This window comes from Patella vulgata, chromosome 3 (genome assembly GCF_932274485.2).
Source record: "Patella vulgata chromosome 3, xgPatVulg1.2, whole genome shotgun sequence".
NCBI lineage: Eukaryota > Metazoa > Mollusca > Gastropoda > Patellidae > Patella > Patella vulgata.
The window spans coordinates 68,122,369-68,404,748 of record NC_065881.2 but is presented as its reverse complement, the minus strand read 5'-3'; the positions used below and the strand labels follow the sequence as shown (position 1 = coordinate 68,404,748).

General features: G+C 34.3%; 13 protein-coding genes across 20 annotated transcripts; 9 read left to right on the top strand and 4 right to left on the bottom strand.

Moving 5' to 3' along the window:
• The first annotated feature begins 12,475 nt into the window (after nt 1–12,475).
• Nucleotides 12,476–24,281, top strand: LOC126816374 (peptidase inhibitor 16). Its single transcript, XM_050542833.2, has 5 exons — nt 12,476–12,830; nt 20,455–20,694; nt 21,391–21,512; nt 22,181–22,275; nt 22,780–24,281. The coding sequence occupies exons 1-5, from the start codon at nt 12,612–12,614 to the stop codon at nt 23,247–23,249; spliced, it is 1,146 nt and encodes a 381-aa protein (XP_050398790.1). The 5' UTR covers nt 12,476–12,611; the 3' UTR covers nt 23,250–24,281.
• Nucleotides 24,186–26,845, bottom strand: LOC126815136 (transcriptional regulator ERG homolog). Its single transcript, XM_050540676.2, has 3 exons — nt 26,797–26,845; nt 25,186–25,233; nt 24,186–24,827 (listed from the first exon to the last, which is right to left on the bottom strand). The coding sequence occupies exons 1-3, from the start codon at nt 26,843–26,845 to the stop codon at nt 24,304–24,306; spliced, it is 621 nt and encodes a 206-aa protein (XP_050396633.2). The 3' UTR covers nt 24,186–24,303.
• Nucleotides 26,846–88,957: 62,112 nt separating this feature from the next.
• On the top strand, nt 88,958–107,793 carry LOC126815696 (copine-3). 2 transcript variants are annotated; one of them, XM_056099559.1, is made up of 14 exons: nt 88,958–89,063; nt 91,105–91,288; nt 93,061–93,240; nt 95,301–95,375; nt 95,966–96,043; nt 96,221–96,308; nt 96,847–96,932; nt 97,308–97,400; nt 98,379–98,465; nt 98,912–99,105; nt 101,837–101,946; nt 103,305–103,447; nt 103,973–104,209; nt 104,586–107,793. In XM_056099559.1, the coding sequence occupies exons 2-14, from the start codon at nt 91,118–91,120 to the stop codon at nt 104,715–104,717; spliced, it is 1,674 nt and encodes a 557-aa protein (XP_055955534.1). In that variant the 5' UTR covers nt 88,958–89,063; nt 91,105–91,117; the 3' UTR covers nt 104,718–107,793. The 2 variants fall into 2 exon arrangements, with proteins under 2 accessions (XP_055955534.1, XP_055955535.1); XM_056099560.1 differs by lacking the exon at nt 88,958–89,063 and adding an exon at nt 89,266–89,413.
• Nucleotides 107,794–109,548: 1,755 nt separating this feature from the next.
• LOC126815698 (copine-3) lies at nt 109,549–123,255 on the top strand. The gene is made up of 14 exons (XM_050541577.2): nt 109,549–109,752; nt 110,390–110,603; nt 110,899–111,078; nt 112,898–112,972; nt 114,299–114,373; nt 115,230–115,313; nt 116,660–116,749; nt 117,440–117,532; nt 118,137–118,223; nt 118,334–118,527; nt 119,084–119,190; nt 119,886–120,028; nt 120,699–120,935; nt 121,692–123,255. The coding sequence occupies exons 2-14, from the start codon at nt 110,433–110,435 to the stop codon at nt 121,815–121,817; spliced, it is 1,662 nt and encodes a 553-aa protein (XP_050397534.1). The 5' UTR covers nt 109,549–109,752; nt 110,390–110,432; the 3' UTR covers nt 121,818–123,255.
• Nucleotides 123,256–124,725: 1,470 nt separating this feature from the next.
• Nucleotides 124,726–137,102, top strand: LOC126815697 (copine-3). 2 transcript variants are annotated; one of them, XM_050541576.2, is made up of 14 exons: nt 124,726–124,758; nt 126,447–126,653; nt 126,860–127,039; nt 127,423–127,497; nt 128,604–128,678; nt 129,329–129,412; nt 130,061–130,150; nt 130,730–130,822; nt 131,947–132,033; nt 132,143–132,336; nt 132,835–132,941; nt 133,406–133,548; nt 133,986–134,222; nt 134,562–137,102. In XM_050541576.2, exons 2-14 carry the CDS (start codon nt 126,483–126,485, stop codon nt 134,691–134,693), a joined length of 1,668 nt encoding a protein of 555 aa, XP_050397533.1. In that variant the 5' UTR covers nt 124,726–124,758; nt 126,447–126,482; the 3' UTR covers nt 134,694–137,102. The 2 variants fall into 2 exon arrangements, with proteins under 2 accessions (XP_050397533.1, XP_050397532.1); XM_050541575.2 differs by having other exon boundaries at nt 124,747–125,010.
• A 1,291-nt stretch (nt 137,103–138,393) lies between these two features.
• LOC126815689 (GPI ethanolamine phosphate transferase 1) lies at nt 138,394–160,892 on the bottom strand. Of its 2 annotated transcripts, none has more exons than XM_050541558.1 (30): nt 160,797–160,892; nt 158,202–158,437; nt 157,718–157,839; nt 157,367–157,465; nt 156,616–156,722; nt 155,647–155,771; nt 155,317–155,447; nt 154,337–154,456; nt 154,037–154,077; nt 153,365–153,424; nt 153,123–153,215; nt 151,377–151,432; nt 151,228–151,249; nt 151,023–151,079; nt 150,439–150,518; nt 149,907–150,061; nt 149,319–149,391; nt 148,354–148,456; nt 148,018–148,110; nt 147,658–147,749; nt 146,327–146,377; nt 146,091–146,142; nt 144,638–144,746; nt 142,727–142,829; nt 141,990–142,080; nt 141,653–141,757; nt 140,335–140,390; nt 139,706–139,781; nt 139,271–139,387; nt 138,394–138,923 (listed from the first exon to the last, which is right to left on the bottom strand). In XM_050541558.1, the coding sequence occupies exons 2-30, from the start codon at nt 158,426–158,428 to the stop codon at nt 138,735–138,737; spliced, it is 2,805 nt and encodes a 934-aa protein (XP_050397515.1). In that variant the 5' UTR covers nt 158,429–158,437; nt 160,797–160,892; the 3' UTR covers nt 138,394–138,734. The 2 variants fall into 2 exon arrangements, with proteins under 2 accessions (XP_050397515.1, XP_050397516.1); XM_050541559.2 differs by having other exon boundaries at nt 160,847–160,884.
• Nucleotides 160,893–160,998: 106 nt separating this feature from the next.
• Nucleotides 160,999–167,175, top strand: LOC126815709 (cytochrome b-245 light chain). 2 transcript variants are annotated; one of them, XM_050541591.2, is made up of 6 exons: nt 160,999–161,182; nt 161,337–161,406; nt 162,538–162,612; nt 163,326–163,409; nt 164,485–164,566; nt 165,225–167,175. In XM_050541591.2, exons 1-6 carry the CDS (start codon nt 161,125–161,127, stop codon nt 165,363–165,365), a joined length of 510 nt encoding a protein of 169 aa, XP_050397548.1. In that variant the 5' UTR covers nt 160,999–161,124; the 3' UTR covers nt 165,366–167,175. The 2 variants fall into 2 exon arrangements, with proteins under 2 accessions (XP_050397548.1, XP_050397549.1); XM_050541592.2 differs by lacking the exon at nt 163,326–163,409.
• A 16-nt stretch (nt 167,176–167,191) lies between these two features.
• LOC126815701 (carboxypeptidase B) lies at nt 167,192–190,330 on the bottom strand. The gene is made up of 10 exons (XM_050541583.2): nt 190,312–190,330; nt 175,026–175,104; nt 173,543–173,767; nt 173,241–173,342; nt 173,000–173,104; nt 169,730–169,840; nt 169,495–169,585; nt 169,151–169,356; nt 168,683–168,767; nt 167,192–167,400 (listed from the first exon to the last, which is right to left on the bottom strand). The coding sequence occupies exons 3-10, from the start codon at nt 173,663–173,665 to the stop codon at nt 167,213–167,215; spliced, it is 1,011 nt and encodes a 336-aa protein (XP_050397540.1). The 5' UTR covers nt 173,666–173,767; nt 175,026–175,104; nt 190,312–190,330; the 3' UTR covers nt 167,192–167,212.
• LOC126815694 (ubiquinone biosynthesis protein COQ9, mitochondrial) lies at nt 178,364–197,768 on the top strand. Of its 2 annotated transcripts, XM_050541570.1 has the most exons (9): nt 178,364–178,471; nt 190,834–190,936; nt 192,806–192,933; nt 193,204–193,354; nt 193,802–193,883; nt 194,403–194,507; nt 195,497–195,652; nt 195,806–195,859; nt 196,551–197,768. In XM_050541570.1, the coding sequence occupies exons 1-9, from the start codon at nt 178,414–178,416 to the stop codon at nt 196,593–196,595; spliced, it is 882 nt and encodes a 293-aa protein (XP_050397527.1). In that variant the 5' UTR covers nt 178,364–178,413; the 3' UTR covers nt 196,596–197,768. The 2 variants fall into 2 exon arrangements, with proteins under 2 accessions (XP_050397527.1, XP_050397526.1); XM_050541569.2 differs by lacking the exons at nt 190,834–190,936; nt 192,806–192,933; nt 193,204–193,354; ... (3 more) ...; nt 195,806–195,859; nt 196,551–197,768 and adding an exon at nt 185,764–188,672 and having other exon boundaries at nt 178,383–178,471.
• Nucleotides 197,769–198,533: 765 nt separating this feature from the next.
• On the bottom strand, nt 198,534–204,994 carry LOC126815702 (suppressor of cytokine signaling 4). Its single transcript, XM_050541585.2, has one exon. The coding sequence runs from the start codon at nt 204,885–204,887 to the stop codon at nt 203,637–203,639; it is 1,251 nt and encodes a 416-aa protein (XP_050397542.1). The 5' UTR covers nt 204,888–204,994; the 3' UTR covers nt 198,534–203,636.
• Nucleotides 204,995–205,211: 217 nt separating this feature from the next.
• On the top strand, nt 205,212–221,467 carry LOC126815688 (G patch domain-containing protein 1). Its single transcript, XM_050541557.2, has 19 exons — nt 205,212–205,318; nt 206,753–206,884; nt 207,411–207,496; nt 207,737–207,897; nt 208,059–208,165; nt 208,311–208,369; nt 209,658–209,858; nt 210,264–210,402; nt 210,753–211,013; nt 211,338–211,787; nt 213,564–213,739; nt 214,520–214,647; nt 215,115–215,248; nt 215,990–216,204; nt 218,094–218,223; nt 218,649–218,945; nt 219,634–219,797; nt 220,067–220,221; nt 221,312–221,467. The coding sequence occupies exons 1-19, from the start codon at nt 205,237–205,239 to the stop codon at nt 221,358–221,360; spliced, it is 3,126 nt and encodes a 1,041-aa protein (XP_050397514.1). The 5' UTR covers nt 205,212–205,236; the 3' UTR covers nt 221,361–221,467.
• Nucleotides 221,468–235,497: 14,030 nt separating this feature from the next.
• Nucleotides 235,498–249,178, top strand: LOC126815705 (eukaryotic translation initiation factor 2 subunit 2). Its single transcript, XM_050541587.2, has 9 exons — nt 235,498–235,656; nt 239,388–239,562; nt 240,364–240,452; nt 242,570–242,699; nt 243,491–243,576; nt 244,488–244,636; nt 246,510–246,566; nt 247,441–247,526; nt 248,105–249,178. The coding sequence occupies exons 1-9, from the start codon at nt 235,639–235,641 to the stop codon at nt 248,278–248,280; spliced, it is 966 nt and encodes a 321-aa protein (XP_050397544.1). The 5' UTR covers nt 235,498–235,638; the 3' UTR covers nt 248,281–249,178.
• Nucleotides 249,179–251,798: 2,620 nt separating this feature from the next.
• On the top strand, nt 251,799–281,100 carry LOC126815700 (oxidative stress-induced growth inhibitor 1). Of its 3 annotated transcripts, none has more exons than XM_050541580.2 (6): nt 251,799–251,910; nt 263,281–263,395; nt 268,727–268,863; nt 269,659–269,850; nt 274,192–274,283; nt 274,665–281,100. In XM_050541580.2, the coding sequence occupies exons 2-6, from the start codon at nt 263,335–263,337 to the stop codon at nt 275,665–275,667; spliced, it is 1,485 nt and encodes a 494-aa protein (XP_050397537.1). In that variant the 5' UTR covers nt 251,799–251,910; nt 263,281–263,334; the 3' UTR covers nt 275,668–281,100. The 3 variants fall into 3 exon arrangements, with proteins under 3 accessions (XP_050397537.1, XP_050397538.1, XP_050397539.1); XM_050541581.2 differs by lacking the exon at nt 251,799–251,910 and adding an exon at nt 257,111–257,258; XM_050541582.2 differs by lacking the exon at nt 251,799–251,910 and adding an exon at nt 261,125–261,504.
• The last annotated feature ends 1,280 nt before the right edge of the window (nt 281,101–282,380 follow it).

Below are 282,380 nucleotides of genomic sequence, written 5' to 3'. Positions count from 1 at the left end.
AAAGAATGTCACTTAGTGCAGATGTCTGATCATCTGTCAGGTGGTATTCATCAGCTAGTAGAGTTAGCAGATCTGAGGAACAAGTTTCGCGGATTTTCTTTTCAAGTTTACGTCTGTTTGTCATGTGGTGCTTCTGGGATTTGCTGGCACGACGGAGTGACACTTCTTCAACAATTTTTTTACTAGCTTTCCTACTTTTAACATTATCTTTCCTGGCATGACAAATAGCAAAGTTTATCATGTACTCTTGCTCACAAGTAGGTAACGTATCAAGGTAGGTGTTGGTTCTATTTTTTTCAGCACGTAACTTGGATGAAATGTATGTCATAGTAGCATTAGGTGCTCTTTTCTGTGCTGCGCTAAACATTCCCATAACCTCCTCCGCGTCTATATTGTGGGATCTAGCGGATTCGGTTTGGAGTATGAGGTCAGTGGTGACTTTTAGGCCAAAGTACCTGGCATACTGTCTATTTAATACAATTAAAATCTCTTCCAAGCACTTATCCATTAACGAAGTATACAAAGCTGGATTTGTGGACTGCTTCTGGAGAGCTGAGAGAATGACATTTTTTCTTGACAAATCCTCTTGTTGGCGGTTTTTAGTTTCAGCTTCACTAAGATGAATTAAGTTTCCTCGAAAGAAATCAGTAGAGCGTGTACATATGGAGTTTATATCCTCTCTCTGGTTTTCAATTTCTTTTATAACTTCTTTGACAACCGATATTCCCTCAAGATGATTTATTTCCTTATCAAATGAGGTGTAAAATTTCTCCATCCAAGGCCCAGTAAACAACTTTCCAAGGAGGCCAGCAACATGCATCTGCACAACAGTAACAGGATCGACGAAGTCAGTTTTTAATGATGTCCGAAGTCCTCCACATTCAGTTCCTGACTCAAGATAAGTAGAAAACATATCATGGTAGGTAAAGTATTTGCCACATAAGTTGAAATAAATATGGAGACGATTCCCTCGATATCGTGGGATGAATGTCAATGGTATTGGTAGATTATTCTCCAACAGCGTTGTTTTAAAACCGGATGGATCACCTTTGGCATCAACATATCTTATTTTGTTTTTGTTCATTTGTAGTACTACATTCCCAGATAAACAATCTGTACCGTACAACTTTCCTTTCACTATTTCTTCTTTTTTCAGGACAGTCCTCACTGAAGAGGCAACAGTGTCTAACGGATGGAGATGACAATTCAGTTCAAGTAAAGATTTCTGCCAAGTCTGATTCACCAGAACTATCGTAGCATGATTCAGGTTTACTCTATCAGTCATGCTGTTTTTTATTCTACTTAATAAATCTTTTCTGCACATTTGATGGTCAATGTTTTTGTATGTGGAGTAGAGTTTTGCCAGTTTATCAAAAGTGGAAACAACATGATGATGGTAATCAGTGGCTAATCCACCAGGCAGTCTATCAATTGCCAGTACCTTACATGGCTCGTTGACAAATGTGACATGGACACTGTTGATGTGAACACCTTCCTGGGTGATGGCATCAAACCCAAGAGTTAAATTGTCATTTTTTAAAATGGTGTCCATGCATTGCAAATCTGATATTATACCGAGCTCTCTGGTCATTTGTTCCACTGTTGTACAATGCGGAATGTCTTGGTCTTTAATAGTGATGTCAAATCACTGAGAAGTAAGTTTGAACAGAGACGGGATATTATTAGTTCGTAACTGATTAACAAGACAATCGTACACAAACAAACGTGTTTGATCACCAATTTTTTTATTTTTATTTTCACGGTTAAAACTATTATCGGCTGGTTCATTACTAGAACACAGATCCAACTCCTGTTCCAAATTTTCAATATGGTCATTTTTAGCACTCACTTCCAGCATTAATTTTTTAACATCTTGCCTCTCTGAAAGTTTAGTTTCTAGTTGATCAAATTTTCTTTTTAGCACATTAAATTCCTTGGTTTGTTCTTTCAATTTAATAACCATTTCAGTTTCTGAATATTTTACTTTGTTTTTAGCGATTGTTTTGTCTCTTCGTGAAACCTTTTGTTTTAAAACACGTAAATTGTCTATCTTTTTTTTTTCTCTAATTTGTTTCATACGTTGAATGTATTTTTCACGCAATTCAGATTTGCATACAATTGCTTTAGCTAAACGTTCTCTCAAAGATGGTTTAATCGAGCTGGTTGATGGCAGTGGTCCTTGTATGGTTGGTGTTGCGGATTCGAAAGTTTTTTTCCTTTTCGAGATCTTGAATACTAAATTCTGCAAGATTCATTTCATTTGATAATCATTTTGTTTAACATTCAGGTTTTCTTTTAAGTAGTTTATAACTTTTGAAATTTTACTCTCACATTTATCAAAATAAATATGCAAAATGTGTCCATTTTTCAGCTGTTCATCAATTTTATGAAATTTTGACTTCAAAAATTCACGGGCAATTCCCATTTTCTTTGGTTTTACATCAGGGGGTTGGGTGGCCGAATGGTTAGCACGCATGTGCTGTATCACATGGTCTGTCATTGAGTCAACTGGCGTGGTTTCGATTCCCCGGTTGACAAGGAGTAGGGTTGCCTGTTCATCCTTATGAAATAAAATTGAACCATGTGTTAGTCGCGAAATTACTTAGTTTGTGTCGACGTTAGCCACATTTCTCTCTCTCTCTCTCTCTCTGTTTTACATCAGCCATAATAAACACCTGAAAAATATAAGAAAAATATGTTTTAATTCATAAAAAAAACCAAATAAATAACAACTGCACGTGGGTTTGTTTATAAAATACTCCATTTCAACCAATCACCGCACGGTAAGGTGGTCACGCGACCAAGATCACGAAAATGTGGACAAGCTTATCTGAAGCTTCAAAACAACTTATAGCATCAATATTTTGATGATGACAAATTTGGAAAAAATCGTAAAAATTTTCAAAATGCGGATGTCGTCTCACGTACAGACACTTCGCATTTCGGAATAGAAATGAAACTGTTCTGAAACTCGCATGTTAATTACATTTAGATATTTGAAAAGAGAACATTTGAAATTATATATGCTTTAGCACTTAAAAATATTATTCTACTGTACTTACCGATTATGATGAAATCTCATCTTGAAATTCACTATTAAATAAAAAAGCTAGTAAAAATGAATACCGGTACAGTATGCAAAATGTTTTGATCAAATTCCCAATTCCTATGTTTTACATCAGCCGTAATAAACCCCTGAAAAATATAAGAAAAATATATTTTAATTCATAAAAAAAACAAATAAATAACAACTACACGTGTGTTTGTTTATATAATATTTCATTTCAACCAATTACCGCACGTAAACGTGGACAACCTTCTGACGCTTCAAAATGCATGTTATATTGACAAATTTGATCAAAGAAGCTATTAATCATTGAGTATTGGACTTATTTATATTAAATATACCGATTATGAACATTAAAACATCGTTTAACATCGATATTTTGTTGATGACAAATCTGGAAAAATCGACAAAATTCTCAAAATGGCGTCGTCTCATGTACCGACACTTCACATTTCGGGACAGAATTGAAACTGTTCTGAAACTCGCATGTTAATTACATTTAGATATTTGAAAAGAGGACATTTGAAATTATATATGTCTTAGCAATTAAATATTATGGCTATGCTACTTACCGATTATGATGAAATCCAATCTTGAAATTCACTATTATAACATAAAAAGCGATTAAAAATGAAAAAATTGACCGACATTAAAAATGTAAACACGACGAGAAAGCCCCGGATGTGAATGACATCATTAAACAAGGGAAACGCCTCGAAATCCCCAAATTAACCAATCAGATCAGTTACAAGAAGGAACCCCTTCTGGGGAAGCCGTTTTTAACGTCACAGTTTTAACGTCACAGACGGCGTTAAACTGCCACATACCTTTATAATGAGGTCAAACTCATAAAGTTCTTTCCTTGTAGTACACTTCTTTTTTTGTGTTGTTTGTCAGTCATTTTTTTTCTACCTTTTCTGTCTCCTGTACTGTGTCCTGTCCTCTTCTCCCTTCTTTCTTCCCCCCCCCACCCTTCTTTCTCTTTTCTTTTTTTTCTTTTTTCTTTTTTCTTTATAGGCTTAGACTCACTTTTTTAATGAGCTTAGGTTAGGCCCAGCGATGATGTCTCTTCCAAGACAGTTACCAGTGCGTTAGTGTTAACCTATGCCATTCAAACTAAATCATTATTCAAATATTCGGCAAATATCAACCACATTGTCGAACGAACAGTATTAAAATAATTTAAAAGAGTGGCCATAAAAATACGAAAACATGAAATTTCAATGAATATTTATATTTTTTCAATCATCTAGATCTATAGATTATAACTTACTATAGTTAGATCTAAGCTTATTATTATTAATTATTACCGTCACCCCATAGCCTACAATTTCAAATATTCATTAGAGACTGGTTCACTGTGTTCACCGATGATAATATGGTTTTGCAAAAGGTGACCGACAGTAAGTTTGAATTATAAATAAGCATTTACAGATACACGGATTTTGATGTCCTACACTACATGAAGATCTGAGCAGTTGTACTGGAAGGTCGTGTCAAGGGTCGTACGATCGGCTTTTGAACCTATGACGTCAGGCACATAACAAGGAGTAGGGTCGCCTGTCCAACCTCGTAGGTTTTCCCTGGATCCTCCGGTTTCCTCCCACTGCAACTATATTTTAGTCCCGAAAGGACCTAGGTTGTATCGAGTGGACGTTAAACCCCAACTCTCTCTAGTTGGGTAAGCAAAATTGTCCAAATCGGATTAATATGTTTAGAGTTATGCCCCTTTCTGCTGAAATCTGTCAAGAATTCTATTAATATTAATGCTTGTCGGACGACCTGGATCCTTAAATCAATTTGATTAACTATTTTAGAGCTATGCTCCCTATTGCTGAAACCTGTCCACATTCCACATGGACTGTACTGGGCAACACAAATGCCACAATCATAGAATTTTAATCAGAAAATTTTCGGAAACATGTATTGTGATAAGACGATCCATATTTCTTTTTGTCGAAATCGGATTAAGTATTCCCCTTTTTTCCGAAGCCTGTCCCCATTTCTTGTAATGCTCGTCAACAGAAATGAAATGAAATGGTGATTAACGTCCTACTATTCTGCTCCGGACTGGGCTACCGTAATGAAGATGGACATACGCCATGCAGTGTGTTGTGAGGGAAATGTTACCCGGACAGCGGCGCTACGGCTTATACCGAATTCCAACTGCCAATGTGTATACGGGACCTCCGAACGACTAGACCTGCGTCTTACTCACTTAGCCACCGTGGCTCCTGCTTTTCAACATTATAGGGGGCTAGAGTTTTTATATAACTTTCAGTAAAGTGCCGTGGTATACAGTATAGTCGAGGATCCCTATTTATTTTCGTCATAATCGAGTTATGCTCCTTTTTGCAGAAACATGTCCAGACAGAATTTTGATATTTCTCGGTTTCTTAAGTTATCAAACTCCCCCGGACAAGGTCATGGTATACCCGGAAGTCTATACGTCTGTGTATCTATAAAATCTAGTAAGTGGGGTCCATGACAAGACTGGGTGTACCTGGAATGGAAGGGTTTTTTTTGGCACTAACGAGTATAAACGCAATCCAAGGTTGCGATATAACAAAAGAGTCTTTTGGGATTGTTCTCATAACGTAAATCAGTTTTGATATTTAATCGTATGTTGACTAAGGTTGCTTCTGAATTAATTTCTTACACGTTTTTTTATATTATTATTAATATCCCGATCAAAAGGATCGCGATAACATTTAAAATGTTTATCTTTAAATTTACAGGTCATTGCAAGATGTTGATGAAGATGTAAAGATCTACATCAATAAGATGGAATCAACAATTGCTGATCTCAACAGAGCAGTAGATAAACTAAACAGGTACTATATTGTTTTATTATGGGTATACTAGCTACGAGAACGTAGCTAAAAACGTTGAGATATACTGATGTGTTTGTTTTTAGCTACGATTGGATGCCTTTAGTTCCAAGTGGCAAACTCAATTTCTTTATTAATGCATGTTACATCTTTAAAATAAGATGAGTTTATGCTATTATGATTAATTAAACTTACAGAGGCCAATGTGGTGGCACAAATGTCGCCTAACTCCAAATATTCGCGTTTAAATTAATGCAGCGTTGTTTTTGTCTGACATTCACCGCCATCGAAATGCATTCATAGTTAAAATGCTTTAGATTGCCCTTTTGATTGGCTGTTATAAAAGCCTTATATTTAGCCCGCCTTCATGATGACAGCGTATCGTTTAAAAAGATGGCGGTCTTAGTAACGGCTTAACGCCTCGATTTTAAAAACGACGATTTGTACCCGTTTCAGGTAGGAATATATGCTAAATTGTAGTTGGATGTGGCAGAAATATTATAAATAACAATAATCAATCGTTGTTTTGATTAAAAATATTGTCAATTTTGTTTACAAATGCCGGGTGCGAATCGCTCCCGCATGTGCTACATTGTGGTTAATGGCATCATCTCTTATCTCGAAACACGGAGGGTTGAGAGGTAAGATTTGTTATCTATGGGTATACTTGCTATATTTTATTTTAATAATGAATAATATAGTCAAATTTCGTAATATTTAGTTTATCATTCTTTGCATAATTGGGGTATTTTTTATTTCAGAAATATCGACAAGTTACATCATAAAAAAGATGATTGCATAAACCGCTTATTAATTCTACAAGGTAGGGCCGAGAAGGCCAGTGAAAGGGCTGCTTTCTACAAGAAACTGTACGAATGTACTAGAAATAAAGACAAGAAATGTAGTCAGGGAGTACAGCCTATTGATGACGTGAAGGATGTTAGATATCGGTTCGGTAACAGCGGGAAGGATCTAAGTCCAACTGTTGTGGACCCGATTGTTACAGCTGTGGTAGATAAAAGAAATCTGCCAATTCTACATGCCAGTCCTGAAGATCAGGTACTTGAGAATAAAAATCTCAAGAAGGAAGAAAGAGTTGCGAGAAATAACAATGAGAAACCATTGCCTGATTCCAACGAAACGGTGAGCACCTGCATAACCAAGAACAAAATGGATGGTCGTATGGACATCTAACATGGACTCATATTTACCATGTATCAATATGGATGGATATAGTAATCGTAAAATCACAAAGAAATTAGTCTTACTGGATACAAATCACAAGCGAAATCGATAAAAAAAAAAGAAGACTTATATTGTACTGGACACATGCTCTAATTTCAGCGGAATGTATGAATATATACTACTGGTAAACCAAATAACATCATCCCCTATACAGCTCGGGGTTTATCATAATATTTTCATAATAATATAATTATCAATACCTCCGCCGTGTTGCTCCAGTCCTTGTAGCACTAGTCTCATCTTTTATCGTGAAATACATCTAAATATGTCCCCACTGTGTAAAAAGCTTTTTGCTATGAAGATGATTTTGGGAAATATGCTAAGGAAAATCATATGCCAACAAAATAAAAACAAAAAGCTAAAACGAACGATGTCTTGCTCGGAAGGTACTATCCACCAGCTAGGTCAACAAACACAACCAATGCCAAGGTCTTCCAAAAATGGGAAGGTGCCTATTGACCGTACTGTGAATGCTAAAGATACTTCCATAAAAATATCGAAGAATCAGACTGCTACCAACGCACCTTTCACCAACAGATCACCTAGTCTTTAACGTAGATAAACCCACCCCCACCCCTCGCTTCTAAACATTAAATCAGTAACAACAGATAAAAACGTCTCTAAACTCTAAAAGAAAATCTCAAAAGTCAAAGCTGTCCCGCTTCTTAATTTATTAAACTCTGTTCAAACATAATATTCAAATATTTTTAAACTCAGGTCACCTACAATTACACAAACAAAACGTCCGTACACTGGAAATATAGAAAATTACCACCTGTATTTGTAAATCTAAAGAAATCAGGGACAATTTGGATGGAATGTTTTATATTGATTGAATTACGTGAGTTCAGTATATTTTCAAACAGTAATTGAAGATCTATTTTTAAACTCTCCATAATCAACATTTCGTTTCGAAAGCGGAAGTTGGTTGTTTGCTAATTTAAATGGACAATAACACTCTTGCTGGCTTGAAAGCTCCAGACAATAAAAACTAGCCTTATTCTAAGTACTAGATGTGTTAGTGCCCTACCTGTTGTGTAAATTATCCATTAAATCCTATTTTACTTGTCCAGAGGGTTCAAAAATATTTTTAAATCCAAGTCACATTTGAAAAGCTTTACGTCAGGCTTTTCAAATCATTTAGTTGAATTTTACGAATTTTTTAAATTAGGTGTGTTAAGATGAAATTTGTATCATCAATTAATTGGAATATTGAGACATATTATTCAGTTACAACAAGAGTGGTATTGAGCCTTTAAGATTTGTTGTCAGTCAGATATGAGACAAATTCAATTGAAATTTCGTTTTGAAAAATTAAGCAAAAGATTTTTGTTTACTCATTTTAGTTTCTTTTTAGTTTCGATTGTTGAACACAAAATCAGTTAAATAATTATTGTTCAATCAGCTATTTATTTTTTTAAGTTATTTGACAATTTGCCCTACAGAAATTTAAAAAAAAAAATGAAATTATAGATTAGTTTTAAACCATGCACTTAAAGGTGGGTTCCCAGAAAAGTATTTATCGGGTGGTTATTTCCAATAAAAGTATGGCAATTTTGGTATATATGGATTCCCCGAAAAACACTCATGGAGCCCGACGATTAGGAATTACTGCACGCGTGATGTCAAAGGTCACACGCGAACATCGAGCGCTTGATGTACACGTTGATAAACTTTATGAAGAGTTAGACGTACAACACTTTTTGAGATAAAAATGACGGAAAAAGACGCGGGTAGTGGATAATCCGAGGATTTAATCAGAATTCGATATTTGTAATAAATAGTAAGCGATTAAAGACAACAATTCTCCTCTGACTTCCACGAGAGGTAAGTCACGTGACGTAAACATGACATGGTTTGATCGAATTTTTATAGCAGGGATTACAATGTTTGAGAAGGATTTGAAGCAAAATTATGACAAATTAATTAGTTCGAATATGTTTTTAGTCCATATATACCATTAAATCACCAAGTTTGTACGCAGGAATGTATCTTTAAATACCCGGTGGGAACGTGGAAAGTAAGTTCTGTGTGGATATAAAGGATTAATTTAAAAATGAAAGACACTCTGATTTTAAACAGGAGCTCTCCAATTGACACGGAAATTCGACCATATTGGCCCCATTCCACTCTAATTATGCATGTACGTATTGTCTCAGCGCTTCCGATTTGATCAAATTCTCTAGTAATCCCCATGGCCTCACACCAAACACGACATTGTCTCCATCCCGGACCCTCTCGTGCTAAAATTCCTGGGTACAGCCCTGTTATTCAAATTTTATTTCGTTTAGGTCAATACATCTATACGTTATCGCTTGTGTTGAAATATTTTATGAAGAAAGACTTGTATGTCTATAATTTTAATTAAAATATTCGACATGTTGATCCAGTCCAGATATCATCAGTAATATTTGTTTGCACAAAATATGATATTTTTATGCGCTACTTATACGCTATCACATACAAATTTTCATCTCCAACTGCGTCAAGTTGTCGTGACGATGATTGTCGCGGCCCCAGAGAACTGTTATTGTTGTATAACAATGGAAATTCTAGCTACGGTCTAAGTTATAATATCCCACTAAAGTTAAGTCTCCGGGTCCTTCACAATAACTTAATACCATAAGATAATCAGATACGTATTCAACAAACAATAAGATAAGCAATAATATACCTTCTACACATAAGCCTTTTTGGTAAATAGCAAATCACGATTTAAAATGAAATTTGTATGTACATAATAAACTGATATTAAACAAATATGAAATTCTTATAATTAAATAGTCAAATTATATTCAAATTAGTAATACGATAAGATAGAATAAACGATCCGATTTTATATACTACCATGTGCAGTTATAAGGCACACCCAGTTTTAAAAAAAAATGTCCATCTTTGCCTTACACATGTTGTAATAATATATCGTGGTTTTCTGGCTAAATCTATTTGTTAAGGCCAGCTCAATTTTGTCAAGGTCGCTGTGATGTGAATAAGGTTAGGGCACGTGATTCTTGGCGAGATTGTAGGTTAGGGTTAGGGTAAACATTGGGGCTAGGTCTAGGGTTAGGTTTAGAATTTGGGGGAGAGGTTACGTCTCCACATAAGCACTGACCTAGGATGATGAAAAATTAGTTCGTGATATTTCCTAGTTTAATTAATTAAAAATACATTTATAGCTAGATTTAAACACGGTCGGCTTTGCGGTGATATATAATTGGAGCTTTCAGAAACAATGGAAATTGGTATAGCAGAGCGTCCAAGGCTATTCTTTTATGCCGATTAGACTTGTTTTTTTGTACATACGATCTGTTATACATTTATAACATAATATTGATACAGTGACGAGAGCCTAAATACATATAACTACTGACTAGAAAATATATTCCAACCACAGAGCTATAAAACTGTCGTCTTCATTAGCCCAGTCGGAGCAGAACAGTAGGATGTTAAACCCCCATTTCATTTCATTTCGCTATAAAACTGAATTTAATTTCACATTTAAAAAGTTGCGATACGTTGCGATACGCTGACATGTAAGACTTTCGTTCTTATTGTATTAATTGTGATGCAGGACGGAAGGCCTGACAAGGACAGCTGTCTAGTCGTTCGTATTGGACTAAAAACCGAGGTCCCTTATACACCATGGCGTGCACGTAAAAGATCCCTTGACAGTAAAGTTGGAATTCGATATAAGAGTAGGCCGTAGCGCCACTGACCGGGCAACATTTTCCTCATAGCACACTGTATGGCGTATGCCCAGTTCGGAGCATAACAGTAGGACGTTAAACTCCATTTCATTTCATTTCATTTATTTCTCTAGGCCATAAGAAATAAACATTTTCAGGTTGCATTCGATGATAAATATTCTGAAGAGAACATATCTTTTATTGATATCTTCAAATCTATTTCTTCCCCAACTTATTCACAAAATCGTTGACCATCTAATAATCATTACATGGAAATGTTCGGCAGATGATAATGATTTTCATGACCTGACTGTCAATGTGAGGAATTATACCTCAAAGAGAAGTTCATTTTGTTTACTGACCGTATATGGTGGGGTGAGGTATTTGTAAATCTAAAACTGCTGGAATTTTCAGACTGGTTATAAGATAAACTCAAAGTAATTACTCCCGTTACTGGAACCGTATACACCAAATGAGTGTGCGACCATTCTATTCACAGAATATCCGGATGGGTTATGTTTGGTTCCAATAGCTGCAAATTCTGAACATCTTCACCTGATGGGGTTACGCATGTACACATAATACACACCATTTAATATTGAAAAGTTTGATTTAATTTAATTATAAAGAGAAACACAACCGACAAAAGGACAGTCCTGTGACCAATTGTAATATTTTTTTTTTTTTAAGTCGCATGTTATGATTTTTCTGAAAAAGATTAAATATTTAAAAGAAAAATTTGCCTAAACGAAATAATTTCCAAGATGAAACGAATGAGCGTGTTTGAATTTTGAACTATTTAATAAGAAATCAAAAGTCTGAGAGAATTCAAACTTGAATAAGACGTTGGCTCGCCAACTGGCGGGCCCGCGTTCGATTCCGGCGTTGGCCGAGAAAGTTCATTGTGATTTCCAGATGCAGTTCTCCCTTGTCAGTGATTTAGGACGGAGGGCCTGGCAAGGGACAGCGTGTAGTCTTTCGGATGGGACGAAAAACCGAGGCCCCGTGTACACATTGCCTTGCACGTTAAAGAACCCTTGGCAGTTGGAATTCGAAATATTAAGAGTGGGCCGTGATTGGAAGCTGTGGCGGCTCAGTATGAGTATGACACAGACCCATTAACCAGGTTCGGTGTTGGCCGAGAAAGTTCCTTAATTGGGTTTTTCCAGCGTTGTTTCCTCTTGTCAGGTGTAGGACGGAGAGCCCGACAAGAATTAGTGTCTACTCGCTCGGATAGTTCGAAAAAACGAGGTGTCGTGTTCACGACTGGTGTGCACGTAAAAGGAAAGAACCACTGACACTAAGGGTTCGTACAACACGGTTCTTAAAACTTTTGTCGCGCTGGCCATGTTCTGAATTAGGAATTTTCACCACTCTCGTCAAACACATGTGTTTACCTATGACATATCCTATTTGATATTCAAATATTTTAATAAAGGTAGCCAATATCAATGAGGGGCCTGTTCTTTTTTCAACTTTAAACTTTTATTCTCATTTCATGGACGGCCTGTGACTATTATATATCGGGATGTTATTAAGTAAGAATTTTTCATAAACAACCTTTACGCATGACTGATGTGGACGTAGAGGATTTACTGTATAATACTTATAAAGAGTGACAAATTATGGGACTGATTTACCTGTATAGAGAAAAGGCTTGACATAACAGACTCACTTTCATTCCGATTATAACTGTTGTGGATAAGAATTTGGTTCCCATTATCAATTAACGTTTTATACCATTAGTCGCTTTTTTAAAAGGGATTATATACACAGTTCAAAATGAAGAAATTATTTATGATGGATTTGATAGTGATTCTAACGGCTATTTTGTTAACGGTAAATGGTATCGATATTTCCATGGATCATGCGGAAAGGTATAAACGTGCTATTAAACAAGACACAAGCAAATCAGTATTTACAACACAGGAGAAAACCAATCTAGAGAATAAACATAATACATTAAGACGAATTCCTTCATCAACCAACATGAAATATATGGTAGGTATATAATTCTAAGCTTTATATAAGTCAGAGTATGGTAAAAAAAAAAAATAGTGATTGTTTATTACAAAGGGAAATTTTCATAAAACACTAATAACGACACCTACCATGATTGCTAGACTTATTTCCCAGATCGGTTAGACTTTTCATTGTGAATTCTGTTCTGTGACAAAATAGTGATCTTTATGTATAGTTTGGTGCTGATACTCTATTTGATTTATTTGTAAATGTTTAAAAATTAATTAATAAATTTTATCCGTTACAAGTGACTTCCACTGCTAAAAAAATATTATAACAAAATGTGGGGTTTAACTTTCTACTTGTCTGCACCAATATAGACATGTTCGGGTTTTACAATATCTAGACGTTGCTAGATTGCTTTGCAATCTCCTCGAACTTATAGCTATTATCTTCCTTTGCCGCAGACACTTGGCCACAGATCACTAAAGATTTTCCCATTGACTTTAATGTTAATTCTCGTCTCTTAAACCGGTTCTAACTTTTTCCCAAATTTTCGTTGGCTAGAACGCTTTCTGCCACAGACGGAGCAACATGTGTTTAACTCTTGCCCAAAAGTATGTATGAGGTTCACCATGTAAAACTTGACATACACAAGCTGGAAGTAGAGACAAGTAAACATGCAATTTTCAGTCCAAAATTTCATCCTAACCAACCTCTCAACTCTTGTATCATTCGGCCTCAAAATCATGAATATTCACCAAAACCTGACAGAAAATGTATTTTCAAACCCTTTTCTTCCATTCTACACCAAAAAGCCAACAAAAATTGCCATTCAAAAGGTGGAAAAAGGGAAAGGGGGATAAAGACTAAAAATAACTTTGGCCCTTGTTTCGTGGGTGACGGCGTAGAGATATTTGGTGATCTATGTCCACTTGAACAGTATAGCGTCTAATCAGAGGTTGTGACACATACACGCTCAAATCAAACTTGGCGACTTCAATGGAAACCTTGGCATTGAACGAACTTTGAACTTTGCAACTCGATTATCACAGGCAGACATTTTAGCTGGAAAGCGCGAGACTTGGTATTCGCGATGATCGAATAATCCGATAGGCTCTCAAGTTGTGTCGGTATACCCAATCGAAATTAGTGCCCAAATATGCGGGGTATTACGTGAAAGGCTTGATTTATGTGTACGAAATTAAAGCAAGGTCACGACTTCTAATGAAGATGTAATGAAGACAGACATACGCCATGTAATATTGTGCTATCTAGGCTCAAAGTGGAGTAATTTGAATGAAATTTTCAGCATATTCTTTTTTCGTTATATATTTATAAACCATTTTAGCGAGAACTGCCAGCTCTTGATCTGATATAGATCTTATGGCCACAATTTGTTTTAATTAAATACATTTTCGTCCAAACATTCAAATCGATCAATTCTACCTTGAGATACTGTGATTTGAAGTTTACATTTGCATTGGTTTCTATCAATTTCACAAATCCAACTATATATGTGAGACAATAAATACTAATAATTCTGCAATCTTTTTTGTACAAACGAATCTTTTTTAATGCCCGGAGATGCATTACTTTCGAGATCTATGTGATCGATCTGCATCGGCTTTTTAAATTATGACATTGATGAAGTTCAAGATCTTTGATTGGTACAATCCCTTATAACTGATCAGTCTTCAATGATTATGTATACATTTAGATTAAAACCAACACCCAGTCCAAACTCGTCATAACTGGGTGGGGCAGCATGCAAACTTTCAGAATCTTTAGTCTAGAGCATGATTTCTATTTTCAAATTTACTCCCAGTACTCATTTCACATCATCAATAGAAAAGGAAAGTATGACATAGGGTACCTGTAAATAAAATACGATGAATGGCATTATTGATCTAGAAATATCCACATTCACGCTCGTGTATGTCACTAAAATAAGTTCACGTTACAAGTTTAAAATTTAGAAATTGTGAAGATATGCATTTAAAACTATTCAACTGTGCGATTTACTTCTTCTGTCGAAACCTTTTCATGTTTAATATAAAAATTTCATTCCAATATTCAAAAAAAAAAAAAAAAAAAAGGAACGTAATTCATGCGATAATTCAAATTCTTACTCTAGAGTGCATTTGGATTTTGAAAATGAATGTATATAAAAGCCATATTTTTAACATTGAAAGACTTTATTAAAAATCACTGATACGAGAATTTACAATTTGAGGTGATAGAAAATTATTTAACTCTGCCTTTGGGATGGGGTGGTGTGGTTTATAAGTTGTACACATGTATTTTTCAACTCTCTTTCTGGTTGATCTTTAAAGTAGCTAAATCTCTAACTCAATATCGTCCAAAATCTTCGACATTGAAAACACGAATTATTTGTCAATTTAAATCAGCATTGATGTTGTGATCTTTCCGGGAAAAGATTGGCTTTTGGTATCCAATATTTAAAGATGGGTTCCCAGAAAAGTATTTTTCGGGTGGTTATTTCAAATAAAAGTATGGTAATTTTGGTATATATGGAAAGTAGAGATATCCAATCTTACTAGAAAAATACTGGATTCCCCGAAAAACACCCATGGAGCGTATACAGGACAAACATGTAAGTGTTCTCCTAATCAACAGCCCGACGATTAGGAATTTCTGCACGCGTGATGTCAAAGGTCACACGCGAACATTGATTGCTCGATGTACAAGTTGATAAACTTTATGAAGAGTTAGACGTACAACACTTTCTGAGATAAAAATGACGGAAAAAGACGCGGGTAGTGGATAATCCGAGAATTTAATTAGGATTCGATATTTGTATTAAATAGTAAGCGATTAAAGACAACATCGTCTTATGTATAAAATGAATTCTCCTCTGACTTCCAAGAGAGGTAAGTCACGTGACGTAAACATGACCTGGTTTGATCTAGTTTTTATAGCAGGACATTCCTTCGCAATTACAATGTTTGAGAAGGATTTGAAGCAAAGTTATGATAAATTAATTAGTTTGAATATGTTTTTAGTCCATATATACCATTAAATCACCCAGTTTGTACGCGGGAACCCATCTTTAAGACAAAATAAACATATTACCATTGGTACACGAATAGTGTACCATAATCCGTTTCAGCGCCATTTGTAACAAGGGACTCGAAGAACGAGGCTAGACATATTCCACAAGTCATGTCAAACGGTAACGCCATATTTTATCTGGAAAGCATTCGCAATCAATACTATCAGACGCTAGAGATTGCCGACGTATTTCGCGGAACATAACTAATTAAAAATTACAGTAAAACAGAAACGATTGAATGTAAATCAGTTTAAATACATTTATATTACATTATTATATACGTTGCGTCAATTTCTAGGTCCTAAATATTAGCGATTTAGCTCCTTTAACGTCTAGTTCCACAATAGTGATATCACAGGCAATATTTTTTTTAACCACAAAAGGAAATTTTTTATACTTGTTTTTGTTTTATGCTCCCGTTGCAAAGTAGTCAAAGGAATACATAACATAGTTGTCAGTTTGTCCGTCCTTCCATATGCATGAATGGGTTACCATTTGAGACAGTTCATGGAACACTATACAATCTCATTTTATACTTAATGATTTCGTGTGAAAAACTTAAGACTATTGAAGACAATTTTATTTGATTCCAAACTGTATATCATTTACCAGTGGATAACCGAGGTCCCGAGATCACATTGGCGTGCACGTAAAAGATCCCTTGACAGTTGGAATTCGATATAAGAGTAGACCGTAGTGCCGCTGTCAGGGCAAAATTTCCCTCACAGGACACTGTATGGCGTATGTCCGTTTTCATTAGCCCAGTTCGGAGCAGAACAGTAGGACATTAAATCCCATTTCATTTCATTTATATCGGGTGATCGTGTTTCTCAATCGGAACCGGGTGTATAAAGAGTCAAGTTCGGTCCAATTATTTTCATAATTGATGTCTATGCATACATCGTTCGATGGAAATTAATCCCACCTGTTTTCTGTATAGTGATATGTATTTTAGATAAACAGTATTATAATAATCCTCAACTCTTCGGTTTATGGTTTTGTAAGATACTTACTCGGACAATCATGAGACGGCTGAGTTCATTTAATACTAATTCTACTATGCTTGTTCTGAAGGCTTGACTTATCTTTAAAAGCTTAGCAATAGCGAAAATAGTTGTAGGAATTGTCGTTAAATACATACTTATGAAGTTATGTTTTCAATAAATAGCTTTATGATAATATTATTGAAAGCCTGATAACGATAGGTACCGTAGTATAATTATAATCTTATCCACTTGCCTAGTTTAATCGTCACCACACCCCACAGATGGCCTAGTGGTCTAGAGTGTCACGCTTCGACCTCTAGTTGGCCGGTCACCTCTGGCTTGCGGCTGTGGTTTCGATCCCAGGTGTGAGCGTATGTGGCTTGGAGATAGGGGCGCCTTCTCAACCTCGTGGGTTTACTCCGGGTACTCCGGTTTCCTCCCACAGCAAAGACCCCTGCGCGTGCGCTAAATCATTAAAAAAAAAAAAATGAACTTGTCTGCGATATCACCTTCGGTGGAAGCGGACGTTAAACGCTAAGAACAACAACTTACATTCTTCTATTGGTGTTTTACGTCCGCTTCTAACGAGGGTGATATCGCAGACAAGTTATTTTTTTATTATCTTAGCGCACGTTCAGGGTTTGTTTTTCTGTGGGAGAAACCCGGTAATCTGAGACTGCGATGCTCTCTAACGTCATAAAAACAATTCTGGTATGCAAATTACGCCATAAATTGGTCGGCTTCATCTATCTATCTATACTAATATTTGTGACTGTCGTTTGTCTGTCTGTTCAGGGATGGCGGCTACACTAGGTCTGCCCCGAGTCTGAAATTTGGGGTATAGGGGTAGCTCGGACCGGGGAGTAACAAAGGCCAGGTGGCGTTAGTCTACCACTTCCGGTTTCGGGGTTATGACCCCCGAGCGAAGCCGGGCATTCTTCTAGTGGAGTTATAAATAGATCAATGACATTAACTTCCCGGCAAATAGTCGATTTAAATGCATTTGACATGTCCCACTTATACATATAAAATGTGCCACAAGCTGAAAAAAACGCAAGTACATGCAAACATGTAAATAAATAAAATGGTTTCAGTGTAGAAGCGAAAGTTCTATAGCATTCTTCTCGATAATATGTTTCTAAAGGATTTTCTCTCTTGCAATTGTCTCATTGGTATCAAAAGATGTAGGAAATAACTCTACGGAACAGGCTTAAGGTTGGTAAGCAAGCCGTATACCTTGCTTGGAACTTGTGCTTAGATAGAAATGGTTCCACTACTGATGTCTTCCGCAGTAGTGGCTCCACGTAACTAACGTACGAAAATTAATTGGTGGCTAGCTTTTTTTTTCGTACGTATACAGTGAATGGCCATTTTGTTCAGTAATCCCAGCCAGAATTTGGCTATTTTCTAAATTTGCGTTAAAGTTTAAAATATTTGTTTTAGAACTGAAATAAATTAACTATTAGTCAATCACAACGCAAAAAACATCAACAGAATTGATTGTGTATATCTGAAATAGACACGACCGACGCACAAAATAGTGCCAACCATTCGCAGACGCTGTCATTGAAGACAAAGTCAATTCTATGAGTTGCAGATGTTATTTTTGTGAAAAATCATTGGAAGAAGAGAGAACACGTTGGGAATGTACGAATTATATAGTTTTTATGGGTGCAAAGGACACAATGCTGAAGATAAACCTATTGTTTACAATTTAAAGTGTTGTTGACCTCATGACCTGTGATGTGTAGATCACGTGATATGGATATCATGGCTATTGACTGTGTCTGAGATACTTCTCCGCAGGTAGCGTGTCTCAAATGTTCAGAATGTAGTGGCTCGTCCTACAGAGTTCCTTTGTGCAAGTTTTTTAGTCAAATGACTACAAAAAGGTTACTGGCCTATAGCTCCCTTAATTTACACATAAACTGCCCCAAAACAGTACTGCACATAGCTTAACATATAATAAATCAATTCCCATTGAAATAAAGGTGAAGCCTTACCGCATAATTATATGATTTGATGAAACCCAACTGCTACGCGAAATTTGAACTGGCAAGGTGTCATGGCGGCTTGCGTAATACGTCATTACAAGAAACATCGCTATGCAAATGTAGAACGCATAACCACAAAGAAAAACTGTTCGGTAACTATTTTAGTGGTCCAGTCTTCACTATTTGTCATAGAATTACTTATTCCAATACAAACTGTAATGATACGTGTTGACAATTGTGCGTTTGAACCTATTCCCTTTATGGTGATTTTTGTCGTCCAAATTTAAGCTCCCATACCACTAAAGGTAGTGATGAGTGAAACGTGATAATATTCAGGCTGCATGCAGATGCTGCTCCCTTGAATTTACTATACAATCTACTTGAACTTGTACAATATAACTGTTTATCTGGACAAATTTCGTCAAATCTAAAATTGTATTTGTTTAACAACCGACAAACACCATTTACTAACATTTAACATTTGGAGGATGAAATGAATACCAATCAAAATGCTTATATATAAATTTTCCAGTTAAAGGGGCGAACTTGATAATATTTTGGAGAATAAAACTGCTTAATTTTGTGTTAAAAGCCCTTAAAATCCCCAACCGTAGGACCGAGCAACTAACTCAATATACGTGATACGTTTTCAAACAACTTAAACCCGTCAGTCTTCATCTGGAAATGGAGAAAGGTGTCCCAAGCTGTATTATAAGTTGACTGGATAAAACCAGACTTTATAAAAAAAATAACTTGTAGGTGAAATTTACCTTTCGTTATCAAGTACAGCTCGTGAGACATGTACTCTACAGACCTCTAAAAGAATGGCAATCGATTATCCGGTCACCCAACGGAAAAATTGATCCGAAACCTAAACGGGTTACGTGTCCGGATATGTGGTTTACACGTTCACGTCCAAACGACTCGATATTTTGAGCTGAAAGTTTGAGACAAGGTAAATACACCATTCCTCTATATTTTGGCGCTTAACTTTCATACGTACACAGACTTTTATTTTTGAAACTCTGTTCATATCGGAATTATCCCTTTAAATTGATGACGTGATTTGATAGTTTGTGACGGATAGTATATAGGTTATTGATTCAGACTTTTTGCCAAACCGATCCCTTACGTTTTCAGGTTACATGTTTTCAAGTTGGTATGGGCTTACATCCCATAGAATAAAATACCTAATATAATGAGTAAAAGAGAAAAAGATATAAAGAAAAGTGTATCCTAAAAATGCACTGCGGAGTTTTTGTATAGCAATCAATTCAAGCAAATTGCTACATCGTTTCCAACTTGTCAGGTGTTCTGCCAAATAATGTATCGCCTGGTCGTTAAAGGTACGAAAGGAAAACACGAGGTCTAAAATTTTATGTTATGTCGGATAATTCGAGACTGTTGAATACGTGGCTGCTAAATATCCCTATTTCATGTTGCATGGTTATTTCATAAAATCGTTCACAATCTCATACCTGTCTCGATAGTATACTCTATAAGTGGTATAGTCCAATGTAACCCATACTCCTCCTCATTTAATTAGACCTTGGGGCCTTTGTTTCGGGAATATGAATGTATCCGGGTGTTTTTTTCTTTTTCTCCAGAAATGGGATACAACTTTGGAACAGATAGCTACTGACCATGCTGCTCTCTGTGATTTTTCACATAACTCTGACCGTACTACACAGGCACAGATATTTAGCAGTGTTGGTGAAAATATATTTATGCAGACGGGTGGATATGATGAAGAGTCTGCGGTACAGATATGGTATGATGAGGAACCTGATTATACTTATAGTACCAATGAGTGTACCCCTGGTAAAGCATCTGGACATTACACACAGGTGTGTATTGTTAATGATGTAACCTTCCTCTGAACGTAACAACAATCACAATCTGATTTTAAAGCAAAGGCCCTATTTCGTTTCGTTTTTTATAGTTCAAAATTTCGTTATTTGTCTGTACCACACTAGGATCTGGAAGACTGTCTTGTTATATAACCTGCGTATTTTAATCAGATTGCAGCAATCAGTCCTAAATGTGTACAGAAGGCTAGTTTGGTCTTAAAAGTCCTATCTACCGCTTGAGTATTACATGTATTCAAAGGGAAGTGGGGTGCCAAATCGTAATTACTTTAAGAAGACATGAATTATCGCCCTTGGTGTGGGAAATAAATTTATTTTATGTTACAGTTTCGTTTTGGATCACCACGACTCTTTACTCAGTTTCGTTGAATTTTTCCTTTTTCATCAAAGGCACTTGATCAAAGCGCAATATTATATTCTTTATATATATATATATATATATATATATATATATATATATATATATATATATATATATATTATTATTATTATTATTATTATATTAGCTCAGCTTACAAGATTGTTGTTGCTTTCGTTTTTCTCGCCTAAAGCTAACCGAGTATAAAATTACTGTATACGGTATTGCGAAAACCTTGAAAAACGTTGAACAATTTTCTCAAATCATTCCATGGTATTTCAAAAATAATACTATGTAAATTATATTAATAATTGTAGGTTGTATGGGCGGATACCGATAATGTTGGGTGTGGTATAAAGTTTTGTACAACACTGATTATGCCTAGTCCATCCCCACCAGCCTCAGATGCCTACTTTATTGTTTGTAATTATGCAACAAGGTAACTATTCTACTTTCAACACACATATTATTCTTTTATATTGTTTCCTATAATTCTAAGATTAAATCTCTAACGCAGGAGGTGTGGCCAACTTGTTAAATACCATGAGTCAATTTGTTCACACAAATTCAGATGCCCCATGGAACTCTTGTACACTCGTCCACAAATTTGCAAATTTTAAAAAAAACAAACAGCAAAGAACAACGTCGTGCGTCGTAGCACGGCACATGGGACAATATCATTTATGTTATCTGAAAACAAATTAATAGAATATAACGTTCGCTAAAAAGGATGTGCACGTAATAATAAAATCGTTAAACATAAGGAGCTGGCTAACTTTATTATTAACACAGGGGCGCCATGCGGACTTTTAATCATCCAATGCGCCCAAGTTTGGTACATGCGCCGGAGGTTTGACCATCCCAACCCTAATTCGCCAGGAATCTAATAACGGATGTTCTTATTTAAATTTAACATCTGACTAACGTCATGAAATCAACAGAAAGTAATGGGACCTTTATGCGTTATCATTTAATAAGCAATATGCTTTATCACAAGATTATTTTTTGAATGTGTAAGGACTGGAAGTCTATATTTGGCTTTCAATAAGGAATATGTGGCTTTAAATAAGGTTTGTATTATACATACAATGTCTATAATATTTACAGTGGTAACTTTAACGGACAGAAACCATATTTATTAGGAACACCAACATGTTCGGGATGTTCGCAAACTTTTACCTGTTTAAATGGATTGTGTGCAGGTGAGTAAAAGTACTCTCTTAGTTTTTTTTAAAGTAATTGATATTATGAGTTCGGAATAGTAATTATTATATGGAATTATTATGTGTTCAGACTTTTTAGATTGTTTTGGTTTAAACGTATTTCATCTAGCTGCAAAACAGAATATTACAGCTTGCAGTGAAGTGTGTGAGAGAGAAATGGACTTTAACGTCCTTTCGTAACAAACTAAGATATTTTTGGACTAACAAATTGTTTCAATTGTTTCCAATAATTTGCTTGTGCGTAATGGTCGTTCGCTGTGTGAGGTTGGACATATGCGATCCGTCTCCTTGTCACGTACAAGCGAGGAATCGAAACCACGCCACTCGACCCATCTTAAGATATAAAGCGGACACGTTAACCCATTCGGCCACCCAACGCCATTTATAGTGAAGTAAATTTGAAAGTAATTATTATAACACAGTTCTAATGACAAAAGTCACAGTATGACGTTTCAGACAAAAGTTTTCTTATTATCTTTAAAGTTCCAGAAACCACAGCAATTCCGACTACAACAACACCAACCACAACTCCTGCCACGACCACGCCTACAACAACGGCGACAACAACAGCTACTTCAACCACGCCAACAACAACACCCACAACAACGCCTACATCAACACCCACCACGACTACACCTACAACAACACCTACTACGACCACACCTACAACAACACCCACTACCACGCCGACTACAACAACACCGACCACTACTACATCGACCACTACAACACCCACTATAACCCCTACAACAATAACACCCACTACCACGTCCATTACCACCCCAACAACTTCTACTACCACAACCTCGCCGACGAAAATAATCACAACTATTTCCACGACAACAACTCAAAAACTATACATTATAAGAGGTAGTGCGAGTGGTTTTGATCATCTAAGATCCCCTAGTTTGTGGATTTTTGTAGTGCTGATACTTATTCATATCCCCCTTTAAATGTAGTCAAGAAACATAATGTAAGTGGTAACAAGTCTATATATACAAGCCAGAATAATTTTTAGTCATAAATCAGCTTTTAATCATACTAAATGTTCAATGTGCACATTTAGAAATTCTAACAGTTTAAAATCTGGTACTTCTTCTTTTATAATGTCCATTGTTTATCACTCTATAATTTTGCTTACTGTCAACTATGGAAACCTGTTACGGTCTTTTTGAAATCTTAACGACTAACTCCTTTCTCCATGATATCTCAATTCTCGCTTTCTTGCATTTTAAAATCCTTGGCTCCTCGACTTCTCGCTGTGAGAAACTGGGATTATAAAAGAGTCGTAACAAGCTTCCATCGTACCACAGTAAACAAACTTTATTTTTGTTAGCCTACCAAATGCTTGAAATATGAAGGTTTGTAAAATTCCATAAGTTTGAAGATGACCATAATATATCATGTTTAACTCCCTGCAAAGTTTGGATATGGTTTGTTTTAATAACAATGATTAACAATAGTGTTTCTTTGATGCCGCTATATGTTACAGGGGGCAATAACTCTTAATAAGATCTTAGGTTGGGACATAAATAATTTAATCGATGTAGACTACTCCATTTGTGACATAAAACCACAGTTGTAGATTAATTTCCTATCGCAGGTGGGGCGGGAATTTTTATTACAAAAATACAGCTCTTATAAACTTTAATCGATTAAATGCCACTATTAGAACGCCGGACAGCGCTGAGACATTATCCCTGCACCTAATCATCGGTTGCCCATTTCTTTCTCCGAGGATCACTTCCACCAACGCCGCCACCCCAGTTGTTGACAAGGCTAGATCCGCGCCTTGAACTGTATAGCAGCTAATTAGGGTTTCGTGTTCCATTATACTAATCACGAGATTCATATCGATTTAATAATTACATACTTTAATTTACCCTGAATATGATTTAGATCTAAACAGATTCTATTTTCAATTTATAATAACTATTTACACACATATATTTACACGATTTTTGTATACAAATGTTTATAATAAAACAACCATTTTAAATAATGTCTTTATGCATAGCAGGAACCGATATGTGGTGTCACGTGACTGGAAGTATTCTGTAATACGGGGTTTTGTAGATTGGGGTACATGTTGGTATTATGTCCGGACCAGTAATTTCCCGGTGAACCTAGGAATCCTGTCGTGACTTGAGGGACGGGTGAATACGGGTTTGTAAAATTTATTTTCGAGCCTGTGTATCCGGGGAAAAAGAGATCTTGGTGTCTGTATGGTGTGGGATCTGGCGTCGACGGTTGAATAGCCTGTGCCAAACCAGCAAAGTCAAACTTGTACGCATATCGCTTCCCGTGAACTTTGGTCATAATGTTTTTGTCATAGTAGTATCTTAGAGCTCGGCTAAGTTTATCGTAGTTCATATTTGGTTTGCTCTTCCGTTCTCCCCATCTTCTTGCCGTTTCATCGGGATCAACAAGTTTAAACTCGCCATTTGTTCCTTCCCACGTTATACACGTGGCGTTACGACTGTCTGATAATAGCTCCAATAAGAACTGCCAAAGTTGAATTTGTCCGCTTCCTGAAAATTAAAAACAATTCTTCAAAATATATATTTGAAATAAAATAACAAGAAACATCATTAAGCATAAGCGTAGTGTTGTAATGTGTGAAGAAAAGGACCTGAGCCGTTGATTATGGCAAGGGAGGCAACCACGATTTCCAATCACCCCAAGTGATAACCCTTACTTGAAGCCATTGTCGAAGATAAACTGGGTTGTCTTCCTTGTATTGATTTACTTTAAAATTAACCCTAAAAGATCTCTGTTTAAATGGAATTAATCAAATGTGCTATAAAATGTGACACTGAAACCGGATATACGTCGTATCAAAAAACATGATAATCCCTATATAAATAGATTATTAAACAACATTATTACCTGTATTGCATAACCTGCTTGATAAATGGCCAAATAATTTATAAGGATCTGAAACACAAAAAAGTAAATGAGAAATTTCCAACATACAATAGGTAAAAACGGTATCTATAGCTGAATTCCATCACAATTTAAATAAACCATGCACCGTATAGCGATGTGTTATCCCAAGCCTTGCGACTTCGTGGCTTTCCCGTCAGAGACTGAAGATGCCCTTTTTGATTTCCAGAGAGTATTGTTCATATTACCTTAGTGGCATTTACTAATCTCGTTGATTTGATTGAGATAAAAATATATCGAATATCTGCACAGATATTTTACTCTACATCCCCGGTGTTGGCTGGTGCCACACTGATCCGCAGTGAATATTTGCTAGGCCGCGACAATCACTGATAAGGATGACATCGATGCGGCTTAATGAGCCAGTAATATTAACTTTTTTCCTGAGACAAATTAAATTCTAAAACATTTTTTGTATGTATTGGAAAAATAAATAAAGGCGTTTGACGTATTTGTAGGTAAAAATTATTTCCTATTTAGTGTAAATGGGTATTAAAATGACTAAAATGCAGCATTCTTTCCGAAGCAGTAACGTGTTATGTAAACAATGCACGCGCCATTCAGCCAATGATTGACGCCGCGTGCTGTGACGGCACGTGTTAAGGCAGTCATCTTTGACAGAGATATATTACTAGACTCGTAATTCTCTGTGAAACAGATTGGGCTGGTGCATGTTCCACCAGCGCAACCATTAACAGACGAGCAGTAATGGTAGGCAAGGTTTTGGTAATGCAGGCGCTAAGATTGGGATGGTCTAGTGTTCTAGAGTGCCGCGCTTCGACCTCTAGCTGGCTGGTCACCTCTGTCTTGCGGTTGTGGTTTCGATTCCTGGTGTGAGAGTTTGCGGCTTGGAGATAGGGGCGCTTTCTCAACCTCGTGGGTTTACTCCGGGTACTCCGGTTTCTTCCCACAGGAAAGACCCCTTCGCGTGCGCTAAGATAATGAAAATGAAAAATAAGACTTGTCTGCGATATCACCTTCGGTGGAAGCGGAAGTTAAACATTGAGAACAACAGGGTGTCACGGTGATATATTCAAATGGTTTTAGAAATCAGATAAAAATTGTTACCCTTTAGAGGGACCACAAGCTAAAATCACGATTTTTCGTACATTCAAGGGCCATAATTCAGGAAGTTACGATCCGATATGCGCAAATATCGACAGGAACAAAGATCTTTGGGTTATAAACATACATTTCAGGTTTTGTCAAAATCAGATAGAAATTGTGACCTCTAGAGTGCCCACAAGCCAAAAACGTGATTTTTCGTACACTCAGGGGCCATAATCCATGACGTTTTGATCCGATACATGTCAATATCGAAAGGAAGCGAGATCTTTTGAAGATAAACCTATATTTCACGTTTCGTCAAAATCGGATAAGAATTGTGATCTGTAGAGTGTCCACAAACAAATTGTGGACGGACGTCCGGACGTCCGGACGGACAGGGGCGACGACAATATATCTCCACATGAAAATGTGGGCATATAAAAAATGGGTTTAGAAGTAAGATGATCTAACTGTCCTCCAGGGAACATATCTTTAATACAACCATACCTTGAGTTCGCCAGGCTGGAGGAGTTGTGTCTATAATAGACTTGGTCATACCAGTGTAGGTTGTAGCGCCGTAACCTGAAATGGGACATTAAAGTAACAAATATTTATTAACATCCTGATACCTTAATTCTGGTCGCCATTTGTATTTTCGGACAATATCTATTCTAGCTAAATTCTTTACCTAACATTTAATTTAAAGAAAAAAAAATCAATATCAGTGGTTGATAATCTCCCACCTTGAATTCAATTGGATTAAAAATCGGTTCAACAAAAGTTTATTCGTGGCGCTGGCTTCATTTTGTCATATCCTGTTTATATTGATAAACGTTTAATTCATCATATTATCTTTGTACTGACTGGAAATGAATGATTTTTGAATGATATTTCTTTTAGACACCCAACTTTCACAATATTGTAGTTTGTAAGGGATTCAAAATCACTCAAACAACGATCATAAACTTTAAACCAATCAATACAATATTACGAGTGCAAATGTGTTATGCAGTGAAACAATTTATATAGAAATATCATTTTCTAGCTCTGGGGGCCACGGTGGCTCAGTGATTAAGACGTTGGCTCGCTAACCTGGAGGTCCCGTGCCCGATATCTGCGTTGGCCGAGAAAGTTCATCGGGATTTTCCGACCTCATTTCGCCCGGTGGTGCATGATCAAAGGGCCTGGCAAGGGACAACATGTAATCGTTCGGATGGGACGAGCACGTAAAAGATCCCTTAGCAGTTGGAATTTGATATAAGAATAGGTCGTTGCGCCGCTGTCCGGGGAAAATTTCCCTCATAGAACATAGTATGGCGTATGTCGGCCTTCATTAGCCCAGTCGAAGCAGAATAGTAGGGCGTGAAACCCCATTTCATTTTTTTTCATTTGCTAGCTGACAACTGGGCTTGTCGTTTTCGCAAGAGGCTGACAACAATGCATGCGTAAAATACAAATAAACTACCTCTTGAACAAGTATTAGGTGATTGTGACATCCATCCACTTTTACTAAAATCACTTTCTGGAACAAATAAATATATAAAACATTCAGAAAATAATCATTTCGGTAAGAAAAATATAAAATATTCTTATAGCTATGTGATCTTTCCAGATGAAAAGTATATTGCTATGTTAATCATGAAATTTCTCCCCTATTTCAGTCATACTGATAAGAACACATTCCAATTTAAAATGCATTAAATATACATTATGCAAGAGCTAAATCTGCCTATTGCAGGTCTTTCTTATCTAAATTACTAATTAGACATTTAATTTAATTAACTTATCAAGACCATAATCAACGCTCGATGTCTTGGCTAGCCCGTGATATTTACTGGATTTGAATCCGATCTGCTGCTCAACGCTCATTGATGATTAAAACCAAAATGGATAATCGAGACTGTGTTTTTTATCGTAACGACTTTAGTAATGATGATCGAGGCTAAGCCTAAAATTCAATCGCTATATCTCAGTTAAGAGTGTAGCAATTTGACTGAAATTTTCAGCATATTCCCTTTATAGTTCTAGTTTTTAACTATTATTGTGAGAACTACCAGCTTTTTATCTAATCTCCCATAATGCCTCCTTTATTATATACTCTTCAAAAAAAGTAGGGGATACAATACAAAACTGCGGAAATGCACTGCTGTTTTTATTAGAGGTAACCAGTATATGCTAATAACAGGCCAATTGCCTACACATGAACACAAACAGTTCATATGGGCGGCTTATCTGGCGGCCCTATTTCACTCGCAAAGAGATACACTGTCAAAAGTGAAAATGGACGTTTTTGTTTTGTGTCTTAATGAGTAATTGCTCCACCAATCCTCAGACATTCAGCAATTCGACGCGGCATGCTTCTAATCAACCGTCCAATCACGATTTGGGACAATCTGACCCACTCCTCTTGCAGTGCCACGGCCAATTCTTGCAGTGCTGTCGGTTGACGTTGACGTCGACGAACACGTCTCCCGATCAAATTAAACGTAACACACTAAAGTAAAGGTACGCTAAACAGTAAATATTATGCAAGAACCGATAGGTAAGCAAAGATAGATAGGATAAACCAGCAAGCGGCAGTTTTCATCAACCCTTCCTTGAAGTGTCAAATTTGACAATGAACCCCTTCCACGTGTATGGCGCTATTGCGTGTCGCATGTGCAGCTCAGTGGTTCTGTTGGGGCGATATGTTCTTCATCTGTGAACATACTCTCAAAGTATGTCAAGTGTCCATGACTATTTATCATATGACAACCTGCATAGGTATTTGCATTTCAATATCCTCTACTTTTTTGAAGAGTATATATTTACAGAAAAGGTAGGACGTTACACCCCATTTAATTCATTCATTCACTCGTTATGTTTATTCGGTTAAAAGCTTATTTTAAGCGTGGGATATAGCCATGGCAGTATACGTTGGTCCTTGATTAGAGAAATAATCAAATGTCTGGATAATCAATGCCTTACAAAAGATTTCGCGGAATTTGCTGTTTCGCGAACGTCCTGCGTTTGGAAATGAACTGGGGTTTAAGTAGCTCCTTTAGGAACGAACGGTCTTTGATCGGACGATGTCCGCTGATCGTTCCTATCCGTCCCTATATAGCTGCAATATGAAAATACCGCTCTTCCCGACCTCTGTTCTAAGGCTATTTTGGAATCCTTACCTTCTGTTTTTCACCGTGATTTTTAATTTTCGCCAAAAGGAATCATTTCTCGCCATATCTGACACAAATTTATAATAATTTAACACTATATCAAGTAGAATTTTGGGACCAATCGGACTTATGACGACGAGTATATGGCATGCAGTTTGTCAGGACAACGGCGTTTCCACCTTCATTAAATTCCAACTGTCGAATTTTTTAGATTCACGCCAACGAGTGTCAAAGAGGCACTCGTGCTTTCATTAAATCATTGGCAAGCTATCCGTCCTGCCCCACTGAAAATGGGGAAATCAGGCTGGAAAATCCCGACAACTTTCTGGGCCAACAACTGAATCGAACCCGGAACCTTCTGGTTAGTAAGCTAGTACGATAATCACTGAGCCATCACAGCACCTGGTTAATATGGGGTCGGACAATCACAATCTCCCCATGTCTGTTCGCGACTTATAAAGCTATATCACTAGACGAAGATCAGTTTGAACAAACAACCGAAGATTAAACGGATAATTTTAATTAGACTGGTGAGTTACCTGTTCTTGTCATGGTGGTCATTCCATCTGCCATATTAAAGGTTGGATAACTCCAATGATTATGTGTTGTATTTGGTGTCATGCTACTACACCCCCTCTCTATATTATCACTGGTCATTGCTGGCAGTGGCAACTGAGCTAAAAAAAAAAAAAAAAAATAGAAAGAAATTTTAATATAGAAGACAATTTTAAAAGCGATGACGTAAATTTTGTAGTGCTGGTGATAAAAATAGATTCACGACACTGAAAATTAAAGCAGGACTTTCGATAGAAAAATTAATTTTTGACAAACATGTTTCCTATTATTTTGTTGTATTTTTTGCAATTTTCATTTATTTAATTTAATTTTTTTGTTTAGGGAATATACTTATAATGTCTAAATTTTACCTTAAAATTTTGTAATTTTGAAATTTCCTTATTTGTATAAATGTGTCTAATTAGTTTTATCTAAATCATCAAATTCAATTAAGAGATATTAAAATAATGAATTATATTTTTAACCACAGAATAAACATACTAACTCGTGAACGCGTTCCCTTTAAACATAACTAGTTATAATTTGACCATGGCAGTGCTGTTTTGATCTCTATTGTATATTGATAACGACATATTATATGTCATTATCAATATAAACTGGAAATTTATATCATGCCTGTCTCCCAACGATGGCATAAGATACCTTCCTTGTCCACAGCGTGCCACAAACATTATAGACCATAATACTAAAAATGTCTATCGCACAAGTTATTTATCACAATTTGGAGGATTTCATTCTTGTGATAAGCAACATATTAATATCTAGAATAGAACTTTAGCTAGGATTACTCCTGCTTTAAATGATGTATTTACTCACGTTACATAAAGAGTAAATGTCTGTCTATTTCAATCTTTATCGATCAATCATGTCTTTAATAAATAAATTAGTCTGAGAAAAAACAGAAGTAAACTAAAATACTCACACAACAAGATTCTAAATCAATACACATATATAAATAATTTAAACTTGTTAAACCGTCAACACAAAATGCAGTGAATCACGAAATCCTACAATGATTGCATGATAATGCTGCGATTCCCGACTCATCTATAGTTAAATGATGAGTTTTTAATTAAGATTAATTACATTAAACGTTTCCTTTATACCCAATTATTCATTCATGATCTCAAGCGAGTTGAATATTTTTTTTTCTATCCTATCTATACTCATTATAGAGAATCAGTCGCCCCTTCCTTCCGACTTTAGTACAGTTGAAATATCATTGAAGTTCATTGTCTGCAGGTTTCGAAAGAAAAGGGGTATTTTAAATAGCTAACATAAGTATTTTAAATTTTTATAAGAACTTTATAAAAGTTTGCAATTTTTTATGGTTTTAATCGTTAATTTGACATTTTTATATTGTGAAAAGTATACTGAGTCATAAGTTCTCAGGAATAAATCCGCATTAAAGTAGCTAATTTCAAAATAACATTTCTTCCCAGACTTTTTAAAATATCGAATTAATGTCAACTGACTAGACAAGTATCCGATATTACATCAGCAACTTTGAAAATGAATTCGATTTTTTTATGGGGTACGTCATATTCATTTTGTAAAATATTGTAATTTTATCCTTAAATTTCATTTTAACGGAATATTTGAAACAGCCTAAAAATAGTAATCAGTTCTAATTTACATTTAAAACAATGTGGAACTATACACTGTTGTCCAGGATTCCTGCAGATAATATCTTATTAAATATTCTCCTTAAACTCCTGCCTTTACTTTAGGACGAATCAAACCCATAGTTGAATAGGGTTACACAATCAAAGAATGAAATTCCGCATAATACAATTTTTTAGATAAAAATAAAATGCATTTACCTTGCCTCAAATAATTTAAATGTGTATATAGTACGTCTGCTTCGTACGGTGCTACCAAACGACAAAGTTCCTCACGTGACATTCGACACAACTGTCGTCCTTCTAAATGCAGGAATCTGGCGGGATCGACACCGCGAAGTCCATACTCTAATACAGCCCATTCTATCCACTGCTGCACATGCCATGAGTTCCACAGCTGGGGGTCTACAACACGAAAATGATTGGAAGTTAATATTTAATTAGTATTAAATACAGTCTTTTACAGAAAGCTGTGTTACTTCCCAGGAACAACAATTACAAAAACAAATTGATTCCAAATCTTAACCAGCTATTCTTAGATTTGTGAAAGATAATATTTTAATTATATTCCATCCCAGTAAAGCTTGAGCAAAAATGACAAGTTAAAAAAAGAAAGGAATCTGTTAATTAAGGAAATTAAAGGAATATGATTCTGTTACTTTCGCCATGTATAATATAGAAATGGGGTTTAATGTACTACTGTTCTGCTCCGACTGGGCTAATGAAGACGGGTGTATTATATTTTTAAAGGCATAACAAGCTAAATTGTTCACGTATTTCTCAAAATTTAAATTTGTATATACGAAAAAGACACGAAACCTGGTGAAATAAATAGAAAGCAATGACCACATCGTAATATGTGCAGGAGAAATGATCGATTTGAATATTTTTTGAGCTAAAATGTTTATTAATAAAAGTACTGTTGATTATGTATGGTCTTGCACTCAATATTTAACCTTTAATCTGACATTTTAAACTGGAAATAATATAGTTTATTTTGCAATAAAATTTGACATTTGAAGATAAGCGACTATATGTTTTATTAAAGCTGTTTTGTTTTTCGTTTTTGTAATTTTATTAGAATATCGCAATTTGCATAGCTCGGAATCATTTTCTTTAGTTTAACATGGAGATTTCTTGTCAACACACATACTGATCTTACATTTTTACACGAATTAAAGAAAACAGAGATCTCTCCATATTAAGGTATAGTTCTCAAAAACATAGTCAAAATCTACTATGAGTTTCAATACGCACAGTCGTAAAAACCCTGAAGTCGCGTGATGACGATGTTTATTAAATGATTTTAGAAAGGTTTATTAACGACCGCCATTTGTCCAACTGTTTTTATACATCAATAATTCACAATAACTAAATACCCTCCTGATGCTTTTTACTAAAAGAAAACATTAATTGTCATTTGTCATTATTATTTATTCATTTTTAATTAGCTATTATAGAGACTGTCTCATCTTTAACTGTTTTTTAATTGATTTGGTGGATAAAGTGTCATGCACAACGTTTCCCATAGCTGATCGTGTTCAGCAAGTCACGTAGGCGTCGTTTTATTTGGCTGTTTAGATATTGTTTGTTAGTTAATTTTGGGGTTTCGAAAAATCTTTATAGAGATTTCGGAATTTGTCCGCAAAATTTAAAAAAGGTAACCCTTGTAATCAGTAAGTAACGAATAGATTCTTGATTCCAACCCAAATATAGTTTTTGAAAAATATAATTTAAAAAAATATGAAATGACCAATATCTCTACATAACAAACGTCGAGATATCTCTCTTTTTAAATATTTTAATAATTATGTATTCGGTGGGTTTCATGGTGTAAAATAAGATTAAATAAGTTCCGATTTTACTATAGAATATTGAATATAATAATAACACAGAATACTTGTATACATTTACAATCTGTTTCACAGAGGATTATGAAAGTATTCTAATATCTCTGTAACAGATGACTGTTTCGACATGTGACGTCACATCACGCGGCGTCAATCATTGGCTCAATGGCGCATAAAATGTTTACATAAGACGTTACTGATTCGGGCTAAATGGTGAATTTTTCTAATACACGAAAAAAATGTTTTAGAATTTAAGTCGCATCGATGTCATCCTTATCAGTGATTGTAGCGGCCTAGCGAATATTTACTTCAGATCAGTGTGATACATTTATAGTTAAAATCAGCAAATGATGCAACCGATAAATGACATTTTATAAATGACAATAACTGCAATTATAAATCAAGACTTAACCATGTTCGTATTCACAGTTAATACCAATAATATTACAGTTCAGTAACACTATTGAGCACTCAGCAGGTGACATTTTATTTCTACAGGTTATCTAATATCATGTTAGGTCGGTAAACAGGCTTGACCCCTTAGTCGTCAAGATCACCACGAGACAATGCAATAAATTTTGTAGGCACGTGCGGTCGTGAGTCTGAACGTAATAAGCATCTGTCTATTTTGTTTACGCCATATTATAAATTAGTCGACAACATGGACAATACGTTTCCTTTAAGTCATTAGTTAGCAACTTCAAACGTCTAATCACGCCTTTCCTCGCGACAGCGTAATTACCCCGCCTCGTTTTAATTGACCAATTAGAAACTCCGTATTAAGTTCTTGAATCCTTATCGGCTTCTCTAATCGCGCGAATCTTTTATCAATAATTACCACCATTTACACGTTTTGTGTCCAAAATATTATACCTTAAGTAGATCATTTCTGCCCTCTGTAGAATTATGAATTATATAACTCCCATGTTAATAAACCAGGATTGAATTAAGCCAAAGAAGATGTTTTGTAGACTTACACACACCCCTTCCCCGCACCCCACCTCCTAAAATAAAATATTAATAACTAAATAAGAAAATACGTATTATCCGTCCAATTGGTATCGAAATTGATCAATTCAACGGCTATTTTATAAACTTTATATGTATAACAGCTGTAATTGTTGTAGAATGGGCCATGTCGAGAAATTATGTTATAATATTTCCGACAAATATTACACAGTTTTAGATGTAGATTACACCCTCTGGACGGGATAATGGTACTTTCGAACGTATACTGTCTTCAATGGATTAAAAATCATAATTAATATTGTAATATGTTTCTGAGAGATTAGAAATTTAATCGTGTTTGTCAAACTTCTTGTGGACCTTTAGATGTTATATGAAATCGTCTCAAAACTATGTACCATGAGATACTGTATTGGCATGCATATTTAAATATTGTTAAAACTGTGTATTAAATATTATATCATATCTTTTCAAAATCATGTGTCAAATACTGTATAAAAGTCTTGCTAAAACTATGTATAAACTTTTGTATAAAAGCCTTGTTTAAAACTATATGCATTAAATAGTATATCAAGTCTTAATGAAAATTATGCATTAAATAATATATCAAATCTTGCTAAAATTATGCATGAAATAATACCGCAAGTTTTGTTAAAACTATGTATTAAATAGGGCAGGCGATACGTTTCAAGTCAGTAGCTTGAAGCGTATATATGGTATTAGTGTCAGTGGCCTGTGGCACGAAGTAACAGTATATTGTCGCATACATAATATATTATGTCAACGCTTGGGCGATATAATATATTATGTCAACGCTTGGAACTAGGATGGAGGTGACTAGGCATGAACTTGCAACGATAGATTTAATTGGCGCTTTGATAACCAATGAATGCTTGTTTTTTTCTTTTCTGTTTTTTCTCTCTTTTCTGTGTCCTAACCCTAACCCTAACCCTAACCCTAATCCGAAAGAAAAGTGCCCTTTTTTGAAATTCTGACATCACAGGTGCCCTTTTTCTGATAAGGATGCCCTCTTTTATTTACAGGGACACTTTCTATGGCTCTGATGACGCGTACATTCCACTGAGTCTACAGGTCTAATATGCTAACACGCTTGGAGCGTCAACACAATATATTATGTCGCCCAAGCGTTGACATAATATATTATGTATGCGACAATATACTGTTACTTCGTGCCACAAGCCACTGACACTAATACCATATATACGCTTCAAGCTACTGACTTGAAACGTGCAGGGTGAATAGGGTTGTTAAAACTATGTTGTATTAAGTCTTGTTGGAACTACGTATTAAACAGTGTATTAAACTATTGATTTATTTAAACTATTATGCATATTGTTTAAATTATTCTAATGTTTATCATCATTATATCAGAACTATTTAGAATATTACACAACTCCTTGCTGAAACATATATACAAACATTTGCATAAAACTATATTATTTTAAACTATTTTATTAAAGGTTTGAATTGGCAATATGGTTTATTTATATATATATTTAAACTGTAGAACAATGCATGAAGTCACGTTTCAGCAATGTATAATATATTGTGCACGTATGAATAAAATATTGTATAAAATTTTGCAATATGAGTAAAAACAGCCGTCTATGTTATAAATGTATTTGCATATCAGTTTCAAAGAGAAGAAAACAAAACCAACGCTCCGAGCATAATGATGGTCTTTATTTCACGACTGTGTGTAATCTGAATATTGCTGTTAAGATCGAAGATAATGTAGTAGACTAATAGCAAGGTCTATTCTTTATTTGATGCGTGAATTATATAACTTTTAACCTATAGCATCTCTAACCCAGACCATATGATAATCATATAAATATAGTCGTTTACAAGTCTCTACCACACGATTAAATAAAGTCGGCAATATTCTGCACCCTGTGATATGAAATTTGATAGAAATTATCCGAAATCTTCATCTGAAATTCATCATTGCCACATCATTATATATATGCTTAAAATCTAACAAAAAATACAAGTGAATATTTTCTGTGTTCGTCCTATTATCAGAAACCCTTTGCCTCAAATTCTGCAAATCTTTCAAAGAATTATGAACTGCAATGACCCTATTTCCGACTTCTTTACGCATGTGCATCGAATTGAATCCTGAACCGGGTATTTACAAAATCTGGAAACGATTTGGCGGCTGGCGGAAAGTTTCATTCCACGCAAACATATTCATATTTTCGCAAGGAAATAAATCAAAACTATCCACGTTATTTACGTTCTACTGTTGGCTATTTCAAACATATTGTGAAAAATGACTGCATGCTGGTTTAACTAGAACGAGGTGTTAAGAGCTAAATTTTGTCACATTCTGTGTTTCGTTTCGTGGTTGTTAAATTAGAGGCTTCTTTTATCTGCTGAAAAATAAACATTCGGTGAAAACTGTTAAAATTGCGTTGATTATAGACACCAGATAATTTCAGTCTTTCAATAATAACTATAGAATGATAAGAGACAGCTTTACAATAGTATAAGGGCGTTTATAAATTTTTGGGCAGTTAATCAGTATAAAACATGCGCGCAGGTATGTTGGCCTTTTGAAGGTTTTGTTTTTATTACGATGATGTAACCGAACGTATAATACTAAAAACCCCACCCTTCAAATGTCCTCCTCTAATTACTGATAGAATAGTTTAATAAAAACTTTTGGACAGAAATATTGAACAATCTATATTTAAAGACGCATCATGCAAGAGCTAAATCTGCCCATTGCAGGTCTTTGTTATGGATTCAAATATTACATAAATTATTATTTAGACATTTATTCACATGACAAGCCTATGATCAACTCTCTAGGTTATCGGATGACTGGGCTATCGAATGGTTTAAACCAAACACGCCACATAATCAGTTAACGTTAAAGGAGCTAAATTGCTAATATTTTGGATCTAGAAATTGACACAAACGGGTCGCAACGTATATAATAATGTAATGTGAATGTATATAAACTGATTTACATTCAATCGTTTCTGTTTTTACTGCAATTTCTAATCAGTTATATTCGGCGAAATACGCCAGAAGTCTCAATCCAATGGCAATCTTTAGCGCCTGCTTATTCCAATCTATACCGATAGTATTTATTGCGCATGCTCTCCAGATAAGAATACGACGTCACCGTTTGACATGACTTGTGGAATATATCTAGCCTCTTTCTACGAGTCCCTTGGTAAAAATGGCGGTGGAATGCACCATGGTACACGATTCGTGTACCAACGGTAAAATGTTTATTTTGTCTTAATTATGTGTCTGTGTTAAAATTATATTTGGAATGTGTTTAACCAGCTCTATCACATATGTGATAATGACTGGCACCAATATTGTCCTTTAAAAGAACTGGTATTTGACAATCGGCTATTTCTTTTCAAACACTTATAACTTCGCTCAGAATAAAATAACTTGACTGAAATTTTAATTAAATTCATTTTTTCATTATCCATAGAAATTACGGTCATCGTTTATCTAAATCTTAGATAATGCATCTTTAAGCCATTAGGAAACATTTGAATAGATATTATTTTTCTTTAGTTCTTAAAAAAAAGAAAATTCAAACATATGCAATTTTATTTTATTTATTTTTAAGTTTCGTATGCACGTGTAAAACAGATTTTTCAATTTAAACTTATATTATCTAGAATACTTCCTCGCGGAACACCCCCTTTACTATTGAAACAAACATTCACAGTCAAAATATACACATCTTACTTTTAAACCCGCCTTGATAGCCATTCAACCTGTTTCATTCTTTTAGAAGCGAGCTGCTGAATGAAGTCAGTATGTCGAAAAGGGATGTTTTTATTGAGCTGATATCCTGAGAAAAAAGATCGTATGGAATCCATCATAAACATTAAAATTATATCTTAACACCAAGGTATATTAAACAGGTTTTGAGTTTACGGCGTAGGCTTAGTGTCATAGTAAAATAATAAAATCGTCTTCCTGGTACTTGATAGAATTCCGTTTTAAAACTTATCAGACTGCAATGATTTGTTCGATTTCGCAAAAAAAAATTCCTAATTTTTTTTTAACGAACATATGACAAGTCTTCAATTAATGTTTGAGGATTATGTTCCCTTGAGCATAATCTGATTATCTGTTCGACCCTACAAACTTATTTTGCGAATTCCGTTTTAAAACCAATCCGACTACAATGATTCGTTCGATTCGCAAAACACATTTAACACATTTCGATTACCACGAGCATAAAATGTATTTTCATCTGAAGGTATGATATTTGTAATGATCATGAAAATTAAAATTATTGACTCAAATTACCTGGTGTCTTGGATATATTTTCCAGGTGACGGTTATATAACTAGGATTGCAATTATCAAAGAATATATATTTAAACGAGGCACGGTAATTTGTATGGTTTATCATTTGTATGGTTTATCATTTGTATGGTTTATCATTTAAAGGGACAACAGACTCCGTAAGCAATAAAAAGTGTTTAGCCCAACATAGAGTCAAACTCTCTGAAGTGGGATCCAAATTTTACTTCTAAATACGAATCAACTGAATAAGCCATCAATTTTTATACTCTAGGATCATGTTTGTAATGCTAGGTAGGAGCATTTTAATTCCGGACAGCAGTGTCTCTGCTTATTCTTTTTATGTACGACGAGGAGTGGACCTGGATTTGCCATACCATCCGAACGATTAGGCAAAGCATGGCAAAGTGGTTTTTCTTAGCCCACGCCCTTGTCGAGAGGAAAGAGAGGTGGGAACCACGGTGGCTCAGTGAGTAAGACGTTCACTCGTTAACATGGAGGTCTTGTGTTCGATCCCTGTGTTGACCGAGAAAGTCCATCTGGATTTCCTGGCTTCGTTCCCTCTTGTCAGTGGCAAGGGACAATATATAGTCGTTCGGTTTTGACGAAAATCCGAGGTCCCGCCGTATACACATTGACAGTTGGAATTCGACATATGAGTCCCGACAAAATTTCCCTAGTCGGAGCAGAACAAAGGGACGTTAAACCCCATTTCATTTTATTTCATTTTTTACGTTAAACCCATTTCATTTCATTTCCTAGTCGTGAGTCAAGTTGCCTTATCGCTCGAGACTACAGCGACCCCTCAGTTTAATGGAGAACAGATAGAGAGAGAGAGAGAGAGAGAAATGGGGTTTAACGTCCACTCGACACAAACAAGGTCATTTCGGGACTAACATATGGTTTAATTTTATTTACATAATTCGCTTGCGCGTAGGGTTCTTTAGCAGTGGGAGGAAACCGGAGGATCCGGAGAAAACCCACGAGGTTGGACAGGCGACCCTACTCCTTGCCACGTACAACCGGGGATTCGAAACCACTTAATGGAGAACAACAACAACAAAAAAGAAAACACCTTTTATTTTTATCTTACTTATTATCACCGACAAGATCGTTTTTCTATCAGTAGCACTCAAAGTAATTAAAACAGTGACCGACAATCACAGTTAACAGAATTGGACAAGAATAAACGTGTGATAAATAGATATTACATTGTGTAATTCATAAAATTCATAAATTATACTAGTTTAATCGAATGGAAATTAAGGAAGATATATGCGGGTTATAACATGTCTCAACAAATCGTTTTTATTCCTCTCCAGTGGCCATGATACAATTACAAACAAGAACCAAGATACGAAACAAATTTATCAACACGAAGCAATGTTAGATAGATCTATATAGTATAGTCATATTCAAACACATAGCTGCGTTTGGATAAATGTTAATGGAGACATTTTAAAATAAAAACTACTCTCAATTTGAAAAGCATGCAGATCAGTCTAAATTCCAATTATTTATAACTTTTTAGATTTTTTATGAAATCATTTAAATTTTGGATAGTATGTTTAGAGTATGCATATCTTTCCTTGTCGGTCACTTTTTGTAATACACTGTGCGCTATTGACAGAAGCTGGCTCTTTTGGGGGATCAGTTGGAGCGTTTTTGTCAAAATTTTAAAAGTCCACATTTTTCAATTATTCATGAAATCAGTTAAATGGGCATTAGGTAAGATTAGATTAAAAGCTAACAGTTCTCGCTATAATAGTTTAAAAATAGATAATGAAAACAGAAAATGCTGAAAATTTCCCCCAAATTGCATCACTCTGAACCGAGATATTAGCGATTCGATTTTCGGCTAGCCTTGATCATCATTACTAACGATGGTTCTATAATAAATAAAGTCTCGATTATCCGTTTTTACGTTAAATTATCCATCACAAAATGAATTCAAATCCACAAAAGATCGCAGGCTAACGATGGCACAGAGAGTTGATTATAGCCTGGATCAGTTAATTAATGTCTAATCAATAATTTAGGTAACATTTCAGGCCTAAAGAAAGACCTGCAATAGGCAGATTTAGCTCTTGCATAATGCATGTTTAAATTTTGAGTATGAATATATATATAACATTTCTTTCCTTGTCAGTCACCTTTTGAAATACCTTGGGAGCTATTGACAAAAAAATCACGCACTTGTCGGTTCTTGTTGGCGATTAGTATGGCCGCTTTTTTTGGAGTGTCATTTTTTGTATCTTATATTATTTAGTTTTAAGATAGGGTATATTTTGTTTTAGAATGTCTTGGTATTAATCTAATATAGTAAGATTGGCGACACTATTATTTATTCAGTTTCTTTTAAAAGCATTCCCCCAATTTATAGAGTGTATGAGACATATGATTCTCACATGAGAACGGTGGTCAACATGTTTTATATATTAAATGAATATACATAATTATAGGTCTGTCCACATTAAACTTCTATATCTCCATATGGCTGACCTTAATAATGACCCCCCAAAATCAGCCAGAAGAGGGGTGAATCATGGGAAAAATTGGAATCTACTCTAGGTGACCTTGGTATTCAAGAACATGTTCGTCCCGTTGTTTGCATATCACCATCTAGGGCCCCGGATAATCGGGGAACAAGTGGCTAAACAGTGCCTCGATATCTGGAAGTTATTAAAGCGACAACCACTGCTTTCTATGATAAAATAAAAATGGACGATACACCCTTCTCAGATTATGGTGGACAAGTTTCACTGATTAGTTGCTATAGGTTATGGTGGCATATAGAGAACTTTAAAATGTCGTTTAAAACGTTTGGAGATTTTAGAATGTTTCGTCTGACCATCTTTGATGTCGACAGTAATCATGGAGAAACGTGCGTGCTCAAGTGTTGCCTGCGGGTACCACCTCTACTGCCATTTTATTTTACGAGATTTTACGAAACTTAACGACTTGCTTCTCTACGTCACTTCTTCTTGTATCAGTCGATTACCACCACGTGCGTGTAACATCAGAAAGATCTCGATTATGTCAACTTTCTTAGATCAGAAACCAAATACCAAATAAATTTTAGCTTTTAAATTTTAACTTGGAAAGATAAAAGACTGCAACATGGTTGTAAAAGTCGATGCCATTCTAAAAGTTCAAATTTAACTTCGAACTTGCCCTTTATTTAAGGATTGTCCACGTTTATAGTCTTGTTCAAATATAACAAATCTTGTTTCACGAAAGTTAAAAAAGCTTTGAATAAAAGATGACTGAATTTTGAAATAAAACCCAAAGAAAGTTAAAACACTTTGTAACACAATATCGTATTATGTAGAAGATATAAATAAACTTATACGCACATGTGATTAATCAAACCTTGCTATTTGGATGGTGACTGGGTTTTTTTGGCAACATTTCGAATTATAAAATATTTTTCTATAGATTGGACTGAAAACAAGTCAGGATTAAAAATGACAATATCAAGAATATTTTTCTTAAAAATCAAATTTAGTCAGAATGTATTATTGGAAGAAAACTCGAAATTACTTAAAAATTCTCAAACACCGGAATGGGCAATACCCTGTGGGTGGGGCCGCTGTGTAAAAAGTAGGCCGTTGCTCTAGCATTTTGTTTATTTTCTCAGATAAAAAGCATATTATTGAATACTGGGCCGACCTAGTAGGTTAGTGATATTTGGGCCAGTTTTAAGACCAAATCCACTACTGCTCAAACACAAGAGGATCCTGTTTAAAGTAGCTAAGTCTCTAACTCAATATCAACCAAAGTCTTCGACATTGAAAACACGAATTATTTGTCAATTTAAATCAACATTGATGTTGTGATCTTACCTGGAAAAGATGGGCTTCTGATATCCAATATTTAAGACGAAATAAACATTTTACCACTGGTACACGAATCGTGTACCATATTGCGTTTCAGCGCCATTTGTAACAAGAGATTCGCAGAACGGGGCTAGACATATTCCACAATTCATGTCAAACGTTGACACCATATTCTTATCTAGAGAGTATGCGCAATAAATACTATCGGTGTAGACTGGAATAACCAGACGCCAGAGACTGCCATTCGATTGAGATTTCTGACGTATTTTGCCGAACATAACTGATTTGAAATTAGAGTAAAAACGGAAACGATTAAATTTAAATCAGTTTATATACATTCATATTACATTATTATATGCGTTGCGACCCATTTGTGTCAATTTCTAGGTCCCAAATATTAGCGATTTAGCTCCTTTAAACATGCATTATGCAAGAGCAAAATCTGCTTATTACAAGTCTTTCTTTAGGCCTGAAATGTTATCTAAATTATCAATTAGACATTAATTAACTTATTCAGACCATAATCAACTCTCGATGTCAAGGCTAGCCTTCGATGTTGGCTGGATTAGATTCATATATGCCGCTAACGGCTATTGATAATTAAATCAATAAAAGCGGATAATCGAGACTATGCTGTTTATATTAATGATTTTAGTAATGATGACCGAGACTATGCAAAATTTTCACCCGCTTCTTTCTCGGCTCATAGTGGATCAATTTGACTGAAATTTTCAGCAAATTACCTTTACACTATCTAGTTTTTAACTATTATAGCGAGAACTGCCATCTCTTTATCTTATCTCCCATAATGTATCTTTAAACCAACAGAATTATTTTGAATGATAATAAAATGATGTTCGGCTTTCGTGTATTTTGTAAAACCAAAATAGCAAAAGATGTACACTCGCTACATTTCTCGAATCTCTTCGTAATCGGAATTATTTTCCATGAAAAAAAAATGTAATTTTAATTTTTTTTCTATGTGCCTCTATTTCAAAATCTGTTATGTTTTATGGGTGATGTAATTAGATCGGTTCTGAATAAAAAAAATCTATATTTCATGTAGGCCTAAGTGATAATGTAGTAGTTTATACAAATGTTGGGCATGTTCACGTAATATGGGACTCAGTCAAACAGTCTAACTGTTTATAGTAGATATAGTATTTCATTTGAGACGCGAATAAAAATTTCCCCACTCCATCCTGCCTTATAAAAGGAAAATATTGTGATATTTATACAAGAATTAAAATGTTAAAATCACAAACAAACTTGTGGCCTCACATGAATAGTCAAAAGATCTCACGACATTTCTGGCTTTATACCTTCTCGTCAAAACCTACTCAATAAATAAATAAACGGGCAATATGGTTCTCGTTTTCAATCTTAACGTTTTAACACCCGCCCCACCATATTTATATTGTCGCGAGATTTCTGAACTTTTACATTTGTTCGTGTTGCTGTTGTATATCACCAGGACTTTTTTAGCCAGTCAAAACCATTGAAACAATGGCGCGTGCATCTGGTGCGCATGCGGACATGTGCCCTCCACCTGGAAATTGGTAGAGTCGCGAGCAACTTTGGCCCCCGTCTTGGTAAAAGAATCGCAGTATGTGTGAATTACGCTTGCGATATTAACCCAAGTCAATGATTACGGTTCCGATTTCAATTACGGCTATTGTTCTTTGTACTAATCAAACAAATATGAAATAACACGTAAAGCTGATATCGTTCTTGGACTTTGTTTTGACTTGTTCGTTAGATGATCGAGTTCCCATGGGTTTTGTAACCACGTAAAAGGACCCGGGATGATCTTACGTTGGGGGGAATGGAGAGTAGCGAACACAAGACACGCACTTAACAAGTAGACACCTGACACTAGACACTGACAATCCATTTAAAATATTATTACAGATTGGAAAAATTTGCCGAGAGTAATAAGCTCCTACACACAGACGACAATGTTTTAATTGTGATAAAGATCACTACCAAGTGGGTTTTTTGTGAGGTCGGGAAAGGTCAGAGAAATAATGGAAAGTCTTGTTTCTTTTTCGCCATCTAGAGTGTGGAATGCAAGCTTTTTTAACTGAGTAAATTTGAAACAGTTACAAATGTTTTTATAAACTTTTCCCGGTGCTCATAGTTTTATTAAGATATGTGTTCCTTGTTTTTCTCTGAATTTCCTGTGATAAATATCCTGTTTTAATTAGACATTTAATCCACGTTTAGTACTGAGTCATAATATTTCCACACAAAAAATGTAATATACCGTGTATGTATATCCCTCATACACTATACATATACCAAAATCTATTTTTCAGGGCTATGGCTGTCGTGTACACATTGGCAGTTGGAACTCGATATAAGAGTAGGCCATAGCGCCGGTGTCCGTGCAAAATTTCCCTCAAAAAGTACACTGTATGTATGGTGCATGCCTGTCTTCATTAGCCCAATCGGAGCAGAACAATAGGATGTTAAACCCTTTCATTCCATTTCAGGGCCCTGGTGCGCAACGCAGAGAGGAAAGGAATCGAATTAGTAATTAGTATATTAGTAAGTACAGGGGGGGGGGCGCACTGAAAGAAATCCGAAAAGACACACCTGCGAACAAGACAAACAACACAGACATTGAAAGCGATAAACAACAAATATCAAATCAAGTGAATATGTCACGGGGCCAGTCGTAAGCGTTCACTGCTTTGCACAGCCCCGAGCCATTAAAGATACAGGCGTCCATCAAAATGAAAAATAAAGAATTATTTACAAGAAAGACGCAACGATGCCATAGTCTGAGAGTTGACGTCATGAAAATGAAATGAAATGAAATGGGGTTTAACGTCTTACTGTTCTGCTCCTATGCTGGGCATACGCCATACAGTGTGCTATGAGGGAAATTTTGCCCGGGCAGCGGCACTATCGCCTACTCTTATATCGAATTCCAACTGCCAAGGGATCTTTTACGTGCATTCCAATGTATACACGGGACCTCGGTATTTCGTATCATCCGAAGGACTAGACAGCTGTACTTGTCAGGCCCTCCGTCCTGCATCATTGACAAGGGGGAACCACGCCGGAAAATCTGGATGAACTTTCTCGGCCAATGCAGGGATCGAACACCTGACCTCCAGGCTAGCGAGCCAGCGTCTTACCCACTTAGCCACGTGATCCCCCGTTGACGTCATGAGTTACACCGTCAGAACCTTAGACTCAGGTTTAAGTACTGAAAAACCAAGCACCGACAAACTAAAGAATGAGATGTTTTTCGAAGGCGTGGGTTAAACGCTCTAAAAACCACTAAATAATATGCATGACGCGTAAATTGATAAAATAAGAAAAAAAGTGTATTTCTCAAAGATGGCCTGGGAGCCTTTTCTCAATTCTTGTATACATTCAAATTTTAAAATACCAGATATTATTGTATATGGTTAAATCGAAAAATACTTTTTTTTACCAATCTGCGAAGACCATGAAAGTCATAATGTCTTTTTTGTCTTTTTGGGACTACGTGTTAACTGTTCTATTACGCGCCCATCAACGTGAACAGGGATGGACCGTGGTTTTCCGTCATATCAACTTGTTCCGTCCCCTACTTCGTTGATAAAGATGCATAAAGTTACAAACACGTAAAAGATTACAATAAAACGGTATATTGTGCAACGCGACAGTAGTTGAGGGAAATGAAGAATATATTGTTGAATTCCAATGTTCATATTCTATTAGCTTTAATAAATCTCCAGTGAAAACTGCGCCTATCCCCACTATAAATGTCTATTTCTTAGTTATATCATGCATTGTCCATCAGTTTATGTATATCGCTTATTTGGCGGTTCAGTGTAAAGGAAAGATCAGGATTCAATAATTTTGATCCGTAATCTTTTAAAATTTAGAAACAAAATTTAAAATGAAAATGGTATTCAAAATCAAAACATTAAATGCGAAATTTACAGAACTGAACTAAATTTAGTCTAAATGAAATTACCATAAATTGGGACATTTGCTTGAAGTGACAAGGGAAGCTTTTTCACAAACTAATTTTTGCAGATTTTGCTTGCAGTTTATGTAAAGGCGAAAGCATCCTCGGTGACCAAGCTCCACGATGGTGATTCTGGAAATCTGATTCAAAATGTTAATTTGTTTATAATTTAACAATTCTACAATCTATCTTAGGGTTTTGTTTGATTAAATAACTGTTACTCGGTCTCTATTTGGGGATAAAAAGCAATAATCACTGTATAACTGTGATAATGATTGATAATGAGTTTGTGAGCATGGTGCAAAAATGGTAACAAGAACGGCGGGCTGAGTTGGATATAAAACCTTAAATTTCTACTCACTTTAAGACTCATATATACTCACTGTTTTATATCATTAAAATGGTAATTATCGACTACTGTATGCCACCCCTTTTCCACCGCTAGTTACTAATGACAACAAATGTCTGACCCTGATTCTCTAGTCGAATTCTAGTAACATAGTCGTGAAAAATGAAATGGGTTTAACGTGCTACTCTGCATCGACTGGGCTAATGAAGACGCGGCGGGCATACATCGTACAGTGTGTTACATGTATAAGGGACATTTTGGCCGGACCACGCTATGGCCTACTTTTATATCGAATTCTAACTGTCAAGGGTTCTTTTACGTGCTCGCCAATTTGTACACGGATCTCGGTTTTTCGTTCCATCCGAACGAAACGTTGTGCCCTGCCAGGACCTCCACCCTGCGCCACTGACAAGGGGAAAATCCCGGTTAAAATTCCAACGCCTTACACACTGAGCCACCGTGGCTCCTAACACAGTCATAGGCCCATAGGTAAACCCGACACTCCTGTTAAATTATAGCACTAAATAACTTCTTCAATTTCTTTGAAAAATTGAAAAATGAGAGTTTGTTATAACAATCCATTTGTGTGCCATCACTACTACCAATATCCTGACTGAAGTTTTGGAATCTCATGCATAGTGATGAAACAAAAATTGTCTGTTTGATATTTGATTTTGTTTCTCGAAAAATTGTATTTAATGAAAAGTATTTAATTAAATTCTCTCGAAATTTATTCTCACACTTTATTATATTTCATCTTGTTTACAGTGACATGTGGATTATTTTAGAGAAAAAAATCCTAGTTGAAGTATAGCAAATTTTTAATATTTACTATACATACAATATATTTTTCGGGGTAATAACTATCTTATGCGTTTGAAAACATTTAGTATTTAAAGAACTACATAGTTCGAAAAAGAAATAATTGAATTAGAAATATTTCAGATAAAAAAATCAACAATAAAATTGAACTAATACCGCCTATACATACAGATAATAATTCCTATTTCCTAAAAGAAGTTAAAGCTGCTGGTCGTCATTTGAGAGAATCCCCTAAATAATAGCGTAGAGACTTCAATTTTTAACAGAATATTTAGAAAGGATTGAAGTACAGTATATATCTGGATCTGTTTAACAATTAATACAGTATACATTACAACTTGTAAACAAACAACGTCCGCTAATACTAATGAATATATTGAAAACATGACGACATAGTACATCTATGACCAAACATTAAATTGCTGAGACAGATTTTTTTTTTTTTTTTTTTAAAGCAATATTAACTCAAGATTAAGCAGATCAGTGTAATCTCTTTTTTTTTGGCACTTCGGTTTTCGACACAATATATAATAGGTATACATTTACCATAACCTATATTATCATTGCAGTTCTTCAGTCTTGTAGGATATTAAGAACCAAAATGGTATTGGGATATATCTTTATTATTTCCAGTATAACATACCAAAATGATGCCTAAAAAATCCACTAACATACGCGGTTTTTCCCAATCAGTTCGTTGACTTCACTACTCGGGTTAAATGTATTACCGTTTCTATATACTGCGATTTATGCAGCCTAATAAATTATGCCGATAACATGCAAATTAGAATTTAGATCCTTCTATTCTATTAAATACACACGGCATATATATCTACAAGTACAACCCTTCGTCAGAAAAAATAAAACTATTTTATTGTAGTGATTATTTCCTTGATTAAAAACTAAAATGTTCATTACATTGAAGCAAGTTTCAGATAATTACCTAATTATCTTTTTATTGATTGTCATCAACAAATTAACCATAGTTTGTAAATCTCATTAAATTGTATAAACTGCACACTAGACACAAAAAAATGAAATCGGGCACAATTTACCTGCACCACAGAATTTTAAATATTAATAAAATTGCATGTTAAATTACTATGTGGTCTATGAAAAAAGATTCGATTCGTGTATATAAAGACGTATTGATCAGCGTCCCTTTTCGATATCTTTTTTATTTTATTTTTTATGTGAAATAATTATTTATATATTTAATTACTATGAACTGATAGATGAACAGAAATTTTAAAACAATAGGTCTAATTTAACGGTATTTTCAAAATAATATAAACAATTTTTTGTAAATTTCTTTTTACGGTTTTCTCTGACTAAATTTGAAATTATTAATTACTATAGAAATACAGCAATGGTTTTGATGATTCTGTAGACTGTGTGCTCTATTTATCATACAGGGCAAATCTCTGTTTCTTATCCTAGTTTTCAAAGTTTCAATTTGAATATCTAACTGAATTCAAATTGGGAAAAATAGTGTAGCAATTGGTATCATTTCTTAAAATAAAAAGCAAAATATAACAAGAAAGACACGGAAAACCAACATTTGAACATAATTTTTGTAAAGGAAATATTAACTTACCTGCAGGTACAAAAACTTTATGTTGTAATTTGTTAGTTGTATCTAAAGTAGGGATCGTATAAGGTGTATTTCTAACTGTCGTCTGTTTTCTAACCGGACCATAAGATGGCTGTGTATTATGTAGACTGGATATACATTCTCCTGTTACGCTTCTAGATAATAATTCTGATGTGCCTTTCCTTTCCTCGTTTCCCATCATTTCCGACACGGAACTGTTGGTCTCCGTTAAAGGAAATCCGTGCCTCGAGCTCTGGGGAACGGAGACGTCTGTTATCGCTCTAGCAACCACCTGCCCGCTACCATTAAGCTTTCCGTTCCCATCAGTTCCCTGATAGTTACACTTGGCTAGGTAATCTGGCCACACCCTATTATTTCTCCGACCCTCCGATTCCATTTTCACTCTAGCGTAGTTAGGAAAAGACATGAAGCAACTTTGTGAAACTGTAGCAATCTCTGGTGTCGGGTTCTCGCTACCTGCTAGTGGTACCACTTGACAGGATTTGAAGTCATTCACGAGCCTTCCTGCCAGTGGCACGCGCCGGGCTTCTGACGTTACGTGCAATTTCCGCAATGTGAACGCCTGGACGTATATATTGGCCAATTCTTAACCAGGGAACTAAAGAGGGGGAAATATCGACATCTTATAAACAAGAACGTTTGATAGAAGTGTTAAAATATTAATGTTTCCAATATGACCAATAATACAAGTCTTTAACAGAAAATATAGCATGTGAAGAACCCATTAGAAATGTATTTAATCGACAACCTCAATAGTTTTCCTGTAAAGATTTTTTTTAGTCTCTCTCTCTTGAATTAACGGTGCTTTTATTTACATTAAATAGTACAACTTAAAAATAAACATTTCATTATTCGTATATACTGTCTATGATTATTATTATTGTGAAATGAAAACCATCTGAATCGAAATAATTCTAGTCTCAGATGACCACCGAGAAATTTTGAAGCCCTGGGCAAAAATCTGAATCATTTCAAAAACAAAATAATCATAAAATCTGAAAATATTCCGAGAACATGAACATAAAGACGGTTTACTTTTTTATTTACATTTCTGGTACAAAAAAAAACATATTTCAGGGAAAAAACACCAAGGAATATTATTATAATCGAAGAAAGCAATCTTGTTAGCATTAATCTATTCTCTTTTTTTTTTTTTTTTTTAAATTGGTTAATTTTGATTCATTAATTTTTGAAAAATTCAGCAATATTAGAAGCCTAATCTTTAGATATGTTTCAGAATTTTGACAGATTCTGTGACAAGTATACATTTCAAAAAGCATGGGCTACTGGTATTTGTATTCTTGTAAGTATACTGTCTCTTATCTAATTGGGTTGTGTTCTTATAGAAATTGTTCGTCTGATTTCTTTAAACACAAATTCAGAGTTTTCGAATAATAAAAGAATCACTTTGACAATAAATCATGATTATATAAATATATACTAATATGATATTGTATCATCCATTATGTATGTTATCTAAGTTAAATTTTATTTTTATATATTATGAATCATGCTTGTATATGAATGATGCTGTGTTTTCTAGTTTTGACCTATAGCCATAGCCTACTAGATACCATATGTCTAAAACCCACCAAATTTCGTCACATCACTTACCGTATACCCGCAAATACAATTTTACGCACCTAGAAAAGCAATTTCTGAACAGGACATTGAGTTACAATTTAGAAACAGTTGTAGTTCTCCCACAAATTGGTTTCCAAACAGTTAAAAACTGAAAGCAGGGGTCAATATAAAAATATAATTATAAGACGTGTGAAAATCTAAAACAAATCTGTAAATTGGACTGATAATATTTAGTAATGTTTTCATGGACTTGTGCGTGGTGCTTAGTAGGTTAGGGCTTTGTAATTTTCAATTTTACGGTTATTTTGGACATGGTATAAACAATAAATTTAGTTCTTTTCTTAGTAAAAAAGGACAATGACTTGTTAAATACGGTACTTGTAATAAAAAGGGTATATTAACCACGAATTATTTTTTGTTTTGTGTTGTTTTAGTTGTTATTTTAATATTCGTCACTTGACGAAAAGTAAGCTTATAACGTCATTAGTATCTATATATTGTACCTGCTCTGAAACACTTATATACAATAGGTATAGGTTTAACTTTCACTGTGTCTGGTTCAACGCATTCTCCTTTCAATATTTTAAACGCAATTGCCTAATAGTAATTGCCGCAATATTAGTTAAATCACACCCATTAATAATCTCCCAGCTATGGCTGTCGAGCGAATTCTCTTGCTTAATCTCGATATTAACTTTCTCTATATAAAGCAATGGAAGAAAAACTTTGGTCACTAAATATATATACGTTAATTGAGATATTTACGGTAAGGTTTTGGTCCTTTACTTATAGTGGCTTTAGAAAACAATTACTTGCTGTATTTCCTGTAGAACGTCATCTATAACATAAGGTTTCTATAAAACACTCTAATATTACAATACATTACCCCTATATAGATGTTCCGACACCATTTTTATATACTACATAAAAAAGAAAATAATCTGATATTTTTCAGCCTAGAAATTATTTTACTACCCGAATTTATGTTTTTAACGGACAGTTGTTCGGATGCTTGAAGCAATGGAGCGAAACCTAATCATCAAACCAATAGCTACATTATATTTGTTTTAAGTCAAAAAGTCATTAATGTTTTATTAAATTTAAAATTTACATTCTGTGTTATGCATGAAGCGTGATATGATTAACACCTAGTTTAGAGGTGTAAATTCTCTCTTCGGATATAAAAGACTTCGAATGACTTCTAATATACCGGAACATAAATATACATATATCGTCTTACAGTACTGACAGGCCAGTTACTGCATTTAGTAAGGTTTCCTTTCTAGTGACTGCCCTCAAGGTACAAATTTGCTATATTTAAACATACATCATGCAAGAGCTAAATCTGCCTATTGCGGGTCTTTCTTTGGGCCTGAAATGTTATCTAAATGATTAATTAGACATTAATTAACTCATCCAGACCATAATCAACTCCCGATGTCATCGCTAGCCTGTGATATTTACTGGATTAGGATCTGATTTGCTGCTCAACTTTCATTCATTCATTCATGATTTAATCATGAAATGGATAATCGAGACTATGTTTTTATCGTACCGACTTTAGTAATAATGGTCGAGGCTAGGCCGAAAATTTAATCGCTAAATTCTCGGTTCAGAGTGGATCAATTTGACTGAAATTTTCAGCAAATTCCCTTTACATTATCTAGTTTTTAACTACATGAATTACAGTGAGAACTGACAGCTCTTTATCTAATCTCCCATAATGTATCTTTAAGGAAAATCAGATATAAGGATAAAGGTAAATGTGATTAAAACTGACATGTCGATAGATGAACAATACATAAAGGGGTTAAACAATATAATAAATCAACAAAAACAAAAGATGGGATTAACGTCGTTGCCCAAATGGCGGTTTGAAAAGGTTAACGACTTACTAGCCAGTTGATCTTAAAGTGGTTGATTTAAGAAACATTTTACAGTGTTAAAATTATCTTAGCGATTGACAGATTATCACATCATTATACTAGTACCAGTTTTTATGTGTATTCGGAATTGTCTTTGCCTTTTCTATGTTTCAAATGATTTCAATATAAATAACACATAATACTAATTTTTATGTTTATTCTGAATTTTCGTTGCCTTTTCTATATTTCAAATTATTTCAATACAAATTTTGGGGTTATTCGACCTTATTCTTTTGATAATCTGAGCTAAGTTTGCGGTTCGTCATTACGTAAATTCACCATGCTCATGTTCTGTGGGCTAGCTTTAAAATTTAAAATATACATGTATATATATAACAAGATTAGCCGATATCATAGATATCAATTTATGGTAGGAATAAATTGATTTGTATGCTGAAATCCCATTTATAAACATAACTAAATTTTTGTTGGGTGAGATAGCGAACCAACAGTAAAGTACAATCGAGTTATATTTCAACATAATGCATTGATAAGAAATAATACTGTGACTATTTTTAGATATCTACCACGGAGTTTTCTAAACTATTTGATTCACAAAAACAAAAACAAACAAAAAAAATTAATTTCATTTAATCTGATTTGTTCATTTATTCTACACCTTTTAGAAACTAAATGAATAGAGCCCGTTTCATTAAAGGAGTTTTGTCTTTGTCACCAGGTAAATCAATTCACGTGTAATTAATTTTTAAAAATAAAATATCATATTCATGGTAACTTTAAAAGCACCAAGTTATTGAGTATTCCAGCATCGACTTCACTGTAGTATTTTGCACGTTGATACGTAAAACACTTTGAAAACTATACGTCAACATTAATGCAGAAATCTAATGAGTCGTTAACAATGAATTTTTAGTTGAAAAAGGTAAGAATTGTAATGGTGGTGGTGGGGGCTGTACTTGCAGAAGGATAATGATTTCAATCCGGCATAGGCGTTTCCTTTTATTGTTAATCGTATTTCAACTGACTCGGATTCAGTTACATGCATGTATAGCGTGGGGAACCTTTTTTCGTGTTCACTCCCCACCACACTTTCCTATTCAGTCTCAGATGCATGCCCCTTAATCCCAAACTTTGTGACTAGCCGCTCAACTATAGCGACCCATAGTATGACTTAAAGGCAATAATTGTCGTCATTTATGTTATATTATAAGATTGACTGTATTCGACGTGTATTAAGATATATCACATTTCTAATCTGTCTTATTGTAACAAGAAAGTTAATAAGAGATTTCCGAACGAAGGAACAGGAAAGTAAAATTCTTCCTTCCTGTGTCTGAATCAGTCACCCATTATCCACCGCCATCTTAACTACTAGCCCTCTAGCGGTGATTAATATTTAACTAGTCTATAATGGAAAACTGATTACCGTTATTCTGGTCGTATAGACATCAGGCGATTGTCGACTGTTTCAGAATTGTTTTTGTGTGTCCTTTCTTGTTTAGAAACATTGAAATTAGAATTTTGAAAAAATAAAAAAAAAATGTCATCTTTTTTCCACAAAAATTGCATTTATTGATATCAATAGAATGTTTGGCTTTTATCTGATCTATCGCTTAGACCATGATATGACCATAATTTATAAGCTCTTTTACGGACTGTATGTATCGTTATTATAGTTATAAACAAAAGGTCCAAATGAATCATGTTTCCACTGTTTCGATATTTGGCAATTTTTCATCTTCTTTCATTTTAAACCAGTTCCGTTGGTCACATGACTTCATCACAAAAAACAATCGTTTTCGAGAGGCCAGGTGCCCAACTTAAATTGTCTCTGATTGGTCGGTTGGTTAAAATGGCTACTATTATTTGTAATTACATTTTAGTCACCCTGCAATTAACGCTCGGTTGATCTGGAGTGCCTCTCAGATTATTAATTATCCTTAATTATTGATATCTTAATTTCCTTCTCGTGTTATAATCTTTGTTTCTTTATTGAAAGTCGTCAGCTTTTTAAATATGGTGAAAATGGCTACAACGCCCTTTGTTATTTACAAAAGTAATTTCTTTTATTGCATTTGAACATTTTTTTACTTGATTAATAGGGATTAAAGTTGAAGCCTTAACACGCAAGGATATATACTCAAGCCAAGGTACTTTTATTTATCGGTAATAAATTATAAAAACAAAACACGCCCAGATTTACGCGTTAATATATGCGTTTAATGGGCATTATCTTAGACTATTGCAATTATGGTGCTTAAACTATTAAATTAGCTGTGTTTGCGATTACCCTATTTTTTCGCGAACCTAAACGTTTTTCTCTGATTTTACAGGTCATCCGACAACAAGAAAAAAAAACCCGTGACTGGCGATTACCGTACATTGCAAAAATGGCGGAAGGTTCAATTTCGAAGAAATGTAGACTGGTGTTGTTGACAGATTCTGCCAATTTAAAGAAGCGAGAAGAGAGACAAATAGAAAAAGTAAAGCGCACCATTTACGTATAGGGAACAAAATAAATGGATGGAATTTCAGTCAATCATGTAAATACTGAACCCTTTATGGACTGACATTAGTATAAGAGATTCGACTTTTGAGATGTTGCTAAAATCACGTTAAGAGACCTTATTATGATTAATTGTGTTAAAGCTATAGTAAATGGAAGATTTTATCGATTTTTCAGCATATTTTGGATAGTACGTAATATTTTCGATGTCCGAATTCGCTGGCTTCGAAACACTTCGAATGTTTTGTTCGATACAAGAGGTTACATGTGAATTAAGCATGAATCTACGGAGACCGATGAAGATGTTAAATATACGTTTCATGAAATGGGAGCATCCAGTGCCGGATTAAATTACCCTCACTTCAATAATAGCCCAGTTATTTAGCTATTATACCCCGAGGAGGATATACAGTGTTTGATAAAATAATAAAGTGAGTATGTGAGATGGTTATCTAATAAGACTAGGGGGAATACGGCGGATTTTCAACCTGTGATCTATATAACGGTCTTATCGCTGTAACAACTGTACATGCCTGGTATTAAAACTCTTCTGTTTACCTGTAGATGGTGGAACAACCAAAAACTCTAAATAGCTGTTGAACAAGCGAGTAAATAGAAATGACTTTAGTTGCTGATTTGATATTTAGGTGCTGGTTTTATTTTCCCTATTGATATCGGTTTTTGGTCACACATCTACACATATGCCCATCGATGTTCATTTCCTGAAGATTCTAGAGAACCAGTACATGCACTCTACTAAACAAGATTTTTGATATTTATAAAAATAATCAATAGACTATCTGTTGATATAAAACAGTTTCAGTGTGTATATCAAAACGCCAAAATGTAAATGGTTCATGTGTTACTGGCGGTCATGGTGGCTAAGTGGGTAAGACGCTGGCTCGCTATCTTGGAGGTCGGATGTTCGATCCCTGCATTGGCCGAAAAAGTTCATCCAGATTTTCCGGCGTGGTTCCCCCTTGTCAGTGATGCAGGACGGAGGGTCTGACAAGTACAGCTGTCTAGTCGTTCGGATGGTACGAAAAACCGAGGTCCCGTGTACACATTGGCGTGCACGTAAAATATTGGAATTCGATATAAGAGTAGGCCGTAGTGCCGCTGTCCGGGCAAAATTTCCCTCATAGCACACTGTATGGCGTATGCCCGTCTTCATTAGTCCAGTTCGGAGCAGAATAGTAGGACGTTAAACCCCATTTCATTTCATTTCATTTCATATATTACTATGAAAGGTTCAGCTCAAAATAGTGGTACGGTGGGGAAATAATTACATTATGTAAGATTTACATAAAAGAGTCGGTCGTTCTTGCTATGATAGTTCAAATTAGATAAAAGGAAATGAAAATATGGATAAATTCAGCCAGACTACTTTATTCTGAGCTAAGTTACGAGTGTTTGAAGTTTTGACAAGATAGTCTCGACTGCCAAGTAGGCCACCTTTGCAACGATAATAAACAAAGTTTCAATATACATTATGGGAGATTAAAGAGCTGATAGTTCTCACTATAATAGTTAATTCTAGGAATTTGCTGAAAATTTCAGTCAAATTGATCAACTCTGAACCGATTGAATGTTAGACCTAGCCTCGACCACTATAATAGTTAAAAACTAGATGATGTAAAGGGTGCTGAAAATTCAGTCAAATTGATCCACTCTGAACCGAGAATTTAGCGATTGAATTTTAGGCCTAGCCTCGATCATTATTACTAAATCCGGTACGATAAAAAGTATAGTCTCGATTATCCATTTTTTAAAACTTAATCATCAATGAGTGTTGAGCAGTAGATCGGATTCCGATCCAGTAAATATCACAGGCTAGCGATGACATCGTGAGTTGATTATGGTCTGGATAAGTTAATTAATGTCTAGTTAATAATTTAGATAACATTTCAGGCCTAAGAATGCCCTGCAATAGGCAGATTTAGCTCTTGCATAATGTATGTTTAAATGACAAAGGTGTTTTAATCGATTAAATATGTAAGCCAACCGAAAATAAAACTGCCCGTTTGTATTTTGTTCTTGTTTTATTTATTTTGTAAATTCACAGTTGTTAAAATAGTTGCGCGAGACTATAATATACGTTTTCCATGTAAATTAAGATGTTTTATTGGATAAAATACGTCCAGAGTGTTTCATTTAATAGACAATGCTAACCATCTAACAATACACAGAACAAACAATATTAAATGCAGCACAGTCAATTCAAGGATACATTATGTAAGATTTAGATAAAGAGCTAGCCATTCTTGCTATAATATACTATTCAAAAAAAGTAGGGGATATTTGATTTTTAAGTGTTATTAAAGTCACCTAATGAAACTGACGAAGAAACAAATGACAAAATGAAATGAGAGAATACTCTTCGAAACGTCGCCCAAATAAATCAGTAATTGTTCTTCCATAAGTATGTGTTATAGTTTATTGCTCTATCCAGTTACTAAATGCCTCTAAAAGATCATTCATCGATTTATTCCAAATGATCGTTAGACTAAGTAAGGCACAGACTGACCATTATAAGGGTAAAATGATACCCGGGGTCAAACAGCAAAGTTCCCACAGCATCACAACCAAGTCAGTAAAGGGTAAATCCTCCTCTGTTTGCCAAACAAGCATTGATCCGACGTGGCATACTCCTAATGAGACGTCTAAGGTCATTTTGGTCCAGATTGTCCCATTCCTGTTGCAACGCAACAGCAAGTTCTTGGACATTGGCAGGACGTTGTTGACGTTGACGTAACCTCTGTCCAAGCATGTCCCAGACATGCTCGATGGGGGAGAGGTCGGGACTCAGTGCTGGCCAAGGTAATGTGGTGATGTTCTGTTGTTGGAGGTAACCTGTAACGATCCTGGCCCTGTGACATCTTGCGTTGTCATCCTGGAAGATGAAACGGCGGCCATGACGTCGTGCGAACGGCACAACATGGACTGCCAAGATGTTGTCCCGGTAGTACTGGCCTGTAACACGCCCTGCAACAACATGTAAAGCCGTTCTTCCAGCAACAGTGATGCCTCCCCACACCATAACAGAACCACCCCCAAATCGATCATGTCTGATGACGTTAACGTCTTGGAAGCGCTCGTTTCGACGACGCCACACCCTCCTACGTCTGTCCAAAAAATCAACAGTGAACCTTGACTCATCTGAAAACATCACATTGCTCCAGCGTCGATTATCCCAGTGTTGACGATCCCTACACCAACGACGTCTTGCCTGAATGTGATGATCTCTCAAACAAGGGATCACGCGAGGACGTCGGGCGCGAAGGTGACCCCTATGCAGTCGATTCCGAATCGTCTGGCCACTCACTCTCACACCAGTGTGATGACACGATTTCTCAAGGCCAAGGTACGGATAAATCGAACCTGGGCTTGAGTTGTCGCCCTTGGTCGACCTGAGCGTGGTCTGTCCTGTACAGATTGTGTATCACGGTATCTGGACCATAGCTTGCTTATGACAGACTGAGAAACATTCATCGTCCGCGCCACAACCGCCTGTGTTGTGCCGATCTGTAGCATGCCAAGGGCACGTAACCTTTCATTTTGGGTAAGCCGACGCATATCAAAATTTGTTTTCTGGTCACTAAAACAATTAAACTGATGTTTCCACCCTGGAATTCAATGCCACAATGACTGTAACATTCAAAGTCAGAGTCGTGCAAATCTTGGGTTGGACCCCCATGATGATCCCAAGCATCACCTGCATTCCATGCGGTAGCTATTGGTGCGTTTGGGCGTCACATGTAACTGGAAATGTTTCTTCTGTTAGGTTCTATAGTGACTTTTTTCGTAGTCATTTGCATATTTTAGTATTATGCCCCCAAAATCAAATATCCCCTACTTTTTTTGAATAGTATAGTTCGAAAATAGATAATATAAAATGAATAATTTGAATATTTTATTCAAATTACTCTATTGTGAGCGAAGATATTAGCCTTTGAAGATTTGACAAGACGTGTGCAAAAATTCCAACCACCGTAATGGTTGTTCGAAGCTAAGTCTCGCTCTTCCATTTTCAAATTAAATCAAAATATGGCTGAACCTTTGTAATCTTTTTAATATCGAAGAAATCTGATGTCATCGAGAGCTGATTATGGGCTCGATCAGTTACCTGCAATAGGCAGATTTAGCTCTTGCATAATGTAGGTTTAAGTTACCGGTACACTCACTACCAATTGATTCGCACCAAAACGGAAGAAGTCTGATTTAAATCAAATGCCATTTCAATTTCGTTTCGTTTCTTTTAAATCAGAAACAACAAAAACAAAATTGCAAACGAGTTGAAACAGATCGTAGGTGGGTGATTCCGGTTTCCAGGCATTTCAATGTTGATTCTCTTAACAATTTATCAAATCAGTTTAGGATCCCTTTCGACTAGGTCTATTTATATGATATATAAGCCTATATGATGTTATGCTGTGGAAGTAATGTGCCTACAAAAACATAAAAGTGAATATTGTCATAAACCAAGCAATATAATAACATTTATCATGGAACATTTATACGACTCTGTTATTGCCAGAAACAAAGGCAGCTATTACGGTCACGTGCACGTTTTCCGGTAAGCGGATGTTGAGATCACGTGATATGTAGTGTTTTCCGGAGGTAGAAGAAAGAGGTTGAAATGTCTGTATTTTTTCGTCTTTCATCTGTAAGATTGGGAGACTCTAACAAAATATTGATTAAACGTCACATGTTGAACATACTGGTCCAATATGTAAAATATACATAGTTAATTATATCTTCTAAAGTTTAAAGGTAATACTGTTTCCAGTATGCATATCAACACCCAAAATTCTACGGTTTCATAATAGAGCTCTGTGAACCAATAAAATTCCAGGGCTGTGGTTATCCTATATCCCACCCGGATCATGGGTTAACAGCTTTGGCCCTGGAGGGCGGAATAATTTCGAGAACTTTTTATAATATGCACACATTTAAACTCTGTTAGGTTTCAAGTTCATCAATGATTTATCATTTAAAAATATAATGATAGCCTATATACCAAACTACATATTCCATTAACAGAATATTTAATTTTGTCCCCATCTGCCAAGGTAGCATTAGACAGATCCTACTAATCACCGACAAGAACCGACAATTCAAGTTTCGCGGACCTACTCACCACCGACAAGATCCGACAATTCATGTTCCGCGGTCCTATTCATTACAACTAAGAACCGACAATTCATGTTCCGCGGTCCTACTCATCACCTGTACAACCTCGTGGGTTTTCTCCGGGTCCTTCAGTTTCCCCACACTGCTAAGACCCATACGCGCACTCGAATTATTGAAATAAAATTAAAACCATATGTTAGTCTCGAAATGACCTAAGAACGGACAATTCATGTTTCGCGGTGCTACTAATCACCGACTAAGAACCAACAATTCATGTTCCGCAGTCCTACTGATCACCGACAAGAATCAACAGAGCGTTTCCTTTTTTGTCCAAATATTGCAAAAGGTTACCGACAAAAGAAACTCTCTTTTCGGTTCATGTCGGCGATGAGTAGGACCGTTGACTGATACTATGCCAATTTATTCTCTTGTGTTATGCTAGAACAGTGTTCCTCAACCTTTTTTTGCCAACGGCACACCTTGGAACACATTAAAAAATAGGGGTACACCTGGCTTAATATATATATGAAAAATATCTGAATTTTGCAAAATAAAAACATGGTAAATCAGACGGCATACAACCGTAGAGCGAGACTCGTCAGAGACACACATAATGACTCAAACTAAATAAAGACACCAGTGAATACTCAATTGGGATCACGTGGTTTTTCGCAAAATATGCTCAAAATATCGCGGCACACATAGGAATATCTCGCAGCACACCTGTTTGCCGGCGCGGCACACTGGTTGAGAATCACTGTGATAGAACATGAATTTGCATAAAAGATTACTTTCTTTCCCAATCTGATTTAAAAGCGACGATATTTTTAGGGGGATTATTTAAGATTTAGATAAAGAGCTGTCCGTTCTCGCTATAATATTTCAAAAATGGATAATGCAAAATAAACGTATTGAAAATTTCATTCAATTTATTTCATATTGAGCGAAGTTATCAATGAGTCTTAGTCGCGCTTCTCCATTTTAAATTAAATCATAAGATGGTCGAACCGTTCTAATCTACTTAAAATCGGAGCCATCTTCTGACATCGAGAGTTAATTACGGTCTTCTCATGCTAATACATGACTAATTAATAATTTATATAACATTTAAGCCCCAAGAAAAGACCTTCAAATAGGCAGATTTATCTCTTTCATTTAATAGATCAAATTTATGTAATAGTTTTTTTATTACAGTATAACATTGAGACGATCTGTAATCTAATTTGTCCGAATTGTTTTGGATTTTCAATTTGACAAAATTCCAAAATTGTTCTTACTTTAAGATTTTTAAGGAATACATATGATTAACTCACAGTCCACACAGCTGGTTTAAATGTTGCATTTTATTTTTCCATTTAATTTATATTATTTCCTCTTTTTATTCCAAATGTCAAAAATTGATGATATTTAGATGTGCACACTGGGTGTAACCAAACAACGTAAAAGTGTACGTCACAAAACATAGACATCTTTAAAGGTCTTTGTCAAGCACAATGTTTCATTTTAGCATAATATTCAAACTGCTAAGAAACTGCCTATTGACTCATTTAATAGTGTATTGTAGCTTTTGAAGCTATTTTCAAATACTTACATTCATCAATTATTGGCGAAAAAGAAACATTATTAATGATGTTGTGTACTGAACGAGAGTTATATTTACAAAGGTACATCAAAAATTTGTTAGCTTTATGAATTAAAATGAGAAGTATAGTGTCGGGTGTATAAGCAGTGGTATTGCCAGGGGCGAACAGGAGAAGCAAATTCTCCCCCTGAGTACATAATTTTTCAAAAGAAACGCGGAGTCACGGTGGCTAACTGGATAAGACGCTGGTTCGCTAGCTTGGAGGTCGCGGGTTCGCTCCCAGTGTTGGCCGGGAAAGTTCATCGGGATTTTCAGATGTGGTTTTCCCTTGTCAGTGGTGCAGGAAGGAGGTATCGTGTACACATTGGCGTGCACGTAAAAGTTCCCCTGGCAGTTGGAATTGGATATAAGAAGCCTTAGCACCGCTGTCCGGACAAAATTTCCCTCATAAAGCTGACAATGAACAACGTCTAGTCGTTCAGACAGGTCGAAAAACGGAGGTTGCTGCCCGGGCAAAATTTCTCTCATAGCAGTTAGGTTGGTGCAGTAGGACTTAAGAAATCCCATTTAATTTCTTTGCAACACTCCATAAAACTGATACACACTGTGTCATTTTGTAACCTGAAATGAAGAACATTTCTGGAAAATTGTTCATCAGAATTGAATTATCGAGAGAAATGAGTATTTTAGAGAACTCATACATTATTTTTATTGCACATCCCAGTGGCTCAAAATATTCATCAGAATTGAGTTGTCGTGAGCAATAAACTTATACATTATTTATATTGTACAGGGCGGATTAAGACCAATGGGGGCCCTAAGCACTTAACAAATTTTGGTGTCTATATAGACCTATATGTAATTTCAATATAAACAATAACAAACCATAAAATAAATTTGTACTTTTTAAAATCAGATTGTGTACACGTCATAATTAATCGAGACAACGCCGGCAACAGTGAGGAAGGAGGAAAAACAATGCAAAGTTCATTAAAAGTTCTTAATTAATTTTTGGATTAGATATTTTAAATTCGTCACCTAAAAAAACAGGTGGTGCCCCCGCCCCCATGATGCCCTAAGCACGTGCTTATTTTGCTTAATGGTTAATCCAGCCCTGATATCGTGCATCCTTGGGGCTCAAAATAATCTTAGAATAGAAATAACCAGGCGTTTTGGCGTTGGAATATCCATTAATAAATATTTTTCAAACTATCAATTATTAATTCTTTTAACAGAATTATGAAAGAGAACACATAAAGGTAAAGTCGACGATTTATTGATATATTCAACCTTTACCTTTAATACTGATGCAAAACTAATGGGAAGAGCGTTTTAAAGACTTCTTTAAAAGAAACACATTTTAGATAAAAACTTTTTTGTCTATGTGTGAATCGTTTGCTTTAGCTAAAGCAATTTTATTTAAAGCATGTGATGCCTTTTATCCTGGCATGTAAAGACAAACCGCTGTGGGCAAGGTGCGTCTTTCTTTAAATATTGTTCCAAAGTAACAAAAGCTGGTATCAAAGATAAATAAGCATCTCGACTTGTTTTCTCTCGTATTTTTACTGGGATTATACCGTTTCTTTAAAACAAGTTGAACTGCTGTAAAGCGATTTTGATTGCCAGAGTATCTGAAAGCTATGAAAATAATACTTGTATCTTAACAACTACTTTATTTTGTAGCTATTTCCTCCCCTTGGGTTTTGGACACCCTGTGTCCACCTGTCACCCAAACATACATAGAATACAGATTAAAAAATTTTTAACTGAATATTTTGATAGGATTCACTTGCAGTGTATAATTTCTGTATACATTTTCAATTCATTGCAAACTAGAACATTATGAAGTTGAATTTCTGAAAGGAATATCCGTCCAAAATTGTTATATTTTATTTAGAATTAACACAGATATGATGAATGTAGTAACCTTCAGCATTCTCTGCAGATGATATAAACAAGTCAGTAATGCCAATAAAGTTCGGGTAAAATCTTTTGATAGAGCTTTCTAAACCGATTGAACGAAAGCCATTATCTATCGTTGTTTTTTTGTTTTTGTAATTAAATACTGAATAATTAATTTTAGTGTGGATCGGGGACTTTAGGTCGATACTAAACTTACGCTGTCTGTCTACAATTAGCTCCGTCTGAGAACAGACACTAAGCTAGTTCACCGACATCTCAAGTCCTAAATCGACGATTACAGTCGAAAACATTAAGTGCACTTTAGAATATTGGGAAGTATTTATTCCACGTCCGTTAAATTACATTGAAAAGGTTTATTTTGTCTTTGTGTGTAAAACGGAGTAAACCCGCAATACAAAAAGTATACTTATTTTTGGATACGGTGACCATTCAAGGCAGAGATCTATTCTCGAAGTAGATAGTTCCCTGCGTGCAAAATGCTTTAGGCCGTGGTCATCTTTCAGTGGGATTAGCAAGTTGCCGAGAGCTACTAGATTATCAATAATCTAACGAGCATGATCCGTTATTTCATCGTTTGTAAGAAAATATAATAGGGTCGTATGTTTTCTAGATACGAAACTAAATAACTATTGCACTACTTCTGTAACAAGGGCCTTTGGTAATACCAAATGTTTGTCAACCAGCACCTTTTCTCCCGAGTCTGTATAACGTTGTCACCAATCGAACTCCATCTAATGGTAATCTGACATATACTATTCAAAAAAAGTAGGGGATATTTGATTTTGGGGGCATAATACTAAAATATGCAAATGACTACGAAAAAAGTCACTATAGAACCTAACAGAAGAAACATTTCCAGTTACATGTGACGCCCAAACGCACCAATAGCTACCGCATGGAATGCAGGTGATGCTTGGGATCATCATGGGGGTCCAACCCAAGATTTGCACGACTCTGACTTTGATTGTTACAGTCACTGTGGCATTGAATTCCAGGGTGGAAACATCAGTTTAATTGTTTTAGTGACCAGAAAACAAATTTTGATATGCGTCGGCTTACCCAAAATGAAAGGTTACGTGCCCTTGGCATGCTACAGATCGGCACAACACAGGCGGTTGTGGCGCGGACGATGAATGTTTCTCAGTCTGTCATAAGCAGGCTATGGTCCAGATACCGTGATACACAATCTGTACAGGACAGACCACGCTCAGGTCGACCAAGGGCGACAACTCAAGCCCAGGATCGATTTATCCGTACCTTGGCCTTGAGAAATCGTGTCATCACAGCAAATCAGATCAGCGCTCGTCTTCAAACAGACACTGGTGTGAGAGTGAGTGGCCAGACGATTCGGAATCGACTGCATAGGGGTCACCTTCGCGCCCGACGTCCTCGCGTGATCCCTTGTTTGAGAGATCATCACATTCAGGCAAGACGTCGTTGGTGTAGGGATCGTCAACACTGGGATAATCGACGCTGGAGCAATGTGATGTTTTCAGATGAGTCAAGGTTCACTGTTGATTTTTTGGACAGACGTAGGAGGGTGTGGCGTCGTCGAAACGAGCGCTTCCAAGACGTTAACGTCATCAGACATGATCGATTTGGGGGTGGTTCTGTTATGGTGTGGGGAGGCATCACTGTTGCTGGAAGAACGGCTTTACATGTTGTTGCAGGGCGTGTTACAGGCCAGTACTACCGGGACAACATCTTGGCAGTCCATGTTGTGCCGTTCGCACGACGTCATGGCCGCCGTTTCATCTTCCAGGATGACAACGCAAGATGTCACAGGGCCAGGATCGTTACAGGTTACCTCCAACAACAGAACATCACCACATTACCTTGGCCAGCACTGAGTCCCGACCTCTCCCCCATCGAGCATGTCTGGGACATGCTTGGACAGAGGTTACGTCAACGTCAACAACGTCCTGCCAATGTCCAAGAACTTGCTGCTGCGTTGCAACAGGAATGGGACAATCTGGACCAAAATTACCTTAGACGTCTCATTAGGAGTATGCCACGTCGGATCAATGCCTGTTTTGCAAACAGAGGAGGATTTACCCGTTACTGACTTGGTTGTGATGCTGTGGTAACTTTGCTGTTTGACCCCGGGTATCATTTTACCCTTATAATGGTCAGTCTGTGCCTTACTTAGTCTAACGATCATTTGGAATAAATCGATGAATGTGAACTTCATTTCATTTTGTCATTTGTTTCTTCGTCAGTTTCATTAGGTGACTTTAATAACACTTAAAAATCAAATATCCCCTACTTTTTTTGAATAGTATATTAACACCTATACGAACATTTTAGTGCATGGCGACATTTTTAAAATTTTCATTAGGAAATCTGTAATTCTTGAATTAAACATAGGAATAAGGGGGAAGTTTGCATTAACAAGGAAAGGTAGGGTCACTTCACACCCCATTAACACCTCAGTAATAGGCGTCCGGTTATGATTTCTTGTGAAATCGGGTTGAACGTCCTACTGTTCTACTCCGACTGGGCTAATTAAGACCGGCGGCGTAGGCCTACACCATACAATGTGCTAAGAGGGAAATTTTGCCCTGACACCGGCGCTGCGACCAACTCTTATATCGAATTCTAACTACCCATGGATCTTTTGCGTACACGGCAATGTATAATAATATATAATAGGATTTTTATATAGCGCACACAAAGTTAAAGGAGCTAAATCTCTAATAATTGCGACCTAGAAATTGATACAATTGGGTCGCAAAACATATCATAATGTAATATGAATGTATATAAACTGATTTACATTCAATCGTTTCCGTTTTTACTCTAATTTCAAATCAGTTATGTTCGGGGAAATACGCCAGAAGTCTCAATCGAATGGCAACCTCTAGCGTCTTGTTATTCCAGTCTACACCGATAGTATTTATTGTGCATGCTCTCCAGATAAGAATATGGCATCACCGATTGACATGATTCGTGTACCAATGGTAAAATGTTTATTTTGTCTTAAATATTGGATACAAGAAGCCCACCTTTTCCCGGTAAGATCGCAACATCAATGTTGATTTAAATTTAGAAATAATTCGTGTTTTCAATGTCGAAGACTTTGGATGCTATTGAGTTAGTGACTTAGGCCTAGCTACTTTAAATCTAATAGTAAGTGCAAGGGGACTGCACCACACATAATTTACACAAAACAAATCTACGGACAAGACACAATACACAGAAATCAAATGTACTTATCAAATTAAGTGTAGAAATATTGTCGTTGTGACATTGTTTTCAAATTTATAGACAAGGAATAGAGAAATTAATGATAGCATTATATTGTATTAATTAAATCTTTGGCAAATTATTAGATTCACATATATGTACTTAAATCAAGTTAGCGAATGAGTGGCATATTGTTACATACGAAAGAGTCAAAATGTGGTAAACATTCAATTCTAGGTTGATAACAGATATCTTGTGGGAAATTTCTCCAGTAAATTTCCACCACACATATAAGGGTGGGTTTCGACGACATTTGGTCAATTCACCAATCTCTCTAATTATTTACATCATATTTGACCAATTAGATAATTGAAGGTCCAAAGCCCAAAGCTACAAAACTATCACACTTGACAGCAGACAGATTCTGGAAGGGAAAAGATGTAGCAATTTCTATCAGCATACTCGACCAGCGAGTCTGGCTGGCTAGGGTTTGAGAGAACGACTTTAGTATTGTAATCTACTATGCTTGTATCTATGTATCCGACTATGATATATAAAATGTAAAAACGAACTCTTGCATTATTATTCCTGGTAAGACAAACGTCTTAACTAACTGAGGTAGATAAGAAGAAGTAAATACACAGCGTGAAGGGGAAGCAAAGACGACAGTTTAAAATACTAGACGATCAAGGGCTGTTCTAAAATATGTAGCAGAAAAAAGAAAGTATGTGCCAGACGTTGAATGTGGGGAGTTGTCTCCGCGTATTTTCCACATCTAACCAGCGACTGCCTAGCACTAGGTGCTACATCTTTGAATGGATCCCGGGCCTGTAGTGATACAGACTTCACTCAAAATTGGAAAATAAACAATCAAGAATACAACTCAGAGAAACCATTGTGTGATACCAGTACGAGTCATGATCTGCTATATGCCACATGCAATATGAATGTAAGCATATTGAAGTAAAAATTACCTAGACTAAAATTAAATGATCTATGTTACGTGAGAAACTTTTTGAGTATTCAATAGAATTGAGGTAATATTGACTATAAAGTTAGGGCATATGTTTCATTTACCACAAAAACAGAGGAAAAATACCAAAAACAATACTGAATACTTCAAAGCCGCTGAAAATTCAAATGATTTTAAACCAATTTTTTTTTCAGTTTCCACGATGATAGGATACTGCAATATAATGTTGAGAATGGGATCGCAGAGCTCGTATTGACTTGTAGAGATTTACATGGGTTTTATTTTTAAATACGAAGGAGCATTTCCACGAAGGCACTGATACACAACTGTTAAAGTTTTGAAATCTACCCCCCTTTCACTTATGCGCAGCCAATGCAGAGAATTTAGTAGGCTACTGGAGATATAGACGTACTGGGACGTTTTGGTAATTTGGAAACTAATCTAACTGCAGAATTTTGTATCCTCTGTAGTTTTTGTAATAATTCAGATGAAATGCCAGTAAGAAGACTGTTACAGTAATCTAATTTTGATAATATCAACGACCCGTACAAGGGTTGCTGTGGATTCTACTATGACGGATGCTGTTGGTGTTCCTAAGATGGTAGTAGCATAATACTGTTGTTAGAGTCCAATTACACACCAAGATTTTTTACTTCATCACAGAACGATATTTGTACTTCACCAACTTGAACGTGATCCACTGACATCATATAAATTCGTGATGATGGACCGATTCGTATGGCCTATGTCTTGTTATTGTTCAGTTTATTGCACCACATTCAGGATGCTTTCGGGGCTTTGATAATGTGAGAGTACAGGCAAGCTCTCAAATAGACATATTCCCGAAGCAATGGCCCGATAAATCCCTCTCTAGTCATTGCTGTATTGAGACTGAAATCTTGAGTCTTTGGCGGAGCGTATCCATTCTCATCGTCCAATCAAATCTCTCATGAGTAAAATATAGCGAATTTTAATTAAAAAAAATTACCCTTGGATGCATTGGGAACAAACATCGATACTCGCATAGGTAAATTTGGCAGTCGCCGAAACTCGCTATTGGAAAGAAAATTCTTTGACTCAAATCTCCGATATAAATTCTATAAACGTGTACCAATTATTACTGCCTACGTTTAAATATTCGATAATATTTATCCATTTTTGTGAAGAAAATACATGAATTATTTATTTTATCAAAAAAACCCACATGTCGTATTTCTATCCAGTTGAGACACAATACGTATCATGACAGCTCTTCTCTTTGATCTGCTGTCTGGTCCAAGAGATGGTAAAAAGATTCCACGTGCGCGGCGATTACCAAATGCTTACATTGTAGCTATTTTGGATAGCCTCGTTTATCACAAAATTAGTTTATCTGCAATATTCTGTTATGTACTACTTAATTAAGCGTAATACATTTCGCGCGTTCTGACGTAATATAGCTGCGTTTGTCACCAGACACTTTACGGTAACATATTTAGAACTCTGGTTGGCCCCGATTGATTTTGTTACGTCGCAATGTACTGGTTGTTGATCGGTTTGTTAATCAGTCGTAATTTGGGAAAGAAATTTGTGCTGGTTATGACAGTGTTTGGGTGGGATTAGGTCCAATCAAACGAATCACTGAGAGGCGTATGTCAATTAGCTGGGTGTCATCAGCATATAGATGATGTGATAGTTAAAATCTGACCAAGTTGACTAGTATACATGGTAAACAGAATTTGGCCCAATACGGATCCCTGTGGCATACCACAACTCAGGGAATGAGACGCGGAATACGAGTCTCTGATAAGAATAGATTGGCTTCTGCCCGATAGATACGATGAAATCCGGTTTAATACCATACCGTCTAATCCACACTCATCACAGAGACGAATGATAAAAAACTTTTGAGTCAATATAGACCTGCAGCCAAAATTTCTAGCTTGCTTAGAAACACAATTTCACTACAAGGTCCTCCTTACTAAACTAAGATTTTTGGAAAGCTTAAAACACCAGTTCCAAGCAAAATGTTTGCAATAACTCGATTAAGGACCAGATGAAAATTGTGATAATTGTCAAGTAAATGCTATATTTATACTAAAAATTGTGAAGTTCACATAAAATTAAATGTTGATGAAAACACACAATGCCTTCACCTTCGGCAAAGATTATGGTTTTGGTTAAATTTTGATTTAAGCTAAAATACAGAAAACATAATGGACAAGGGAACATACAGAATTTTGGAAATCCATTAACGGTAATGGAGAATTATCTCCCTTTCTGTCAAATGCCTGCAATTGGTAACAGTATTTTAGGTATGGGTTGACTGCTGATGCTGTATGACGCAAGAGACCACGTGTGAGCACACATGACCAATATTTATATCGTTAATGGGGTCCTAGGGGCCTGCAAGGGTTGGTGAGCGGGTGTTTATCCTGAAATTATGGGCAGGACAAGGAGATATGTTTGACATTGGCTAAGCAATATGGTTATGAAATAATGGAGACCAGTATCTGTCCGTAGTTTTGGAAATCGCATCGAAACCACGTTATTTTTTCCACTAAACTATAAACCCATACCAACATACCCTTTCAATTAGACCCTACATTATTTTACTATAGGTAGCTGTAATCCTCTAGTTCAGATATTTAAGGCAAAATTACAAACATTTAAACTGAAACCGTATCTATAATTGAGTAATTTGCTAACAAATATAGATATAAGACAGAAACTAATTATTTATTGAAGTAAAACAATCACTGCAAATCAAAATTACGCAGTTACTCTTTAAATGTCTTCAAAGTTAGTCGTTATCATCATCGCTGTCACTACGTCTACACGTATAAACTTCAAATTCGTTTTCTTTAACAGTCTTTTCGTTTCATTTTCACATTTACTACTTACACAAATATGTACATGTACAAGACAACCGCAGTGCGGTTTCCCCCCTGTCAGTGGTACGGGATGGGGGGGGGGGCTGGAAGGACAATACCCAGTTGTTCGGATGGTAGGAAAAACAATAGTTTAAACAATATTTGATTCAACAAACAAAGGGCTACATGAACGTTGGGAGCCAATCTCAATTGGGGTTGAGGGAGAAGGGCTGAGCCTATTTGCCTGAAGATATTTGTTTGTCACCCGAATTTTCTGAATGAATCAATCATTAACTAAAACGAATTTTCCACAAAGCTGTGATGGTTGTTTATTTTTAATTTATTACACAATAATACAATTATATTTCCAGGATATATGGCAGCATTCTCTGATCTTGTGCCTGAAAAATTGAACTACATTGCCTTAAAAATGGACGGTTCACCGAATCCTGGAGGGTGTGTGTGTGGGGGGGGGGGGGGGGCATATAAGTAAGTTCTCCCAAACCAGTATTTATACTAATGCATCTGTAAACCTTTAGTTTAGATTAGATTTGAGGCCAAATTCCTAACAAATATTTGTATTCAAACAAGGTATCTATAAATATGTAATTTTCTCACTAAAATAGATATATAGCAGGGAGTGCCAATTGTAATGCCTAACTGTTCGGTATCAACCGCGATAATGAAGATGTACATACGCCATACATTATGTTATAGGGGGAATTTGGTCCAAACAGCGAAGTTACGGTCTATTCCAAATAACTAGACACTGCCCTGCACAGCCCCCCCCCTCACCCTTCTGCACCAACAGTGCTGTTTGGGAAAATGTCTAGGTAAACACGGGTATCAAACCCTGGACCTCCTGATTACTGAGCCACGGATAAGGGGAAACCACACCACACCAGGATCAAACCTGATTTATTTTCTCTTCATTACAATGTTGTCGCCTCCATTACAGTATTAGTTTTGGCCATATTTATTCTAGGGAGAAAACTAAAAATCTGTAGATGCTATGTTTCAGTTAATTATTTGCTAGCCTCAAATCCTATCTGAAATAAGGTTGAACTTATATAGGACCTTGTCTTCAGTTAAATCCTATTCAGTTTGTGGAATAAATTCTTTAAACGAAATACTGTATCAATAATTATTGAGGTTTTCCATAAAGGGAGATAACTCCTGTTCTTTTACCATATATGAATTTCCAAATTTTATATAATATAAATATCCCCAAATATCTCGACAATTACGCCACAATATTTATATATATGCCAAGCCTCAAATCAGTTTCACACAATTATAGTCACTAAATAAACGATCATGTTATACTTAATTAGCTATGACCATTAATCATCTATAAATAATAGACTGAAAACTGGTTCCAAATGTCGTCCATAACATCCAAACACTTTTGAGTAAAATATAGGTTACGTGCCCTTGTTTTGAAATTAGTCTCGCTTAACCAGTCTATCAACCATTCTACGTCTGATTGACAGGTCGGGATAATCAAGACTACTTTTTTACGAAACATAACAGAAAGCTAGAACAAGAAATTGAATTTAGAAATAAGTACTTTAGACAACCCAACAATTGTTTTAAGAAACTTGTAAAAGTAATATGAAACTACAGCTAGTATCATGTTCCTGCTAAAGAACGTGATTCAGAGATAGTATTTGTACTAAACCAAAAGATGCCGCTCTTAACGGTACAGTTAATTATAAAGCAATTTAAAAAATAAAACAAACGTAATTTCTAAAGCTGCTGTAATAACCAAGAAGTTAAATTTTACTGCTATTCAAAATCGTCAACATTAGATTTTTTACAGCTGTAATAGTTGATATATTTGTAGAGAATTGCACGTGCCATGGCTATTTATCGACTCAAAGAGAGTGCGGGGTAGTCAGAAATCAGTTCGAGACACGCAACTGAAGCGTGCACAATTAGCCGTGTCGAGACCAACTTTCTGTAGAGAGCACGGGTCACCCTAATATGTTAGCGTATATGGATTTCCAAATTCTGTATATGTTCCCTTGTCCATTATGTTTTCTGCATTAAATCAAATTTAACTAATAGCATATTCTTATTAGGATGAAGGCATCGTGTGTTTTCGCCAATATTTGTTAGTATAAATATAGCATTTACTTGACAATTATCATAATTTTCATCTGGCCCTAAATCAAGTCATTGCAAACATTTGCTTAAAACTCTCCGGATTTGTGTTCCTAGTGTTATAAGCTTTCCAAAAATGCATAGTTTGTTTAGTAGGGATAACCTTGTAGCGGAACTTCACGCTAGAAATTTTGGCTATCGGCCTAATAGTGTCGAATGCAGCAGCGGATAAATCTAGCAATACATTTGCTTTATCAACAATTGTATTAACATTTAGCACGCAATTCAGAGCAGTTTCTGTTCCATTGAATGGTTTATAGGCAGATTGGAATTTATACAACAAATTATTTAAGTATAAATGCCTTATAAGACGGACTTTTACAGCTCTTTCAAGAACTGTGGATAAGACAGTTTGGATACAGGTCTGTAATTCTTAAGAAGGTTGTTGTCTAAATTTGACTTTTTTAAAGGGGTTTTTACAACAGCAGTTTTAAATGTTTCGAGACTGATGTTTCCAATATTAGTAATGACAGGAATCAAGGAACTCCAGCATTAGTTTTGTTTGTCGGAATAGGATCCCACTGGCCCCATATAGGTTTAGAAGCTCTTATAAGACCGACTTGTTCAGAAGGACTAAACCCTTTTAACGGACCATAACATCAGCTTTAAATGCGTCACGATCAAACGAAAATGAATCATTTCCAAGACCATTTCGGGGGCTGATGATTTTGTTGACAAAAACTTCACTGAAAATTTCAGCCAGCTGATGATCACTAGATTTCGGGGGCTGATGATTTTGTTGACAACCAAACAAACTAAACATGACACTAAACATTGCCTTCGGGGTATCTGAGTTTTCAAAATGGATATAAAAAAACGCCTAAAATGATAAGGTTACCTTTTATAGTTTGAGTTTCATCGAAAAGTAAAGAAAGATCTTCATAACCCATTGAATCTGTTGGCTTATCAGTCTTAGATGGTGGATGTACAAGGAATCTCGGTTCGTCCTGCACCATTGACAAGGTGGAACCACGCCGAAAGATCCTGATGAACTTTCTCGAACAACGCAGGAATCGAACACGAGACCTCCAGGTTAGCTAGGCAGCGTCTTACTCACTGATCCACTGATCCGAGCCATGTACAAGTTCATGGTAATTCATAAGAACTTTACCGAAAATTAACTACAAAATACAAAAAATTATCACCATTATAAATATTCAATAATTCTAAATCTGTCGCAGAGTCACTAATACGATAGTTCCGTATTAAAATGTGTCAGTAATTAAGGGTTTCACAGTTATTGTAATGACGGGAAGATTTTGACCCTATCCTAATTCAATTGACCAAGTTTCTCTGTGGTGACAGATGCGTAAAGCATCCTAGAAACGACCAGAATTACATATAGGCTTAGTCCCACGCATTTCCGTTCCTTATACAATGTATACATAAAGTTAACAGATGTCTTAACGCCAATACAAATTCGAAGTGAGAGGGCTGAAGCATTCAAGCTGAAAATTTGGTGCTTAAAAAGTTGCTTTGTAAAGTGTACAACTGGTCGAGCTGGATGGGGAGAAATACAAAGTAACCATACTATTATAGATAACAGCTTCATATATACAATTTAACATACTCTGTAAGTCTATTTATTTTATTCGGGTCTATTTTAAATCCTAATATGAATACGGTTATCCGTATTTCCAATGAATGGAGTGCAATACCTCGGTCATTTCAAGACATGATAATTTATATTTCTTGTCTTACCTGTGCAATGCAATGGAGTATTTATTCCGAAAAGCGACTATGGCGCCTACTCTTCTTTATAGTCAATTGTCAATGGCTCCTTTATGTGCACGCCAGTGCGCAGACGATTGGATCTCCGTTTTTGAACTGTCTGAACGACTAGACACATTTCCAATGTTATCAAATACAAGTAAAGGCCGAACTTAAATAATCCATGGGATTTTTCTTAGTCCCCCCCCCCCCTTGAGATTCGAACCCGGGAATTCTTGTCGCGAGTCCAGAGCTCTAACCGCCATGACAGAAGAAAGGGTTAGTTTAAATCAGCCAGGACCAAGATGCATTCACTTTATTTAATAGCTTGGTGGTTGGGGTTTAGGATCTTTTGCGATGTGAAGCTGTTCTTAACACAGTTGCATATTGCCTTGAAAGGAAAATGTTCATCTACTTGTAAATTACAGTATGCATGAAACAGTTTCTTACTATAATCTATTTCTTCTGGAAGTTCTAAATACTTATGTTGTCGGTTTTTATTTGTAGGAAATAAACAACAGAAAAAACATTGTAAAATCATTACCAGTTTTTCCGAATATATCCATGATGCTAAATCCAGACCATTATCAAAATCAGCTGTTTTATGTTTCTCCTAAGACTGCTATTGCAAATAGCCCTTTTAATTCTAGGGATCACTTTCATGAATATAAATTTCATAGTAAAGCAAATTACTGTCACAATAATACTTTAACTATGAAAAACGTGAAACAAAAATCAGAATCAGATATAAGCTTATACAACAGTGTTTCGGATGATTCAAAATGTGAAAATATTAAATTGGACCCAGGAATCTGTGACAGAGAAAAGAGTCGACATGAAAAATGCAAAGATAAGCACAAGCCTATAGGTATAGCTTATGAGCCAGGTAAAACAGAAGACAAAGATACTAAAGTAAAATGTAAGTTGGAATCAAACGAAAACAACAATGATATTTTAAGATCTTCAAGTTTGTCAACAGATTCCGGTTACACAGAAGAAAATTTCGCTGTTGTGGAAAGAGGCAAAAGTAACATTGTTCAAGTAGCTGTTTTTCATGAACGAACCACGAACATTTTGAACATTAAAATTAGCCACACTAAGATAGACCAGGTTCCGGTGACTAAAAAGAATATTGGAATATTTGCGGTTTTGAATTTTGGGAACATTAAATCTAAAAGATCGAAACTCTTTTCTTTCTCCCGCATTATGGAATGGGGTGAATATATAAGATTTAAGAAATTAACAGTGAGAGATTTAGAGACTGGTATTGTTTACATTAAGTTTTATACCCCTCACAGATTAGGGCTTTCTAAAATTTATATTGGCGCTGCAAATCTCGAGATGAGAAGTTTCGATTATCGATTTCCGAAAAAGAAGAGATTAGACATTGAACTGAAATAACGATCATGAAAAAGTTCACAAACACGAGTCCTTTAGCGTGCACTTCAAGATGTTCGCGGGATTTCGGTTTTTCGTACCATCGGTACAACTAGACTGTCCGTGCCAGAGCAGCCCCCCCCCCATCCCCTCCTCCCCCTCCTCCCCTATTCCACACAAAATGCTGATAGTCGAGTAAATAGGACTCCCGAGTACAACATAAGATGTGGTGTCCAAGAGAAATTTGTCACAAACACGACTTGAAGCGAGTTTAGGTCTACAAATAAACGACAAAATGGTACGTTAATGACCCACAATTCTTACGTTATTCATTAATAAAAAAAATGAAACAGAACGTGTTTTCGATTTGTTTAATTCGACTATGTTGTTAAACCAGGCTCTTTAGCGTAGATTTTTCATGTTTTGAAATCAACCCCTTATATTATAAAAAGAGAGAATAAACAAAACTTAATTCAAGCGTTTAGGGCATTGTCTATTAGCGTAAACAATGACTGAGATTGCCAGGTTACAGATGCGGCCCGAGCGGCATTGAATTTATAAAAATTTTGGAATGTAAAACAAACGAAGAAAATTTTAATTCTATAATTGTTGTAAATTGTATGGAACTCTCACGCAAACAACCAGCGGCCAAGCAGGTATGCCCACATTTTGCAAGAGATGGATAGAGAACAAGCTAAACACAAAGCGATTTTTCGTACAATCAGGGGCCATAATTCAGGAAGTTACGATCCGATATGCGCAAATATCGAAAGGAACCAATATCTTTGGGTTATAAACTTACATTTCAAGTTTCATCAAAATCAGAAGAAAATTGTCACCTCTAGAGGGTCCACAACCTTGATATACCAAATTTTTACGCTATTTGAGTACGAGGGGCGGCCATTTTGTCTGTCAGTTTTGGGCCGATTTTCACGAAATTCGAACTGAACCATCCTTAGGGTGTAACAGTGATATACTAAACCGTTGTTTTAAATCGGATAAAAATTATGACCTCTATAGGGTCCACAAGCTAAAAACGTGATTTTTCTTACAACCAGGGCCATAATTCAGGAAGTTACGATCCGATATGCGCGAATATCGACAGAAACTGAGATCTTTGGGTTATAAACTTACATCTCATGTTTCAACAAAATCGGATAAAATAAAAATTGTGACCTCTATAGGGTCCACAACCTTGATATACCATATTTTTACACTATTCGCGTACAAACGGCGGCCATTTTGTTCGGCAATTTTGGTCCTATTTTCATGAAATTCGAACTCAATCTTCCTTACGGTGTAACGGTGATATAATCAAACGTTTGTTTTTTTAAATCGGATAATAATTGTGACCTCCAGAGGGACCACGAGCTAAAAAGGGCGATTTTTCGGACAATCAGGGTACATAGGCGCAAATATCGAAAGGAACCAAAATCTTTGTGTTATAAACAGGCATGTCAAGTTTCATCAAAATCGGTTCAGAATTGTGACCTCTATAGGGTCCACAAGCTAAAAACGTGATTTTTCGTACAATCAGGGGCCATAATCCATGAAGTTTCGATCCGATACATGCCAATATCGAAAGCAGCCGAGATCTTTTGGGGATAAACCTATATTTCAAGTTTCGTCAAAATCGGATAAGAATTGTGACCTGTGAGAGTCCACAAACAATTGTGGACGGACGGACGGACGTCCAGACATACGGACGTCCGGACAGACAGGGGCGACGACAATATACGTCCACATGAAAATGTGGGCGTATAAAACATCACCTCGCGTGTATGTTTCATGACTAAATTTTTTTTGCAAAAATTTGAGACAAATCTTAAAAATCTGTTGTCGAGATTTGAACGACAGACAGAATTTTAAAATTCAAACATTGATCTAAATGGGAGAAAAAACGAAAATAATTATCTACCTATCAAAAGCGACACGATTTTGCAATCTGTTTTCCGGAATGCCTATGCAAGTAATATGGCGTGGTTAATGTTGAACGATAAATTAAATAAAACGGTGTTTAATATCTCCAAAGTGAGCCAATATGAAATACTTTCCATGTGGTAGCCTACATTTAAGGTTTGGCTGATTGTATTATAGAAGTGTGAATTTTCAGTAATAAATGAATGCTGGAATCAGTGGAATGACGGAGTAGTTATACACTTAAACTTTTGTTGTATTTTTACCTGATATTGTTCATGGATAGTATAATAAGCCCGGATACAGGAATCTTTGGTCCGGGCAGTGATGTGACCAGAGAGCGGGGTCATGACAGTTGGGCTGCGGCCTATACCTTTATTTCCATGTTCGAACTGCTAGAGATCTTTAACGTGGTGCCAAGGGTATAAACAGCAAGGGTGTAAACATTGTCTGTGCCTGTCTTTGTCGCTTCATATTTTGTTAATGACTACATTAGATGGCCGAGGAGTGGATAGGGAATATTTTTGGATTTATTTGTGTCCATAAACTTGATATACCATATTTTTACGCTACTTGAGAACGAGGGGCGGCCATTTTGTCTGTCAGTTTTGGGCCGATTTTCACGAAATTCGAACTGAACCATCCTTAGGGTGTAACAGTGATATACTAAACCGTTGTTTTAAATCGGATAAAAATTATGACCTCTATAGGGTCCACAAGCTAAAAACGTGATTTTTCTTACAACCAGGGCCATAATTCAGGAAGTTACGATCCGATATGCGCGAATATCGACAGAAACTGAGATCTTTGGGTTATAAACTTACATCTCATGTTTCAACAAAATCAGATAAAATAAAAATTGTGACCTCTATAGGGTCCACAACCTTGATATACCATATTTTTACACTATTCGCGTACAAACGGCGGCCATTTTGTTCGGCAATTTTGGTCCTATTTTCATGAAATTCGAACTCAATCTTCCTTACGGTGTAACGGTGATATAATCAAACGTTTGTTTTTTTAAATCGGATAATAATTGTGACCTCCAGAGGGACCACGAGCTAAAAAGGGCGATTTTTCGGACAATCAGGGTCCATAAGCGCAAATATCGAAAGGAACCAAAATCTTTGTGTTATAAACAGGCATGTCAAGTTTCATCAAAATCGGTTCAGAATTGTGACCTCTATAGGGTCCACAAGCTAAAAACGTGATTTTTCGTACAATCAGGGGCCATAATCCATGAAGTTTCGATCCGATACATGCCAATATCGAAAGCAGCCGAGATCTTTTGGGGATAAACTATATTTCAAGTTTCGTCAAAATCGGATAAGAATTGTGACCTGTGAGAGTCCACAAACAATTGTGGACGGACGGACGGACGTCCAGACATACGGACGTCCGGACAGACAGGGGCGACGACAATATACGTCCACATGAAAATGTGGGCGTATAAAACATCACCTCGCGTGCATGTTTCATGACTAAATTTTTTTTGCAAAAATTTGAGACAAATCTTAAAAATCTGTTGTCGAGATTTGAACGACAGACAGAATTTTAAAATTCAAACATTGATCTAAATGGGAGAAAAAACGAAAATAATTATCTACCTATCAAAAGCGACACGATTTTGCAATCTGTTTTCCGGAATGCCTATGCAAGTAATATGGCGTGGTTAATGTTGAACGATAAATTAAATAAAACGGTGTTTAATATCTCCAAAGTGAGCCAATATGAAATACTTTCCATGTGGTAGCCTACATTTAAGGTTTGGCTGATTGTATTATAGAAGTGTGAATTTTCAGTAATAAATGAATGCTGGAATCAGTGGAATGACGATACACTTAAACTTTTGTTGTATTTTTACCTGATATTGTTCATGGATAGTATAATAAGCCCGGATACAGGAATATTTGGTCCGGGCAGTGATGTGACCAGAGAGCGGGGTCATGACAGTTGGGCTGCGGCCTATACCTTTATTTCCATGTTCGAACTGCTAGAGATCTTTAACGTGGTGCCAAGGGTATAAACAGCAAGGGTGTAAACATCGTCTGTGCCTGTCTTTGTCGCTTCATATTTTGTTAATGACTACATTAGATAGCCGAGGAGTGGATAGGGAATATTTTTGGATTTATTTGTGATTGTCATTGTTGTATAAATATAATCTCTGCCACCCAGAAAACTGAAGACCAGGAGGTTCTGGGTGACCGAAACTAACAATATCCCTACTCATGCCTAGGAATCTCGTAATACTACACATTCCTTAAAATAATAAAAGACTCGGGTAGAGTGGGTCTATAATTTGGAAGATTATAGATTAAATTTCAAATGCGTCCACATCAAGTGTTAGGGAACAGGAGTATGACTAGGCCTATATATTATACTAGCAGGATACCCGGCTTCGCTCGGGGGTCGTAACTCCGAAACCGGAAGTGGTAGACTAACGCCACCTGGCCTATGTTACTCCCGGTCCGAGCTACCCCTATACCCCAAATTTCAGACTCGGGGCCAACCCCGAACAGACCGGCTTCGCTCGGGGGTCATAACTCCGAAACATGAAGTGGTAGACTAATGCCACCTGGCCTATGTTACTCCCCGGTCCGAGCTACCCCTATACCCCAAATTTCAGACTCGGGGCAGACCTAGTGTAGCCGCCAACCCCGAACAGACAGACAGACAGATACCCGGCTTCGCTCGGGGGTCATAACTCCGAAACCGGAAGTGGTAAACTAACGCCACATGGCCTATGTTACTCCCCGGTCCGAGCTACCCCTATACCCCAAATTTCAGACTTGGGGCAGACCTAGTGTAGCCGCCAACCCCGAACAGACCGGCTTCGCTCGGGGGTCATAACTCCGAAATCGGAAGTGGTAGACTAACGTCACCTGGCCTATGTTACTCCCCGGTCACAAATATATATATAGATAGATAGAACAAAATGTTATAAAACCTCACCACACGTTACACTCAGTACAATCATATAAGGAAGGGTATCGCTGCCAATATTAAATGATCTACTAAAATGTCTTTTCCATTGATTACATGTAAAAAGTATAATGTACAGAATGCCGGTAATGATAAAGTAAAATATCTCCAAGGCCAAAGTTAAATGTAAAAAATCAAATGTAATGTGTCTAATGACAAATATTTTATTGGAAAAGGCTGTTTTATGAAGTGTCTACATTTTACATTTCTCTCATTACATTTTACATTTGCGCTCTGCCACAATTCATTTGTCCTCGCTTTCTACATAGCATCTTACGCAGAGCACTAACTATGATATGCAAATATAGACATCACGTGACTTTTTAACATATACGAAAACGAGGCCGAGATTAACCTGAATGGATTGATGTTAATTAGCCTGTACTTAAATTTAGAGAGAGGGTGTGGGGGCGGTGGTGAGGGATTAAAATGTTAAAATACAGGTCTTAATACGAAATTCCAGTTAACGTGTTATTTCCTGGCACATTCATTATTACTTATTTTAGAGAAAGAGAAATCCTCGTTGTTTTGTCGAAAGAAATCTGTCGCTGTCCGACAATAACTTATTACTAAATATAGACTATATAGGCCTATTTTGTACTAGAGTTACTTCCAATTACTTGGAATAATCATGGCTCCTTAAATACAAGCTTTCTCTACATTGCTCAGCCCTAATCCTGAACCATCTAGCCTACAAGATGAAACAACATTGTTTTCAAATTTGCCGAAAACTTTGTGAACTCAATAGATTGTTATGTGTTTTAACAGGCTGTTTTCAAATTTTGTTGGAAGCATTGTGGTCATGAGAGGATGAACCCAATCGATATTCAGCATTTTACTTTAAATTTAGAACTTTCTGTTCCGGAGTTAACTCCTAGCTGTTGCCGAAAACTTTGTGAATGCGACAGAGGATGTAGTTTAATGAACAGTGTCGATTTTCAGCTTTCCACGACTTTCCGTTCGGGAGTTATCCCCCTTTTGCTGAAAACGTTGATTACGCGATGTAAGCTACCGTACAGTTTTTGGCAGATTGGCTTGTGAATACAGTACTAGTAGAGGCTGCAGTTTTTGATGGTTTCTTTTAAAGTTTTGTGTGAGGCATTACGGTCATGAGAGGACGAAGCCCATCAATATTCTTCAACATTCTGCGACTGCTATAGGGGCTAGAGGATTTACCAGATTTGGATTCCAAATTTATTTGGACGCAATGGGGTCATATGAGGATAAAACCCAGAGATTAGATTTCTTCAAGGATGCTAGACAGTTGAGACAAAGCTGCTGTGTACGTGTAGGCTTACACTTTGCGTGGCTATCTTTTTTTGCATATGTCTTGAACACTACAAATGTAAAACGCCTCTTGGGATTAACAGTTGTTCTTTCTGGGGTTGAGGTACCATATCTAACTTAACCATGCCGTGTGATTACGGTAGGACCAAGTATCATATAAATAGTATCATTCCTACTCCAGAATAGGTCCTAGTTCAGCTCAATTACTATTATTAGTGATTACACTCGCCTAGCTCTAGGCTAGCTCTAGGCTATACGACGACGGCATCAATCCTTTTTGAAAAATCCTGAAGGCCCTGAACATTGGAAATGGGGCATTATTGAGCTGTTTTTAATTTTAAAAGTGAATAAAAAGGGTCAACTTTTGTAACCTGTCAATAGATATATTGTTTCCAATTCGTGTTTCCATAGACCAAGATAGCAATCTGCTTCCATAGTAATTGTTCAACTCCATCGGATTTAATTATGTACGTGTAACATATTTTCGATAGTCAATTTTTTTAGGAAAGTTATTTTACGACTTAGCCAGGTTTACATGTATGTTTTATTATAATTATGTCTATTTAAATTTATGCTATATTATAATTATGTTCATTTAAATTTCGCGCATTGTGAACTATACGGTGTCATGTGACCAGTGTATCCAATGAACATTTGTCAGTAGGGAAGCTCAACTAATTAGTATTCAGTGGGTCTGAGGAGCTCGAGGGTGGTACGCCATATTTCAACCTCGAAGGTAATTTTACGATCTTATTTTTCTGTTATTATATTCAGCGGTTTATTATTTAATTAAGTACAATGATGCATTATATATCGTAGAATGTGTATGTCAATCAATAATTCGTTTGCAAATCTATACATATTATACTACCAATAGACTTATAATATATTCTGTATCTGTATGTTTGAACCCGGTGAAACACGGTAAATTAAAGGGGCAGTGACACGTAATGTATTGTCATATTCTTACCACTGATAGATCAAGTGTGTTCAGGTTATTTACTTGATAAGGTGTTGATCGAATGAGCATTTCCTTTTAGGGTTCCATTGAATGTTGCTTCTGTGTTGCCTTACTTAGGGTAAGAAGTTACATTAGATCATTAGATAATAATAATTATGTATTTGTATAGTGTATGTAGATGAAGGGTGAATTGTACATAAATTGAGTATTATCTGTACATGTATATGTTTTAAACCATTTTTATTTAAATGATATATTTGTATTTTTCAGAGATTGTCTCTGTAGATTCCTAATAAACTAATAAGATACTATTGGTGTTTCTTCTGGTTACAACTTGGCGTCGCCGATAGGATTACAGAGACAACACTACATTACATCAGAGGCTACAACTACAACATATAGCTATGGAAGAAGTGGTGGAACAGCTTCGGGGTGAACTCGGGAGACTAAAGGCAGAGATGTTGACTTTACAAGAAGAGAGGAAGACAAAAGTCATCGTCACAAAAGAAAGGAAGATTGGCAGTCTTCAAAAGGTATTGATTTTTCTGATTGGCTAGAAGATGTGCGTCAGAATTTGAACAATTATAATACTGAACCTTCTAAAGTAGAATTTTTGTTAGATAATTTATCAGGGGAGGCGAAGGACGAGGTTAGGGTGCCTCCACAGGATTCACGGGATTCGTCAGATAAAATTATTAAGATACTAGAATCCATGTATAAAATGCCTGAATCAGTGGCTCATTTACAGCAAGTATTCTATCAGAGGAATCAGCGCGAAGGGGAATCGTTGCAGGTGTATTCATTGACTTTCATGAAACTGATTGTGTCATAAAGAAAGATAACAAGGTTATAGGTGATCGAAATTTAATTTTGAAAGAACGTTTAATCGACGGGGTTAGGGATGTGCAACTTCATCGTGAACTCCGGAAATTTTCAGTCGATAACCCTGATATTACCCTTGAAAGTTTTAGGGACTCAGTGTTGACGTGGACGGAGGATGGTAATCGATTTCGGGCTAGCGCTTGTATTAGGAGCCAGGAAGACACCAAGATCTTTTGGTTGCAACCAAGCCATCTGATATGGAGGGAATGAACAAATATTTTCTATAATTCTTTCATACCACCGTCAATTAGAGAATGGAACAAACTAAGTGCGGACACAAAAAATTCCACATCTCTAAATATTTTCAATTCGAAACTTATGGCTCAAGATTCAACACCACCAACAATGTTTTCGTTTGGATCCCGCACAAACCAAATTATTCATTGTAAACTGCGTCTCTCTTGCAGCAATCTAAACGGACATAAATGTTTACGTCATATTACTGATAATCCATGCTGCAAATGTGGTCATCACTTCGAAGATACTGAACATTTTTTTATTGAATTGCGCCTTACATTCAGATGCCCAAAATAATACAATTAATAATTTACCGACTCCATCAAAACACTACTGTCTTACTGCACGGAATTGGCGACATAGAAACCTCACTCAATATTTTTAAAATTGTCCACTCGTTTTTCGAAATCACCAGTCGCTTCAAGGGACAACTATAACGCACTTATTGTAACTACATTTTCACATTTACATTATTCGCCTATTTCTAAAATGTAAATCCATTCCATAGACAGCTGTAACACAATCACTGTAATCATATTTTCATGTGTACATTGATTATTTATTTCTAAACTGTAAATACATGTATCTATATCTGACAGGGAGAGGGGTTTAATATAGGCTATGCTTGTTCCCCAATCCCTATTCAGATACAAATCTGAATAAAAATATTGCTTAAAGGGACAATAACACTCTTGCTGGCTTGAAAGCTCCAGAAAATAAATAATATCTCTATCTAAGTACTAGATGTTTAAGTGTCCTACCTGTTGTGTAAATTATCCATTACATCCTATTTTACTTGTCCAGAGGGTTCCAAAATATTTTTAAATCGAAGTTTTATTTAAAAAGGTTTACGTTAGACGTTTCAAACCATTCTGTTGAATTTTTCAAAATTTTTAAATAAGGTGTGTTAAGATGAAATTTGTATCATTGACCAGAATAAAGATTGGGACATATTATTCAGTTACACCAAGAGTGGTATTGAGCCTTTAAAAAAGGAATGAACGAAATGGTTACCTTATTGAAAATCCAACAGGAAATGCTTACCAGACAACAAGCACAGCTGGACAGATTTGAACGGAGTGGTGCTACCAGACCGACTTTTTCTAGGGACCCTCAAGACTGCAATACAGCAGTATACGATGTTTCAAGTGCGGGGGCGTCGGTCACAAGATAAACCAATGTCCATCATCAGAAATTCCTGGTAGTAGGCAGTATGAGGAAGCATCCTACGCAAGAGGAAACAGCTCTCAAAATTATAGACGTGGCGAATTAACACCATACTCAGAGAACACCTACCGAGATCAGAGAAGTTCTTTTGTCCCATCTTTTCAGCGGTCCTTTCTACCTCCAAATCAGGCACCCACCGGTCAAGGAAGGTCGTCGCAAAATTCGGGAAACTAACCCCTTCCCCTACTGTGAGTCGAGTAGTGGGAAGTAAGGATACAGAGAGGGATTTAGAAGACTCCAATTTAACCAAATTCGAAATAGCAGAAAACGCGATAGGGAACTGTCCAGAAGTAAACGCATTTTTTTTATCGAGGGAAAGCCACTTCGGTCTTTAGTCGATACAGGCTCTCAGGTCTCTACTATTACAGAAACATTTTTCAACAACTTACTTGAAGGAAAGCCCCGCTTACATGATATTACCAAGTGGGTGAAGGTCACGGGTGCAGAATGCGGATGTGGTATCGCATAAAGTATTTCCGGATTCGAAACCGCCGATCTTGTAAAGATGCAGTGCGAAGATCCGCTTTTAGGCAGACTATTGTATTGGTGTAGGCAAGGGATTAAACCTAACTCTCGGCAACTCCGGTTTGAGAGTAGGGCAGTGAAACAGCTGATAGGAAAGTGGGAACAGTTTGCCTTTAAGAACCAAGTTTTGAATAAACTAGTTAACGAATCAATGTTAGGGGAGATCTCTCAACTTCTTCTACCGCTTAAACTACAGGCTATTGAATTTACATGATGCTGCTGGTCATCAGGGGATAGAAAGGACCACAGCATTAGTTCGTAAACGCTTTTACTGGCCAGGGATGGTAGATGTGATTAAAGAGTATGTTCAGAAGTGTGAACGTTGTATACTGTCCAAATCACCCATGCCAAAGATTAAACCATCAATAGGGAGTCTATCAACATCTTCAGATCCTTGATATTGATTTTACACTTTTAGAAAAATCGTCATCAGGAAAAGAAAAGGTTCTGGTGATGACCGATTTGTTCACCAAATTTACACAAGCCGTTCCAACCAAAGACCAGAAAGCGAGGACCGTGGCCAAAGTTCTTGTTCACGATTGGTTTTACAAATTTGGTATACCCAACAGATTACACAGTGATAACGGTAGGAATTTCGAAGGGAAAGTCATCCAGGAATTATGTGGCCTTTATAATATAAAAAAAAGTAGAACAACTCCGTATCACGCCCAAGGCAACGGACAATGCGAACGGTTCAACAGGACTATGCATAATCTGTTGAAATCACTGTCACCGGAGAAGAAATCGCATTGGCCGGATTACTTACAAGAACTTGTTTATATGTATAATATCACTCCCCATGCGTCAACAGGTTATTCTCCCTACTATTTACTAAAATTGGAAGGGAACCCACCTTACCAATAGATGCTATATTTAAACTGAGAGAGGACGAACATTTATCTGTCAGGGGTTGCATTACTGGGTGGGTCGCTGATCATCAAAAGAAACTAGCCGAGGCAATCGAACGCTCCAAAGTTATTTTAAAACAGAAAGCCGATAAGCGGCAAGAAATATACAATCGCAATACAAGAGAAGCACCGGTAGATAACGGAACCATAGTGCTATTCAAAAGTCATCCCAGTGGGCGTAATAAAATTCAGGATGAATGGGACCCCACGCCATATGTGATCGTTGATAGATTTAGTAACAATGTTTATTCTGTAAAACTAGCTGATAATAGTGGGAAAATCCGAAATGTTACTCGTACGGAGTTGCGTGATACCGGTCAAATCATTCAAAACGATTCCTCGTCGTCGGATGGGGATAGTTGGGAAATTATAGAAATGTCGTTGCTAGATGTGAATAGTGATAAGGATGTGCATAGTGAAATAGTAAGTGATGTACCTTCAGAAACCGATAATTCTAATTTCGCTGAGTTAGACCACTCTTCTGAGATAACAACGGTAAGGCGCTCTTCAAGAGCTGCGGTGGGCAAACACCCTAACCCCCATAAACTGCCCAAATCTGTTATACAGCATAGTGTTCATGTTCATAAAGAAACGACTGTATAAATTTGTAAAAATGTGATATTTTTAGATTAAATTTGTATAAAAAATAAGGAAAAAAATGATTGTAGAAGTTAACTGTATGGTTTTGTAAATTGTTATATTTTTAGATTAAGTTGTGCGAAAATATAAAAACATGATTTTAGAAGATGACATGAGTTGTGTATTAAGCTAATGGTTGGGATCTTATATCGAGCATTGATGAGGACATCTATGCCCTGCTCGCAGCGCCATATGTAACCTGTCAATAGATATATTGTTTCCAATTCGTGTTTCCATAGACCAAGATAGCAATCTGCTTCCATAGTAATTGTTCAACTCCCTCGGATTTAATTATGTACGTGTACGTCAATTATTTAGGAAAGTTATTTTACGACTTAGTCAGGTTTACATGTATGTTATATATATTATAATTATGTCCATTTAAATTTATGTTATATTATAATTATGTTCATTTAAATTTCGCGCATTGTGAACTATACGGTGTCATGTGACCAGTGTATCCAATGAACATTTGTCAGTAGGGAAGCTCAACTAATTAGTATTCAGTGGGTCTGAAGAGCTGGAGGGTGGTACGCCATATTTCAACCTCGAAGGTAGTTTTACGATCTTATTTTTCTGTCATTATATTCAGCGGTTTATTATTTAATTAGGTATAATGATGCATTATATATCGTAGAATGTGTATGTCAATCAATAATTCGTTTCCAAATCTATACATATTATACTACCAATAGACTTATAATATATTCTGTTTGAACCCGGTGATACACGGTAAATTAAAGGGGTAGTATTGTCATATTCTTACCACTGATAGATCAATTAATAAGTGTGTTCAGGTTATTTACTTGATAAGCTGTTGGTCGAATGAACATTTCTTTTTAGGGTTCCATTGAATGGTTGGTACCGTAGTTGGTGTTGCTTCTGTGTTGCCTTACTTAGGGTAAGAAGTTACATTAGATCATTAGATAATTATGTATTTGTATAGTGTATGTAGATGAAGGGTGAATTGTACATAAATTTTATCGACTAATCGAGTATTATCTGTACATGTATGTGTTTTAAACCATTTTTATTTAAATGATATATTTGTATTTTTCAGAGACTGTTGTCTCTAGTTACACTTTCTAGTTGAGCCCCCTTGTACTCCCTAAAATCGGTCCCTACGAACTGGATTCGCCATGTTAAGTCCACGTTCACATATTGGACGAAGGGGGGGTAACTGTCAGAAAGTTTCTGAATTTTCAGCTTCTCGGTTCAGAATTTACCAATTTACTCTGTACCTGTTAGAGCAGTATAGTAGGTTTTCTAAATTAAAACGAATTACTAGTCGATATGAATTGACACTAACACATGTATTTGTTATTATGCAATCAAACGGTATATTAAATTTTATGCCAGATATATAAGTTTCACCGCCCTGATACTGATAGGCTACATATAAAAGTCATTGAACCGTTTGTATATGATTATGGGCAGTACGCCAAAACATGAGGTGAAGCGGGCACATACCTGGTCGATCCATTTCCTGGTCTGATTTTCTATGCCTGCTGAAAATGCCTTGTTTCTTTTTGGATTTAGCCATTTTCAAGCCATAGACCCCGCCTATCTCACCTAGTTTCTGGTCTCAATTTCTCCCATTGTCCATTGTAAGTTGTGATTGTTCTGACTGACTTACATGTACTCCAGGTCCAGGCTGATATATACAGACATCTATTTTCATGCAGTCAATTTTCACTTAAAGGAGCTAAGTCCCTAATATTTGGGACCTAGAAATTGACACAAATGGGTCGCAATGCATACAATAATGTAATATGAATGTATATTAATGGATTTACTTTAAATCGTTTCTGTTTTTACTGTAATTTCTAATCAGTAAGGTTCGGCAACATACGCCAGTATTCTCGATCGAATTTCAATCTCTAGCTTCTGGTTATTCCAGTCTACGCCGATAGTATTTATTGGGCATGCTCTTGTGGAATATGCCTAGCCTCTTTTTTCGAGTCCCTTATTACACATAGCGCTGAACGCATTATGGTACACGATTTGTGTACCAATTGTAAAATGTTTATTTTGTGTTAAATATTGGATATCAGAGAGCCATCTTTTCCCGGTCAGATCACAACATCAATGTTGATTTAAACCGACAAATAAATTGTGTTTTCAATGTCAAAGATTTTGGATGATATTGAGTTAAAGACTTAGCTACTTTAAACATACATTATGCAAGAGCTAAATCTGCCAATTGCAAGTCTTTCTTTAGACATTTATTAACATAAAAAGCCCTTAATCAACTCTCGATGACATCTTATGTGTCAGATTCTCACTGGATTTGCATCCAATCTGCTGTTAAACGCACATTGATGATTAAATCCAAAAATGGATATTCGAGAGATTCGAGACTATGTATTTTATTGTACCGACTTTAATGATGATCGAGGCTAGGCCTAATATTCAATCACTGCTGGCTCGGTTCAGAGTGGAGCAGTCTAACTGGAATTTACAGCATATTCCCTTTTACATTATCTAGTTTTTAACTATTATAGTAGGAACTGCCAGCTCTTTATCTAATCTTCCATAAGAAACTTTAATTGATTTATCCTGATGATCTTACTTCCAGATTATTTAAGGGGTGTAAAGCTCTAACTCAGTATTATCATGGACCTTATAATATTATAATGTCAATGGTATTATCCAAAGTCTTCGACACTACAAACACAAATTATTGGTCCATACTGATGTTGTTATCTTACCGTGAAAATGTGGGCTCCTAATATCAAATATTTAAGACACCGTGAACAATTTTAAAACCAGTACATGCCATCATATACTCTATGCTCTCTGGTGTTGATTTTTGAACCCATTCTGCTGGTTTTCCAGCCTGGGTGCAAAAGGAGGAGGGTTAAGCTTAAGGGCATGCAAAAGTTCTCTTGTTCTCTTGAAATTAACCAAGGTACGAAACAGCTCATGTGAGCAGTAAGAAAGAGCCAGGTTATGAAACAGCTTGAATTCAACAAAGCTATAAATAATAAATGTTGATCAGTGTGTAATGAAATGTCAAACCGTACTAACAATGTAGACTTGGCTAACCAGGCGCGAGTGACTGCCATTCAATTAGGGCTGGTCACATTTTTTGATGAACAATAATACTGATTACAAATTTACAATAAAAGTTTTAAAAAATGAATGGAACTCAATTCCACTCTGCTATGGCACTCCTATTATATTAATTGGCTTTTCAACTCAGTTTCGTACATTTTAGGTTCCAAAAATAGAGATTTAGCTCCTTTAAGTGTTAATTTATTGATACTGTAATGTTTGAATTATTTTATCATTGAAGGTCTGTTGTAAAGATGATGCAACCAATGTATCCTGGACAGGGACGGCCTGGTGGGACAACTGAATGTGTATCAAAAGTTGATGTAAGAATTGAATGTAAAAATTTAATGAATAAAGATACTACATCTAAGTCAGATCCTTGTGCAATTCTCTACATATCAAGAGCTGGTGGAGAATTAAAAGAGGTAAGGAGTTAAACTTCTTTTACGCATGAAATTTTTGTTTAAAAAGAATAAAAATAAGTTGGCCTGTTCTGTATTACAGTTAAATTTTGGCTTAAGGAGGCAAGTCTAAAACGCAATATCACCCAAAGTCTTCGACATTGCAAACAAGTCTTATTGGTCAGTTTAGATCAACATTGATGTTGTTATCTTACCGTGAAAAGATGGGCTTCTCATGATATCCAATATTTAAGACAAAATGAACATTTTAAAATTGGCACACGATTGTCGATTCACATGCGAGAATGCTTTCAAGCACTATTTGTAATAAAGTGACTCAATGAACAAGGCTAAACACATCCCACAAGAGAATACTACCGGTGTTGACTGGAATAACCAGACACCAAAGACTGCCATTAAAGTTTGACTCTTCTTGTATTTGGACGAACATAAGTGATTAGAAGTTACAGTTAAACACAAACGATTGAATGTAAATCCGTTTATATACATTCATATTACATTATTATATGCGTTGCAATCTGTTTGTGTCCATTTCTAGGTGCCAAAGAATACAGATTTAGCTCCTTTAACTGGGTTGACAGTGGAACACAAAATCGATTGTAGGCATTCTGAACATTGGCTTTATCTGTAGACATGAAATTTTCAATGAAAACAGACTATCATCCCACAAAATAAATCAGCACATTAAAATTTTATTTCAAAAGATTAAGCAAAAGTTTGCTAATTTTAGTTTAAGTTTTAGTTTAACTGTATGGACAGTGGAAAACAAATCGTGTAATTCTCAGCGAAGACAGATTGCCAGCACCCCAAATCAGTCAGCACATAAAATAATGTGTAATCAACAGAAACCAAAATCCTGCGTATAAATTGGTCTCATTAATGAACCCTTGGCAGTTGAAATTCAAATGCTGCTGTCCATCCAGTTTGCCACTCATAGTGTGCCTTAATTAGCCCGGTTGGTGCTGAAAAGTAGGTTGTTAAACCACATTTCTTTCATACTACATTATGTTTGTATTGTATGATCACTGTCTCAAAGGACGTTTTATTGCAATAAATCTTACACATTACAGATGGAATATCACTCAAATCTCAATTAGACCTACTTGTTCCTAAAACTCAGTATGCAGTATATTACATCAATAGTCCAAACATTGTGTCCACAGAAACTGTCCATCTGTTCTTCACAATGGTGTACTGGCAAGGCCGAAAGCAGTTAACTTATTAATTGGTTAACGTATAAATGAAATTAACAAGTTAATAGAAATGAATTAACGTATTATATGCCTATTCGGCTGAAAAATCATTATACAGATCCAACCATGGTGCAAAATATCGTCCAGAGATCACAGTGCCACTGTCACTTTAGTTATGTTTGCCGGATCGCAAGTCTCCGGTCGAAATATCTTGATCTCCAGTCTCCCACTCGGAATCAAGGGTCAAGGTCAAATGCACCAAATTCGATGTTTTTAAAATGTTTCCCGCCAAATGCCACCTAAATCCCAGATTTGGTGTCCCAAATAAAAATAATGATCAAGAATAAGGTTTTTTTTTACTCCCTGAAAGAGGTTGGGTATGAAAATGACCATGTTTCAGGAGCTTCGATAATTAACTCATAAATTAACTCGTTAATTTTAAAATTTTAACATGTAAAGCAGTTAAAGGAAATTTTAACACGTAAAGCAGTTAAAGGAAATTTTAACTTGGTCTCAGCCCTGCATACCGGTACTAACAGTTTGACTTTTGACATGATTTTAATCTTGTTGATATTGTTACAGGCTGGTAGAACAGAGAATGTGAAGAATTGTTTAGATCCACAATTTGCTGAAAGTATTACTGTAGATTATTATTTTGAAGAAGTTCAGAATGTAAAAATTGTGATTTATGATGTGGATAACAAAACACCTGAATTAAGCGATGATGATTTTCTTGGAGGCATTGAATGTACTCTAGGACAGGTAGGCATTTTTATTTTAGCTTGTGGTCCCTCTGGAGGTCACAATTATTATCCGATTTAAAAACACGTTTGATTATATCAGAGTTACACCGTAAGGAAGGTTGAGTTTGAATTTCGTGAAAATCAGACCAAAATTGCCGGACAAAATGGCCACCGTTTGTACGCGAATAGTGTAAAAATATGGTATATCAAGGTTGTGGACCCTGTAGAGGTCACAATTTTAATTCGATTTTGATGAAACTTGAAATGCATGTTCATAACCTAAAGATCTTGGTTCCTTTCAATATTTGCGCATATCGGATTGTAACTTCCTGAATTATGGCCGCTGATTGTCCGAAAAATCGCCATTTTTAGCTTGTGGCCCCTCTGGAGGTCACAATTATTATTCGATTTACAAAACCGTTTGATTATATCACCATTACACCGTAAGGAAGGTTGAGTTCGAATTTTATGAAAATCAGACCAAAATTGCTGGACAAAATGGCCACCGCTTATACGCGAATATTGTAAAAATATGGTATATCAAGGTTGTGGACCCTGTAGAGGTCACAATTTTAATTCGATTTTGATGAAACTTTTAATGCATGTTTATAACCTAAAGATCTTGGTTCCTTTCGATATTTGTGCATATCGTATGGCAACTTCCTGAATTATGGCCCATGATTGTGCAAAAAATCGCATTTATTAGCTTGTGGCCCCTCTGGGGGTCACAATTATCACCCGATTTCAAAAAACGTTTGATTATATCACCGTTACACTGTAAAGAAGGTTCAGTTTGACTTTTGTGAAAATTGGACCAAAAATGGCAAAATTGTTGAACAAAATGGCCGCCCCACGTACGCAAATAATGTAAACATCTGGTATATCAAGGTTGTGGACCCTCTGGAGGTCACAATTTTGTGCCGATTTTGATGAAACTTGAAATGCATGTTTATGACCCAAAGATCTTAGTTGCTTTCGATATTCGCGCACATTGGATCGAAACTTCATGAATTATGGCCACTAATAGTACGAAAAATCACATTTTTAGCTTGTGGGCACTTTAGAGGTCACAATTTTGATCTGATTTTGATGAAACTTAAAATGCATGTTTATAACCCAAAGATCTTGGTTCCTGTCGATATTTGCGCCTACAGGATTGTAACTTCCTGGATTATGGTCCCTGATTGGTCGAAAAATCGCATTTTTAGTTTGTGGATTCTCTAGAGGTCACAATTTTTTGCTTGATTTTAAATGCAAATTGTATATAAGTATGTAATTCAAAGGTTATGGACCCTCTAGAGGTCACAATTTTTATCCAATTTTGATGAAACTTAAAACATATCTTTATATTCCAAAAATCTCAGTCCCTTTTGATATTTGCGCATTTCAGACCCTAACTTTCTAGATTATGGCCCCTGATTGTACAAAAAATAATTTTTGTTTTTAGCTTGTTCTCTATCCATCTCTTGCAAAATGTGGGCGTATCCTGCCTGCCAGCCGCTGGGGTTTTTTTTAATGGCATATGTTACTTTAGAAATGATATTCCATGTACAAACTGTGTGCTTGAATGATATATTTGGATTATAAATATATCCAAATTAATTAATCTATCAAAAATTTGCTTCAAATCCCTTTCAAAACAGTATTCACAAGGAAATACCCCAAGCTACATCTATTAAAAATCTATTTGAAGAATCTGTGTTTGTCACACAACTTGGCTGTCACGAGGGAGAATTCATTGCATATAAAAGACGATGTTGTCTTTAATTGGACTGTCAATTAGTGACACCCTCTTATTTTTCTCCATGGGTGTTTTTCAGGGAATCCAGTATTTTGCTAGTAGGATTGGATGTTTCTACTTTTCCATATATACCAAAATTGCCGTACTTTTATTGGAAATAATCACCCGATAAATACTTTTGTGGGCATGCATCTTTAACTTTTGTTTGTAATTAAATAATAGAATGTTACAATCGTTACATGTATGTAGCAGTATTAATCATATTCAAGGATATTTTACAATAATGAAATGTGAGTTATGTCATAACCATTTGATAATAAACTATAATGTTTTTTCAGCTTGTTTCCAATAATCCTTACATTAAACCATTATTATTAAAAGATGGAAAAAAAGCTAAATCTAGTTCAGTAATTGTAAGTATAAGATTTTTGTATCCGAGTCAGTACTGTTATAATAAGTCTTATTTCCACAATCACTACAACTGTAAATATGAGATTTTCCACTGAAGAGTGTAACCATATTATGACAAAAGACTCATAACTTGTTTTTATACATCCTCACACTAGTCTGTTAGTCTGTCTATCACGATTACTTGTTTACAAACATTAGAGGTTACAATAATCTATCTTTTTGAAATTATTATGGGTTGTCTATCTCATTGAAAGGAAGAAGCCTAATGTTTTTCAATATCGGCAATCGCCTCCAGAGTTATGCCCTTTTGTTTTAAGAAATCTTATTATTAGTACTTTGTATATTTTTATTATTAATCTTTCTTTATAATTGTGCCTGTTCTGAGGAATTAATTACCCCAGAATATTAAACTATTAAAGATAATCCATAAGATCTTTGGATAATTATGCATTGATTGACAGACTTTCATTTTTGATATGACGTCAGAATTCCAAGATGGCTGTGTTGATGCCATACTCTATTCCTGATCCACAGTACACCTGTGCTTGTTTATGTACACAATTAATATTGTATTTATTACTATATCTTAAAGGTTCGAACTGAAGAAATAAAAGCAGGGGGTGGAGAAATTCTTAATGTAACATTAAGAGCTACTAAGTTGGAAAACAAGGTAAACTAGGGCCTTATTATTTGTTATTTAAAAATCTAAAAAATAAAAGGGCCTATGTCTAATAGACTGGTACTAAGGAGCTTTGATGTCTGATACAGCCCGTGCTAAATAGATTAGATGGATTGAAAATGTATGTGTCTAAATCAGAAATATATATATGTTTGTTGTTTTTTTTAGGATTTTATGGGTAAATCAGATCCATTTTTAGAAATATTGAGAGGTACAATGGATGGATCATGGCAGGTCGTCCATAGAACAGAGGTAGGTATTGTTTTTCTAACTAAATCACTTGTTTAATTATAGCATCTTTTCATCTTTTATAAGTAAAACTGATATTATTACCAGTAACTGTATCACCCAGAATTATTAGCTATCAGAGAGTCTGCAGTAAAATTTTTTTTACATGTGAATCTTTGGAAGCATGTGAAGAGAAAAAAGACTTTGTCCATGTAATGGAGCTCATAAAATATGAAATAAACCAAGGTTTGACGTCCTACTTTTCTGCACCAACCAGGCTAATGAAGACCTACTCTTCTTCAAACTCAAGCTATCAAGGGTTCTTTTGGGAGAACATGGATGGTCTGTTTTTTGCTCTCATCCAACCGAATAGGTGCTTTTTCTTCCGTGCCAGGCTTTCCATCCTGCAATTTTGAAAAGGGAAATCTAGACTGGAAAATTTTAAGGAGCTTTCTTGTACAACACAGGGATCAAGACAAGGACCTCAAGCATTTTAGTTATTCTCTTTTACTGATATGATATTGCTAATAAAATACCCAAATTTCTTTTATTTTTATTTTAGGTAGTTAAAAACGATCTGAATCCACATTGGAGGCCATTTTCTATTCATTTACAGAAACTTTGTGGAGGAGATAAGAAACAGAGTATTAGAGTAAGTCATGATATATATTTTTGATGGGATTTGTCTTGGATTATCAAAATCTCACGTTAGTCATTTTCCCGAAGCTACGACAACAAGTCTTACAAGTCTGAAATTCCTGATCTTTTAGGTACATTATCTCCTACTTTGTTAAATCAGAGGTTTTAATACATAATGGAACAGATACGTTTACAGCCATTGAAAGCTTTTTTTTTTTGAAAAGTAAGATGAGAAGTGATTCATATCATGATCATAGCGGAAAAATCAAAGAGGTATAGAGCTCAAAATGAGTGTCAAAAAATGTAGGGTATACGCAAAGGCTTTGATAAGATGTACGGAGTAAAAGCGAGATCAAGCCTTCTATATGCATGTTTGTATGATTTGCAGATGGATGTATATGATTGGGATAACGATGGGTCACATGATTTGATTGGTGGATTTACGACTAATGTAGAAGAAATGTTAAGTACAGGGAAAGAGGTATCGTTATGATATTTTTATATGTTTACAAAGATAAGATGAATTTAAAATTTCGCAACATTCGACATATTTAGGTATATTTTAATGAGGATTAAGTTATGAAAAACCAGATATTGTCCAAAATATGCAAATGACGTTTGGTGGCTTTATGGTTGTTTTGAAAAATGGAAAAGTATATTAGGATACATCCTCGTAACCCCAGGGATATCGTTCCATTCTACTCCACTAATTCCTGGGTCCATTCATGAATTCAAATTATCTGCTCTCGATGATTTCCTTGACCACGTAGGTTGTTTCTATGAACCAATCTTAGTATCATTGTTTATGTCCACCACAATACAGCAGCACAAGTACATTCAATTATGAGAAGCTTTGCAAGAAATTTAATATCAAAGACATGCACACAAAAAGATGTCCTAAAGTATTTTAACAAAGTATACAGCAATGATTCAATAATCTTAGGGGGTGCTCGATTGTCAGTCCGAAACGTCCCGAATTGACAGAATTGCAATCAAGTAATACAGAATTCAGTCCTGTCACAGTTCTGCCAGTCCCGACAGCTGAGGTGGTGTGAGTAGAATCGTGACGTATTTTAAGTAACAAATATGTTTCAGCCACCATGATTGGTTGAGATATTTTTTATGCAGTCGGCACGTGCGTGGTACTCTGAAATTCTCCTGTTTACTTGATTGATGCCATTTTCGGAATTGAGAGAATTTAATTTCAGAACGTTCAATCGAGTATCCCCAAAGTTAAAACAAAATGCAAGTTACCTCCCTTTGGTCAATAAAAATAACACAATCATTAAGTGTGGATAATTTTACTGTGTCTCCCCCGTGAATGGACCAATATCACTTAGAATACTGAGGGTGATTAGGATAAGGGTAAGTGGTAGATATATTCCAAATTTCTCTGTGGGTTTTTCTTTAACCCTAATTGTTTTCTACTTATTGTTCTTTATTTATGATTACATTTCAGCCCACATGGCCTTGTATAAATGAGAAAAAGAAATCAAAGAAGAAGAATTACACTGACTCAGGCATAGTTATTGCATCATCTTGTAAGGTATGTAAGTTAAGTATACACTAAATATATCATATTGGTATACCTTAATTTCTGTCATAAAACTTCAAGTTTGACAGCAACAGCGTATTATCCCCTTTTTGCTCCTAAAAATACTCATAATATATAATAAATAAATACATACCGCATAGCACATATATATTTAAAGACAGAACATTAACCCTGTGGTAATTATTAAAAACTTAAGATAAGCTATCAGTTTTTGGCTAATGGTTGGAAAAATGTGGTTTCACTTTTATGATCACCTAAGTTATTTGTAATTTGTTTCAAGGGAGAGCAATGAGAGCTGAAAATTACTAAAGGGGAAGGTGCAGGAAATGACTAACTTTGTAAATGAGAAAACCAGGTACACAATTTATACTGAAATATAGAGAAACCTGGAAACAAATTAATACTTACTTATACTCATATAATTTTTATACTTTCAGTTAACCAAAGAATATTCATTCTTAGATTACATATTTGGTGGTATGCAGATTAATTTTACCGTTGGGATAGATTTTACAGGATCAAATGGCAACCCACGGGAACCATCATCTTTACATTATATAAATCCAAATCAACCTAATGAATATATGCAAGCTATCAGAGCTGTGGGTTATGTTTGTCAAGATTATGATAGGTAAGCAAACATTTTCTCTACAGAGAAATCCAAGTAAAATATAATCCAGAAATCTTAAACAGCCACAGCTAACAGACAAACATAGGCTACATAATATACTCTTCAAAAAAAGTAGGGGATTTTGAAATGCAAATACCTATGCAGGTTGTCATATGATAAATAGCCATGGACATTTGACATGCTTTGAGAGTATGTTCACAGATGAAGAACTTATCGCCCCAACAGAACCACTGAGCTGCACATGCGCCATACACGTGGGAGGGGTTCATTGTCAAATTTGACACTTCAAGTAAGGGTTGATGAAAACTGCCGCGTGCTGGTTTATGTATCCATGTTTGCTTTCTTATCGATTCTTGCAAAAGAATTACTGTTTAGGGTATCTTTGCTTTAGTGTGTTACGTTTAATTTGATCGGGAGACGTGTTCATCAACGTCAACGGACAACACTGCAAGAATTGGCCGTGGCACTGCAAGAGGAGTGGGTCAGATGGCCCCAAATCGTGATTGGAAGGTTGATTAAGAGCATGCCTTGACGAATTGCTGAATGTCTGAAGACTTGTAGAGCAATTACTCATTATTAAGACAAAAATCAAAAACGTCCATTTTCACTTTTAACGGTGTATCTTTTTGCGAGTGAATGGGGCTGTCAGATAAACCGCCCATATGAACTGTTTATGTTCATGTGTAGGCCATTGGCCTGTTATTAACTTACACTGGTTACCTCTAATAAAAACAGCAGTGTATTTCCGCAGTTTTGTATTGTTTCTGAATATCCCCTACTTTTTTTTTTGTAGAGTATATATACTATTCAAAAAAAGTAGGGGATATTTGATTTTTAAGTGTTATTAAAGTCACCTAATGAAACTGACGAAGAAACAAATGACAAAATGAAATGAAGTTCACATTCATCGATTTATTCCAAATGATTGTTAGACTAAGTAAGGCACAGACTGACCATTATAAGGGTAAAATGATACCCGGGGTCAAACAGCAAAGTTACCACAGCATCACAACCAAGTCAGTAACGGGTAAATCCTCCTCTGTTTGCCAAACAAGCATTGATCCGACGTGGCATACTCCTAATGAGACGTCTAAGGTCATTTTGGTCCAGATTGTCCCATTCCTGTTGCAACGCAGCAGCAAGTTCTTGGACATTGGCAGGACGTTGTTGACGTTGATGACGTTGACGTAACCTCTGTCCAAGCATGTCCCAGACATGCTCGATGGGGGAGAGGTCGGGACTCAGTGCTGGCCAAGGTAATGTGGTGATGTTCTGTTGTTGGAGGTAACCTGTAACGATCCTGGCCCTGTGACATCTTGCGCTGTCATCCTGGAAGATGAAACGGCGGCCATGACGTCGTGCGAACGGCACAACATGGACTGCCAAGATGTTGTCCCGGTAGTACTGGCCTGTAACACGCCCTGCAACAACATGTAAAGCCGTTCTTCCAGCAACAGTGATGCCTCCCTACACCATAACAGAACCACCCCCAAATCGATCATGTCTGATGACGTTAACGTCTTGGAAGCGCTCGTTTCGACGACGCCACACCCTCCTACGTCTGTCCAAAAAATCAACAGTGAACCTTGACTCATCTGAAAACATCACATTGCTCCAGCGTCGATTATCCCAGTGTTGACGATCCCTACACCAACGACGTCTTGCCTGAATGTGATGATCTCTCAAACAAGGGATCACGCGAGGACGTCGGGCGCGAAGGTGACCCTATGCAGTCGATTCCGAATCGTCTGGCCACTCACTCTCACACCAGTGTCTGTTTGAAGACGAGCGCTGATCTGATTTGCTGTGATGACACGATTTCTCAAGGCCAAGGTACGGATAAATCGATCCTGGGCTTGAGTTGTCGCCCTTGGTCGACCTGAGCGTGGTCTGTCCTGTACAGATTGTGTATCACGGTATCTGGACCATAGCCTGCTTATGACAGACTGAGAAACATTCATCGTCCGCGCCACAACCGCCTGTGTTGTGCCGATCTGTAGCATGCCAAGGGCACGTAACCTTTCATTTTGGGTAAGCCGACGCATATCAAAATTTGTTTTCTGGTCACTAAAACAATTAAACTGATGTTTCCACCCTGGAATTCAATGCCACAATGACTGTAACATTCAAAGTCAGAGTCGTGCAAATCTTGGGTTGGACCCCCATGATGATCCCAAGCATCACCTGCATTCCATGCGGTAGCTATTGGTGCGTTTGGGCGTCACATGTAACTGGAAATGTTTCTTCTGTTAGGTTCTATAGTGACTTTTTTCGTAGTCATTTGCATATTTTAGTATTATGCCCCCAAAATCAAATATCCCCTACTTTTTTTGAATAGTATATATTAATTTTTTTTCAATCCTTTTGTTAAATATTTCTGACCTTTATGGTAAACTTTGGAATTCATAATAGAAAATAGGATAGACCACCAATATAAGTTTTAAAAAAGATAGATTAATAACTCAGCCTATAAAATTCTAGCAATATACTAAACCAAGGGGCATAACTCTATCCAAAATCTTGAAAATCTATAGGTAGACAACAAGACAACACATTTCTAAAAGATGTAAGCTTTCTTTTAGCCACTTTTGTGCCAACAAGAAATTTAAACGATGGACAGGAGTGTCGGTGATACATGACCACATTTATATGCGAGCATATAAAATCTAGAATATTATCTTTTCATAAAATAAATGTAAAAGACTGGTTACTTGAACATTTATATTTACAGTGACAAAATGTTTCCTGCTCTTGGATTTGGTGCTAAACTTCCTCCTAATTATGATCAAGTATATCATGAATTTGCTATTAATTTCAACCCACAAAACCCATATTGTTCAGGTAAGTTATAGAACAAACACCTTAAACGGAGGAGCTGAAAATTGTTATATCTCACATGTCCAAATACTACAACATACTTCATAGCAGTCGTTTGACTGACTAGCTATGGATTAAACATTATTATGAACAAACTAAACAATATTCTCTTTGTGTAAGGAAACTTTTATTTTACATCTTGATCTATAGCTTGTTGTAGCATCATCATTTGAATTTATAATGTTAACATATTTTCTCTTTGAATTCTGGTACATTCTGTTTAATTTTGCTAATATATCTTGAGGTTAGTTATTTATCTCTAGAATTAAGCAATAATATCTTGGGTTCTGCTATTATCACTATAACTATATGGTAGTAGGCCTACTATATCTTTAACTCTTGGTACTCTCTTGAATTATTGCTAACATCCCTTGATTTCAGCACAGTTTCTTGTTATATCTTGATTATCTTGATTTCTGCGATTATATCTTGAGTTCTGCTATTATCTTTTGAGGTTTGCTATTATAGCTTCAGTTCTGCTATTATATCTCAAGTTCTGTTATTATCTCTTGAGATTTGCTATTATATCTTGAGTTGTTATATTATCTTTTGAGTTTTACTATTATATCTTGAGCTTTGCTATTATCAATTGAGTTTTGTATTATCCCTTGAGGGGGGGTGGATGGCTGAATGGTTAGCATGTGCGTGCTGTATCATAAAGTCTGTCATTGAGTCAACTGGCGTGGTTTCGATTCCCCAGTTGTACGTGACAAGGAATAGGGTCGCCTGTTCAACCTCTTGGGTTTTCTCCAGGCCCTCCGGTTTCCTCCCACTGCTAAAGACCCCTACGCGCAAGCGAATTATGGAAATAAAATTGAACCATATGTTAGTCCTGAAATGACCTAGTTTGTGTCGAGTGGACATTAAACCCCATTTCTCTCTCTCTTGTATTATCCCTTGAGTTTTGCGATTATCTATTGAGTTCTGCGATTATCTTTTCAGATTTGCTATTATCTCTTGAGTTTTGCTATTATACCTTGAGTTCTGCTATGATCTCTTCAGTTTTGCTATTGTATCTTGAGTTTTGATATTATCTATTGGGTTTACTATTATAGCTTCAGTTATTATATCTAGAGTTCTGTTATTACTTCTTGAGGTTTGCTATTATATCTTGAGTTGTTATATTATCTTTTGAGTTTTGCTATTATCTATTGAGTTTTGCTATTATCTATTAAATTTTGTTATTATCTATTGAGTTTAGTTATTAACCATTTAAGTGCTGTTATTATCTATATGAATTATGTTATATACTTGTTTTTAATTGCTACCTATTTTTCGTATCATCTCGTGATTGCTATTATGAATGACTTATTATTGAACAGGAATTGAGGGTGTGGTACAAGCGTATATGAATTGTATAACACAAGTACAGTTATATGGACCAACTAATGCATCACCTATTATAAATCATGTTGCTAGATTTGCTGCTACAGCCCAACAAGAAGAACCAACTAAAGGAGCTCATGTAAGTTTTCAATTCCTATTGTCTGTAATCAATCACATTTTATATTATATGAATGATAACACTTTTTGTCTAGAAGAGTAGGTAGGGGTGGGGAGCTGTTGTTTAAAGTGATATGATGCAGATTATAGATCTGTTATCAATTCCCGGTTGTATGTGACAAGGAGTAGGGTCGCCTGTCCAACCTCGTGGGTTTTCTCCGGGTCCTCCGGTTTCCTCCCACTGCTAAAGAACCCTACGCGCAAGCGAATTATTGAAATAATATTGAACCATGTGTTAGTCCCGAAATGACCTAGTTTGTATAGAGTGGACGTTAAACCCCATTTCTCTCTCTCTCTGTTATCAATTCAGTCATAGTTCCTCTCTATGATCTTAGTGACAAGAAATATTGTCGTCTTGTTCATCTTGTGTTTTTTGTAAGATTCTAATACATGTATAGAAGTGGAACCCAATGCACAAATATTTACAAAATTGATTTTTATCCATATTCTATATTAAATTGATCCATAACCAAATATTTTGTTTTAGGTGTACTATGTATTGCTATTACTAACTGATGGTGTTCTATCAGACATGAGCGATACTCTATACAGTATAGTTAAAGCTTCAGCTTTACCGATGTCATTGATTATAGTAGGAGTAGGTGGTGCTGATTTTACTAATATGAATACATTAGATGGGGATAATGGGGTTTTAAAAGCACCCAATGGTCAACCTGTTTCAAGAGATATCGTGCAGTTTGTACCCTTCAGTCAGTTTAAACAGGTAGGCTTTACAGCTAAAATGTTTTGTGGGTACATAAATATAGAAAGATTGTAATATCTTGACACAATATTCAGTTACAGAATTGATACATAATTCTTAGTGCAAAATGTTATGAAAAGTATTACATGTAGAATGTCCACATAAAACCATTTGTTTTTGAGTCACTTTATAGCATTAACAGTCTAACAATCTTAAACTTTACATTGTTGAAAATCAAATTTTCAGAAGCAGATTCAAAATAATTAACCTGATAGATAATTGTTGAATGTCAAATATTTGGATACTTGAACATAAATTTAAAGAAACAAGTATTGAAGTCTGTAGTAATGACATTCTCTTTATGTTGAAAATTGATCTATCTTGTTATTAATTTTAGAAAAATCCATCTGAGTTAGCTCGTCAAGTATTGGCTGAAGTACCAAAGCAGGTGACACAGTATTTCAAACTAAGAGGCCTGATACCAAACGTAATGAAACCTAATCCACCTCCTGCTACTCAAGATTCTTAGATTTAGAGTCTCTGATGGGATTTTGTTTTCCTACACTTCTTCACCTCAGACTCAGAGATATGGAGAAGGCATTATAGTATATTACATGTTTTAGATTATATAGATTTGTTTTTACTTTGAAGCTTTCATTGCTATGAACTAGTTATTTTATTTTCTACTTCATTTAGCATCCATGTACATAACTTTACCTATCCACAGTCCATTTACAATTTATACCTGACCGTAAAATATATTACTAAAACTTTGCATATGATAACTGTGATAATTAAGGGCATAGTATAGCAAAATATAGACAAATAAAAAAAAGGGTCAGTAATCAAAAGTTATAGCCATTAGAATGTCAGTTATCTAAAAAAAAAAACCAAAAAACCCCAAATAACTCGTTTTTAATCCATGAACAATAAGATCAAGCTGGTAGGTAATGATGTTGTTTTGATTTTAATTGTCTATCTAAAGAATAGCTTTCATTGCCTTATGTTTTAAATATGAAAAATGCCTATTAGACTTTTGATGCATTGAGTGAGACTTTAACAGGGTTAATTTGATGATATATGCCCATAGCTTCTTCATATCAAAAGGAAAATCCTGAAATAAGGCTATTTCCAGCACAAGATAAATAATTTAACTATTTTGGAATTGTTTTATAAAACAATAATTAATAATGTAAAGGGTATTTTTTTATTATTTAAATATATAGGTTTATAAGTCTGTTGAATTTCTTTGTCTTTCATATGCATCTATAACTTTTTGATATATTAAATTTATCTGTTTTCTATAAAATTATAATAAAATTGTCTACATTTGTAGCATACAAGTGTTTATATAATCCTTTATCGATACCTGGTATATTTTTATATAATGCTATTACAATTTATTTCATTTGTTAAAATGTGGGATTTGGTGCCAAGTGGTCTGGGCTTTGTACATGACAGGGAGTAGGGTTGCCCGAGTAACCTCGTGGGTTTACTCTGGGTCTACCGCTTTTCTTCCGTAGTTCCGCTGTTAAAAAGCCTGACATGTAAGACCTATGTTAGTACCAGAATGAACTTATCTGTGTTAAAAAGATATTAAATCCCATTTCACTTTCTCTTTTTATTTGTTAAAGCATCTTACGATAATCAGATGTTTCTATTTATTTATACTAAGAACATTTTGAAAACAAACTTCTTTTGTTATTATAATAATATCGCTGTATATATATAATGCTGAATTATATTTAAACAATGCTCTGCTAGTTTATTAAAGATACATTATGGGAGATTAGATAAAGAGCTGGCAGTTCTCACTATAATAGTTAAGAACTATATAAAGGCAATTTGCTGAAAATTTCAGTCAAATTGATCCACTCTGAACTGAGATTTTAGCGATTGAATTTTGGGTCTAGCTTTGATCATCATTACTAAAGTCGGTACGATAAAAATAAAATAGTCTTGATTATGCAATTTTTGATTTAATTATCAATGACCGTTAAGCAGCAGAGAATATTCTAATCTGGATAAGTTAATTAACGTCTAATTAATAATTTAGATAAAATTTCAGGCCTAAAGAAAGATGTGCAATAGGCAGATTTAGCTCTTGCATAATGTATGTTTAAGTAAAGTAGTTGTATACATTTGTTATTTTTATTATAGTCTGTTATATTACACATAATGTTAGAGGATCTGTTATATTTGTATAATGCTTGATTATTATCAGTATAGTAATATTTTTTATGTTCTCTTAATGCTCGATTGTTTCTGTTTACTGTCCAACATTTAGTCCATTTTTGATATATTTTATTATGTCATTTTATTTTGAAACATATTTTGATGTTAGTTGGATAGATTTTATATATATGTTCGGTTTTTATTAAATAGACATGTTATACAACTATATATGCAGGGGGAATATGGGTTTCATTTCTAAAGGTTATCACACTAAACAACCAATTGGTCTTCTGTATTCCTTATTCAGTTTTATTATATTTTTAATCTTGTAATAATATGTTGATTTCTATCTTATATAAAGCTTTACTTTGAATGATAAAACTGATTAAGAATCTATGTATTAAAGATACATTATGTAAGATTTAAATAAAGAGCTAGCCATTCTTGCTATAATAGTTCGAAAAAAAAAATGTAAAATTAATAATTTGAAAATTTCATTTAAATTGCTCTATATTGCGCGCAAAGATATTAGCCTTTGAAGGTTTGACAAGACGTGTGCAATAATTTCAACCACCGTACTGGTTGTGCAAGCTAAGTCTTGCTCTTCCATTTTAGCTTCAATCAAAATATGGCTGAACTGTTCTAATCTATTTAATATCGGAGAAATCCGATGCCATCGAGAGTTGATTATGGCCTGGAAAAGTTAAATAATGTCTCATTAATAATTTAGAAAATATTTCAGGCCTAAAGAAAGTCCTGCAATAGGCAGATTAAGCTCATGCATAATGTGTGTTTCAACTGTTTATACAATTATTTGTTTTTGCTGGTTGACACTCTATCTTTTTATATAAAAAAAGCTGTTGGCTTCTGCAAATGTTTATTGTACATCTTCTGTTGGCTCTTTTCAAATTTATAAGAGACTGGCTTTCATATAAATTTAACTTTAAAAAATTAGTTTTTTTTCCTTTAAAATCTATTTTGATTAGCACCTTTAAGTTTCTGTCCTACAAGATTTGATTGTTGTCGTTGTCTCATGTTATTGTAATCCAATTATCAGATGAAAAATACAAAGTTAATGGACAGTTTCGACAAGATCAACTTGCCACATGAAACAAATTTATAATGAAAAGTGTATGTGTTATTGTGAAAATGGTAAGCCTAATGTGCCTTGTTCAACTGTAAAACCAGTGTTACCAGTGACCTTCTGCCGACATGTAATTGAGGAATTGGGCGAGGTTTATCTCAGTCACAATGTCAGAAATCAAGCCTATCCTTCTGCGTTAAAGTTTTGATTACATTATTTTGGCATATTGGGCTCAATCGTTTAAAGGAGCTAAATCGCTAATATTTGGGACGTAGAAATTGATACAAATGGGTCGCAATGCATATAATAATGTAATATGAATATATATATAAACTAATTTACTTTCCATTGTTTCTCTTTTTACTCTAATTTCTAATCAATTCTATTCGGCGAAATATGCCAGAAGTCTCAATCGAATGGCAATCTCTAGCGTCTGGTTATTCCAGTCTACACCGATAGTATTTATTGCGCATGCTCTCATCAATACGAATATGGCGTCATTGTTTGACATGACTTGTATATGTCTAGCCAAGTTCTTTGAGTCTGTTACAAATGGCACTGAAGCGCATTATGGTACACTATTCGTGTACCAATGGTAAAATATTTATTTTGTCTTAAATTAGTTAAATATTGGATAACAGAAGCCCAACTTTTTCCGGCAAGATCACAACATTAATCATTCAATGTTGATTTAAATTGACAAATAATTCATGTTTTCAATGTCGAAAACTTTGGATGATATTGAGTTAGAGACTTAGCCACTTTAAAGGAGCTAAATCGCTAATATTTGGAACCTAGAAATTGACACAAATGGGTCGCAACGCATATAATAATGTAATATGAATGTATATAAACTGATTTACATTCAATCTTTTCTGTTTCCACTGTAATTTCTAATCATTTATGTTCAGCGAAATACGCCAGAAGTCTCAATTGAATGGCAATCTCTTGTGCCTGGTTATTCCAGTCCACACCGATAGTATTTAATGCACAGGTATATATGCTCTCCAGATAAGAATATGGCATCACCGGTTGACTTGACATATGGAATATGCCTGGCCTCGTTTTTCAAGTCCCTTATTACAAATAACGCTGAAACGCATTATGGTACACGATTCGTGTACCAATGGTAAAATGTTTATTTTGTCTTAAATATTGGATATCAGAAGCCCATCTCTTCCCCGGTAAGATCACAACATCAATGTTGATTTAAATTGACAAATAATTCGTGTTTCCAATGTTGAAGATTTTGGATGATATTGAGTTAGAGACTTAGCTACTTTAATATAAAGTTTAGACTCCACAGAAAGTTAAAACAAAAATTCATATGGCAGGAAAATAATTATTAGTATTAATAAATTAAAAATGACAATTTGACAGAAAAAAACGGTACCGGTACTAAGCCTATATTATCAAACATCAATACAAATTATTGTGATATGAAATGAAATAGTTTTTGATTTGGGTGGATTTGGGTAAATCGTGCTACCGGTAATAGAGGTAGAGTCCGATAAGAATCCGTTAGTCCCAAGGAGTATATAATAATAATAATATATACTCCAAGCGAGTCCTAGGTTAATCTTTATCCATCTGGACTCAGATTTAGATTAGCAATTATTTGCCCATTGACTTCAATGTTAAATGACTGTAACATCACAGGCTGTAGCTTTTTGCTCAACATTCCGTTGGTTCCAATCTTTATAGGCACAATGGGGACAACATTTGGCAATCTCCTCATCATAATTTTGTAGGGGGTTGGCCGTTTAGATTTTTTGCTACACGGATTTGAAGTTGACAGGGGTGAAAAGCTCACTTCCGACACAATGATTGCTCTGCAGAAAGACACTTTACACCCCCTATCCCTCCGCTGTAATATCATCAGTATTACCCAAAACTGCTATGAAATTGCAAATTTGATCCCTTTTCTCCAATTCTAGACCAAAAAGTCAACCCAAAAATGCAGGAAGAGGGGAGAAAAAAATTAAGGGAAAAATTGTCTATTTATAACTCGCACTACATAATTACTAGTCTTAGTCCATCTGCTAGCCAACCAAGGGAGATAAGTACCAATATTGTCAGATCTAAATATTAAGGCCACCTGCATATACCGTCAAGGTCACGATATGTAAACAGGGTTAAGGCACCTGATTGATGCAGACGATTGTCAGTTAGGACATAGAAATATTTTTCTATGGTTAGGATTAGGGCTGAATTTCGGGTCACCTGCCCGTTTACATCTCGTGACCTTGACGAAATTTGCAGGTGACTTTAATATTTAGATACAGGCCTAAACCTCGATCCGTAGGTAAACGAAACAAGTTTTTGTTTCTTCTAATTTGATTATTGTCTATGACTTCCTTTGTATAATATAACAACACTTTACAGCACATTTATGTTGGAAGAATCACTGACGTCAATGATCGGAATTGTGAAATATCCTAGACTTTTTCATTTTGTGTAATTTCCCAATGTTATTGTTACTATATGTATATATATATATATATATATATATATAATGTCGATGTGTAACCCACATATTTCCACAGAATCAATGCCAATTGCGACAAAACATTGTTTAATTAACCTTTTGGATAAACAATAATTGTGTAATTTATTGTGCAAGGGGTGAAGATTGCGCCTCACAAAGCCATTATATTATTGGTTCAAAATTTGGATCTCGACCGGTCCTATGATATATTCATTACCACTGACCACAGTTTTGGCAGTTTATTAGATTGTATGTACAGCGCTAGACAAATTCAGTTTATAAGGTCCATGGTGTAATAATAATAATTTTTATTTCATTTACAAATAAAACACAAACTGAAACTTGGAAAAGAAATGCCAACTGATTCGAAATTTGATAATTTTTAATCATAATTTGGCATACGTAAATGTTTGTGCCGTGGCTCAATTCTATTTTTTTCCTGTCTTTTTTTCAGCATATTTTGATAAAAACAGTTATTATTATTAAAATTAACAACAATGGCTCAACCATATCCTAATATGAATCAGGTACATGGTGGAACAGCTGAATGTGTAACTAAAGTTGATATCAGAATTGAATGTAAAAATTTACTAAATAAAGATGTTATGTCTAAATCAGATCCCTGTGCTGTTCTTTACATGGCAAGATCTGGTGGACATTTATCAGAGGTAATTTATTAAGAGTATACCAAATACTTGTTTAAATTTATCAGAAATAAATATTCATTGATCCTGGTGAATTTACAATTCCCTGTATATTATATATATAAGTAGGCTACGTTGAAAGTACAAATAACCAGTATGACGATTTTCTTCAACATAAGAAGTACAAACACTTACATTGTACAAAAGTGGTACTGCATATTAACTTATTCTGGCGAACAATTTCTTTTTAAGGAAAACACAAAAATATTTGCTTACCAGTAGGTAGATTAGATATTGGTACTTTTATTTTTCATTTCAGATTGGAAGAACAGAAAATATAAAGAATTGTTTAGATCCCAAATTTTCTAAGAGCTTCACTGCCAATTATTATTTTGAAGAAGTTCAGAGGATTACAATTGCTGTTTATGATCTAGATAATAAAACACCTGAATTAGGTGATGATGACTTTCTAGGTCAAATTGAATGTACTATGGGTCAGGTAAGAGAATTATACCGAAGCCACATTAATTAGGGTTTCACACTATTGTTTTTGTTCGGAAATCACCGAAGTTGTCGTTTTTCGATATTTTGCCGTAATGTTATCAATAATTGTCTGATTGTAATATTTGATACATTTTGACATAGCCAGAGACAAGGCACATAGCTAAGGTTCTTTGGATTTTTTATTTTCGACGAATCTTCGGAGATATTAGGCGCCAAATTTTGAAAATTTAAATTTTTACGAAAAACTTTATTTTATTTATCGGTACCACTTTTTGAAAGCAAATATTATTTTTTTCAAATCTGGTATGACTGAAAGGGTTTGCCCTGTTAATGCGCAGAAATCATTTCGATTTAAAGGTGAAAAAAGGTGAAAAAATGAGCTATTCACAACCCATTCAGGCTTTTCATATTTTAAAATATTTCTTCGCAACTTTCATAAACTAGTAGCAATAATTCATACGAAGAGAATGTATGTGAAAATTAATTTGTAATATGAACAGTTGCCGAGAAATGGGCAATTTTGTATGAGTCACTTTTTACGCTAGTTTGCCTGTATAAGAGTCAATTATTATTCGATTTTCATAAAAGTGACACCATTTGATGCGTAATGTCAATTTTAACAAGGTCAAACCAATTTAACATTTTCAATGTCACCGGAAATGACGTAATTTGGACAAAAATTGTATTTATAACCTTCAAAACCAGTAATTTATTCAAATGAGTCTTATTTGTTATTTGTTTAAAATTTTGATATTTGACTCCAATCAACTAATAGAATGAACCCAAACGATCATATAGATATCACAAAATGGTTTCTAACTTGTTCAGTTGCGGAGAAATAGATGATTTTCAACAGGTAACTTTTCAAGGTTTTTGGTCCATAAAAGTGTCAATTATTATTCGATTTTCATAAAATTCCCCGTGTGTGATACCTAATGCCATTAACGATTTCATACAAGTAATTTAACCCTTTTAGTGTTACCGGAAGTAACGTGATTGTGGCAAAAACTGTATTTTTAGCCTTCAAAACAGATATTTTATTCAAATGAGTCTGATTTGTATTGTTTTTAAAATTATGATATTTGATTCCAATCAACAAATGGAATGAACCCACACGATCATACAAATACCAAAAAATGGTTTCTAACTTGTACGGTTGCAGAGAAATACACGATTTTCTACAAGTCACTTTTCAAGGATTTTGGTCTATAAAAGTGGCAAATATTATTCGATTTACATAAAATTTTCACCATGTGATGCCTTATGCTATTTCTGATTTCATGAAACTAATTTAACATTTTCATTATCACCGGAAGTAATGTAATGTTGTCAGGATCACTTACATGTAATGAATGTATACAATGCATTGATATTGCCGGATTTGGTTTATTCTGCGTACATTTTATGTGATGTGTGCAATGCTTAAATGGAAACCTGTTTAATGGTTTCATCGGTACCGGAAGCGACATGTGTTGTAGGGTAGCGGGGCACCGGTGAAACCCGTCATTACTGCATCGCAGTTCTAGTTGCTACTCTTCTGTTTAGGATTAACAAAAAGTATCTTGTTATTACCACTACGATATCTACATTATTTTATGGGTATAAGGGTATAAGTCAATGTGGAGTATAAGCCAAATTGTTGAATTTAGGAATTTGTCGACTCTCATTCATATAAGACAAATCATTGCCAACTGCCAACATCACCATTATGTCGTTCACGATAGTTGCTATACTTGATGCTGGTATTACAGGGTTGGGCACGTCCTCGTCTATTTTTTAACAGTGAATATATTTTTGTCATTTATTTTTTTCAGCTTGTTTCCAACACACCTTATATTAAACCATTGTTACTAAGAAATGGACAAAAAGCAGGAATGGGTACAATCATTGTAAGTACAATCAAATTAAAATTGGTTCTTGCAATACATTAATTTACTTTCTAATATTGTGGTGTACTGCCAGTGAGAGTTGAATTTATATCAACAAAAAAAACCAAAAACACTCGAATTGAAAATGAAAAGCATTCATCTATATAAATGCAGACGATTTGATTGCTCAGTAAGTTCACATTATCTTAACACCATCCACAACTTAGAAAATAGTCAGATGTCACTGGCAGTATAGAGTACAAACAAATTTAAACGAAATATAATTGATATCCAATTTTATTCCGATTGTTGTGTTTAATAGAACTGTATTTCTGTTAAATATCTACTGCATTTAGATAATCTGATTGTTCTATTACTACACTGTATATATATTTCTGTTAAACATTAAAGTTAGACAATCGGATTGTTTTTTTTACTACACTGTATATATATTTCTGTTAAACATTAAAGTTAGGCTGTAGTTCTGTTAAATATCTACCGTAATTAGATAATCCAATAAATCGCAAGCACAGAAACGGAATACAAATCACATTCCATAGAATATATTTTACTACATGTACTTCAACAAACATTTTCAAATGCCTGTTCTAAAACAGGATGCCCGTTTGTACTATTTCATTTTATTTTAAATCAACAATTTTAGCTTAGCCACCACTTTGCAAGTTTTGTTTCTTGAGTGTCTTTGCTTTCTTTATTTTCTACTTTTGTTTAACAGGGGGTCTTTGGTGCAGTTTACAGTGCATTTTGATTGATAATGAATTTGTAATTTTATCCATAAATAGTGTGTTATTTGATTATATGAAATGAAATTTAATGAAATGAAATGAAATGGAGTTTAACGTTCTACTGTTCTGGTCCGACTGGGCTAATGAAGACATCAGCGGCACTATGGCCTACTCTTATATTCCAACTGCCAAGGGAGCTTTTATGTGCAGTCCAATGTATACACGGGACCTCGGTTTTTATATCATCCGACTGGGCTAATGAAGACATCAGCGGCACTATGGCCTACTCTTATATTCCAACTGCCAAGGGAGCTTTTATGTGCAGTCCAATGTATACACGGGACCTCGGTTTTCATATCATCCGAATGACTAGACAGCTGTCCTTGTCAGGCCTTCTGTCCTGCACCACTGACAAGGGGAAACCACGTCGGAAAATCCTGATGAACTTTTTCAGCCAATGCAGGGATCGAACACGCAACCTCCAGATTAGCGAGCCAGTGTCTTGCCCACTTAGCCACCGTGGCTTCCTACTTGATTATATCCCAATTACTAAACGCCATTCAAAGAATGAATACCGGTATATAAGCTGTTTATATTTCAGGTAAGAACTGAAGAAATAAAAGAAGGTGGAGAAATTCTTCAAGCAACATTCAGAGCCACAAAGTTAGATAACAAAGTATGTACTTATGTCTTTATTATTTTATTGCCCCTGCATTTCTGTCAGTCTTTCTGTCAGATATTTTGGAACACATTAAACCTCTGCTTCTTTACTTTTTGAGATAGAATGTTAAGACTCGGTGTAGATGTTCATTATGTGAATGACTGAATGTCTTGACTGAGTTTGATGATCATCATTTTATTTCTCTATGCATGAAACAACTTCCTGTTTCTTCAAATCATAATTACGCATCTACCGTAGCAATGATCTCTGTGTTAGAATTATATTTGGAATGTGTTAAACCAGTTTTATCACATACTAGAAGAATGCCCAGCTTCGCTCGGGGATCATAACCCCGAAACCGGAAGTGGTAGACTAACGCCACCTGGCCTATGTTACTCCCCAGTCCGAGCTACCCCTATACCCCAAATTTCAGACTCGGGGCAGACCTAGTGTAGCCGCCAACCCCGAACAGACAGACAAACGACAGTCACAAATATTAGTATAGAAGATGTAATGGCTGACACCAACATTGTCCTTTAATATCTGAAAATATCGAAGCACCTGTGTCCTAAAAAATTGATTTAGAAAACCAACTGGAAAATTGGATTATGTGCCGGTTTTGTCTGTTGAAATCTCGCTGGAATAGACAGTCTCCTAGTGTTTTCTGATAATTAGTAAATAGGTTAGTACTCGTAATCAGTCTTTCATGTGTTGTAAATGTTCTTATTACTGACAAAAGAAAAAAATATGCGACAACACTTGTTGACAGGCCAGACGACTTAGCTGCTGTGGGCGTATGTTTTGTTGCCTGGCAACCTATCTTTTCTATATTAGATATTGTTTTTTTTCATTCATTTTTTATTATATCAAGGATTTTATGGGTAAATCTGATCCGTATTTAGAGATATTAAAAGAAACAATGGATGGTTCATGGCAGGTTGTACACAGAACAGAAGTAAGTCATAAAGTCTACAGACTACTTTCTTGCATTAATTGTTCATTTTGTGGTAAAAAGGAACCTCATTGAAATTAGTCCAATTACAGATTTCAGAATTATCTCCCCTTTTACAGGCCTTAACGAAAAGGAATGCAATTTTTCTCCTTGACACACCTGGATGTCAGTTGAGGTGCACTTTTTATCACTCGCCTCAATAGTCTAAATTGACTTTGCACAATGAAAATAATCGGGAAAAATACTGTTAAATCTCGACATTTTTTACTTAGAGACCGAGTAACATGCACTGATCTGCCTAACATAAGAGATTCTGGAGAGATTTCTTAGGGAGTGATTTTCCCTTTTTCCAATTCCAGGAGAGCTTTTTTTTTTCACTCTCCAGGAATTTATTCACCTGAAGGCTTGCATTTATCTTCAGATTAATGAACATGATACAGAATATGTTTATAGAATATTTTTCAAACTCAGTGGGATTCTTCATTATGATCTTTAATTTCGAATGCTGATACATGTACAGTAGAATCTGTGAGTGGCTGCTTAATACAGATTCTACTGTATAGATATTTACAGTCATATTTTGACTTTTAAATAGTTCACAATAAAATGCTTTAAAACATGTTGGTATTGTTCATATCCAACTTGTTTCAGTGCAAATCATAGAGTTATCTGGCCATTATATTTATTGTATCTTCTGTACACCATATACACCAGAAACTTTAAAACAGTTCTTTAAAAGTGGGTGGGGGGGTTGGATGGCTGAATGGTTAGTGTGCGCGCGCTGTATCATAAAGTCTATCATTGAGTCGACTGGCATGGTTTCAAATCCTCGGTTGTACGTGGCAAGGAGTAGGGTCGCCTGTCCAACCTCGTGGGTTTTCTCCGGGGCCTCTGGTTTCCTCCCACTGCTAAAGACCCCTACGCGCAAGCGAATTATGTAAATAAAATTAAACTATATGTTAGTCTCGAAATGACCTAGTTTGTGTCGAGTGGACGTTAAACCCCATTTCTCTCTCTCTCTCTTAAAAGTGGGTGAGATTGCCATGTAGTGTAAAAATCAGGAGAAGATAATTTTTAATTAGATAGCCTATCGTCATATACAAGTCATTATTCCTTGTGTAGTATCGTAAGTACAGGAAGACAACACCTCAGATAACAACTACTAGTACTGATAACAAGAACCATGCTATATATAGATTATGATCCTGTTGGTCTTGTTATTTCTTCCAACAATTTCTATGACAAGGAATGTGAAATTTCATTCTTGCATTTATGTTCATTTTACTTTTCAAATTAATGTCAGACGAAAATATTTTAAGAAAAATTGATTGCTTTCCTTCTTTTGACAGGTTGTCAAAAATAACCTTAACCCAAGTTGGAGGCCATTTTCTATTCCTTTACAAATCGTATGTGGAGGTGATAGGAAAAAGAGGATAAGGGTGAGTATAAAAATCTGTCTGTTTGTCTGTCACACCTTGTGGAGCACAATAACTCTGCTTCTAATTGAGCTAGAATTTTCAAACTTGGTGTACATGTCTTGACTGGGTTTAAGCAATTTTTTGCCAATGCTTTGGGAAATGATAACTTTGTTTCGAATTGAGTGAGAGTGATGAAACTTCATGTATGTTCGAAAATTGACATTTTCTACTCCGGTTAAGTAGAGTAGAAAGCAGTTTGATAAGTTGAGACACTGTGTCACAATATCTTTGATTCTAAAGTGAGGTTGATGAAACTTGGTGTATATTTCCATATATCAATACATTTACTGAGTTCAATGATGAGCATTTTCTGCTTAGGTTAAGCAGAGATAAGCAATTTGATTTCTCAATGCTTTAGTACACAACAAGTCTGCTTCTAATTGAGACATGTTCATTGTCTTGACTGAGTTCGATGATGATCATTTTCAGCTTAGGCTAAGGCATTTGTTTTCTCAATGATTTAGCGCAAGGTAACTTAGATTCTAATTGATTGAGTATAGTGACACGATTATATTTCTGACAATACAAAATATTTTCTTAATAATTTAGATTTATTGATTAATGCTTAATAGTTTCAATTCTTAAATATATTTCTTAAGTTAGTTCACCCACAGTATTCGATATTTGAATATTATGATTAATTTATATCAGATGGACGTATATGATTGGGATAGTGATGGTTCACATGATTTTATTGGAGGATTTATGACAAATATAGAAGAAATGACAACTCGAGGAAAAGAAGTAAATAATTATGGTTGATTACGTTTTTTTCATTCTTAAAGAGATAATTAAACATCGGATATATTGTTATTTCATTAATTCCTCTGCACACAGGACTCATAAACAGTGATACCTTGAAAAACCCCATGAGGTTAGGAAGATAATATTTATTACAATTATGAGATTGTAAATAGGAGGGCTGGCTGAAATGTTCTAAGTCTATCTGTAAAAAAAACATGTACAAAGTCGATGGTTTGCATTTAATTTTCTACATAGTCCCCCTCAAGGTGTATACACTTTTGCCAATGATATTGCAAGACGTGGATGCTGGTCAGAAAGAAATATTTTCAGCCACCCTAAAAAGTCGTTCACAGCCGACATGACATCTTCATACTAGGACAATGACGACCGGCTAGTTCCTTTTCAATTTTTGGAAACAAGCCTTTTTCATGGTTACAAATCTGGCCAAAATATTATCAGGATCTTGCAGAAACTTTTGTCATTTCTAACTAATTTCGGGCTTAGAACTTTTCAGCCAGCCGTTGTCAAATGTAAGAAATTTGTTGCACAAAACTCCCAACATAAATCATTGATTATATCTTATGTTATATTATTTTAATTTTAGCCTTCCTGGCCTTGTATAAATGAAAAGAAAAAAGCAAAAAAGAAAAAGTACACCGATTCAGGTGTGGTAGTTCTGACGTCTTGTAAGGTAAAGTCTTTTTAAATTTATTCAATAGATTGTGAGTGAACTGTGACCACAACAAAACCCCAAATAAATCTGGCCTGTACAAAAATTAATATTATGCCTTGTATTTGCAGATAACCAAAGATTATTCGTTCTTAGATTATATTTTTGGTGGTATGCAGATTAATTTTACTGTTGGAATAGATTTTACAGCATCAAATGGTAACCCACGGGAACCATCATCTTTACATTATATAAATCCAAATCAACCTAATGAATATGTACAAGCTATCAGAGCTGTGGGTTATGTTTGTCAAGATTATGATAGGTAAGAAACACCTGAATCAACCTAATGAATATATGCAAACTATCAGAGCTGTGGGTTATGTTTGTCAAGATTATGATAGGTAAGCAAACATTTTCTCTACAGAGAAATCCAAGTAAAATATAATCCAGAAATGTCTGAGGCTTTAATGGGAGACAACTCTTCTATTCCATTTTTTTTTGTGTTCTTCCCGACTCAGTGAAATAAAATGAAATGGGGTTTTAACATCCTACTGTTCTGCTCCGACTGAATAAAGACAGGCATACGCCATACAGTGTGCTATGAGGAACATTCTGCCCCGACTCAGTGCTACAGCCTACTTTTATAAATCAAATTCTTACTGCCAAGTGATCTTTTAGGTACACACCAATATGTACACGGGACATTGGTTTTTTGTCCCATCCAAATGACTAGACAGCTGTCCTTGTCAGGCCAGCTCTCTTACATCACTGACAAGGGGAAACCATGCCGGTAGGCTAAGCCACCATGGCTTAAGGAATATAAAAATATTATAAATATATTAAGTTTTATCATGCTATAATTTATTTATTTATAACAGTGATAAATTATTTCCTGTTCTTGGATTTGGTGCCAAAATTCCACCTCAGTATCAAGTTTCTCATGAGTTTGCTGTCAATTTTAATATGCAGAATCCATATTGTGCTGGTAGGTGTATTTTATTGACTTTCAATCATGAATTTGTGAATTATATACAATATGTTTGTAGATAAGAGAAATATAACTATTATGTTGTTTGTTAACAGGAATTGAGAGTGTGATATTAGTGCATATGATTATGTGTATTCATGTTGACTTAAAGGAATAAAGAACTTGAACTTGTGATATACGAGTATATGATTATGAAATGTCATCTTGTTCTATTCAGTAATTGCTATTGACAGTGTCCAAATCTACTTTCTTTGTTTCTCTGCATTGTACTTGATATTTCTTGCTTTGTGGGTTCCAGTTAAATGAAATAAAGTTTAATGTCCTACTTTTCTGCGCCCACCGGGCTAGTGAAGACGGTCCTGTGAGTAATATTTGGCCCTGGCGGTGGCGTTTCCAGCTACTCTTCATTGAATTCCAACTGCCAAGGCTTATCTTGCCCTTGTCAGGCTGCAAAAATCACAAGGAACGCCATAACTTGGATCAAACCCAGGTCCTCTTGGTTAATGAGCCAGTACCTCATTCACTTAGCCAATGCCCCTCCCCCCAAGATCCAAATCCTGTTGCATTATGCTTGAGAGAGGGCAATGCACGGTTGCAAGGTATGTTCACCTGTAGTTGGATGGTTTGTTCTCTCCCATTGTTTTAGGTTTGAGATGTGATCTAGCCATGTAATATGACTTATTATTGAACAGGAATTGAGGGTGTGGTACAAGCATATATGAATTGTATAACACAAGTACAGTTATATGGACCAACTAATGCATCACCTATTATAAATCATGTTGCTAGATTTGCTGCTACAGCTCAACAAGAAGAACCAACTAAAGGAGCTCATGTAAGTTTTAATTACATATATATTGATTAGACAATATTTCTCGACCATCCAGTCCAATTTTATCTCTGTCTATTTTTGTAAAAAACTTAACATATTTGTGAAATATGCAAGAAAAGATGTTAAATATAACAATTTTGTTTTATAATTAATTGTGCCGAGCGAGACTGTATCTTCTTTGTTTTGAAATAACAACAATTTGCATATATTATGTATCATCCAAAGCATAGGATATCCATCATTATTGGATGGAAAAGACTAATAAACTGTTTCTATTTGTTACTGATTGTATGTACACTTAAACAAACTGGCTGGAAGAAAGACTGGATAATTGAAATTGAAAGTTCACAACTGCACTGTAGATCATATGGCATGTTATCTATTTTAAGTCCAAGTTAGTATGTGACAGGAGTAGAGACGTCTCCCATGCGTTTTTTTAGATACTCTGGTTTTCTTACTCATCTAAAACACTCCTGAAAAGATTCTATTTAATTAAGATGAAAAAATATCTCATATTAGTACCAAAATTACATGGTTTGTGTTAATTGGACTATAAACTAGTATAAACCCCATTTCGCCCTCTCTCTATCTTTAGAATTATTCTACATAATAGACAAAAAGTGGGAATCTCAATTTCTATTGGTTTTAAATTTTCACATATTATATTTTTCAGGCCTACTATGTTTTATTATTATTAACTGATGGTGTTTTAACTGATATGGCTAATACTCTATACAGTATAGTTCAAGCATCTAAACTACCAATGTCTTTAATAATAGTAGGAGTAGGTAATGCTGATTTTCATGATATGGATACATTAGATGGTGATAATGGAGTATTAAGAGCACCCAATGGTCAGTCTGCTGTAAGAGACATTGTTCAGTTTGTACCATTTAGAGATTTTAAACGGGTAAGACATGTCACTGTACTTCATTTTATTTTGATAAAAGTAGGCAACATACACATTTTGTAATAAAATTACTATACTAGCTGTACACCTGACTTCACCAAGGGCTAAAGATCTGTGGGGATGGATCGGGCGACGAAGCATGATGGGTGAACATACATACAGACAGCCAAGATCTGCCTAAGCCCCAAGATCTGTGACCTTCACTTTCATAAATAATGGCCTAAAACATTCACCGAGTCATGCGTGTTAATTTGATACCACTTGTGGGGGTGGATCACGGCTACGAAGCATGATGGCCAAACATACACACAGACAGTATTGATTTAATTATATAGATTTGTGAAGGCCCATTTGCATCACTGTTTGGGACATTACAATTAACACTATATTAAAGGAGAAATCCCTGATACTTAGTGATTAAATCTGGTTAATTATATGTAAAAAAAATACAGCCTTTGAATATGATTTATTCTAGCTCAAACAAGGAGTTAAATTTTATTAATCAACAAGTTTCCAAACTGGCATCTACAGTAGTATCTGGATATGTTGTTGAGTTTATTAGGGCACTTATTATAAGCAATACACCTAATTTTTATAGCTGAGTTATGATAATTTGGTGATCTTTTGGAAGAACAGACTATTTTATGTTAAAACTTGGCATTCGATTGACTTGCTTAAAGCCAGTTGTATTAATTGATACCCTGTGGCATCCAGGACTATTCCTTTAAATTATAATAATGTATTTGATTGTTTCAGGCAAATCCTGCTGAATTGGCTCGTCATGTTTTAGCTGAAGTACCAAAACAAGTAACAGGTTATTATAAGATGAGAGGTATGATACCTAATGTAATGAAACCCAATCCTCCACCACCATCTTCATAATAAACATTTCCATTGAAAGGATAATACTGCATCTCAATAATCCAGCTATGTCAGTCTGCCAACAAATATTTGGAAAACGGTATTTCTTTCATTGGCTAGTCTATGGATGTTTTAATCATCATAATCATAGTGTGATAGGATGCTGCATATGAATTATTACTCATATATATGAGTTTGAATTTTGGTAAACTTGGACTACTGTACTGGATGTTATGAGGCTGGATTAGCGAGACTAGATAACACCAACAAATGTTTTCCAATTACTGTTGTAGTTTGTTATATAAATCCATGTTCTCTGCCTTATCCCCTTCCTCTACTTGTAGTTAATGAATGTTAATGAATATGTTTTCCAATTACTGTTGTAGTTTATTATATAAATCCATGTTGTCTGCCTTATTCCCGTCCTCTACTTGTTGTTAATGAATGTTAATACTCAGTACAAATTAGTTCAATTATCCAGCTAGTCGTGTCTATTATATGTTGGCATGAATTCAAATTAATCACCTAAAAGAGGAGTTTTGTTCCTGAAATTACATGTTATTTCTTGATATTGTGTTCAGTGTAGCTTTTCTACACTAAAATATGTTTGTGATGATATATGTCAGAAAGCTAAAGAATGAACCCATTTTGTGTTCTAAATATTATCTGTGGCATTAATAAACAAATGAAAACATATACTTAAGATATGGTTAACAATTCTTATAACTGCAACTAAGTAATTCTGTGCACATTTAACTGTATTTATACTGAAATTTTAATAGCCCAAACACATTTTGCATAGTGAGTTTATAAAGAAACTGCATTTTGAATAAAATTAATTTCTAGTTTCTGTTTTTGTTCAGATTTTTAATTATGTATGTTTTGTCTAATAAAATGCAGATTTGTATATATTATTTTACAATGTTGAGTATATATAATATTTTAATCAATTAAATAAATTATTAAAATCATTCTCAACATCTCAATAATTGTGTTAATACCTACTAGTCTGTTTGTATAGGAAGTAGAGAATTTATTCACTTTTGAACAGTAATAATATAGTCTAGAGTAAAGTAAAATTTCTAAATTGTCCAGTTTATGTGAATTTTATAGAACCAGGTGGTTGACACTAGATTCATCTTGAAACAAGCAATTTTGAAATATTTTAACAGGTTTTTTTTTCTTGTTGATTTTATCTAATTTTATTACTTTATTGTTTTGTTATATACAATATCAGGAATTTATACAGAATTTTAATATTTGTAAAATCGTCTATTTGTTATTGAAGCATTCTGTGTACATGTTCATTTAAGAAACATCTTGAAGATTGTAATAAGATTTTAAAAATATTACAATTACTATTTTTCTGTCTTGACTTAAATGTTTTATATGAAATATTTTATATATTTAATTTCTTTATAAAATTTTACAACTCTATGTTACATGTATATGAATAAACTTAAATATAATATTGTGTTTTTGTAAATAGACTTTTTTGACATACTATTCGGGCCTCTGAAAATTCTATCAATTGACACCATGGCTTTTTTAGCGCATTGGGCTTATTATTATCACTTCTGCTGTCAACAATAAATATTGACTACCATACTTTTGTGAATTCAAGATGTTCTTTGTAAGTAGAATATTGTGTATTTCTGACCTAGCTAAGAAATAAACAAATTGGACTGGTACAGGTGTCAACCAGGGTGTCAAGAGATGCTCACGAGCTAGAATCATGAACTTGAGTTGCCCATGGGCTGTCAAGTTGGATGAATATCTTTTAGAGTAGTCAACAGAGCAGAATCTTTATGGTAACTAGAACAGAGCTTTGGGTGTTCCGTCTTTATTAGCCCAGTCGGAGCAGATCAGTAGGACGTTAAACCTCATTTCATATCATTTCATTGCTTTGGGTGTTAAGGGGTGGAATTTTTAACTGGGGTACTCTAATTCCAGATTAAGCTTGCTTGACACCCTGAGAAATATTGAAGGAAGAATAGGGCTTGCAAGCTTCGTATAGTGATACAAGTAAACATTTTGCTGGTTAAAGTTTTTGAGTAAAGTGTACTCAAATTGTCTAACTAAGAAAACAAAACAAAAATATAAATGGTATAACCTCTTGTAGTGTATTCAATCTCGATGAAAAAGGCCCATTAAATGATTTCAGAGAAAATCATAGTTGGGGCTGGCTTGTCGTCGAATGTTGACCGATTTTCAGTTCATCATATCTTTGTAAATAAATAGACAGAACTCAATGACCATTAAATACCGCTCGAGTTATTCAATGGTCATTGAGATCATTTGTTTTTTCTATAACTACATGGCAAATCTCAAAATATACACTGTTCTATTTAGATTATCAAACAAACAAAAAAATCACCAATAACTTTAAAATTCATCATAGCTCTAGGTTCCGCCCTTTTTTCTTTCTTTTTTTACAAAAATTGTGGTTGACTAGACTGTGATGTCATTACAGTTTGACGTAATTCTGAAAGTGATGTCATTCTGGAAACGATATTTGCTTGTATTTGCATGAAGGCCTAGTTATAGAATAATGAACAAAATTGAACCATTTTTGGATTGACATTAGGCCTACTTTTAGAGATTCCACTTTCATAAAAGTATTGTGTTTAAGTGATTGCTCAATGACGTTCAGAAATTTTAAACATAAAAATTTAATTTAGCATTGAAGACATAGGTCTAAATTTACAAATTTTGATGCTGACCGTAATTCATAGTTCATTTCATACATTTAACAGTTTTGGTGGGTTTTTTTTTATTAACATTTATCCACATGACTAATTAAAAGTAGCGAGAAATAATGACTCATACACGTCTCCATGACAAGTGTTCAAAAACGAGTAACGCGTTCTGTGACTTAAATTCAGCATGAAATTAATTATTAGTGGCCTTAATCCATGGTGTGGCCCGCCAAGGGAGACAACTACCAACCCCTTTCCTTATTGTACGTAAACAAGTTTATTTCTAATTTAGTCATTTTGTTAATTAATTATATGTTATAAAGTAGCCGATTAAATACCTTTGCATAAAATTACAGAATTTTTGCAGTGAATAACGTATGCGTTGCACACAATCACTGGCGTCAATGGATGGCAGAATTGTGAAATAGTCGTCGACTAGGCGTAGGCAACTAGCCAACTATAAAATACAGAGACCTAGCTAACTTTCGACAGAATTAAGGAAAGTTAAAAACAAAGTACGGGTAAAATTAAATATTTAGCTTATGGGATAAACCAAAAACATGTAGATTATTGATGCACATATTAGGAACTTCACTAAAACGTAAAGTGGATAGCTACGTGATATCCCTCCAGCTGCTCCAGTAAGATAAGATAAGATAAGATAAGATTTTATTGTATCATAACACCCATTTCAGGCCGCATACAATTCATATACATGACATAAGTAACATGACAAAAAATAAATAGCAATATACATATATATATTTATAAGAATACTAAACATAAAATACATAGGTTCATGTTAAAAGTGAAAATATCTATCAGAAACATTACTTCAAAAATGTATAGATGTCAAAAGGATAAAAAAATAAAATGTGAAGTTTTGCCTTGTAATACCTTATTAGGTCGAGGCTTGATTTCTACGTTGAAATGCTTTATATATATAATGGCATACACTCACAGAAACTGAAGGGGGAGGGTCAAATAGTTTTTCAAACGTTATGGCCAAATTGTTGTTACTGAATGTAGCAGAAAGAATATTTAGCCTAAGAGATTGATAGTGTGGACATTCAATTAAGAAGTGAAATTCGGTTTCTGCTTTAGAGAGGGAACAGAGTGCACATAGTCTCATATCAGGGGGGACGTTCTTGTACCGGCCCCTCTCTATTTCTAGTTTATGGGAACTCAATCGTAGTGCGGTCATAGCAGACTTGAAGTTTTTATTGTGTACATGAAGCAAATAATTAGCTGGATAGTCTATAGTAGGTTTTACAGTGCCGTAAGTTCTAAGTTTTGAATTGCCAGAAATATATTCGGTTTTATAAATAGTATTGAATTGGGACCTTATGGCCGTTTGAATGTTAGATTTTGAAAGTTGCAAGGGAGATAAGTTGAACTGGTCCATGAGGGAGGATATTGCTGCTGACCATGATAATTTGGGATTTGATTTGCCTATTTCTACATCTTCCACATATGCGGCGGATAGTAAAGGATTTGTACGTTTTATGTCGGGTGTATTTAATCTTTTATAAAATAGCAACATTCGTTGGTAAATTTCAATTTGAATTGGGAAGATACCTAGTTCAGCCAATGATCCTATGTTTGATGATTTTTTGGGTTGGAGTAAAATGGATTTGCAAGTTTTTATTGTGATTTTATTATGCTCCACATAGTTCCATTTGTGTAAATTCACATTTCTGCTATGTACGTATTGTATTTTTTAAAAAAAATCACATTTTAGCTGAGAGTTAAATCAGTGGTTCATTTTGTTTGTGTCTAGGTATATAAAATGTAAAACAAAGCTTGACCTAAATAGTCATTTATTTAAATATTCTAGCCTTATCAAGCTGATTCTAATTCTGGTAATTTACGATTCCCCAATAACTGAATAAGTGTGTGTATGTGGATTTATTCTATAGACTCTATTTTCTTCTTTCTTTTTTTTTTTCAGAATATTTTGATATAGCAGATATTAAAATTAACAACAATGGCTCAACCATATCCCCATATGAATCAGGTACCTGGTGGAACAGCTGAATGTGTAACTAAAGTTGATATCAGAATTGAATGTAAAAATTTACTAAATAAAGATGTAACGTCTAAATCAGACCCCTGTGCTGTTCTTTACATGGCAAGATCTGGTGGAAATTTATCGGAGGTAATTTATAAAGAGTACTGAATATTTGCTTAAAATGAGCTCACATACACATCCATTTTTTTATCACTTGACAGAAATATTCACAACTTGAACAGATGAATGCTAAACAAGTCGAAGTGCACAGACGTACTGCATGTTAAATAAATGAATTTGGTTTTTAGAGTAATTACCAGTACGGTAGGTCTAGTTTTATTTTTTCCTTTCAGATTGGAAGAACAGAAAATATAAAGAATTGTTTAGATCCAAAATTTTCTAAAAGCTTTACTGCCAATTATTATTTTGAAGAAGTTCAGAAGATTACAATTGCTGTTTATGATTTAGATAATACAACCCCTAATTTAAGTGACGATGACTTTCTAGGCCAACTTGAATGTACCCTGGGTCAGGTAAGCAATGCTTTCTAAACTTACCACTCAGAATCTAATATAACTATCTTTAATTACTATGGTTCTTTAAAAATGCAGACATTTTAGCTCTTGGCCAGTGAAAGGACTGAATTCTTCAAATATTTTATTTTAATTGTGAATAAAGGCTCTGGTTATTACCACTACCTCATCTGCCATATTTTATGGATATAATTCAAATTGCTGAATTTAAGAGGTTTTCTTTTATCTTTGTCAGCCATTATACTCTGTACTTGCTTGACAGGATTGCTTGACATTAATTTTTAGAGCCAGCATGGAAGTCTTTGAGGTTTGTATTGGGTGGCCTGACAAGCCATCGTCTATGTTCTAAAAGTGAATATATTTTTGTAATTTATTTTTTTCAGCTTGTTTCCAACACACCTTATGTTAAACCTTTGTTACTAAAAAATGGACAAAAAGCAGGAATGGGTACTATCACTGTAAGTACAATTAAATTAAAACAAGGTGTTTTGTTTCATTTTTCTGATTCTAACACGACCTAGCAATCTAGCCTTCTGTTTGACATGTAGTGTACTGCCAGTGCAAGTTGAATTTATATCAAGGATAAGAATCATTCTTTATGTAAGTTTGGATTTTCAAATTCCACTAATTCAACTTTAAAAGCATCAGCACAGAAACGGAATGTTAATTTCATTCCATGTAATATTACTAGTAGTTCAAGCATTTTTATAAGCCAGTTTTATAATCAAGCCAGCTCATAATAGGGTCATGTTCCTGCGAGTTTTACAACATCTAGCCGTTGCTACATTAGTCTGAAATTCCGAAACTTTTACATAGTTATCTCTCTTTACCACAGACACGTGATACAAACACGTAAAGAAATAGATTCGTTTACAGCCGTTGAAAGGGTTTTTTTTTAGTTGAATACCTCAATGAAAACCAAAGAAAACAACCTTACTAGCAAAATGGAAGAACAAAAAATAAATTAGAAAGATTTGGACTAAATTTGAAGTGGGTTAACCAAAAAGCGAAAAGTTCCAGCAACCTTGACATTGAACAAACCCTGAACTTGGCAACTCGATTATCACAGCTAGACGTTTCAGTTGGAAAGCATGTGACTTGGTATTCGTGATGTCAGGAACCAATCGAAATTAGTGCCCAAAAGTGTAAGTTATTACACAAAGGCCTTGATAAGACATACAAAGTTAAAACGAGATCAGACCTTCTATTGAAGATGTAACGGGGTATTACTCATGGGTTCCATATCTGCCCTATATGCCGGTCATGACTAAGGGCTATGGAAAACTGGATCTGACCCATCAGTGATTTCATTTCATTACAACGGTTGTTTATATTGTTGAATACATCAGTTGTTTATATTGTTGAATACATCAGTTGTTTATATTGTTGAATACATCAGTGGTTTATATTGTTAAATACATGAACTGTTTGTATCATTTTATACATTAACTGTTTGTATTGTTTTATACATTAACTGTTTATACTGTTGAATACATCAGTTGTTTATATTGTTGAATACATCAACTGTTTATATTGTTGAATACATCAGTTGTTTATATTTCAGGTAAGAACTGAAGAAATAAAAGAAGGTGGAGAAATTCTCCAAGCAACATTCAGAGCCACAAAGTTAGATAACAAAGTATGTATTAATGTTTGGAATATATCAGATACAAATTTTTAGAGTGTGTCCCCTTTTACTATTGAAAATAGGAGCCATTAAATTTTCTTGTAGTAGGACCTGCCTCAACATCAATGCACATTTCTAGATATGTTGCATCTATAGTAAGAATATTTCCATTTTCTTTAAAGATTACCATGATTTTCTATCTCTAAAAGATGCATTATGTAAAAGTTAGATAAGAGTTGGCTGTTTTCGCTATAATAATAGATAATGAAAAGGGAATATGTTGAAAATTTGAGTCAATTACAGGTCCTTCATTCTGTTTTTGCCGTTAGAAAAACAATGTAGTCTCGATTGTCATTGCTACCATTGTTACGATAATAAACAAAGTCTTGATTATCTACTTTTTAATTAAAGCATTAACCAGTAATCAACTTAAATCCGTTGAAAGCAGCATTGATTATGGGCTTGGCATGTAAATAAATGTCTAATTAATGATTTATATAACATTTGAGGACAAATGAACTATCTGTATTAGGCAGATTTAGCTCTTACATAATGCATCTTTAATGGATTGCAGTTAAAAGGGATATGTTGTTTTCAGTGTTTCTCTATACTAAATATTATTATTTTTGTCAATTAATTGTGTGTATATTTTTTTCTCTAAGGATTTTATGGGTAAATCTGATCCGTATTTAGAGATATTAAAAGAAACAATGGATGGTTCATGGCAGGTTGTACATAGAACAGAGGTAAGTTATAAAACAGTTATTACTCTTTCCATTTGTGTATCTATATCTCCAATCTAATTACAGTTAAATGTAAAGTATTTTTCTTGTTATATGCCCATTTGAATCATAGAGACTATTGGATTTTAACACCTGTTTCACAGAGTTATTACATCATTCATATTTTAACTTTTAAAGCTTAGTACAGAATTCATAATGGATTTGATAACAAAGATTTCCGAATTAGAAAAACAACTTTGCTGTTTATATTAGGTCACATGTACTTCTTGACTAATCAAATAGTCTTTATCGTTAAATATTATTGTGAAATATAGGAAAGCATGTTATGTTAATGATTATGAGGGTTTTTTGGGGGTTGCATGATAGAAAGTCGGTGTAGTGCAAAAATCAAAAATAGTAATAGAAACAAAACTGTATTTTAATTATCCAAGGGTATAGTGTAGGAAGACAAAATAAGAACTACTCTGGTAACTAGAAATTTGCAAGATGGATCATAATACCCTTGGCCATATCAATTTCTCCAGATTTTTTCTATAAAATGTAAATTAGTAGGAAGGTAAAATTTCATTCTTGCATTTGTGTCCGTTCTAAAATTTAATAATATTAGATGAAAATGTTCAATCCAAAAATGATTTTGTCATTTATTGACAGGTTGTTAAAAATGAGCTTAACCCAAGTTGGAGGCCATTTTCTATTCCATTACAAATTTTATGTGGAGGTGACAGGAAAAAGAGAATTAGGGTGAGTATTATGGTTAGGATTATATATAACAAGTCTGTATACTTATTTGGTATTTTATTTTACAAAGATTAACTTAGAAAATAAAATGATAGATATTGAATAAAAAATTATAGATGTCTATTAAGCCTGCAGTAAATTCATTGGCAAGGTAGATAAACATTGTGTACTTATATATGACGTAGTTAGTGAAAATTAAAGACACCACAAGCTAATGTGTGATGTAATGTATATTAATTTACCCATCCTTCATGACCTATTATATTTGTGACAATAGAAAGTATTTTAATAGTTTATATTTATTACTTAATAAAAAGTGCAGGAGGACCGCACTACATGCAAAACCAAACCTACAAGACACACCTGCAGGTAAGACAAACTACATAGACATTGCAAGAAATAAACAACAAATATGAAATCAAGTGAATGGATCTGGGGGCCAGTCATAAGCGTCAACTGTGCTGTACAGATTTAAAACAGAGTAGTTTCAATTATTAAAATTGATATGTCTTTTTAAGTTGGTATAGAGTTTATGTAGAAGCATGTATCCAATACTTGAATATTGTGTTTTATTTATATTAGATGGACGTATATGATTGGGATAGCGATGGTTCACATGATTTAATTGGAGGATTTATAACAAATATAGAAGAAATGACAGCTCAAGGAAAAGAAGTAAATAATATTGTTTAATAATTCTTCATTCCAACATACAGTATATTATTGTTTCATTAAAGAGCTAAATCTGCCGATTGCAGCTTTTCATTTTAGTTTCAAATGTTATAGCAGGTTTTTATTTTAGTTTCAAATGTTATATAAACTATAGACATTTGATTTATTCACATGACAAGTTTATAATCAATTGGCTAGACTATTGGATGGCTGAGATTTAAATGGATTAAAACACCTGTGAGATTAAAAAATTTAACAATACTATGTCTAATCAAGACATAGCCTTGATTGTGAAGTACCGTGCTATGATAATAAACAATCTACGCTACCCTTTCAAACAGTCATAACTTCATAATAAATTAATTTGAATACAATTTTCAATATATTCATTTTTCATTATCTATTTTTGAATTATTATAGCAAGAATGGTCAACTCTTCATCTGAATCTTACATATTGCATCTTTCAATTGCCGGCACATGTGACTTATTACACTGTAATCGGAGTATTATTTAATCTTGTGTATTTAGCACTAATTTCTTTCGCATTCATTTAACATCAAATCTTTGTTTAAAAATTTGTAAAAAATCTTTTAAAATCACCCAAAAACATCTGATTTGTACATGTGTCAAGTTTAAAGCTGACTGATTAATTTTGATAATGATTGTCCAATTTACAAGTGTTTAATTTCTCGATCACTGTTAAATAATAAACAACCCAATTGATCATTTATGTATAATGATTAATTTTTGAACAGTGGTCAGGAAATTAAATACTTGTAAATTGGACATCCATTATCAAAATTAATCAGTCAGCTTTAAACTTGACACAAGTACAAATCAGATAATTTTTATGAATTTTTAAACAAAGATTTGATATCAAACGAATGTGAAAGAAATTAGTGCTAAATACACAAGATTAAATGATACCCTGGTTACAGTGTTAGCAGTAATACCTTGAAAAACCCATGAGGTTAGGCAGACGATATTAATTAATGTTACAATCATGAGATTGTTAATGTGATCAAATATAAACAAAATTTGAACATAATGATCCTAGAACCCAATATAACTCATTGATTGTATATTATGTAATCTTTATTTAAATTATTACTTTTTTCAATTGTAGCCGTCCTGGCCTTGCATAAATGAAAAGAAAAAAGCAAAAAAGAAAAAGTACACTGATTCAGGAGTGGTAATTTTGACATCTTGTAAGGTAAAGTCTTTTTGAATATATTTATTAGATTGTGAGTGAACAATGACTACAACAAACCCCAACTAAATCTGGCCTGTACAATAATTAATATTATGTCTTCTATTTGCAGATAACTAAAGATTATTCGTTCTTAGATTATATTTTTGGTGGTATGCAGATTAATTTTACTGTTGGGATAGATTTTACAGCATCAAATGGTAACCCACGGGAACCATCATCTTTACATTATATAAATCCAAATCAACCTAATGAATATATGCAAGCTATCAGAGCTGTCGGTTATGTTTGTCAAGATTATGATAGGTAAGAAACCCCTGAATCAACCTAATGAATATATGCAAGCTATCAGAGCTGTGGGTTATGTTTGTCAAGATTATGATAGGTAAGAAACACCTGAATCAACCTAATGAATATGTGCAAGCTATCAGAGCTGTGGGTTATGTTTGTCAAGATTATGATAGGTAAGAAACACCTGAATCAACCTAATGAATATATGCAAGCTATCAGAGCTGTGGGCTATGTTTGTCAAGATTATGATAGGTAAGAAAAGATAAAAATTCACACCTTTCATAAATGCATTTTCTCTTTTGAGGCAGAATTTAAAAGGGCTTTAATGGGAAACAACTCTTCTATCCTTTTTTTTATTTATTCTTATTGTCTCCCCTTAGACAACGAATTGCATGATGATTTAAGGAATATAAAATTTGATATAACTATTAAAGTTGTATCATGCTAACAAATTCATCAATTTCAGAGACTAAATTTGTTTTAATTAATTTGTTAATTATGTATTTATTATAGTGATAAATTATTTCCTGCTCTTGGATTTGGTGCCAAAGTTCCACCTCGGTATCAAGTTTCTCATGAATTTGCTATCAATTTTAATATGCAGAATCCATATTGTGCTGGTAGGTATATTATAATGACTTCAGAATTTTCAATCATGAATCCAGAATTATATACATTAACTTGTTTTGATGTTTGAACATAGAGAAATAGAACTATTATGTTTATACATATATTTATTTAGTCCTTTCTATTCACAATGGAACAGAGGGCCTTCACAGTAAATTACATTGATTTCAGTCCAATACTACTTCTCATTAATTTGGGTTGGCTACATTCCAAATCTACTTTCTTTGTTTCTTCCCATGGAATATCAACAGTCTTTAAATCAGTGACTTCAGTTTCTTCTCCTGGTCATACTCACTTTTACCTTTCATATGATGCTTGAAGTAGTACAAGGTGTGTTCAATCCATCACCACTTGTGTTATTTAATGGATTCACCTATGGTTGACCTGTTTGTTCCCTCACACGTTTTTTTCCTTTGAGATGTGATCTAGCCATGTAATATGACTTATTATTGAACAGGAATTGAGGGTGTGGTACAAGCGTATATGAATTGTATAACACAAGTACAGTTATATGGACCAACTAATGCATCACCTATTATAAATCATGTTGCTAGATTTGCTGCTACAGCCCAACAAGAAGAAACAACTAAAGGAGCTCATGTAAGTTTAAGATACACACATGGAGATGGAAATGTCATGGCTTTCTATTCTGATATTTTTGTTCAACTATTTATAAATTTCAAGATGGGAAAACAAATCAGAATTCTATTAAAGGTTAGACTTGATTTTCAGTCCAACCGAATCTCTGATATTGAATGGACATGTTCTTAGTGTTTATTTATTGCAACTCAATTAGAATTTGGTAACTTTGATCAAAAATTATTATACACAATCTTTCTGTGTACTGCCTCTCTCTGCTTCAACAATAATAATATCCCAGACAAGTATGAACGGTAGATCTTATGGCCTGTTAATATAAGTCATGGGTTCAATCCAAGATCAATGTGTTAATCCCGAAATGACATGAAAGTTGAACACCTCTCTCTCTCCAGAATTATTCTGCTGATAATTTTTATCTCAATTTTCATATTTTTCAGGCCTACTATGTTTTATTATTATTAACTGATGGTGTTTTAACTGATATGGCTAATACTCTCTACAGTATAGTTCAAGCATCTAAACTACCAATGTCTTTAATAATAGTAGGAGTAGGTAATGCTGATTTTCATGACATGGATACATTAGATGGTGATAATGGAGTATTAAGAGCACCCAATGGTCAGTCTGCTGTAAGAGACATTGTTCAGTTTGTACCATTTAGAGATTTTAAACGGGTAAGACATGTCACTGTACTATCTATACTTGTGAAGAACCATTTGAATCACTGTTTGGGACATTACAATTGAGACTATATTATACTTTAATATAATCAAAAAGTTTCCCCAGTGACAGCTGCGGTAGTGTCTGGACAACCATATCTATAAGCCGGCTGTAGTGTTTTTATTGCGTCACTTATTACACATAATGGTTAAGTATTTTAGGCTATCTTTTAGGTAAATAGGCTATTGATTTGCATTTTGATTTGCATTACTTAAAGCCAATTGTATTAATTGATACCCTATGACATCCAGGACTATTCCTTTAAATTATAATAATGTATTTGATTTTTTTAGGCAAATCCTGCTGAATTAGCTCGTCATGTTTTAGCTGAAGTACCAAAACAAGTAACAGGTTATTATAAGATGAGAGGTATGATACCTAATGTAATGAAACCCAATCCTCCACCACCATCAGCTTCTTCATAATAAACATCTCCATTGAAGGATATTACTGCATCTCAATAATCCAGCTATCTCAATTTTCCAACAAATATCTGGAACAACTTATATATACTTAAAGTTGAATTCTTACTGATGGTGCAAGACTTTCAACAGTTGGCAAAAAGGGTACATATATACAAGTTTGAAATGTCACACCACAGAAATCAGTCAAAGATGGACTTTCAAGTAGATTTCAAGTGAGTTTTATCTAACTAACTAGACATTATGAGAATGGTTTGATGAGACTAGATAATACCAACAAGTGTTTTACAATTATTGTTGTAATTTATAAATTAAATCCACGTTCTCTGCCTTATTCCTTCCCTCTTCTTGTTGGTAATGAATGTTTACTTTTCATATGATCTTCATTGTTATTTGCTTCACTAATATAGGGCTCTTATTATAGTATTCTTTGAAATAACTTACTTTGTTTTACTAATATTAACTTTTTCTACACTAACATATATTTTCCCTTGTATAAAAAGCTAAATAATGATATCATTTTGTATTCTAAATATTACCTGTAGCTTTATTAAAACATTTTAAAATTACACCCAGTATTATAAATAGTTTAGGGAAAATAAAAAGATAACAGGACTTGCTTTCATAAATATTTAACATCATTGTTAGTTTTTCTTTATGTATAGAATGTACATGTTATACTGCTAAATCACACATGCCTGGTGAGTTGAAAAAAAAATAATTAGTAATTTTTGCTTTTAAATCATGTATATGTTTTGTCTAATAAAATGTACATTTGTATATTATTTTATAGTGTGGACCACCATGCATAATATTTTAGTCAATTAAATTAATTATTAATATCATTCTTGATACCTCAACTTGCAACAATTGTGTTAATAGTTAGTACCTACTGGTCTGTTAATATAGGAAGTAGATTTTCAAGGCATTATATAGTAGTCAGTGTATATGCCATGGTATGTTTTATATAGTTTATACAGAATAGACCCAGCTCTATTAAATATTTCAGTAGTTAAGTAGACAAAAAGTTATATTTATGGTTTTTTTTAACTAATCTGGTTAAAACACAAATCCTATTTCGTTTTTTTATAGTTCAAAATTTCGTTTTACTTGTCTTTACTACACTAGGATCTGGAAGAGTTTTTATAGAACTCGCGTTCTGGATGATGTGAGGGATTAGCCAATGCAACGGCTAGTTTTTGCTGTGAGATGCACCGAACTGTAGGTAACCTACTAGAAACGTCAATGTTGATTGGTTAATCAAATGTCTGATGTCTTAGGGTCAAAAGCCGCTCATATGACCCCTGACGTGACCTTCCACTACAACCTTTCAGATCTTCATGTAGTAGAGTCCATCGAAAGTATAAAAAGTGGAACGAAATATAGATCTGTATTTTAATCAGGTGGTTGACATCTTGAAACACCCAAGTTAGAAATATTTTAAAACATTGTTTACTTGTTAATTTTTTAAATTTATTCGTTTTTTTTATACCAAAATACTTTCAGAAATTTATACAGAATTTTAATATTTGTAAACAAAATTCAAATTACTTTTTATACGCCCACATTGAAATGTGGTCGTATATTGTCGTGGCCCTCGTCCGTCCGGCGTCCACAATTGCTTGTGGACGCTCTAGAGGCTAAAGTTAATATCCGATTGACTTTAAATTTATATACAATGTTTTAGGCAATGAGACGAAGAAGCCTATTGATTTTCAGCGATTTCCGATAATTACTGCCAGAGTTATGGCCCTTGATCACTTCAAAAAATCTTGTGGACGCTCTAGAGGCCAAAGTTAATATCCGATTGACTTTAAATTTATACACAGTGTTTAAGGTCATGAGACAAAGAAGCCTATTGATTTTCAGCGATTTCCGATAATTACTGCCAGAGTTATGGCCCTTGACCACTTCGAAAAATCTTGAGACGAACAAGTATATTGATTTTCAATGAATTTTTATGACTTGGAACAGCTAAATTCATGATACAGTATTAAAAGTTTTGTATACAAAACGTTAGCATGGGGCAGAACTTTATAAAAACCAAACAAATTCTAATGGTTTTCTGAGATGTTGCTCTTAATCAGATTTTAGTGTATTATAAATGTTTCATTACCGAAAAAAGTAAAAATATGCGACAACTCTTGTTGACTGCCCGGACGATTTAGCTGCTGTGGGCGTATGTTTTGTTGCCTGGCAACCTATCTTTTTTTTTTATTAAAGTGTAGTAATTACACATTAATTCGTGTAAACATATTGAAGATTTATGTACTAAGATGTTTTAATAGATTTGGTTACTATTTTTCTGTCTTGACTTAAATGGGTTTTTTAAAAATATTTTATGATATTTTTAATTTCTTTATATAATTTTTAGAACTCTACGTTATATGAATAAACTTATAAATAATACTGTGTTTTTGTCAAGACTTTTTTGACATAATCTTAGATCTAGTTATCTGCAAATCAACCTCAAAACTGATGGTAACAGATGTGGATGTATATATGTAACCACAAATTATTAGATCACTTCAGTTTGTTTGTGAATCTCTCCTGTCAAAACTAGCCCCTACTAAAACTGAATTAGTATATAGGCAGTGCCGAAATATCAACTTGAGTCAATTCATAGAGGACATCAATATTGAAACTGTCTTACAAAAGAATTAGACTCTGTTGATGATACGCGGTCAGTTTTAAATCAAGCCCTTATTGGTACTTTAGGCAGACATCAGACCCTACATTTATAGTAAATGCAGGGGGACTGCACCACACACAATTACACAAAACAAATCTACAGACAAAACACAATACGCAGAAATCACTAACAAACGTACATATGTTAGAGGGCCGAAATCCCCTGACGAAGGTCAGGTTTAGAAGTGCACCATCAAACATAACCAGTACTCATCTGAGATAAGATCAACTAAGATTAGATATCTTCGTGATCTCATATCCAAGCTCAATAACTTTAAAACCCTGTTTCAAACTTTCAACAACCTTACAAAAGACTCTTCTGGAGATAAGTACCCATCATGTTTGGACAAAGATACTCTATCAGAGGTTTTCTCATTAGTAAGATAAACAAAATCCTTGATCTGATGTGCCTGAGACCAAACAACCGATCTCCTCACTTGACAGTGTAGATGACTCGAAGCGACTGACATTTAATCTAATTTCTCTAATAATGCAATCTGGACGCTAAACCAACATGGCATTTAAAGATATGTTTACCAAACCTGCTTCAGATATTATTCACTTTAATAAATGATTGCATCTCTAGCTGCCAGTTTCCAACTACATTCAAAACAGCCCATGTAAGACCATGTACAAAAGTTAAACCTTGATCCAGATTGTCTTAAAAACTACGGACCAGTATCAAATTTATCGTTTGTTTCGTAGGTCATCGAGAAAGTTATTGTTGAACAACTCAAAGAACATCTAACTCATGAGAATCTCTCAGTAATTATTGGAAATCCCTGGAAATTTATAGGCCTCATGATCTTAAACACTGGGTATAAATTTAATCAGATGATAAGTTTACAAACCCTCTACAGTGATCAAGGACCACAACCCTGGTAGTAATTATTGGGACCATTTTTAGACTGTTTATCCTTTTAAAGATGCAAAAATGCCTAGATCTGCACTTGCCATACTATAAACCTAGCACTTATCAGTTTAGCTTTATTAAAGATTAACACAGAAAGTATACATTTTTACTGTCTTTAATATTTAAAATATTCAATAATTTAAAATATAAATCTTACCAAAAAAACAATATTCAATAATTTAAAATAAAAATCTTAACAAAAAAACAATAGTAAAAGACCATGAAATAGGCTATAAAATTTTTTACATAAACTGTGTCACCATTGAAAACACCCAATGCTTTCCCATTTTGTCCACCTGAACCCACATATATTTCCTTTTAAGTCCCAAGAAACTACATTTTCATCGGGCTTGGCCGCATACTACATATTGGCGAGCTTCATAAGATACATCTTTGCCAGTTGTAAGCCCTTCCGACTACAAAACTATAATTTTCATTCATTAATTGGTCAATTTAGCTTCATGATGTGATGGTTTAAAAAATATTTTAAATTTAAAAGTAGTGAGAATTTGGGAAACAGCAAATAATAACATAAGGAATATAATCAATGACATAACTATAACATAATGACTGATACTAGTACCAATATCTAACCATGAACCAGTATCTTTTACCAAAAAATAAAAATGCTGAAAAAAAAAACATAATTAAACAAACTTCATTGGAAAATTTATATAGAAAATAACTTAGAATTAACTTGGAAGAATTACAAATATTAGTAGATTTACAAAGATGTGTCAAACAGACTTCTTAATATTGTGTACTTCCTGTATTTAAGAAGTTTTTTTACAGGTTGACAGTTAGAGTTGAGCATGTGAAACATTTAGCATATTAAAACAGATATGAATGAAAGTATATTTCTTTACATTTATCACAGACCTGTAAAAATTGTTCACAGTTTAGCATCATGCATTTTACATCATTACTACTAAGATCCGTTGTAGTGATAATACATGAAAATAGTAATATAACTTACCAGACCCATAAAATCACACATCAATAATACTAGTAGAAATAAAGTTCTAGTAGGTATTTTAGTTATAACATGAACTCCTCTAAATACACAAGTTACCACTAATAATGGTATTAAATTCTACAATATAAATAAAAAATAATCATGTAACAATATTTTATTCATTAATGCAAAACATATGCAGAACCTGTAAATACATATTTGCCTTTAACTGAGAAGGACTATAAAGCTAACAGTTTTATGATATTTTATTTCCACAATCATAGCTTGGCATCTATTCTGTATGTGACATTTTTTATAATAATGTTTCAGTGATGTTCAAACAGCAATTTGCATACATATTGGATACTATTTTGGCCTGAAACCAATGCTGTCACAAGTTTCACATCACTGTATCAAAGATACTGATGAAAACATATCTAGACCACATAAACTTACTTTTATCATCATCAGTGTTCCCATTGTAGCTGGTTTAAATACTGTTACAAAACAATAAATAGATGCTGGATCAAAACTAAAAAAAACCCAATATTGCATTAATCAATAATCTGATACATCATCACCGCAGGATTAAAGAAGTCATACAGAGTTTTGCCAAATGTAGGCGTTTAAAAAGCAAATTCTAATAAATATGTAAAGATAAGTCCTTTTTATTCCCAAACAACAAAACGTTACGAGATGAAACTGGGGTTTAAACAACTGTCAAACTAAAATATATTCAAATGTAAAAAAAGTTCATAAATTTGTTATTAATAAAAATATTATCCTGTGAAATCAAATATGACTAGACTTCTTTGATTTGGGTAAAAACTAAGTATTGAATTAATTAAGTTGGATGTGTGGATGACTTTGTGAAGTTGATTTCTATGTTTAAAATAAAATTTTAAGAAGTCCCCAGATAGAGACAATGTTGAGATATGATGGGTTATCTGTACAAAACATGAAGCCAAAAACTGAACAGAACATATAACATCAATAATCTAAATAGCATATCAGATCAACCCAACACAATACTTATTTTGGTATAAATCAAAGAGGATTAGCTTCTTTAACTATAGTTTTACTACCTGTTCATACTTGCAATATTTCCTGTACCAAAAAATCCTACGACTATTAAAAATATCTTACAGTAGTTAAGAAATAAAATATATTAAAATATCAATTAACCAGCAGTTGACAGGAAAGATATGCCCACATTTTGCAAGAAATGGATAAAGAACAAGCTAAAAAAAAAAGGTGATTTTTCGTACAATCAGGGGCCATAATCCAAGAAAGAAGTCATGGTCTGAAATGCATGAATATCGAAAGGGACTGAGATCTTTTGGATATAAAGATACATTTTAAGTTTCACCAAAATCAGACAAAGATTGTGACAACCTTCGTATTACATACTTTTACACAATTTGCGTACATGGAGCGGCCATTTTGTCGGGGTGGTTTCGTTTTGATTTTCCAGAAGTTCGAACTCAACCTTCATTATGGTGGAACAGTGATATATGTAAACCTTTTTTTTAAAATTAGATAAAAATTGTAACATACTCAAGCTAAAAATGTGATTTTTCGTACAATCAGGGGCCAAAAGTTATGACCTGATATGTGCAAATATCTTTTGGATATAAACATATATTTTAAGTTTCATCAAAATCGAATAAAAATTGTGACCTCTAGCAGGTGCACAGCCTTAGTATTAAATACTTTTACACTATTTGCGTTCAAGGAGCGGCCTTTTTGTCCGACAGTTTCGGGTGTAACGATGATATATATAAACGATTTTTAAAATCGGACAAAAATTGTGACCTCTAGAGGATCCACACGCTAAAATTACGATTTTTTCGTATAATTAGGGGTCATAATCCAGAAACTTACGGTCTGATGTGAGCAAATATCGAAAGGAACTGAGATCTTTGAGATATAAACACGTTTCAAAATCGTGACCTCTAGATGGTCCACAACCTTGATATTATATACTTTAACACTATTTGCGTACAGGGAGCGGCCATTTTGTCTGTTAGTGTCAGTCCGATTTTCACATATATTTGAACATATTTTTACATTGGATTAAAATTGAGATTACTAGTGGGACCACACGCTAAAAACGTGATTTTTCGTTCAATTAGGGGCCATAATCCAGGAAGTTGCAGTTCGATACGTTTGAATATCAAAAGGAACCAAGATCTTTGGGTTATAAACATATATTTCAAGTTTCATCAAACTCGGATAAAACTTGTGACCTCTAGAGTGTCCACAGGCTAAAAACGTGATTTTTCATACAACCATTAAGTGACAACAATATACGTCCACATAATATGTGGCTGTATAATAAAAAATATAGTTTATTAAATTCAAAAAGAAAACATATATATACATGTATTATAGAAAGGATACATAGAAGAAAGCTCGTCTAAGATCTGCTAACTCTAAACTTCTGCAAGCAGTACTATTGTGATGACTTATAAAATTAGTATTGTTGAACTGTATTTGATTTAAAATCTGAAAAAATATATCAAATATATATGTAAATTGTGTATTATGATGAAATGTGAGATATTTTAAATTTAAAAAGTCACATAATTTTCTTCAAGTAAAATTCTGCTTTCCAGACTACAAAGACAAGAATTGTGGTTTTGAAATTAATGCAACCCAAGGGGGGAGGGGGTGTCTTTGAGTAAACATAAATGTATTGATGTCTTGTTCACATTCATTTCTTGTTTTACGTACTTACTTTTTTCTGATTATTATTTAATGATTCATGCTCCATCTTCAACCAAAAATATAACAACATGGATAATGACAACAGGAAAAATCCTTCAAAACTTAACACAAGATAAGGAAATTAAGATGTATCTAAAACAGGGATGCTATTTCACCTGTTTTTTCCAGGTATTCTTTTTTACTCTTTATAAATGTTTTTGGGTGTTTTAATATTTTCACCATAAGTTCATATTTATAGCCCAATAGAGCATTTATAGCACCATAAAACCTGATATCCAGATAAATATGATACAAGAAAAGCCAACAAAGCCCATATAATTCGAACATCTAATATCTAATCTATCACAAACACCAACGGGTTGTGTTAGTAATTATAATAATTGCTCCCTCATTAGTAATTATTAGTAATGATTGCAATTCTCTCACAGTATTAGCAATTATGATTTCAACTCTCTCACAGTATTAGTAATTATGATTTCATCTCTCTCACAATATTACCTGGTAGCGATTTATGATTTTAACCTGCTCGTATAACAAAAAGCTCATCTTAGCTAGTAGTATCTACTAAAATGCCACTTCTACCACCATATATAAAATATCTTATTCCACTGTGTGATATTTTGAATATCACACCATAATGCTACCAAGTGGGAAGAGAATTATAATTGGTGAAGACAATGTTTTAATAGGGCCAAGTTTGTTAGGACTGTACATGTATGTTGAATCCTATATTATAAATAAGGATACGTAATACACATCAATTGATATAATGCTAGAAATGATAAACCAACACTGGTTAATCTCTCTTCTAAACTATTCTCTGATACTAGCGGTAGACATGGACATATCACTGGAAAAAAAAAAGAACTAGTCTGAAGAACCACACAAAAATGAAATAAAATATCTTATTGATTATTCTGCATTCCTTAATATTTTAAAAAATTTGGTGAGGATATAAAAAATCCAGCAGTTGCCAGGCAAGATACACCCACATTTTGCAAGAGTTGGATTGAGAACAAGCTAAAACAAAAACGTGATTTTTCATACAATCAGGGGTCATAATCCAGGAATTTAAGGTCTGAAATGCGCAAATATCGAAAGAGACTGAGATCTTTGGGATATAAAGATATATTTAAAGTTTCATAAAAATCAGACAAAAATTGTGACATCTATAGAGAGTCCACAACCTTTGTATTACATACTTTTACATAATTTGAGTACAAAGAGCGGTCATTTTGTCGGGCAGTTTCATTTCTATTTTCCCGAAATTGAAGTCAACCTTCATTATGGTGTAACAGTGATATAATTAAACGTTTTTTTAAAATCAGATAAAAATTGTGACCTCTAGAGGATCCACAAGCTAAAAATATGATTTTTCGTACAATCAGGGGCCATAATCCAGGAAGTTATAGTCTGATATGCATGAATATCTAAAGTAACTGTGATATTTGGGACAAAAACATATATATTAAGTTTGAAAAAAATCAAACAAAGATTGTGACCACAGCCTTGGTATTACAATAATTACATACTTTTACACTATTTGCATTGAAAAAGTGGCCATTTTGTCAGGCAGTTTCAGTCTGATTTTTACAGAATTCAAACTCAACCGTCATTAGGGTGTAACGGTAATACATTTAAACAAGCCATAAACACGATTTTTCGTACAATCAAGGGTCATAATTCAAAAAGTTACAATGCGGTATGCATGAATATCGAAAGGAAACAAGATCTTTGGGCTATAAACATGAAGTTCAAGTTTCGTTAAAATCGGATCAAAATTGTGATTTCTGGAGGGTCCACAACCTTGATATACCATATTATTTTTACACTATTTGCATACTAGGGACGCCCATTTTGTCCGGCTGTTTTGGACATTACGGTGTAACAGTGATATATTCAAACGTTTTTTTAAATCGAATAATAATAGTGACCTCTAGAGGGACTAAAAGCTAAAAACGTGATTTTTTCGTACAATCAGGGGTCATAATTCAGGAAGTTACGATCCAATATGCGCGAATATCGAAAGGTTATAAACATGAAGTTCAAGTTTCATCAAAATTGGATCAAAATTGTGACCTCTAGAATGTCCACAAGCTATAAACGTGAATTTTTTTTCGTACAATCAGGGGCCATAATCCATGAAGTTATTGTCTGATATATGCCAATATCTAAAGGAACTGAGATCTTTGGGAGATAGACCTATATTTCAAGTGTCTTCAAAATGGAATATAAATTGTAACCTGTAGACTGTCTACAACCAAATTGTGGATGGACAAACAGACAGGGGTGACAGCATAATACGTCCACACGAAAATGTGGGCGTATTAAAAATGTGATACTATTTGAACAATTTGGTTGTAATAATTGCTTAACAAATTTCTGTTTTTACAGTGTTTTATCATTAACAACAGGACAAACAAATCATGTATTTCTCTGAACTCTGTGATTAAGTTCATAACGTTAGTCATAGATTCAAGGCTCATGTGGATTTTCTCTAGGTTCCCCAGTTTCCTTCCTCTGCTAAAGACCCCTGCATGCCACTAAATCTTTAGCCCCAAAGGGTCTAGTTTGTGTTGAGTGGATATTAAATCACATTTCTCTCTCTTTTCAAACAAATTTGGTTTTTGGATGTATCTTAGAATGTTTCATACTCACCTAATAATAACCAGCTAAATATCTGACAATACAGAGGTAGACCATTACCACTCTTAATACTAGATTTAGTTATATATACAACACATGTAGCCACCAGGATAAATATGCACTGAAATACATGTTGATTTTAAAAATCTGTCACTATATATCTTTATATGAATTTAAGATTATTAGTCACCGTTCAGTCACTAGAATATCTCCTAGCCCTTTTCTCCTATTCCTCTCTAATTTTTGAAAACAAATCAAACTTGTGACCTGGTTGTGGCTCTTTCTGGTGAAATTGAATTAATCAGTTCAACCAGCGGCTGCCAGGCAGGATACGGCCACATTTTCGAGAGATGGATAGAGAACAAGCTAAAAATAAAGTGATTTTTCGTACAATCATGGGCTATAATTCAGGAAGTTACAGTCCAATATGTGCGAATATCGAAAGGAACCGAGATCTTTGGGTTATAAACTTACATTTCAAGTTTCAACAAAATTGGATAAAATTTGTGACCTCTATAGGGTCCACAACCTTGATATACCATATTTTTACGCTATTTGAGAACAAGGGGCGGCCATTTTGTCTGTCAGTTTTGGGCCGACTTTCAAGAAATTCAAATTCAGCCGTCCTAAGGGTGTAACGGTGTTATAATAATACGTTTTTTTAAATCAGATAAAAATTATGACCTCTATATAAGGGTCCACAAGCTAAAAACACAATTTTTTGTACAATCAGGGGCCATAATTCAGGAAGTTAAGGTCCGATATGCGTGAATATCGAAAGAAACCGAGATCTTTGGGTTATAAACTTACATTTCAAGTTTCAACAAAATCGGATAAAAATTGTGACCTCTATAGGGTCCACAACCTTGATATACCATATTTTTACGCTATTTGATAACGAACGGCGGCCATTTTGTCTGTCAGTTTTGGGCCGATTTTCACGAAATTCGAACTCAGCCGTCCTTAGGGTTTAACGGTGATATAATAATACATTTTTTTAAATCGGATAAAAATTATGACCTCTATAGGGTCCACAAGCTAAAAACGTGATTTTTCGTACAATCAGGGGCCATAATTCAGGAAGTTACGTTCCGATAGGCGCGAATATCGAAAGGAATCGAGGTCTTTGGGTTATAATCATACATTTCAAGTTTAAACTGAATCGGATAAAAATTTTGACCTCTACAGTGTTCACAAGCTAAAAACGTGATTTTTCGTACAATCAGGGGCCATAATCCATGAAGTTACAGTCCGATACATGGCAATATCGAAAGGAACCGAGATCTTAGGGTGATAAACCTATATTTCAAGTTTCATTGAAATCGGATAAAAATTGTGACCTGTAGACTGTTCACAAACAATTGTGGACGGACAGGGGCTACGACAATATACGTCCACATGAAAATGTGGGCATATAAAAATTTGATATTTTAGAGATATTTTAAAGATTAAACATATACAGTACCTCTATAATTAATATCCAATTAATCCTATTTCTTTTATATCTTTTATGTTCCCTGCAATGGAAAATACTTGAATTACATCTTTACATTCATTCAAATTTAGTATTCTAAATTCTAATATGAGAATTTTAAAGTATGTTAAATCACTGATATGATTATTTTATCCTCTTCCTTACTTGTTTGTTAAGTATCATATTATAATAATCATGATTAGAGATATTAAAGATTGCATACTTACCACCACACTATTACTACACCTAACATAAACTCCGCCAAACCAGATACCATACTGAAATATATTAAATATATAGAGAGAAATAGGGTATAATGGCCACTCAACACAAACTAGGTCATTTCGGGACTAACACATGGTTGAATTTTTTATTTCAATAATTCACTTGCGCGTAGGGTTCTTTAGCAGTGGGAGGAAACCGGGGGACCCAGAGAAAACCCACGAGGTTGGACAGGGGAATTGAAACCATGCCAGTTAACTCAATGACAGATCTTATAACATAGCTTGCATGTGCGATAAATTCGGCCATCCAATCTCCCTATATTAAATATCAGATATAAGTTTGTTGTACTGTTATGTACATAGAAAAGTGAAATGCAAGTGTGAACAATGTTATCCTTGAATAAACACCTCAGTACTCTTGAAATCCTGTGTTTAAACGGAAAACATACATCAAACAAAACACATTTTATAGATGTCAGAGATTTCAGACATATAAGAAGAGTTCTAAAATCATATTACTTAAATGGATTCTCAAAAACTTTCTTGCTGATATACTCTTGACCTTTTCAGTACGAGTTAACGATGGTCTCACTTAAACTCTAATTCAGTAGTGAAAAGGCAACACTTGTTTGGGATTTCTGGAAAGAACATGCAAAAATCTAACAAAGTTTTAAAACTAAGCTTGCCAGGCAATTTAATATATGCCCAGCAACAACATCATCACCTGTGTTGAAATATGTTGAAATAGACCTTACTTCTTATGATTTTTACCTCATGTTTTAAAACATATGCAAGGTTTTGAAATTAGGGTCCTATAGCCTACTCTAAAGTGAGTACAATGTGAAAATGGGCCAATAACCCTACTCTTAAAAGAGACTACAATAGGGAAATATCCTTTAATCATCAATGATAAGTCAGGGGCAATAACTGCGGAAGCACTTATGTGATAAACCTTAAAACTGACAGGAATCATCTTTATCCAAATAGGCCTACTAACCATTCCTATAATTTTCTCAACCCTTGTTTAGTATTGCATTCCCATGCTTTAAAAGTAAAAATATGATCATAAAGACAAAGCTTCGATTTACAATCTGAATACCATAATCAACAATATCAGAATTCTATCCTGTATTGCATTCACAAGATTTCATAACTTTGATTATAAAGAAGAGATTTATGACCCAATGAATAATATGTCTGAGCCTCCACAACCCACATTAAAATTGGGCAACATAAAACAAACGATTCTTTTAGATATTTAATAACAGACTATACATTAATGTTAAAAATATCTGTACCTATATATGTTATTATGATGGAAATGAAATACTTACACGACAGCTATATTAGAATTCCGACCAACCAATGGTAAAAGTGGAAATACAGCTACTAATAAACAACTAACACACCAACCAATTACACTTATCTAAAACATATAAATATTAATACATTCTAATGATATAACACTAATTGGCAGCAGATGTAAACCCCAATAAGTATGGTTGGGTTCCATCTTAATAAAGATCCATTATGGCCAGTTTAGTATGGTATATTAAAAAGTATGGAATAAAAATATCAATTTGCCAAGAAAGATAATTCTTTCAGCAAACAACATAACTGACTGTTATTACACAACCCTTTCTCTTTATTTCACAAAGTTTTTTTATTATATTAAATCATACATATCCATATACCTTGTTGAAAGTAATTGATGAATTAAAAAATGGCCACAGTGCCATACCAACCAGTCCAATAGATAACAATTCACGATAGAAAAAACCTAAAACCTGAAATATTAAACAATTATTTAAATCTATTCAATATACTCTGTCTATAATATAGAAATGCTCTAATTTTAGATATAAATGAGTATAAGCAGTGTAATCAACAGGATTTTACGTGCACTAAAGACAATCTTGGCTATCATCCATTCCAATCAAAGTACAAATTGATAATTAGAGAATTATTATTATATTTATGTGGGGATCATACCATTTTACAAAATTCAAAATAAATTGTAAATATCTTACTAGAATCTGTAAGCCTAATAAAGTGATAAAAATAGACAATGATAATGTTAATATTTCTTTTCTCCCCTTTATCGCATTTAAATGATGCATCACAAATTTTAATCTGAAAAAAAAAGAAGAAAAATTCATATTATTATTCATTATTTTCACTTGCATTTTGATTATCTAATTATCTGTGTCAAAATATAGTACTGACAAATTATGCTCTTCAAAAAATGTAGGGGATATTCAGAAACAATAAAAAACTGTGGAAATGCACTGCTGTTTTTATTAGAGGTAATTAGTGTATGTTAATAACAGGCCGACTGCCTACACATGAACATAAATAGGTTCATATGGGCAGCTTATCTGACAGCCCCATTTCACTCGCAAAGAGATACACCGTCAAAAGTGAAAATGGATGTTTTTGATTTTTGTCTTAATAATGAGTAATTGCTCCATCAATCCTCAGACATTCAGCAATTCGTCATGGCATGCTCCTAATTAACCGTCATATCACGATTTGGGGCAATCTGACCCACTCCTCTTGCAGTGCCACGGCCAATTCTTGCAGTATTGTCGGTTGACATTGACGTCGACAAACACGTCTCCCGATCAAATTAAACGTAACACATGAAAGCAAAGATACGCTAAACATTAAATCTTATGCAAGAACCGATAGGAAAGCAAACATGGATAGATAAACCAGCACGCGGCAGTTTTCATCAACCCTTTCTTGAAGTGTCAAATTTGACAATGAACCCCTCCCACATGTATGGCCCTATTGCATGTCGCATGTGCAGCTCAGTGGTTGGGGCGATAAGTTCTTTGTCTGTGGACATACTCTCAAAGCATGTCAAGTGACCAGACTATTTATCATATCACAATCTGCATAGGTATTTGCATTTCAATATCCCCCACTTTTTTTTTTTGAAGAGTATATAATTGATAGCATAATTAAAATGATATAGAACACATTGTCTTACCCTTTTGTAGCTTTACTCCATAATATTACTGGTAATAAACAATATAAATAGTATGTCCAAGGTGAATGTTGAACTGAAAAGAAAATTCATTAAAAAAAAATCCTAAAGCTGTAATTTCAACACTAGAGGGTTTAATGTGTTTTTTTAAATTAAAACTGATATAACATCAACATCTTTAGGTGTTCAGTTAGAAGAATCATCATGGGAATCAGATTCAACATATTTCCATGACTGTAATTTTTATAGAATTATGCTTTAAAAAAATCTATTTCACATCAGCATTGATTTAAATTAAAGAGAGAGAGAGAGAAATGGGATTTAACGTCCACTCAACACAAACTAGGTCATTTCGGGACTAACACAAGGTTCAATTTTATTTCAATAATTCACTTGCGTGTAGGTGTTTAGCAGTGGATGGAAACCGGAGGACCTGGAGAAAACCCACGAGGTTGGACAGGTGACCCTACTCCTTGTCACGTACAACCGGGGAATCGAAACCCCGCCAGTTGACTCAATGACAGGCCGTATGATACAGCGCACGTGCTAACCATTCGGCCATCCAATCCTCTTGATTTAAATTAAAGTTACCTAGTAATACTGTTAGCACCAATAATCCTAAAATAATAAAAAGTGTTGTCTGCTGCAAGTATGATCCTGTATTTAATTTTATTGTTGAGTTTTCTTGTAAAGCTAGTTGTAATATAAAAGCCATCCATCCTAAAAACCCAGATACAATACTAGCTCTGAAATAATACAACATACATATGATCATAAATTAATTAATAAATCAAGTTACTACCAAATAAGTCTGGCATATATGTTAGCCATCTTTGAACTCCATCAAGGCATTTACCTAATGTACGCCTACACCAAGTTTGAACATTCTAGCTCAATGAGAAAGAGAGTTATTATGTTTAAAAGTCTCGACCAATCAAATTGCATATCACTCTGCTTGCCCTGAGCAGAAAATGTTCATTATTGAACATAATCAAGGAATTGATGTAATGAAACTATACACCAAATTTCATCACTCTCACTTAATTAGACAGACAGATTTTAATAGTCCCCTGCTTTCTTCGAAAGGCAAGGGGACAATGATTAATTACTAGATATAGCTCACCCAAGAAATAATCTGTTATATGTTTGATAATAATTTAATCCTTCTAGAGTGATTTTAATCAGTAGGTCACCTTCTTTAATCTGAAAAATATTCATTATATACAGCTGTATCTTTAGACTACAGTCTTGTTTATGGAGAATTTATAGTTATCAAAACTCAAATCAGAGTCCTTTCCATAATATTCTAATTTTACAGCCACATAACTTTTAAGCTAATATAAAACAAATATTTTGAAAGCATATAGGCTTAAAAAACAATTGTTGCATATGTAAGAGCCTTCATTCAAACACTGTGTAAAATGTAAGTTTTCTGCCATATAGGAAGCAGGGTAATTTAACACTCAAATGTCTGTATGGCATGGAATTTATTGTATGTTTCAATCACTATTTGCTACTAGCATGCGATTAGGGCAATTCAGTAATTTGGTACCGAGTAGAGCTATGGTTCAAAATAAAGCCCATTTGGAGCACCAAGTTCCAATTTAGGTGACAAATTGTGCCAGAAAATGGAACCCGTGTTCTTCACAAGTTGAGAATTGAATATAAAACCTGGTTTACTATTATCAACAGTATAAATATACTCACTGCCTGCTGGTAGAGGCCATTTTTCATCAGAGATCTTAAATTCTTTAAAGCATCAAACTACAAATAAAAAATAAAATCCTAAAAGCATATCTTATAAAGCATCACATTACTGTATTTCAAGACACTAAATACAATTTTATAACACTTGATAAAATCTTAAATATGTACAAAAACAAATATGTACAAATTAAAAAACATAAATTACCGTTTTTGTTGGTGTCAATTCTCTGAAAAACAACCAAAGTAAACCATTATTAATTGCAGGTATGAAAGTACTAGTTATTATCATAGTTAAGTTCTAATTTCAAGATGCACATACGGCAGAAAATTATTTCTCATAAACAATCTACATACTTGTACGGTCTGAATGTCACAGATATTGAACTTTCTTTAACTTGATTCATTTTAACCTTAAAAAGAAAATACACCCATTAGATACATATCATTACATACACCATGTCATTACATACAACATATACCACAACACGTCCCATATACCATTACATACACCATGTCATTTTACATTCACCGTGTCATTACATATCCCATATATCATTACATACACCATAATCATTACATACACCATATCACTACATATCCCATATATCATTACATATCCCATACATCATTACATACACCATACATTATTACATACACCATACATCATTACATATCCTATATATCATTACACTGTACATACACCACATCATTACATACACCATACATCATTACATATCCCATACATCATTACATACACCACATATCATTACATACACCATATCTCATTACATACAGGACAGCAACAACGAGGATAAAAGCAATAATATATAGCATATGAAGCGACCAAAACCTTTTCCAAGCTCTCAAATCAAACAGAGCTATACTGTTATAGCCATTTAAAAATATGATTCTCACTTATTAAAGATGCATTATTCAAGAGATAAATGTGCCTATTGTAGGTTTTTCTTTAGGACTTAAATGGTATATAGATTACTAATTAGACATTTATTAACATGACAAGACCTTAATCAACTCTCTAGGCCATCGGGTGGCTCTGATTTTAAGTGGATTAGAATGGTTCGACCATTTAATGATTTAATTTAAAAACAGAGAAGCGAGGCTAAGTTTCGAATAACCAGTACCGTGGTTAAGATAATAAACAATCAATGCACACATCTTGTCAAAACTACAAACGAACCATTATAGCAAAAACATCTAGCACTTTATCTAAATCTTACATAATGTATCTTTAAGAAGTGATAGCCCAGCATTCTAGGCCAGGACTCTTGTTTAGATTATATTTGCCAGTTTTGACTGAAATTAACCAGTTGGAGAATTTACCAATCAATCAATGCATGTGCCATAAAATTAGGTATTTCAAAGAATTTAACTTAAAACAATATGAATTCATTTAAATTTTTTAGTTTTAACTTGCAAAAATACTTAAAATTTTTAGGTGATAGCTTGGTTAATGGCATTCATCTAGATTATCTAGTAAATACTCGTTCATTTAACTCTTAGAACCCAAAATGTCGCAAAACCGGCTTGACATTGTATCGCATATACCCGAAATGTCTGTTTTGCGGCTTGGGGCGTATTGTTTGAATCGCGGCCTGAACAATAATAATTTAGCCAATCAAAATACAGTTTACCGTTTGCTCCGGGTCTGTTGGTAACAGTGACTTCCTTCTAGATTGTTTACATTTAGATATTAGCAAATTATTCGATATAATATGTGTTCTAAACGATTAAATACAACGGATGCGCTAGCGCTTTTAAAATGAGCGATAATGACGACGATATTAATGGTTCGGATTACGGCAATGAGAGCGACTTTGAAAGTAAATATGATCCAGATTCTGACGAAATTAAATATTGTGATTAAATATCGTTGTTTCATCATTTCACACAATTTTAAACACATATAATATCAAATTCACACCTAACATTTAGTCCCAATCAAAATGACGTCATTTTTCCATATTCCTGCTGTAAAGTCAGGGTGGGGTGTGCCACACCCAAAATATTTTCAGGGTTCAAAGGGTTAAGCTAAAATTTGTAATAGATGCCTTATGCAAATATAAATCTGATTCCACTTACCTCATACTGAGCTAACATTTGAAGTGCATTAGTATATAAAGCCTCTGCTTTCTGCCAATCAGAGATATCCAAATAATCTTTAGGTAGGGTACCCTGAAATGATTAGACACATCCACATTTTCACAATTATCTAATCTGGTATGCTATCCAACTAAAATAAATTAGAATTTTGTCAAAGCTATGTTTCAAAAGCATTTAACAAATTTCAGAAAAGATCTTTCAATAGGCAAAATGGAACTTACCACGGAATTCATTGGAAATGGAGCACCTATTAAATATGTCATCAGTGGAGCTATATCAGCCTGTATAAAAGAAAAGGTCGTGTTTTGGGGGCTTTAATATACTGAACAGTCATAATTCATTTTACATCATCACAACAATAATAAAATGAGTGGCCATCTTGGCACATACACCCACTTGAAGTTTTCGGAAATGACAACCATCAAATAATATTTCTCATATAATAACTGGCTTGAACTAAGAGAGAAAATGTAATATTAAATCATTTACTATGACTGAAAAAAAATAAAGAGAGAAAATGAGAGAGAGAGAGAGAGAGAGAGAGAGAGAGATGGGGTTTAACGTCCACTCAACACAAACTAGGTCATTTCGGGACTAACATATGGTTTAATTTTATTTCAATAATTCGCTTGTGCGTAGGGGTCTTTAGCAGTGGGAGGAAACCGGAGGACCTGGAGAAAACCCACGAGGTTGAACAGGCGACCCTACTCCTTTTCACGTACAATCAGGGATTCGAAACCACGCTAGTTGACTCAATGACAGGCTTTATGATACAGCACGCACGTGCTAACCATTCGGCCATCCAACCCCTTGAAAACAATAAGACCAACAGAAAACTCTGTTGAGATTTAACATCATTATACATGACAATGTACATATTTCTGTTATCATACCTGTTCTACATCATTTCTTAACAGATGATTTAATTTCCAATCTATAAATAAAATATTACATACATAAATATTTTAACAGTACAATATCACAGATTTAAAGTCATTCAGACATACACTCTATTAATTTTTCTCTAATATCATAAGCCAAACCCTCAATGATATTTCCTTTCTATTAACAAACAACAGGCACAAGACAGCCTCTAACATTTTTTTTAATCATATAAATTATCGTTGTAAAGTCAGTGATAAATATATATACAGATAATAAAACATATTGGGGGTATTAAAACAACAGATTACCTTTACAGAAGTTATCAGTATAATGACCACATGTTTGTTCATGTACAGGTAGTTGTATACCAGCACCCCATGCAACTAATGGTGTTAATGTTTCACTAGGATCACCAGCACCATGAGATCCTTAAATAAAATACAATATTCTCTATATTAAACTCAATCATTCAGTCTACATTATCTGAGAGAGAGAGAGAGAGAGAGAGAGAGAGAGGTTTAACATCCACTCGACACAAACTAGGTCATTTTGGGACTAATATTTGGTTCAATTTTATTTCAATAATTCCCTTGTACGTAGGGGTCTTTAGCAGTCTTGACGACAACAGAGGACCTGGAGAAATTCAATGAGGTTGGACAGACAACCTTACTACGTGTCACGTACAACCGGGGAATCGATACCATGCCAGTTGACTAAATGACAGACCTTATGATACAGTGCACACGCGCAAACCATTCAGCCATCCACACCCCGCTGCATTATGTGTGACTTCTACTAAAGAAAAACATATCGAAATGTCAACATTTTCTGCACCCGAAATTAACCATTTTGTGCTGTATTAGAAAAATCCTAATTTCACACCATGTACATGTATGTTTAACCATGGACCATGTAAGGTCCATGGTTCAACTATGCGGAAAGATTGTTTGGCCGAAATGAAATGAAATGGATTCAGCGTCCTACTGTTCTGTACTGACTAATGAAGAATGGGTTTGGCTGAATATGTATATACCATAATGCTTTGCGGTTAAAAGTCACAATCTATTATTAGCTTATGAATAAAGTGCTATAGAGCTGATTCACATGTGTTTAAATATACCCTAATGTTTTTTATGACATTCTTTCCACATTGAGATATATCAATAACAAGAACAGCATCATATGAATTAACTCTTTGTAGACCAATAAATTTGTGCTGTTTATTCATACAAATAATAGCTAAAAAGTTTGAAGAATTATCAAGGTAAAAATAGGTATAGAATCATACCCCAATCAGTCATGCCATGATCAGATGTAAGAACATAAGCTGTTTGACCATCATCATCATAATAATCTTCTATTAATTCTTCCATCATCTTAACTCCTTTATCAACATGTTCTACATTCTGTAAATAAGCTCTGAAAAAAAAAGGCAACTAGAAATTTATAATTACTGATGTATAGATTTCTCAGTCGAAAATTGACTGGTTTATAAGTCATCAGGTTGGAGCTTTATAGTATAGACTTATTGATGACGTATCATATTTAGGTTTGATGAATATTCCCTTTCTAGACAAGGAAATGAGTATACCGGTATATATAAGTGTAAAATACTTACTGTGAATATGGTTTATGTGAATGACCATTTGTATCAATACCCAGTAGATGTAGAAAAAATACAATCTTATTCTGATGAAGTTTATCGTGTAAAGGTTTATCTAATTTAGATTTTGCAAAAAATTCCTGAAATAAACAATACAGATACTTTATATATCAATTTAAAGATTAGAGTTAGCGAGAGAGAGAGGGAGTGAGAAATGGGGTTTAACATCAACTCGACTCAAACTAGGTCATTTCGGGACTAACACATGGTTCAATTTTATTTCAATCATTCGCTTGCGCGTAGGGGTCTTTAGCAGTGGGAGGAAACCGGAGGACCCGGAGAAAACCCACGAGGTTGGACAGGGGAATTGAAACCATGCCAGTTAACTCAATGACAGACACCACACCATACCCACACCCCCGATTAGAGTTAGCAAAATAATATTCACAAATAATAAATGTGTTTATATACCTTCTTTTTTTTTATTAACATAGGTCTAGTTTGTGGTTTGGCATAAACTATGTATCCATTTGGATCATAAACTTTATGATACACTCTGATAAAATATCTACATGTAATTCACAGTCAAATGGAAAATACAGAATCTTGTTCCTTTGCAGTAATTGATACACAAATATCTAACAGTGTACCGAGATAACATCCAATATTAGATTTAATCAAACTATCTTTTAGTGTGACAACGCCTGGAAATAGGACACCTGTCACAGACATTGACATGATAAAATTCTGGATATGTCAGGCACAAAACCTCTGGTGTCTGTCATTCTGTTTGGAACAGATTTGTCTTTTTTATTGATATTATAAATACATGCCCACCACAAAGTTCAAATTGTTAGTAACTAGTTCATTAGTAACTGACATTTTGTAAAGTATAATTAATACTGTTATTTTTTGGCCTGAGTGTGACAAATTATTTTGCTTTACTGTATGTACATGTAGAGCCTACATATTCTATCTACTGACCGTAACTTTGTCAAAAACCCAGGTATCAAGTCTAGTTGAATCATGTCCACCAAAATCAACCCATTCAGCAGAATAACAGTTGATGAATACATGATCACCACTAGCCCCTTTAAATATAGAATATAAAACATAATTTAACACAGCTGGGGTATAATCAATGCTCAAAGCCACCTTTTTTAATTTAGCAGAAATGGATTTGACACATATACACTTATATATAAATGATATAATGGTATTTCAGTCAAATGTGCATACATTTTGTTGACTTCTGTAACAGTCAGGGCAGCAGCTTTATTGTCATATTTTTTTATGAGCATCGATCATGTCAACACAATTAAAGATAAATAGCAGCAATACATGTCATTTTCGTTATTTAAATTTAATAAATTAAGAGCTTAAATGTTAGATACCATCTTGAGCAGGATGTCCAGGGATAGAAATGAATTATGCTTCAGGTATTCAGGTACAAAAAAGACCATTAATGGTCACAAATTACATTATGATTTGAATAAATTTTGGACCAATGTGTTTTCTGGTATCGTCTAAAAAGCTATATTTTCCTTTTAATCTTGAATATTGTGTCTTTAAGGTAATGCATACAAATTAAGCCCCATAGTTAATATTATCAAATTAGCACAATTCCACAACACTTCATATAATATATATCATTGGTTGCAAGAAATTAATGCATTTACTGACAAAAGTCTACCATAACAATTCCATACTCCACACTAGCTACGCATTATTTTACCTTTAGAAAACATGGGGAGAACATCAGGACTTCCCCAGGCCCAGGTATATCGACTTTCGTTAAACACAGAATCAAAGTTAACTGGATTTTCTTTCCAACCTACAAAAAATATCAAGACAGAAAAAATGATTAATTGATAAAAATTGAAACTTTGTTGATTAAAAATCTAACTAAAAAATGTGTCTGATACATGTACAGTAAACAATATAATTTAAGGATCGAAAAGATCAATTACCTATATGTTCTTAGGTTTTAAAAGAAAGAAAAACTTTAAATAGCTTTAAACAATTTGATCAAATTGACCTTATTTCATCTAGCTTTTGAAAGATATCTATAAACATCATGACTTACCTTTAGCTACAGCACTGACATCTTCATAAAATCCAGCTATAAGAGCCACATGGCCAGGTCTTGTTTCAGTTGGTACTCTAGTGTGTGAAACTCCCCATGATCCTCTAGTTTCTATTATATTTCTATAATAAAACCATTTTTTTTTTTAAAATACTGTCATTAATATATAAATATATAATCAACAAACATTGAATATATGTCCAGGGAGAAATTTAGATGCATCATAAATAAAACTAATAAAAGGTTGTTCTCTCAACTTGAAGACATGTCACAAGTTTGCGTTGACCTACATATTCTTCCCCCTCCTCTCCAGGATCCATTTCTGTAGTTTAGTGCTTACAATGTCTGTGTAGTTTGTGTGTCTTGTTCGCAAGTTTGTCTTATTGGTTTTGTTTGCATGTAGCGTGTGGTCCTCCTTGACTTACATGCACTATTATGGTTTCTTTTACCCCCTAAAATGTAAATGTACATGTATATTGTTTACCTCAGATACGGTGCAATTGTTTTTCCATCTTTTTCAAGTTCATAAAATTTATCAGCTCTTAATCCATCTGCCACAAAGAGCACTAGTCGTTTAGCTGGAGGAGGTAACGTTGAGGAATAACTTGTCATACCATGTACCAATGGTGAAGTGAAATAAACATCAAATATTGAATAGAATAATATAACATGAACTACTAATCCAGTTACAATCAACTGCCATAATTTCATCTTAGACGACTGAAAAAGATAATTATAGAGATTACATCCAATCAATATAAACACTATACCATACAGGTATAACTTCCCTATAATCAAAAATTGCAGTGAGATACTAAAATCTTACCACTACTTTTGACACAAAAAAATTACGATTTTAAATTATAAATTACAAATTGGCATAAATCATTGTCATATGAGTTGAAATACATGTAACAGTGGATTTGGGTAAATCGTGCTATCCCCTTCAACTTGAATAACCACATTTAGCCTCAATTTTACCTTTAATCTTATATATTTCCTTAAATTAAGGCTTAATCTTTGAAAGGTGAACATATTCGTGGTTTTAAAAAGTTAAAGGAGAAAAACTCCTAAACTCTAAGGGAACTTTCTCAAATTGATAAATTATGGCTGAAAGCTGTTGTTATTTCATCGATTGTGAACAAACTACTTAATAATTATTATTAAAAACTTGCCGGTATGTTTGAAGTCACCTCACGTTAAATAAAATCCATTGAACAATTAAATATCCCAACGAATAAAAATGTTCTCTCTTGAAAAGTCAAGGTTTTTGCTTGTATTTTCCACAGTGTTCATTACACCATTGCACATGTCACGTGATGAGCTAAACCATCGTAAGATGTTGAAGGGGGGTAAAGGTTGACAGATTTTGACAATCACAGGTGTTGCAATCAAAACAATGTGCGACCTTTTCGATCGTTTGGGCAACAAAAATAGCAACTGAAGACAATAACATTAATTTGGAAACAATTGATTGTCAGTCTACTAAATTTTATTCACAATGAGTATATCACCGATTACACGGATACTCGTAAACATAATATTGCTTTTTACATCATCATCACCCCATAATTGTATATACCCTGTATATTATATATACTTTTATAAATTATATTACATCCCTGTCAATTATGGACAAGTTTATAATATAAATAAACAAACTTTATTTCATAATTTTAATTGATCATATTTCATAATGGGGTCTAATCCCAATGACCTGTGGTTATTAGTCCATTTTCAAAGTTTATGATTACCACAAAAATATGAAAAGAAGTTCACTGCTTCTCAATAATTTCCATATTTAATTCACGTTCCGACTGTTCATATCAATAATGTTACTGATTAAATTATCTTTTTTCTGTTTATTCGACATATACTGAAATCAAAACATTTTTTGATAAGAATAGTTCAGGATGTCTAAACACCATTTATCGTCTTTATAAAAATGTATTTAAAACAAAAAAATTACTTGTCAAAAGAGGCATGCAGATTGCTGTATTATTAGGTCATATGTGTTAATTATTCAGACCGTGGGAAAAACTTGTGCAAGTTTTGCGCTAAATTCAACCATTTTCACTGCATCTGTGTATTGACGTTCATCAGGAAATATTACAGATATTCAAGGGCCAGATTCAAGACCTGTAAAATGAATGTCATTCTTTTTGTTCTGCACCTGCGTTTAAAAGAAATAATGCCACCCAACTCTCTAATCAAATAATTAATACAAGACAGAAACAAAATAACAGACTACAGGCGTATCTATGTTTGTAAATGCTCGAACTTATTACTGAGTCCCAGAGCACTTTGAATTGTGGTGAGAGAGAGAGCAAGAGAGAGAGAGTTCAACATCCACGACACAAACTAGGTCATTTTGGGACTAACACATGCATGGTTCAATTTTATTTCAATAATTCAAGTGCGCGTAGGGGTCTTTAGTATTGGGAGGAAACCAGACGACTCGGAGAAAACCCACAAGGTTGAACATACAACCGGGGATATGAAACCACGCCAGTTGATGACTCTAATGGACTAATGACAGACCTTATGTTACAGCACACACGTGCTAACCATTCGGCCATCCAACCCTTGTCGTAAAATTATGATAGACAAGCCTTGCTGACACCCCCTTGTACGAAATGATCTATCCAGATAAGTGATGTAAATAGCTTCCATTTTTGTATTTCTCAATTAAGTCGATGTCCAAGTTTGTGATGACTTTAATTTTACAAGAGAGAACTTTTTTATTGGTTGGGATATTTAGTTGTAGGCTTCAATGGATTTTATTTAATAGCCATAATTAAGTAGTTTGTTCATAATCGAAGAAATCCGTTTAAAATTTACGACGGTTTAGACAGTGTGACGTGTCAGTCAGTAGTCAGTACTTAATTGTCAGTAGAGTAATTCTTACTGTAAACTGTATACGCAGTGACCCAATGTACAAAAATCGTAAATACAGTTCTTAAAAAAGACAGAATGACTGCACCCTACTGACATCCTACAGAAAAGGTTCCAAACGGATAATATTGCAGTGGTTTGACACAAAGTGCTAGTAACAAATAACGTATAGATTAAAGTTTACTATTAGTATTGTAAAAAGTCTTTTAACTCTTCAACTCATCGCAAACTCACTGGCAGATTTCAGGGTGCAAAGAATTTTCTTGCCAGAGTAACTTCCCTTCTTTCTGTAAGAGAATGTTTTCGATTGGATAGCTGCCACAATGAGAACAAGTTTAGTCCAATCGTAGACGCTGATACATCACAAATACCTTTTGTAACTTCAATAAAGAAAAGTTCAACAGGAAACGAAAGTTTATTTAAATCAATTTTATTCTGAAAAAAAAATGAATTAACCGTTCTAATAGTATGTAGAAACCTAAGTAGATCCATACAGAATTATTCAGATAATTATGGGTAAAATTGAGTGGGCCATGTGGGCAAATGAACAGGCCCTAGCCACCTCAGCAGGTATAAACGTTGTTTTAATGTTTTAGTCTTAGAAACTTTGAACAATTTAATGGTTAGAAATAATTGGTTGACAGATTCAGAAATCTCGCCCACATATATTTTCTTTGTGAAAGTTTTAGTACAGTTTTTAATTAATAATATGGTTGTTTTTCAGTTGTAATTCTTGGTGGTGTCATAGCTGTAGCTGGACAGTTTAAAAATTGGCAGTTTGGTGTATATGGAATGTATCCTTGAATAATACAAATAATATTAATAATTCAATTTTAGAATAATAATGTTGACTGAATTATAAAATTCTGTTTAATAATAAGTTTGACGTCTCAAAACTATAATATAATAATTTTGTTAGGCCTACGTCTATAGCTCAGTGAGTAAAACAATGGCTTGCTAACCTGGAGGCCCGGGCCCGTGTTGTCAGAGAAAGTTCATCAGGACTTTCCAGTGTGAATCCCCTTTATCAGTGGTGCAGGTTGGAGCATGGGCCTTGTTAGAAATGGTTCCACTACTGATGTCTTCCGCCTTACTCCAGCCACAGTAGTGGCTCATCCTACGGAGTTCCTTTGCGCAAGTTTTTTAGTCAAATGACTACAAAAAGGTTACTGGCCTATAGCTCCCTTAATTTACACATAAACTGACCCAAAACTGTACTGCACATAGCTTAACATATAATAAACCAATTCCTATTGAAATAAAGGTGAAGCCTTACCGCATAATTATATGATATGAAACCCAACTACTACGCGAAATTTCTCGACTACAGAACTTATTTCAACTGGCCAGTGGCATGACGGCTTTCACATTATAAGAAACATCGCTTTGAAAATGTAGAACGCATTACCACAAAGAAAAACTATTCAGTAACTATTTTAGTGGTCCAGTCTTCACTATTTGTGATAGAATTACTTATTTCAATACAATTGTGCATTTGAACCTATTTAAACTTGCGTAAGGAGTCTTAGACTGTATCAATTGTAGCGTTAAACACAGTTCAACGATACATAATTTTAGCTAGGGCCTTGTATTATATGGTCCATGGTTGGAGAGCCTGGCAAGGGACAACATATTGTCATGTGCATAGGACAAAAAAACCAAGGTCCTGTACGTGTGTACACATAGGCATGCATGTAATAGAACCCTTGACAGTTGGAATTTGATGTAGAGTAGTGCCGCTGTCGGAGCAAAAGTAGGACATTAAACTTCATTTTATTTCCAGTTTACCTTTTGACCATTGTATGTGAGCATTTGCATCCTTGAGGTTATATGCTTAATGATTTCCCCTTGTTCACGTAGTCAACATTTTTGTTACACTTTTTACAAGTTCTACTGTAAATATTTTTCCCTTCATAAAAGAAAAGAGTTGTTGGTGTATTAGTATTAATATTAGAGTATCCTAGAGGAGCACGGAAGAATGGTAAATGTTTAGAAAGAAAGTAAGTATTTGTTTTTAATTGATTTTCAAAAATAATAGAAAATTACTTAAAATTTGCATTTACGCTAACATATCAAACTTCTCACAGCTTACATGCTTAATGTGTGATTATTTAACATTGGATTAAGCAAACAGAATCAAAATACCAACGCTAGTAGATAACCTTCCAGCTTGAATTCAGTAGGATTTAAACTAGGCCCATCAGGCTTTTCTGCTACCAATAAAATATGGTGGTGTCTGTTACGCTCAAGCAGCATAGTACAATGAAAATACAACTGATCATAACTCTGTAAATACTGAATAGAATTGAGCCATTTTTGGACTGATATTCCTATTCGAGATTAAACGTTCACAGTTGTAGTTTGCTCAGGATTCATTTAGCGCTAAATGGGGCATCAAGTCCTTAAAGATGCATTATGTAAGAATTAGATTAAGAGCTTTATCCTATAACTACATGCAAATACAAGCAAATATCATTGAATACAGCCATTGAATAACCTATGATTTTCTAATTAATAGGCAGATTTAGATTTTGCATAATGCATCTTTAACCAGGTTTTAAGCAAATTTTTTAGAGAGATAAAAAATTTGTATCTCTATTTTAGCGGTTGGAACCTGTAATTGATCTATATTTTAATTTTGTTCAACATATTGAATTTCCAATCTTTATATTGAATAAATGATAAAGATAGCCCATGTACTTTTTCATTTTAGATTTCAAAGACCATTAACAAAATTTGTTCAATGTGGGGGATTACTGACAAGAAATTATTTTGTTCGTTTTGTTCTTTATCTAATGTAGGTTCAGTACTTATTCTTCTATGTCTAATGATCATAAGATCTGTTTGCACGATTGGTAGGGTGATCCGTGCAGTGAAAATTTTCCTACAGTAAGTTGGACTCGACACGGCGAATGTGCACGCTTCAGTGGCTTGTCTCGAAGTGATTTCTGGCTCAACACGCAGTATGATAATACACAGCGCTAGAGTCTATGAGACTATAAATAGCCATCGCACGTGCAATTCTCTACACATCTATCAACTATTACAGCCGTAAAAAATCTATTGTTGAGGATTCTAAATAGCAGTAATATTTAGATTTTTGGTTATTACAGCAGCTTTAGAAATTACTTTCGTTTTATTTTTTAAATTGCTTTATCATTAACTGTACGGTTAGGAGTGGCATCTTTTGGTTTAGTACAAATAATATCTCTGAAACAGCAGTAGTTTCATTTTACTTTTACAAGGTTCTTAAAACAATTGTTGAGTTGCCGAACGTGCGTGTTTCTAAATTCAATTTCTTGTTCCAGCCTTCTGTTATGTTTCGTTAAAAAGTAGACTTGATTATCCCGGCCTGTCAAACGGACGTAGAATGGTCGGTACACTGGTTAAGTGAGATTAATTTCAAAACAAGGGCACGTAACCTACTTTTTACTCACAAGTGCTGGATGTTATGGCCGACACTCATAAGTCATAATCCTCTTTTAGTGTATTATTTATGGATGGGTAAATGGTCATAGCTTATTAAATAAAACCTGACCGTTTATTTAGTGACTCTAAATGTGCGAAACTGAGTTAAGCCTTGATATATAAATAAATATTGTGGTGTAATTGTCGGGATATTTGGAGATATTTATTTATGGCGGGTCACCCTACCATTAGTGAACACACTTTCATTTTTATGCAGTATTTTAAAGCATCAAAATTTTTAAAGCATCAAAATCAAGGAAAGGCTGAAATATAATGTTTTAGCAACTGCCTGGCAGAAATTACATGTAAGACAGTTTTACATTTCCAATGGACACATACAGAGCAACAAATAATAATAAATTATTGACAGAAAATATGTTATTATTATTTATTAATATTTTCAGATTTACTGTACCATGTTGTTTTATTCTACCTACTTTATTAGGGGGAATGTGTTTCTTTATTACAAGTGCAATCTATTTTACAGTAAGTTTGGTTTTTCATTAGATTTATTAGAAATAGGAATTTTATTAGTTTTAAACACATGAAGTATCCAACATTCGATGACTGAAAGTGATATATTGTGTTGACATGAACATGGTTTTCAAATGGAAGAATGATTTTAATATAGAGAAATTTGAAGCCCCTCTAAAAGCAATCTGATTAAAATACAGATCTATATTTCGTTTCTTTTTTTTTTTAATATTTTCGATTGTCTACACTACATAAAGATCTGACCAGTTGTAGTGGAAGGTTTCGTCAGAGTTCATATGAGCGGCTTTTAACCCTATGACGTCAGACATTTGATTAACCAATCAGCATTGATGTTTCTAGTGGGTTACCCACAGTTCCGTGCACCTCACGCCAAAAACTCGCCCTAACAGACCATTTCATTAACTAATCCCTCACATCATCCAGAACACCAGTTATATAACAACTTTTCCAGATCCTAGTGTAGTAAGGACAAGTAAAACGAAATTTTGAACTATAAAAAACGAAACAAAATATGGGATCTGTGTTTTAATCTGATTGCTCTAAGAGTGTCTTACTGTTGAAAGCACTTTGGTTTCTGAATAAAAATCTGGTAAAAATAATCTTTGTATTTTTGTTATTTAATTATTCATATTTTAATATATCTTTACAGGCTGCAATAAAAGGTGAAGAATGGAAGCCTGTATTAGAAGATATCACAAAAAGAAAACAAGGACCAACAGTAATAGAACCACCCAGACATCCCCCACCTAGACACCCTCCACAGCAACAACCAAATGATAGTAGAGTCTAAATCTGTTACCTTAAAGATTGTTTATCATACAAAAATAGAGTCTAAATTTATTTATATTTTATAGAGACAGTTCTTTAAATGCAGATTTGGGTACATTACTCAACAGTTTGTCTTACAAGTCTAAAACATAACAAACTTCAAGATTTGATATTTGGTAACTCTATCTGTTGGCACATGGGTAGTTTTGTAAATCAATATGTTTGGACATTTATCTACTCAATAATTAGTGAGATTATTCCATTGGATGTTATAGAAGAGCATATCATATTTATATTGTGACATTCTTAAAATTTAGAAAAGGAAATATTGTGGAATAAATCATTTATTTTGGATAGTTAAATCATTGCATATAGGGAAGTCAGATTTCCATTTGGTAACATGCTTATGATTTTTAGCGATTTTACATTTATTGTTATTTTGGTGTGGCAAACAATAAATATAGATGTTGTATTTCTCAGGTTCAACATTTTGCCAAAATATATATATGTTCCATTGTAGCATATCCTTTTATTTTATGCCTTGTTTATAGTTTGTTCATTTAGTATTGTATATATTTAGTTAAAAAGTAGTTGCCCCAACCTTTCATTTTATTACATAGAAAATATTTTACTTTTTATAAATATGTATTACTTCACATTTATTATTTACCACAAAATATTGTGTAATTTAATTTTTTGAGATCATAAGATTTTTTTGGATTGGTGATATATAATTTATTTACACATTATTGGATTTATTAGAACTCATATTATTTTAAATCATATATTTTATATTGCATGGATTTATTTATACATTTTACTTCTAATTTTTCAGCTGGTCCTGAAATAATTGATAATTTATAACTATCTGATCATCATGAACAAATTTGCTGTCAGCCTCATTGTGTTCACATGGATATATATTTATTAATCTATGTTTATATGTAATTTCTCTGTAGAACAAATTTTTCAGTTAAAAAAATATACAGCATCAATTTCATTCTATTATGTAAATATATCCTCGCCTTTGAAACTGAATATAATTACAAAGTTTTTTCAGTAAAAATATAATATATTTGATTTAATGTCAAGTAATTTATTTGTTTATTAAGAAATTTTCAAAACTATTTGACTAATTTATATGACATCCCTGCTATGATAATGGGTCTGTCTGTCCATCTGTCAGACTTTTTGGGACACAATTACTCTCCCAATTGAGCTAGAATGTTCAACCTTGGTGTAGGGGTTTATTAGGTGAATGCCTTGATGCCATCAAAAGTATAAAAAAACGAAACGAAATATAGATCTGTATTTTAATAACTTGACTAAGTTGGATGATGCGAATTTTCTACTTAGACTAAGTAGCCATAAGCAATTTGATTGATAAAAAGATAAATGTGCAATTAATCAATATGTATCATCTATTTATTTTGGGATTTCAGTGGGGGACATCATCCTCACTGTTGGCTTGTTTAGTTCAATAGACACCTTCACAAAAGATAGAATTAAAACATAAAAAATAATGACAGGAATCACAAAAGCTGGACACACGTGAAACATATAATTTTCAAAATAGTAGCAGTTGGACCACTGTCGTATTAATAGGTCGCTTGTTATTCCGTTGGTCCCACCCATCCGCGACCCTTGTAGTGACGATATGCAAATGAAATGATGGCTCTTGTCAAAAAGTTTATGAACCTGGCTCAAAATATGAGATGCAAAACAATGCAAGCAAAACTAGAAGACTACCTTTAAGTTTTATAAATAGGCGGTCGCACAGAGCTGCATGCGGACGGACCCATACACGACTGAATTTTAGAACATGTATTATATAATGAACACAAGAATCATTAATACATGTATATTTATTTATGGGTTATTTTGTACAAATTGTGTTAAAGTTAACAGTCCTTGTAAAGTTTCTTCACCACTAGGAATAATTTGATCAGCAGGTAACAAGAAACCATACTGTCCTTGATCTCTTAATTCTACGCCATAAGAGTATTTTATACTGGCATTAGCATAGGTCCAATCAGCACTACTTCCACTAGCTACATCTACAAATAGTTAACGTCAAACAATAGATTAAAGATACATTATGGGAGATTTTTTATAGAGAGTTGGCCATTCTTGCTATAACAGTTCAAAAGTAGATGATGAAAGAAGAATATATTGATAAATTCAGTCAAATTACTTTATTCTGAACATAGTTATCATCGTTGTAATATTTGCCTAGAAATGGTAGCGAATTGTGTCTTCACCTTCGCTGATCGTTTGATTGACAGGCGTTAACTCCACCTACATATCTCGATTATCAAGTAAAGTTTTCAATGGCATACCGAAACGCTTTACAGCGGCCTCGCTAAGTACACTCTATCATTTAGCCTCGATCTAACTGACGTATTTTCATCAGGTTACCCCTTATTTGATTTAATCAATTAGTGAAATCCTATTTAAATCCGAGCTGTAGCCGAGCCATCCGTGGGTCTGCAGAGTTGATTTTGGTCTTGTTGTTTAAATAAAGATCTAATTTATAATTTCTATAACATCTGAAGCCTAAATTAAGACTTGCAATAATCAGATTTAGCTCTTGCATAATGCATGTTTAATTTCCTTATAATATAGCACAAAAACATGGAGGACCGATTAAGTGTTGCGGTTGGGTTAATAACCAAGTTGCGTATACAGATCAACGGTAAAATGAATCAAGTACTAAACTTTGCTATGACAGGGTTAAAATACCTCTAAAGACAATAGAGCGGGTGTTATTTGTTTGATGTCAAAAGATTTATGTGAACTCCTCAAATGAAAAGTGGTATCGGAGATTATAACCATTCCCGTGAACGTCGACGACGTCACTAAACGGGACGATGGTTTGGACCTAGATTTCTGAAAATGAAGCTGCTTCGATGAAGGTAATACTGGGACAAATGCCACCAGCTAAATGGTTTGAAGATGGAAGTTCAACCAAATTTATTTTTTCTGAATAACATCTTTCACAAAGCAATAACTTTACATGCATGCAAATCACGACTTGACTGGGATATTTGGTTATTATTGAAAATGTCATCGGGACAAATGAGTTTTTCGTTTTACTTTTAGCGTATCATTTCATTCTGGAAATCGTCATTTCCGAAAGGATCCGCGGGTAACCGAGCCAAACCATTTTAATTCTTGGAATAGCCACACAAAAAAGAAAGTCACCATCTCCATCCCCTTGGCAATATTTTATGTATAAAACGAGAAAGTAACTACATATTATATGTTTCAACAAATATCTGTTGTCCACCAGCAATTTTAAGAATATCATTTCAACAAATACCATATCCATGTACTTACATATAGTTGATGCAATTGGTCCGTATATATATTTAGTTCCGTGAACAGCTGTTAAAGCCTTTACTGTTGCTGCTGATGACGCTTCCTGAAAATAATGACACTGGTTATCAAGGTTTATATTCGGTGGATCGTCTTCATTAAAGTTGGCATAGAAAAGTAGGACATTACACTCCATTGTATTCATTAATTCACGCTCCGTGGGTCCATGTTGGGTTTTCAGGCTTGTGGGAAATCATTAGTTCTGTAATGTCTCAGTTTATTATAAGTTTTCATATTGGATCCAATCGTTTCTTAATACCCTCTCCTGTTTTAAAATTGCCGGATTATTTAACCTCCAAATAATATAATCATATATTAAACACCATTTCTTAAAATTATTATCAAAGGAAATTTGAAAACGGAAAAGAAAATTTGAAAAAGTTTGCATAAAATTATTCTGGTAAAATTTAGGAAATGAAATGGTTTTACCTGTTGCTCATAATCCTTGGGTTTTGCTTTTGTATATCCCCAGGGTGTCATCCACAATTGTGAGTAACTATGAAAATCAATGAATATTTTAAAGTAACCGCTCGGTTTTGATAAAATAAAATCAGCAACACCTTTAACTACTGGTTCGGAAAATGGTTTAGGTCCACAATAAACATCTGAACAAGGATTATGGCCACCGGAAGCTTCTGAAAAATTCAATAATACAATAGTGTAAACCAGGCTGTCCAATAAGTTTTATGAGAGAAGGAGATCGAGAGATATCTGACATTATAAACGAATATTTTTTTTCTAAATAATTATAGTTATAGTTACACCTAACTTACCTCCATTACACCAATGATTATCCCAGTTTCTGTTAGGATCTGATCCGTAGCATAATAAATGTTTTGTTCTTGTCTTTCTCCAATTACGATCCTTGAATAATTATAAAAAAAATATTTATTGTATGTACAGTAAGTATAAACAAAAGTAGAGTTTAAAATAAATTTGCCAGGGCGGTCTCCAATAGTCTGGAAGTAAAAAATACTGCAGAGGAGTACATTAAGTTTGATAACTTACCCCTGTCCACGTATATTTGTAACCATCCACATTAACAACAGGTACTATGTACCAATCAAATGCGTCTATAGCTTTTGTTATGTTCTCTACTTCACCATAACCTTCCAGTAACTGTAATATAACGGTATGGTAATTGTCCATTTACTGTCTGATTCATCGTAAATTTTAAACGGATTTCTTCGATTATGAACAAACTACTTAACGTTGGTTATTATAAACTTACCTGTGTGTTTGTAATCAACTCCCGTTCGATAAAATCCATTGCACAACTAATTATCACAACGATGAAAACAAGTTCTCTCTTGAAAAATTGAAATATCACAAACTTTTCCCAGAGAAAAATACCAATATGGAAGATGGTTACGTCACTCTGCGGAAGATATCATTTCGTATTAGGGGTGACAGCATAGGAAATTCAAGTACAATTACGACAAGAATCCATGACCACTCGGACCAAAGATCACTCGGTTCAAGACCAGTCGGACCAAGTGATAGACCACTCAGCCCAAACAAATAGACTACTCGGACCATACAAAAAGACTATTCGGACCCAACAGAAAGACGACTCGGACCAATAATAAAATGTTGTTTTAATAAATTGATAATTGCGTTTGTTTTAATATAATTACTCGAACCAATAATAAAGTGTTATTTTAATAAATTGATAATTGTGTTTATTTTAATATGACTACTCGAACCAATAATAAAGTGTTATTTGAATAAATTGCTAATTGTGTGTGTTTTAATATGACTACTCGAACTAATAATAACGTGTTGTTTGAATAAATTGATAATTGTATTCCAAATCGCAAAATATCGAGAACCACACTTGTAGTCACGTTTAAAAAGGGGCATATAAACGTCCGGTCTTCGTATTATTATGTGCTGTTTATATTGACGCATCAAGGGCGGATAACTTGAAAACGTGTCTCCCCCCCCCCCCATATATAGTAACCCAGGGGTTAGTGGGGTAGAACGGAATGAAACCACTGGGGATACCGCGAATGTGGAAAAAGTAAAATTAGGCTATCAGACAAGAACAGTATACCCGTATATGTAGAAACTGTCAAAAGTCTGGACATACCGAGTCTCATTGCAAGAGTAAAGAAAAATTAGATTGATATTTTTTTTTGGCACCATTATTAATTAATTTTAAAACTAATCGTTGATTTATTTACGTACACAAAATTGAACCAAACAACTCTAAATATAAGAATTCCGTATAAGAATTATTTGCTTCTTTGTATTGTGATTTAATAATAAATAAATAGCATATTGTCTAGCCTTATAATATAATTTAATTGGTCCGACTGGTCTTGTTTTGGTCCGACTGGTCTTAGTCCGAGTAGTCTTTGGTCCGAGTGGTCTGGATACCTACGACAATTGGCATTGAGTTTGAGCGTTCGCACACATAACTACCCGCATTCCTGTATTTAGTTACCGTCTTTTACATTCTAGTAAAATCTCTGCAAATTTTATAGCTTTACTTTTTGAAATATTTTGTTCTAATTATTTGATTAGCGACTCGGATGGGAGTATTTACTTTTGAACACTCATGCCGCACAAACATAACTATACATTCGTTTTACGGGCTTTATCACACTTCGGTCAAAACTGTCGAATCGAGAATTTATGTTCCGCTTCTTACGGGGTCATACGGGCTTAGTAGCATTATATACCCACCCGGGCACCCAATACGGCAATAGACACGCTGAGGGCTGCCGCAACACGCTTAAAGATGTTACTGAAGCGGTTATTATTCGATCGAAAGAATGCGTATAAAATTAAAAATACACTCAGAGAATTCGGAGTTAAGCTTCATGATCCTTGTTAAATTATTTATAACATAAAGAAGATAGGATATTTATAGTTTATTCATGACTTTATTTTTACGAGTATCCGTGCAATCAGTGATATTTTAATTGTGAAGAAAATTTGATAGACTGGCGATCAATGGTTTCCATATAAATCTCCTATGTAATTGCCTTCAATTGATATTTTTCGTCGCCCAAACCCATATACGATCAAAATGATCGCGCTGTCAAACTATCTTTCAATGTTAACCAACCCCCGCAACAGGTATATTGGATTCGACCAATACGTCACGAAGACATTGTTGACATCGACTCTGTCGAAATTACAAGTAAATTTTCAAATTTTTCAAGAAAGAAATTGTTCTCATCGTTGTGATAATTAGTTGTCTAATGGATTTTATCGAACGGGAGTTCATTACAAACACACAGGTGAGTTTATAATAACCAAAGTTAAGTAGTTTGTTCATAATCGAAGAAATCCGTTTAAAATTTACGATGAATCAGACAGTAGATACGTTTACAATACCGAGGATCCCTTTGCCCAGGCAGTTCATTGACATTAGTGAATTATTTTTCTTTTAATTTCAATTCATTTAATGGTCTTTTTCGAACGGAATTTTTAAAGGACAATATTGGTGCCAGTCATTATCACATATGTGATAGAACTGGTTAAACACGTTCCAAATATTATTTTATCACAGAGATCATTGGCTACGATAGATGAATAATCAATGTTTCAACAATAGGAATTGACGAACATAAAAGGAAAACACGAGTTATCCCTCTATGTAACTGGCTGAAGTGACGGGTGATAACAAGATAATGGGCGAATTTCTGCTCACTAAAAATTCTTTCGAAGACCAAAAGTTGTTATATGAGACTGTAAGAGTATATCTGACAATTCCAAAAAGTAATTGCATGTCATTACATAAGAGAACACGAGAAAAATAGAAACAGTCCGTACATTCACGGGTGTTTATTCATTCCATACTTATAAAAACATGGTAATGCACGGACTTTTTCTATTTTTCTTTCATGTTCTCTTATCTAGTGACAGTCAATTTTGTTTATGAATTATCAGATATCCTTTCACAGTCCCATACAACAACTTTTGGTCTTCGAAGGAATTATTATTGAGCAGAAATTCGCCTATTTATCTGTTATCACCCGTCATTTCATTCAGTTATATAAAGGGATAACTCGTGTTTTCCTTTTGCGTTCGTCACTTCCTATTGTTGAAACATTGATTACTCATCTATCGTAGCAATGATCTCTGTGATAAAATAATATTTGGAACGTGTTTAACCAGTTCTATCACATATGTGATAATGACTGGCACCAATATTGTCCTTTAAGTTTAGCCTTTTCTTAATATGGGACCAAGAGCTATCCACGAAAACATATTGATTTACTAATTTCGAAAGTTACAAAACCCAAAAGAAATTTGTCGCCTTACTTTTCCGGCCATGTAAATGACTGTTGCGGGTGATATCCATTCTCTAGCATGTATACCTCCTTCAATCCAGATACCTGCCTTATTACTACTACTGTTAGATCTAATCTATAAATATAATTTATGATTATGATAATATAGACTGTACAACGGAGACTTACCAGAAGGTTTCTATTTATAAAGTTAATCGGTGTGATCACATTTATATCAAATTATAAACAAATTAATGGACGTAACTTTATACCTGAATGGCTAACATTTCTCTTCCCTCGAACGATTTGACAATACTGACCATATCAGCAATATTGGGATATGTTTTCGTTATATCCTCAACCCATCCTTGAATCTGGAAACACAAATCACTAAAATATAACAAAATAAGAGCAATAAAACGGGTCATTAGAATATTTGGTGTTACAATGTTTTATCTTTCTTGGCTGTATAAATGGGTTTTTTAAAATAACATTTTAAAAATTCCATTCTGTTGAAGCTGCATATTATAAATAGCTAATATCTATTTTCACCAATATCGTCAAAGATACCTACCTCTTCCAGGGTGTGGTATTTTCCATAATCAAAATCAGCGTTAATATCACCACTTCCCTTGTTTGTTTCTAGCTGATAATTAATGCCTTCTTGTAAATCATTCATTAATACAACTGGATTCATCCCCAATCTTTCAAAACTGTCAATAACTGTACGTAACTCATCTTCATTGCCCGAAAGATCTAAAGGTATATCAATTCCTGCTGATCCACGCCAAATGTCTACCTTCAAATATAATAATTATTAAGAATTGGTAGTCACATTATGCACACTATTTTCTGAAAGGTTCTATTGTCATTTCGGATTCTTGGGGAAAACCATCTTCAATAGAAGGCATGATCTCGCTTTAACTACGTACATCTTATCAAGGTGTTGTGAAACTCGCATTCGTTGCTTCAGGAACATAGAAATTATCACAGGAATACTACTATGAGTTAATGTATCAATGATATTAAAACAATATAGACTTTATTCTTTTTCCGATAAATAATTTTTCACTTGGATCTAACAGGTGTAAGACAATAATAATGGTTTTGGTAATGCAGGTTAGGCCGTTAATAAAAAAAAATACTCTTAATAAGTGTTTTTTTCTGCATTTTTTAGATTAAAAAGAGTTAATTAATTTATTCTTTCATACAATGTCATGTTTATTTAAAGAACCGGTTAAAGCAGTGGTTCTCAACCTTTTTTTGCCAACGGCACACCTTAGAACACATGAAGAAGTAGTGGCACACCTGGCTAAATATATATAAAAATATCTGAATTTTGCAAAATAAAAACATGGTAAGTCAGACGGCATACAACCGTAGACAGAGATTAGTCATAGACACTTAGAATGACTCAAACTAAATAAAGAAAAAACACAGCTATGAACTTATCAGTGGATACTCAATTGGGGTCACGTATTTTTTCCCGTTTTCTTAGTGTGCCGTTCAAAATTTCGCGGCAGACTTAGGAAGATATCGCGACACACTGGTTGAGAATCACTGGGATACAGGTACACAGTGGAAGATATTTGACTCATCATCATCATCGATCAAAGACATTGGCAATTAAACATACATTATACAAGAGCTAAATCTGTCTATTGCAGGTCTTTCTTTAGGCCTGAAATGTTATCTAAATTATTAATTAGACATTAATTAACCTACCCAGACCATAATCAACTCTAGATGACAGCGCTAGCCTGCGATCTTTAGTGGATTGTGAGCCGATTTATTGCATAACTTTCCTTCGCGATTTAACGATTAAATGGATAATCGAGACTATGCTGTTTATCGTACTGACTTTAGTAATGATGATCAAGGCTAGCGGGAAATTTCAACCGCTTAGTTCTCGGTTCATGGTGGATCAATTTGAATGAAATTTTCAGCAAATTGCCTTTACATTATCTAGTTTTTAACTATTATAGTGAGAACTGCCAACTCGTTATCGAATCTCCCATAATGTATCTTTAAATAATGCATTAGGTGAATAAACTTACCTTTCCTGGGTTGAATTGAAATTTTTCCACATATTTGAATTGATCTTCGTTGTGGGGAATAAATCTGATAACCTTGTGTCTGGAAAATAAAATCGGGATATTATTGGTTTAATTCATAAATAGATTTGTGAATTCACCAAAACTGTATATGAAAAGGTCTTACCCACTATAGTTTACTTTTGTGGCAGCACAAAAGGTAACTAAACACAAAATTAGACAGAGGGCGTGTGTCCCCTCCATGGTTTGAATATAGATTAAGCCTGATAAATTTACGATATGAATTTTACCATCATAAGTATGTCACACCTTCATCACAAGATATACGTTATCTTGTATTTACTGTCATATGTTTCGCGTTTTATCTATAAGATTATGTAAGAGCTAAATCTTATTATTGCAGATCTTTCTTTTGTACGGTGGATGATTTAGGACACGCAAAAAAAAATATAATATCTCGAGCGCTCGAGATACTAAGTCGAGCGCTCGAGATAGTTAAGTCGAGTGCTCGTGATACTAAGTCGAGCGCTCGAGAAAATACAATCGAACACGTCTCAACCAATGTTTTAAGCTGTATAATTTTGTGCATTATTTAATGATAAACTTGCAGAATAAAGATATCCATTTGTTCGTTTTTACAGCCCACCCAAAGTTGCAGTGACGGAGCCCCCCCCCCCCCCCCACACACACACACACACAAACACACACACTAACACACACACACTCCATCCCATGCTCATCACCACCACTAAATATTTCCAGTTATATTTATCCCCTTCCAAGGGGGGAGTATAAGGCATGTTATTATAAGAATCAATATCGAGGTTACAGAGTTTTGCTAGGAGAGACTGACATTTTCTCTTATCTAGAAGCTCGGGTCTGATCCAAGGTTATATATTTCATATGTGTAGGAACTCTTCATTGCCTAATTTACCCTGGCGCAAGTGGCACGATCTTCAACATTCACCCCCCCCCCCCTTCGCGCCCAAAATCAATAGTTGCCACCTTGATGCCATAAGAAATACATAATAATATGCCAAGTTCCAAGCTGATCCATTCAGAATTGCGGCCTGTAAAATTGTGCGTGGCTCTGCCCCTGGGGGTCGGGACATCCAGTTGTCGTCTTTGGGCTATAAGGAATACATATGCCAAAATCCAAGACGATCCATTAAGAATCCTGGCCTGTAGGCAACACAGAGATACACAAAGAAAAAAATGGGTGTGGCGCTGATCCTGGGGACCAGGCAATCACCAAAAAAAAACCCAAAAAACAAAACAATAGGGGTCATCGTTAGGGTATAAGGAATAGGTATGCAAAGCTTCAAAAGGATCTGTTAAGAATTGTGCCCTGTAGGAGAAACACACACAAAAATTTGATGTGGCTCTGTCCCAGGGGGCCAGACATGCACCAAAAATAATAGAGGTCATCTTTAGGGTATAAGGAATAAGTATGAAAAGTTTTCAAGATGATCGATTAAGATTTGCGGCCTGTAGGGTGCGGGGATTGAATGTAGAAGCCCGGAAGATCGCGCCACTTGCGCCAGGGTCAATTAGGCAATGATCAGAATGAAATAAATAACCTTGAATCAGACCCGAGCTTCTAGATAAGAGAAAATGTCAGTCTCACCTAGGAAAACTCTGTAACCTCGATATATACAATTATTGATTCATATAATAACTTGCGATATATTCCCCACTTGGAAGTGAGTAAATATAACGTAAAATATTTAGTGGTGGTGATGAGTATGGGATGGAGTGGGTGGGTGTGTGTGGGTGTGTGTGTGTGTGTGGAGGGGGGGGGGGGTCCGCTCCGTCACTGCAGCTTTGGATGTTCTGTAAAAACGAACAAATGAATATCTTTATTCTGCAAGTTTATCATTAAATAATGCACAAAATTATACAGATTAAAACATCGGTTGACCCGTGTTCGATTGTATTATCTCGAGCGCTCAACTTAGTATCACGAGTGCTCGAATTAATTATCTCGAGCGCACGAATTAATTATCTCGAGTGCTCAAATTAACTATCTCGAGCGCTCGACTTAGTATCTGAAGCGTTCGACTTAGTATCTCGAGCGCTCGAGATATTTTTTTTTTTTTTTTGCGTGTCCTAAATCAGCCACCGTACTTTTGTCTATTAATTAGATATGTTTTCACATGACAAGGCCATACTCAACTCTCTAGAGCATCGGGTAGTTGTGATTTTGAACGGATTGTAACACGGTCGCTATTTAATAATTTAATTTAAAAATGGATAATCGAAACATTGTTTATTATCATAAGTTAACATCAATAAAAATCGTGGCTACACTATTTTTCAAACAGTCATATTTCACTCATTCATTATCTATTTTTAAACTATTATTGCAAGAACTGTCTGCTCTTTATCTAAATCCTACATAATGCATATCTAAGCATTCAAACTTTGAATTTAAATAGATTATGAAATCTAACGAACAGTAAAAAAAAAAAAAAAAATTGATGTGGGTATAAACTATGTGTGAGTTTCGGCTTGAGTGAAGTCAGTGTTTCTCGTTTCGCGCATACTTTGATATAATTATCTTCACACAAAGATGGTGAACATGACTAAAAACCTTTAATAACCCATCCACTAACACCTGGGTTAATCTATGGTGGGGGGGAGCACATTTTTAAGTTATCCACCCTTGATGATTGTGCTATTTTTATCGACCAATCCCATAAATCGTTAATTGAAAAGGAAGTTGGCAAAGGATAGTAACTCTCATCGGACAAGATTAGGAGTTAGCCTAAATGAGAGAAGTCCAAATTATTCTAAATGCGTATTTATAAACAAATTATATAATATTATATTAATGAAGACCGGACGTTCATATATATGTAGGTTCAAGAGTTTTATTGGAAGCGTTCGTTCGTTCGCGAAGTTTTACGTCCACGTGATATTGTAGAAAGTTTATTGTGAATACCTGGTGCTTTAGAAGTCATATCGCATTGTGAATCAAATTGCCAAGTACAATGTATCTGTTCAATAATAATAAACATAACAAAATGAAACATTTCAGACAAAGGACGAATAGTAATAATAATAACAAAAGTCAAACATATAAATGTCAAACATACATATTTGAAATCAGCGAAATATACTACAGATTTTGATAATACAATTAAATAGAAATGAATTAGAAATATATACATCATTTACATAAATCATTCAGTAAATGGACATGAATATGGTTATTTACCCTTATAAAAGTAAAGGCGAAACGACTGGTTTGTAAACTGTTTTTGATTGGTTCGTAGACTTTAGTGGTGTAGATCGGAATGACAACACTGGGGATACCGAGGATGGACTTGTCTGAGTCCATATCTGTCAATGTGTAGAGTTACTTCCCTTGGATTATGCAACAAACAAGATGGCTGCCCCCATGTACTCCAAAAATTATCTCAAAACGATTTTATTGTTATCAAGAGGTATTTAATTCAGTTTAGAACATTAATCTTCTTAATATTTAACAGGCATTGCATGAGTAGAACGAAGCTGATGTGATTTTTGTTAAATATAAAACTTCATAATTAAATTTCTGATAAAAATAAGGAAAGGTCCAATCTAGATTTTATTTTGGAGAATAAAACTGTTTAATTTGTGTAAAAAACCCTTGAAATCCTCTACCTTAGGGAAGAGAAACTAACTCAGTATACGTGTTCTGTTTTCAAACAATTTAAACCCGTCAGTCTGATATGTCACATGTGGAAATGGCGAGACCTGTGTCCCAAGCTGTATTACTACACAGTGTCTGGATAAAACCAGACTATGAGACTTTTATTTTATAAAAATAACATGGGCACATTAGCGCTATAACATGCAGGTGAAATTTACCTTTCGTTGTCAAGTACAGCATGTGTCTTGTGTGTCATGCACTGTATAGACCTCTAAAGGAACGGCAATAGATTGTCAGGTCACCCAAGGAAAAAATTGACCTGAAATCTTAATTTGTTGTTTAAATTTCATATGTACAATTTGTACATGGACTTTTATTTCTGAGACCCTGTTAAAATTGGGATGGTCCCTTTAAAGGAGCTAAATCGCTAATATTTGGGACCAAGAAATTAACACAGTTGGGTCGCACTGCATATAATAATGTAATATGAATGTATATAAACTGATGTACATGTACATTCAATTGTTTCCGTTTTTACAGTAATTTCAAATTACTGTCTGTTCCAGGTAATACTACGACTCGAAAATTGCTAGTCATTTCTTCAAATTTTAATTAAAATGGCTAAAACTTCGTGAAATACCTCAAATGGTCACCCCATTGCTTTCTTTCTTGTGAGAACTAAGTTCAGGTCAAGTTTTATAGTCTTTCTCCTTTGTAAAATCGAAGTTTGTTGACATCTTACTACTGGAAACAGCCATGTTTGGCCTAGTTATCTGGGCGAGCCTAAATGGACAAGGGGTGCTGGGTTTGCTTTAAGTCGTTTCACCCTACTTGGATGTATTGGTGGTTGTTTCGGTCCAGTAAAATATAACTCTTTTCAAAGAGTTATTTACTGAATCCCAGACCACGGTTGTTTGTCCCACTAACTTGAATAGTTAATTGCCCCCCGTCCGAAGGTTGTAATTTTTTTATATCGATATAAGCTACATGCAAATTTTAACCCGCTACCGTGCTGACATGTGATAGAATTGTGGAAGGAGGCTGCAAGACATACTCAAACGTAACTCGGTCCACAATGTCCATTGGTAATGGGGGTTTGCATTATTCAGTGGCTTAAAATTTGCCTTGAGAACTGTTGGAAATTTTAAACTTGAGCTAAGACTGGCATGTAGCGCAATTCCCAATGAAACCAAAAATAATACTACTATACTATTCAAAAAAAGTAGGGGATATTTGATTTTGGGGGCATAATACTAAAATATGCAAATGACTATGAAAAAAGTCACTATAGAACCTAACAGAAGAAACATTTCCAGTTACATGTGACGCCCAAACGCACCAATAGCTACCGCATGGAATGCAGGTGATGCTTGGGATCATCATGGGGGTCCAACCCAAGATTTGCACGACTCTGACTTTGAATGTTACAGTCATTGTGGCATTGAATTCCAGGGTGGAAACATCAGTTTAATTGTTTTAGTGACCAGAAAACAAATTTTGATATGCGTCGGCTTACCCAAAATGAAAGGTTACGTGCCCTTGGCATGCTACAGATCGGCACAACACAGGCGGTTGTGGCGCGGACGATGAATGTTTCTCAGTCTGTCATAAGCAGGCTATGGTCCAGATACCGTGATACACAATCTGTACAGGACAGATCACGCTCAGGTCGACCAAGGGCGACAACTCAAGCCCAGGATCGATTTATCCGTACCTTGGCCTTGAGAAATCGTGTCATCACAGCAAATCAGATCAGCGCTCGTCTTCAAATAGACACTGGTGTGAGAGTGAGTGGCCAGACGATTCGGAATCGACTGCATAGGGGTCACCTTCGCGCCCGACGTCCTCGCGTGATCCCTTGTTTGAGAGATCATCACATTCAGGCAAGACGTCGTTGGTGTAGGGATCGTCAACACTGGGATAATCGACGCTGGAGCAATGTGATGTTTTAAGATGAGTCAAGGTTCACTGTTGATTTTTTGGACAGACGTAGGAGGGTGTGGCGTCATCGAAACGAGCGCTTCCAAGACGTTAACGTCATCAGACATGATCGATTTGGGGGTGGTTCTGTTATGGTGTGGGGAGGCATCACTGTTGCTGGAAGAACGGCTTTACATGTTGTGGCAGGGCGTGTTACAGGCCAGTACTACCGGGACAACATCTTGGCAGTCCATGTTGTGCCGTTCGCACGACGTCATGGCCGCCGTTTCATCTTCCAGGATGACAACGCAAGATGTCACAGGGCCAGGATCGTTACAGGTTACCTCCAACAACAGAACATCACCACATTACCTTGGCCAGCACTGAGTTCCGACCTCTCCCCCATCGAGCATGTCTGGGACATGCTTGGACAGAGGTTACGTCAACGTCAACAACGTCCTGCCAATGTCCAAGAACTTGCTGCTGCGTTGCAACAGGAATGGGACAATCTGGACCAAAATGACCTTAGACGTCTCATTAGGAGTATGCCACGTCGGATCAATGCTTGTTTGGCAAACAGAGGAGGATTTACCAGTTACTGACTTGGTTGTGATGCTGTGGTAACTTTGCTGTTTGACCCCGGGTATCATTTTACCCTTATAATGGTCAGTCTGTGCCTTACTTAGTCTAACGATCATTTGAAATAAATCGATGAATGTGAACTTCATTTCATTTTGTCATTTGTTTCTTCGTCAGTTTCATTAGGTGACTTTAATAACACTTAAAAATCAAATATCCCCTACTTGTTTTGAATAGTATATTATAAAAGATCATTTAGACAGTTATTAAATCAATAACATGACATATGTGACTGTTATCTAAAGATTAAGATAGAGAGCTGATAGTTTAAATATTATAGTTTAAAAATAGATAATGATAAAGGAATATATTGACACTTCAGTCAAATTACATAATTCTGAACGAAGTTTTGATAAGAAAAGCGCAGTCTCGATTTCCATTGCTACCATTTTTACGATAATAACAATATTTTCGATTATCCATTTCACTCCATTAAAATTCACGACCATACGATACTTTAGAGGGTTGATTATGTAGGCCTACTGGTCATGAGAATAAATGTCTAATTAATAATTTAAATAACATTTAGGGCCTAAAGGAAGATATGCAATGGGCAAATGTGGCTCTTACATAATGCATCTTTAAAAGAAATTCACTTACATGTACATACGGCACGGGCCATTACTGTGTAGATTGTGGATGGTCGCTAATTGGTCAGGTCAAATGTATCTAATTTTGGTAAACTGTTTTTAACCGTCCTTAATTTGCGATCCGGCTTTGTAGAGCCCCGTACAGAGAATTTACGTGTATATTTAGAACGTAGGCAATATTTTTTTAAAAACTTTTCATTGGTTTATAATTCACTGTATTATGTTTCTCAAATAACTACAGTAATATAATTGTTTGACACATTCCTTGACATATCGCGTAATTTTTATCTTGAAATTGTGCATAACAATATTCCATTATTTAAGGGGCTATATTTTCCTAACATTCGTTTGTTTTATTTTTCTTTTCTACTACAACATAAGAAACAAATATGTTGTGCCTAAATCCATGGACCTTATAATACGTGGACTGGCAACGGCTTAATAACTTAACCAGAGATGTGTGCCGCGCTGTAATTTGAGACATGTCGCGGTAATTTGAGACGTGTCAATCACGACCAAACGAAAGTTGTTAACGAGTTATGTCCCTTCGCGGCGTCTGTAGTTACCTGGCATGCGTACTGCTCCATTATGAGTAAATGGCTTACAACACCTATAAATAAATTTGCGAGCCGTCGGATGTTTATATTTTATTGAATAATATGCCAATAAAATTAAACTTATTTTAAACAAAATTTCTTGCTTCTTCTATCTAAATAAACTGGGCAAAACTGTGGGATAATTTGGGTCAAATCAAATACAGGTTTATTCATGATTGTTGAACAGTACATGCATTGGTACGGTACTTGAAAATATCACAAAACAAAATAATTTTTTAAAAATGTTAATATTTGTTTTAAAAATAAGAATTTTGCCTAGTACCGTAGATAAGATATCAAAGTTTACAGAGAAAGGGATCATTAATTCCAAAAATAAATGTTTCACTGATTGAAAGCAAAAATAAAATGACATATTTTTTCATAAAATTGTCTAAAGTGTTATTTTCGTTGTTTTTAGGAAGTAATTAACTATATTCCACTTTTTTAAAAATCAATGATTTTTTTTCCAAAGCATGCCTTAGATTCACGTGTATCAGAATTATTTCAGAAAATATGAATTATAAGGTCCATGCTAAATCTAAAGATCTATATTTAAAGGAATACCGGTACGGTATGTGAAACTATTGTAAATCCAAAATTTTTTAAGATATCTTACAAATATTTTACACTTTATCCCAAAGTTTACTATTCCAATCCGATTAAAATACAAATCTGTATTTCGTTTCGTTTTTTATACTTCCGATGGCCTACATTACTTGAAGATCTGACAAGTAAAAGTTGAAGTTCACATCGGGGGTAAACAGTGCAGGGGCGGATCTAGGAATTTTGAAAGGGGGGGGGGGGCGCCGCAAAATGAGGGCACTGACCGAGGAGACGGGGCACGCCGCTGAGAGGGTTTTTTTTGCGGGGGGGTCCCCCAAGAAAATTATCCGTCATTTCCTTGTATCTGTAGCCACTCCAAGAGCTATTTGGCTGATATTTTTGTCTAAGTAAACTACATCAAGTTGAACTCATGCGCGTCGGTGATGGGCATGCACCAAATTTGTGAAGTACCTGTCTACCCTAATGCGAAATGCAAGCGCCCCATTTAACGCATGCGTAGTCGAAATGTTTATGTTCTGAGAAAGTGACAATGTCGAAATATATGAAATTTACAAGAGAATACTGGATTTTATCGGACTTCTAGTCATTTATTCTAAGGGAAGAAATCAAAGGGATGACAATTCCAGGTATGTCACAAAGTTTTAGCCATTGTAATTAAAAAATGAAGGCATGGCAAGCATTTTTCGAGTCGGAGTATCAGCTGGAACAGACAGTAGTTATGTTCCGTGAAATACGCCAGAAGTCTCAATCAAATGGCAATCTCTAGCGTCTGGTTATTCCAGTCTACACCGATAGTATTTATTGCGCATGCTCTCCAGATAAGAATATGCCATCGCCGTTTGACATGATTTGTGGAATATGTCTAGCCTCGTTCTTCGAGTCCCTTGTTACAAATGGCGCTGGAACGCATTATGGTACACAATTCGTGTACCAATAGTAAAATGTTTATTTTGTCTTGAATATTGGATATCAGAAGCCCATCTTTTCCCGGTAAGATCACAACATCACTGTTGATTTTAATTGATTTAAATTGACAAATAATTTATGTTTACGATGTCGAAGACTTTTAATGATATTGATAGAGACTTAGCTATTTTAAGTTACTGCTTGAACTGGCAGAAGAGTAGTAATGTAAAAATAAATGTGACTTGCAATTGCACAATAATTTTGATAATACCGCTGAGCTGGGCTGTAGAATTAGACCATGACTACATGTTTAGATTCTGATCTCGCTGTAAAATTTAAAATGACTACTAGTAGGCTAGTACTAAATTAAATTTCACTGTAAAACTGAAACTTGCAGGGTACCATTTTTTCTCAACATACTGATATCCTTCAAAATATGCAATGTCTACTAATTGATAATTGAGGGGGATCACGTGGCTAAGTGGGTAAGACGCTGGCTCGCTAGCCTAGAGGTCGGGTGTTCGATCCCTGCATTGGCCGAGAAAGTTTATTCAGATTTTCCGACGTGGTTTCCCCCTTGTCAGTGTTGCAGCATGAAGGGCCTGACAAGGACAGCTGTCTAGTCGTTCGGATGGTATGAAAAACCGAGGTTCCATGTACACATTGGCGTGCACGGAAAAGATCCCTTTGCAGTTGGAATTCGATATAAGAGTAGGCCGTATTATGTAAGACTTTTAGATTCTACCATATGTGTATTATGTAAATTCTCATTGATCTAAAGACATCTATTGGTTTTCAATATTTTTCTATAAAAACTACACAAGCTAGGCCCTTTTGTTACTAAATCACATTAGAACTTATACATGTAGGCTGCTGTGCAGTTATTAACTTATCCTTGTGAAATTTATATTTACAACACGATCCAGCATTCTTCCTCTTTGTTAGAAAATCCTGTTAATATCTTAGATAGGCTTGAGTTATAATGAGCTGATCTTTTTATTTGACATTTATGAGTAGGTTAATTCATAACTGTTTGAACAACTTACACATAGATTGTGGTGGGCATATGTTTAATTTCCTGGCAAACTATATTTTGATCATAATTCTGATGTATCTTTTAGTTAAATCTTTGAAATACATGTATAATCTCTGTGGGCTTAAGGTAGACTAAAACCAGTATGTAGTAATGCTGTGACATGACATTGTGAAGATATGTATCTTTAGTATGTGTCAGTTTTTAATTTACATAGATTTTTACAGTATGACAGGAAAAGGATTTTATGAAATTTGTGGCATTCTTTAGATATCTGACTTTATTATTTTGGTTTTGTGAACAACACTTGTTTTAGTATCTGTATATATTGAATATAAAAGAAAATGCTTTATTTTGTACATTATGTGTGATTCTGTATAATTGTAAAGCTGGCAGGATTCAACTTACTTAAAGCAGTGAACAGTTTTAACTCTTTTCTAATATGAAGTTGTATAATATAGGAACAAATAGTACTGCAATGAAAAATTTCCCTCCGACACAAACCTAAAGATTACATGATTAGCATTGTGTTAAGCATCAATACATTTTTATCATTTCAACAACCGATTATTTTGTAACTATTTATTTGATACCAAAAATCCTATCTTGATGTCATTTTGGATTTATTTTGCAGATTAAAGTATAGAGTAACCTTTTTATCATTATATCTACCTAGTTATCTCCATCTTGATTAAAATCATTTGTATCTGAAATTTAAAGTTTACGTTTCTCTACTAAGATGTTTCAGAAATGGCTTCCAGTATTTTTTTAAAGTTTGAATGCCATAAAATCATACACTATTTAAACTCTCTAATCCTGCCAGCTAAATAAACTTTGTTATTTCTATCTGTTTCAGATATTTGATAAATTGACTATTGCAGTCCACAGTCAGTTATCATCATTAGAAACATAACCATTGCCTACCTGTTACAGTAGTTAACATCAAAATGGATGTCAATGAAGAAACCGCCCTAAAGGAGGTGATTTCAGAACAACCTTTGAAGGAAATCATGAACTTTTTACAACACAAGGATGGGAAAGGCCTGAAAAAATTTGTTCTGGATCGTAAATTATCAGATGAGACAATTTATTGGGAAGTATGCTCAGAAGTTTGTCATCATATAACTGAGCACAACTGTATTAATAACAATATTTTGTTTGAAGCTTGTGAAATGTGTTTGAGATATATGGTAACCGAAGGAAATCCAAAGGAATTACTTCTGGCATTGTTAGAGCAATGCGAGTTTTTTGACGATGATATCAGATTTACTACTCTTATGTTCCTTATTCAGAAAACATTATTAAGGTTGCCAAACAAAAGATTTCACTCATTAGACCTCGCACTGGAAACGCTAACAGGGCATATTTTATCAAAACCAATCCCAGAGGACAATGCTCTAGAAAATGAAGAAAGGAAACTTCTTGCTATGGATGGAAGAGTTCAGCAAATAAACGATGTTCTCAAAGCATTCCTTGATTTTCTTAAGCCGTTTGTTGAAGAGGTATCATTGAAAAACTCATGCAACCTACATAATGAAAATATACAAGCCCAGATTCTTGTGTTAAAAATTCATCTGTTGAAGATCTTAAATCAGCCTGTAATATACCTTGATTTACATGTTGAATCCGACAGCTACGTTGGTAAAAGTGATAGTCGAGTCTGTGTTGAAAAGTTGATGAATTTATTCTCCCATTTGGAAACCAATTTCCAAAAAATGATGGAATTTGCAGTCAATAAGAAACCATTGATCATAAAGCTGGATGAAAATTTTCGAAAAACTGAAATGGAGATTGAAAATGAAGAAAATGAGAGACGTCTGAATAAAAAAGCCAAAAAAAATTCTGCAAAAGTTCCTAGTCTAAGATTCAGTGAAATCATACCAACTCATAGTCTCTGTTGTTTGTCTTATTTGATTCATTCTGAACAACTTGGCACTGATCAGTTACCATGTGTTTATTCAAAGTCTTATCTCTTTGAGTTTAATTTACCATTTATAGTAGACATGTTGAAAACTACAAAGTCACTTTTGCTTTTTAAAGGCTTGAAACTTTTGAAATCATTTGTTGGTATTTTACCCAGTGACAGTATATCTGGCTATAGACTAGACAATGACAATTATAGCAAAGTTATAAACAACCTTATTGAAATTATGATCAGATGTTCAATGAAAGATCTGCGACAAGAAGCGGTGCAACTTTTTACTGGTTTGATTAAGCTCTTCCAACATAATGGCCGCTATCAGTTATATCAGAACATTCTGAATAAGTGTAGTCATTCTGGGGTCAAAGGTTATGTGATTAATCTCATAAAAGATGAAATAAAAGACACACTCAAGGAAAATATACCCAATAAATCGTTCTTAGGACAACGTCTGAAACGGTTAATCAAGATAGCTACCACCTTACCTGACAAAGAAACAACTGATCTATTGGAACATTCTGACAGAATTATTACAGTTCTTAATTTATTACGATATCTTGTTATCCGTGATCCACCTAAACAAAACACTACAGGAATTTGGGAAGAATTGAAGAACATGGAAATAGATTTTTTGAAACCGTTGCGTGTTGGATTGGACATGTCTAAAGCTCACTACAATCTTGAACTTCAGAAATTCACAGATGAAAAGAAAAAGAAGAAAATGGTGCCAGATTTTGATGTGTCTGTGGGTGGTGTTCATCTTCCACCAGTTACGGAAAATCAAGAAATCCAAGTTATGCATTCAGCACTCAATACATTTGATATGATTGACAGTTTATTGACCAGACTTACAGAAATAATTGAGCAACAAACAATTTGAAAATTAATTGTTATGGCTTAGAAACTTGTGATACATTTTAAAGAAATAAGTTTTGAATTGAAACAAGATGAAACATCATGCTTCCTTTAATGATTCTGATAAACATTCTCTTATTTTATAATGTTGGTGCTAACTTTAGACTCTGGATGAAGTCTGTTTTTAACAATTATTTAGTTTACATGTGGTCTGAATCCGTCTTGTTAAAGAATAAGTGTTATGTCCCTTTATTTTCGGTAAACAATGTCTTGACAGGAAAAATTTTGAAATAGCAACACTGGTGTATGACTCTATCATGATAAAATGTCTACTACATGTATGACTTTACTAATTTGTTCCTGAAGAGAACTAAAATACTAGCAGCTTTGTAAAACATAAATTTCTGTTTGTTTTTCTAGTCTTATATGTTTTTTGTAATTGTTCCACAGGTTCTTCCAATTCCTGATCTTACTTTACATTACATTACTAATCTTGTTCCTGAAGAAAACTAAAAGTCTAGCAGCTTTAAAAATACACAGATTTAAAAATTTGTTTGTTTTTTATGGTCTTACCTGGTTTATTGAAATTGTTTCAAGGATACCTCTAATTCATGTTTTTCTTTTACTAAACATTAAAGAATCATTATGTGAGAGAACTGGTCTATTGCCAAGTGTGTTTCAGGCTTTAAATGTTATATAAATTATTATGTGAACATTTATTCACATGGCAAACCCATAATCAGCTCTCTAGACCATCGGATGGTTTAGATAAGGAGTTGATTTGATAGTGGGGTGGGGGTGGGTAAGTGGATGGCCGAATGGTTAGCACATGCGTGCTGTATCATACGATCTGTCATTTGAGTTAACTGGCGGGGTTTCGATTCCCCGGTTGTACGTGACAAGGAGTAGGGGTGCCTATTCAACCTCGTGGGTTTTCTCTGTGTCCTCCGTTTTCCTCCCACTGCTAAAGACCCCTACGTGCAAGCGAATTATTGAAATAAAATTGAACCATATGTTAGTCCCTAAATGACCTAGTTTGTGTTGAGTGGAGTTAAACCCCATTCTTTATCTCTCTCTCTCTCTCACTCTCTCTCTCTCTCTCTCTCTCTCTCTCTGATTTGACAGTGTCTGCCAAATCTGCATTTAAATGATAATATGGCCGGAGAAAGCTGCTGAAACAAGTGACAATCAATATTTCGCTGATTATCATGACAATGGTGCTTGACAAACGAGAACATCAATGGCAGGTGGAGTTTCCGTCTGTTCAATAAATTCAATTTTCATTATCTATTTTTAAACTATTAAAGCAAGAGCGGCCAGCTTTTTCTCTAAATCTTGCTTAATGTATCTTTAATCTTTGTCCTTTTGCTTAAACATCCAACTTTAAACAAGAAAGGAACTTCAAAAGACCACAACTACAAAGAATTGTGTAATAATATAAGATATTAATTGCGACTGTTTAATAAGTTGTTAATGAGTAATTAGGGTAGTTAACCTGATAATAATTTGATCTCGGTCACACACAATAAAAAGTGAGAGAGATAAGAGAGAGAGATTAGGGTCCACTGGACCCAAACTAGGTCATTTTGGGACTAACATATGGTTAATTTTATTTCAATAATTTGCTTGCGCGTAGGGGTCTTTAGCAGTGGGAGGAAACCGGAGGACCCAGAGAAAACCCACGAGGTTGGACAGCACAAAAGTCAATAAAAAGACAAGGCTTTTGTTTGATGTATACTTTAGATTATCCATCGCTCATTACAGCATCTGTCAGTCTTACAAATTACCCCAAAAAAGGTTGGCATTTTAACCTAATCAGACCATGTTAAATTCAGAAACATATTGGTCAAACTTTAAAATCGATTGATACTAAGTAATGGTTATCTGAAGTTATGTGGGTAATGATGCCTGGAAAGCGGCACTACGACCTATTCTTATTTTGATTGGGAACTTTCATGGACACAGGACCTCAGTTTTTGTACCATCCAAGTACTCTGTCCAACACCACTGACAAAGGGTTAACCAAACAGCCAACATGGGATGGAACAACGGACCTCCTTGTTAATCACTGACTGAGCCACCATGGCTTCAAGATGTTCCAAGTAGAAATTTCAATAAAATGTTAGTATAACTAATTGGCTATAAGTTTAGAGACATGTCTAAATATAAGCTCTTTGCTCATATGAACATGCAATATCATTAAACATACATTATGCAAGAGCTAAATCTGCCTATTGTAGGTCTTTCTTTAGGCCTGAAATGTTATATAAACTATTAATTAGACATTAATTAACGTATCAAGACCATAATCAACTCTCGATGTCAACGCTAGCCTGCGATAATTGTTAGATTATGATCCGATTTGCTGCATAACTTTCCTTCTCGATTTAATGATTAAATGGATAATCGAGACTATGATTTTTGTCGTACCGACTTCAGTAATGATGACGGAGGCTATGCAAAACTTTTGATCGCTTATTTCTCGGTTCATAGTGGATCAATTTGACTGGAATTTTCAGCAAATTGCCTTTACATTATGTAGTTTTTAACTATTATTGTGAGAACTGCCAACTCGTTATCTAATCTCCCATAATGTATCTTTAAGATTTGGATAGAATTTGAACTAACCTACTTTCTGTCACATCTATGTTCCACAAATGAGAGTTGTATTTATAATTGAACGAAACAAAAGCTCTAAAATACATGAATATGTTTGGGTTTAAAAATTCCCCACAGAACACAGCCCTGTACATTATTGCACTCAGATTGATTGGCCATTAAGTTCATATTCTGATTACAAACTTCAAAGAATATGTCATTGTTGTACAACGAAACTACTTTTATCATCTGATTTTAATCAGACTGGAATTTAATGAAATCTGGCGTAAGTTTTTAATGTCCTACTTTTCTGCTCCTGCAGTGTGCTATAACAAAATTGAATTCCAACCGTCAAATCTTCTTTATGTACACATGACCTCCGTTTTTCTGTCCCATCCGAACGACTAACTCAACCAACATCAGGATCAAACCCAGGACCTCCATGTTAGGTAACAAGTGCCTCACTTAGCCACCTCAGCTCTTAAATGAGACTGGAGTTATGTATTTATATTTCGAAAGTTCCATGAAAATTTGATGAATGTTATTTTTCAGGTATAAATCAAGCTTTTCAGTTACAATTTAGAAGTTTAAGTAAAACATGTAGAAATTTTGGTAATGAAGATAACACAACATATACAGATGAGTTCACAAATGAGTAAGTAAAAAAATGATGTTACATGTAAGGCCTACTGCACGTCAGGGCATGTGTCATGATTTAAGAATTTAAGACTGGTATGAAGGAGTGTCAAGTTTGTTGTATTCAGAAATCACATGTTCCTAATGAATAACACTACAGATTAACAATTCATGCTATTGAATAAATAAAGCTGATGGGGGCTTATGTACTGCCTGTTTCTGGATATATTGAGTTTTAAACTATGTTGATCTATGCTTTATTATAAGGATTTGACTTCCTCAAAAAAAAAAGATTGAATTTGACAATTGTGTCCTGTTTCTAGGTTTGTCTTGTGTTATTGTGTGTGGTGTGGTCCCCTGCGCTTACTATTAACTATTTTTTACCATATTAAACATACATTATGCAAGAGCTACATCTGCCTATTACAGGTCTTTCTTTAGACCTGAAATGTTTTCTGAATTATTAATTAGACATTAATTAACTGATCCAGGCCATAATCAACTCTTGATGGCATCAGATTTATTCGATATTAAATAGATTAGAACGGTTCAGCCATATTTTGATTTATTTTAAAAATGGAGGAGCGAGAGTTAGCTCCAGTATGGTGGTTGAAATTATTGCACACATCTTGTCAAACCTTCAAAGGCTAATATCTTTGCTCACAATAGAGTAATTTAAATGAAATTTTCACATTATTCATTTTACATTATTTATTTTCGAACTATTATAGCAAGAATGGCTAGCTCCTTATCTAAATCTTACATAATGTATCTTTAAGTTCAATTTTTTGCAATTGATAAGTTAAAATATTTTTCTTATTCCATTTTAAAATTATAAATTTTGGAGGATTAAATTTAAATAGATGACCTTGAAAAAACATATCTTTTAATGTAACCTTCTTATTAGAGCAGCAGGACGTTAAACCTCATTTCATTTATTTAATGTAAAAATATTTGACTTCAATCATAGACCTAAATACCTAAATATTAATATGACAAATATCCTGTTGACTCTTGTTTGACCAACATTTTTATATCAACCACTTGAATACGCAATAAAATTGGAATACGTTCTTGAGAGAATGTAAAACTAGGTGTGAATTAAAATAGGATATGATTCGACATTTCATTTTATTCATTGAATGTTTAATATCACGTTCAGGTACTCTATAATCAACAAATACAAGTGTAAACTCATTGTGAAAGAAAAAAGTTTATATTTGACATATAAATCACTGGAATCTTAGTACCAATGCAATGACATATTTAGTACCTCATCCCCACTTTTGGCCATCATTACAAATATATCATTACTGACCAACATATTATTAAAGGAGAAGTCCTATTTTTCACAGAGGGGGTGGATGGCCGAATGGTTAGCACGTACGCGCTGTATCATAAGGTCTGCCATTGAGTCAACTGGTGTTGTTTCGAATCCCCGGTTGTATGTGACAAGGAGTTGGGTCGCCTGTCCAACCTCGTGGGTTTTGTCCGGGTCCTCCAGTTTCCTCCCACTGCTAAAGACCCCTATGCGCAAGCGAATTATTGAAATAAAATTAAACCATATGTTAGTCCCGAAATGACCTAGTTTGTGTCTAGTGGATGTTAAACCCCATTTCTCTCTCTCTCCTATTTTTCAAAGGGTACCCAAAAAGAAAGTATACAAATCAAAAGCTAATATGTAAATAAAAAGCCTATAATTAACTTGTCTAAAAGTTTTATTGAGCCACTTTGTTAAAACTACATGTATAAAAAATTTATGTAGTGACCTGATCAACATATGTTGTTTGTGAATTTTAAGGTAATAATGATGCAGCATTAATCTGCAATACTGCGTTCTGATACATCAGATTGAATCTGTATTTAATGAAATATTACATTGTTTCAGAGAGAGGGAATCAAGAAAACAAAGGGAATCTGTTGAACAAGAAGAAGAAGATATTAGACAAAGAATATTAAAGGCTGCACTTCCCTTTGTAAATGTACATGGGTGGACCAATAAAACTTTAACTGCTGGTTAGATTTTTTTCATATATAATTAAAAATTGAAATTTAAATATGTCTGACTGTAGAATATGAAATTGGTGTATCTGTTTTGTCTCAATTTTTATACAGGCATTGATTGTTAATAAATTTTATTAGCTATTGGAACTTTCTGCTTTCACTTATGGTTAAGATTCTTGTCCAAATCTTAAATCAGTTCTTTTGATTAATTAATTGGACGATCAGTAAACTAAAGGTTGTGAATTAGATAATTTTAATTGAACAACTTTTATTTGTTTTAAGGTGCTGAAGCAGAAGGTTTACCATCTATATCTCATGGAATGTTTGAAAGAGGAGGCGCTGAATTAATTCATTATTTCTATTCTACAAGTAATGCTCAATTAGCTGAACATCTTGTCCAAAAAGTTTCTAAAGCCAAGGAACAGGGAGAAAAGTAGGTGATTTATGACTGAATAATTTCCAAGTTAGAGAGGTACAATATAAATTGTCTCTAAAGCGATAATAAATCTATGCAAACCAGAATAATTTGTCGTATTAAATCAGCTTTTAATCATACTAATAGTTGAATATGCATTTTAATTTAGAAATTTTAACAGTTTTTAAGCTCAAATACTTACAATCTTGTTGAATAATACCTATTGTTTTTCTCTCTATGACATCACTGTAAACAAACGTTAATTTGGTAGCTTACCAATTTAGAAATTAGAGTTTTCAAACATTGTACTTGAGACATGTGGAGGTTTTCAAGATTCAATAAGTTTAGATTTGCCAGGGCAGCGGCAATAAAATCTGTTCAATTTCTGTAAGTTAAATTGCTTTTACATGTTCTGCTAATTTGAAGGTGAACCCACAAGATAGAAACAATATTTTTTATCATTAGGTTGAAAACTAAACCATTTATACAAGATGCTGTAGAAATGCGACTTAGAATGATAACACCTTACATAGAGAAGTGGCCTCAGGTATGTTATTCATAAAATATTTCACAATCACCCACTAAATATATATACCTGTAGATTCATTATGCAAATGTACCAAAAACCTCTTTGTCAAAACTCTAAAGCAGGCATAAGGAAGCAATCTATTGAATTTCAGTGTGACCTTATTGCCAAAAGTCATTCGAATGGGACAAAACAAACCCTAAAGTCTGGTTTTGAAGAAGAGAAGGGTGAAAATGCAGCTGTATTGGCAAAATTCTTTCCCACTGAACCATACTAATAATCATTACAGTATGTTTGTCTCAGAATGACCTATATTAAGTATTGACGAGATGTTAAACCCTGCTCCATTTCATTAAATCAGAACCTTCTGGTCACTTTACATGTCATAGGTTTTCAGATTTAATGGTAGAATATTGGGCTGTACCAGTAGTCATAAAGACAAAGTTTATCAGATTATTCGATTGACCTTCCCAATTGGTGTTGATATCTTTGTATTTACCAAAGGTCTGTGTTATTAGTTCGATTGACTTATATTTTCAGGCTATGGCAATACAAACATTACCCCAGAATGCTCTAGAATCGTGGAAAAATTTGTCAAGATTAATGGATGACATCTGGTTTTATGCTGGTGATAAGTCTACTGATGTAAGTTTACTATTTTATTTTATTTGGTGGGTACTGTTTCAGAATGGTAAAATTATTATACTGCTGATAATTATCATTTATTGCCAAAAATGGGCAGTGTTTAAAAGTCATGACAAGCTTGTCTAGTTGTTGGGAAGCAGACGATGAAAGTGGTGTTGCCTGGTTCAGATTCGATGAAATACGGGCTCCACCCACCCATGTGTACACTGCAGTACATCTAAAGAACTCTTGACATTTGGAATTTGATCATAGGCAGATGCAGAACAGTCCAAGCAAAATTATCCTCCCTAGTATTGCACACATGACCATAGTTTAAAACTAACTGTCTGTGTGTCTCAAAATGACGGAAGTAAAATGTTGATGCGATGCTTATCTCCATTCCTATCCCATTCACAGGGGGTCTGGATCGGAAGGTCTGTCATTGAGTTAAGTGGAGTAATTTCGATTCCTCAGTTGTAGTGACAAGGAGTAGGTTCACCTGTCCAACCTCGTGCATTTTCTCCAAATCTTCCAGTTTCCTCCCCCTGCTAAAGACCCCTACGTGCAAGCGAATTATTGAAATAAGATTGAACCATATGTTAGTTCTATAATGACCTAATGTGTGTTAGTGGATGTTAAACCCCCTCTCTCTCTCTCTCTCTCTCTCTCTCTCTCTCTCTTTTTCTACTATTCACCTGGATACTGGGTACACATTTGTATGTAAACAAACTAAACTTGGACAGTCAGATTTTGGAAAAGCAGTGGTCTACACTGACATTACATAAGAAACATAATTATTACATTATAATTGAATGTTAGCCTCAAATTTTTGTAAGTAATTTGTTGGCAAGTTGTTTAACCCATTGCATTCTATCTAAAGACCAAGAATAAAGTATATTACTAACATGCACACTGTCAAGTAGGCTAAAAAAAGATACTAACCCTAACAATTTCTTTCTTTCTGAGCATGAAATTATATTTAATGTGACAATGTGTGGCTTTCTTTATAGTTTAATTGGTATACAAAAAGAGTATCATTAGCAGCTGTTTATAAAAGTACTGAGATCTATATGGTTCAAGATAACTCTGAAGATTTTACAAATACATGGGAATTCCTTGACAGACGACTTAATGACCTTGCTGTATTTGGGTCTCGAGTTAGAAATGTAAGTTTTAACTACTCATTGTGCATGCATAAGATACTGACATTGAAATCTCAATTTGATTAAAACTTCCCTTTTCATTGAAAAGTCAAAATGAATTTCAAAATTATGCATTTGTGTGTAAAATTATTAATTGTTACAAAATTTTATTTACAGACACAACAATTTGGAACTGCTTTGTCTGAAGGTTTATGGGGAGCTTTTATAATGGTGAGGATCTTTTGAATAAGATTATTACAAAAATAAATTTGTCATGGTATGGTGATCATTGGGGCAAAATAATGACATTAAACATACATTATGCAAGAGCTAAATCTGCCTATTGCAGCTCTTCCTTTAGGCCTGAAATGTTATATAAACTATTAATTAGACATTTATTAACATGAAAAGACCTTATTCAATTCTCGATGCCATCTAATGTGTCGGATTTTCACTGGATTTGAATCCGATCTGTTGCTCAATGTTCATTGTTGATTAAATCCAAAAAAAGGATAATCGAGACTATTTTTTATATCGTACTTTACATTATCTAGTTTTTAACTATTATAGTGAGAACTGTCAGCTCTTTATCTAATCTTCCATAATGTATCTTTAAGAGAATAAATTCAATAGGCCTTTTATAGTGAATTCCATTGAGCACATGCTACTCCTGTCTACAATCTACATTGTTAAACTCGCCCACCTACTCCTGTCTACATTGTTAAACCCGCCTACTATAGTCTACATTGTTAAACCACCTACTCCAGTCTACATTGTTAAACCCACCTACTCCAGTCCACATTGTTAGACCCACCTACTCCTGTCAACATTGTTGAACCCATCTACCAGTCTACGTTGCTTTAAAAAATGTCTTTGCATAGTATGTTGTTTAATATAAATTCTGTTTATGTTTCTTTTTCAGACTAGCAATGTTATGGGTGTTAATTATCGGAACAGATATGGTTGAAGATTTGACATGTCTGTAAATTTAATTGTTTAATTTCCGGTGAATAAACAAGGAAAAAGTCTTTGAAACAGACAGATATAACAACAATCATGTTATCAAACTATAATTATAAATGTTGTTTGTTACCGTCACTGAACTGTAAATATAGTGTTGTAGATATATAAATGGCAACATTTTTAAAACGAAAAAATGTTAATAAAAATAATATATATGACATTAATACCGTGAAATTATGTCTAAGCGTTTTAGGTTTTTTTGTCCCCCGTCTGTCCGTCCGTCACACTTTTTGGGACACAATAACTCTCTCTAACTGAGCCAGAATGTTCAAACTTGGTGTAGGTGTTTATTAGGTCAATGCCTTGATGGAGTTCAAAGATGAGCATTTTCTGCTTAGTGTAAGCAGAGATAAGCAATTTGATTGGTTGATGCTTTGGGACACGATAACTTTAGTTCTAATTAAGTGAGAGTGATGAAACTTGGTGTATAGCTTCATTACATCAATACCTTGACTAAGTTCGATAATGAGCATTTTCTGCTTAGGGTAAGCAGAGCGATAAGCAATTTGATTGGCCGGGACTTTGGAACACAATAACTCCCCTTCTAATTGAGGTAGAATGTTCAAACTTGGTGTAGGTGTTAATTAGGTCAATGTCTTGATGGAGTTCGAACATGAGCATTTTGTGCTTAGGTTAAGCAGAGATAAGCAATTTGATTGGTCAAGATTTTGGAACACAATAACTCTCATTCTAGTTGAGTTAGAATGTTCACACTTGGCGTAGGTGTCTGATAGGTGAATGCCTTGATGGAGATTGAAGATGAGAATTTTCTGCTTAGGGTAAGCAGGGATAAGCAATTTGATTGGTTGATGCTTTGGGACACGATAACATTAGTTCGAATTAAGTGAGAGTGAGGACACTTGGTGTATAGCTTTATTACATCAATACCTTGACTTAGTTCGATAATGAATATTCTCTGCTGTCATGTCATGGCTGAGTTCAATGATTTACATTAGTCGATGCTTTGGGACAAGATAACTTTGATTCTATCTGATGGAGAGTGCTGAAACTTAGTGTATAGTTTGATTGCTCGATACTTTTGAAAAAAATAAATGTGCGATTAATAAATATGTGTCATCTATTTATTTTTGGATTTCGGCGGGGGACATCAGCCTCACTGTTGGCTTGTTTAAAAATAAATCGACTCTCAAACCTTGTGTATCTATCTGTCTTCTGGCCGTCCTAATAGCTAGCTTTGTGCAGGCTTTTTCTATTCTTTTTTTTTTTGTCTTACATAGCAAATAATGTGTGCAATATTTTAGTCACGGTTGTCCATCAGCTCTTCGATAATCCAGTTTGCTTTATCACAGAATAATCTTGATAACCATTCCTAAATTGATCCAAAGATTTGCCGAAAAGTTCAAAAGAGTGAACCCAATATATTTTCTTCCATTTCTGTTCTGACAAGACAGTTAAATCAATTTTGATCAAATTATTTTGTTACTCCATCGACAACATAATATATAGGAAGATGTTTTAAGAGTTACATACACTAGGAAGTTAGGCCTGTGCTTGTATTTTCAATAACTCTGGGAGTCTATGGTTATTATGAAAATGTTACATTTGTTTTCTTGATGAAAATCGTAATGCAAACTTTCTGATTCATTTACATGTACATAGAAAGAATTTCTTGTTCCATGTCAGGTAGATTAAAAATTTTATTCAATGAAGAGACCAACGTAGTTGCAGAACTTGCCAACATCCTGCCCTGGTCTAGAGAAATTAAATTTTTACCCAATAATGTTATATTTCATTAGTGAACAATGTCCATTAACATAGACTGATGTGATTAGGAGTGTGGTGTGCCATGGCTCACATTATCTGGAGATTAAGGTAGATTGACAGCATCATAATTCTAAATTCAAAAGACAAAAACAAAATATTAATACCAAACATACATAAATTTATTTAGTATAAATTGGAGCATACATACATACATACATATCACGAAAAGTGCTACCAGCACTTGCATATTGGGGCAGTTTTCATTCAATTAACGTAAAATAAGCAAAACAAAGCTTGTGAATAATTACACTTCAATTTTTCAAGGAAAATTCAATCCAACGTCAGAAAGAGATAACTGAAGAAAGGAACCTTGTTAAAAGAGAATTTACTGATTAATTCAATTTCTGCGCATGATTTTTATGTTCTCAAAACTCAGTTATCTGAATGGAAATAAAGATAATTTAGTGTTAGTAAATGTACTGGTATGTAATATAACAATTTCTAATATATGTATTGCTCTGCAATAACACTTGGAAGTTCTCCATCATTCAGTATTCCTCAATTCACTTATACAAAGTGTTATCTTAAACATGTTAAATAATAGCTTCATAAATTAACAAGACCATGTACAATGCCACTCTGAACGCGAACCATCTTGTCCCAAATTTTATCAACTGATCTTTTCTTCTGTTTATTTTTTAAAATAAACCTAACTCCCAAGATTGACTAATATGTATTAGGATTTTTGCACAGAAAAAAATACAAATTAGTGATTATGCTATTTATAGGCAATAATTCTCAAAAACATTGTATCTTATGGCATGTTAACTGACTCAGAAGTTGAATAATCTTTTTTAACAAGGTTCATAATTATGTTTCCTAACTTAACTAGGATGAAAAGAAGAGGGGAAAAGATGTTCCCTTTGTTAAAACATGATTGTCATATAATCTAAATCTCTACAGTCATCCATTATATATTAATGAAAGAAACAAACAAGAAATGGTATAAAAAATTGTTAAAAGTTTCTATTCAGTTTTCCAAGTTGTTAAAATGTTGGAAGGCTGGCAGGTAATTGCTTTGTAATATGTAAATGGCTTTTAAATTCTGGATTTCATGAGTTGATTTTCTACAATTCTACATGGTTGTATATTACGAACTATTTACATTATTTATGATTATTACATGATACATTGTACATGCTAATCAATGGCAGTGATCAGACCAATTCAAACAATGACAACAAAATTTTAAAAATTTATGATTATGACATGATTTAGAACAGATAACTGAAACATATGCTCACCACAGCTAAGCCATGCGAGCATTTATGAGTTGAACTGAAATTTTTTTTAACAATATCAAATCATAAATTGTTTTTTAAAAAAAAAATGAAATAACGCTGGTAGTTATTATAGAAATTTGCAGAAAATCATTATGGTCTTTATTTCAATAAGATACATGTAGATAAGCCATATCAATTTCAACAAGAAGACTCAGTGATCAACATCCCACAACTTTGCCCTTTGAACATGTTTTGGAAGGTACAGAGATAGACAATCTGTCTGTGTTATTAGTAATTAACAACAAACACAAAGAAATGTGACTGACAAACAAATCGACAGACGGGGGTGATGACATCATACACGACATTAAAAATTTTGGCATATAAAAAAACTGCCGAAGCTATTTCATGTGTTATTTGTTCATAAATGAATATACAGCACTTGTTTTTACTACATGTTTTTATGAACATTACTTTGGCTATATGCATAAAGCAGTATTGTCATAAGAATAGTAGCCTACTAAACTTAAGAAATTAATTATAAGTCTCATACAGTATTACTAGTCTAAATACTGCTTTATTAAGGGTGCCAAAATCTACTAGTAATAGCTTTTATAAGTAATTTTCAGTATTTCAGTCACCAATAACACTAAAGTAACCCTTTTACTACAGTGTATTTTCCAAAAGAGATTTATACAATTTGACTAGCAAACATCAGTGAAATGTCCATTAAAGGCCCAATCAACAAGGAACATTCTGTTACATGTAAGTCCAAGGCTTTATCTCAACAGATAGAATAAGACAACAAATTAGTGCATATTCCTGGAATCAAGTTTTTAAAAATTATACCAGGCATTTTATGACATTGTCAACTGATAGAATTGATAGGCTTCCACTGTACTAAAGTATTTGTACCAGTTTCCAAAGCGAAAGTGTGGTCACTTGCCATGGTAACTGAACAGAATTGCACTGTACACATACAGTGTACACATATTTCAAGACAATCATATCATACAATTATAATTAATTATATAAATTATAGTTTAAATAACACATAACAATCATTCACAGAATGTTATATCTAGACCATACATTTATACAAGTCAAACTCTTTGTTTATAATTTATTTCAAAGCCTGTCTGCCCCAGTTAAGACTTGATATTTAGTCCATATTATTGCACTTTGGATCAAAAGTAAAAGTTCAGAATTTTTTTCCCTGTACTAAACTCTAACATTAGAAAGTTTACTCAAATATTGATTCTGTGTAGTAGGTAATTTACAGCTGGTAAATAGGTTCTAAAAAAGTCATGCATTACATTTCTTTTAGTTTAAAGATGCATTATGTAAGGTTTAGGTAAAAAGATGGTCCTTCTTACTCAATTATAGGTAATGAAAAATGAATATACATGTATAGAAAATTTCATTCAAATTACTTTATTATGAGTAAAAATTTGAGTATTTGAAGTTTTGACAAGATCTAGTGTAGACTGTTCATTATCGTAATAACGGTTCTTGACAACAGAGACTTAGCCTTGATTATCCATTTTATTGTTAAAATTTTAAAATCTTGCTGGTGTTGTAATCTATTTAAATCTCAGCCAAACGATGGGCTAGAGCAGTGGTTCCCAACTATTTGTTGGTTGCGACCCTATTCCGGAAACTACCATCTAATTGTGACATCTTGAAAAACAGAGTCACCTTTTACTATGAAACATCATTTACAGATCAAAATGTTGTAATGAAACAAATCATGAGCATGAGAAAAGAAAGACGACTGGCAATGTGGCAAGATGTGAAAAGATCAGAGATTTATATGCTGTTCATGAAAACAGCATTTTTTTCAAAAGTTTCAGAGTTGTCCGCCACGACCCTACGAAAAGTGCTCCGCTACCCCGAGGTTGGAAACCCGAGTCTGGAGAGTTATATATAGGCTTTTTTGGTAAATAATTTATATAACATTTGAGATACCTAAAATAGGCAGATTAAGCTCTTAAATAATGCATCTTTAATGTTATAGTTCATGGGCTAATGAAATATAATGAAAATCGCAATGCATAATTTATAGAATACTTAACATTTGATCTTTAATTAGAAGTAATTATATTCTTAATAACAACAATCAACATATTTCATTAACCAAATAATTTAGGTTACACTGCTTTTTTTTTTATATTACTGACATTAAATATTGCAAATGAGATCAACAGAAATTACATCTGCTTATAAACTACATGTACTTTTACATAGAATATGTATGTACAGTCATATTACATTACTGATTATTACACTATTGCTACTACAGGTTATGAAGATGGTTTTTCACTAAAAAATAAAACAAAAAGTATTTTTTTGATAAGAAACACACACCTCCGATCAAAATTTACAATGTATAGCTATACATATTTAGCAACAGCTCAGCTCCAGATTTTTGTTCAGTTCACAAAAATATAAAGATACTGTATGTCCAATGTTCATTTTAGTATATTTAGCCAAATGTGCAAAGGAAGCAGTCAGAGGTAATATAGGCCTAGCTTGTTCATTAATTCTTTTCTGAGAATAAAATATTGTTAAAAAATTTTTTTTAAAAAAGCTGTCGTACATATATTGTCATTATAATTAATTTGACAAATTCTTTAAATACTGGTGCTGGTGAATGGTAAAACGGCATTAGACTGATTTTGAATTTTGAATATACATGTGTAATATATCAAAATTAATATTTGAACCCGTTTATACATATGTACTTGCAGTCCGAAAAATTCACTAGATAAACAAAATTAATGTTTATTTTTATTTATTTATTGAAGACTGCCATTATTGCAGTTAATGATTAAGCTGCCTGCAGTTTACATCTCCCAAAAGATACGAATATTACTGTGTAATCTTACTTACCGATACTATTAAACTTTTTAAATTCCCTTAACAATATTTTTCCATCTGCATATATTGTACATGTATTTCATTTTTATTTCAAATACAACTACTTAATGAAAAAAATTTAATCTGTTAGAAATTTTCTACATTTGTCCCATTATATTAATTTGGTCAGTTCAAGGTCATCAATTACTGGTAAATGAATAATATGCTACATTACAACACATGTAGTCTATGTAGATGAAAGGTCAATGATATTAATTAATTCAATAAGACACTGACAGTATAATAGCTGGTTAAATGTACACAAAACCATAAAAATTAATTCGCCCTCATAGTCATAACATATAAATTAATTCGCCCTCATAGTCATAGCATTTAAATTACTGGTACAGATAAAAAAAAAAAATTGAATTTAGAAAAAATAACCATTTTGGTTTAAAAGTCAACAGAATGCAGCATTATATAAAAAAGATTAATGTGTGGGTACATGTAGTTACAATTCATAAGACAAGTGTTCCTTTAACTTTTTGTTGATGAATGGAGTACCGGTACATGTAAAGTGTAGGTTACACGTAGGCCTACATTAACTTGTTCATGTGCACAAGTAAATTTTAGATTAATGAAAAATATCTAAAGAAATAAATAAAGCAATTCAAACAATGTATTGATAAAATATTTTATGTAACTGTCCAGGGCTCTATTTGGAATAACATTTTCGTCTGCAAATCAATTAAACACATTATTCTTAATACATTTAAGATTAACGTTATTATGCTCTTTAATTCTATGCATTTCATTTCACATTTTTCAATACCAGATAGGAAATTTTAAAAGATTAAAAAACTAAGATATTATGAACTGATACAGCAGGCCCTATTATATACACATTGTCTAAATGTCATAAAATTATACAGAGATGTTTAGATGATAAAAACACAGATCAGCACTATTTAAATGTAATTTTATAAATAAACCTGCCAAGGGTAAGTAATTCAAATTATAGCAACACACCACTCTCTTGCTTCAAAATGAAAGTAATCAGCTTAAATATAGTTTAACCAGAATTTAAAAACCATTTTCATTCAAAAGTCTTATTATGTTTAATATTGTTTTTCTTCAATCCATCCTTTGAGACTGGAAGGCAATGGTAATTGCTGTATATGATCGTATCGGGTATATTCACGAATAACAAATCGACACAAATATTGTAACGATCGCACTTGTGTGAATCTGGACACAGGTTTAGTCAGTCTCACAGGGAATGAAGGGGCACCTGGAGATCGTGAACGAGAATAGCAAAATATTCCAGTCTGTGAATCATTCATTGAATGTTCAATAAGATCTACGATCGACGGGTAACCCTCTGTATCTGGTTGGGCATAAAAACTAAACATGCCATTACAATGTTCAATACGAGTATGCAAAGTACGTCCATAAGAACGAAAACTTAAGCTTAACAAATATCGTTCGTCCGAACTGTCCCGCACTAAAAAAGCACCATCTGTTTGATTAGCTAGTTTATCTTCGGCTTCATTGCGAGTTATAGGACCCCAATACCAGCCAAATTTAGAAAGTCTGAAAAGCTCATGAGTTAAACTCCAAGTTTTGGGTTCTTCTCGCAGAGTATCTAAACCAAAGAACCCACACCTTTCAGCAACTTCATAACTGTCATAAATATCAGACTTAATAGAACTGTCACTATCCCTATTTATTTTATTTTGAGCACCATTTCCACAGCCTCTATTTCCATCTATTTTATTTAGTTTAGTTGAGACATCAAGATGAAATTTAGAAATGTCTTTTGCCCTACAACTAGATTTTTCCTTCTTTGAATCTAATTCACTGTTATCCGTGTTGGAATGCATCTCACTGATCTTAGTTGTAGTCAGTGTTTGAACATTTGCGTTCAGACTGTCACTACTCTGAGATGTTGGATTTGACCTTACTGACTTGTCACAAAAAACAAACAAATGTTTGCCTCTAGCTTTACTTTTCTTTGTGTCAATTATAATCTGTGAATTTGACTGTAAATGTGACGTTTGGCACTCTTCAATATGAGATTCACATTCAACAGTTTCTTCACTTTTTCGATGAACGGATTGAGTAAATTTACGCCTAAGATTTTTTAGCAATCCCATTTTTTCTCTTTTCCTCTTATTTAAATCTTCTGTCGTTGTCAGATTTCCAGCATAACTAAGTTGTGATAAAACCTGTGTGTGTGAGTCATTCCGTGCAGATTCTTCACGATTTTCGTCTTCCACTTCGGAATTAGTGGATGCTTTGGGTGAACTTTCGCGCGATCTCCTATCCGATGTAAGTCGTAAGCCTTTTAAGCTTATCTTCTTCATCATCGTGTTAACCCTAACACGACGATAGTTTGCATTGCAGTGGTAGTAAAACACGAACAATATCACAAAACAAAACTAAGTCCTCATCTTCCCGAGGGTAAAGGCTGCATTTCAGCTTTTGCGCAAGCGCACACATATCCTTCCGTATTTTGAGAAATAAGAAAATCGCATAGTTTAGAAAGCGATTGGTCAAAATAATGCCAGCTCCAGTTTTGGATCAAACCATTTATGCATGAATATGATTGATTGGAATTTATGCGATTTTTATTTTGAAAATAAGTTATCAAAATTTTATGCATGCGTATACAATTACTCAAAAATCAATTTTTGATTTTGCTGCGGATCTTAGAAAATGGCGCTGTCCATGAAGATGGACTCAGACGAAGAAGAATCGTTTGTTATCATCGGAAAACAAGTTGAACAACTTGAAGAAGGTAATCTAAAATGAATTTGATACGAAAAAGTAACACCCTAGATTAATCGTTGTTGCTGTCATTCTCTAATAATGAATGAAATGGACCAGTTTTCAAACTTGGAACAAGTAAATACAAGAAAAGAATAAATTTCAGTTTCAATAAAAATCTAAAAACAGCTTAACACGTATTTATTCATGGCTTGCATCCTTTAGACATTATAATGAGGCTCACAAGATGTTGGCAATTTTCTTGTTGGGTTATGAACATTAGATATAATTAGTTCTATATTTATTCCAAATGTCATTGTAATATGTAACAGGCCTTGCCTGAGTAGAGCGAAGCTAATGTGATTGTTGTCAAATAAAACCTTCATAATAAAGTTTCCCCAATTGAAAAAAGAACAAAAAGGTGTGAGGATTTTCATTGACGTCAAAATTATCTGACGTCATTTATTCGACGCGTCATAGAAATATTTCTCAGAGACCCAAAATCTCGCTTGGGCGAGATTTGGTAAGTTGACATGCGCTGACATGCGCATTGACAGACATGCGCATTGCCTGTTTTCCCCAGTGTATCCGGTTCCTGTCTGAATTTTTTTTTAATCAACAGTCTGTGGGTGACATTTTCAATTACGCTCCTGTGTTACCGGAAAAGAGCTTTGCTCAAGCACCGCGCTTCGCGCGATGCTTTAGAGCTTCGCTCTATATAAACACAAACACTTCTTTAACTTTAAGAAGTCATATTAAAAATCAGATTAAATTATTGTAACACCTCAAATGTAATCCAATTACTTTCCAATACAGAACAGATCATAATATAAACAATGAGCTACCTGAAGATTCTATTTCCAGCTCTTAGTATTAGCAATGATTTGATTTAATTATGCTTTGGCAGAGAAAGTTCATCAGGATTTTCCGGTATGGTTTCCCCTTGTCAGTGGTGTAGGATGGAGGGCTTGACAAGGACAGCTGTCTAGTCATTCGGATGGTACAAAAAACCAAGGTCCCGTATATACATTGGTGTGCACATAAAAGATCCTTTGGCAGTTGGAATTTGATATAAGAGTAGGCCATAGTGCCGCTGCCCAGGCAAAATTTTCCCCATAGCACACTGTATGGTATATGCCCGTCTTCATTAGCCCAGTCGGAGCAGAACAGTAGGACGTTAAGCCCCATTTCATTTCATTTAATTACATGTAATTAGTAAAACACATTGCTGTTTAGTGTTTGGCTGATAGTAAATTTATGTTGATGTTCATTGTCTGGTAATTAAATATTGATATTTTAGAATTTTCAAATCAATTTGATCATGGCTTGATAAAATTACTGTTTTCTCTTGTGTATTTTTTCTTGTTGATAATATCTGTAACGTTATCACACACACAATTAATATGTTGTTAAAATCCAATTGAAATCTAACTGATTAGGCTTACATTTTATCTTCAAATTTTAGATGAAGCTCGAAAGAAACCAGTGTCAGTACATGACCTACCTTTTAAAGATAGTAAAGGCAGACAAAGATTTCATGGAGCATTTACTGGAGGTTTCTCAGCTGGTTACTTTAATTCAGTAGGAACCAAAGAAGGTACAGTATATTAATATTTTCTGATCAGTGTATTATTAAAGTTGATGAACAGGATAAATCAATCATTGTCTTTCTTTGTTATTAATTGCTATTGTCTCCTTTTTTTGTGTCTATCTGTCTGTCACACTTTTTGGAACACAGTAACTCTGCTTCTAATTTGAGGTAGAATGTTCTAACTTGGTGTAGATGTTCATGCGATGATGAGACTTTCCCACTAAGAGTAATCAGTGAAAAGCAATTTGATTTGTTAGTGCTTTCAGATTCTAATTGCCTGAGAGCAATGAAACTTGGTCTGGTTTAGTCTTGTTAAGCAGTTTGATCACTCCATACTTTATAAAAAGATGAATGTGCAAGTAATGAATGATTGTCATCATTTTGTGATTCGGAAGATGGCTTGTTTATTTTGAATTGTAAATTTGTCAAGTTTTCAGACTTATATGTAGATGTAATATAAAATTGAAAGATAAAATTTGTTTCAATGATATTGTTTTTGTTTATATTAATTGTGTTATGAATTTGTTTCTAGGATGGGCACCTTCTACATTTGTATCATCTAGAAGTTCTAGAAATGATCAAGTCAGTCAAAAAGCGGAAGATTTTATGGATGAAGATGTAAATATTATTGTGTTATATCCTAGAAATATTTAAGTTGCTCATTGGAAAATAAATCATAATGTTTTTGTATTGAAATTGTAAAATTGCCTTGGAAGTTAGAATGACAAAAAGAGTGACCTAATAGATTTGTATTGCTAGAAATACTTTATTAAATTTTTACTATTTGTTTAATAGTAATGTAGTAGGTAATGAATTCTTGAATATTAGATACTTAATAGTTTTTTTTTTACTTTTAAGGACTTTGGAGAACATGGCATAGCTCCAAGAAAAATAGCTACTGCTGAAACTTACACATCTGAAGAAAGACAGAGAAAAAGAAAGGCTTTAGCTTCAGCTGTAACTGGTGATGCTATTGGACAAAAGGATACAACTTTAATGGACTTAGTAGTACCTGACAGGTAATGACTAGTAATTGAATACAAGAATTAAAAGTTGTTAGTAAGATAATATTCTTTATACAAATAATATTTGTAACAGTACTGAAGCCCTAATATTCTATGTTAATGTTGGTATTGTAAATTAATATAATTTTTAAACGTAAATGTTTTGATTGATATAGTCTACCAATTGGTATTCGGTTGTTGAGAAAAATGGGATGGAAAGAGGGACAAGGTGTTGGACCCAGAATTTCTTCAAAAAATAGAAAGAAGAAGAAAAGTTCAAATGGTATTATATAAGTTATTTAAATTGTATATTAATTATTGTTTTGGATAATGTTTTGAATCCTAAGTTAACACCCAGTTTTATCAGTATCTTCATCCATCATACATTGTATGATTTAAATGAAAGTTGTAACATTTAATAATTGCAGAAGGAAAAGTTTATGGATGTATGATGCCAGATGTTCCAAATTCAAGTACTGAGGATGAGGTTAGTTTAAAATTGTTGTTCTACTAACAACTCTATAATCTTCTTTGAACATTATAGAGTTGTCTCCCCTCCTAAACCTAATTTCACTTTGCTAGTTTGTTTTATGTAGGGTGACCCACCATAAATAAATATCTCCATATATCTCGACAATTACGCCACAATATTTATATTCTGTATATGCCAAGCCTCAAATCAGTTTCACACAATTATAGTCACTAAAAAAACGATCATGTTGAACTTAATAAGCTATGACCATTAATCATGTATAAATAATAGACTGAAAACTGGTTCCAAGAGACGTCCATAACATCCAGACACTTTTGAGTAAAAGATAGGTTACGTGCCCTTGTTTTGAAATTAGTCTCGCTTAACCAGTCTATCGACCATTCTACGACTGATTGACAGGTCGGGATAATCAAGACTACTTTTTTACGAAACATAACAGAAAGCTAGAACAAGAAATTGAATTTAGAAATAAGCATGTTAGGTAGCTCAACAATCAATTTAAGAAGCTTGTAAGAGTAATATGAAACTACTGCTAGTATCATGCTCCTGTCTAACCCGAGTGATTCAGAGATATTATTTGTACTAAACCAAAAGAAGCCGTACAGTTAATGATAAAGCAATTTAAAAAATGAAACGAACGTAATTTCTAAATCTGCTGTAATAACCAAGAAGCTTAATTTTACTGCTATTCAAAATCGTCAACAATAAATTATTTACGGCTGTAATAGTTGATAGATTTGTAGAGAAATGCACGTGCCATGGGTATTTATAGTATCATACTGTCAGAAAGTTGGTCTCGGCAAGGCGAATGTGCACGCTTCAGTGGTAGTCTCGAACTATCAGTGGTGGACTGTGTTTCTGTGAGTACATGGGTCACCCTATTTTATGCAGTAGACAAATTTCTGAGGGGGTCTTGTCATCTTTATTTTGTTGCCTTCAAATTGCAGAATGTTTTCTGTGTTTTCTACCTGACTTTCACTTGACTGGAGATACTGTTTCTATATTTGTATCATAAATGAAATAAAATGAAATGGGGTTTAACGTCCTACTTATCAGTATTATAACTTCCAGATGTATACTTTTGATTGATCCCTGTTCTCTGGGTGTCTTTCAGGAATATTCTAAATGATCTAGTCAAACAATAATCAATCACAGTAAATCTTTTCACCCATACCCGTTACATAATGCAGTGTGGATATTTATTTAACAACATGTTTTGTCTCTCAATTAAATAACTTTCAAAATTATTGATAAACAATTATGTTTGATTTTTTGTCTTCAGGGTTCAGATGAAGAATATTTAAAGAATGTGACCTTTGCCCCAAAAGACAGTAACCCTATTTCATTTGATGCAAAAGATAATGTTCATGGTATAGGATATAGAGGTTTAAATCCGTCTGCTGCCTTGCCTTCTGCGCATATTAATCTGTTTGAACCACCACCTGTTAGATCTTCTAAAGGAAAAAGAGGGATTAGGGGAAAGGTATGTTGTTTAATGAATCAGTATTAGTGTGAATTTAAGCAGAAGTAAAAGTGTTTTTTGAAAAGTGTGTAATGTCATTCCAGCCCCCACCCTCTCAAAAAAAGGAGTAAGAAAATTAGTTATATTTCTCAAGAACAAAATTTGTTTACTTCAAACTTACGACATATAAAAAGTTGTGGCATATTCAACCTTTTATTATTGTTAGTTATGATGGCAGTGATAATATGCCACTGCTTACTGATAGAAAATACATATGTCCCAAGTGAGAATTAGATAATATTCAATACATTAATTACACAGCTACAAACTGGTTAACTTTTATTTGTATAAATATTTTAAAATGATCTTGAATGTAATAATATACTAAAAGAAATCCACTTACGCATAGTTGTGAAATATTTGTAGGGTTTTGGAGTAGGTGCATTAGAAGAAGATGATGATGATATATATGGGGTAGATCATCTGTCAAATTATGATATGTCCATGGATATAGAGGATGATAATCATCTTAGTGGATGGACAGCTCCTAAAGGACTGTCTAAAGGTAAATGGGAATTAATCTATTTCATAGGAAGGTGGAATATGCCTTACTAAAAATAAATTATGTACAGTTTCAAATTAAAAAACTAGCCAAGAACAAAGACAAGTTGCCACAGGGAAAGAATAACGTCTCACTGGAATATTTATTTTCCCCTTCATAAGCAACAGGTCTCAGTTTATATGCTGGTCAAAGAACTAGTCTAAAATTATATCTGAATATTAATATTTAAACAGTCTTTGAGTTCTTTTCAGAATTAATGACTTCTGTACACATAATTTCTAATAAATACTTTAATTAATAAATTATTATCACAAATTGTTAATTGCTGTAATATCTTTGTTTCTTAATAACAGATAGTGGTTCAACCCCTGTTGGATATGTGGGTAAATTATTAGCAGGTTTTACCTTATCAACCAAAACTCTAAAATCTAACAAAGTTTATCCACCACCAGTTTTACCTCAACATTTTAAGCCAGTCCACAGATTTAAAGGACCTGTAATAGAGGAGTCAGTCTCTAGATTAACAGCAAATTTAACAAAACCAGAATTGAAGAAAAGCCCCTTGACAGCTGTAGACAGAGCATTGGCTTTAGGAGAAGCACCAGTTCTAGTGGGTAAGCCAAGTTAGATAACTCCAGTAGTAGGTGCAATGTTACCTGATAAATCAGTTTTATAGATTATGATTTAATTTATAAATATTCTTCAAACGCAATTGAATGTTAATCGGATGTAACCAAATGATCAGTCAATTTAATAATTTCAACAGTATTCATATTGTTTTATTATGTGCTTAAATTTGTAGCAATAGAATTGTGTGATGCCACAATAGAGGGATTTTGAGATTTATTTATTGATGAATTAAGTTGACACTGTGATAGTTGAATCCTCTATGACCTATATTCAAGAAATTACAAAGATGATTAAAACTTTTATCGTAGGTTCTGTATTTGATTTGGTATCTGAAGAAGACAAAGATAAAATGAAAAAAGCAAAATCTGGAACATTATCTATAGAAGAATCCGAAAATTCTTCTCCTGTGTTTTTGAAACCTATTGAAAACAGTCCTGCACTGATGTCAACTAATAAAACCAAATCATCTAGATGGGACTTGACAGTTAGAAAAACAAATGAAATAGAATTGGAAAATACAAAAGAAAGGGTGGATGAACATAAAAATAATGTGGCATTTAGTCCATCCACAAGTTTTCAAGCTACTCCAAGTCACCAGTCAAGTCTGTCTGTTACATCAGTCGAATCAACTCCTCCTACTGTACCAACCAAACCGTTATTTGCTGGTAATTTGACAGCGTATAAGCCATTTGCTAAAACTCCTGATAAACAAGAACGCTATGAGAAATATTTATCTTTGGTGAATCAAGGCAAAAAAGGTAATAAAACATTCTTTAAAAATTTATTTACAGAAGTGTGACATGTTAGTAAAAAAATAACATTTGTAATTTCATATGGTTCACAGTACCATTATATCATTAAAAATTGTTCTGTATTTGCATTTTTATACGTCCACATTGAAAAGTATTCGTATATTCCAGGGCCACCGGTCAGTCCGGCGTCCACAAGCAATTGTGGCTAAAGTTAATATTCAACTGACTTTAAATTTATACACAGTGTTTAAGGTCATGAGATGAAGAGGCCTATTGATTTTCTACAATTTCTGAATATTACTGCCAGAGTTATGGTCCTTGATCACCTTTTAAAATCTTCTGGATGCTCTAAGTGGCTAAAGTTAATATCTGATAGACGTCAAATTTATACACAGTGTTTAAGGTTATGAGACAAAGACGCCTTTGCTTTTCAATGATTTCCAATAATTACTGCTAGAGTTATGGCCTTTGATCAATTGAGAAACTTTGTGGAATACGCTAGAGGCTAAAAATTAATATAAATTTGTACAAAGTGTTTAAGGTCATGAAACAAACAATTGAAACCAATTCTAATGATTTCTGATAATTACTTAATGGGTTGTTACTTGTAATCAGATTTTAGTGTGTTACGTGACAAAAGAAAAAATATGCGACAACCCTTGTTGACTGTCCGGACGACTTAGCTGCTGTGGGCATATGTTTTGTTACCTGGCAACCTATCTTTCCATTAGATCTCAAATGTAGATAGAATATGTTCAGAGTTGTTCTGTACATTTACCATGCTTGTTTATTCAGTTTTATCACAATTGTTATTGTAAACTGACTAAATGTTCAGTGCTAAAGAAAATTATTATTATTTAAGACAAGAAATTGATGACGAATATCTTCTCTATTTATCAATTCACACACGTAATAAACGCGAAAACATAATATGGAACCCTATTACTATTTTAATTAAAGTTACATTTCGTTGAGGGTTCTCTCAACATTACATGTATTTGCTTGATAACGTTGAGAGAACCCTTAATGAAACGTCACTTTAATTAAAATAATAATTGTGTTCCATTTTATGTTTTTGTGTTTACTAAGAAATTGATGCAAGCAAAATATTCATACGATTAAAAACAACTTCTTGCCTATCATTAATGAGCTTTTGTCAAACAGTGAAATAATGTGCTGAACAGATCCTGCTTTAAAATTTACAATCCTCAAAGCAATAAAATAACTAAGTGTGATTAATTACTAATTAGATGGTTATCCCTAAAATGATGTTATAAATAGTATAACTGTGATGTAATTACCTGATAATGGTGCTGTACTGCTTTGTTAAACTCAAAAGAAGACACTCAGCATTCATCTAAGAGGAGTATATGGAAGATTGTGTTTATTTCAGTATGCATTTATGTCGACCTCCTTATTGGTCCAGTTAACTTCAGAACGACAGAACACATTTTAATTAATTGTTTTCCAGTTCTTACAGCTGTTACAGGCACAAATTCAGACACGATCCCCCTGGTGCATGTCATTACATCTGGTACAATTTGATCTCTTTTCTATGTCATTATTGATATTTTAAATACATGTTTGACACAATTTAGAAAATGTCAAGGATTAGAGCATGGAAGTTTTGTACCTTTTTAATCACTGTTTCTGGGGCTGACTACTTTATCGTCTATTTCTGAGGCAGTCTGTGGACTTTGTTTAAAAAAGAGAGCAAAATCCTGCAACATAATACAATTGACCATCATCTTATCTTGTTTTATCATATGATATTAATTATAGATGCATATCTAGAAATTACAAGTGGACAGATGACAGAATGGGAGAGAGAACGAGAAAAAGATGAATTTATACGAGCTTCTAAATTATATAAACCATTATCTAATATGATGGCTTCCAGATTTACAACTGCTAGATTTGATGATGAAACAGAGACTGTAGACATACCAAAAGAAGGAGTAAGTATTAGATAAGTTTATTCACCAATCATCGAGTTTTTGGCATTCAGAAATTTGATAAAAGAAAGCTCTTCTAACTACTACAATGTGGATTTTAGGAATCAAAAATGAGACCATTTATTCATGAATACTGAAATCAAATATTCCTTTTTGCATATATATGTATTTTGAGTTTGGACCAATTTTATTAAAGATACATTATGTAAGATTTAGATAAAGAGCTAGCCATTCTTGCTATAATAGTTTGAAAATAGATAATGTAAAATGAATAATTTGAAAATTTCATACAAATTACTCTATTGCGAGTGAAGATATTAGCCTTTGAAGGTTTGACAAGACATGTGCAATAATTTCAACCACCGTTCTCGTTGTTCGAAGCTAATTCTCGCTCCTCCATTTTTAGCTTAAATCAAAATATGGCTGAACTGTTCTAATCTATTTAATATATTAGAGAAATCTGATGCCATCAAGAGTTGGTTATGGCCTGGATAAGTTAATCAATGTCTAATCAATAATTTAGAATACATTTCAGGCCTAAAGAAAGAACTGCAATAGGTAGATTTAGCTCTTGCATAATGTATGTTTAATATACAATCAAAACTCCTGGAGATGTATAAATATGTCAAACTATGTGCTATCATAATCAGATGACCAGTGCCCAAAAAGAAGATTGAATTTGCATGGGGTTATGTGAGATATGCTGCGATCGTGATAAAAAAAAGCTCAGATTTTGTACATCAATATAAATACTAATATATTTAGTCCATTCTTTTTCTTTAGAATGATAAATCTGACAAGGACAAGGCAGCAGAAATGAAGATGTTTGGTCAGTTAACACGTGATAATATAGAATGGCATCCAGATAAAGTTTTATGTAAACGATTCAATGTTCCAGATCCATATCCAGGGTAAGTACGGGATGCTTTCAAAATATTTCTGATAAGAGTTAGATAATGTTATTTACAACATTTCAGACCTTCTGTCTATTCATCAATTCTGTCGTGAGTTTTTCATGTGAAGGATTGCGGCAGCCTGCCTAACTTAATGGGTTTTCTCCCTGTTCTTGAATATTCTCCTCTGTTAAAAGAGTCATAATATTGTTGAGTGTGTGTTGTGTTGACTGACATCCGACTTTTTCAATGGAATCATCTTAAATGCAGTATTTACTGAATTCTAAAATTTAAATCAACTTAAGTGGTTCAGTAGTTGCTGAAAAAAATGGGATTTGATACCAAGGTGCTACGCCATTATAAGATCGATTGATACTGTCAAATATTAGATGAATGTCATAATAACTGACCCACACTACTGGTAATTCATGTTGAAAAGTTTATGTTTAACAGGATGTTAATATTACTGTTCGTCTTTGTTGCAGATCATCAATTACTGGTTTACCAACCATAAAAAGGGATAAATATTCAGTTTATAATTTTCTAAGTTTTCCCAGTCAAGAATTTGTATCCCAAGATACTATTAACACTCCACCTTTAGCTATTGAACCAAAAAAAGGTAACAAATGAGAATTAGATTTCTACATATAGATAGAAATAACCATAAAGTTTATTCCAACATTCAAAATTTTGATCATCCAATCAAAAACATAATATGGAACACAATTACTATCTTAATTAAAGCGATGTTTCATTGGGGGGTTCTCGAAACATTATCAAGCAACTATTGTTTTTATTATGTGTCGATCAAGGAAGAAACTGTTCGTAATGTAATTTTAATGTTTTTCTTCTCTCAGCAAAAACATAATATGGAACACAATTACTATTTTAATAAAAGTGATGTTTCATTGGGGGTTCTCGAAATGTTATCAAGCAAATATATTATGTTTTTGTGTTTATTTTGTGTCGATCAAAGAAGAAACTGTTCATAATGTAATTTTAATGATTTTCTTCTCTCAGCAAGTGGTCACAGATTATTATCTGGAATATTTTATAATATCTTTACCTCCCTGGCATCTGTTTTATATGTAGATGCAGTATTTTACTACAGATATTTTTGGGGTTGTGTTGAGCCACAATAATATTACTTTTGAATTTTTCTGAGTAAATTTTTAATGCATTGATAAAGTTTTTAGATTGTAAGTAACATTATTATTTTGCCCAAGAATTCCTCAATTTGGACAATATATATTATATATACTTATTTTATTTGAGAAATATAATATCGTGAACTTTCAGATTTAATCCCATCTGTGTACATTGCCAAATTATATTTTAATGGTTGTGTTTCATATTACAGATGAAGAGAATGTTTCCGAAACAAAAGATGATAAAAAAGAAACTTCTCGAGTATCTTTTAATATAAAGAAGAAAGTTTCAATCTTTAATGTGTTATTTGAAGACAATGCTTCCGTATCTGGTCAGAAAACAACAGATAACCAAGTAAAAACAGTAGATATCAAAAATATAACAACAGAAAACAAAAGGAGTGAAAGTACTTTAACAGAAACTAAGGTATTTTTACTTTTTACCAACATCATATACTGCCATGATGTTAATGTTTTAAACATATTTAACCATTTTGATAAGAGTCAACCTCAAAGCCTAACCACAATCTTCACCTCTGGATCCTTTTTTATATGCCCACATTTTCATGTGGACGTATTATGCCGTCGCCCCTGTCCGTCCGTCCACAATTTGTTTGTGGACACTCTAGAGGTCACAATTCTTATCCGATTTTGACGAAACTTGAAATATAGGTTTATCTCCAAAATATCTCGGCTGCTTTCGATATTAGCATGTATCGGATCGAAACTTCATGGATTATGGCCCCTGTTTGTATGAAAAATCACGTTTTTAGCTTGTGGACCCTATAGAGGTCACAATTTTTAACTAATTTTGTTGAAACTTGAAATGTAAGTTTATAACCGAAAGATCTCGGTTCCTTTCGATATTCGCGCATATCGGACCATAACTTCCTGAATTATGACCCCTGATTGTCCGAAAAATCGCGTTTTTAGCTTGTGGACCCTATATAAGTCATAATTTTTATCCAATTTAAAAACCCGTATTATTATATCACCATTACACCCTAAGGACGACTGAAAATCGACCCAAAATTGACAGACAAAATGGCCGACGTTCGTTCTCAAATAGCGTAAGAATATGGTATATCAAGGTTGTGGACCCTATAGAGGTCACAATTTTTATCTGATTTAAAAAACTATATTATTATATCACCGTTACACCCTAAGGACGACTGAGTTCAAATTTCGTGAAAATCGGCCCAAAATTGACAGACAAAATGGCCGCCGTTCGTTCTCAAATAGCGTAAAAATATGGTATATCAAGGTTGTGGACCCTATAGAGGTAACAATTTTTATCTGATTTTGTTGAAACTTGAAATATAAGTTTATAACCCAAGGATCTCGGTTCCTTTCGATATTCGCGCATATCGGACTGTAACTTCCTGAATTATGGCCCCTGATTGTACGAAAAATCGTGTTTTTAGCTTGTGGACCCTATAGAGGTCATAATTTTTATCCCATTTTAAAAAAACGTATTATTATATCACCGTTACACCCTAAGGATGGCTGAGTTCGAATTTTGTGAAAATAGGCCCAAAATTGACAGACAAAATGGCCGCCGTTCGTTCTCAAATAGCGTAAAAATATGGTATATCAAGCTCGTGGACCCCATAGAGGTCACAATTTTTATCCGATTTTGTTGAAACTTAAAATGTAAGTTTATAACCCAAAGATCTCGGTTCCTTTCGATATTCGCGCATATCGGACCGTAACTTCCTCAATTATGGCCCCTGATTGTACGAAAAATCGCGTTTTTAGCTTGTGGACCCTATAGAAGTCATAATTTTTATCCGATTTAAAAAAACGTATTATTATATCACCGTTACACCCTAAGGACGACTGAGTTCAAATTTCGGCCCAAAATTGACAGACAAAATGGCGGCCGTTCATTCTCAAATAGCGTAAAAATATGGTATATCAAGGTTGTGGACCCTATAGAGGTCACAATTTTTATCCAATTTTGTTGAAACTTGAAATGTAAGTTTATAACCCGAAGATCTCAGTTCCTTTCGATATTTGCGCATATTGAATTGTAATTTCCTGAATTATGGCCCTTGATAGTAGGAAAAATCACTTTCTTGTTAGCTTGTTCTCTATCCATCTCTCGAAAATGTGGGCGTATCCTGCCTGGCAGCCGCTGGTTTGTTAAATACTGACCTGGAATGTGACCACAAAATTTTTGCTGTATTTGAAATAGATATTAATTTCATAATCAAACAGATAGAATAAACTTTAATACAAGCATTAGGTGTTAACAGATATTGTAAGCCTTCTTTTAATTATAAAAATTACAAATGTAAAACATTGACTTCACAGGATAATGTTGCTGGTGAAAAAGAAACAACTAAAGCTCCTTCATTAGATTTATATCGGGCTATATTTAACAGTTCTGATTCAGATGAAAGTAGTTCTAGTAATGATGAGGAAGAAGAAAAGATACAGCCTGGTAATTTTCTATAATTTAAATATTCATCAGTAATGTTTTCATAGACTGGTTAATTATATAGAATTAAGATTTCTTAATCTTAATGTTTATTTCTTGACAAGGGTCCGAACGCCCATGTTGTTGCTAGAGTGACTCAAGCTGCAATCCATGGAGGTAATGATTAGGAAGTCAACATTGAGATGTTCAGTCCACCTTTTGTTCCATTTTTAGGTTTTTACTTTATTATACCATGATGAGCAATGGTGGGATTTATTGTTCAGATCTGATCTAAATGATTCCATTGGTTGATATTGTATTAATGACAAACGCGCATCTCTGATTCGAGTATAAGGTCCCTTTTATTAAAATGAAAATTTCATTGTTATTCAAAAAGAACATATCTAATTTGTTTTTGATTCTTAAAGAAAATTTCTTTTTTTCTTCAGAAAAAACAGTAGAACAACAAAAATTGAACTTTGCACTCAATGAAACAAAGCCACCAGACATATCACCTGCTACTTTAAAACCATCTGTGCCTATACCAAGTACATCTGGTTCCAGGTTGCCAGGAGACGATAGTATAATACAAACAATCGAAGAAAGGTTATCTCCATCAATTTCTAGTCACCATGATGCATCAATGGTCTCTTCTTCCACGAATGTATCTAAACACAGTGTCTCATCTAGTGACAGTGATGAAGAAATGTTTGGTCCAGCTTTACCCAAACCAAGTTCATCACATGGTAATAATATAACTAATTGTATCATTAACATGTTATGTCACTCTTAATTTCAGAATTGTGGACCGTAGCCTTCTTTAATCCGATTATCTGATCAAGTATAATCACACATTTCATGCATTTGAGCAGACTTCTGATTACCAGTATATGTATTGTTTATGTTAGTAATAAGATGGAAACTATCAAATTTTAATAATCTTTTAGAGGCATTTAGTAACTGGGTAGAGCAATACACAAAAACACATACTTATGGAAAAACAGCTACTTATTTATTTGGGCGACGTTTCGAAGAGTATTCTCTCAAGGTTATCAAGCTAATACAGAATACTCTTCGAAACGTCGCCCAAATAAATAAGTAGCTGTTTTTCCATAAGTATGTGTTTTTGTGTATCAAATTTTAATTATAGCATCCTGTAAATGCTCCCATTGTCTACAAAAGAATAAATATGTGAAAACTTTTATGAACTGCTTGAACAACTTGGCTGCTGTGAATGTATGTTTTGTTCTGGCAACCTATCTTTGTTGGAAAATATTGAAATTGAAAACTACTTGTATACATCATTAATGATTGCTGATAGTAAGGTCTACTCATATACTCCTGTAAAATCATTAAATATATATTTGTAATTACGATAATAATCATTTAATTGATTGTCAAAAATACATCTTTCCTTTGGGATATTTTTGGCAGAAAACAGATTACAACAAGCTCTCGATGATCATGGTAAAAGTTATAAACCTAAACATAAATATAAAAGTAAACGTAAAGAAAAATATGAAGAAAAACACAGAAATAGACACAAAGAAAAATCAAGAGAGAAATTAAAAAGTAAACATAAGATTAAAGACAAAAAAGTGAGTATTGGAAAATGTGTTGTGTAAATATTATACTTTAGTTTGTGTATTGAAAAATTTTGTCAAGACAGCAGTGTTAATTGTGTTTCTACCTACCAGAGTACATCGACATAGCTACTTTACCGTCCATCCACACACAATCAGGGTTTGAAATGAAATGTAAGACTTGGACTCTTGGTAAAGGAAGATGATTATGAAGAGTTATACAAAGTATTTATGAATGAAAAGTATTTATTCACATTCACTATGTTGTTGTGTTTTTTTTTCAGTCTAAACATAAAAAGAATAAAAATAAAAAATCTAAGAAACATAAGAAGAAAAAAAGTAAACATATGGAAAGTGAAAGTAGTGATGATAGTGACTGTATTATTGTATCTGAAGATGAGAAAAATGTAAAATCAATAGACCAAGAAATATTATCAAGGTTTGTAAGTTATGTCATTGTCTCTTGTTTATTTGTTATTTATAGTGATTTGTTTACTATAACTACATACACAGGTATGATTTATAAAGACACCTTTTCTAAAAGAATATTTATTAGATCTGCCTTTTCTCCTAAACAACTTTTTTATAGTGAAAACATTGAAATTGAGGAGGTGAGATAGAAATGTGGTTTAGAGTCCACTTTACACAAACTAGGTCATTTCGGGACCAACATGGTTCAATTTTATTTCAATAATTTGCATGCACGTAGGAATCTTTAGGTGTGGGAGATGACTAGAAATGGTTCCACTACTGATGTCTTCCGCCTTACTCCAGCCACAGTAGTGGCTTGTCCTACAGAGTTCCTTTGCCCAAGTTTTTTTTTATTGAAATCACTACAAAAAGGTTACTGGCCTATACCTCCCTTAATTTACACATAAACTGACCCAAAAAAGTACTGTACCTAGCTTAACATATAATAAATCAATTCCTATTGAAATAAATGTGAAGCCTTACCGCATAATTATATGATTTGATGAAACCCAACTGCTACGCAAAATTTCAACTGGCTGGTGTCATGGCGGCTTGTGTGTAATACGTCATTACAAGAAACATCACTATGCAAATGTAGAACGCATAACCACAAAGAAAAACTGTTCGGTAACTATTTTAGTGATCCAGTCTTCACTATTTGTCATAGAATTACTTATTCCAATACAAACTGTAATGATATGTGTTGACAATTGTGCGTTTGAACCTATTTGAACTTGCGTAAGGATTCTTAGACTGTATCAATTGTAACGTTAAACACACAGTTTAACGTTACAACGTTAAACACACAGTTTAACGTTACAACGTTAAACACACAGTTTAACGTTACAAGTATAGTAACTAGGAGATAACCAGAGTACCCGGAAAAAACCCACAAGGTTGGACAGGCAACCCTACTCCTTGTCACTTGACCCAATTTCAACCATTCGGCCACCCAACCCCCTTGAGGGAAAAAATTCATAATGGTAACAAAGCTAGTGGAAGGTGCATGTTTCAATACTAGACAGGGAATCTTTAATAATAACAATTATTAATTTCAGGTTAAGAGATGTCCCTGGTAAAAGACTGACAGCAGCTGATTTTATGTAATACATGAAAATTTTGGTTTACACTGTTTAACTTTTTAAATTATAAATCTGTGATAGTGAATTATGTGTTCGTGTATACTACATAAATATATATTTTATTACTATTTACTTGTATGTATTACTTTCACTATTAACTATAATGTTGAGTGATACAGAGCAGTGTGGAGAGAGTTTAGCAGAATGTACAAAAGAATATTTTCTACAATTTATTTAACTAATTTCGAAAGTTCACATAGCCAACAAATCGAGTATATTTTTGTAGACATGGGTAACATTTTTTAACTACATAATTCATACGTCAATGAGATCCAGAATCACGCTTCCATTTTACACATTTTCTGTTCCACAATAGAAATGTACAACACACACCAAATTTGGCTGAAACCAAACTATATTTAGAGGTCACCCCACTTTGACAATTTTGTGACATTAACATGAATCTGCTCATTCTGAGAGACAATAGCATAAGAGATAATGTTCCAAAAAGTTCCACAAAAACAGATGCAGTTATTTAGCCACATATAGAACCGTGTCTTTCACCACAAAGCTATCATTCTCCTTTCATTTTCTCCAATTATACTTACTAAGAAATGAAATGGGGTTTAATGTCCTACTGTTCAGCTCCGACTGGGCTAATGAACATGGGACCTTTCTTAGTAGGATAATAATTATAATGTACATTTATGATTGCGCATACACCCAACCATCCTGTATGCTCTAAGCACATGGATGATAATAGCTAATCATGATAATAAGTCACAAACAAATGGGTTTCGAGTTTGGATTTGAACACGGACATATTTGAGAACTCTCTATCTCCAGTGGTAAGTTATTCCTCAGTCACTGGAGGCTTTATCCCCATGGTTAAAGGGGCTTATTTTGTGAGTTAAGTGGTCAGTTTGGTTGATATGACTGAATGAGGTCCGTGAAGTCAGATGGGTAACATATAAACCAAGGTTGAAGTCTTGAAAGTTACTCGGGCTTGTGGGTAACTGATGTAGTGATTTTAAGAAAGAAATGAAATGGGTTTAATTTCCTACTGTTCGGCTCTGACTGGGCTAATGATGACGGAGTGATTTTAAGATGGGAGTCATGTTTGAGTTCTTTTGTGTTCTAGTTATTATTCTGGCAGCAGTGTTTTGAATTTCTTGTCGTTGTGCACATAGGTTTTGGGGAATTCCAATCAAAACACTGTTATAGTAATAGCGCCTTGAGAATACCAAGGAACACACAAGCAGCTTACAGGCCCCAACTGTTTAGGTGTCAAATATTGCCAATACATCAGAGATTGTAGTAACACATAAAACAACATTGTTCAGGCAGTTTCTCCGTGGTTAACCAGGAATGCAGTAGTACACCAAGATTCTTTACACATGATGAGAGCTGAATGTTAGTTTCACAGATTACCACACATGAATTTAGAGTAGACATAAGTCATTGAGTTGTCCCTATAAGCATGGCTTCCGTCTTGCAATCATTCAGTTCAAGCTTACTCTCGTTCATCCACGATTTTACAGATCTAAAGCAGAGTGCTCATTTTGATTAGTGTCATTGATGAATTAGGTGTCATCAGCATAGGAATAATGAGGCTTATTATATTACTTTAGCAGTCAACTTCGATAACAATAAGCCAAATCTTGATATTTACGGCAAAATACACTGTTTTCTAAAATTCCTGAGAAGTGATCAAGTGGGGCAACCTGAAGACATTAATGAAATTTTCCACACAAACTGGACAAAAATAAGCCATGTGGAGAGAATTTTCTATCATATTTTGCTATGGACTGGTGGACTGCCCAATTATTCAATTACAAAAACTGAATCACCTGATTACATTCTGTATTTAAAGCTCTGTTTTAAAGTATTTGTATTAATTTTTCAAATTTGATTATGCCCAACCATTTTCTTCAGAAAAAGTCGGAGTTGTAAAAAAAAAACAGTAATACATTTCAACACTTAATAAATGTTTATAAAATATTTTAATAAATATCTATATATAATAAGTACAAGCATGTAACACACACGTATAATATGATATACTTTATATATCACACCAAATCTAGAATCAATATAATAAAAACTTCATTCTTTTCAATAGATAAATATAAACACCCAATTATCTTCAAATTCCATCATGCATTTCGCCGATTAAAAATGCTCACCAATAAGTTATAACCTGTAGTGTATGTAATGATATTGTTATACTTTATTTTTATCAAAAGTATTTTTTTTTTTCAAAAACAATCTTTAAAGTTCAAATAAATTTTAAAAATCCCTGTCAAAGGTATACAAGTATTTATAAAGAATAACAATTTGCATATTTCCAAATCCAAAAACTTTTTACCCTCTATTTGAAAAGATAATTTTAAACAACTGATAAGAAAATACTTTACATGCATGGACAAACAATGATATTTATAGTATGATATTTAAGTCCATCTACTGATATACAAAATTGTGAGGGCACAGTGTGATCAATTTGCTTACATGTGATTTATTATTAAACTACAATACTCAAATAATTGTGACAAAAAACAGAACGATAGATATTGTTTATATCGAATACACACACACAATTTCATTTTATTTAGTTTTGATTATCATGTTGCTTAAAATGCAATATTAAATTTGTTTTTTATATCATCATGGTTCTTAAAGAGTATTCCTGCCTTTCCAAAACTGACATTTTATACCAGCAGATCTGGAATGTGCTGCAACATTCATTCTCTCTGGTTTGTCCTGCAATATTTAAAAGGTTGGCTGCTGTCAAAAGAACCACCAAGACAAATTACGGTATAACATAATGGATGGAATGAAAAAAGACATAATAATGATCACAGGCTCTGTTCATTGTAAACACTTGCTACCACTGTACTATTTAAGATCTGCCATCTTCTACTCCAGCTTGTGTCATTAAATCAGCAATATTTTTCTCTAAGTCATCAATACGGTGACCCATATCATCTAGTAAAACTATTAAGGAATACAATTATAACAGTACCATCGTTGCCAACAAGGGCGTTTCTGTAATCCATTTATATGGAATTTTCGGAGTGGTTTCCCCTTGTCAGTGGTGTAGCATAGTGGGCCTAAAAAGGGAGGTCCCTCCTACACATTGGTGTGCTCGTAAAGATCTTTGGCATTTGCATACCAATAGAGCACACTATATGACATATGCCAGTTATCATTAGCCTAGTGGGAGCAGAACAGCAGGAAATTAAACCCCATTTCATTTCCATTTATATTGGTTCCATAAGTTCTATCTTAGTGACAACAATGATCCAGCTCTGTTTGGCCACATGCCGAATCAATAGTATGGACCATAGTCATTGCCTAAAATTCTTGAACCAAACCCAAAAACTCCATTTGAAAATATAAATTTAAACAAATGACAAGAAAAAACTTTACATAATATACCCCCCCCCCCCACACCAATATATGTAAATGGAAAGTATAAAAGGTAAATGTATTCTATAGGAACAAAATACTACATAAAAGGATATTTCTTGTGATTATCTGATCTGACATCTGTTGAAATTTATCTTGCATCTGTTGAAGTAGAGTCTGGACCTTAAAAATAGCAAGATAGGGTTACAGTTACGGCAAGTGAAGAAATGGGCTTTAATAGTAAGTGCTAGTGCAGGTGGGCTGCATAACACACAAACAATAACACAAGACAAGTCAATGGACATGAGCTGGTATGGCTCTACTTGTAATAGTAGGTAATTTGGGGCAAAAGACTAGCAAATCTTGAATACTTGGCCTAAATTGTGACATTTTTACAAAAAAGATAAGCCAAAATTCAACAAAGTGTGAGTTCCACAGGTCTAGGAACAGGATAATGGTTTTACTAGAAGGCAAAGAAATACATTTAAGTGACTGAGCCAGAACTATGCGATTTGTACATGTATGTATGTCCATGCAGATCCAGTGCCCTACTAAATTATGTACATGTAATTGTTCAAGCTACCTACAATATTTTGTTGGGGTAAGTACATGACAATTTTTTTTTAACTGTTCTGTATATATCTGTGAAATATACATATCCTTAAGACAAGATCACCTATAGATTTCAATAAACTGATATTGACTCAGTAGTTAGTGAATAGTATTCTACTGATATTGATCACAAGAACCTTTTTTAATCATCTCTATTGTTACTGCAGGCATTGTTTATATCTGGTTACTAAGGACAGTATTGCTCTCTACAGCCATAAGCTTCTGATATTAATTAATCAATTAATCTCAACTACTGGTATGTTGGGGCAATATTTGTAAAGAGAAATATAGATGGTCACAGTGAGCGGAGCTTTTAATTTACTGTCGTGTACCATATTAGCATTATTAATCTAAAATTGCTATCTGTTTCCAAAAAATCACCCTTGTTAAATAATTACATCATTACTAACACTGCTTTCAAAACCAATTCCAAATATAAACAAATGACAATGGCCAGACTTGTAGTCAAAATAATTTGTTTTAAACCTGTGATTAGATGCAAGTATTCTAATGTGTTATTTTAATTTGACCAGGATCCTGTTGGTTGTAAATCAAGCCTTTGATGTAACTTTAGGTTTGACTATCAAAACTAAGTCTCATTATCTATTTTATCGATAAACTCTATAAGCGTATGTTGAAGGGGCATTATTTAAGATTATTTGAAGAGCTGACAGTGCTTGCTACAGTATAATAGTTCAAAAATAGATAATGAAAAGGGTGCATGTTGAAAATTTCAATCAAATTACTTCACTCTGACTGTTGAAAATATCCAGCATCCGATGGCATCAAGAGTTGATTATGGTCTTGATAAGTTAATTAATGTCTAATTAAAGAAAGACAGTCTGCAATAGGCAGATTTTGCTCTTGTAATGTATATTGCCTGTTTAATAAATTTTTAAATAATAATTTATATCACATATGAAGTCAGAAAAAAAGACCTGTAATAGGCAGATTTGCCTCTTACTTAAACATACACAAATCTACCTATTGCGGGTCTTTCTTTAGACCTGAAATGTTATCTAAATTATTAATTAGACATTAATTAACTTATCCAGATCATAATCAACTCTCGATGTCATCGCTAGCCTGCGATATTTACTGGATTATGATCCCAGTTGCTGCTCAACTTTCATTCATGATTAAATCATGAAATGGATAATCAAGACTATGTTTTTTTTATCGTACCGACTTTAGTAATGATGATCGAGGCTACGCCGAAAATTCAATCGCTAAATTCTCGGTTCAGAGTGGATCAATTAGACTGAAATTTTCAGCAAATTGCTTTTACATTATCTAGTTTTTAACTAGACATTGGACATTTATCCAAGAAAATCAATAACAAACCACAGGGGCCATATCAACTTTGTTGGGCAGAATTTAGAAGGGGTAACAATTATGTCAGTAATGCCAGGTCACAGCTGTGGTGACCACCTCTAGCCTCTAGAGCCTAGAGTAGCAGCCACACATTTTTGTTCCTAAATATGTTAAAACCACGTGATGTTGTACCCTTTTTTCAGGATATATGGAGGGTAATACAAGACAGCTCGTTTTGAGTGCTGCTGGGGTTAACCCCTCTTAATTAAGAAATGCAATGAGATTTAGCAAATTAGTTGAATGAGGACAAAAAATATCTGCTGAACCTCCTAATAAATGCCTGAAATGGGACACTGGATTCAACTTCAACAGGAAGATTTTTCAAAATAAACAATGACGATATAATGTCTGATGGGAATGTAAGTTAAAGGCACTGTCTGACTGAAAGGCCTGTGAATTACAATAAACATCTCAACCAGTTAGTCATTTCACAAGTATCTCAATCTGCCTCCCCCATGAGTCCTAGTCCTAACCGAAATGTTTAGCAGAGCCGCCCATTTTCCGTGTTCTAAATGAAAGCAATTAATTTACTTAACTTTCCGTGAGAAGATGGCAGCATTATATGAATAAATCTGTACTTACGAAGCCAGTCAAGTCTTGTACATTTTTGGGATCGGCGCCGTTAGCTAAAACATCTTTGCTTGTCGTGTCCGCCATGGTGATTTTCTGGATGTTTAACGTTCTGACAGGTGCTTTGCGCAAGCGTATTAATATACTTTCAATTGCCACTAGGGGCGCTGCATTTGTGGACACGTTCGGTCCAGTTTACCACGCAACGGTTGCCGTAGATTTTGTCGCAAATCGGATTAATGACGACGTGAAACCATTACTTTAATAATAAACAATAGAAAGATAATTACTTGAGATAACTTAATTAACGTTATTAAAAATATTAGTTGATCTCAGTTTATCCCACGAGTAACTGACAAAAATTATATAGAGTCCCTATAATAGTTCACAGTTGCCAATGCCATAAATCATAGAATTTAGAATGATAGATAGATTACGCCTTTCGCCATTTCGGACCTTCGGTCGAAACACGTATTGTTTATGTAAATGATTTTATTATTACGTGTTTCGTATTGTTTCTGTAAGTGTTTTTATTACCCTTTTTTTTTTGGGGGGGGGGGGGAGGGGATTTAGTCAGTTTGTGCAGCCAAAGCTAAGTGCAAACATTATGCCTTTCTGGACCTCAGTCAGGCTCAGTAGTGGATCTATTAGTATTAGTATTAATTATAAATATAAATCGGATCATTTTTGACAAACAGGAAGTGTTTTACGGATGGGACAGAAAATAATCCCAGATTCCCCATATCTCGGTTTTTTATCAACGGATCTTCGTCGGGTTTACATTTTTGAATTCTTTGGACGAATGCCAAAGACTGACAGTTTTTCGAAATTCGAAGATTCGCTCGATTAGTTTAAATTAGCATCAAATATTTGCGAAAGTTTTCTTCAGTTTCGACATTCAGGAGTATGTATCTCCTTTAGTATTTAAGGTATAGAGTTGAAATTTGGTAGGATTAATGAACACATTGATGCCTTCAAAATGGCATATTAAAAAGTTTTGTGGCGGCTTCCGGAAACGTGCGGAAATTACCGAGGCCTTCCTATTTTTCCCGAACATGAATAGTTCTCTCCATTTTAAAAATAGACCAAAAATGACACATAGTAGTGTTAGCCCCAGATATTATCTTTCATTTTCAGAGACCTTGTTCGATAACATTTTCAACCGTTTGGCCGTCATATTGGATTTTACAAAAAAAAAAACACAAAAAAACCTTCAAATCGATATTCAGCCGCCATTTTGGTTCCGATTTTCGAAATTTGTTTGTTTGTTTTGAACCAAATCTAAGTGGCAACAATCCTTAGGAAGCCGATTTTTTAATTTCGATTTCGTTTACTTCCGGTTTCACTTTGAATTTTCTTTGACTTGTGGCTTTTTATCTGGTGACCTAACCTTTTTAATGACCCTTGACCTTTGTATATATGATGACTCTGATGTCAACTAACAGTTACTATCAAAAAGTTCGGTCTTGAAGTATATACTTCCGGTTTTATTAAGAGTTCAAAATGAAAGTTTTTCCCACTTTAATAGGGATGTTACAGCAGTACTCAATAATTCATGGTATAACTTGATTGTTGACGTGACAAGGCGTACGTATACTGACCTGGCGTACCAAAACACGTGCAGTTAACTCCTTCGGAGCTCTAGTTTTATTTATATTATTTGTAACTCTGGTCCTTGCTCATAGGCGTAGGAGCTCAAAGTAATTCAGGGGGGCATAAGAGAAAATTGCCCGAAATCAATACCGTTTTTTCGGGCATACATATCATAAGAGAGCTTCGGGCATATTTTCGGGCATGCAGTGGACAAGAAAAAGACTAGAAAATACTTTTCGGGCAGTGTGGATCTCATAGAAATAAGTTAGTTATATTTTTTCCCTAAACGTTAATAGAAAAAAAAGGTCGTCGAATTTTTCATTGCCCGAAAATAAATTTTTCCCCGGCTCCTACGCCTATGTCCTTGCTAAATAGCAGGTATGGATTGTCGGCGATGTGAGCGTATTAATATTATAGATTGGCGCCGGGTGGGTTTTAAAAGATATCAAACTAGACCAATAATTCAATGATCACCACACTGGCATTGCATAATATATTATTTTACTATTATTTGCAATCTAATTAAGACACAGATCCTATTTCGTTTCGTTTTTTATAGTTTATAATTTCGTTTTATCTGTCTGTACTACACTAGCATCTGGAAGAGTTGTTATATAACATGCGTTCTGGATGGCGTGAGGTATTAGCCAATGAAACCATCTGTTACGACAACTTCTTGGCGTGTCATGCACGGAACTGTGGGTAAACCACTATAGAAACGTCAACGCTGAATGATTAATCAATTTCTGACGCCATTAGGTCAAAAGCCGCTCGTACGACCCCTGACGCGACCTTTCAGTAAAACTGGACAGATCTTCATGTAGTGTAGGTCATCGAAAGTATAAAAAAACGAATTATATAGATCTGTATAATCAGATTGCTATAATTTGCGAAAAAAAATTTTTTATCTTTTCTAAAAGGTTGCCGTTATTAAAACTATATCCCTGATGCACGGCCACTCTCTTAGGTTGTTTAATCAAAGAAACGATACAAAGGGATATATCTTTTTTCGACAAAGAAGAAAAAAGCACATAACAACAAACTTTTATATATAAATATTATCGGATACAATATTTTCGCGATGTAACCTTTTTATTTTCCAGTGACTATAGCCCAAATTTCCGGTCCATGTCCAAAAATATTTATTTCGAGAACTGCACGCAGGTATCAGCTTCTTCTTACAGGTTTAAAGTAGCTAAGTCTCTAACTCAATATTATCCAAATTCTTCAACATTGAAAACACAAATTATTTGTCAATTTAAATCAACATTGATGCTGTGATCTTACCGAAAAAAGATGGGCTTCTGATATCCAATATTTAAGACAAAATAAACATTTTACCATTGGTACACGAATCGTGTACCATAATGCGTTTCAGCCCCAGTTCTAGCAAGAGACTCGAGGAACGAGGCTAGACATATTGCACCAAACCAAACGGCGTATGTAGACTGGAATAACCAGGCGCTAGAAATTTGCATTCGATTGAGACTGCTGGCTTATTTCGCAGAACATAACTGATTTGAAATAAGAGTAAAAACGGAAACCATTGAATGTATATCAGTTTATATACATTCATATTACAGTATTATATGAGTTCCGACCCACTTGTGTCAATTTCTAGGTCCCAAATGTTAGCGATTTAGCTCCTTTAAATGGGTACGCCACGGTTGTCTGGCGTCCTATATACTGTCCCGATAGAGAAAAAAAACCAAATTCTTTTTCAAACCAGTATTCAGAGACACCCGTATATCTGAGGTAACGGCCGGTAGGTTAATTTGCTAAAACACAAAATTTGAGATTTCACACAATACATGTACTACGTTTCAGTTTTACTTATGCATTAATAAGCCTGATGTACACGATTTTGTTTTTGAATAGCAAAACAAAAACCGTTTTCATCACATACTATTCGTTTATCCATGGACCTTATTGGGACGACGAGGGTCACGGGTCACGAAAAGCCGAGGTCCCATGTACACACTGGTGTGCACGTAAAAGATCCCTTGACAGTTCGAATTCGATATAAGAGTAGGCCGCACACTGTATGGCATATGCCCGTCTTCATTGGCCCAGTAGGAGCAGAAAAGTTGGACGTTAAACCCCATTTCAGTTCATTTCATTTATAGGGTCGATGGTTTATCTTACCCACTAGGTACCCAGATCACCGATTTATTCTACATTACGATCAAGTTACAGTGGGTTTTTTTATTATTAATTTATACCAAGAAATTGTTTTTAAAACATTACTCGGCATACATCTGGGCCCCACTATAGACCCCGGGGCCCTGGACAGTGTCTCATTTGTACACCCTTCTCCAGGACCTTGTCTAGATGCCAATTTAACACCAGCAGGAACTGGAAAGAACCTATAGCATCAACACGACGTCCGGGGCGGACTTGTCTTAATTACTATCATTATTTTGTCTTAATTATTTTGGCATGTGCACCATAAATGAGACACAATATTATGCAGTTATACGTGTATGTCATGTATTGCAAATTAAACTGGACTTACGACAATTTGGAATTTATATCCGGATATTTTCCTGGAGATACGAGTTTTCAGAGTTACAGAAGAATTACGATTTCACGAAATATAACCAATTAAGCAGAGAATTAATTTACTGTTCCTGAGAATATCAAAGAATATTGTAAGGGGTTAAAAGGTTAAAATCTCCATTTATATTTAAGGTTCTTTGGACATATATATATATATATGAAATTAGATCTAGAACGAAAGATAATCAAAATAAGCAATCTGTTGTTGAATGTTAATGCAATACTTTAATATGGAATGCTTCACATTGAAAAATTAACACAAAATGAAAACATCAATGCAGGCCCGTAACTATATCATGACTATATTTCCCAAGGATCTCGGTTCCTTTCATTATTCGCACATATCAGACCATAACTTCCTGGATTATGGCCCCCGATTGTACGATAAATCACATTTTTAGCTTGTGCAGGTCACACTTTTTATCTGATTTTGAAAACAGTTCAAATATATCACCGTTACTCCATGTTGAGTTCGAATGTCGGGAAAATGGAAATGAAACTGCCCGACAAAATAGTCGCTACTTGTACACAAATATTGTAAAAGTATGTAATGCATTTTAGACCATAACTTCCTGGATTATGGCCCCCGATTGTAAGAAATATCCCCGTCTTCATTAGCCCAGTCGGAGCAGAACAGGGCGTCAAACCCCATTTCATTTCAATTTCATATGTACAAAATATTGCGGGGGAGTGGGTGGAGCGGGGGATTGTTTCCCCCCGGACGAAGGGGGGGTGGCGAGGTCGCCGGGCTCTGAGGCAGACAAGCTGCCAGGCCCCAGTGACAAAAAGAGACCCTAGGGCGAGGTGGGTCTCGCCTATCGCCAGGGGCAGTGAAAGTTTAAGGGGTGGGTGGGGTGGGAGATTCTCTCCCCCGGACGAAGGGGGTAGCGGGGTCGCCGGGCCCTGAGGCAGACTAGCTGCCAGTGACAAGAAGACACCCTATAGGTCGGGGTTTGTGTGTGTGGGGGGGGGGGGTGTCTCTACTATCGCAGAGAGGGGGCCAGGTCCAGTGGGAAGGGAGTTCCACTGCCAGTCCGGGCCCAATAATATCGATTCGCGATTCTTGTTAAGCGAGCTGGTTGACTGAGAAACGGGGGCCTGACGGAAATATTGGACAATTAACAAGACCGCTACCTGTCAGCCAGAAATAATATATCGGGTTTCGGGTTATGGAAATATTTCTGGTATCAACTTCCCGCTGCCAACCCATCCAACGTGGAATCGTTGATATCACTGTTTTTGCTTCTGACCGATGCCCCTTGGGGTCCCCCTACCAAATAATTTCAAAACTCATCGAAAAAAGGCCACTATGTTTCACGATTTTTGGGAAATGGGTCTTCATTATTTTTTTTTTCTACAAAATATAAAAGTAATATTTTTTTGTCACCAAATCGTCGGGCCCGTTCGGAGCCCGGGCCCAAAGCATTTGCCCCTGTTGCTATCGCCATGATCCGTCACTGCTCCTCCCTTGGAAATTTTTGAAAATTTGACGGTCGCAAACACGTTTTCCAGCCCAGAAAATAGTTCTGTAGCGAACTATGAACAATGAACATACCGACAAGACAGGGGCCCCACGACAGTGGGCCATTGGGCAAGTGAGTACAAAATATATGGCAGATAGATGTCAGAACATAACTAATAATATGAGACTGTGTGCAAGGTGCCACGTCCCGAAATCAATAATCCACATGATGATTCCTGACTGCTGTCTACAAACAGTAGGTATTTTAGAACTATGGTCTGCAATTCTTTTTTTTCGTGGGGAGGGGGGGGGGGCTTGCCCCCGTCTGGCTACGGGGTGCTACCAGTGGCAGTGCTTCTGGTGGGACGTTCTTAGCCGCATAACACTGGCTGAATCATAAAATTTGACTGAAAAATATCATAAAAAATCATAAAATTCCACTGGAAGCTCCCATAAAAATATAAATTTTTGACACTTATTAACATCTACACAGAGTTTAAACATTCTACCGCAATTTCCAAAGTCTTGACCAATCAAATTGCTTATCGCTACTGAGCCTAAACAGATAATGCCTTATGGCCTAAAGTTCTAAGATTTTCACATGACGCGTGTATCTAAAAATAGATCAGGGAAATGGGTCCATAGATTTACCCAAAACAACATGTATTTCGAATAAAACAACACATTTTTTTATTGTTTTGCTTTCTTTTTATATGCATAGATGATTAATATTCCCTAAAAGTTACACTTTTTCTAAAAGTTCCCCCCACCCCCCAACACATTTTTTTATTGTTTTGCTTTCTTTTTATATGCATAGATGATTAATATTCCCTAAAAGTTACACTTTTTCTAAAAGCCCCCCCCCCCCCCAAACAAAAACCCAAAAAACGGAAATATATGGAAGAGCAAGCCAAAATCCCAAGGTATAGATGTAATGTAACTATGCACCAAGTTTCATCACTCTCACTTAATTAGAACTAAAGTTATCGTGTCCAAAAGCATCAACCAATCAAATTGCTTATCTCTGCTTACCCTAAGCAGAAAATGCTCATCTTCGAACTCCATCAAGGCATTGACCTAATAAACACCTACACCAAGTTTGAAGATTCTAGCCCAATTAGGAGAGTTGTGTTCCAAGGTCTCGACCAATCAAATTGCTTATCGCTCTGCTTACCCTGAGCAGAAAATGCTCATTATCGAACTTAGTCAAGGTATTGATGTAATGAAACTATACACGAAGTTTCATCACTCTCACTTAATTAGAACTAAAGTTATCGTGTCCCAAAGCATCAACCAATCAAATTGCTTATCTCTGCTTACACAAGTCGAAAATGCTCATCTTCGAACTCCACACAGAGTGAAAACTCCATCAAGGCATTGGCCTAATAAACACCTACACCAAGTTTGAAGCTCAATTAGAAAGAGAGTTATTGTGTCCCAAAAAGTGTGACGGACAAACAATAAAAATGTATTGTTCTATTCGAAATAGTTTTGGGTTGTTTTGAGTAAATCTATATGGACAGCAGGGAAATCCCAAAAATTGATTTTTCCAATAAATTGGACTTAGGACTTTTTGGAATCTCACGGACTAGTGTCTCCTATAATTGGATTAATTTCGCCGAACTTGCATCAGAGTACGTACGTGTGTTGCATCAGCTATTTGCAAACATTTATATATTAGGATCTTTATGTCTTTAATTTATACTCGCAGGATAACAGTAGAAACTTACCAATTGAAAAAAACAGCTCCGGGTTTTCTTTTTTTTTTAAATATCAATATGAAGGACAAATATTCTAGTAGAATGGTAAGTACAAAATTTTATTCACCGATCGTGCATAAATAATAGTTTATATGTACCTATAATATTAAACATAAGAATATATTTCATAGGGACCATAATGGTGGCGCGGGGAATTAAAACTAAATTATGATAATTTTAACCTCCTTCCTTTCAGCGACATGTGATTCACTTATTAGTTCCCCACTGATAAAAAAAAAAGGGTGGGAAGGGGCGTGTTTTTTTCTCGCCACCCACCCACCCGTCTGTCATTTTCGTTTAGCGGATTTTTAAAAAAGAAACTTTGGACACTGCTGTCTACAGAACAATGAATTGGATCTTAGTCTGAGATTAAGAATGTAATGTAATGTATAGAGGATATTTGTCGTTTTAGAGTGAATAACATATTTTATTTCATCGAGAAGCAAGAAAACTTATATTTTCACGAATGCGTAGCATGAGTGAAAATATAAACGTTTTCTTGCTTAGAGGTGAAAAGAAATATGTTATTCACGACAAAACGACAAATGTTCTATTTATTTTATGATTTTACAATCATTTTAGGTAAAAACAACATGGACTACTGCTAGCCAGTGGAATAACACTTTTATTTCACTGATAAAACGCGGTATTCCACTACTGATCATAAAATAAAATGTAATATACCCTTGCTAGACTGTGACTGGATGCCTGGATTGAAACCATATACTGAAAATGTTATGCTAGTGTTCAGTAAAAAAAAAATGGAAATTTGTTGCAGCTTAGAAATCGTTCTTTTCAACATTATCTCCCTTGAATCGCTCTTTTAGAAATCAAGTCAGTATTGTTGTTTCAGCTGATGCAAGAGAAAAGCCGGAAAAATTGTTATTTACAGTTTATAGATCAAATTATTTATAGGAACTTCACGGGAAAAGAACGTAAATCGATTTTCCAGTCGTCACATTATGGCCGAGGATGAATTAGTAAGTATGTTTTGCTAGATCAAACGATTCATTTGGTTCTTGCAACTTCATACAATATGGCGGCCTCCATTAAGATAAAAAGTGGCACGTGCCAGAAATAATGCGTATCAAACTATTATTCCAGATTAAACATGGCAATGCCCAGTAATACATACTTTGGAACCTTCGTCGCAGAATTACTGATTTTAGGATAAGTGAATCTCTATATTTTTTCAAGACAATCAAGTGAATCACGGCCTCACATATGGTGATCAACTACCGTACCAAACTTGTGAACTCGGCCTAGGCAGTTTCAAAGTTTGGCCACCGCACTCTTGAATCAACTCATTTTGGCTGAGAAGATACTGCAGGATTTACCAAGCCATTTTCCCACTTGTATGTAGGACTAACAATTTGTTTCCATGTCATTTCAGTGACAATAGGATGGAGAACTGAGGACCACCCATGTACAAATTGGCATGTCCATAATACTAATAGAGCTTTTGAGATGAGTAGGCAGAGAAACATTGATCTGTTGACATAATATTATTAGTGAATACAGAATCAGTTATCCAATTTTTTTTTTTCTCTCTAAAACAGTGGTTCTCAACCTTCTTTTGCCAATGGCACACCTTGGAACACACGAAAACATGGCGGCACATTTTGCAAAATAGAAACATGCCAAGTCAAACAGCATACAACCGTAGACAGAGACAAGTCAAAGACACATATAAAATGACTCAAACTTAATAAAGAAAAACACAGCTATGAACTTATAGTAGAAACCATTGAATACTTAATATGATCATGTGGTTTTTCGCATTTTCTTAGTGTGCCGTTTATTAAATTCCAGGCCTCGCCATTTGAAAAATGTTGGAGAGCCATAAACAGTCCTCCTGAAAATCCAGAGGAGAGTGATTCACTCTCCTGGAATTTAACTAAAATTGAATATATTTTGAGTGTAGGCCTATCTTTAATGGTGCAACTAAAATATATTTTATTTGTCCTAAAATATGGGCTAAAAGTCCAAATAAAATAATCTACTTCAAATGCTATCAAGTTTCTGTTTGTTTAATATCTTTAAGAAGACATAAAATTATCAAAAAAATACTGAACATATAGAATAAAAACTGACTAGTCTTCCATATATAGATCATGCATGATGGAAACAAGACTTAAAATATAACCAAAAAAATGCGTCTGCTAAATGCAGCCATCTTGCTGTGGCGAAAGACGATCCCTGTTAGCGAGGTTAGATGAGATAACGATAGATGAAGTTGTCAACTCAAGGTATTTTCATCAAGAAGATGATAAATTTATCAGTCATGGAAACAAGATTTACCGACTAAAAATAATAATTCATCTGCTAAATGCAGCCATTTTGCTGCGGCAAAAGGCGATTCCTGTTCGCGAGGTTAGATGAGATAACGCTAGTATCGAAGATCGGTCATATTACGTGATATTGACATAAGCGGCCCAGTTGTTCAGCTTGCAGTAACCGAAGAATTCCGAATGTATGAGCCGTTTATATCAACATAATGTCATAAAATGTCGCCACGTGATCAACCGTCTTCAAACTAGTGTTCTCCCGTTTTAGTCGATAACAAACCACGGAGATCCAATTCAATGAGTTCATTGTTTTTTGATGACTCTCAGATTCGTAAGGAGCGTGAATATGAACGCTCCTGACACGATATTTAGGTGCGCGATGGAGCTCCTAAAAAAGCAAGCCCTGAAATTCTGCAGCACACTTCGGAAGATCTCGCGGGACACCTGTCTGCCACGGCACACTGGTTGAGAATCACTGCTCTAAAACTACGCCGTGGCGGTTGAGAATCACTGCTCTAAAACTATGCCATGCCTGATCTCTAGCACAGATATTCGCTTCAAGGCTCAATTAAAACGATTCCATGTCATTTCGGTCCCACGTCATTTCAGACTTACGACATTTCAGACTCCCAAAAATATGGCCTCAAAGTTTCTGACTCGGGCAGGTGACATTTGGACTCAGGTAGGTGACGTTTCGGACTCGGGAATAAGTTGAAAGGAAAGGTTGAACACAACTGTCAAATCAATTTATAATAAGCCAGAAACAATTTTATAAAATGAAAATGCAGGTAAAATTTACAGCTCGCCATCAAGTACAGCACGTAAAGTCATGGATCACGCAATGACCTCTTTAGGAAGGCAAAATTTCCGATGTTGAATGTTTATGAAAATAATGTTGAATGTAACAATGTGTAATGTTTCTGAAAATAATGTTCAAAGTTGAATGTTTATGAAAATAATGTTGAAAAATAATGTTGAATGTTTACGAAAAGAATGTTTTATTTATATGTATATAAAATAGTTGCTGATGAATATATTAGAAATAGTCTGAAACGTCGCCAGACGGCGAGTCCGAAGGGTTGTCAAACTGAGTCCAAAAGGTCGTCTGTGTTGAGTCCGAAATGACGCGGGACCAAAATGTCGTACTACCAATTAAACTGGTGGTGTATTTTTTTAGACATACAGTTTTATGAAACAAAATCTTTATTCATGTGCCAAATTGCCATCTTGTGTCCAGAAGCTGTGATTCAATTATAATGTCTTACAGGACAGCCATTAGAGCTGGGTAAAATATTGATATAAATCGATAGTATCAATTTAATAGGTGTGCCAAAAAAGTACTACATTGTATCAATAGCCGTATGTTACTATCGATTATTGTTCTTTGTCTATTTTTCGTGCGTAGGAGTCAATGTTTTCTGTGGGTTAATCCTTCGTATATATAATTATACAATACATAGGACACTTTTATTACTTCAAAGTATCAATGTAGCATTTAAAAAAAATGTTAAATAAAATTTGTTCATTTAAATAATACTTTGAGTTTGAAACAATTTTTTTTTAATCGCCATACCGTGGAATTCACCAAATCGGAGATACCCGGATGTGTAAATAATTCAGAGTTTTTCCACTGTCTGCTCATTATTATAATAAAGTACAAATGACATAGCGCTCATGGATGACAAAACACTTGTATTTCTTCATTCTTAATCAAGGCTATATTATTTTAATAATAATAAACAATTTACGAATTCGTGATAACAAGCTCTTTATTAAATTTTCTTTGCTTTTGGCACAAGAATCGACAACAAATTGTCTGCCATATTGGTATTTGTTGTGCTCACGTATTCAATGTTTTGAATCAACTTGTGTTAATTTTATTTTGGTTCCTCCACCTACAAATCAACGGTATTTCTTCATTTGGAACCAAGGCTACATTATTTTTAAAAAATTCTATCTGAGTAAGTTCATTATTAATTAGACAAACAAAAAAAAACCCCATCTATCGCAACATTGTATTGTTTTGACTTTTAAACATTTAATCCCATCTTGATTACGACTGTGAAAATATGTTTGTTTCAATACTATCGATTATTGATCGACATTTCAATTTCAATTATAAATAGTAAAAATCACTATCAATACCCAGCACTAACGGTCATTAATGTTGAGAACTGAAAGCTAAGATTGCAATTGCATTCACCAGTGCTGAGGTAAATCATTTGTACATATGATTGGGTAGTTTGCCTAAAATCCAATTACAGTCAAAACTGCATGATGGTGTAAATATGTACATGCATTAAAACACATCCGAGTTAAAGAAAAAGAACAATTGGAATAAAAGAGTAACTTTGCATTTTATATGTGAATATCAAATTTATTTCAATAGAGGTAATAAGTGTATAAATAAAAAATCATTTCAGGTGCCGTTTGACCCAAATATGAAAAAGAAGAAGAAGAAAAAGAAGATGCCTTTCGATCCGGATGCAGGAACAGCTGTTGATGGAGAGGTTGAGTCAGCTACTGATGGAGCTCCATCTACTCCCGTGACAGTAACATCTACACCTCAAGAAGAAGTACCTGATAAAATAGAAGACGGTAATATAAGCTTAAACTATAACAGACCATTTGTAAATTTTGGACTGGTTTTGTAGCCTACGATATTTGTTAGTGAATTAGGTGCACCTCTTTTTATTACATATTTGGATTTCCAGAACTTAAAAGAGCTATGTCGAATGCATAATTTTAAGTAAATCAAGGTTTTTCCGGTGTCGGCATTGAAGCCTGAAGATAAAGAAGAAAAAATAACTGCCCGAGAGTCACAAACCCCGTCTTCATTAGCCCAGTATAGAAGCAGAACGTTAAACGCCATTTCATTTCATTTCCAAAATTAAATACAATTCTGTCTCTTTCTTGCCCTTTTATATTTGTCAACAATAAGTTAGATGTGCATAATAATATCGGTCTATATTGCCTTCTGTTCTGTATGCTCATTACTGGCAATGAAAACACTGTATCGACCGATGCCTGTTCAACGATAACAGCGATTAAAATATGTACATAATTGTTGTCAATATTTCTGTTATCCATACATAATTGCTGTCAATATTTCTGCTATTTCATATACGGTATACTGTTACCAGCAATGCAAACACTGTATCAGTGGTGTCAGGATGCAATAGAAAGTAATGACAGGGCACAGTCTTCTTGCATTTGATAGTGAAGAATGATCCGTTTTTGTCCCATTCATTATATTCTCAAACGCTGTCTTCATAAGCTCAACCATAGCAGGACGATAAACCCCATTTCATTACATTTCAGTAAAGTTGTTCATTGTTCGCTTTTTTCTTCTCTGCCTATCACTTAACGTATTCATAAAATTCTATTTTGTACTTGCAGACATGTCCCTTGAATTTGGTGGCTTGAAAAAGAAGAAAAAAAGTAAAAAGAAGATTTTAGATTTAGATGATGTGGGAGAATCTTTACCTGTGAGTGTACAAATAGAGTAAAATTATTTATATTAAAGATACATTATGGGAGATTTTTTATAGAGAGTTGGCCATTCTTGCTATAACAGTTCAAAAGTAGATGATGAAAGAAGAATATATTGAAAATTTCAGTCAAATTACTTTATTCTGAACATAGTTATCATCGTTGTAATATTTGACTAGAAATGGTAGTGAAATGTGGCTTCACCTCGGTCGATCGTTTGATTGACAGGCGTTAACTCCACCTAGATATCTCGATTATCAAGTAAAGTTTTCAATGGCATGAGGAAACGCTCTACAGCGGCCTCGCTAAGTACTCTATCATTTAGCCTCGATCTAACTGACGTATTCTCATCAGGGTGCGCCATATTTGAATTTATCTATAAGTGAAATCTTATTTCAATCCGAGCTGTAGCCGAGCCATCCGTGGGTCTACAGAGTTGATTTTGGGCTTGTTTAAATAAAGATCTAATTTATAATTTCTATAACATCTGAAGCCTAAATTAAGACTTGCAATAATCAGATTTTGCTCTTGCATAATGTATGTTTAATGAAAGGGGAGCAGGACATTTGTCGACGGACAACTGCCAGTAGACAACTCCCCTCGAAGACAGCTGCCAACGACACTCGCTGGCGTGACAACTGGCAACGATGTTATTTTATTGGGGGGGGGGGTAAAAATAACCAATACCTAATATTTAAGCATTCTTTATTATTATCAGCACTAATCATTGATATGGAATTATTTTGGTTCAGTTAACTTCACATATTGTCTACAATAGCACTCACTCAGTCACTGACACAAAGTCATCATAGGTGAAGATTATGACCAATACCATGTAATTAGTTCAACACATGACGACTGTCTAACTTACGGACAATGTTCAGTACACGCTCTACTCAGTCTCTATACTTCTTGCATTGAACAGATCAGGGGTCTCGATAATAACTTGCTAATCATAACTTTTGCTTCTTTTATTTCTCACATGGACAATTTTATGTCCCTTTTTAACTGTAAAATGTTGTGACCAGTTTTTATAACAATTTTAGTCACGTTCATCTAGTATCATATACCTATTACTGCTAAAAGTAAAGTTTTAGCGCCTCCTATATTATGCGGAGTTACATCCCCATAAATATATATAATTTATGGATTTCCTTCACAAAATGGGATAGTTATTATGGAGTATATAGCAAAGGTAGGCACTAGTATTAATGCGGGTACTAGATGACGCGTTAACAGAATTTTATAACCAAGATTTGCGGCAGGGAATTTTCGATCGACAACCAACATATCATCAGAGTATAGATGCTAACATCGACACAAAATATTATTTGATTGATATCGGCATTGACGAATGAATGGCTGTTAAGTCAACAAATGACAAGGTTGTGAATGCTGACTGTTCAAAAGACGAATCAACGCAGAAATGTCATCAAAATTATTCTGATAAGCGATAGGCCCACTATGTTTCTTACCAGTTAACATATGTCATGAGAGAGTTCCTTGAAATATTGTCAACAATAATTTTGAAATAGTGTGACTGGAATAAAGCTTTGCATAATATTGTAAAATTCAACAGATAGACATTACTTCAATCCCACTTTTTCGAAATTGTAGTCTATGGTTATTCATACACTGTTAATCAAAACTGGACATTGCTAATCAATTTGCCTAAATTTTTCTAACTTGATTCTGCTAATCAAGTTCGAAAAGTTATCGAGACCCCTGGAACATTATAAATCTTTTTTTGATATCAAAAAAGACGAGTAGGAGATTTTATTTATCACCCAACCCTTTCTTACATGCGCAAATAAATAAATATAATTCTTTGGGTATAAATCAAATTCATGTAAAGCGATATCTTTACTGTAGATATTGCTCAGTATGAAATTTATCATACAAGCGATATCTACTGTAGAATGTGTTATAGGGTGATAATTAAATGTATAGATACATTATAGTGCTCATTCACAATAAAACTATACTATAAAAAAACAAATAAAATCAGTGGCAAAAAGATTAAGAGTTAAGTTTCTATAATGATTACATATACAGATTTACTTGAAATGTTTTCAAATTTAAATGTCCTATTTTTCCTCTTATTTCTAAACAGAATACAGACAACACAGAGGCACCTAAAAATGATGGTGGAGATGACTTTAGTGATGATTTTTCATTAGATTTTCCAGCTCGTAAAAAGAAGAAAAACAGATCAGTTGTATTTGATCAACAAGACGATGATGGTATGTATGTGTTCAGAGTTTCATATCTTATGCAGATTGAAGGGTTAGCTCAGGATGTGGGTGTCTCTTTTGAATTAAGGTGTAGGACTTGGTAATACTAATAGTTGTGTAATGGGGCCTAATTCCAAGCTTATTATTGAACCATGTTTGTACCGTATATGAACGTATATGTAAACTATAACATAGGCATCGTCTTGCATTCCCCCTATACACCCACCACCAGCTGTCAAAAAAACCCAGGTTAAAGGTTTTAAAAATCTATTAGGTACTCTGTACATAAAACATTACATTTAGAACTATTTCCTGTAGCTCACCATGGCCTTTATCAAGTCCTGTTTCATGCTAACAAGCTATTAGAAATTTGGGAATTAATGGGGAGATAACTTGTGTCGAAGTGAAAGATTGAAATGACTGTGCCGTCAACCATAGACATGCTGTTAACCTCCAGTCGTCATTAGACTAAATACAGTAGGCATATCAATGAAATAAGGATGCTTAAAATAGGATTGTTCACAAAAGGACTTTACATGCTTCTATATTGAGTATTTTGAGAGGCTCTTCACGCAGATGTAGAGGGCAAAAACGCAAAATTTTGGAATGTCTGCGTATTTTTACGGAACTCGAAATTGATCCACTGCGAGCTCTGAATGGGTCATTGTATTTATGGTATGCTGCAGGTTTTAATACACATAGGGAACAACTATCTTTCTGTAAAACATATTTAGTCAGTCATTTTCTACTCATTGTATTGCTAAAATGACTGATAACATTAATATTTTTATCATATTCAGATGAAAGTGGTAGTAGTAAGCTTAAAGAAGATCTAGTTGGTGATAAAACATGGAGTGGAACAGACAGAGATTACACATATGATGAAGTAAGTGTTCTTAGTGCAGTGTCTGATCCAATATTGATTTTCATTTTATGGACTCGACCTGATTGTTTACCCTTTCAAAATCAGCCAACAATTGCTAGTGTAATTAGACTACTCCGCATCTATTCAAATGGACAAATAAGAGGTGTGCAATTTCAAACCGTATGCATTGAAATCCAAGCTATATTAAGATCCAACAGAAACTATACCAAAAATTTGAGATAACAAAAGGAAAACAAGAACATATTACATATTAAAAAGATATTAACCTTTTAGCTCGCCTGTCCAACCTCGTGGGTTTTCTCCGGGTCCTCCGGTTTCCTCCCACTGCTAAAGACCCCTACGCACAATCGAATGATTGAAATAAAATTGAACCATGTATTAGTCCCAAAATGACCTAGTTTGTGTTGAGTGGACGTTAAACCCCATTTCTCTCTCTCTCTTTGTTGGATATCTGTATTGATTCCACAACTGTTCAATTTGAATGCAAGTTTAATATTGGGTTCCCGTTAATTTTGTAATTCTTGTTTTTCAGTTTTTACTAAGGGTGTTTGATATTATGAGAGAGAAAAACCCAGAGATGATTTCTGGTTTGTCTGTCATTGAGTCAACTGGCGTGGTTTCGAATCCCCGGTTGTATGTGACAAGGAGTAGGGTCGCCTGTCCAACCTCGTGGGTTTTCTCCGGGTCCTCCAGTTTCCTCCCACTGCTAAAGACCCCTACGCACAAGCGAATTGTTGAAATAAAATTGAACCATATGTTAGTCCCGAAATGACCTAGTTTGTGTTGAGTGGACGTTAAACCCCATTTCTCTCTCTCTCTATGTTGGATATCTGTATTGATTCCACAACTGTTCAATTTGAATGCAAGTCTAATATTGGGTTCCCGTTAATTTTTTAATTCTTGTTTTTCAGTTATTACTAAGGGTGTTTGATATTATGAGAGAGAAAAACCCAGAGATGATTTCTGGAGAAAAGAAGAAATTTGTAATGAGACCACCACAAGTTTTAAGAGTGGGAACCAGAAAATCTTCATTTGCAAATTTTACAGATATTTGTCGATTGTAAGTCAATTGGATTTTATAAAATACACTTATAGCCTATGTTATAAACCATACATGATTCACTTGAAAAACAGATTTGTTTTAGTTGTCCAGTAAAGGACAATTCCAATGTCCACGGATTCTTTCAGATGTGGTGGAACTGGATTTGTGATAGAATAGGAGATTTTTTGCTATGATTGATTTGTAACTAGGATTTTGGAGATTCAAAAATTGCTAGAACAAGAAATTAATTATTCTTATATTTTGTCTACAGAAGTAGAGAATGGTAATTTTTAATTTCAATAATTTCTGTTAATGTGTTCAGGAGTTATGGCCCTTGTTTCACTTTATTGCACCTTGTGAATGCTCTAACAACAAAAATTATCATCCGGTTTGTATGAAATTTTATATGCATCCTTTAAATTAGTGAAATGAAGAAGCCTATTGAATTTCAGCAATTTACGTTAATTAGAACTAGAGTTATGGCCTGTGTTTCACTTTGTTGGACCTTGTGAATGCTCTAATGGAAAAAGTTATCATTTAATCTGTATAAAAATTTATATGCATTATTTAAATTAGTGCAACAAAGAAGTCTATTGAATTTCAACAGTTTCCGTCAATTGCTTCTAGAGTTATGACCCTTGTTTCACTTTGTTGAACCTTGTGAATGCTCTTATCCGATCTGTATGAAATTTATAGGCATCATTTGGGTTAGTAAAATAAAGAAGCCTGTTGAATTACAGCAATTGCTTCGAGAAGCCTGTTAAAAATTTCAGCAATTTCTGTCAATTGCTTCGAGAGTTATGGCCCTTGTTTTACGTTGTTGAACATTGTGAACGCTCGAAGGACGTAAGTCATCATTCGATCTGTATGAAATTTACATGCATTATTTGAATTAGTAAAACGAAAAAGGCTGTCCAATTTCAACATTTTTTGTATATTACTTCCAGGATTGAGGCTCTTGTTTCAGTTTGTAGCACCTTGTGTAACCTCAAAGAATGAAAATTATGATCTGATCTGTATGAAATTCTCTTGTAAATTCCCCCCATTACCTACAAAAGATTAAATATGCGACAACCCTTGTTGACGCTAGGACGATTTAGCTGCTGTGGACGTATGTTTCATTGTCTGGCAACCGATCTTAGTAGTATTAGTATAGTTACGGTTTTAATATGAATTAATAGTACTGAGTACATTAATTTATCGTCTTATCTGTGTGTTGTTTACATTGATGTGACAAAAAATCTATTGAATTCCTTTTGGTGAATGTAGCTTTAAATACCGGGTGACACAAAAAAAGCGTTCATCACCTAAACTTGGTTGACGAGGAGTGGTCGTCAGGGACCTCCAGTGGTTCCAGCAGGATGGTGCCACCCCCCACACCTCAAACGAATCATTGGCATGGCTACAGCAGCGTTTCCCTGACCGACTGATCAGCAGCAGGTGTGACCCGGAGTGGTCACCGCATTCACCGGACTTGAACGCCCCAGATTTTTATCTGTGGGGATACCTTAAGGACAGGGTCTATGGCAACAACCCCCAGACTATCCCTGATCTGAAGGCAGCAATCACAGCAGCAATAAAAGCGATCCCAAGGGAAGAATGTGGGAGGGTCATCGAGAACTTTGCCCGCCGGATCCAGATGTGCTTACAGCACCGGGGAGCTCATTTAGAGCACATTTTTTGAGCGCCAGTTAAACAAAGAATTTTTGTGGTATTGACTTGAAACTTTGGAGATGTCTGCTACATAGACTTAACCTAATGTAGCTGAATTTTTGTGTTAATCTAAATACAATTTTGGAAGTTATTCGATTTTTATTGATGAACGTTTTTTTTGTGTCACCCTGTACCGTGTGCAATTTGATAATCTTTTTATACCATAATATATTTTCAGATTACATAGGCAACCTAAACACGTTCTGGCCTTTTTATTAGCAGAATTGGGTACTAGGTAAGTAGACGTCTAATAATTGTTCTGTTGGGATTTGAAATCGGAGATGTGAATGAGAGTAGAAAAAGCTTAGGACGAAAAATAGACACATTTGTTGGTGAATTTGTTGAACAATGATTAAGCTAGTGTCTTTTAATTTTTCCCCTAATTTGAATATTTTTAGTATGTATAAGGTTAGTTTCAAACAGTAAATTTACAGATTTTTTTTCTAAAATTTTGTATGAATATATACTTCCTATCCAACATACCCAAATTTCTCTTTACCTATTAGAAAACTGGGTCAAAAATTTGATCCAATCGATCCTTAAACATACATTATGCAAGAGCTAAATCTGCCTATTACAGGTCTTTCTTTAGGCCTGAAATGTTATCTAAATTATTACCTAGACATTAATAAACATATCCAGACCATAATCAACTCCCGATGTCATCGCTAGCCTGCAATGTTGACTGGATTAGGAACCGATTTGCTGCTCAACTTTCATTCATGATTAAATCATAAAATGGATAATCAAGATTATATTTTTTATCGTACCGACTTTAGTAATGATGATCGAGGCTAGGCTGAAAATTCAATCGCTAAATTCTCGGTTCAGTGTGGATCAATTTGACTGAAATTTTCAGCAAATTCCCTTTACATTATCTAGTTTTTAACTATTATACTGAGAACAAGAGGTCATTTTTAATTTTTGTGGATACATAATTTTTTCGTAATTTTATTTTGTTGGATGGGAAATGAATATGTCCAATTATAGATAAAAGGTCTATGATTTCTAGTTTTAAAGTACAAGCAAAATTGTGACTTGTAATTCATGATGTTCAGATAATAATTAGTTTTCTTCTTGACAAACTTTACAAACTTGATTATTTTTAGTGGGTCTGTTGATGGTAATAACCAACTGATTATTAGAGGAAAATATAATCAAAAACAGATAGAAAATGTATTGAGAAGATATATAAGTAAGTAGATTCAAAATAATATCAGACCAGTGATAAGGACTAAAAATTATGAGACTAACATTCAGAAATCAGGAGATAAATGTGTTTTAAATTACATATTTATCGATCTCTGTTGTTCAAAAAATGATATCAAATTGTTGTCTTTAACTTTTCTAACACTATTAATAAAAGTTTCTATCAATTCATGACCAAATAAATCCAAACATGATATTGCCACAGTGTTTTCCGACATGGAATATACCACTTGTTATATACAATGAAAATGGATGCCCTTAAAAGAAATTTAAAGTTAAATCAAATCATGCGAGTCCTGTTTCTTAATCTGGAGAAGGGTTCCAAATTCCATAGACTCTCCACTGACCTGACAACATATATATATTGTAAATGGCCAAGCCCCTGCCATAAAAAAAAAAACCCCAAAACTAAAGAAGTAACATTGGTCTTGGTTGTCGAGAAAAAAAGTTCAACTCAAAGAACGTTTAATTATTTGCAGTAATATTACTTGTGTAAGTGAGTAAGAGAATGATTTTGTTTTTTTACGTATATTATTTTATTAACTCAGTATTATTGTATTACAGAAGAATACGTGACCTGTCATACCTGTCGTTCTCCAGACACATTATTACAGAAAGATACCCGGCTTTATTTCTTACAGTGTGAAACATGCGGGTCTCGATGTTCTGTGGCAAGCATCAAATCTGGTTTCCAAGCTGTAACAGGAAAACGTGCTGCTATTCGTGCAAAGACTACATAAAAAAAAATCTCAAGTGGTTAGGATGTATGAAAATTTTTGTGATTGTTTAAAGCTCAATTTTGGTTTGAGTGAAGTTTATTTTTATTAGAACCTTCATTTATTGGGTGAACTAAAGATCATTGATTTTGGTGAAGTTTCATAATTAATTATTCATTCATTTGTGAATTGGGACTTTTTCACAATAATTTTGACCTTAGCAAGTTTATGTGGATCCAGGACATTAAAATGGATGGTTTATGACAGGACTAATAAAAGACCATCAAAGATGAATGAAAGCAGTAATTGAATAAAAATTTTATCGTCCAATTAAACATAATTATGTAAAAAGTTATTTTATATTATAGATATGTCTGTATATTTAACTCTCTGTGTCTGTTGTATTCAGATGTTAAAATTTCAGGATATTTATTTTGAATTAATGACTTTTGATTGTGTATCTAATTGCAAAGGTAATAGTAACTGAATTGTAAATGTCAATCCTGTTAAAGATATAGTGTTTTAATAACCATATCTTATCATCTTAAATATAAATAGAATTTTGAAAAATGTAAATAAGATTCCTATTACACTGAAGACTTGAAACCTAAATTGCTATTATATATTTGAATTATATGAATTAGATAGAATTAACACTGAAGATACAATTAAAGTTTAGTTTTAGTGCTAGATTTTGAAAATTCATATCCAACACATGTTGATATTTAAACCACTTACACACCTACTTCATATATAGAAAATAATTTTATTTGGCTGAATATCTTGGTGGTGAGTTGACCATTGATATATATATATCATATTTGAACATAACAGGAGTATTGGAAGTCAATTTTAATACTGCTAGCTGTATACGGGGAAATAACCTTGTATTTATTGAAGAAATAAACTGTATGAATCTAAACTTGACTCATATTTTAGGAGCACCCCTTTTAGCAAATAGTCAAACATTTTCTTGTTCTGCATAAACAGAGGATAAAAAGGAAGTACACCAAGTTATATCAGGATATAGTGAAAATGAAAAACCTTTTGATACATCAGATTCCTGTTCTCCCATGGTATCTGATGTAATGGGAAACCACACCAATTATCATGTTGCCATTGTTGAATTTGAAATATCAAACATGGTCTGTTTTATCAAATGTTGCATATTGTTGTCCACATTTTCTTGTGAACACACTACATTTACGATCAAACCTTTTAAAATTATGCAAGTTTTTTTTTTTTTACATTGGTGCGACGAAGAATCATGTTGAATACTGCTGACAGTGATTTCCTTTGCTCACTTTGTGGAATCTTATGAAGGCTCTGACACCAAAGGTTGTCATACAATCTGCATAGTTCAGATTAGTCAAACATAGAAGCTTGTCGAATTTCAGCAATAATGCCCTTGTTTGTGTCCAGAATCTTGAAAATGTGCAAATACAGTATCGGGGTTACAACTGTAGTAACCTGGTGATAATTCTTTAGTGATTTATGATTCTTTTGTCAACATGGGCTGAGCATACTTCACCATGAATAGCTCTGACAAGATTTATATATACCGGTACATCTTCCATCCCACTATATAATATGCTATCTAACTAACTCTGCTAGCTTGCCATCTCATTGATAGCTGGTTCAAGCTGCATGTTGTGAAATGGAGAAAGCTATCAAGATTTTACAAGGAGTTCTTGCCCCTGTTACGAGACATTTTAAATGTTACAGAATTTGTTATGAGTGTTTGGTAAGTCAAATAAAACACAAAGTTCTGAGTTGTACAGCAATTTTATGTGGAATTGTTTCACCTGTCACCCAAATTGTAAAATAACTGTCCGAATTGTATTACACTGAATGTGGGTACTGTTGTAGTCCCAGCTACGATCAGTGGTTCTCAACATTTTTTTGCCAAATGCACACCTTGGAACACATGAAAAAATAGACGCACACCTGGCTAAATATAGTTGAATTTTGCAACATAAAAACATGGCAAGTCATAGACGGCATACAACCATAGACACAGACTAGTCATAAGATACAACCATAGACACAGACTAGTCATAAGACACACAGCAAGACTCAAACTAAATAAAGAAAAACACAGCCATGAACTTATTTTATTGCAGTGTTTCGAATCTCATCAATCAAATGGTTGGCTTAGTGTGCTGTTCAAAATTTCGCGACACACCTGTGTGCCGCAGCACACTGGTTGAGAATTAATGTTATAGATCATAGGTGAAAAAAATGAAATGAAAAGGTGTCTTAACTGAATGAAGAATAGCATAATATGCCACATAGCATGCTGAGGGAAATTTTCCCCCGACAGCAGCACTACGGACTACTCTTATATCGACTTCCACTTGTCAAGCTTTCTTTTAATATGCACGCTAATGTGTAAGCCTACACTGGACCTGTTTTTGTTTGTTTGTTTTTTGTCTTCTCCAAACGACTATATGTCTATGGCTAAAATGCTAGGTGTTCCGTCCTGCACCACACAGGGTCTAAAAGGGGACGCGATGATGAGCTTTGCCTGATGAATTTGAGTTTTTACACCCCCTTGATTTTTTGTGCCCCCTCGCAAATGGAAAAAATCATGCGGTTTCCAATGCTTAACCAGTTGCAAACATATACCATGGGTCAGATATGCTACAAATCGACTATGGGATGTTCCACACAACCCAATATTATTTGGAGACCCCCCTGCACACACACATAAATATTGTTTTTTGGGGGCAGACAGGATCATGTTCCTCGTGCAAAATCATGGGTCACCACGCTTCTGTCACTAAAACATTTACAAACACTCTAGCCAACAACATCCCAATATAACGCTATCTTTAACATACATTATGCAAGAGCTAAATCTACCCATTGCAAGTCTTTCTTATAGGCCTGAAATGTTATCTAAACTATTAATTAAACAAAACAAGACTATAACTCTTGATGGCATCGGATACTCAAGATTTTAACTAGATTAGAAACATTCGCCATTTAAAAATTTAATTTAAAAATGGGAAAGCAAGGCTAATTCTCGAATATACCAGTGGCCTGGTTACCATTATGCACATATCTTGCCAAAACTACAAACGGTGACAACTTGGCTCAGAATGGTGTAATTTGAATGAAATTTTCAATATTTTCATTTCACATTATCTATTTTTGAACTATTATCGCAAGAATGGTCAGCTCTTTATCTAACTCTTACATACTGTATCTTTAATGACTTAGTTCAAAAACATGCTGTATTTAATTTTTTGTACGGTACCTAATAATGGAAATGGCCAATAAGTTTTATTTTAATTGAAGTAATTGCGCTGCTGGATTTTTCTTCTTTTTTCCGGTGGGGAGGGGGTATGGGGGCAATTTATCACTTGTCAAGTGTTATTGTTTAGAACATTTTCTGAATCTATAGCATGCCGGTCGGATAATTAATGTGTGAGGAAACCCGCGGATGATAGCCGCAACCAATCACATCGCTCGCTATAAAATACGGTAAATGTGGGGAAATCCATTCTCGTGTTAGCTACACTGCATCATCATGACTGTGCGGTTATCGGAATTTGGTGTGTAGAATATTCTTTTTCAATGTAGACAAGGAATAGGGACGATACGGTTATACAGATATGATGTAGCTTCTTGTTAGAAAATAAATCGTTGGTGAGTTATGAAAAAAATATAGGTTTTTTGTTTCTTTTATATTTTACTTAGTGATTACACGCTTTTACAACGTGCTTGGTCTCTCTTTTTCAATCGGCCTTGACTTAATGTTGTGGGCAAATTGGGAGAGGTCTGGTTCTGTTGTGTTTATGAATAACTTTGCTTCAGTGGGGCTGGATAATATCTGAGGAATATTTGATATTCATTCATCAATAAGTGACTTCTTATTTGATATTATTTATAATCAAAGGGTAAATGATTACACGTAGTGTTGATTTTATTCATTTGATCGATTGTGTAAAGTTGTCCCCGATATACCCACATTTGCACTTTACAAGCCATGATGCAATTTGCAAACTAAAAATTAAATTGTGAAAAATACAATCCGTGTATATTATTTATGACAAAATGTTTACTGTCAAGAAAAATATCTAAAACTAATAAAAAGGTAACCTACTAACTGAAAGCATTAATTTTCTATTTAAGACTAAGAGATTTCAATTTAGTCCTAGTCTACTCCAAAATTGATCACGAACTGTAAATAGTTCTTTGCACACCATGTACACAGGTCCTTTGTTTTTTCCCATTCGAATGATTAGATGTTTTTCCTTTCTAGACCCGCCATCCTACATCCCTGACAAGAGAAATCCATGCTGGAATTCCCAGTAAAATTTCTCAGCCAGAACAATATACCATTGGATCAGACCTCTCGTTTGGGCAACCAGCTCCTTGGCCTATTCACTAAGCCACTGTAACTCCCTGTCTGTTTTTACAGCTGGAGCATCAAGATCTTTCTGAAATCAAGTGAAAGATTCTGAAATATTATATTAATGTATGTTTTTTGTAGAGCTCGTAAGTGCTTCTGTAATTTTTAATTTTGGGTATACCCAAAGTTAAATTGGGCTTTCCTGTGGCAGCAGATGATTGTTTTAAGTGCACTTGGTTTTCATCATCAGTCCTTATAAAGAGATCCATTCTATTGCTGTGATATTTTTACCGAACCACTGTCAAATCCAGGATGTCGTGATATGTGGATCAAGAATATTATGCTGCTTATGCCCAAATGAATAATCTTACCCCAAGTTTTACAAAATTCCATTGAAAAGAATTAACTGCCAAAATTTCAATGGAAATAAAGTTCTCATCCATTGATGTTTTGTTTTTAATTAAATGTTAGTAATCCATTTAATCAAATGGATTAAGCTTTGGAAAAATTATATTTTTTCTGGGAAATGCATAATCCTGATCGGTGACTTCAACTTTGACAGTTAAAGTAGCTAAGTCTCTAACTCAGTATCATCATGGACCTTATCATCCAAAATCTTCGACATTGAAAATACGATTTATTTGTCAATTTAAATCAACATTGATGTTGTAATCTTACCGGGAAAATATTTAAGACAAAATAAACATTTTACCATTTAACAAGGGACTCGAAGAATGAGGCTACGACATATTTCACAAGTCATGTCAAACGATGACGGCATATTCATATCTGGAGAGAATGCGCAATAAATACTATGTAGACTAGAATAAACAGACGCTAGAGATTGTCATTTGATTGAGACTTCTGGCGTATTTTGCCGAACATAACTGATTTGAAATTAGAGTAAAAACGGAAACGATTCAATGTAAATCAGTTTATATACATTCATATTACATTATTATATGCGTTGCGACCCATTTTTGTCAATTTCTAGGTCCAAAATATTAGCGATTTAGCTCCTTTGAATTTAAAAAGTATAAAGAGAAACCACATTTAATATTGTCAACAGGTTTATCAAATACTGTACATATTAAAAGTGATGTAATTTTGAAAAAATACTTCAATTTATCCCCTTTTTAAAAAATTTATATTTTTTTTTTTTTATAAACAAAACTTTAAACCGTATTAAAAAACATACGCCTTTTAGTGTGTCATTGGCCTCCATAGCCAGGTGATGTTTTCAAGTAGATCTTTTTTATGTAAATCGATCATGTGACAGTCTAGTAAACATTATCTACCTCTTCTTCTGTATTTACTTTTGGTTATAGAACTTTCAGTCCAGATTTTATCTATTGAAACTAGAAATAAAAAATGTCCTAATTTATTTGTGGCCCTCTGGCTCTGAATATTGTTAGAATTTTAGATGATTTGATAGAAAACTTATTTATTATAAACATTGGTCTTGATAAAGAATATTTTATTTATTACTATACTAAAATATTACAAGCTTTACAACTCTTTATATAATACCAAGGTCTTCTATCTTTTTTATATCTATGTGTAAACTTGACCTTCATAGATATGATATTTGTAGTTCATATTAAATTCAAAATTTCTTAGGACGTTGGCCACTGAGCGCAGGAAGATTGAACTGTTTATATTATGGTAAATATTTATTGTTTCAGGATCATCAGAAAAAAATCCTTTTTTCTTCTAAAGACATTTTTTAACAACTGACTACAACTTTCATGACGGCCAAACAGTTGAAAATTTTATTGAACAAGGTCTCTGAAAATGAAAGATAATATCTGGGGCTAACACCACCATAACATGCCATTTTTAGTCTATTATTAAAATGGAGAAAACTATCATATTCAGGTTTTGGAAAAATCGAAAAGCCTCAGAAATTTCTGGAATCTGTCCCAAAAATTTTTAATATACCATTTTGAAGGCCTCAATGTGTTCCTCTTTCCTACCAAGTTTCAGCTTGATACCTTAAATAGTGACAGAGATAACCATCTTGAATGTTGAAAAAGTGATGAAGAAGACTTTTGCAATTCTTTGATTCTAAAACTAATCGAGTGAACTTCCGATTTTCGAAAAACCGTCAGTGAGAGCCTCAATTTATGGGATTCCACCAAAGAATCCAAAAATGAAAACCCGACGAAGATCCATTGAGAAATGACTGAGATATGGGTAATTTTTTGTCCTAACCGCAACACTATTCCGGTTTGTCAAAAATGACCCAATTTATATTATTTAATGAATAGTTCCACAGCTAGAGGCCAACAATATCTACGTTGGCAGAATGTTTCCACCATGCACAGTTTTGGCTACAACTGACTAAAGTAAAATCGGCAAGACAAAAAAAACAAAAAACCTCATACGAAAACAATAGGTGTTTCATATCAATTAAGGTACCAAAACATGTAATAAAACCTTGAAGTCCCAAAAATGAGTGTAAAACATGTTCACCAGTAGGCTACATATTATGGTAATTATAGAGATTTTAATTGCATTGATTCGATTTTAACAGAAGGTTTTTAGAAGTTGATTCTAGTTGGCTGAAAAGTTTGTTGGGATTTTCCAGTCTTCTCACTAGTCTTGTCATTTGGATGAGACAAAAAATGACGTCTTGTGTATTCCTTAGATAGCTTATAGTGCACTGTATGGATATCCCTGTCTACACAAGCCAGGGGCGGATCTAGGAATTTTTGTATGAGGGGGTTGGTTTGCCAGGTTCCTGTTAAGGAAATTTGGCAATGCATGATGCCATATATCACAAATGTCTAAATCATTATCTCGCACTTTGAATGCCAATCCCACCCCACCATCTGATCTGATCATAACATAAAGGACAAAGCACATGACCATGACACTTTTCTCATAAAAAGTATTGTTTAAAAAAAAATTTATGTAGCCAAGCAGGGGGACTGGGTTGCCCCCCCCCCCCAAACACCCCCTCTGGATCCGCCCCTGAATCCTGGTCATTGGTGCAGAAAAATAAGATGTTGAACCCATTCATTTCCCTATTGTTAGAAATAGGTGATCCATGTCCTTTACTTTCCCTATTGAGACATCTTTTTGTGCCAATGGAGTTGATTATAAAATATTCAGGATAAAGAATGTAAGCATTTGTTATGGTAAATAAATGATGTCAGCAAAAAATTATAATTCATTTCATGCTTATGTGAACAGTATTCAGGAGGCAAAACATGTGCAAATATTCAAAACATTTTTAGTTCAAAGTAGGTGATAATTATGGCAATAAGTAGCACATTTGTAATAGTGCTTTCCCTAAAACTGCCAATATTGAAACATCTACAATTTTTACATTGATGTTTTGTTACATTTTAATTTTGAACTTTAATGTTTTATATCATCAAAAATTTTAAATAGAGAATTTTAAAAAATATTCTGTGGGGTCTAAGGAGGAAAGAACTACCGTTGGATCGACAAGCATATATGAAATGGCTATTCGTTAGAGATTCATTAATAAAAAATCTGACATACTACAAACCTAGAAATTAATGTATAATGAAATTGAATCACCCCAAAGAAGGTTACCATAAATAAATAAGGAAAATAGAGTGACTTTTTATATAATGCTATGTAATGTATTGAAATTTTGTCTTCATTATCCAAGTAGGTGCAGAAAAGTACATGTAGAACATTAAACCCTATTTCACCTCTGTTTTGAAATGACCAGTATTTCACCTCTGTTTTGAAATGACCAGTGTTGGTCATATGGCTTTGAGTATTATTTAATAATAGAATCAGGTGATTAGTGCAGGAATAACCTGTTGATAATTATTTGATTGTTTTGAACTTGTTTGGTGATTTTATTATTACTTTGCTTCAAACTGTAACCATAACAACAAACAGTCATGCTCTAAATGTCTTCCAGCAAAATTGAGAGTTAAGGAACTGAAACTTACAATAGAATTATAGATACTTTAATCCAATTAAACACAATTATCAGATTCTATCTGTAAAGAACTAGACCATTTACTATTGATTGAGTGAACAGTTTTCAAATTCTAGACAGTAACCAAATGAGATAAATTCATGAAGAACTACAATGCAAAGTGAATACACCATTTTTACCATTTTGGGCTTTGGGAATCTGGAGTTGTCAATATTTAAAAGTTGTAGGTGACAAAAAGTAATCTTGAATCTATTTCTCTTTGTCTGCGTCCGCCTCTTTGTCAACATGTAGAGACGAACTTGGTTTTTTGTCCCATCCAGCTCCACTGAAAAGGGGAAATGACATTGAATAATCCAGAGGAACTTTCTCAACAAGTTTGTGTATATATTTCATCACAATTTAATACTTGATGTTAAACACCAGTTCATTTCACTTACTACTGGAGGATTGTATGGATTATATTTAGGAAGTCTGAATACCTGACTTCAAGTTCTTAAACTAAAAGTAAAATCTTTGAATGACTCATTTTGGCCTAAATAAAAGAGTTCTATCTCCTTTAAGGATTATGTGGGTGTGAACTCTATTAATAGTGTTTGTTTTCATAGATAGACCAAGACTGGCAATACAGTATCCTAGTTGTTGAACCTGTGGTTGAATAAGGACTATATAGAATAAAAAGGTAGAAAAACATAAACATATGCCATGGTTGACCAAGTAAGTAGAAATGGATGATCTAATTCTTGGAGGAAAACAGTATAATGTGACATCAATGACTCTAGTTCAGCTTGATTGCAGACAGTGTTTAGCATAACAGATCCTCCTGATGTTTTTTTACAAATAAGAAAGGGTTATAAATATAGTAATACAAATTTTTTATACGCCCACATTTTGTTTGTGGACACCCTACAGGTCACAATTCTTATCCAATTTTGACAAAACTTGAAATATAGGTTTATAACCCAAAAACCTTGGTTCCTTTTGATATATTCACGCATATGGGATAGTAAATAGCTGAATTTTGGCCCTTGATTGTACAAAAAATCGCGTTTTTAGCTTGTGGTCCCTCTAGAGGTCACAATTATTATCCAATTTAAAAAAACATTTGAATAGATCACTGTTCGCACCCAAATGATGGTTGAGTTTGAATTTCGGACCAAAACTGCCGGACAAAATGGCCGCACCTCGTACGCAAATAGTGTAAATATATGGTATATCAAGGTTGTGGACCCTCTACAGGCCAAAATTTTGATGAAACTTGAAATACATGTTAATAACCCAAAGATCTTGGTTCCTTTCGATATTCGCGCATATTGGATCGTAACTTCCTGAATTATGACCCTTGATTGTACGAAAAATCATATTTTTAGATTCTGGTCCCTCCAGAGGTCACAATTTTTATCCGATTTAAAAAAACGTTTGAATATATCACTGTTGCACATAATGATTGAGTTCGAATTTCATGAAAATCAAACCGAAACTGCCAGACAAAATATGGCCGCTCCTTGCACGCAAATTGTGTACATGTATGTAATACGAAGGTTGTGGACCCTATAAGGTCACATTATTTGTCCGATTTTGATGAAACTTGAAATATATCTTTATATCCCAAAGATCTTAATTCCTTTCGATATTCGCGCATTTCAGACCATAACTTTATATCTAATCTATGCTATTAGAAATTTTTATCTTTATACTCATTATTCAAGGACAGGTTCAAAAAGGAGGTTACTGTTGAATCGACTATCAAAATATTGCTAATCTTGATCTGTCTTTGAAAACAGACACTACAAAGAAACTATGCCCCGAGATAAGCTTTAAAGGAATTATTGTATACCTATTTAACAGTTTTCTGGGTGTGTTGATTAGAGTTTCTATGGTAGTCATAGATAAGCCCCTTCACTTGTGTGTTTTGACCCATTAAAATGGCCAATTGGCTGATCAGCAAGTGGGGTTTTGGGAAATGGCATGTGTATTTTCTTGCTTGCCAATCAAGGTTTAATATTATCTGTAAAATATTTAAATGAACAGTCATTGGCAAATATTGTTTGATAAAAATTGGATGAAAGTGATTAAATTAGAAATGTGCAATTAGTTTTTATTATTATTTAGCAGATGAACAATAGTCATTTCAAAATTTTAAGATCTTTAATTCTCAACATATTGTGCCGAAATTGGAAATTCACGTACTTGCTGATTTATCTTTCCAATCATATTTTTTACTTTTAATGGTTTTGTGAAAGATATGCAGACCAAAGCCCCTGATGACTGTTTTGAAACTTGGTGATATTATTTATTTGAGCCATAACTGACTACTTTCAAATTTATGAAATTTTGTTCTAAACAGAATTTCTTGAAAAACTTTTAAACTTTTTGTTTCAGAGTTATATTTAATTTAAAGCCTATGATCATAATACAGAAAAAAAATGATAGATGATATTTATTAATACTTTGTGGGATTGTTAATACACATCTAAATCTACATGCCATGTTCCTCTGATGTTATTTTTGTTTGATGGAATGAGGTTGAACTGTGGGGAAGCATCCATTAAGATTTTATAAAATCATAGAAGGAAAAATAATGACTGATTTCTTATTGGTAGATAGTGGGGTCCATTTTGTATGATATTAATTTTTAAAGCATAGGATGATAAAATGTATATACAGTAAAATGTTGTTTACGTAGTATGTTACATGTATATTTCTATAGTCTGATGGATATCATTAATTATCATTATATGGTGATAATGATAGATAATCTCCCTTAATAATTGACATATACTGTATAGGTATTGAATTAATGTCTTACTGTCCCTCTACATTTATATTAATGATTATATTGAGTAACATAAGTAATCTGTTAAGAGAAAGCCTGTTGTTGTAGTCAAGGTGCATTATTTTAGAGACCAGGCAGTTGTATTGTCCAGGAGACTAGTAGGAAACAAAGAGTTAGGGAAGTATTAGGTTTGGCACTGGTTAGACCGTGGGTGCGACAAGGGCAGGTTTGTGTTAAGATACTTCTCAGGTACCAAATTTTTGATGTAAATAATTGTTGTTTGTAAATAGTATGTAAGTAAATAACTAGAATATATATGTATATACTATAGTCAAGTATATTATTGTTATTTATAACATCTATGAACTATATATGATAAGTATGAAAATATGTTGACTTGGACATATTGATTTTATATGTACCTAACAACATGTCAGACACTCTTTCAACTTGTACCTGGGAGTATTTTTTCCTTGTACCAGACATCATAAAAATATCAATAAAAAAACTGAAAAAGAAAAAAATGTGCCGAACATACATGTAACGACAGGCACCAGAGAGATTGTGCTTGACAAAGCTTGCCACTATAGAGTAAGCCAGTAAAATAGCCCTGGATTTAAAAAAAAAAACCATGGGATTCATTGGATAATCAAGATCCTAGTTAACATAATATTAAAGAGTACAAAATGTACAATGTACAAGATACTTTGTCCTTACAGAAATTCGGGGGTTGGATGGCTGAATGGTAAGCTTGCGCGCGCTGTATCATAAAGTCTGTCATTGAGTCGACTGGCGTGGTTTCGAATCCCTGGTTGTACGTGACAAGGAGTAGGGTCGCCTGTCCAACCTTGTGGGTTTTCTTCGGGTCCTCCAGTTTCCTCCCACTGCTAAAGACCCCTATGCGCAAGCGAATTATTGAAATAAAATTAAACCATATGTTAGTCCCGAAATGACCTAGTTTGTGTCGAGTGGACGTTAAACCCCATTTCTCTCTCTCTCTCCTTACAGAAATTCAAAATAATAATAGGCCATAACTCCACTTTCAGGATACATTGCATGTCATATGCCGTCTTCATTAGTGCTATTGGTGCTGAAATATAAATAATATAAAGTTTAAATCTGGGTTGGTGTAAAATGCTTTCCAGCATGTCATTGCACTCCACCCCTTTATATCTATAGGCCAATGAAATGCTAGGGTTAGGGCTAGGGATTTAATCATCCAGTATATATTAAATCATCTGTTGGGCAGGAAGAGGCTTTACAATAACAAGGTTAATGTTATTTTACTTTTATTTGATTTGGTTTTAACATTTTGATGTTGTTGTGTATAAACTCCCTTTCTGCAAAGTTGTTAAAAGTGCAATGTTTATTTTTAGAGTCTTCAGATTAAATGAGCTTATTAAAGTAACGATGCATGATTTGCATTTTTTGGAAAGTATCAAATTTCTCACAGCTTAATCAATGCTAATATGTACCCAGATTAATTATTTAACATTAATTAAACATAAATTATGCAAGAGCTAAACCTGCCTGTTGCATGTCTTTTTTTAGGCCTGAAATGTTATATAAACTATTAATTAGACATTAATTAACTTATCCAAACCATAATTAACTCTCAATGCCATCTTATGTGTCAGATTTTCACTGGATTTGAATCTTGCGATAACATAGAGAGCCTGGATCAATAGAATCTTCAATTTGCCATATCTTTGTAAATACTGAATGGAATTGAACCATTTTTTGAACAGATATTCCTATTTGGAATTTAACTTTCACAATATTGTAGTTTGTAACAGATTCTTATACAGATATGGTAGTTTCATTTACTTACACAGCTTTGGTGATCTTGTGGACTAGGATTAGGTTCTTTCACCAGAATTAACAATCTTTTGGGCTTTCTTCTATAATTTTGCTACTTTGGGGGTTTTATGCTTTTTGTTATGATTATTCACAGTAATCTCTTTGGTTTAGGTAATGAATTTTGTTAGAGTTACACAAAATAAACCTGATAAGACTACTAAGAGTAACATTTATCAGAGCAACTATGGTAAACATAGCATGGTTTATATATAAGAGAATTGCTGATTCATCTTGCCACATGAAGGGAAGGTTTACCGAGGAGCAAGGCACATGTTGTAAGGTTACAGCTCTATTCTAGTACATGTACTTATATACCCATTCTGAATGGTAAATATGTTTTAGTCCATTATGCAATGTAATAGCTTGGCTGAACAATCAATATCAAATAGATTATCACAAGAGAATACATAACAGGACAAGATAAATAGGATACAAGGACGTCTTGTTGGAATGAAGGCTATTAAAAATAGGTTTTTTGCCAGTTTAATAAGAGTGAATATTTTTAAAGACATGCAGAGTTATTTTTTAATCACTTGCAAGATGCTGAATTCCATTTCAATTCCATTCTGTATATTATATACTAATACATGTATATGATGAAAATTTATCAACACGTTGTCAGAAAAAGCCAGCACCAACAGTAAATTTGTTAAAATATTTTGATGGAAACCTTTTATAACCAATTGAATCCAATCCAGGTGATTATTTACTGTTGCCATTTTGATTAAATCAGATATTGTCTGAAAAATGCAAATGACAATTTCAGATTCAGTAGGGAAATAATTCTTGAAGGAATATTATCAATTCCATCTTCATTAAAATGTGTATGCAGAAGTTGTACTGGGATATACAGGATTTCTTAATGGTGTGTGTGTGTGTGTTACGCAGTTCTTTTTGGTGTTGTGGGTGCGGCACAACTTGTTTAGATTACTTAAATTGTAAAAGGGGGATTTCTTATTAAGTCAGTTAAAATCACATGAGCACCTCATTAATTGTGTAAATATGTCTGGTCATTTAAATATTTGTTTTAAAATTTCAGCACTACCAGTTAATTTTTGTATGTCAATCAAATACTATATATTAGAATGTAAAACAAAAAATTACTGTGTAATTTACTAATTTCTGATTTGAATTAATTAGGAGCGTTTTATAATGAAGATCTTTTAGAACATATTTTTAGTGTAATTGCCACAGTCTAAACTCCAACTTAAATAAGGATTTCATCAAGGCATATTATCAGATGAAGACTGAAGCCAAGGCCCCAATTATTTACGGAAAAAATTTGTTTGCGTGGGAAGTAGGATTTTCATCTTATTCTGCTTGTAATATTGGCGCAATCTTTGATAGTTTTATGCTTATGGGAGCTCAAGTAAATAATATTTGTAAATTGTGCTATTTTAATTCTCTGGTCACTTCTCGATTAGATAACTTTAATTTACTTTTAGTTGGTTTACCTTTAAAGCTTATATATAAATTAGTTTAAGATGTTGTACATCTCTATATTCTTTTAAAAAAACAACTTAAAACACATTTATTTAATCAGGCTTTTAACTGACTCTGTATACAATCAGTTAACATGTCCATAATCTTGTTGTTTATGTATGATTTACATTGTCACTTTGTAAAGTGCCCCTGAACATGTTATATGAAATGGCGCACTATAAATATGCTGTAATAATAATAATAATAATAATATATAGATTTCATATATCAAGGCCATTTTATAAGGTTTTGAACTACGGGGGCAAGGTCGGGGGGAATTTTTTAATTTTGACCGTCTAAATTCATTATAATTTTGATTCATATCAATGCAATTCTGTTATTAAAATGGTAATTATCTTGATGAAACTTTAATCTGGCTCGTTGATGCTTGGAAATCACTGCAAAGTTGACTTTTGTTAATTCCATTTATTTACTGTTGGCTTTAACATGGCAGCATCCTGTTATAATTAAAAACTCTATTACCATGGTGTTACAGAACGGTGATTGGCACTCTTCAATCTGTAGCACAGGCAATTAAAGCTAGTCAAATTAATTAGAAGGTTATTTATATTTTTTAACATTTTAAAATTCCATAATGTATAAAATTTCTATCTTTTACAGCTGGAGACTGTATAACACAGTCGGCCATTGACCAGATCAACGAACACAAATAAAATGGCATCACATAGTTGTTCATTTATAAATGGTACACAATTTACAGATGTCGTTATCGTGGGTAAGTAAAACATAATCACAAGCAACTGTTCATATTAAAATTAGCCTTGGCAACTGTTCAAATTAAAATATTAGCACAAGCAATTTAACTGTTCATGTTAAAATTAGCCCTAGCAACTATTCCTATTAAAATTAGCCCTAGCAAATGTTCCTATTAAAATTAGCCCTAGCAACTGTTCATATTACAAGCATTTGCCATGCAAGATACGCCCACATTTTGCAAGAGATGGACAGAAAACAAGCTAAAAAAAAAAAAAAAGATTTTATGCACAATCATGGGACATAATCCAGGAAGTTATGGTCCGATATGAATGAATATCAAAAGGAATTGAATATAAACATATATTTTAAGTTTCATCAAAATCAGATAAAAATTCTGACCTCCAGAGCAGCCATTTTGTCAGACATTTTCGGTCTAATTTTCATGATATTGAACTCAACCTTCATTAGGTTGTAACACTGATTTATTTAGACGCTTTTTAAAATCAGATAAAAATTGTGACCTCAAGAGGGGCCACAAGCTAAAAACGTGATTTTTTTTCGTACAATTAGAGGCCACAATCCAGGAATATTGAAAGGAATCAAAATCTTTGGGTCATAAACACATGTTTTAAGTTTCATCAAAATTGGATCAACCTTGATATTGCATACTTTAACACTATTTTTGTACATAGAGCGGCCATTTTGACTGGCAGTTTTGTCCATCAATTTGAACTTTTTCTTCACTATGGTGAAATGGTGATATATTTGAATGTTTTTTTTAAATTGGATAAAAATTGTGAACTCAAGGAGGACCACAAACTAAAAACGAGATTTTACGTACAATCAAGAGCCATAATTCCGGAACTTGCAGTCCGATATGTGTGAATATCGAAAGGAACCAAGATCTTTGGGTTATAAACATACATTTCAAGTTTCATATAAATTAAATTTTTGTCCACAAGCTAAAAACGTGATTTTTCATACAATCAGGGGCCATAATCCATGAAGTTTCTATCCGATACATGCTAATATCGAAAGGAACTGAGATCTGTTGCAGATAAATCTATATTTCAAGTTTCATCTAAATCAAATAAGAATTGTGACCTGTAGAGTGTCCACAAACAAATTGTGAACGGACAGACAGGGGTGACAACAATATACGTCCACATGAAAATGTAGACATATAAAAATTAATACTAGCAAACTGTTCATATTAAAATTAGTCCTAGCAACTGTTCATATTAAAATTAGCCTCCTATTCAATATATTTTAAAAATTTACATGACAATTGGAGAGTTAAATTGACATGAATTACTCACTGTTTGATGAAAGAAATTGAACTTGTTGAACCAAGCAAATATTAAAGGTCACTATAAAGAAAAAGATTTGACTGACAAAAACATTCACTGTAATGTGTATACACATTAAAGGTTATTCACCCCTTCTGTGCTCCGAGAAATTGACTGAATTTAAATACTTATTTATGATACCTATATTATACAAAGCATTAAATTGTATGTCATTATCAATTATTATTATCAATTATTGTTATCGAGAAAAACACACTAACAATAGCCTATATTCATTAAATGGTTTCAATGACAATAAGTATTTATATACCATTACTCTTTATCTATAGCTCTGTATGTAGAGGAGGCGTGTCTGTATGTAGAGGAGGCGTGTCTGTATGTAGAGGAGGCGTGTTCTGGAAAGTGATCGTAGCCATTTGTTCTAACTACATGGCAATCTGATTAAAATACAGATCTATATTTCGTTTTGTTTTTTATACTTTCGATAGCCTCCAATACATGAAGATCTGACCAGATGTAGTGAGAGGTTGTGTCAGAGGTCATATGAGCGGCTTTTGACTCTATGACATCAGACTTTTGATTTACTAACCAGCGTTGATGTTTCTACTGGGATACCCACAGTTCCGTTCACCGCACCCCAAAAACGTGTTGTAACGGACTGTTTCATTGGCTAATCCCTCACATCAACCATAATGCAGGTTATATGACAACTTTTCCAGATCCCAGTGTAGTAAAGTAAAATAAAGTTTTGAACCATAAAAAAACGAAACAAAATAGGATCTGGGTTTTAATCAGATTGACTCCACGGGCACCCCATCTTGTTATTATTTATTAATGTATATATGTGACCCGTGCTGGCAAATTGAGTCGCAATGAGGAATTTTGAAAACTGAGTTATTATTATTTACACATTCTCCATCTTATTATCTTCAAAATGATGTATGGTTGGTATGAATCAGACAAAAATTGACTGAGCTATATCCGTTTAAAGTTGCCCAATTCTGAAAAGGTAGTTTTGAGAAAAAGCAAGTTGAAGATATCGGAATGTTCTAAAACAAAATCACATAGCAACCACGCAGGGGACTATTAAAATGTGTCTGTCTGTCTTGTCTGTCAGTCTGTCCGTCTGTCCGTCACACTTTTTGGGACACAATAACTCTCTTTCTAATTGAGCTAGAATGTTTAAACTTGGTGTAGGTGTTTATTAGGTCAATGCCTTGATGGAGTTCGAATATGAGCTTTTTCTGCTTAGGGTAAGCAGAGATAAGCAATTTGATTGGTTGTTACTTTGGGACACAATAACTTTAGTTCTAATTAATTGAGGGTGATGAAACTTGGTGTATAGTTTCATTACATCAATACCTTGAATAATTTTGATAATGAGCATTTTCTGCTCAGGGTAAGCAGAGCGATAAGCAATTTGATTGGCAGTGACTTTGGAACACAATAACTCCCCTTCTAATTGAGCTAGAACATTCAAACTTGGTGTAGGTATTCATTAGGCGAATGCCTTGATGGAGTTCGAAGATGGGCATTTTCTGCTTAGGGTAAGCAGAGATAAGCAATTTGATTGGTTGATGCTTTGGGACACGATAACTGAAGTTCTAATGAAGTGAGAGTGATGACACATGGTGTATGGTTTATTACATCAATACCTTGACTAATTTCCACAATAAGCATTTTCTGCTTAGGGTAAGCAGAGCGATAAGCAATTTGATTGGTCGAGACCTTGAAACACAATAACTCTCCTTCTAGTTGAGGTAGAATGTTCAAACTTGGTGTAGGTGTTCATTAGGTAAATGCCTTGGTGGAGTTCGATGATAAACATCTTCTGCTTATGGAAAGCAGAGATACGCAATCTGATTGGTTGATGCTTTGGGGCCAATAACTTTGGTTTTAATTAAGTGAGAGTGATGAAGCTCCGAGTATAGATTCATTATATCATTACCTTGACTAAGTTTGATGATGAGAATTTTCTGCTTAGGCTAAGGATCGATAAGCAATTTGATTAGTCAAGACTTTGGAACAAAAACAACTCTGCTTTTAATTGAGGTAGAATGTTTAAACATCTTATAAGTAGATGTTCATTAGGCGAATGTCTTGATTGAGTTCATTGATTAACATTTCGAGATAAAGATAAACAGAGGTAAGCAATTTCATTGGTCGATGCTTTGGAACATAGAGAGTGATGAAACTTAGTGTATAGTTCATAATCAGTTTGATTGCTTGATACTTTTGAAAAAAAAATAAATGTGCGATTAATTAATATGTGTTATCTATTTATTTTGGGATTTCGGCGGGGGACATTAGCCTCACTGTTGGCTTGTTTCGTTTAACATTTCTCTCGGTGTTATAATTTAGAACAAAAGAGAATAGTCCATACATTAGTAATATAGGTTTTGTATATTATAACTTTTATGAGAATAACTTCTGTTAATCTCACCAGTTCATTAGCACCTTTGTGATATTGCTCAGGAGATTAAGATTGTTGATTGGGTAACCAAGTTTAGTCTTATCAAAGAAGTAGCCACAGCTATAGGTGTGTTATGTTATCTTCATCACAGAGTGAGCACTGTTGTGCAAGCAAGAAAGCAAATCAGAACACACAAATAATGATAATAATATTTTATTCACAACTACATTGTGATGCATTACAATATCAGATCAAATATCTTACAAAATAACATTAATTTTCAAAACATGTGTGATACATATTGATGTAATTGTCAATATTTAATGCTACATATCAACTAGAAAGGCTATATTTATATTCCTCTTTTTTGAAGGCAATCGGTACAGAACTTCCAACAGTTTCCATACATTCTTCAATATTCATTATGTTGAATTGAATCAGTTTACTTATATTCCCTTTTCATTTTCCAGTTTGTGCCCACTATGGTTGAATTTACTGAGTACACTCCTTTCATCCTTCTTCAGTGCACATGAAAGGAGTGTACTCAGTAAATTTAGACTTAGTGCACATAAACTGGAAGTTGAAAAGGGAAGATTAATATGCTCACCAAAAAAGAGAGGGGGGTTGGATGGCTGAATGGTTAGCACGTGCGCGCTGTACCATAAAGTCTGTCATTGAGTCAACTGGTGTGGTTTCGAATCCCCGGTTGTACATGACAAGGAGTAGGGTCGCCTGTCCAACCTCGTGGGTTTTCTCCGGGTCCTCCGGTTTCCTCCCACTGCTAAAGACCCCTATGCGCAAGCGAATTATTAAAAAAATAAAATTAAAGCATATGTTAGTCCCGAAATGACCTAGTTTGTGTCCAGTGGACCATAAACCCCATTTCTCTCTTCCCCCCCCCCCCCAAAAAAAGAGAAGAATTAACATCCACTTGACACAAACTAGGTCATTTCGGGACTAACACATGGTTTAATTTTTTATTTCAATAATTCGCTTGCGTGTAGGGGTCTTTAGCAGTGGGGGGAAACCAGAGGACCCGGAGAAAACCCACGAGGTTGGACAGGCGACCCTACTCCTTGTCACGTACAACCAGGGATTAAAAAAAAACATGGACCCACCCACAATGAAGTAAGGTGACAATAGTTTATTAATAGCTGTAGGTATCTCCTGGCGAATACAAAGTTTTGAGAGGGATGTGAAGCAAATTTTTTATAGATTAATTAGTTTGAATATGTTTTTAGTCCAAAAATATATCATTAAATCACACAGTTTGTAGGCTACACGGGGAAAGTATTTTTAAGAATAGTTTATGAAATAGTTGAAATGAAACTTGCTTTATATATCCATTTGCAGAAGTATAACCTTTCAGTTTTATATGGTTTCAAATAATTGCTTTTGCTGTTAATTAAAAAAATCTGACATTCAAAACTCCACCGAAGTTGTTTGACTCTTAAATTTCCATATCTGCTGCCCATAAAATTTGGCAAATTAGTTTTGTTTTAAATGGAAAATCATAGGCCTATGGAGAACTACCAGATGTAGAAGCTTCAAGTTTAACATAATTGACATTATACATAAATTATATACAGACATTTAATTTCCATAAATTATTTTCATATATTTTCAGGAAATGGACCATCTGCCATTAGTTTATCTTTCTTGTTATCAGGAAACCGTCCATATTATAATGGAATTCCACATTCTAATGAAATTTTGACCAGGAAGTTAGAAGATATAAAAAATGGATTATCAATTGTTGATCAGGTAAATTTAAACTCCATCAATTACAGGATCAGACACGTGTTCCTAACATTCTGGGGCAGGTTAAGTAACTGGCTCTTGATTAATGGAATTTGAAGGAATTTGAAGTCATAATGGAAGCGCCACTTGTCAAACCAAAATCCCCCCCACCTTGTATTGCATACATGATCATTTTAATAAGAACTGACATTTATGTCTGTCCAAATTTACGCTTGTAAGAAATTATACCCAATATGATTAATCCATTCCATTCCAAATAGAGGGATTGGATGGCCGAATGGTTAGCACTGGGGCTGTATCGTAAGGTCTGTCATTGAGTCATCTGGCATGGTTTCGATTCCCCTGTTGTACGTGACAAGGAGTAGGGTCGCCTGTCCAACCTCGTGGGTTTTTTCCGGGTCCTCCAGTTTCCTCCCACTGCTAAAGACCCCTACGTGCAAACAAATTATTGAAATAAAATTGAACCGTATGTTAGTCCCGAAATTACCTAGTTTGTGTTGAGTGGATGTTAAACCCCATTTCTCTCTCTCTCCATTTCAAATAAAGAATTTGGCTTCTTATTTTATTGTAGTGTTAACACATAGTGCCATACCAATAAGTTCACAAATCAATATTATTGAATATTTGATTCTCAATCTGAACAAAACATAATGATTCAGTCCAATTATTGATTACTTTATTCAACTCGTATGTTTTTGCCATGGTGGATAACTATCAACAAAACATCAAGGTCTTCTTTATATAATATTAATAACAAGTCAATACAATAATATACTTTTTAAATTCATGTTTTTTCAGGATTTGGAATATTTATCAGAAGGTTTAGAGGGAAGGACTTCAAATCCTGTAGCATTACTTTTAGATGCTTTGCAACATCCAGATGCAGATCTAGGAGCAGATAACCCATCATTATTAGATTGGAAAAAAGTGGAAAATGTGGCAATACCTCATGTTGTATTGGGTAAAACAAAGCCCGGAGGTTCATGGCAGGTAAATTCAAGTTTTATTTTGAAATTAAGGTCGACCACAAACAAAATTATGTCTACTGTCTTAACCATCGTAAATTTTATTAAACAGATTTCTTCGATTGTGAACTGTAGTTATTATAAACTTATATCTGTGTTCCAAATCAACTCCCGTCAAATGAAACCCATTGCACAATAAAATATTCCAACCAATAAGGAAGTTCTCTCTTGAAAAATTTGACTATTTTCTTGTGATTTCATCACGCGTTGGGCGAAACCAGCAAAGTTATTGCTGGGGTGGTTTATCTTTGACAGACCCACGCGTTGAAATCAAAACAAAACAAAGCTCGATCCATTTCAATCGTTCTGAGTTTGGGCAACGAAAAATATCAAATTAAGGCAATTACATAGACTTGTATTGAAACCATTGCACAGATACTCGTAAAAATTAAGTCATATATAACCCAAAACTTTCCTATCTTCTTTATATTATATACAATTTAACAAGCAACATGAAGTTCGCATCCAGCGTTTCGGAGTGTATTGTCAATTTGATAGCATTCTTTCAATTCAGTAATAATCATTTCAATAAAATCTATAAGCGTGTTGCGGCAGCCCTGACAGTGCCCATTGGGTGCGTTCATAATGCAAAGATGCCTGTAAGACCTCGTAAGAAGCGCAGCATTACTTCCAGATTCAACAGTTTTGACTGTAGTATGATACGGGAAACTATCCAGTCTGTATTTCTTGCAATATTTATGTAGTTTGTCTTGTGCACAGGTTTATCTTGTCGGGTTTCTTTTTCATGTAGTGATGTCCTCCTGCACTTACTATTAAAGGAGCTAAACCTTTCCATAACATTTAAAATTAAACACGATTTATAATTCACAATTGTGTCCACTTTATTCATGTTGTTATCTTAACATGAAAATATGCGATTCTACTATCCAACAGCTAAGACACAATGGAAATTTTATAATCACTACACGAGGTGTGTATTTTAAAATCTGTTTCAGTTACTTCCATATCTATTTGAAATATATGTAATTTTAGATAATTCTTTTTTTGAAAGTTTGAATTGAAAGGGCGCATTATAGAAATAAGATATAAACTCGAATGATTCAACACTTTTTATGGTTTCATTTTATGAACACGACTGTGTAAGCTATTATAATTTCTCAAACTCACCTGCAAAGAGTATTAAAAGAAATTGGGTTTAAGTTATATAATGCTCATGGTAAAAGATTTGTCATTGTTTTTGTGCCGCATGTGAAAATTCTCCCATCCAAGACTCTAATAAAAATATTTCAAATGGGGAAAGCTATAAAATTTGCAGAGATTTTACGAGATTGTAAAAATCGGTAACAAAGTAAAGAAATATGGACAGTTATGTGTGTGAAGGCTCAAACTCAATACCGAGCCGAGACTTATACATATTTTTTTAAAACTTGAATTGTCGTAAAAGACCGAAAACAGTTTAGATGTAGTATGCTGTCATCCCTTTATACGAAATCATGTCTCCCGAAAAGTGACATAGTCGGCTTCCATATTGGTATTGCTCGAATTTAAATGTGGGCGTAAAAAAAGAAAAATTCATGCACCTGTTTCGTAACGTGTTTTAAAAACTCTGCATTGGATTTTATTACATTAAACTTAAGACATTAATTTTATTTCTTGCACAGTCTGAGCAGAACAATAGGACGTTAATCTCCATTTTATTTCATTTCATAACATCTGAGACTAATTTTAGCCTGTATTAAAACTTTTTATCTTTTTGTCAAGTTCTCAATTTGAAGCCTTTTGTTTAACTCTGCTTTATTAATTTACAAAAAGTAAATTAAATGATGTATGAGTATAAGAAAGGATACATGTATAGTAGAAAGTAAAATATAAAATGAAACTACATGCAGCAATAAAAGTGTTTGTCTGGTGCAGGCTGACTGCTCACACCTGTTGATCATAAATTATGGAAATGTTCAAAGATTGGCCTCATTAATATCAGAGAATGAACTTATGCATAAAAATAAAACTATCATATTTAGATATATACTCTTCAAAAAAAAGTAGGGGATATTCAGAAATAATACAAAACTGTGGAAATGCACCGCTGTTTTTATTAGAGGTAACCAGTGTATGTTAATAACAGGCCAATTGCCTACACATGAACATAAACAGTTCATATGGGCAGCTTATCTGACGGCCCCATTTCACTCACAAAGAGATACACTGTCTTGTGGACCCTCTAGAAGTCACAATTTGGATTCAATTTTAAAAACCGTCTAAATACATCACCGTTACACCTCAATGAAGTTTGACCTCAAATTTCATAAAAATCTGACCGAAACTGCTGGACAAAATTGCCGCTTCTTGTACGCAATTAAGCTAAAAGTATGTAATAGTAAGGTTGTGGACACTCTAGAAGTCACAATTTTTATACGCCCACATTGAAATGTGGTTGTTTATTGTCTTCACCACCGTCCGCCTGTTGGTCGGTCCGGCATCCACAATTGCTTGTGGACGCTGTAGAGCCAGCCTAAAGTTAATATCCGATTGACTTTAAATTTATACACAGTGTTTAAGGTCATGAGATGAAGAATCCTATTGATTTTCAATTAATTCTAATAATTATTGCCAGAGTTATGGTCCTTGATCTCTTTGAATAGTCTTTGTAGAAGCACTGGAGGCTACAGTTAATATTCGATTGACTTTAAATTTATACACAGTGTTTAAACTTCATTAGGTGAATGTCTTGACTGAGTTAAATGATTAACATTTCCTCCTAAAGCTAAGCAGAGCTAATCAATTTCATTGGTCGATGCTTTGGGACAAGATAATCTTGATTCTATCTGATAGAGAGTGATGAAACTTAGTGTATAGTTTGATTGCTCGATACTGTTGAAAAAAAAAATAAATGTGCGATTAATTAATGTGTGTCATCTATTTATTTTGGGATTTCGGCGGGGGACATCAGCCTCACTGTTGGCTTGTTGAACCTTGTAAACACTCTAACGACAAAAGTTATCATCCGTTTTGTATGGAATTTGTTTGCATCATTTAAATAAGTGAAACAAAGAATGCTATGGAATTTCAGCAATTTCCGTTAATTACGCCTAGAGTTATGGCCCTTGTTTCAACAAATGTTATCATCCAATCTGTATGAAATGTATACAGATCAGTTAAATTACTGACACGAAGACTCTTATTGAATTTCAGCAATTTCCAATAATTATTCTTGAGTTAACGCCCTTGTTTAACTTTGTCTAACCTTGTGAACATTCAAATGATGCAGGTTTTTATCTGGACTGTCTGAAATTTATATGCATCGTTTAAATTAGTGAAACAAAAAATCCTATTGAACTTCAGCAATTTCAAATAATTACTTGTAGAGTTATAGCCCTTGTTTCACCTTGTTGATCCTTGTGAACACTCGAATGATGAAAACTATCATCCAATCTGTGTGGAATAAGCCTATAGAATTTCAGCAATTTTTGTCAATTACAACTAAATTTATGGCCCTTGTGAACTTGTGAACGTTCGAATGACAAAAGTTATAAACCGATCTATATGAAATTTATATGCATTATTTGAATTATAACACAACACAGTTCTAATTTTTGTAATTTGTATGCTTGATAACGATCAGTGAATTCTCGTCGAAACGTCGTGTGTATATAATATAGTGATTGTTATTCATAGAACTGTGTTGTGTTATATTATGTTCAATCGCTAATTGCCATTCAAAGATTATTATTTGAATTAGTAAAACAAAAAAGCCTGTCGAATTTCAATAAGTTCTGTAAATTACTTCCAGAGTTAAGGCCCTTGTTTCTGTTTGTAGAACCTTGTTTTGTGAACCCTCAAATGACGAAAATTACAATCTGATCTGTATGAAATTATCTTGTAAATAAATGCCCCCAATTATTTACAAAAAAATAAATATGTGACAACCCTTGTCAACCGCTCCCATGATTTAGCTGCTATGGGCATATGTTTCATTGTCTGGCAACCTATCTTGACTATTAAAGTTTGTGAAATCTCTTGAACTCATTCTCTTGTAAAGCTTAGCACACAGTTCAAAATAGATGACTTTCTTTGTAATGTGGGATTTGTCAACAAATTGCTGCTGGTGGGTATAAAGGGGACCTTTTAGACATCACTGTCTGTTTCAAACTGGCGGCAGTTGTTTAGATAGTTATAATAAGGATTATTATTAAGATTCAGAATTTCCCTTCAATTTTATCAATTTCATACACAGTTATTGCTCTTTATCCAAATATACTCCATGTTTGGCATATATTTTTTGCCTGACAATATTATGTTTGTATTTATGGGACTATTGTAGATATTTTTGTTTTATTTTAAATAGAGAATGGATGGAAGTATGCAGACACTCAGTTTAAATTCTTGGATGGAATTACCAACGGTCCCATTTAGAGAATGGTTAGCGAAGAAAAAAATGTAATTATATAATTTGGTTGACTTAATGAACTTTTTATCCCCTTAAACAAATGTATTTTATATTCAACGATATATCATAAATAAAATACTGTGTCGTTCAATTCACATTATTATTAAAAGATCAAGCACTAATCTACTTAGACTAGATCTTTTGAAATGGCATGCATTGAGCTCAAGCAAGTATAATAACAAATGTGTAGAGCATTTGTGAGATCTGAGTACTTGCATTTGTGGTATACTGATTTCTAATCCGTATGAGGGAAACAGTAGTAGTGCAGTGAATTCAAGTTGAAACGCTGCTGGATAAAAAATAAAGTAGCAATTATCCTGTAAAAAGTCTACGCTTTATAGATTTTATTTGAAACCTCTTTTTCATTTCAGGTCTACAATGGCAGCTAATACTAGTAATCGTGCAACAATAGCTGATGTTAAGGATTATTATTTAGATTTTGTTCAGCAAAAGGGGTTGGTTCGAAATTTCTATGACTATCACACTGTGACATCTGTTCAGAAGGTTTTTCAGTTAAAGAGTTGTATTGACGGGGAAAGTGGAGAAGTTGAACCATGCTGTCAGAATGTTAAACAAAATCACAGTTACTTGTGGGAAGTTCGTGGTTATCATTTGGTTTCTGGCAACGATGATATGGAAAATGGCAATATTATTCGTGAAGAGTTCTGCTTTGTGGCTCCATGTGTTGTGCTGGCTAACGGTACATATGACATTCCAAATAAACTTGGTGTAGAAGGGGAAAATTTACCCAATGTTATTCATTCGCTCTCGGCCTTCGAAAAAGTCATTAAAAATAACAATCTTTCATCTACTTCAGATCCTATTTTAGTTGTTGGAGCTGGTTTGAGTGCGGCAGATGCCATCTTAATGGCAACCCAAAAAGGAATTCCTGTGGTTCATTCCTTCCGATGTAGTGCAAATGATCCATCACTCATATTTCGTAAATTACCAGCAGTCATGTACCCTGAATATCACAGAATTCATTCGTTTATGAAAGGCAAACAAAAATGTGAACTTTATAAACCGTACGCTAAACATAAGGTGGTGGAAATAATGGAAGAAAATACAGTTCTTATCCAGGCTTTGGGATCAGATACCATTACATCTGTCAATGTTTCCTACACAGTCATCATGATCGGATCAAGATCTGATTTGTCCTTCTTGCCAAATGAGGGCAGAAATTTAGGTGTTGTACCAAAATGGCCAATTGACAGTAAACATAATCCGTTTGATATTAATGTGTATAGCTATCAGTCAAACTACGAACCAGGACTGTATGCTATGGGACCTTTAGTTGGTGATAATTTTGTGAGGTTTGGTATTGGTGGGGCTCTAGGAATAGTCAACCATATGTTGGCACGTCAGAAAGAATGATTTATATATAGTTGATCTCAGGTTATTTTTTTATAGAATATTATTTGTTACCTACAGTTATATATATACTATGTCAATTTATGATTTAGTGGTTTTATTTGACACTGTGTGCTCATAGTAATAGCTCTTTTAATTTTTCCTATAGAGTAATTGTATGTACCGGTATTTGTATATAATAAGCCAGTAATCTCCCTTTAGGGCTTGTCTTTTTGGATGTTTGGAGATATTAAGAGTGTGTGCCTTATACTAACCAGACTTTTATAATGTATTTTGTTATATGCTTACAAATTGCATACAGTATAAAAGAGTTTATTTATACATGTAAGGTTTCAAGTATAGTGTATTCCTGTATTAAATGGGTTTAGACAGGACTTATTAATTATCAGGATTATATCTATATTACTAGTCAAGTTAATTAATGATATATATAGTAAGAAATATTACAAAAGGATCATGTGCACATATAATTGAGTTTTGTTGTCCTCGCCTTTCGAATAAAGCAGGGGACTATTAAAATGGGTGTGTCCATTTGTCTGTCTGTCCGTTGCACTGTTTGGTACACCAGAACTCTCCTTTTAATTGAGCTATAATGATCACTCTTGGTATAGGTGTTTGTTAGGTGAATGCCTTGATGGAGTTCAAAGATGAGCATTTTCTGCTTAGGGTAAGCAGAGATAAGCAATTTGATTGGTTGATGCTTTGGGACACGATAACTTTAGTTCGAAGTAAGTGACAGTGATGAAAGCTGGTGTATAGTTTCATTACATCTGACATCAATACCTTGACTAAATTCGATAATGAGCATTTTCTGCTGTGGGTAAACAGAGCAATAAGCCATTTGATTGATCGAAACTTTAGATTTTATAATACAATAACTCTCCTTCTAATTAGGTGGAATGTTCAAACTTGGTGTGGGTGTTCATTAGGTGAATGCCTTGATGAAGTGAGAAGATGAGCATTTTCTATTTAGGGACACGATAACATTAGTTCTAATTAAGTGAGAGTGATAAAACTTGGTGTATAGTTTCGTCACATCAATACCTTGACTAAGTTTGATAATGAGCATTTTCTGCTCAGGGTAAGCAGAGCGATAAGCAATTTGATTGATTGAGACATTGAAGATCGACATCTTTGATTCTAATTGAGTGATGGTGAAACTTTGTGTATAGTTTCATTACATCAATACCTTACCTAACAAAGTTTGATGTTGAGTGTTTTCTGCTTAGGCAAAGTAGAATGTTCGAACTTGGTATAGGTGTCTTATTAGGTGCATGCCTTGACAGAGTTTGATCATGCACATTTTCTACTTAGGGTAAGCAGAGATAAGCAATTTGATTGGTTGAGACCATGGAACACGATAAATTTGGTTCTAATTGGGTGAGAGCGATGAAACTCCAAGTATAGATTGATTATATCAATACCTTGACTAAGTCCGATGATGAGAATTTTCTGCTTGGGCTAAATAGCAATAAGCAATTTGATTGGTCAAGATTTTTGAACTCTGCTTCTAATTGAGGTAGAATGTTTAAACTTGTAGATATTCATTAGGTGAATGTCTGGACTGAGTTCAATGATTAACATTTTCCACTAAAGCTATAAGCAGAGCTAGGCAATTTCATTGGGACAAGATAACTTTGATTGTAACTGATGGAAAGAGATGAAACTTAGTGTATAGTTCAACTACCAGGTACTTCAATACCTTGACCGAGTTTGAACGTGAACATTTTATGCTTAGACTAATTATAAATAATCAGTTTGATTGCTTAATACTTTTGAAAAAGATAAATGTGCAATTAATTAATGTGTCATCTATTTATTTTAGGATTTCGGCGGGGGACATCAGCCTCACTGTTGGCTTGTTATACATGTAATGACGTAAGGTCCTGGTATATACCAGTAGTGTACCTTGTGCACACAATAATATGCATTTTAATATACATGTGCATTATAGAAATTAATATTCAAGACAATACCATTTTTTGACTCCAAATATTGTGCAACCGTTCCTGGTATATATACTTGTAAACTAGTCCCTTGTAAATTAGTTTATTGTCTAAATGCATATTATATAGTTTTTTGCACTATAGCATTGTAATTCTTTTGTATACATATGTAAAGAGTTAAATAGCTGTACATTTCTCCAGAAAATATTCCAAGTTAATCAAATACAACATTTTAGAAATGGGTTATTTATAGAGAAACAAACCCGGTGCTTCAGAAATATCTCAGTTGAAATTAATATTTAATGTTATAACAAACAAATAATCACATCCAAGGACAAGAAAAGTATCAGTGCATTTAAAGAATGGACCGACTTCTGAGATGCATAATTTTTCAGACTATCATAAATAAGATAACTTTTCATTTGACGTCTGTTTTGGCATGTCCTGTTTGGAAAAAACTGAACAAATGCTACTCTATACATTGACATTACATGTATATATTTGTTATGTCTTGCATAATTTGGATGTGAAGCAAGATTTGTATAATTGTTTATAATTATTTAAATATACAGTAGTTGTGTTAACCCTAATAACATTAATAAAATTTATTAAAAGGGAATAATTTATGCCTGCAAATATGATGTTACTTAAGCATAACCTATTTCTGGGTGTCTTATAGTACATTAGCTTGTGTTTTATATCCATTTCTTCATTTACCTGATCTTACATTACCCTTGGTTACACAGATATAGGTTTATCATGTATAACATGTGATATACATGTACTGTGATAGCTACTACATGTAAATATATAATCAAGTTATATTGATTCTCTTAGATAACTTTCGCAGTTTCCACCAGATGACAATAAGTTTTATATAAATCTTTGTTATTCCTGCTTATATCACATATGATATAAGATATTTATATAGGGGAAGGATGATAACAAGTTTTTGTTAGCCATTTATTAATTAAAGACAATATCTCTTTAAACCCATATAAGCTGCTGTACATGTACTTGAATAAACTGATTACAGAGGGAGTGTGCTAAGAATAAGTAGAATAGATTTATGTATGCAATTCTTTAAATATGGACTAATGTTTTTGACCTTTTTGTGATTAACATAATTAATATATTTATATACATGTAAAACTACTTGTTAAACTGATCTAATTATGTCTCGAAACTTAAAAATTAGGACTATAACCCGAAAGTAAAACCCTGGACTAACTAAAGCATATATTAATCATGTCATAATTGTTTAATATTAATATTAAGTTATGTATTAATAATTGTTAACATTATATTATGTTAAGTCTATGATTTTTATTTTTATATAATGCATTTTGTATTCTGGTTTAATAATAATTATTGTACATTTATTTAAACATTTTTTGCTTTTCATATATTCAGAGACACTATAAGATAATGTGTATCCTCTATTTTAGTCTTTCTTTACTTGCTCATTCTTCAAGAATTCCTTCTATTTAATTTTACTTATTTATACTAATTATTACAGTCATTCTATTTAAGAACTTTGCATTTACTGAGATGAAATCATGTAGAAATGCAGTGGAACCTCAAAATAGCATAGTTTTCTGTAAGGTACCAGTATAGTTCAGTGTTAGACAGGATTCAGACAGTTACCTAACTTTATTATAATAAGTCCTTATGTTTGATATAGAAGGGTGGCTATAACACCAGTTTTTATATCCCCATATATTCATGTTGACGTATATTGCTGTCGCCCCTGTTCGTTCGGACGTTTATCCACAATTTGTTTGTAGACACTCTATATATATAGGTAACAATTTTTATCCGATTTTGCCGAAACTTGAAATATAGGTTTATATCCCAAAGATCTCGGTTCCTTTCCAAATTGGCATGTATCGGACCTTAACTTCATGGATTATAGCCCCTAATTGTACGAAAAATCACATTCTTAGCTTGTGGACACTTTAGAGGTAACATTGCAAGTTTCATCGAAATTGGATAAAAATTGTATGTTTATAACCCAAAGATTTCAGTTCCTTTTGATATTTGCGCATATCGGACTGTAACTTCCTGGATTGTGGTCCCTGATTGTACGAAAAATCAAAATTGGCAATAAGAAGATTGTGGATCCTACTCTATTTTTGGCTGATTTGGATGGAACATAAAATATATGTTTGTATCCCAAAGATCTCAGTTCAGGCATTTCAGACCATAACTTCCTGGATTATGGCCCCTGATTGTACGAAAAATAGCTTCTCTTTTTGTCCTTGTTCGCTGTCCATCTCTTGCAAAATCTGGGTGTATCTTGCATGGCAACCGCTTTTTTAGTAAAGCTCTAGTGTACTAGTGTTAAGTTTTTGTGTTGCTGTGGCAATAGATATGTAAACTAGAGAATACCATTAACTTTGCATAATGTATTCCATCTTTAATAGTTACAGAAAGAGAGTGAGTGCATTTTATTATAAATGCTGCAAATTGTTCACAGATAAACATTAATTTTATATCACATTTTGCTATTGGATTTAGACTTTACCTTATCTATGTTACTGTTAATGTCCTTGTATTGACATTTATTTTACACAAAGGAAGACATTCTATACATAAATCAGTATGGATACATCAGTGTCTCTAACTAAAGGGGGGGGGGGGGGGGTGGATGGCCGAATTGTTAGCATGTGCGCGCTGTATCATACGGTCTGTCATTGAGTCAACTGGCAGGGTTTCGATTCCCCGGTTGTACGTGACAAGGAGTAGGGTCGCCTGTCCAACCTTGTGGGTTTTCTCCGGGTCCTCCGGTTTCCTCCCACTGCTAAAGACCCCTTACGCGCAAGCAAATTATTGAAATAAAAATTAAACCATATGTTGGTCCCGAAATGACCTAGTTTGTGTTGAGTGGACGTTAAACCCCATTTCTCTCTCTCTAACTAAAGTCTGGATGTCAGTGGATAAATAAAGAGTCATTTAAATTTTATTCCTTCAAAATTATTAAAAAGTTGTCTTTTTAAAGATATATTTCCTCAACAGTCTTTATTGATTTGAAAACAGATCCAAACTACCTGGGAAAATATATTTCTTATCAAGTGAAACATTTTGACAATCTACAAATTTTTAGATAGACACCAGTTTGTAGTTTACTAATTCAAGAGGATGAATGGCCAAATATCAGTCATCCACTGATTAAGATATTAGTGACAGTGACTCCCTGTTTGGTAATCAGCATGTTTTAGTTATTGCAGACTTTTTATGCAAGTGGAAATTTACTTCATGATGTCGTTATACTTTCTCATAAAAATAAGACTAAGGGGTCGAATAGATGACCTAAATATGCTAGAGGGAACATATCTTTAATTTTGTTGTATTTTTAAATAATTTTATAAAATGGTTACAATGTGCTACTTATAAATATTTTTATTCTATAGAATTTCTATCCAACTCTGTGATTTACTTACAAATCTAATTGATATTTACAAAGCATTTAATAAATATCTTTCCACAACTTACAAGTTTGATTTATTTATCTGGATCCAGTAAAATACAGTACTTCCATTACTGTCGTGTCAGAGGTGCTAAAATGATTTTAAAGTTGTGCGGTAAAACTGAAATGCCTAATGCCAAGCAGGTAAAAATATTAAGAAATGATATACCGGGGATTCTAAAATATAGTCGGGAAGGGAAAGTTGCGGATTATGAATATTGATAGGGATCGATGACCCAAATGCATGAAGCCATGAAAAAAGTCCATTTAAATGATTTTCAAGTTGTGGAGAAAACTGGAATGTCTAATGCCAATCAGGTAAACCTTTTAAGAAACATGTGCCGTGGATTCTAAAATATAGCCGCATTAAGCGGCTGTTTAAACCTAAGCTTCTAACGCGTTCACAGGGTTTTCGGCAAAAATGGAGGGGACCGGGAACGATTGCGGGTTATGAATATCGACAGGGATCGATGACCCCAATTCCTGAAGCCCTATATGAAAAAGGTCCATTAATAACTATACAATCATTCTCACATTCTGAGGTATTTTTTTAGACAGAACTCCGGAACGTAGATTCGAAAACCGCTGAATACCTCAATTCTTCCTACCAAATTTGAAAACGTGGGTTAAAAACTACAGCCTCGATAGTGTTTACAAGATTTTCGCCAAAGGTAGCTCCGAAATGGAAAGTCACACTACACTGAATACAAATGAAATGAAATGAGGGTTTAACGTTCTATTGTTCTGCTCCGACTGGGCTAAAGAAGACGGGACATTGAATATCGTTAGAGTTTGTCCTCTCATGGCCATAATACTTTACACCAAATGTGAAAACTAAAATTTGTCAAAAATAGTATTTTATATATCGCGTTCACAAGGTTTTCGACAAAGGGGAGATAACACTGAAAAGGAGAGTCGCAGAACGCTGAATATCGATAGGCTTCGTCCTCTTATGACCCCAATGCTTAAAACCAGGTTTGAAAAAAAATCAGTCTTAAATATAATTTAAAGATTTATTAAATGTAGACTTAATCATGTTTTGTTGAAAACTGACCGAGTTGTCCATAACAGACTAAATACTTGTATTATTAATTCATGTACAGTTATTGTCCTTGATCATTTTGTAGTATCTTGTAAATGCAGTAACGACAAAATGGTCATCCGATATTGAAATTTATGTGAATTGTACAGATTAGTGCAATAGGCCTACAGCCAATTCAATTTCAACAATTTCTATTAATTACAGCTTGATTTATGGCCCTTGTTCATGTCGTAACATCGTCTGAATGATCCAGTGACAT

Bases quoted from the DNA above. Each gene is read 5' to 3' on its own strand.
- LOC126815700 (XM_050541580.2), top strand. From the start codon at position 263,335: ATGGCATCACATAGTTGTTCATTTATAAATGGTACACAATTTACAGAT. The intron at 268,864-269,658 runs GTAAATTTAAAC...ATGTTTTTTCAG, and splicing joins GATTATCAATTGTTGATCAG to GATTTGGAATATTTATCAGA. The intron at 269,851-274,191 runs GTAAATTCAAGT...TATTTTAAATAG, and splicing joins AGCCCGGAGGTTCATGGCAG to AGAATGGATGGAAGTATGCA.
- LOC126815696 (XM_056099559.1), top strand. From the start codon at position 91,118: ATGATGCAACCAATGTATCCTGGACAGGGACGGCCTGGTGGGACAACT. The intron at 96,044-96,220 runs GTAAACTAGGGC...TGTTTTTTTTAG, and splicing joins CTACTAAGTTGGAAAACAAG to GATTTTATGGGTAAATCAGA. The intron at 99,106-101,836 runs GTAAGCAAACAT...TTATATTTACAG, and splicing joins GTTTGTCAAGATTATGATAG to TGACAAAATGTTTCCTGCTC.
- LOC126815136 (XM_050540676.2), bottom strand. From the start codon at position 26,845: ATGACCAAGTCTATTATAGACACAACTCCTCCAGCCTGGCGAACTCAA. The intron at 25,234-26,796 runs GTATGGTTGTAT...TTTGTGTTTCAG, and splicing joins TCCAGCCTGGCGAACTCAAG to ATCCTTATAAATTATTTGGC. The intron at 24,828-25,185 runs GTAATAATGTTG...TTTAATTTTCAG, and splicing joins AAGCAGGTTATGCAATACAG to GAAGCGGACAAATTCAACTT.
- LOC126815705 (XM_050541587.2), top strand. The intron at 240,453-242,569 runs GTGAGTGTACAA...ATTTCTAAACAG, and splicing joins ATGTGGGAGAATCTTTACCT to AATACAGACAACACAGAGGC. The intron at 246,567-247,440 runs GTAAGTAGACGT...GATTATTTTTAG, and splicing joins TTAGCAGAATTGGGTACTAG to TGGGTCTGTTGATGGTAATA.
- LOC126815697 (XM_050541576.2), top strand. From the start codon at position 126,483: ATGGCTCAACCATATCCCCATATGAATCAGGTACCTGGTGGAACAGCT. The intron at 129,413-130,060 runs GTAAGTTATAAA...ATTTATTGACAG, and splicing joins AGGTTGTACATAGAACAGAG to GTTGTTAAAAATGAGCTTAA. The intron at 134,223-134,561 runs GTAAGACATGTC...TGATTTTTTTAG, and splicing joins CATTTAGAGATTTTAAACGG to GCAAATCCTGCTGAATTAGC.
- LOC126815709 (XM_050541591.2), top strand. From the start codon at position 161,125: ATGGGTAAAATTGAGTGGGCCATGTGGGCAAATGAACAGGCCCTAGCC. The intron at 163,410-164,484 runs GTAGGTTCAGTA...TAATATTTTCAG, and splicing joins CGTTTTGTTCTTTATCTAAT to ATTTACTGTACCATGTTGTT. The intron at 164,567-165,224 runs GTAAGTTTGGTT...ATATCTTTACAG, and splicing joins CAAGTGCAATCTATTTTACA to GCTGCAATAAAAGGTGAAGA.
- LOC126815701 (XM_050541583.2), bottom strand. From the start codon at position 173,665: ATGAATCCAGTTGTATTAATGAATGATTTACAAGAAGGCATTAATTAT. The intron at 173,343-173,542 runs GTAGGTATCTTT...TTGTGTTTCCAG, and splicing joins AATACCACACCCTGGAAGAG to ATTCAAGGATGGGTTGAGGA. The intron at 169,357-169,494 runs GTAAGTTAGGTG...TGAATTTTTCAG, and splicing joins TAATCATTGGTGTAATGGAG to AAGCTTCCGGTGGCCATAAT.
- LOC126815698 (XM_050541577.2), top strand. From the start codon at position 110,433: ATGGCTCAACCATATCCTAATATGAATCAGGTACATGGTGGAACAGCT. The intron at 118,224-118,333 runs GTAAAGTCTTTT...TTGTATTTGCAG, and splicing joins TAGTTCTGACGTCTTGTAAG to ATAACCAAAGATTATTCGTT. The intron at 119,191-119,885 runs GTAGGTGTATTT...ATTATTGAACAG, and splicing joins GCAGAATCCATATTGTGCTG to GAATTGAGGGTGTGGTACAA.
- LOC126815702 (XM_050541585.2), bottom strand. From the start codon at position 204,887: ATGATGAAGAAGATAAGCTTAAAAGGCTTACGACTTACATCGGATAGG.
- LOC126816374 (XM_050542833.2), top strand. From the start codon at position 12,612: ATGAAGAAATTATTTATGATGGATTTGATAGTGATTCTAACGGCTATT. The intron at 12,831-20,454 runs GTAGGTATATAA...CTTTTTCTCCAG, and splicing joins CAACCAACATGAAATATATG to AAATGGGATACAACTTTGGA. The intron at 22,276-22,779 runs GTGAGTAAAAGT...TTATCTTTAAAG, and splicing joins TTTAAATGGATTGTGTGCAG to TTCCAGAAACCACAGCAATT.
- LOC126815694 (XM_050541569.2), top strand. From the start codon at position 185,855: ATGGATGTCAATGAAGAAACCGCCCTAAAGGAGGTGATTTCAGAACAA.
- LOC126815689 (XM_050541558.1), bottom strand. From the start codon at position 158,428: ATGAAATTATGGCAGTTGATTGTAACTGGATTAGTAGTTCATGTTATA. The intron at 155,772-156,615 runs GTCAGTAGATAG...TGTTTATTTCAG, and splicing joins GGGTTTTTGACAAAGTTACG to GAATTTTTTGCAAAATCTAA. The intron at 150,062-150,438 runs GTGAGCTATATC...GTATTATTTCAG, and splicing joins TATAACAGATTATTTCTTGG to AGCTAGTATTGTATCTGGGT.
- LOC126815688 (XM_050541557.2), top strand. From the start codon at position 205,237: ATGGCGCTGTCCATGAAGATGGACTCAGACGAAGAAGAATCGTTTGTT. The intron at 206,885-207,410 runs GTACAGTATATT...ATTTGTTTCTAG, and splicing joins TTCAGTAGGAACCAAAGAAG to GATGGGCACCTTCTACATTT. The intron at 209,859-210,263 runs GTATGTTGTTTA...AAATATTTGTAG, and splicing joins AAAGAGGGATTAGGGGAAAG to GGTTTTGGAGTAGGTGCATT.